The sequence below is a fragment of the Zosterops lateralis genome (assembly GCF_965231275.1).
Source record: "Zosterops lateralis genome assembly, chromosome: 1".
Classification (NCBI taxonomy): domain Eukaryota; kingdom Metazoa; phylum Chordata; class Aves; order Passeriformes; family Zosteropidae; genus Zosterops; species Zosterops lateralis.
The window spans coordinates 55,727,007-56,015,364 of NC_139762.1; the positions used below are offsets into that span (position 1 = coordinate 55,727,007).

The window sequence follows — 288,358 nt, forward strand, 5'->3', positions numbered from 1 at the left end:
AGTCTATTCCTTTCAAAGTGTATATACCTTGTATGACAGAAAACTAGCTGTACAATTTAAACATAAAAATTTAATTCTAGTAGATTTGTCAGTCTACTGGAGAAATGGAAAGAAGTTCAAACTCTCTAAACAAAAGAAACACTAGCTGTTTGGTTGTGGGTGTTTTTTTTAAATTTATTGCCCTATGGATATTCCTACATGTGAAGTATAATAACAGCAGTATAATTTTGTAAGTGTAATTTGATACATTTTGTTTCACATTTTCCAACATTCTGATTTTATAAGTTAGACACAAACCTTTCTTTGGCAACACCATTCACTAAGGTCTGTACAATATAGGCCTGGTTGAAGTCCCTTTGAATTGTTACATGCAATTAACTGTGGATACTGTGGTTGTAGAATGTCAGACATATTGGAAAAGCCCTGAAGAACCAGTTGATTGTATTAATATTCTCATTAAATACTATAACTAGTTTTATAACTTCTGCAAACTCATGAACACCTAACTAACTTATTCCATAACAAATGCTATATACTATTTTTTAAACATTCTAGAGAGGAAATAGAAGTAGTTTCCAAAATTATGAGACCCCTTGGTTTTTTGCATCTGTCTGCCTGATATAGCCTGAAAACTTAGAAAGACTCAAAGTCAGTTCGCTGTTACCATTTGGTGCAATTTGTTTTCCTCCACTGAAGAAAATCTTTGGGATTTTTTTGGCATCAACTAGTTAAATGAACCTGACAGAGTGGCAGCCTTGCTCCCTGAAAAACCTTTCCATCATTTGCTGTGTTCTGAATTTCAGAAGTTTTGCATTGTACTTGGAATGAAGCCAAAGATACCTTAGACATTAAGTAGCCATATTCTCTGGATTCCTTTTGCATTTAATGTAGCCCAAAGCAGGGCCTTAGAAGGAATTTTGCAGCAACTACACCCCTAGCCTCCTAAGGTCTGGAACTTGTCCCACATGACCTTTCCACTTGGCCTAGCATCACGGAGGGCACCAACCTAAGTAGACAAAGACACTTTGGGGTGTGACAACAGATCTGAGTTTTGGCAGAAGACCAGTGTCAGATATCAGAGGGTATCAGATGGGCAAGGAATCCAGCAGTGAAGAGCAGGCACTAAAGACTAAAGACATCTTTGTCTCATAAGGAAGGAAAGATCTACAGGCCAGATTGGAGAAGACATTAGATGAAGACATTTGAACACCAAGAAACTGGACAGGCAGGAGCTAAGAGTTACTTTGAGAGTCAACAGTGAGAAAGAAAAGCAGAAGCAGTATCAAGACTTCCTGAGACTAGGATGAGAAGCCTGAAGAAGGAACAACTGGAACTGACTATCTGGGAAGGTACAAATAAACAAGAGGCAGAACTGGGTCATTTGGATTAAGCATTGGGTCATGCAGCCAGACTAATCTGCGCTTTTCCCAGGGGTAGAGGAGGGTTTTACGTTAACCTTGCACTTGCCTGATCTTAGTTCAGCCCCTGGCACAAATCACAGATACTGATGAAATGCCTGCAGGCTCAAGGGGAATAGCAGCACATCTGCAACCATGCCTATTTTATCTCAAAAGCAGCTTGGAATCTACACCAGCCAGGAGGTCTCTGGTTGCCAGAGGAACCTGTGGAGGCCAGACAAGCAGTCCGGGTAACACACACAAACAAATTCCAGAACATTAACTAAACATGCAACCAAGTGAGCGTGACTTGGCTCATGACCTGAAGGACAGCATTACCCCACTGCCTGGCTACACAGAAAGCCAGGTCTGAGGGTAAGGCTGTTCTCCTGAGAAACTCTGAAGAATTTCACTTCAAGAATCATTAGCAAAAACATCCTAATTGCTTTTAAAGCCTGAGAGAAGTTGTAAAACCACAACTCCACTCTTACATTTTGGAGTGTAACACAGATACTATTGATTGGCCTGTCTCATAATGTTGGCCTACTTCTTCTCTGCCACCTTGGATGTAAATATTACAAGTTAAAGTTTGTGGGAAGAAAATGCAAAAGTGTACCTTGCCTCCATTCTTAACTGTCAGCTTCTTTTAAAGAGAACTTTTAAATGGCACTCTCCCCTTTGGGGTAATTAGTGCCTGGAACAGCTGTAAAACCAGTATAAGCCAGAAAAGTGCACATGCTAGAGCCACACAAGTGCAGAAATCTGTAGGTAGGTGATAAATCTGTTCTGGATTCCTGCTGCTGACACTGCACAGATAACTTAGAAGTGATAATCTCTGCCAGTTTAATGTAAAGATTAAATAACAGACAAGTGTAGGAACTAACATGATGCTTTTTGCATCAATTATTGACTGATTATTCAGAAAGTTCCTTTGAGCTAAATTACTATTTTGACAATACAGCTGTCAGGTAAGACACCCACCTTGACCTCCATGCAGCACCCCCAGAGGGAAAAAAACAACCCCCAAATGAACAGAAGCCCCATACTCCCTCAAAAGACACAGCCAAGGAATAGGTATCTCCAATACAACAGTGAGTTGCATTTACAATCTCAGGCTGAGACAAATTGATTTTGAACCAAAACTTAAAAATAGGCTGTAATTAATTAGCAATGTCTAAAAAATGGTATGCATCCTTGGTGCCTCTCAGTATCTCCTCATTTCACCAAGTATAAGCAAAAACATCCCACATTGCATCAGCTTTGGTTACCCTTAAGATGAAGAGATGCTCCTTTGGCTAATCAGGATTTCACTCTATGTGGCCACTAGAACTTTGTCTAGTAACTTCTTGTTAGGAAAGATCAGCCAACCCTATAAGACTTGAATGCTACATGAAAGATTAAGGCCAGGAAGAGCTGTGGTAGTATGAGGAATGATTCCTAAACATTAAGTTCTTCCTCCCTTCTTAGTTCTAGGCCTTTCACTCATTATAAATTAACATTGACTCTTATGTAGAGGCTCTTCTTAAATGATACCTGACTTCTCCTATATTTAAGAAGAAAGAAAGACAAAACAAATGACAGAAAAAAATCCCCCTTTTGGAAGAAAAGGGTAAGTCTAACAGGCACTATGATGAAGAACATGATTTATTGGAACTTGCCATTCCCACACAATGAGTGTGACAGGACTTATCCCACAATTAGCCCAGTCAAGCTTCTTCAATTGTCAGTTCATGTTTTGTTGCCTCCTCAACGTTTTGAAGTTGACGAAGCAGCCATTCTCTTTCTTTCTTTCTCTGTTATGGAAGAAAAAAAATTTTTAATCAACCTAATCCATTCAGATATCACCCGTTTCAAAACCAAACGACCTACACACAGGACCCAATTCAGTTTTGGCTGAAGTTTTCCATTTGTTTTAAGCATAGAAGCTTTTACCCTCAAAGCTGGAGAGCTTTGAGTTTGCAACACACTCGAGAACAATATAGTACAGAGAAAAAAAACCAAACCAAACCAGAATTTGATGGCTTCACACTGACATGACAACCTTCAGAGTCTAACTCTGCTACTGTCCTATCTTTTCTGTGGGCTTTCCACAGGCCCTTAGCAAATAATTAAAATTTCAGAAAATTGAGTTCTTTTGCACCACAGACAACCAACACATGCAGAGCATCTATTAATCTAAGCTTTCCCCAGGAAACTCTACATTAGTCAAAAGGACTGCTCACAAGATCCCATTTGCAATGACTGCAATTCTTTTTATAAAGCACCACAATTTGGATTTAACAGAAAAAAGAATAGATTGTTTCTCGAGTTTTGGCTGACTTGCTAACATTAAGAAGCTTTAGACTTTCAATTACTGATTTCTTCCTATTTAAATACCTTCTAAATGAAGATATATTTAAAAAAAATATACTTTCCCACTAGGGTACACATTGAGTCATACCAGCTCACAAGCTGAAGCAAAAGCCAGTTTGGAAGCTTGCATGGCATCCCATCTGTTATTAGGAATGGTATCACAGAGTCTACCAGGTTATGACCCAATTCATAAACAGATGTCCTCACAGGTAAAGTTGTGGAAATGTTCTATTAGTAAACTATTCCCACTTTACTAGAAAGATCTGTATATATTCAGTGTTGGTAGAAGTTTGTGTAAGTTAGCTATGGAATAACTAAATTAAAGCCTTTACCTGAAGGGTTTTATCAATTTTCTTTTTTCTAGTTTTTGCTACTAGGGGATCTTTTATCCCTGGTATTCCAGAAACAAACCATGAAGGTCCACTCTTGGGAGTTACTGCAGCATCCACAGATACTCTGGTGGTAGCTTGAGTTTCTGTGTTTAGGACAACCTTGTGAGCTGGCTCTTGATTTGATTCATCAGAGGCCAAGACAGTGGAAAGCCTCCTTCTAGAAAATACAAGCCGAGAGCTTTGGCTTTTCTCTTTATTTAGGTCTTGCAAATCAAATGCTGTTGAAAGCATTTTTGGGGACATATGAGGGATGTATACATCAACACGTGCTAATGATACTTGAGATAATGGTCTACTTAGATTTGGTTTTGGCATTGGAGATCCATAAACTCTCTTTGTGGCATCTTGGTCTTTGATTGACTGATTTGTCAGATCTGTAAGAGATGAACTTGTTCTTGAAAGCACTGAGTCCACTGGGGTGCTGTGTTTCACCATCCTCTTTTTCAGAGATCTTTTAACATTCAGAAAAGAATCATCTTCCTCTGACATCTTGAGGTCAGGTTTATTGCCTTAAGAAAATAAGAAGATTGTATCATTGTTCACACTGTGAGAGATGCAATGCAAGCTGCTTTTTAGCAGCAAGCTGTTAAATCAAATCCCAAGTGTTACTATTTTCATGTCTATATTCTATCTTTAAATGGAATTTATCCTTTATATAGATGAGCTCTGACTGTGCTAGAATTTTTAAAGACTTTTCATTAACTGCAACATCATTAAGATAGTGTTTTTTTCCTTCCAAGTATATAAATAATATACTTCTGGGGTTTCAGCTGCAAACACTCCACATGTAGCTGAAAACTATTAGATGGCAGAGGGACTACCATTGTGTAGCAAAAAATCAAGTACTCCAAAGAGATGGGCAGAGAATTTCTGGATTCATCAATTATCTTGTAATCAAATTGCCATTTTGTTTCCCTTAATTCCTTGAAAGGGGGCTCAGAAACCTCTAATTCCCTCCTATTTACTTGACAGTTGTCTCACTTCAGCTTATCCTAAGCTTTGATTATTAAAAAAATATGTTCTCTGCAAGTCTATTTTCAACTGAATTTACAATGGCAAGGTTGCTTTTGCTAGTAGTATTATTCCTATCGATTTGCAAACCTCCATAATAAAAAGAAACTCTACTTACACTTGCTACTTCTTGGGCAGAAGTGCCAAAGATAAAGATACACAATTTAAGGTATATTTAAGATAAATATCTAAATCAGGTGAGCAGTTAAGTACTCCTACTAATTGTTGAACTCTATGCTTTCATGAGGTCATTCAGATACTTCATGCAGGCAAATTGTGCCATGTTCTAAGCTGCATAGAGGTTGCAACCTTGAAGGGGCAAGACAACAGGACTACCATGAAGCAGGGCACAAGAAGACAGGGAAGTATATCTGCTGAAGTAAAAGGTATTAGTTCTCCATCCCTTATCAAGTACCTGTGTAGTGTCTAAGTTCTCTAGTAGAGTTTCACATCCAGTTTGTGTTTCTAAACACAAAAGTAGCAAGAGAGAGAACACTGACTCTTCAATACAGCAGAAGTCAGGTGTTTTAGGTTTTGGGTTTTTTCCCTCCTTAGAAAGAGGTAGGAGCACTCCATAACCATCTTTATTTGGATATCCATTTCTTCTCTCACTTCGTAGCAGTGCTAGCTTGGGTGACACATAGGCAGCACTCAGTCTACAGAGACTGCCTTTTTCCTTTCCTGTTTAGGCAGATTGATTTCCTTTAGTCTTTATCATAGAAGTTTACATGATTAAGCTTAGAAAAGGAATAAGAAGAGTTTGCAGCCACCCCTCCTCCCTCAAATCTATCCTCAGTTAAGTATTTTAATGCTTTCCCTTCATCATTAAATAGTCAATTAAAAGCTATTTTTTACTTGAATTAGTCTTCAACATTTTTTTTCAACCAAAGCCTTTGTGGCAAACTACAATTATTTTTTAAAAAAATTCTCTATGCTTTAAAAAATAAATATGTATAAGCAATAGGTTTTTCTGCTCTAATACCACTATGGATAAAAGAGAGAAGTCTAAAAACAACAGAGAAATATAAACTATTTAAGAATATCAAAATGTATCACAGAGAATGGATTTTGCAGGAAATTTGACAAAATAGAGCAGGCTTACCAGGTTCTGATATCTTCCTTCCTTTTTAAACTAATTGATCTTCAGCTGATACTTCCCTTCTTATAGACCTGTTCATCCTGGCCATCCTTTGCAGCTGACACTCCCTAATTAACACATTTAGAATTTTTTGGGTGTATCAGCAGTGGTTCTAAATGAATAAATAACGAAATAGAAATCTAGTATTAATTAATGATAGGAAAATGAGCCAGCTAACTTAGCTGTGTGCTATGTTTATTGCTATTTAATCTCTGCTGTTTGCTGCCTGTTTCAATCACAAAAATACTCTTGTGGTTAATTGGCTTCACATGGCTTCTTAAGGCACATTCAGGATCTGCTGCAAGATGGATGTGTGTTGATGGAGTATATTGCTAGCCTGATTTTATTTTCTCACTGCTTTTCTTGCTCAAAAGAGAAATGGGAAATTAATGTTAAATCTGCCATGAAAAAGCTCTTCTTTTAGGAAAACAGAAAATGAGAATAAACTGAAAATCTGTAAATTTCAGTGTGTATTTCATGGTGTTTGCGGCTAACAGCTAATGACAGCATTTTATCTTGAAGCATGTGTTTTCAAACTATCAGCTCTTGGATTAGAATTCCATTGGTTTGAAATGGTGTGGTTTAGGTGGAGGACTGTAATTTTTATCAACTGAAAAGCAGCTGGACTACACCAGTCCTTCTGAATTGGAAGTCAGTTCTGTGGTAGCTGACACTAAACAGCTGTTATCACAATGCTGTACAGCAAGAACAGGTGTGAGGGAGCATGTGCACAAATAGTGGGGTAGCCCCTTTTGACAAAGCATGACCTATGGACTTTTAAGCTGATCAGACAGACCTAATTTCATGGCTTTATGTGGATGACCTGGGGTTGTAGAGTGCATCTAGCACAGACAGAGGGGCAAAAGCACTAATCTCACAGGAATTTGGACTTTTGGTTCCAGGGAGTCTGGGTATTTCAAACCTAATCATAAACCACTCTCTCTTGCCACTTTAATAGTTGTACTATGAATAGAGAATTGGAGCTACCAGTTCAATATTTAGAAGTAACAGTCTGTCAGTATATGGATGAAGTTGCTAGGCTTAAGTTATGCGCCCCTAAGGAGCTGAAAGAGAGCTTGAGAAATGGAGGCACATTACAATCACATGGATTGCATGAGTAAACATCTTGGAAATAAATAGTCTGTCCAGGATAAGCTATTTATTTCCTAAACTCCCAGGGGAAGTTCCTACAGGAATATTTTGAGAATTAAACAAAAACTATTTTGAGACCCTTGTGGCTGGGGAAAAAAAAAAAAAGAAAAAGAAAAAAAAAAAAAAAGGTCTCAGTCATTTATAAACATAGACCAATCTTTACCTAATTTTGAATATTTGTAGTTAGTTTTCATACCTTGTGGCTTGGTGAACAAACCCACCAGGTCAGCCATACTGTGCCTCATGGGCCAGTTCTTTATATAGTACAGAGCACAGAGTGATGTCTTGACATGGTGTTGCAATGTTTGTGCTGTCCTGCTGTACTATGGCACATAATATCACTTCTCCCAGCAAGGCAGTGATGCAAACAACACTGAGCAGCATGAACCTGCATGAGGAAGCTTTTTTTGGGGTCCTGAGAAAACTGACATAATTTCACTGGATCCCTTCAAAACCTCATGGCCTCGCCTCCCAGCTGGTGCTTGGCACTGCTTGCTGTGCCTGTCCTCACTTTTTGTGTCCTTTTCCATGGTATCTCACAGTCTGCAAGGGCTGTCTGTGGTTGCATCATCTTTATGTCTACCTTCCATGGCCTTTTCTGAAAAACTCTCATAAAACAACCTTCCCCTTTTCTAAAAAGCCTTTACTCTGTTTTTTTCTAGAACCTTGCTAAATATTCTCAAGATACCAATTTAGAAGATTTTCAAATTGTTCTTGCTGTTAATAATGGTTTATCTTATGTCCTACAGATTCATCTCTTTATCAAGTAATGGCAGGATGTTACAGATAATCAGAAAGACGTAACTGTACCTAGATAAGACAGAAAAGAGTCCAATATTAATGTAAGAATCAGAGCTCAGCAGAACATCTGCAGAGATTATATTACCTTCATTTCAGCGTATCTGTAGCCATGTTCTATATCTGAACAGGAAACACATAAACTGTGACTTGAGTGACACCTTGAAAGCTTCTTGCATCTTTCAAAGAATTACACATACTGTGTCCTGCACTCAGACCTATTTGTTATGAATAATTCCTTCACTAAATTTACATTCCTTGGAATGATCACCTTTATCCTCAGCATTGTCTGCTTGATATTTTGAACAATAACTTCAAAGGTTCGGATACAGCCTTTCAGCCTATATTTACACACAATTCCTCTCATTTGTTGCATAATGCAAGATGGCACTCAATTCTACCAATATTATTATATATTTCCATATATATTATATCAAACTTCCACTGCTTTAGGTTTATGTCTTGAAAGATTCTTTTGTTGATCTTATTTTAGGAGATAATTTAATCTTTCTAAATTTCTTCCAGAAATGCAAAACCTAGTTAGGTTACTACACTCCCTTAAATGAAACACCGATTCTTAAAATTTTTACTTCCAAAACCAACAAAAGTGGGGAATATAATAACAGCACAGTGTTTTGTTCAAATTTCAGCCCCTTCATTCCAGTTCCAGTCTATGAATTCACTTCAAAGACATGGAATTTTGAGGAGGCTTCATCTGGAAAAGGGAAATACTGGAATTATTTTTCAGTTTACCAAGGAATAATATACATGGAGGGACAAAAAATGGACACTTTTATCCCTTTGTTTTCTGGTTTGTTTAGAGAGACTGCAATTCTTCAATTGCTGCTCTTTTAATTTCTTCATTTTCTACTCTGAAGATGCTGCTAAACAGTTCTCCTGAAGGGAACTTGTATTCTGAACCAATCCTTAGCTCATATGCTTCCCTAACATATTTTCTTGGATTGGATATGCAATTCTAATTTGTGAACTCACAAATCTTGCATAAGTCTCCAAGCTAGGTGTTCTTCAACAGCTAGGTGCAGTCTTTCCCAGGCAGAGCACAGAGGCCCTCTCCTTGCTCTTGCAACTACTCTGATGTTTTTAGCCATAGAGGGTGATTCCACAAAGAAGTACTTAATAAGAAATAGGAGCTGGTAAGTAGAGCTCAGCATTCTACTCTGTTTGATGACCTGTGGTGAAATGACCCTTGTTCAAAGCAGTATAAGGAAGAAGGAAGAGCCAGAGGAAGCATGGAAATGGTGGTGAGGATCAAAAAGAGAGTGAAAAGAAGAAATTAAGAGGACACAAATATGAAAATGTTTTCCTAAATTTAGACTCATGTAGAAAGAATAAATTAGAAGAAAGATAAAAGGAGTGGACAAAACAAAGCAAAGCAAAACAAAACAAAATAAAACAAAAAAAAGGAAATTAAATTGTTTCCTAAGTGATTTAGAAGACCTGGGCCCATATTACAAGCTGTTTATGGATGAAACTCCATAAAAATACAAATCTGTTTCAAATTTGCATAAACTATTCTTCCTGAGTCTGAGTTTTGTATATAGGCAAGTCAATCAGGAGTGCTCTAAGCGTGCTGATCGGATGGATGTCCTTAGTGAAAATGACTGAAACATTTATTTGCTAATGTGAAGTCTAAAATGAGCAGAGAGCCTCATCATGAACTAACTTCTGCAGAATAGTGCCTCCTTTGGGACTGGAAAGCATTGTGGTACAGTGGGCAAATGGAGAAGTGATTCTGTCCCAGTAAGCTTCTTGGGCAGCTATAGACATTGAAATGGAAACACTGCAACACATTCTGTGGACCTAATCTCTTCAAGTGCATAAAGCTGCACAGAGGAAGCCAGTGGAAGTTCAAAAGCACCTCAGCACTATTTCCACGTATTTCAGTAGGAATTACGTGTCTGGACACCAGTGAGAATCCTGAGTTTTGTGATAGGGTAAACAGTGGGGACAGGCATTTTATATATGTGTTTGGAAGATATTTTAGAGTATAGTAGAAAAAACAGATTAGAATAGAAAGGAATAGAATATTTCAGTTGGAAGGGGTCTTTAATGTTTATCCAGTCCAACTGCCCGACACTTTAGATTGACCAAAAGCTAAAGTATGTAATTAAGGGTATTGTCTGAATTACTCTTAAACACAGACAGGCAAACCTCTCCAGGACACCTATTCCAGTGTGTGACACCCTCTTGGTAAAGAAATGCTTCCTAACGTCCAGTCTAAACTTCCCCCAACAAATGTGGCTTTGAGCCATTCCCCCACTTCCTGGCACTGGGTACCACGGAAGAGAAAGAGAGAGGACCTCTCTCTCCCTTCCCCTTCTCAGGAAGATGTTGAGGGCAGTGACGTCACCCCTCAGCCTCCTTCTCTCCAAACTAGACAAAACCAATGTCCTCAGTTAGCATATCTTCCAGCCCCTTCGCCAGCAAAACCTTTGCTGAAAGCTTCAGAAACCAAGGACAATATGAATCCTTTGTAGTCTGGTAAACAAACTTTTCAGTGCCTGAAAAGCATCATGTACAATCTTGTTCTTCAGCAATCTTAAAGTTTTTTGCCTTTTGGAACACTTTCTTCACATGTTATTTATGTTATGGTGAAAGTGGTACCTTTGCAACTGGTGGAGGTGTGAAAATGACTTTTTTCTGGCCAGAGGCAAGATCAGTGTCTTTGTCTACATTGTCCAGGAACAGACTTATGTATGGCATAATTTTCATTCCAATCTGATCATAGGACCACCTCATTAGAAGCCTGAGAGGAAGGCTTTAGGGAATCCTAAAGTGATTTAGGATAGTGATTAGTGATTTAATAACCTCTCAGTAAAAAAATGGCTTTGAACTGGCAATACACTGACTCATGATGTGTACTTCAGATTATATATTTCTGCAGGTTTTGGTTATGACTGCTATCACTGGACCTGTCCAGTTGGACAACAAATCCAATTTTGTGCATTCAAACCACGATCTTGAACTACTTACTGGGTTTCATGGCTGCTCAGAAAGTCAAATCCTTATTTAAATTATCTTCCATATGATTAATTTCAATAAGAGTTTGAGGAACTATGAGACTTGGCTCTTTGTCTCTGAACCATTTCAAATAGTCTTAAAAGCTTTTAATTATGGGTATTGATACAAATTTTTCACCGAGGTCCACCAATTGCAGGCAACTGGAAGTAGTATACTAACAGCCAAATTTTTTTTTCTGCTTTAATGTAATAGTAGAACTGAAGAAACAAGTTCCTTAAGGAACATACCTTTACATCTTATAGAAAAGTTCAGTGCCACATCCTCCCTCAGACCAGCTCTCCCCTCAGATAGAGTGCCTGATGTCTATGTGAAAGGAAGATCAGTTTGTACACTTATAAAGATGCTATAATATTAACTTCAATTACAAAAGCTTAAAGCATTAAAATTGTTGTCTCTTTTTATTAAACAAGGTTATAATACACACGTAGCCAGTCTAAAACCATTGTGGGGATGTCAGATAGAAAAAAATTAACTTTTTTATGTAGAAGTCTGGAGGATCAGTATTTAACTTCAAAAAGATCTGATTACCTCAGTAGTAAGAAGTCAGGTATACTTTAATAGCAGTAGAGGTCATTTACCTTGATAAAATCAATGTGTTACCACTGCTTTTGTAATTGCGTCAGTGATTCCTCTCCATTACACTCTTGTCTTACCACAATGCCACTATGTGTTCTGTCTGCATGTTGTTTGTTCACTAGTCAGTGTCCTATACACTTTTACGTGTTTCTACACCCCACTAGTCAATCTGAGTTAATATTCAACTGGGACATTTCCTCAGTAATTTGCTGTGTCTTTTCTGATACAACTGCTCCTTTTTGATTATGTTGGCAGAGCTGCTGAGGAGCACATAACAGTATTGCCAAAGTTCAATAAACATACAGAGTAACTATAGAATTTGGGGGAAAACAGTCCATGCTGCTTTTATGACCTTTGGCAACAGTATGAGCCCAGTTTAGCCAATGCCAAAAAAATGTCTAGCTTCAAATCTCTCAGCAACCAGAAAAATGATGAGTTTGTTTTACTTTATTACATCCAATAATAAACTAAAATTCTGTGTTTGTGCAGTGCAGTAGCATGGCAAGACTGAGTATAGTCCTGCGCAGGAAGTAAGACCAGGTAAATATAAATGGCTCTTTCTTGCAGCATTAGAACTGTGAAGATGAATCCCCAGGTGGTCTACGTTGAGGGAATACTAATTAATTAATCAGAGTCCCCACTGACTTAGTGAAGCAGAGCACTTGTGATAGGGAAGCTTATCTGCTTTGTCTGTGATGATGTAGTAATTTATATGTTATACTGCCTCTATGAAACCCATCATTGGCATCTTCAGAGTGTTCCTTGTAAATGAAAAGGTAAATTGATAATAACAACTACTTCATCAGTAGCTTCTTCCTTTCTAGCTCTTTATGGCTAAATCTAGTAACAGTTAACCAATGTGTGGTTTTAAATACAGGAACAGTGTAAGCCTAGGAGACTCATATTAATGTAATATTAAAAACTAGTTTCTGTTCTCTGAGCTTTGAGCCTGGAAACCTATGCAAACTGAAGTTGACAGCTGAACTGATCTGCACAAGACTGGATATTAGGATCAGACCAGGACTCCTAAGCAGCCTGTCTATACTTCAAGATCCCCATCCTTAAATGCTCTCTTGACAGTTTAGAGGGTTTCATGAGAGCCAAAAATGTCACAGACAGTCTCCAATATGTGGCTCATTTTACAGCTATGACTCTTTTTTTCCATCATAGTGACCCAAACAAGAATATGATACATGATCTGATACCTGTATAATTGTTTCCTTCCATTTAACATCATGTTCTGCCAGCAGAAACGGCATTAGGTGACCCACTGCTCTAGGGAATGGCTGCAAAACTGGAGGACTTTGATGGAGATACAATGGCAATGCACCAAGGTACACAATGGACAATGTACACAATGTTCTCATTTTCTCTTCTCCCCTTCTGCCTGTGTGAAATCAACAATATCCTCTGGTAGTATTTTTGGACAAGAACCTCAGTTTCAGTCCTATGTGATTTATGCTATGGAAATGCTGTCTGGAATTCCTCATGTCGAAAAGTGTTACCAGTGTTACATAAAAATCTAATGCTGATATTGCCTCATTTTTTAAGCAAAATGGATTTTCATACTGTCTCTGAAGTGATTTGGCTGTGTAATGGGGCATGGCATAAAAATGTCTCCAAATAATGACCTGAGTCATTAATCCAGAACATCTACTATCTCGTTAACATGTGTCTGTGAGTGTACATATTTTATACACAAGTATAAATAGCTCTGTGTGTATTCATGTACATAGAATTCCCCAAAACAACACTCGAAGGGTTACACATTTTAGTGTTAAGGGAAAGCCTTAAAATACCAATGTGGCAGAAGAGGCACAATGAAAAGTGAAGGACAGATTTTCTGTTTATTTATGTCCTTTTAACTTTAGTGGAGTCATTCTGATTTACACTTAAGAAGGGCTGGCATGTTGTCTTTCAGAAGGGAAAAATGGCTACATAAGACCATAAACACTTCTCACTAATGGAGGGGCAAAACAAGAACAGTTCCATCACACTCCCTGACAACACTGTAATTCTGTACAACTCACACTGTGCTCTCTAACCTGCAAGAAAAACACCTGAGGAGACTGTCTAGCATTTGGATTAAAACCACTTGCCCAGGCTGTTGTATATCACAGGGGACCCTTCATTTTCAAGTTATCTCAGGGTATATCTTCACGGACAGGGATTAGGCACATGAGCACCTCTGCTGCTGCTCTGCGCTGGCCAGATGGGAATCTGCTGTCATTTGGAAGTGGTACAATCAAATAACTTTGAACTACCCAAACTTAGCGATTCTCTTGTGAGGCATATTACCTGATAAAACTGTATCAGTTTTAAAATCAATTTTAAGTTAACCTATGCAATTTTGCTCTCAGGTTGGCTCTGTATCTTGCACAACATAAACTGCCTACAAAATCCACACTTGGCCCAAATTGACTAATAATTTCTGCCTTGTGGAAAGGGAGAGATAAGCTTCCCCTTGCTGTCTTCTGGTCTGTGTGGCAGGTGTTTGGCTGGTCATTGCATATTTACTTTCTCCTGCTTGCACAGTGAATGGTACACTTGGCCCAAGCTGGCTTACACTATGGTCAATGCAGAAAATCAACAAGACTCACAAGGGAGCTGAATTTTCTCATGAGATTTTTCAGTTCAAAGCAATTCTGAAAGCAGAATTGCAGCATTTCTAGAGGCATGTTCATAGCTTGAAAATTGAGAAGCTGTAGCTGGACACTCTGAGAGGCAGCTTGGTATGTAATAATGAACCCAATTTGATTTAAAAAACAAACAAAAAAATTCCAAACAACCTCTCCCCCACAAAAGCCAAACCAAAACCAAAACAACGATCTCAAACAGCTGTTTATTCAAGCAAATTTTTCCTTTATTTTTAATTTGATTCCAGAAATTATAATAGTGCAAACACTCAGTATAAAAGTTGCAATAAGAAATTTACATTCACATTTAACATTTCAGTCCATTCACTTTTTAACATAAAAATAGGACAAATATTCAATTGCTCTTCTCAATTTAACAATCCTGAAAAAGACTGGAAGATACTCTACAATAATATATTTACATAAAAATAGACCCGTATTATTAATGAAAATCTATCATTAGAAGTTACCCAGTGTAAAGTTATTGTACTGTACTATGTATATACATATATATATATATATAGTGTATAGCTATAAAGATAAAAAGATTATTTATAGGTTCAGTGGGCTATAGCAGTTGGAATAATGACATCTTGACTTACTAGTTCACTCCTTGAAGTTAGGACTATCCATTTTCCCTATGTAATGTTTCTTTTGTGATACAGTAGGCCTCCTCCTGGTCCTTTTGAAGTCACTGGTCACACCCAATATGACATGGCAGAGGAATAGACACTAGAATAAGGCCTAATCTGAAAACTCAATAATTGTTGATTATAATATTAATAAGTTAATATTTTCATTAATTTCACTGGGCTATAAACAAGACTAAAAGTTCTACTGAAAGCTTTTATGGTAATAAATACAGAGAAGAATACACTGGTTTTCCCTTATGTCTACCTGATGCAAATAATTATTTTTTCCACAAATTCTAAGCAAAGATTCAAGTTAGTTCAGAAGCAATGCAAAATTTGCTGCAAACACATGCAAGTTAAGTAGCTGATTAGATTCCTCTTGCACAGTCTTCTTCCTGAATGTTTAAATTCAACCAGCCTTATAATACTCCAAAACCTGTATCTTTCCACTAATATTTTAGTAAAGACTGGTATCCTGACACAGACAACGCGACTGCTCTTGAAATGGGTTTGCATGTTCTTGTTAAACTGCTAGGGAACATGAATTAGGCTACACTACACTTCTTATCTGTATCTCTTTTTCAGGCCCTTGAGAACAGATACTGCTCTGCTTACTGATGGCAGATTGAAGCCTTATTGCCCAGCTTGCTGCCAGCTGCTGGTGCCTGCACTCCCACCACAAGAAATGTTTATGTGCCCTTTCAGGCTTGTTGTCACATCTGCTGCTTCCTAATGAGATTTTGTTAAATGTATTTCTTTTCCTCTAAACATCTATTATATATATAAAAAATCAACTTTTAAAAAATATATTTTCTTTTTGAAAAAGAAGTTTGACAACCAAATGACAGAGGACCTGCAGAGGGAGATGGTAAAGCAGGCCTGAGTGGACAGTAAACACCTCAAGAAAAATATGATGGCACTGAACAAATGAGGGAGAGTTAAGTGTAGAAGGGGTACCAATTTCTGAAGAAGCAGTATTTTATGATCTGTAGGTCATATTTTACATGCAAAGAAGACTTATGTGGTGTTAGAGGCAGGCAGGTATGTCTAGCTCCATCTCCTCTTATTGCTATGGTATTTATTACATTTAAATATTTATAGGATGCTTAAAATTATGGATAAGCCTATAATGGATTCTCTGTCATCATGTGTAGGCAGACTAATTTTGTTTGTAGAACACAAACTCTGTGTGGTCTTTTGCTTCCTACCTTAGGCTGCTGAACATTAATTTTAAAACACTTTTAAATCTTTTCAATTAATAGATTGGAAAAAAGCTTAGCATCTTATTTATAAGCAGAACCTATGTACATATGCCAGCAGGGCAGAAGTAAACCTCCAGACAGCAGAGAGTACAAGAACTTACCAGCAGGATAGAATCCAAACAGATGTTCTTTGCAACACAAGTTTTAAAGACAGGGATTTTAAGAGACGGGTCAAGTTTGACTGAATCTGCTTGAAACTGTGAAATGTGTGTCAGAATTTAACCTTTGTCAGAATTTCAAAGAAAATAATATCATTGCTCTAAGATTCTCTGTATTGAAATAGTAGCTGTTCTTGGATACTAGTTTTTAGACTAGTAAGCATTGCTTTCATTCTTACTGTATTCTCTAATATTTTTCAAAGTTATTTCTCTGGTAACTTTGTGTTTTCTCAGGTGTTTGAATGCAAAAAAGAAACTCTCTGTTTGCTTTGTCTAAGTTCGGTTTTGTATGGACAATTATAAATGGGAGCGAGTTATACAATCTCTTTTCTTCATTTTTCCTTATTGAGCCCTAGTAACATTACTGTAAAAAAAGCAGGAATTCTAAGTTAAGAAGAATCTCTACCATAGGAATTAAAAATAAAATTATCATGAAGCAATTTTGATGGCACAGGTAATTAATTTTCATTTACATTTCATTAAAAATTCTTGATATATTGCTCAAATGGCATTTGGAATGTAAGAAAAGACAACCTTTGCACGGATGTGCAGTAAGGAGCAAAAGACATGAGAAATCACCTAAGTAACTTCAATATGCTAGCTGAAGGTTTTCATAACTGATGCCACTACAGACAGGTCTAGGATTAAAGCAGAAGGTCAGGCACTTGAAAGTAAGACACGATAGTGTGCACAGCCATAGTAATTAAACCTCAAGAACTGTTTGTTAGCTGTTTTACTACCAGCAGGCTAACCTACATCTAGGAAACCTGAAAGTGCAGTTACAAGGTCTTCTGGAGAGGAGAGCAGCCAATTTTGTAAAAGGAGCCTCAAACTATCTGAAAATATTTTCTGCAGAACCCAGCTCACTGTATGTGCTAAGATTTCTAGAAAACCTATTCTTCTTCAGCTTGGATCCACATATACCTGTGTATGGCCTCCCTCCACAAGCACTCCTTTGCATCCACATAGCTGTACTGGTAGTAAACCAAAGTAGGAAAGGAATTAATAAAAAAATCTTCACAGTGATGCAGCACTTTTTTGTTCCTTCAGTTTTATGCAGGTGTGTCATGTCTGATGCCACAGAAGGCATTAAATGGGGATCCTAATATAAAGAAGTAGATCCTCCAGCATGCAGTAAGGCACAAGCAAAACCAAGTTCTTTCAGGACATACACTGTGTATATTAACCAATGCTAATTTGAATTCCAAAGTGCTTCCTTATGATCAAAAAACAGGCGTTGAAGGTCACAACCCTCAGCTATTTCCAATAATTCCTTTTGAAATTCTGGAAGTAGTTCACCACAACATCTTGAACATTTTTGTAAATGTGAACTGACACAAACCTCAGAAACTGATTTGACCATGCAATTAAACACAAGCCTTATTTTTGTTGCACTACAAATCTGGTTAAGTACTCTCAGATACTCCAGACCTGTCCCATGCCACTGAGTTTTACCACTGACTTCAGAAGAGTACTGGCTTTTCACCTTTTCCTTTCAGCAACTGCTATCTTGCAGGCTACTTTTTTTGTTGTTGTTTTGTACTCTTGCTAACTTTGTCCACTTTTTTTTTTCTTCTTTCCTTCTTTTTATTCTTGCACCAATAGATTGTAAATCACATTGGGCCACCCAAGCAATGTGATTGGGTAATATTTTGAAGAGGAATTAAAGAGCAACAGGCAGCCGCTCCCTTATATGCACTTTTTCCATGATTTACATTAATATATTTATTAATGATTTAAATTTGGCCTGAGAACACAGTGAGAGATGGGATTAAAAAGAAACAATGATCTAAAATCTGCCTATTCAGAGTTCTGGAAAATGGCAATCATAAACAGGGTTGGGGTACAGGAGCAGTGTCTAGAGTGTCATTATTCAAACAAGTACAGTACACTGAAATGTAAAACCCACTGAATTTGAGATGAATTAGTTTATGATTGTTAGAAACCCTTAATGACTAGAATGAAGACAGTTGTCAGTACAAGGTAGTGGTTTTTCTGTGTAGGGAACAGGAATGTATTGTATGAACCTGCCTCAAATTAGGATGACAAAAGTACTAGCAGAAGCTGTACTGCTTAGTTAACCTACAGTCGGCTAATTAAACAAACAGATTAACAGATTTCTGAGTCCTATTATAAAACTCACTCAATTTGTACAATGCAAATCCTTAGCCAAAGCAGAAAGTATTCCCAGTCCATGCCCTTTTCTCTTTGCCACAAAACTCAGTGTTATGCTCCTCAAATATATGTGTGCAAAATACCTTCAGAATTTTAAGTTTTATTCATCAGCTTTATAGAAAAAATCAGGTAGAGGATTGGATAGTGATTTCTTATTCCAATGTCACTAGCTGACATCAGCCTCAAACTGTGATGCCTAAGGGAGACATCTCTGGAAGCATTGAATTAGCACAGAACTCAGATGGCTCAAAGCCAGATAAACCCAGTGATCTTTCTCTGGATAGTTTTATTAAATACTTTCTGCTTAGCAATAGAAATTATTTGGAAAATAAGTAAATAAATCTGACAGAAATAAGGCAACAAAATTTATATATATATATAAATATATATATACATATGTATGTATCCAGGAAAACCACCTATTTGCATTATGTACTTTTCACATACAATAACTTATTATCGCATTAGATATATACTCTGGGTAACGTTATGGGCCAAATTCACCTTCTTTGCTTTCCATAGTGTTGCACCTGCATACAGCAAAGATGGATTTGACACCTGGTCCTTCTTGATGACAATACTACATCAATTGCAGTATCAGAGAATAACCACTGAATATCAGATACTACACCATTTTGAACTAGAGTATTGGTTTTCTTTTTATATTACAGAAAGTAGTTTATTGCTTCTAATGACCAGAAGGTACCTTATGAAGACAGCTTAGATGTTGATAACACTTTTCATATATTGTGTTATGAACCTTGAAACACTGAGGTTGGCATATCACAATTGTAAAGTTATTTTTCTTCTTTATTTGCTGTTTGTATTTTGATTTGCTGAATGCACATGCAACTAGTGATTTAACTGTGCCAGAAGTGATATGTCAAAAACATTTAGGAAAACTTACTGTTTTGTTTTACTGAAGTCAGGCATGAATGGCATGCAGTAGATTGCAAGGAAAACCAAAAAGACATCCATTTTAAAAGTATATATAATCTCCATGCACATGTAAAATGCCTCTTACAAAAATCATTAATTTTGTTAAAAGTGTGCCTTTTTGCCTCTTTTTATACAAGTGTACATGCAATTACCAGTCCAAGCTAAAACTATTTACAAAATTTCATAGTACAATACATCTTTTAAAGTGAATAATACATGAAAGGCCAATGTTTTCTGTTGTTTTGTAACACTGTACAAGATTAAAAATAAGGCATTATAATACAGGTTTATCACAAATTAAAAAAATGTTGGTTTTCACTGTAATACAAAACTCTAACTTGAAAGAATATTATGGCTAAATAGTCCTCCTGCCTGGGCAGAGCACATACAGAATCTGGATTTGCTGATGTAAAGAAAATGCATTTTTTCTGCTACAAGCAGGAATCCAACACAGGAAAATGATTCACGCTACTTACTAATGTGCTCAGACTCTTGAAAGCACTGAAATGGCACAGGTCATATACTGTTTCCCTTCAAACAGTGACACTCAACTACTTTATTTTGCCTGACAGATTAATTACAGGCGAAAGTGTGAAAGAGATTTTGGTGCATGACCTACTCTTGGTTACTAGTGTTGTAAAATATTCAGTTCAGTATTGACATGAGACATCGCTATAACCCAAAGCAGAACTTGGCCTACAGAAACTCAGCTCCTGACCTTTACAAGCATACTAAACTGATGACTACTGCGGGCCTTGTGGATACATAAGGGGATGCAGATTCAGCCCTAACAAGCTGAAGCTTTTGGCTCTCATTCTCACCTAGGGAAAGAAAGGGAAAATCTGTATTTGTTTGGTGAAGATAAAGGGAGCATTACTAGCCGCAGTGCAAAGCAGCTACAAAAAACTATGCATTTTACAGGCTGTGTAAAATAGATTTCTAGTCAATGTAAATGGAATATGTTCGGAAATATCTAGCCAGTAATCCAATGGTATGCCAGTTTGCAATCTCAGCAGAGAATAGTAATTAAAAAACTGTTTGAAGATAAAGGTAGTATAGGAACACTTAGAAATTGGCTCTCAAGACTAAAGATCTCCAAAGCTTATATGCTTATATAAAGAATGAAAGACTTCAGTTATTACTGCTATCTGGAAGAGAAAACATGCAATCTGATGTGAAATATTGTGCTTGCTATTGACAGACATTGACATGCCAAAATGGCAGCACTTTGTTGTAGCGCTTGTATCTATTAATTGTTTCAAGCTAACAGATGCACAAAATAGTGAACAGAAGTACAGGAGGCTATTCTGTCCACAAATCAACAAGTTACTATCCTCAGATGAACATTAGGGACTTTTGGTTGCTGTAGGGCTACAGCAAGGTTACCCAGGCAAAAATTACAGCACTTGACCAGAAAATTAATATATTCAAGACAGGAAATACAACTACATGAAATAAGATGGACACAACACAAATCTCACAGAAATCCAGGGTAATCCTTCTGATGATTTTCAGGGATATAGGAGTGGGCCACATAGCATCTTAGAACAATTGCCAATAAAAATTTTGCTTCCAGTCTTTAATTTGGCAGAAAAAGTGCATTTATGAGCTTTTCAGAGGTATTACTTCCAAGTATATTTCCCCTCTTTCCATGCATAAAACTTATTAGACATGTCAAAGAATGCAGAAGAGCTGAGATTAAATATGTCATTTAAAGCTGTCACACAAAAGCTGAAATTAAACAAATGTGGACAGAACAGGGAAATGGGGAAAAACTATATGAATAGGGAGGGAAAGCATAAAGAAAAGAGCACAGCTTCATTATATCATTATTTCAATGGGCACTTAGCTTTCATTGTTGAAATGGCTGCTGAATCCTGCCTACCATTTTTACATTGTATTTGACTAATTTCTGCCTTAGCTGAACTTTCTTAATAAATGTATACTGCTCAGTCCAGGATCATAAAGTAACATGTATTTTTCCCCATGGTAAAACCAGCAACAACAACCATAATAAAAACATAAAAAACATCAAGGATAGGGTAATGATGTTAATGATAATGAATTTAATGAGTGGGATAGTCTATTGGTCTATTGGAAGGTGTCCCTGCCTATGGCAACAGGGTGGGAACAAGATGATCTTTAAGGTTCATTCCAACCCAAAGCATTCTATAGATCTCTGACTTAAGTCCGGAAACTAACTCTAAATATACCATCATTGATTCTGTAAGCTACGACATACACACCAGCTTGCCTGCAGTACCAAGAAGCCATCCTAGTCCACTCAACCTGCTCTGAGAGGCAGAGACCTCCTCCAAAAGTGCAGAATGAGAAACTGATGATAGACTGTGCCTGCCTGGTCTTTTCCATTCAACATGGAAAACATTTTTACAAAAGTCGCATACCTTATTTGGCTGTTGGACGTGGATCAGGCTTTGAAAATCTTTGGACCAATTCTAATTAATTGTCACCTGCTAATAATTTAAAATGTTTACATGAATAATTTAAATTTACCTTGTTACATGGTCTTCCACTGACATTACCAGGCAGGAAATGGGTGTGGGAAGGAGAACATTCACAAAAATATCAGCAGAGGGGACAATTCATTTGTGCTCATTGTCCCCTTTGTCAAAGATCAAAGAAAAAATGGCAAGATGCTTTGGGGTGGGCCAATTGGGTATTTGGTAGATGTGCTCACATACTAGCAGATCTACTGATGGTTTTATTTTATTATTATCAGTGAAATTATACCAAAGTCACTGAGTTCAAAAATTGTGTACCATGGGGTCTTTGAGAGTGGAACTGAGTGATTAATGCTATTACACATAATGCTTTCCAACTAAGTTAAATATTTAACTTACCCATGGGATGATTTAGTTCTCATAAACCTGTTAGAGAACATAACTATGCAGTGTGCTTTACATGAATACCACTTATTCAATGTAGTTATATAAATATTTGTTCTTTTAAATCTGTATACATGTATATTTTTAAAAATTATTTGAATGTCTCAAAATCAGGAATAAATTATTCTAAAAGAATATCTGTGAATTGGGTAGCTCTCAGGGAGATAGAGAAATGCAGTGACTTTCTTCAGCTCAATCAGGGGCCATATTACCTGTGCAGTACAATTAGGAAGCAATTCTCAGGTTTTTATAGTCACTTTAATCATAAGACTAACTTTGCTAGCTTTGTAATGATGCACCTTGCAGACATGGTACATAAAAATTAATTTAAAACTCTTCTGAAAAGCACTGGATCCTGATGTGAAGAACAGAAATTCCTGCAACATTTTTTAACCATTTGCATCTACCGACATAGTGCTGTCATGTACTTTTAACATAAAAATTACTGCTCCAAAGCAAAAATTGGTAAGAGAGGACTCCCTCAGAACCTTCTTTCCACTGAAATCTGTAACAAAGTAGGCCCACCAAAGGGAAGTGTGGCACCTAGTACATGAAAATTTTCTATTGTACAATCTGTACAATTTCTGCATTCTGGAGTGGGATTTTTGTTTTGTGGGTTGTTTTTGGTTTTTTTGAGTTTTTTTTTTGGCTTTTGTTGTTGTTGATGGTTTTTTATTTTTTTTTTTTTTTTTGGGGCGGGGGGGTGAACGGTTTTGCTTGTTAAAAGGAAGTTTTGCATGTTTTTCAGCAATGTAAAGTTTTACTTCTCTTTTGGAAAGCAGCTGAGGTTAGTTAGCCTGTGAATTCCCATCAGGACAATATTGCACATGTCCATGGAGTACATGTCCCTCAGCAGGATGACATTCAACTACTCCCCCCTTGACTATGGAGTTGTATTTCACATTTCATATCAAGATCATCATTTCAGTATGAAACCATAAACAATATGATATGGGTAGCAGTAGAGAAAAAAAGCAGCCACAATATATTCCTTTTTATGCAGATTGAGAGCAGGCCTTGCTCTCCTGGCACATTTACCAGTGCTCCTCATTTGGCAAAATTTGACTGTGCTTGTTTCTCAGAATTATAGCTTTCTATAATTGTACAGCTTTGAAAAGTGAGTCTGGATAGAATCAAGATGTAATAAAACTGTGTGGCATGAATTTAAAAAATCAATTAATATATAAAACTACGTTGGCAAACATACAAATGTCACAAAACTATTAACAGCATGTTTGTCACCAGTACTGGACTATTCTTTGAGCTGTTCAGAATGGTAAATCCTGGACTTGAGCCACAGGACTTGTGCTATTTCTAAAGGCCTGAAATAATACCATCCTTCTGCTCCTCAGTAAAATCAGCACTGTAAATACAGGAATGTTTCTATATTGCATAAGCATATTGCTGTGCTTGCAGGGTGGCTCCTCTATCTTGCACAGTCAAATGACATACAAAGAGGCAGAAAATTCTATGCTCTACCACTCATATTTTTTTTTTTTTAATGGAAAGAATATATATTGTTCTTTTGACTAAACTTTAAGCTCTGTGGTTTATCTACTGTATATCCTAGTGTAATGGTTTGATTGAAAGTTTTTGGAGGTTTTTGGAGCATGCAAGGAGAACTTAAAAAATATGTAGGGTTCTGTAATTAGCTGAATCCAGTCTTCATTAATCTGCCATTGACAGCACAATAAACAATGTTCCCATTGCATTAATTCATGCACTGGGGGCATAGTTTCTCAAAGCCTTGCTGTAGCCCTGGAGAGTCTCCAGGCGTCCCACATTCCATGGTTAAATGCAGTTTTGCTAATCCCAGGCCCAACAACTCTGGCTATGACAGAAAGAGAAATCTCTTTGCTATGTCACTGCAGGTGGATGTGTAAATAAATACACATTTTTATGTTCATCTCTATAAATCTCTATTAAGTCTACACAGAACTGTTTGTATGTGTGCATATATAGATTAAAACATATATACACACACACATAAATAATTGCTTGCACATTTATCTAATTTTTTCATTTACTGTTTAAAAATGCCAAGAAAATATTCCTCATTTCCAGAAAATCCCGTTTTGACTTTTCATAACAGAATTGCTAGCCCTTATATGTTCCATCCCAAGAGTTCATTACACAGTCCCCAAGTTCTCTTTGGTTGGGTTGTAGTGGTCCTTGGTTAATGACATGGTCTATGATCTCTGACTTCTTAGTAAAAATTCAGGCAACCATTGCTCTCCAAGTTCACAGCAAGTGGCACAACAAAATCTCCTCTGTTCTATGCCTCCTTCACAGCTGGCACGGAAGGAAGATAATGCAGTGTTTGGTTTGTGTGAGTGGCAGATACTTGACCTGCTCCAGGTTTTACAGTAAAGCTAGCAACTGAGGACACTGATGGACAGCTGGTGCCCAGTTTTGTTTGAATGTTTGCTCTCCCATAAGGGTACATTTTCCTCTCTAAGTTTAAAGACCGTGTTTGGGAATTATTTCCGTCAGCCTTTCCTTCCAGGAAATAGGTCAACATTTCACCTTTTCCCTTTACACTGACTTTACCCCTGCACACAAATTCATAACTGCATCTTTTTAATATCCGCTGAACTTCTTCTGTCACCTGAGGATGGAAAACAAACAAACCCGTTACTTTTTTTGGTTCATGTAATTGCCCACTCCTCTCCATTTTACTTCTTGGTCATGAAATATGCATGAACAGAATGGATTAGCACTGACAGCTGCTCTCAGGCTCATTTTGAATTTTCTTTAAGAAGTAAAGACCACTGATAAAACTGGAATCTGAGAAGCAGAATTTCTGGTCTTGAGTTAAATAAATACACAGACAGATTAAATTCCATCCAACAGCAATATGTAACCAAATTGTAAGCTGTATCAGTTCCAGAGATGTTAATTTATTGCATAAGACCTTTTGATCCCTGGAGATTAGACGGGTATTGTGGATAAATGACTGCAGGTGTTCACTGAGCTTTTGAGAGCTTTTGAGAGGGACACCATAGGTTCTAGTAGCAGAACAGCAGAGTTCTCTGTTTGCATCACCTCTCCAATCCAAATTATCCAAGCAATTTTTTGAGCTACATAAAATGTAGTAGGATGCAAATGAGCATAGATCCTTTCCTTGCAGGTCTTATTCAGGCAAAATTTCTCCAGCACAAAGACTGGCAGTGTTAGCATTCCCAGGCTTACCCCCAACTGTGTGCAATGAAGCAGAGAACTCTTGCTTCTTCTGATGGGAAATGATTTATTTGAGTGTTTCATTGTCTTTAAGGAGTGAAGTGTGTAAAATGGAAAAGAACTATACCTGTGATGGTGAGTCATCTGGAGAGTGTTGCCCTCTCCATAAGAACAAAGAAGCTGTGTTTTCTAAGTTTTCTAGAAAATGTAACCACATATAAAACAGGAGGTATGTAAAGTTTGCAAAATTGTCTTACAATGCACTCACCTGAATCTTTCCCTGCACTCCAGTACTATCCATCCGGCTGGCAACATTCACAGTGTTCCCCCAGATATCATACTGTGGTCTTCTGGCTCCAATGACTCCTGCCACTACCGGCCCAACATTAATACCTAAAATTAAACAATCAGTTTGGTTTTCACTACAGCATATTATCCAAAGGAAACATGAATCCTGCAAAACAGATTTGACACCAGTGTCTTAGCGCTTTTTTTTTTTTTTTTTTTTTTGTAGTAGTAGTAGTAGTAGTTAACATGTTTATGTTAACATCATAAAACTGAGTCAAGGGAGGTTTAGGTTAGATGTCAGGAAATGGTTTTTCACCCTAAGGGGGACTGAGCACTGGAAAAAGCTCTCCAGAGAAATAGTCACAACAATAAGCTTGACAGAATTCAGGAAGCATTTGGACAATGCTCTTAGGCACATGGTGAGACTTTTGGGCTGCCCTGTGCAGGGCCAGGAGTTGGGCTTGTTGATCCTGATGGGTGCCTTACATATTCTATGATCCCTCAGCATATTCTATGATTAAATTAATGCCAAGTGGACTTCTGCATTTGTAAAAGTCTTAGAAACACAAAAAAAGGCATTCCTTGGTATCTTATTGGAAATGTAATGCGATAGACCACATAAAACTTTGATTCTTCTGTGGATTTTGTTTGTTTAAAGAAAACAAGAAAAGCAGTGCAGAGTTAGTTTCAGCTAACTGAAAATGGGACAAACTGGTAAGGATCTTTAATTGTTTCCTATAACTTCCACTGCAGTTGCACATATAAAGCCTTTTAATAGAGGTTTTCCAAGTGGAACAGAAATGATAGTCTGGAATACACAAGGATTGGGTTAAGAGAAGTGTGTCAGGTTGGTTGTTACTACCAGACAACTCAGATTCCAGGGACAGTGAAAGAAGACAAAAGTACGTGAAAATGCCCCAAGCATATTTTTTTGGAAACTGCAGAGCTCAATTCTACATTTCTGAGTGATTTCAACATCTTGTTTGCAAGATAAGAGGATGTTCCTTCTGAGTGCCCTGAAGAGCTGCAGATACTAGACCCTGCATGACATTCTGTGCAAGGGCTTTCCTAGGCAATTTATGCAGAAGAATGGGAGTTAGATATTTGATCCTTTGTGAACCTGGAAAGGCAAGTTATAACAGAGTTCAAAGATAATTTGAGGTTTATAATTATTAAGATGTACAGGAGGTCAGAGACGCATAACTCTCTTATTGCTGCCTTTGATGTCTTTGGTCTTTCTCAATCTTCCACTGCTAGCAACCTCAGTTTGCCTGTTGTTCAGCTCATTCTCACAAGTCAGCCATGAAAATATATAGAGAAAGAAGCTGGAGAAAACTATTGGTGTTAGAATATGGAATAAAATGAGAACAGCAGTGGAAGTACCATGGGACAGGGGCAGGATACATGAAGAAAGGGAAGCAGGGAACTTGATTTCTAAGAAGGCTGAGAGAAATGAGTGGTAAGACATGTAATAACATGTAAAGGATTGCATAGGAAGGATTGTGTTGTGCAGACCAGAGGATTTGGTTCGTTGGAGAAAACAGGACTGGTTAAGGTGATTTGGCATTGTGGAGAAAAAGCTCCCATTGCACTTTTAATGCCAACAAAGCTTTGGAAGATGCAATGTAACATAATACAGTAAGATCCATTTTTCAGCAGCTTAGCAAAGCAGTGTAAGCCACAAGACTGGCTACACTCACAATATTGTAGAAAATTAATGGTGCACTTTCCTTTTAGGGATGCATAGATTAAGTAAACACACTGGAATTGGAGGGGATTACAATTCCTTAATATTAATTTATACCATCCAGACTGCTGACCTTTTACATAGATGTAACTCTTTCACTAATGGAGAATTTTCAATTTTAATCATGAGTGCAGGACAGGTAATCCTTTGCTGACAGCACAGGAAAAGCCAATGAAAAACAACTTCTGCTTGTGTGATAATTCTAGAAACATGACTTACCAACTCGTAGGACAAAATCATTGTAAGACTGATAGTTGATTTCATCAAGAACATCAAACATCTCTATTGCAAAATCTGCCAGTGTACTCAGATGGGAGTAAATTGATTTTTTAGCCTAGAAACAAAATAGTATTGCACATTAAATTTGTATGGTACTGAGATGCAGGTTAAATACTAAAGTGAAAAATAATGAGAAGCTCAAACAGATGTCTTAGGAAAAGGATCTAACCAATTTGTCTGTTTGTGAAAGGAAACATTTGGTGGTAGCTGCAGCACATGCATTCTTTTTTCTGCTATTTTTTTTTTCTTCTCTCTCTGCTTTTGATTTCTGGGAAGAATGGAAAGCAAAGTTCCCATGGTAAAGTGGTTCTGTTGCTAGAGAGCTGCCAATGTTTGTTTTGAGTGTGACAGGGAATATAACCTGCTTTCTTACAAAACTGCTTTGCCTGATGATTATTAATAACTATAGTTTCTGCCCTCTTCTCCCTTTGGGGCTTTTGCTAGCTCCCAGCTTCCATGGGGTGCATGATGTTTCCATTGACAAAATTCCTATTAGATTTAATCCTGTGAGGTGCAGAACACCCCTAAGTTTTTCCTTTCCAGGCAGGTTGAAGGGAGCTGTTATCAAATGTATCTAAATGAACTAATGTTTTTTGCCCAAAAGAGATCAAATGAAATGGTGAAGTATTAACTTGTAAATAAAACCCCAAACATAAGAAAATAATTTTTACAACTTCAGTTTAATTAAACTGCACAACTAATTTTCAGAGGATTTTGTGGATTCTAAAACTTAGCAGGCTTCTAACATAATTCTCAAGATCATGAAAGAAATATTTGCTACAAAGTAGTAAAAATCTAAGCAGCAGATTATTAGAATGTGGAAAAGAGAGGTTTGTATATTTGCTCTATAACTTATGCTCTCCCTCAACTAACCAACTTTGGTTAAAGACAGGTTATTAGAATAAACCCTTGACTCAACTCAGTATGACTGCTCTTATGTTCTGCTCTTATTTGAATAAGAAATATGAATTTTGGAACAAATTTGCAAAGTGAAAATGGGCTAAAGGTAGGATATGGTGAAAGAAGTGCAGGGTCAGTGGAGCTTCAGTAGGGTGTTACACAATAGGACTGTACAAGCTGGCATGAGATGAAAGCATGCTGAGTTTTTGTCATGATAGTGAGATTTTATAAATGCAGCACTAAACAGTGGCTGAAAAACCTGAGAAACAGGTTGCTATTTCCTTCATACACCTCAGTTTGAAAGGGTTGCTTCATGTGGCTAGGAAATTTACAAAAAAACTATGAAAGTCATCCTTGTGCCAGTCCCAGTTTTTGGGAAGGATATTTTTATTTACCTGCCTGGATGTCTGTCATTCTGCTTCTTGTAATGTGAACTAGCTAGTTCTACTCTTTTCCAGAATCACCAAAACAAAGGAAGAACAAGAATTAAGCTTTAAGAGCTGATGGATACATTTTCAACAGAAGAGGAAAAAATATTCAGTGTCTGGAGCAGGGAGAGAGCAATGCATAGTTTTATTTGATTTCTAATCTTCTTTATGTTTCCTCTCTTCCATTTCTTTGCTGTCTGATGAATGTTCTGTTTTCCTGCAATGCCCTTCAGGGTTGCAAGAGAAAGGACTAGTGACAAATACTGAGTGCACTGCAGGTAACAGATGCCTCTAAATAGGATTAGGGTAAATTCTTTTGAACCTGCATTAAAGACCACCACAAAGTTAGGACCCTGGTGAAGTCAGGATCCTGGTGAAATAGAGATACAATGAATTTATATTGTGCAAAAGATCTACAAAAGCTTGGTTTGTGTGCTGCCCTGTTGATATAACTGGCAAGGAATTACTTATTTATATAAGAGTAGTCACTGGAAAAACTGCTCAAAGCATCACAACAAAGTCACTGCAACAGAGGGAATGTGCATTTATGGTATCCACTTGCCGAGTCAAGGTGCAGAAATGGGACTCCAGTAAAATATGGGATTTTAATATTTGACTTCATCAGGGTACTGGGCTCCTAAGTGTATAAATATTCTCAGTTAAGAGCACAATTAACTCCATCCACTATTTCTGTTAATGTCCAAATTCTAGTATGAAATTAGTGATTCACAATCAGAGGCTGTGCCAGATTTTCTATTGAACATGACACACTCCTGGCAAAAGGGAGACCAGAGGCACTTGAGTGTCTTATGGTTCCCCATGGACACATATGACTCCATAGGACAGCCCAGGGACTGTGTGAAGTTTGTCTGTACATGACAGGCCAGCCAAGATTATCAGATTTCTAATATGCAGGTGTATGCTGAAGAACTACTGGGAAACTGGCAAGAGGATGTAAGTAATTTCTAATCATTTGCATCACATGAAGAGTAGGGAGAGATCACAGAAGAGCTGAAATTCTAAGTTAAAGTAAAAATTATTGTCTGTTTCATATGAGATCTTTTATTCTGGAATAAGATTTTTTAATAAATTCTACATATATAGAAAATAATAAAAAATTGCCCCAAGATTTAAAAGAAAGACAGAGTACTGTAAAAGATCTGCAGTGCTTTAAAATGCATTACTATCATAACTTCAGAGCAGTATCTTCAGTACTAGACTAACTCAGCTGACTCAACAACTATACTCAACAACTATAAAATACAAGAGACAAACATGTTTAGGTTTTGGAACATATGCTGCCAAAGTTATCCAATAACACACTTGTTTTGAGGATTATAGTTCAAAGACCATTTATGGCAGACACGAAAGTATGCCATTGCCTGTTTGCCTCAGATCACAAACTGACAAAAATTCTAAAGATCGTGTTTTTTGCCTGTCTCAGAACCCACGAGTCAAACATTTTAGAATAAACAGATTTTTAAAAATACCTTTTTAAAATTTATTTATTTATTTGTAATGTATAGATTTCTAGGAATGATACAAAGGAAGGCATCAGGAAATACTTAGCAGACCAGGTTAGTTGTGTGATATACTCTAACATGATTCTTACCATTGATTTATATGTGGTCTTGTTTTTTATTTACTTAGCAGGGATAGTTGTTGCTAAAAAGTCCACAGGGCATCTTCCAGCCTTTTTTCCTTTTGCCTTCTAACTTAGTACTATTTTGCAATGCTAAACCATATGCACTAATGTATTCAACATATGTCTACAACATATGTACATGCATATCAGAGCAAGAGAGGAGTCAGAAAACTGGGCAGATTAAGTGAATGGATTGATTTAATTTTCATTCTATTCTTATATGATTAATTTTATTAAATTTTAATGATTTAGTTTTATTAGTGTAATTACTAATGTGTACAGTACTCTGTATATTATACATTAAATATAATGCCTACAGGGTTTTCTGACTTTCCAGATGCTGCTTGGAAATCTAGGAAATCTCTGTTCCAAGATAGTAACTTAAGGTAAGAGTAACACTCAGGGTAGTGATGAGGATATAGAAGAACTGTGCCACAGAGTTAGTGGGTTTAAAATGGCTTTGATTTTTTTATTGCTAATATTGCTAATAAGTAATTAAATCAGTAAATAGAATGCTAATGGTAGAGACAAAGAAAAGCTGATTTGGATGGAACAGGTACAGCATAGCACTGTGCCAAGTACAAAGTTCCTGTCCATTATGGGGTTTGGGAGAGGATGTTTATTTTAGTTGTAGGCTACATCCAGATTTCAGTAGTAAAAAATAAATGTAAAAATTGCATTTTAATATTCTTCTGCTAGTTTTGCAGCAATTCATTGCACCTAGAGTCTCCCTTTCCTTGCATCTTACAAGGCCATCTAAGATACCAGGTTTAAAACACTACCACGGATTTAGAGGCTTTTATACACCAATATGCGGAAATCCAAAGCTGCAGATAATGAAATCACAAGTGAAGCCACATAAGCAAGTGTGGCAGTTTTCCTTTTCCCGGTACAGCTGTTCTTTGATTTTCAGATTCAAAACGTTGTAAAGAAGTCATACAAGTTATCAATAATCTCACAGAATTAGTTGTGTTTCTGATGTTCCTCTGGAAATTGAAGGAAAATGATTCCTTCACATAGGGCTGTTACATAAAATCTTCTTACCTTAGATCCTGAAGTAGGTACGAGTCCCACAGCTGCCATATATGTACTTCCAATTGTCTTGATCTTTTCAATATCCTTATAATATTCTTTGTCCATAAGCTTTGTTTAAAACATAAAACTGTTAAATATTACATAATATTTTAGACAAGCAACAATATGTGCAAGTTCATTAAACCATATCATATTTGCTAAGTTTAGTCTTGCCCACTTTGAGGTCATTGAAAAAACTGCCTTTAACTTCCGCATTTGACACTCTTCCTGTATTAGAGAAATTTTAGGTCAGAGTCATATGCCTAAATGTACAAATTTGGCACTTTGGAGAAGCCCAGTGGATGCCAACTATGATTAAATAGGAAGTTTACAGTACTATTTTATTAAACAGTTCAAGATACAGTGATTTACTTCAGATAATCTTATTTATAGTTATTTGGTAGAACTGATATGGTCAAAAGATAAAGTGTTTAGACCTTACCTCATCAAAATCAGCAATAATTTCATTTAACAGACGTAAACATTCCACTCCCATATTATTGCCATCCAATTCTATGTAGAAATCATTGAAATTTGGGATGGAAGCAAACATCACTCCCACTTGTGAATATGACTGGTAATAAAGGTCCTGTAGTTCATAAGCAGATGCAATTTTTATTTTAAAAGATTAATCCAAACTAAACATCATTATTACAATACTTATTCTACTGCTAAGCAATAGCTAGGACAAAGGCCATCAGCTTCTCTAGAGGGAAAACCAGACTTCTTAAAATAATGCTGAAAGATGTCTTCATTCAGGACCACAAAAGAAAATTAATACCTAAGGTATTAAACCCATTTAAAACAACTTAGTTTTTTTTTTTGTTTGTTTGTTTGTTTTTTCCTGTTTTTTTTCTGTTTAGAAGCAGTAAGTCAAAACTTGAAAAAAGTTTTAACAGTTATAGAACTTCTATTATACAAGAAAAATAATCATATTTTCTCAAACTTGTTTCATAAGCAAAATAAGAGATGGACCAGTTTTATCCTGCGGTACATAACTGGCCTCACTCCTTCAATTATTTCCACATGTTGTGGATTTCTATATAATATAATGTTGTTCTGTATGATAAGGTTTCTGCTTAAAAATTTGGGAGGCTCAAAGAAAGCTAAATCACTCTTCTGTGGTTCAAATACTTTGACTCAAACTCTTAAGAGCAGTACCATGGGCATTGTGGCTACTCCAGTGCTAAAGGTTTTCAGATGACCAGAAGGACTCTCATAAGGCCTTCTTGAACCAATTTATTTAGTCAGTCCAGCCTTTTATGTTAATCTGTGTCTTCCTTGAGTATGTACTATTCCCTGTTTTTAAATTTAAATGGATAGTTTTTGTAATGGTAGCATACTTTCCAGAACTAGAGTGGTTAATACATAAGTGTCTGGCAGTTCATACACTTCACCATTCAGAATCAAACTGAGCTCATGCAATATTGTGATAAATTTCAATATTGATCGGAAATATGAAAAAAAAAAAAAAAAAGTAATTTACATGCAGGTACCTGGTTACATTCATGTTGAATGACAACCTTCCCTCATCCTGAATTTTATTAAAATTCTTCAGAGGAGGACCATACAGCAAAAGAAATAATCTCAAACTAATTCTTGAACACAAGTTTTTACAAAGCTACTATTTTTACATGAGCAAAGTTTTTTCCAAGCTTTTCTTGCAAACATATAGGTGGAAGGTGGCTCAAGCAACAGAGGCTCATACAGCATGCATTTAAATTTTATCTTGGTTTACCATATTTCTTGGATTAGACATAAGAAAGTGCTGTGCAACATGGGCTGGCAACAGATTGAAAAGAATTCTTTTATTATCCAGCTTGACTCTCTCCATATCATCTCTCTCTTCTTCTGCCTGTTGGGATAGAGGAAAAGAAAAACCTTTCCAAAAAGCAAAAAATTAGCTGAGTCTATCAAATAGCTTCTATTAATTCATCCTTTGGAACTAAAATGAACAAAATGCAGAATAGCAATGCAGATTGAGGAAAGTTCTCTACCATGCTTCTACATTAGGCATAATCAGTTTAAATCCTTAGTAATTCAAAATAAAGTCTCTCAGCTGTTTTCAGAGTTTGATCAGCTAATTGTATTGGTGTCTTTTGTAGTTCTCTGTTCTTTTAAATAGAAGCTTGATATGTTTACAGAGTAAATCAGAATAATCCCACTTAAGTCACACTGGCCTTGGAGACCAATTACCTCCCAGGTACTTCAATACAGTGATAGCAGTATTTGATCCCTCTTTCAGACAAGAGAAGCCAGTGAGATTCTTCAGTGTTTAAAGCAAACCTAGATGCTTAGCAGTAAAATTGAAACAAGTCTGGTAAGACAGTAACTTGATTAGAGGAAAAGATTTTAAAATTGAGCATCCTTAAGAATGATGTACAATATAAAAAAATGATATGAAAATAGTTAACATTTCTAAAGATCATTTTAATGATGCTGGTGTTTGTCGTGAAAATATATATAGTTCCTTCACAACAGAAGTTCTGTTATTGATGTGAATGACAGCATTCAGAAAGGATTTACACATCTGAGGTCCCTAACCCAAGTTACTGGCATCTTATTACAAGTGCTTGACTCACAGAGTTAGTGTGAGTCATACAATAGGAAATGATTTTAAAAATCAGACCCCTTATTTGAAAAATATTGAATACCTAGGAATCTCATTTGAGACTCCTAGGTTTGCAAATTCCAGCCTAGTCCTTCATAGATTAATCTGCAAAATTGCTTCTCTGGAATTTGCTCCCTGGTCTTAGAGTGACTTCTGACCTCGCACTGATTTCAATTACAAAACACTTGATCAGTATCATATTCATCTCACACAAATTGCAGCTTTTTCTTTGTTCCTCAATCACACTCACAAATCTTCTACTGATGTTTATCTAATTACAGTCAGTAGAAGACTGGAAGGCCAAATTCTCAGGCATTGCTGAGAAACTCCAGTCACATAAATCAATGATGAACCTGTTCTAATCTTTCTTGGTGTCTCATTTATATCTGAAATTTGGTATCCTGATCTATTACAAAGTCCACATAATTTCTTGATATTCATTCCTATCTAAGTAGGAGAAAATCAGTCACCTCTTTCCTCCATATAGTCTAATAATTTTATTTCATGTGATTTTTTTTTCAGGAAGCTAAGTTTTATTTACCATGACAAAACTTAGGAAACAACATTTTTATTCAAGTTACACAGTCTGTTTTGTCCTGCAGTTTGTTCTGTATTTTTAAATTTCTTTACAAGTAGAAAGAATTCTGAAAGAGAACTGGTTTTATAAACATAAATTCTTCAGAAATTGTTGCCTTTTTAAATAAATTCTCAGCTCCTGCTCTAATTTGTGTAATAGGAAACAGAACCTGTTCCAGTGGTGCAATATCTGTCAACTATAAATAGCAATTAATTTTTGCAAGAAATATACCTGAAGCTTTTATTATAAGTATCTATTTCCTGTTTGTGAACTGCTTTTTTGACACTTCTTTTGCAGTTTAAATTTCACATGCTCTTATCTTAAAATATCATTCTCCTATTTTGGTGGTATAACTCTGACTTACTGTTTTCTATAAACACGTGAAATGGCCTCCAGCATTTAGTTTGACTGTTGGAATTTAAATGTTTTAATAGGAAAAATAAAAAGATTCTTCAGTTGAAAATCCAAACCAAGCTTGCAACTCCATTCTACATCACACTGGAACATGGAAAGTTTTATTCTGACAACAGCAAAGAGCTTTGTGAACTGAATTTATGATCTTATTAAAATATCCATTCAGGTCTTCCTTATCCATTCCTCTATTTTTTGAACAAGAAATTTTTTGTTACTTTCTTCCTAGGAATATTAAGTTTCTCAGTTAACCTACCAATACAATATGGGGCAGAAAGCCTTCCTAAAGAACAGTAGTCTTTTGAGTCAAGGTGTGGAGATTTCTGGACTAATCAAAAGAATGAAGTAGGTGTATGTAAGTGGAGTAAGCAGTTTGATGCATTGTATGGGTAGTGATGTTGCTCAATCACTGACAGCTGTTGTTCATTTCTGATGTGGAAATATGTGATCAAATTCCTCTGCCTTGCCCAACTGTGGACCAAACTGTTCATTTGGAAGAAATTATTTAAAAGATTCTCCAGTACATCCATTATTATGTATGAACCACAATAAAGGTTTCAGAGCAAGGAACATCCATGACTAAGAAGTAGAGAACTGAGCTCTTGAGTTTTGAGCTAATGGCTCAAATCAATCCATCAGAGTCATATCTGAGATGGTGGCAAAATCAACTAAGAGCAGGGAAAGGCATTAATGATGTCACCATTGCTAATGATAGAATGTAATGTTTTCAACACACCTAACAAGTGTCTCTTCCCTTTTTGGATGCAAAACTGTTAACTACAGTTTTGGCTCTGAGAGGGCTCAGTTGCCAAAAATGAGATTGTGAGAAAAAGGCTTGAGGTAAAATTAAAGATAACAGTATAGAAAATATAGGGGGAAGTATGGTTGCTACTGCCTGAGCGGAACATAGTCAGCACCCCCACACACAGTACAGTCTAGAGGGGGCTGAATGGAGAGTGGAGTGGAGTGGAACAGAGACACTGCAACCAGGCTTTGTTGAAACTCTTGCAGAAGAGGGTGCTTGGTGGTACTGTTTAGTTGATAGGATACAGCAGCTGGAAGCCAAGAGAGATAAAGGAAGATGTCCTGCTGTTGAATCAGCAGCCGTGGCAAAATTACCCACCTTGGATTGACACAATAGCCCCATTGCAAGATTATCTCAGATACTACACTGCTATTATCCTCCTCCAAGGCACGAGCATCCCTTACTGAGTAAGATGGATGACTAATGTCACTCAGGCTTTGCATAAATGTAAAGAAGAGTTAAGAAAGGGGAGAAGACTCCATCATAACTTCTGGGATTAGCTGTAGGCTGAACATCTCTTCTCCCCTATATGGACACCAATGGGGTAAGAAGTGCACTCGATGCATGCTGAATGATTAGTTAGCACTCACTGGGGATTAGAGCTTGTCTGTACATTGCTTTGAATACATTTTTGTGTTAAGATACTATCACCAGCAATCCTAGAACCTTAACTTCTCACTATTTTTTAAAATTTATTTATAGTTTGTTATCTACAAACTTTTAATATGGGTTCTTCAAGGGTGCTTCCAGTAAATGGCAGTGGGTAAAGGTGTGGAGATCCAGAAGGAGGTCTCTCTTTTGGCATGTGACCCTGAACAAATCAGTTGAACTGCACTCTGATCTAGCAGACTACTCTGTGAAGAGTTCTCATAGCCAGAGGTCCTGGCAGACTGCTTGAGCACAAGAATCTCAGCTTTCCTGAGTAATGGTCAGACTAATCAAACACTAAGAGTTTGAGAAAATGGCCATTTTCACATGAGAAACACCCTAACATCATGGAAAGGCCTTGAATAATACCATAGCAATTCTGTGATTCATGGTGGGTAACGATAGCAAACCCAAAATAGGGGCAAATTAGGCAAACAGCAGAACAAGGGGAGTGCTCTTACTTTTTGTCCCCTGAGCTATTTGAGGCCAAGCACCTCCTAGCTAACAGAGAGAAAGGAGTGCACTCTCCATGTGTTCTGGGAGAAATTTGCAGTGACAATGCCCATGTGGGGCAATGCAGTGCCCTGAAAACTAAGCTGTGTTAGCTCTGCCTGACCTAACCCCAGAACATTCATGGAATTTGCATAGCATTCCTCCTCAGTTACTTTCTCATGCTGAAAAGCAAAGGCATATTATCTTAGACCACACACTGGGTCAATACTGCTGTATTGTTGCTAGTACCCAAGTTGGGGTCTTTGCATGGACTGCACTTAACCCATCCACACATCATGCCTAACATCCTGCTTTATTATTGAGGTGATCCGTTTGGAACATGAACTGAAGTGTACCTCTTCCGTGATTACTGCACAGAGCTCGAGTATCTACGCTCTTGCCTTGCACTGTCTAAGACAGCTCTCATTTACTCAGTTCCTCAGGAGCTGCTTGGGGAAAGTGGAAACATATCCTTGCATCTCTCACAAGGGAAGATAAAAGAGGGAAGGTAAAGAAAAAAAAGACTTGGTTATGTCCAACAGAGAGGACTTTAAAACTATCCCATCACAGAAATAATATGGGAGGGAAGTAAGCCAGCCACTGTTATTTTCTGGATATTTTCCCAGCTTCCTGCTTTCTGTCCTTCAGGGAATTGCAACGAAAACTGTCCCTCCTTGTGATACATGAACTTCTAATGCCTACTCTTGAGCAGCTGAGATTAAAGGATGCATAGGAGTCTTTCCTTCTCAAGAAAAGCAGATACTAGGAAGGGAGAAGGAGTACTTGAGGCTGAAAGATTAAAATAGCACAGTTCACAGGTATTTACATTCCTGGTGGGAATATTATCCGAACAGCTAAATGGCATTCAAACCTCCATCTATTTGCCCCTATTTGGTTAATTAAGAAAAGCTGCCAGCATGATATTTATGCAATAGCTACTGGCTCAAAAAACAAGACAGATTATTGGGAAAATAAATAAGAAAAAAAATGCATTGACATGCCCTTTATAATTTTTCACATTCTGCTATTTGCTTATATCTCTTTGGTATTTGTGGCAGCTACATAATTTTGTGGAACCCAACTGTATTTGCAGAGTTGCAGTATTTAAAAGCAGGCTTTATTTTTGCACTGGACATGGTGACAAAATTTAAATTTTTTTTAGTAGTATGACTTTTTATGTCAATCTAATCAACATCTACTGCATTTTACATAGTTACACATGATTCTTCAGTTTTTACAATGCTGATAAGTGTTTACCCATCCTCTATCCGGGAAGTGGTCTGAACAGTTGTATCACCTGACAGTTTAAGGAGCCTAAAAACACTTTAGAAAAGTCACTGAACAGATACTACATGAAAATACAGTTTCAAGATTCAGTTAAAAAGAAGCTGGGCACCAGTGCCATGGAATTCTTATTTTTTTGTACCTGAAGATGGCACTACATCCACAGGGAACAAACACACAGTGCTTTTATAGGTTTTTGAGTGGAAGTGTGAAGATACCTGGCAAGTCTTGCCTTTAGATTGTAAAATTCACATTTCTTACAAGTGTAATGGGCTAGAAAAGACAGCAGAATAATACTCTAGTATTCCCTAAAGAATGCACCAATTGAATGCATCAAATGAAGCCATGTCATTGCATTATTCTTGTTTTCCTTCTGTGACAAATCCTGGGTGAGTGAACAACTACGTTTTTTGTAGTTTTAGGACTTTCATGAATTTATTACTTGTATTTGTTTGTCCATTCTTTTTTTTTTCTTCCCAGTTTTGTTAAATAATTTGCATAATCAAAGGTGAGTATCAGTCACAAATAAATAAAATCTCCTATATTTGCTATTCATAATTATTGTCTTATGGGGAACACAGAGTTTCTCAACAATGTTATGCTGAAAATGAAATTCTCCTCTCACTGCCTATTAAAAATATCAAGAAAACAACCAACAGATGTTTTCTGAAAATACTATGATATTCAGAAAGGTTAAATCTGGCACAGAAAAAAACCATAACAAATCAACAAGAGCCTATAACACCACTGATTTGTGAACAGAAATTACAAATATAAATGTTTTAACAACATATCATACATAAAAAAGTATTTTTCCACACAATGCACATAAATTCTTCTGTATTATCACTGTTCTGCTAATGCCACCTAGATGAATGGATATTAAATTAACTTGTCTTGAAATTGTGTAATTTTTCTAAATCAGTTTTTCTTGTTTGAAACTGCTCTTCTTCAAAGCACTTTCTTCCCCCCAATGGGGTGAAAAAAATGTGTGGAAGTGTGTTTTCCTCAGATCTTAGCACAGACCACTGAATATGTATCTATGTATTCCTGCTGATTAGTTTCAGGATACTTTCACAGTTTAGACTATAATTTAATAGTACTAGACTGTTGTTCATGATGAAATAAAAGAAATTATCTTTTAAATCCTTTTTAGTGCAGCTTTTGCCACAAAATGCTTTTATTCATTCGAGAGCATTTTTACAGGATTAACCTAACAATGAATGCTACTAAAGTATGCAAACAAATTGCTTGAAGCTTCCAGAATAGCCCTCAAGTCTGAAATTCCCCCAGATGTAAGTCAGCAATTGAAAAGCCTCCTAAAATGACTGGCTGAACCATGTTGGAATATTTTCACACAGCAGGGACTGGCTGCTGGGAGATGTGAATCCAGCTTTAGCATTTGGTTCATGCAATTCAGTGTTTGCACAAAGAATCAGCACACTCACTTTGAAAACAGAAAATCTCCATATGTCCTGTGCAGTAAGTCAATGGTATTTCTGAAACTTCTGTTACCAGAAATATAACCATGTTAAGCCAAAATGGTTTAATGGTAAGTAGTACTATGGCTGTAGAGAAACATGACCAAGACTGCTTTTTTAGCCTGACAGAGGACTCCTGCACTCCAGCAGCTTGAGAAAACTGGCTCTTACTTGTCTCCTCTTAAAAGCTGTTAAACAATTAGTAGCTTGGAGTTTGCTAACTCAAAGGCAGCTTTAGGCAGCTTTAACATATAAATATTTCCAATAAACATTGTTCCTTGAGCCTCTAATTCTCAGATTTTTGCTAAGTTGTAGAACTTAGCAAATTCAAAGACTATGCTTTGGATTTTTTTCTTTTTTTGCTCTTCCACTTGAATGCGTAAGCACAAAAACCACTTCTGTAACATCTGTCATGGACAGTATGCCTGGTTATTATGTTAATTAGTCCTTGGATCCAATATCAGTTACAACCAATACATGGAGTGGAAGGCAGAATAGCACTTCTTTCAACATGTTATCCACATATTACCATATGTTATCCAGATCTTCCATCTGGAATTGAGAAAATGAAAGGTATATGCCCAGATAATATAAGAGGCCAAAAACATAATCATTGAAACCATAATCATTTGAAATCAGCATACTGGTTTCAAAGAATGGTAGTTATATTGCTCCCTAAATTCTGACTTTTCTACCTAAACTGATGTTTTTCCTTTCTCATTATTATCACAAAAACCTCACACACAAGGTGGCACTACATACTTCTCTAGCAGTGAAAAGATCTGAAAATGACATTTGATCTTCTCAGATGAAAAGCACTTTCTGAAATGGTACCTGAAAATGCTGGTGGACAATACAGAAATTTCACATCTTATCTCTTCTTATTGTCCCTTGGAGAAAGTGCACAATGTTTTTAACAATAGTGATGATGACTAGGTATTTTTGTATAACCTATCTCCAAGAAAACAGAAAAAGTTCATATTTGTTCCTTTACCACTCTCCAAGTCCAGTTCTTGTTTTTCATTAGACAACATGCCATACTCCTGTACTTAAATTCTTTAAGCTGATTAATTGCTAATTAAAAGCTAACTTAAAACTAAGAATCTCTAAGCAGTACTTCCATTAGGGATGCACAGTTTACCATGCAAGTCACAATAGCTGGAATGATGAAAAGTATTTAAGATGCTGGAACCCACTCTTGGTCCACTCTTGAAAGGTCACAGGATAGCCAAACTAGTACATATTTCTACTGCTACTGAATTTCAGGGCTAAGAATAACATACAGAATGTTTTGTATTCATGAGTCATATGGCATTCACATAGTTCCATGGTGTGCCAACCCATATAAAATTAGTGACTATCCAGCAAAGCAGGTACTGCACTGAATTTCAAAATCAGGCAATCTTTTTTTTCCCCTCTGAAAATTGTATTTGGCACCACAGCAAAGAGAAACTAGTATCAGTTTATCCAAAACAAGCTTCTGAGGCTGACAGGCATAGCAGTTATCAATACTACAGATCATAGGTCAAAAATGAAATTAAATGATCATACTCAGTTGAACTGTACAGAGTTCATGGAAATTATAGAACAAGTTAATCTTAAAGCATAAAAGAGGGGAACAGAGTCTTGGACATCAAGTCAAACAAGAAATCCTCACACAGCTTAACTGCTAGATAGAAAAACTTTTCAAGCAGAAGATAATAGAGCTAAGTCATAACCGGTTTCTCCATTTTATGTAATACAGTGGAACCAGGGATGTGTTCCAGTCAACCAGTAACCCATTTGTTCCAGTCTTTATGTTACATGTAAAAGCAAGAGATCTGATGATTTAAATGGTCCTCTTGACAAAATAGTTCACAGGGTGCAGGTGAGAAAAGAGTATGACCTCTGTCAACTACAGGTGTGTAAGCTTTACTGTACCGATAGCTTCCAAATTCCACCAAATAAACTTACATATTCAAATTTCTCCTTCCCTTGGGGGCCAGTGTAAAACACTTTGGAGGTGGGAATTAGACTGCTGAGAGGTGTGACAGGAGGTAGACATAGCCTGATGCCCATGTCAGGGAAAATATAATTTCTATAGATTTTTGCTGTCTGAAAGTTAGGAAATATATTTTCAAAAAAGGTCCCTGCACTTGGTATCTGAATAAATTTCTGATCTTCCTCTGGGAAAGAGTTCCATAGTTTCTTTGTATAATATAGATTTAAATATTTCCTTTTATCAGTCTTATTTGCTTCTTTTCACTTTGCCCGAATATTGATTTACTTTCCATTCCTTTTTGTAATATAAGATTAAAAAACCCCATGGATTTAATTTTTTTAATCTCAAATTTATATTAACAGTTTATTCCTAATGCATCTTGGATATAAATTATTATTTGATTAATGATATACTGGAGTAACTGCAAAGGAACAAAAAATCACTTTCCTAAGAAAAAATTATTTTATAGGTCTGTGGAAAGAAAGCTGTAAAACAATCTTTCTCTGTGAATGCCAAGAGACATGAAAAAGTTTGACTGCCTTAGTCCAAGTAATTTGTCCTGAAAGTATTTGAAAACCAAATCAAAAAGTCAGACATCATTTTGTGTGCATGGATACTATAAAATCCTGTGATTTACCTGCACTGCCCAGAGGTAGTCCAGACGCAGTTTCAAGTCCACCTGTCTTGAATGCAGTGCTAAAGCACAAGAAAATAACAAAATAGCTAGTATTGGTTCATAGCCACGCATATAAAAGGAGCCGCCCCTTAAAAATAAGAAGAAAATAAATGTGTTATTCCAGGTCTAATATCTAACAGTGCACCTTTTTAATACCAGATCCTTAGTTTAGAACACATGGGTACCTCCTAATCACTAGCTTTTTCTGAAGAGGCTCACCTGGGCAGGGAGGTGGATGATAGTACATCTGATCACTGCATCATACCCACATGCAACTTCTTGAGGATTTTTAGACCCCATGCATTATTGTAATGTGTGTGCATGTTTTTAATTAGGAAATACAAAAACATTGGAAAGCTCAAAAGCTTAATCGAAATTGGGATTGTTTGAGGTCTGCTGAAATATGGCAGGTAAGCTTTTAACTGTGTTTTTCTATTCCATATGGTAGTTAGACTTCAGTGTGTTCAGCTGGGACATATTAGCACAAAACTACAGAATGATGGGGCAACATCTGTCAGCTTCCAAAAGCTGATCACCTGTTGATGGATGCTACAAGATCCTACAATTGCTGGGGAAACGATGACTGGTGTATTTCTTATGCTCTACTGAGTCAACAGTCCTAGGCAGCACTGAACACTAGAGACAATTCAGAAATAAGTAGTCAAAGTGTGACTATCTATAGAGAATTACACATTGTTTAATTTTGCAAGATACCTACCCCACTGCTTTTCTGTAACCACTGAGTTCCAGAATAACGATGTACAAAATTGTAACAAAAAGCAGGAGAATCATTTTTGGCAAGGAAGATACACGTAGAAATACTGCCAAGGTGAGAGTCCCCACTACACAGGAAAGGAAAGCATAGTGGGCTGTGTCACATGGAAGTTCATTCATTGTTTTATTTGGTCCACCAGGAGAAATTATAACTATTGAGCTGCTGGAATTGGTATTCCAAACCCAAGGCATGCAGCCAACCTAGAGAAGACAGGAGAGGAGAGAAGAGGAGAAAGTTAAATACGAAATAAACAGAAATGTAGTTGCTATGGAGGCTGACCGTAGTTCATTTCTAATTGTAAAAAATATGGCAGTGGATTTCCCACTCAGCTCAATGCTGCATTAGAATCTCCTTTTCCTGCAATGCTCCACTGAGTTTTAGGGAAGAGACACAATTTATTAATTAGATGTCAATAAGGGCAACCAATTGAAGTGTAGTTTAGTTGAATAGTTTCCCTCTTAGGGCTCAAACCTAAGAGAATCTCAAGTCAGGATATTCCTGCAAAATTAAGAAACTTCAGTTAACATTTTATGTGGCCATACAGGTGAAAAAGATTCTTGCACAGAGCAAAGAAATAAATGTTTGTTTTATTGACTGTGTAAATCATATAAACTTCAATTACTTAAATACAAAGTAAAACATTGATATTGAGTGAAAAACTAAACATAATGTCTTTTTCCATTTCACAGTTACTTCTGCTGTCACAAATGTTTCAAGTGTAAGGACTTTTATTACCCCTGTCATTTCAGTTATTCAAGGAGTTCCATTTTCTTCTTACACCGGGAAATAATTTTTTTTTAGTACATTTCTTATGGGAAATGTCAGGAAATCTAACCTGCTTTTCCTAAAGACAATGTTAAGTATATATATCTCAGAGCTGGTACCCAAGGAAGAGAGGAATTTCTGGCAAATACTGCAAGCCTCTAGAGCTCCAGTTTTAACTGCAGTCCAACCCTCACCCCTTACAAAGGAAAAGGATAAGAATTAATATAAGTAGAGGAGAGTGGGATGGTAGTGTGAAATTGATTTAACAGGTGCCATCACATAAGCCCTGCCCTGTACTTAAGCATCTCTTTTGAAGTGCATTATAAGACCTTTTTATTTCATCCCAACCACTGACAATGAAATTTTATAGCATGCTGTAAAGTAATTGACATCCTGAAGGGTGATTAAACAATGTATTTTAGAGGGAGTTGTATTAACATAGAAAGATGAGACATAATAAATAAAAAAAAAGTGAGTTAAACTCAGAATGGGTAACACTATGAAGTGAGATTGAGAGAGTGAAATGAAAAATCCCTTTAATGGGATTTTGTTCAATATCCTTAAAAATGCTTTCATACTAAACTCATCCAAAAACATGCATATGCATAAGGGCTTCATCAGTGATCTGCAACCCATCCAGGAAAACATCATCTGCTGTGCAGCCAGTAGTGGAACATCAACATCCAGCTCTTCCTGACAGATGAGAATTCTAGAAGCATTACTGTGCAGGAACTAATAATTTCTACTGATTAAACATTTCTCTTTAGGTTACAAGTTATTTTTGTTCAGGAATGGATAAAGTTATGTTCTAAATTGTAACTGAATGATCACTACCTTGTTGGAGGTCAGAACCTCTGAATTTTAATCTGTCTTCCACTGTTCAGTGTTGTATGAGGGCTTATGATATCTATTTCTCATTTGCACTATCTTTAAGTGGCAACAGTAGTGCTTATTTCATTAGGTCAAAGTAAGTATCAGATCTGTGGAGGCTGATTCACAAAGGTTTTAGCTGTCATAACTTTAATCTCAATCCTGAAGTGAGCTACACAGAATTTGCTGAGAAGCTAGCCTGGAATCACTGCAAAGTTCTACGAATTTTGCGCTTATGTTCACATTAGGAACCACATATACATCTGTGTGCTATTAGGGATGTATGTTACTCACACAGACAATGTTCAGGAATTCCCAGAAATGTCTCAACATCAGCAATTTTTGGTTCCTCTCACAACACTGGAATCTACAGAAAAGTAATCCTCTGCCCAGCCACTTCATGGGGATAAGCTAGCTATTGTGTTCTCAGGGCAGGTCCAGGGATGAGTGAATACACAAAATAAAAAATACAAAATACGGGCCTTGGCCTCTCAGCACTGCAAATTGCTTATGTCTTCTTAATGTTCAGGACACATTGTTGAATTCCTGCAGAGAAGCATGATTTGAAACATCTGCCTTCTCAGGATTTCCAATTGCGTTTCATGTGCTATTTTTGTGTACCCTAACATGTTTAATTCATTAGCATTAGCAGCCAAAAAGCTAAAATTGAGTGCTAGGAATTTGTCAAGGCAACTGACTGACAAATACTTAGGTGGAACTTCGAATACCACTGGAATACAAGTCCAACATGTTGAACTCTCTGCTAATTTACAGTAAAGGAAGCTCAATTTTCAGAAGTATTGAGCGCATTTACTTCGTACAACAGAAGCTTTTTCAACATTAGATGTGAGTGAATCATATGAGTAGCACAGTGTAAGCACCTCTTCTCCTTATACAAAACTGTCAATGTTTTAATATCTATCTTTTCTGATTTGCCTGGGCTAAAAATACCCCCATTATTAAAGAAGTCTGTTCTATAAGTTGCTACATAGAAATAGTAATCTTATTTTGACACCATATCTTGTCTGTCACAAGATATTCGCCATTGAACTACTACGCAAGTTGAACATTTAAAAACAGTACATGACACCAGCAGTCTACATGGTGCTAAGGTGTGACATACAAATTGATATTGGTTTTGAATAGGTATTATCTGTGTAATTTGCTAATAGCTTTGCCGTTCCTAATTCAACACCCTGTCTCAGGCCAATGAAAGTTCAAATTGCATCAAAAAGGTTTAATTTTGAAGAAGTATATTCTGCAAATATGAATAATAAAACAAGTAGGAATTAATCAGAATGAGAATATGGTATGTGTTTAATGGATCTGCACCGGTTTGTTCTTTAAACAGAATGCTAACTTAAGTGAAACTTGATTCAAATACTCACCACACAGCCTTGAGCCACAGAGTATATTAAGATCACAATAAAAATACACAAAATGGTACGAATTTGTATTGTCAGGCACCCTGGAAAACACTAGGAAAGAAAAAGAAATAGATAAAATATTTAAAATATTTTTAAAGTGAGGTTGTTATTATTCAGTAGTCTATAAAGAGAAGTGAATAAGGGATACAGAAATTTCACCTGTACTGCAAATGATGAAGTTGCAGTTATTGTTCTGTAGCAACACTATACAACACTTGTTAGTGTGTAGGTGTATTTTAATGGTAATCAGAGTTTTGGGGATAATAAATGTGAAATTACTATTGCTCTACATTATTTCTCACTATAATTAAAACTCTTAGAAATTTTAGTTGAAAGTCATGAGGCAAATAATATTCTAGGATGACATTTGATTTTGTTCTCATGGGAAAAATACATAAAGAAACTTTTGCCTTGCAAATTTTCATCTCCTTTGCCTTGCAAATTGTGATCCAAGAGAACATACTGTGATAGCATAGAATTTTGGAGTGGTATATGTGTCTTCTCTTATAATAAGCAGGTTAAATTCCATGATAGTTTTAATTATTGTGACTCATTAAAACATTGAATTTGTCAGAAAAAGCAGTAGAGAACAAAAATATCTGGTGAAATGGAGTCTTGTGAACATTTTGTTTATCTCCACTTTTACCCTGATTCCATTTATCACACTATCAGGTGTTAAGTTCTTGCTGCTATGAAGCCTGTGAAAGAATGTGAGCGAGAAAGGGTAAATATGTCAGGCTGTGTACTTTGGCCCATTCCAGTCATTCTGATCAGCTCTGCTTCCAGGTAAAGCTGCTTTCCTTCCTTTCCCCTTGCACTGAATATTTGGGGCATCTATTATCTACTGGATATATCTATCAGACCACAGGACTTCAAGGGTCAAGAATCAAATCCAAGAAACAGATTTAAAGTGGAGACTATCCGGTGTCCTTTAAATGAAGGAAGATCAGATTTATCAAGGTTGAATTTCACTTAAGACCAAATGGAGCAAGCAAACATCTGATTTTTTGGATGAAAGTCGACAATTTTGAAGAAAAGCTTTTCACTTCATGGGTATTGCCAGCCTCAAAAGCATAGCTTCCAGCTGGCAGCAAAGTAGTCATAGAGAGAGGCTACTGCACCCTTGGCAAAACAGAAATCATGGAAATGCATCCCCTTCCATTCACATATGAAGATACATTTTCTCTGTATGTACAACCATGTTATTAAAAGTGGTTATAGAGGAATCACCTTCATATGGGCTGTGACACATGAGAATACAGTAATTACAGGAAAAAAAAAAACAAAGAAAGTATGATCTACAAATATATTCTGGCTTCAGTATAGGTTAAGTCCATGTAAATGTAGGTGTGGAGCAATCCATATAATATCAATAGTAGATCTGTATTATGGATATGAGTGTAAGTATTAGCATCAATAAAATAGATTGGGATACCTGATGTAGATCACCTTTAATAAAACTGAGCATATTGTAGAACAAGTAGCTAATAGCTTAGATTATAGGAATCTGAGATTGAAAAGCTGTATCTCAAGGGAGAAGATACAGCAATGTCCAAATTACACTATGGAAAAACACAGATTATTTCTGCATTTGTTCATCACTATCATACAGTTCTGTCTGGAAAGGACCTCAGGGTGTTCAAAAGTACTCTGTCTTGACCCGCAGAGCCTCAGGGCCATTTTTGCAGAATTGGAACTCCTGTGTCATTGCAGGGCATTATTTCTTCTCAGAGCCTGGACTTTGCATTATCCATTCTGTATTTATAAGATTCCTGTTGGCCCATTCTGTCAACCTATCTAGGACCCTCTCAATAGTCAACCCTGCCAGCTGTTCTCACAAAATTGTAGACATTTGAAAACTTGACATGAGTATAATGCCATGTCCTTCTCCAGGCTGTTGATAAAAATGTCTGACTGGACAGGATTCAGGATAAATTCCTGTAGTATCCCACTTACAACTGGTTTTCAGTATAACTATAAACTGATATGCTCTGAATTTGATTATCCCCATAGTATTTTACCCATCAAACTGTCCACTTGACTAGATCAGAATCTTATATACAAATTGGATGAAAGATGTGTGGTTTTATCCACAGAAATAAAACACAAAATATTTTTTTTCGAAGAAACAATATATATTCCATTGATTCAGTTTGCAACCAAATAAGCTGTCTACTGCTTATTAAAGACATAATTCCCATGGTTTGAAGATAATGCTGGATGGTTAAGAGGGACAAAGCAAAATACAGATTCAAAGATCACATGTCCTGACACACTGCACAATTTTTTTTGGTCTGTGTTGTACATATATGTTTTAAATGTGGACATGGGAGGCTATTGGGTTAAAATAGAAAACAAGCCTTTAAAAGATAAGGTAGGAGATACATCTGAATTAAAATTCTGACACTAACAAGATTTGTACTTCTTAAGATTGCACCTGCACTTTTATGATAGCAGAGATTTTTGGGCTTCATTTTCTTAGTTTTCTTTTATTTGTGGAATTTTTATTAACTAAATAAGTAGTGTCAGATTACCAAAATTCTAGGTAACTAGAATTCTAGGTACAGTAAAGTATTATCAAAGTGTTTTTATGACTGAGGTATTTAATGCTAAAGCATGGAGAAGCTGAGTCACTTGTGCAGTGTGAAAGAACAAGTAAGTGCCATAAGACTGATTAAAATAGGGGAATAATTGTTTTATTATCCACATAATATTAATTTTATTTTATTTATTATAAGACAAATTTTTGCCACAAGGTTTTAAATTGTGATATTCTAAGGTTCTAATTGAGATATTTTATTTTATATTTCTATTTTTTTTCTAATGCTGAATTTGATCCTGTATAATATTGAATCTCTGGAGGAACCTGGAATAAATACAAATTTTCTTGACTTACAAAACAGATGGAACCCTTCTTATGTTTGCACAAGCCCCAGGGGAAGGTATAAAGAGCAGTTAGTTCCTACAAACTTTGTCCAAATTTCTACCATCTATAAAGAAAAGAACAGATGATGAACTACTCTGTCCTAATAAAAAAGAGATCATCAAAGTTACTCCCAAATAATTTTGAAAATTCATAAATAAGGTCCTGTTCAGTACCTGATACTCTGCTAATATACTACTTATGTTTCCATGAAAACACATGCTTTTCTTCTGCCAAAAGGCACTTTTTAAAACTAAAATTAGTGTGTGCTAATCAGCAAAGCTGATTAACTGTGTAGGTATTTTTTCCTGATATTTGTCTGAAAAGACTAAATTTATATTAATCCAATACAGATTTCTTTAATCAGAAAATTAGCCTGTAGATGCTTTATTCTGATCTGGCAGACCTATCTCTCCCCTAAACCAACCAAATGTCCTTCTGCATAATTACTGTTGTGAAAATACAATGAAAGAGAATTAATCATTACTGAAGGTTTTGAAAAGGCCAAGGATTGTGCGTGCAAAACATTGTGTTTTACTATCAAAACAGCTGCTGTTTTGGCAGGAAAAATTTTGAAAACAGAGGGGAAGTCAGCAGGACTTTACACCCAGACCAGCTGGAATGAAAGGGAGAACTTGTGTGCTCTGTACTCAGAAAGGAGTAAAAGTCAGGTTAAAGCACTTTACCTACACAATATTTAGTGGCAGGTGTTCAGGGAAGATTTAACAAAAAGGAAATCATAGAATTAATGGCACTGAATGCTACACTGCTATAACAATTACTCATGGAAAAAGCCTACTTTCAGATTATTAATCTTTGATTCTGAAGTGTCTAATACATTACTTACCAAGGAACTTTAAAACAAATAGATTTCAGACTCTATGAACCTGTGAAGAAAAAACTGGTGGCTTCATTTTCCAAAGGACAAACATAGCATGGCTACCAAAAGGAAGAATAGTCAGAAAATCTTAAATCACTTACTTGTACTCGTGTGATATGTAGATACATAATACAAGCCACTAGGAAGCATATGCAGAACACCAGGAGAACAAGAACTATGGTACTCCTAGAATCAAAACACAATAGAAGTAATACAATGCAACTCAGTAATAGATGAGAACAAGCTGCTATTAGGGGTCTTTCTGAAATAGTATTTTAAATAAATGGTGGAGGTTGTCCTCCCCAACCTTGCTTGTAATATTAATCATCACAGTGCAAATTTAGCAGTGATGTCCACTGCTCTCAAGACTATGAAATTAGTAAATGCTCTTGTAAATGGTCTCCATTCTGACCTCAGAAATGAGATCAAAGCACCTCAAAAATTCAACTCTATGGTTGTCAGGAGAGATGCTTTATAATTGTAGGCTAGCGCAGAATATTCAGCATGATGACTCTTGTAAGGGGACTGTGTAACTCAATTACTTGGCCTTGGCAGCTGTGTTAACAGTTACCAGATGCTTTTTCTGTCTCATTTCTCTTTCTCAAAGATTTAGAAATCAATGGTCATTCAATTCAGACACTTAGCAAGTCAAATATAATCAGACCAGACTGCCTCCAAATGAAACAGAACAACTCCCTCCTTTTGAGTCTTCCTCAATGGTTAGACAAATCTTAAGTTTCACAAAGATGCTGTAATGATTTTTAAATTCTAAACCTTCCTTCTTCTGATTTATCAAAATAAACTTGTTCTTAATGAGAAGAGGGGTGCAAACCAAGAACTTTCTTTCTCTGGAAAAACTTCTCTTGAAAAAGTGCTTTACAGATGTGAGCAAGCTGACAAAAATTAGTACATCAGTGTAGGGGCGTTTGATTTCTGCTCAGGGGCAGCCTGGCCCCATGCCAACCATGGAATCAGGGCTGTATGACAGCAGCATACATGATCTTCGCACCTTCTTTTCTAACTTGTGAGAACAAACCAGCCAGTCCAGAAGCCATGTGAGCAATGGGTTCAGACATATATGTATCTGTGCCCTTGACAATTACTGCAAAAAAGATTGTTTATACAGCGTTTGTAACAGCAGAAGTGTGCAAATTCTCCTGTAGAGTTTCTAACTATTTGACCTTGATTTTAAATTCATGTAACAGTCCCTACTGATACAGGAACAGGGAGAATTCTGTGGTGTAGTTATGTGTACCCAAAACAGGAAGGTGACTCTGGGTGCTGTTAGGGTGGATTCTGAATACAAGTATTAATCAAGTCAGGATCTCATACCTTTAGGGAATTCACTTGTATTCAGGATGGTAGCATGCTAGAAAAAAATGCAGGGGACATGTCTGTAACAATATCTTATAATGCAGCAATAACTGACAACTAACAGGAGTGGTGAGTGGGACCCTGACAGACATTTGAGTTGGCATCTAAAAAGGGCTACACTGCTTTTTTAAAAGATAAACACGGATTCAGATATTAAAAGGGTTGATAGTCAGGGCTTTTAGTGGCTACACTGCATATGTGCCTTCATAACTGGACAGCTTAGGTTGACAGGAACATAGTCTTACTTTGACCACCTCCATCTGGGAATATAAAATGTGTCTTTAGTTGAGAAACTGTTTTTCTCAAATGATGATAAGAATTGGAGAATGGCAAGCCATCATCTCAATGGCATTGATTTCTGTATATTTATGTAGTAATTGACTTTCCTATGACATTTTCTTGTCTAGATGATCAACTTCCTCCTTGAAATATTGTGATATATCACTTCTCCCATTAGGGTAACATGTTACAAGCCTTGTCCTGCCTTTTGCGTTCTCTTGCCATACCTATAACTACTTTGGCAATCTAAATAGCAGCTTAAAACTCCAAACTCTGGAAAGAGGAAATTCTTCTATACTTCCAAAGTTTTAATTTAGCTCGTGTTTGCATCTCTGTCACAGAAAGGGAAGAGCACAAGTACAAGAATAGTAACTTGGCTGTATGAAGCCACCTCTCAGGCACTGGAAGAAAGAACTTAGGAACATTCAGTGGCTGTTTCAACTAACCCAGTCCATCTTCATTTTTCTGTAGTGATATTCTTCTGAAAGTTGTGTGTCTGTCAGATCACTACTTAAACCGAATCTCTGTCCAGCTGTTTTTAAGTGACAATAGTTTTTTGAAAGGCTATTATATGATTCTTGGATATTCATTCTAGTTTCAACTACACGAATACACTTTGTTTCTCCTTGTTCAAAACTGCTCTGTACTGCAGCTATGGCTTACTGAAGAAGGTGAAAGACTTCTTAATCATGCTCCAATTAGTCAGCAGAGTCATTAGTCTGGAAATTATGATGTAAATGATGATTCTTGTCAGTGACTTTGAATTCTTTAGATGAAAGGTACTATCTCACAAAGTAAAATTTGTATTTGAATTGTATTTTAATAATGTGAATAAAGTATTTTTTAATCTTTCAACTAGAAATAAAAGAGGTATTATTCTAGCTGGGAATTTGTGAATAGAAAAGACCAAAATTTAAATGGAATTTTCAAAAGCATTATCCTATGGCCAGATCTATTCCCATTGAAATCTTTATAGTTAGTAAAAGTGAATAAAGTTCATTTTTAATGTTTTGATATTCTAATTTTAAAAAAGTATATTATTAGTATTTTTTATACTTTACACACAATTCTCTCTACCTCTAGATTTGAAAGTGATCTAATTATTTTTTAGTTAGGAAGCATTCACATAGAACTGACAAAATCTGAGGTAATTACTAACTAATCACACAACAATAGGTATAGGACACCTCCCAAACACATCATTTGGGTATGTTTGTTTTAGTGCAGTCACTGTCAGATTGCAAGTTGTTTGTGCATAGCCAAAATATTCACTAGGCAGTTTATGCAGGGATAGTGGTGATGCCAAAACCTTCAAAGAATGCTATAAATGCAGGCCTCAATGCAGCTGGATGGGTACTTTCAGTACTTTGTTACCATTAAACTTTCTGGTTTTATCTATGTTGCTATCAATACTTAATCCAAAGTAGTATGAACACATTTTAAATGCTGCAGTAACACCTTTGTTTGTAATGCAGAAATGCTTTAAATAAGTTAAAAATAACAATTGGAAGTTTAAATAAACACCAATTTTTTTTTTTGTTTTTCCTCTAAGTGCATATTACTACAAAAGAAAAAAGATAGTGAAAAGTGTCTCCTGCAGACAAATGAAAGAGATAACAATTAGACTGAGGGTATACTAACAGAGGATCTCCTGTGTGAGAAGATAGGAATCTAGGTGCCCATTCCTGTTCCAAACACTTTAATTTTTGACCTATGCAAGATGTCTGAGGATGTTCCACTTTGAGTTATGAGGGCAAAAGATAGAAACTTACTGTGGTATTATTAGAAGGTAGACAAGGCCAAATAAGGCAGCTAGAATCAGTGAGAGAACTACAGCACTGGTGAAATACTCATCCTGAAGCTGGTGATACTGTTAAAGAAAGGAAGAAATGAAGACAGTAAATACTTTATATATACCCAGACACCCACACTTGTCCATTCTCAGTAAGAAAGAGCTGTATCTTAAAATAAAACAAGCCCCTACTTAGTTACAAACATGATGGCTTAGTTCACATTAAAAAAAAAACAGGTGAGGGAAGTCTACACAAGATTTTCTTTAACAGACTTCTCTTTCACCCTGTAACTAATCAAAACTGGTTTAGGCTCAGATATAAGTTTATCTTTCTGAGAAAAAAAAGTTCAGGTACTTTGAACCAGAAGAGGGTGCCCCCCCCTCTATTTACTCATCATGATAAAAGGCCAAATACCTCTTGGTGCTGCTTTCAAGAAGTCCTGTCACCTCAGCTGCTCAGAACAGGACACTAATGAGTGGACTTGGAGGCAGCTGCTAATGAGATACATGGGCTCAGTTTGGAGCAGCCACTATCCTTGATTTCACTAAGCTACAGTATTAACAAGAGGAAACTTTCAGGGGGTGGAAGCATGAAAGTGTTTTCTCGGAAAGATCCAAAGTTCAATATCATTTACACCAGAAAACTTTTTATTTTGAAAGAAAATAGTTACATCCAAGTAATAAATTAATTTGGAAACTTGAAATCAAATTTTTTTCTTAAAACCTTAAAAAATTTGGATCCAATATGGCACACAGCCTTCTAACTTGAAACAGTAGCGACATGAAATCTCAGACAATAAAGTTACTTACAGTGGAAAAATTCTACTGCCAAAGTAATTCAAAACCATACCACTTTTGATTTTTCAAACACATAAACTAAAGGCTGTAAATACAAATAATTTGTATTCACAAAAATAAACTCCTAAAAGGTAGGAACAATTGTTAACTGATATGGATGCTTGTACATCTCAGTAAATCCACTGCTTTCAGCACTGTCACACTGGTGTAATGTTGCAACCTTGTCCAGAGATTTAATGTTATGAGTTTTATATTTTCTAGAATTTCTGGACCAATACTTATCAGGCTACCTGTCCATCTTCTTGTCATTTACACTTCTCCAAAGCAGATGAGTGAGTAGGCAAACATGTTGCAATAGCATTAAGCAAGTGACTCAGGCAGTTTGGAGAAGAAAAAGAAAGACCAAAACACAGGATATAAAACACAGAGTAGGATTCTGACAAGTAGGACAATACCAATTTTTCTTTTTATCCCCTTCAAGTGTTTCCACAGAAGGTAGAGATAATGTCATCCTCTTAACTGAGAGACAGTCCAGTGCAGTATTTAAAGACAGTGAGTAGAATTTAAACATTGTATTAAACTCAAACAAAATCCTCAATGCTAGTTGGCTTATGGTCAGTGAAATCAGTAAAAATTATTTTAAACCCCCTTACTTTATTTTCACGCTCAACTTGCTTATACTTCAGGGTGAAGAAGTTCAAGTCAGCCATCTCAGACTCAGTTTGTCGGGCCTCTATCAAGCGGCTGATGTATCTGTTCACGCGAGTTCCCGGAGTGTTGTATACAACATTGTTAGAAAAAGAGGAGCGATTCCTGAGTTTTTCAGAGGCTGTCCTTAATGCTCTCCTCTGTAATAGAGATGAAGAAAGAAGCATGGATTTATCAGCACTGAGATTTTTCATTGCTGTTCATATTACTTCAAGCTCACAGAGAGGATGTGGAATTCATTAAACAGAGCAACTACAAAAGACAGAGTTCTTATCTCAGTGTGAATGTCACCTTTTAAAAATTCCTTACCTGAAATCCTGATATCATTCAAACCAATGAGAAGACTCCCACTTCATTCCAAGATCTTAATCCAGAAATTCTTCCCACACACAGCCCTGACATTCCTCTGCCACTGAGGAAATAATCAGTTTGTTCCCAGTCAGTGTGACTTTACCTTGCAAAATGGCTTTATTTTGGTTTGTTTTCTTGACAAAAGACATTGAGCTCTGGAAATCTTGAAGACAAGACAGCCAGGCTCTTCATAACACAAGAAAAGTCCTACTGTCTAGTAACAACACATATTTCAAAAAGATAATTCACCTTAAAGTCTTGGACAGTGACCATATCCAAGATTTCAGAGAGAGGGTCTGAAATCTCAAGTGTTGCTGTCTTTACCTCACCCAACTGGCTCTCTTGTTAAAGCCTCTTGAGTATGCCTCAAGTGCACTTGCAGATCCAGATGGAGCCATCCAACAAATTAGCAGAACTAACCTCTGCCTAACTGGCTCCTCCAAGGTTGAGATAGGACAACTACAAGATGATTACTCATAGTCAGTCCTTTCCAGTGGAAAAGATTTGTCACAGAGCATATCTGAAAGGGATAGACAAGCTGTCTCACTTTTCACAGAGAGCACTTAGGAGACAGTGAGCACCATCTCGGCAACACTGGGGGCAATCTTCAGTTGAGGGCACTTTAAACCATAATGACTAGATCTGTTCTGTGGACAGGGGTCAAGCCTACTTCCCAGAAGAGTTTTGACAAAGTTCAGTCAAGTTCTAGTATTTCTGTAAAGTTAAAGGAATATTTTTTGTCTAGCATCTGCAGAGTTCAAGACAGTTCAAAACATTATGAAATAACAAGTCTACTCAGGATATAATAAGTAGAATCTGTCAGAAATATGTTAAAGAAGAACACAAAATTTCTGTCCTCAGAACACTCAGTCCTAAACAGCCCACTCTAGAGGTGATACAACAACAAATCCTTTTAATCCAGATGGTAAAAAGATGGTGATCACTATCTAAGTAATCTTGCAGAAATGGCACTTTCCTTTTTCATTTCACAAGAAATTCTTAGGAGTACCTCATTGATGAACGAATTGTGAACTATAGCAATGCATTAGCTCACATAGCTTATGTGCTTATTATGTCTAAATCCTTATGAATAACGAGAAGGGTTATCTGCTGATTGACACCCTAGTTTTCTGTTTGTGAAAAAAAATGGACCCTAGCAAAGATAAAGCAACTTTTCAAGCCTTGCTTTGCTGGCTTTGTATGTAGAGAGGAGGCTACACAAGAAGTAAACAATTTTAAGGTAACATTTTTCTTCAAGCTATCAGATCCAATTACCCGGTAAATTGTCCTTGATATAAGAGCGATTTGTTTCAACATAAAAACTAGTTTTAGAGACATACATTGATTAGAAATCTTAAATTGCCAGACAAAATACTATTTTCAGTGTTTCTAAATAGAGAGAAATTTGTTTCCTTGAAGAAACATATGTATCAATGATTTGTAGGGAAATTGAATGCTTTTAGGTATATTGTCAGAAATACACAATTTTGCTCTCAATAAACTATAATTAGTTAGCATATGTAATTAGTTGCAGAAGAAATACATCTTCAAGGATTTTTTACAATTGAAATTTAAGCCTATAGGGTAACAAGAGTATTTAAATAAATGTTTCTTTGAATTAAAACCTGAAATGAGGGTAGATGAATATGGGTGTTATTCTGATATATGGAATAAATTATATTATCTAGTCTGCCATTTTGAAAGTTTCTATTCTTAATCAAAATAGCTTTTTTTTACATATAAATATTTCCTCTAGATCTCTTACTTGTGTCTCTGTTATTATTTTGCATAGTAAATTTACATCATGTCTTACATATGATCAAGACCCAGTATTTATGTTTCTCAGAAATGTACTGGCTTCAAAGCCTTTAAACACTCTACTTGTTTAACTTTATTAACAGGATTTGAGGACTGAAAACCCTAAAGAAACCCTGCATTTTAACACAGTGTATTTATATTAGTATCATATAATACAAATCCATTATATGTTACATAAAATTTGCAAAAGCACAGAACAACTGTTTCCATTATTGATAGCATTATAGAAGTTCACTGCCAATGTTCTGGCATGAAAAAAAAAATTCATCAGATCACTAACAAATCCATATGGAGTTTTCCTGTGTATATTACCATATTTATACATACTTACACACATGACACAATGTAAAGTAATGCAGATGCTTCAAAGAATGCATGGGTTATTTTTTTAAATACTCAAAGATAACACTAAATCCCATTTGAAAGGCCTTGTACATGGCCAATATCAAAATCAAATCTGGAATTTCTGAAAGTCTTCACTGAAATTGTGTTTTAAAGGAACTAATTGACTTTTCTCCCCTTTTCCTGCAGAAGAAACACGAGCACATATAAAACCCAAAATACAAAAGGACAAATGCTTTCTGAAAATAAGATCTAGACTTCAATAAATGAAAAAAAAAGAAGGAGAAAAAAAAAGTGAAGCAATCAGTCCAGCTGAATTACTGATTCCAATGCTCGCAAGCCATCACTCAGTGGTAGAGTGACTTGTGTAATATTGCCACCTGCTGTCGAAGAAAATGGAATGAGCAACTCTCATGGTTTTTATCCATACATTTACAGGTAGATTCATATATAGAAAATAAGCAAACCAGGCTACTAGTATGTCAAGCAATTTTGATTTATGAAATTACTAGGCATCCAAGAAAGTGGAATTTATATTTGTGTTAGAGACTTTTATGTTTGGGATTTGTATTATGGACAAAGAAGGGTTTTGGCTAATCAGTTGCCTTTCGTATTTCAGAGAACCATCTAGAGAAACAAAATTATTCTGTTGGTTTGCATTTGTCATCATCAGCTCGAGACTGGATGGACAAAAGATGCAAAAGAATATATGTTTAAAAGAATGGAAATAGCCTCAGAAATTCCAATTCTGGTAAAAAAAGCCCTTAATAGAAGCAACATAGGACACTTATGTTGGCTTTTCCAAGAGCAGCTCCAAATTTGAGGCCTTTTATAATTAAATTTTGTCTTTACTGTGGGAATTAGATTGTTCTAGCTCCAGCAGGAACACCATAAACTTCTTTATCAGTAACATCATCCCCTATGTTCTAAAACATGGTCTGCTTGATGCAGTCCTGGAATTGATGCCCAAAGAGTGCACTTGGCCCACATGGACTACCTTATCATCATCCTCACACGTCATGACGTTGGAGAAAGGGATCTCTGCTTTGAACATCTTGCGACAGTGCATGAGCTGAACAAGCAGATAGCAGACTGTCTTGAACTTCATCCTTTTGGCAGGCTTAATGTCTGAGAGAATCAGTCCAGGAAATATCTGTTGGTCAGAAAAAATAGTATTTGTAATCAAGACATTGCATTCCCATGCAGACATACACACTTGCAGGCATTTGCACCCCTTTATGGTCAGAACAAAACAATATTCTAGTCAAGAAGCAATGCTTTTTGATAAACATCTCACATTTTGCAAATGACGATTACTTCATCTTTCTTAAACATTAGATGTAAAGAATCTATTGAATAGAGTTTATGTAAACTCATACTTAACATTTTGGAAACTGTTATTTTCTTAGAAATGTGAGCTATAAAAAAAGTGCATTAATGATAAATTCATAAAAGAGGCGTATTGTATTTTGTATTTCTTGTATTTTTTGCATTTTGTAATTTGTATTTCTTTAACATTAAAATAAATTTTTGATAATACAGGAAAAATAAGGAGGCAATTAGCATTTTTATTAATTGATGTTAAAAAATTTAATTTCAGCCTTCTTTTTTCTTATTTTGTTACCTGACCCATAGGTAAGTTCATTAAAATCTGAAGAAGAAAACTTTTGCTTTAAAGATAGATACATATATGCCTTAAACGGAGAGTGTGAGGCATTGATGTTACAATTCACACCTTATTTCTACAAAGCAAGAATTGTTATGCCACAGAAAAATACTCTCAAAGGGTAAAGTATAATCTATTCCTTTCACCATGGAGCTCCCAGTTCAGCAAGGACAAATATTTCCTTGGTTAACTCTTAAACAAGTATTAAAATACTGCTGACTGCAGTAAAGCCCTAACACATGCTCAGATGTTTTCTCAGATCAGGATATTATACCCTCAATATTTATACCAAACTTATTCATGCTTCTGGCATGTGAAAAGTGTTAATGAGAAACATGGTAGGACTCCATGCCTCCTCAGTACAGGAATTCAAGTTTGTAAAATTTATTTCTTCTGGATCAACAAAATAAAGAAGCACAATGACTTTACACATTACATCATCCCATTGTTAGGGCTGGGTTGGACTTGATGATCTTGAAGGTCTCTTCCAACCTACACATTCTGTGATTCTGTGATTTTCTGAGATGCTCCAGCCTGTGGGAAAGTCAAACCATTCCTACCTAGATAAAAATAGAGATGTAGGAACACCAGGCATTCTGGTTTTCCAGTGGATTCCCGGGAAGGAAGACTGGACCCATCTCCCCATTACTGGACCCTTTTCTACCCATCTCTACTCCAAGAGAACCACATCTACCACTCCAGGAGGGCTTACTTTGGACTGCTTCCAACACCCTGACCAACAGTGCATCAGGTTGTATAGCTGACTCTGTCAGGGTTCCTAGGATTTTCTGTTTGTTTTGTTTGCTTGTTTTTTGTACTACTGCATTTGTATTCTTAATATTTCTAGTGAAGAACTGTTATTCCTATTCCCAAATCTTTGCCTGAAAAGCCTCTAATTGCAAAATTATAATAATTTCTAAGCGAGGGGGAGGGGTTTACATTCTCCATTCCAAAGGAAACTCCAGCTTTCCCTGGCAGATACCTGCTTTGCGAAACCAAGACACTATGAAAAACAATAATGACCACAATGATGCATGTGTTATTTTTTTTCCTAGCAGACAGCCATGTTCTCAACATGTGACAGGCTTCAAATGTGCAAAGGTGTCTAGATGCTTTATTGTACACTAGAAGATAGACTGAAGCCAGCTAGCATCACTGCACTGCACTACACTGCACAATCAGCAGCTCAAATCTAAAAGGATATTTGTGTATCTAGTTGGTAGCCACTTGAGTAAATGGTGGTTTAACAACAGCCTGCATGAAGAGATTCCCAATAAGAACCCTTTCTTTCAAGGGCTTTCTGGCAGCAGACTTACCACTGAATTGCATAGAAGATACTGTATGAGGATATTCACATACTAATCATCCTTTAGGTATTCCTAAGAACACCAAGTAGATAGTTTTTAGGCTTGAGTATGGCAGATATGATCAGTTTTTGAGCTACAATTCCCAACAATTAAAACATACTTTTTAGAGAAGTATTCCACTTAAAAATCTTCCTAATGTAGCCATAATTCCTCTAGAAGCTCTACATATTTTACAAAGTCTCTATAATACAACAAAAAAGAGCAACATTCTTGAAACTCCCTCCAGTTTTCAATTTAATTTCATTTTCAGAAATTTACCGGTGGACCATATCTCAAGAGATCTTTAGCTCTTTCTTTGCTCCAACTTTCACAGTGGACATTGCATTAATTAAGTCAGCAATTTTGATGATTTTAAATAAATGATGATTTTAAATAAATTCAGAAACCCACAAAACCTTGCTAACGGCCTTCATTACGGAAATGTGACAGTATAGATGCAAGAGTGGTAAAGAATAGATAAAGCATCTTACTAGCAAAAGATCCAAGAAGTCATGATTGTGAAAGGTGAGAATAAGCACATGACTACATCCTCCTACAAGGATTTGAAGTCCTATGACTAGAGAAGAATTTAGACTTTCCTCCATGCAACTTTTTTATAATAGATGTGCTTCTGAGTAAAACCTGCAACTTGAAAACTGGAATGGACTCCAGACTGTGGCCCTGCCACAAACATGATTTTTCTTTCAACCACATGTTTTCATTCAGCTTCCTGACTATCTTCAAACCAGTGGAATATGTTTAGCTCTTAGCATCAACTGGTTTCTTTTAGCTTAGAAATCTTATAGGCAGATAATATACCAACTGTTTCAACAGTAAATAGAAATTTCAGCTCAGGTCACTGAAAAAATGGAGTAGTATGAGATCTCCCACCAAAGAAAAACAATGATGAACTGCAGTGAGTTTAGCAAAGTTTCACCAAAATGATCAGGGTTCTCAGGTGTATGACATAAAAGTAGAATCTGAGGGAATTTAGTTCATTTAGCTGGAAGAAGAGAAGGCTAATTAGAGATCTACTTGCTCTCTGTGGTAGTCTAGCATGGAGTAAATTTTTTTTCTAGGGACGTTGTAGCAGATGTTGATGGTTTGGCGGACCAATTGAAGAGTTGGTTGCGCCTCTGGAAACCCCAGGTAAAATCAGAGGATCCCTTGTGACTGGCCCTTTTCCTTCCTGTCAGTGTCAGGTAATAACCAGCCTAGAAGCTGCTCTTAGGAGTGGCTCAAGGCCTGGCCAGGCTCCATGGATTCTCAGTGGGAAAAAGAGGAGAGACTGCAGCTCGGGGCTGTGGCAGCTGGCAGAGAGGGGCTGGCCCTGGCTGGGCTGTGCCATGGGCTCTGGTTGCTGACCCAGGGAGGATGGGATCTTCTTCCCATCACCAGTGCAGCTTTGATATTGGACACCATGAGCCACAGCCTGGAGGAAGAAAGAGCCTGGCTGCTTTGGGATCCTTCAGCTTGAGAAGGTGCTGCCCAGCAGAGATTACATGTCCACTGCAGGCCTGGGCATATTTAACTCTTTCTTGGCAAAAATAAAGTTTCTAAAACTTAACCCTTCTCTCCATGGAAGACACAGTAATTTAAAATGTACTGAGACTGCATGAGAAAAAGTCACTAAAAGGACTGATAAAGGCTATTGGAAGAAGGGATGGAGGAAGTGGATATTTTTGCCGGACTTCTCTGGATGTAAACAATGGAGAAATGGACTATTTTTTTTAATATCATAATGTTGTTTGGGGAAATGCAAGTTCTAGGCAAAGGTTGTGTACTGATATAATTGAGATCTAATTGAGAATTTTGAATAGAGTAAGCCTGCGGCTCCTGGGGTAAAAAAAAGAGATCTCAGCTTTTGAGACAAAGATGATTCTAGAGAGAAAGTAATTTGAAGCCCCCTGGCTCCTGGGGTAAAGGGAGCTCTCCATTTCTTTTGAGATAGAGATGATTTCAGAGATAGAAAAAGCGTTCTTAAAATGGTACCCCAAATATGCTGGGAGACCCATGAGTAGCCAGGGGAAAGGCTGGTAATGGGTGGGACGGCACAATCTGCAAAATTCTGGGCAGTTGCAGATTTGTGACATTGAAAGCCACCAGACTGTTTGTTTCTTGTGGTGAATGAAAACTTTAGTGAGAATCCTCTCCCAAAGTGATGCAAGATTATGTTTAGATGGTTGCAACTGACTGAAAATCATAGTTTTCTCTCTGTGTTGTGTGGGAAAGTGAGTGGTTTGTGGTGGGAGAAAGGGTTGGGTTAGAAATTTCATTTGTTTTCTTTTCTTATTTTCTTCTTCTTAATGTGAGTTAAGAAATCTACCTTAAGTTGGGTCTGTTTTGCCTTTTCCTCCCAAATTCTGTCTCCCAGAGGGAAAAGAGAGTAGACACTCAAACCACTACACTAAATTTAGCAAACCAGAATTCAGCAAATGTGAAACCACTACACTGTCTTTAACTGCTTAAGTAGTAGCTGCAGAGAAAACAGAGCCAGAATAATCCTGAATCCTACTCAGAAAAAAGCACAAAAGGCAATGAATATAGTCTGTATCAAGGGAAATTCCTATTTGATACAAAGAAGTTTAGCTTCTTTGAGGATGATCATGCCTCCAGAGGCTGCCAGTGGGGGAAACACTCAGCGCTTACTCAAAGGTGGATCTAACTGCAAAGCCAGCCCTGCTTGAACAAGGAGGTCAACCACTTGACCTCCAAAGGCTCCATCCAAATTCAGCTAGGGTGCAATACTATGAATACTTGTGAGCACACCTACTGTGTAGCCACTGTTCTTCATGGTTGGCCAAGAACTAAGCCACTCTAAGGACACTGCATACACACAAGTTGGACACACTGACAGTTGTCAGCAAATCCATATAATTATATTTAAAATTATGGTTGATTGGTTGGGGATGTTTTTAGTTGGTTTGTTTTGGGTTTTCTTAATCTAGTGGTTTCAGGACGTAGATTCTGCACTGGGACTGAGGCTTTTTCAATCTACTACTATATATACACAATATCAAAATACAAAGGAATTCTCTCTCACTTTCATCTCACAAATCATATCCCTTTTTTATTCTTGCTTTTACAGCAGAACAATGCTTTTGACACAGTGAACTCAGTGAAATACTTAAGTAATCTCAATTTCTCCTCTCAGTCTATGACAAAGTCAGGAAATGCAAAAAAGTCTGTTAAAACAGACTTAAAACCCCTCCTGCAAATGAAAAACCCAACCCCAGTGTCTTTTACTCTGTTTTTCCTCTGATCTTGCTCCAGTCCAGTATTACGGGAAAGCTGGACTGCAGCATTCCCATTCCAGCTCATTTTGTCAAAGTGTTTTACTTTCTCAAGTCTTTTTGACCCTTGGCATCATTGCTAATTCTGTTCACTTTTCATTTAGCTCATAATTTTAGGGAAGGTTGGTTGTTGCAACACAGCTGCAAATAAGGTTAAGAGCTGGATTTTTCTAACAGCACTCTGAAACAGCCAGGACTATACACAGCTTTGTGAATACAGAAAACAAACAAGCACTGATTCAAATCCAGGAAAAACACCCCAGTGTTTGAATGTCATGTAATATTCTGATAAGTATTTAACTGGTGCTCATCTGAGATTCTGAGAAATGTCATCAGACTGTTATTTTCCGACTATATTCAACCTCGATGCATAAAGTGGAAAGGAAAAGAAGATACTAATGTAAACGCATTTACAGGAGCCATCATTCCTGTAGCACTCTGTCTGTGTTTTCTATCTTCAGGCAGGCAGGACCATGTTTCTTGGTGGTAGTATTTGTTCCATGACTACCTTCAAGACATTTTGTCCTAAGATAGATGAGCACATCTTTTTCTTTCTTTTTTTTTTTTTTTCTTCCTATAGTTAAAATCATCAGACATTTTTCCATCCTTTTCTACTGCCCTTTTGATACATTTTACTTATCACACCTCAGTTATCCAACAGGAAAATATATTAGCGATTTTACCAGAGAATAGAACTTCCGTAAGACTAACTTTTAAAATTCAGAATAGTATGACCACTTTCTTGACACAGATGGAGAAAAAGTTTTTAGCAGTTGGAAAGACTAAACCAATGTCTAGGAAATCAAAACCAGAGAAAAATCTTTTACCAGTGACCTACATCTTTCCTTGTACAGATTTTACATTTATGAGGGAACAAAAAGACAGAATATTAGAGCACATAACTAATTCTATCACTGACACCCCAAACTGCAGGCTTTCACACTCATGATGCACTAGCAGCTTCATAGCTACTGCAGGAGCAATCCTAAGGATGTAGAGTGATACATTCTACAACACAGACATCATTCTTCTGTTTATATTTACTGGGTAGTAACACAAGAAATTTATTTCCAGTGTTTGGGTTTGTATATTCCAACAACTTGGGTACATATTCCAGCAAAGTCTCAGGCACAGAACAGCCCCTATCCAGATACAAGTTAGAGCTTCCATTAAAAGGCTGTGTTCCTATCTGTTAAATTGGATTTGCTAAGGTATATTTAGGGTGTTAAAATCTGAAACACCCAAAATACGCATTCAGATCTTTATTTAAATTCTTTGAAAGAAGCTGTGACGCATCGAGTGGAAAGACCACCCCTGGGCTCTCAAAGTCATGGTAGCAGTGGCAGCTGCAGGTAGCTGTCAGTTTGAAAGAAGAAATCCTCAGTGTGGGCCTAGATATGGACTCAGATGCCTAATGTGCAGCATTTCAAATTGGAAAAATTTTGTCAAATACAGTTTTGCTTGCAATGAGCTAATAGGGGAAAAGGTTTTTATGAGTAGTTGGTAAAGATATTACATCCCCTGCATTAAATGGAAAGCTCTCTTATCTGTCACTACTTACAGTTTAAGAGTCAGAACTCTAGCATTCCATAAGGGCTGGTAAGCATTGTTGGGGGTTAAATTTCTTTCTTTTTTACTTACACAATTTTTTCCATAAGTTGCTAGGAAACTAACTACTAGGTACTTATGGGTAATTAAGCAAAAAAAAAAAAAAAAAAAAAAAGTGGCCAAAGTCGAGAGAGGAATGTACCATCCAAGAGACATCCAAGAGACACTTCCTTTATCTGGGAGTTTCTCTTGGAGGGGGAAGATTCCGAGAGTTTTGGGAGGCAGGTAAAGGACAGGGTGGGGGCAGCTGCTGTCTTTCGCTCTCAGCATTGGAAGGAGACCAGTCAAGCTGTTGCTTACTGCAGGGAGAATTCACTGTCACTGCCAGACTCCAGTCCTAAGGACCTACGACCATTTGCTTGTGTGTCCAGGAATCCTAAGCTCACTTTTTATTCTCCTCCTTGCTGGGAGCTGAGCTGCTGCTGTCCCCCGCAGCCGCTTCTCTAGAACTGCTCTGGGTCTTTCTACACTGTAGCCCCGCACCCCCTGCCCTGCCAGGACATCCAGCAGTTCCAGCTACCACTGCAGAGCTTCTGATACATCTCATCCACCAGCCCAGGATTCCTGCTCATTCCTGCCATTCCAGCTTGGTGCTCTTCAGAGTCCTGCAGAGGCATTGGGATCAGACTGCCCCAGGGTTTTGTTGGTTTTTTTTCCCTTATGAATAGTTTTTAGGCAAAAATAAAACTATGGTTTTACCCATCTGCATTGGCATGTTTAGAGCATGATTCAATACAGCAAACCAGACAGGACACACAGCATCATAACTCTAACCAGCATCTATTTCCATCTAGCTGGATAACTAAATAAGGATTCAGAGAAAAAAAGTGGTATTCACCTTGATTTTCAGAATGGTCATAGTATTGCTCAGAGACTTCAGATAAGAAAGCAGGGCTATCCAACCTACAGGAAGAATTTTCTGAGACTGCTTGGTATGGCTTTGTATGTACATGGTATGTTCGGAAAGGGAAACGTCAGTCTCTTCAGATAAACAGCTAGTTTCCAAAGGGCAAACAGATATGGTACTCTCATGGATTTTTCATGACTGTCCATCTTTCTGTGCTATTCAAATAGTAGATGCAGGTAGTATGTGATTTACACTGCCACAAATAAATGATAACTAATATATTTGAATACCCCATTGGTGAATAACTTACTAGCACATTAGAAGAAATTTTACAGATGGTGATTTGCAATCTACTGGAAGGTAATTATTGATTATGTTTGAGGTAGACTGAGACACCTCAAGAGACGTTTATGAATATACAGGAATAATTTGTAAGTTGTATCAATAGTGTTTTCCTATGATTTTTGCACCGTATGACCTCCATTCCTGGACACAGCTCTATTGCTGTCAGTGGTACACAGCATTATTTGTCTTTGCCTTGTCTCTAGAGCCAGCAAAGTTACACCATAAAGCAGGTTCCCTTAAAGCTGGCAATGGGTAACAGTGATGGCAGGCCAACTTCCATAAAAGCAAAAACTATCACATGCTGAGAAATCTTTCCCTTCATGCAAACTTGATCATTTCTCATCACTACCTGGCTATCTGTTAGAAGTACCTTCAGCAATTTTACTTTGTTAGCTGTGCTGGGCTGTTTTCTCAGCTGGTGAAATAATGAGTCCTTTCAAAACTAGAGAGGTGCCACCACAGAGTGAATTGCTTCAATAAATACAGAGAAGCAAGGCCAAGTAAAAAAACCCATCAGATATCGCTGAGGTTGGATACAAACCTTAGAGGTGTTTTACTGAATCAGCAGAATCAGATTTTCTAGAGCAGCCAAAGAAATGAAAGTGACAGTCCAGCTAAGCCCCCTACTTCTGCTGTGCAACTGGGAGTCAGATACTTCAGTAGGAAAACTGGAGGCAAAGACACTTAGACTAATATCAATGCTGACAATGAAAGGACAAAGGATTCTGATGAAAGCCAGACACACTCTATGGAAAAAATTAAATTAAAATAAATTAAATTTTAGGCAAACATTTTGAAAGTCGTAACAGGATTAGTTAGGTGGAAATCATTAGTAGAAAAAGTTATTTAGCTGGTCTAAGCAAAGTTATAAAGTTCTTGTAAGGGGCTCCGAGAATAATAGTTACGGCCTAGATTTTTATTTTCTTGAAACAAAATCCATACAAAGTAGTATTTATTATACTTCACAAACCTAGAATTTTCTGAAATTAAGAGAATGATCATGTTATTAAAGCCTGGAGTATGAATGATGTGAATAATTTATATATTAAACTTTATATATTGTATTTATAAATTTTGTATCGCTTTTTCTATCTGGATCAAATCTCCTGTAAAAGCCAAAAGCATTCATGTGTATGGTCAGACTTGTGTCTGCTTACATAAATAAAAATTTTCAAAATTTCTCTCAGGCCAGTATTTTGGTCACATGACTGTATTAATATAAATATAAAATATCAAGAGACATAATCAAATTTAAGAAAAGTGTGAAAGCTTAAAAAAACCCCAAACTAGTAACTTTATCAGGGTATGTATCAGGGAACATGTGTTGTATTAAGAAAGCACATTTGCATAAGTTTTTAACTATGAAAGTCAGCAAAAAAGATTATTTTAATTTTATAAAATCTGCCCTTAGAAATCAGATTAATTATTTGTGTTTAGGAGCTGAATGTAATCCAGTGAATTATGCATAAATAGACCATAATAATAATAATAATAATAATAATAATAGAATCATCAAATGGTTTGGGTTGGAAGAGACCTTAAAGATCATTTAGTTCCAACCCCCTGCCATAGGCAGGGTCACCTTCCACTAGTCCAGGTTGTTTAAAGCCCCTTCCAACCTAGCTTTGAACACTCTCACGGTTGGACCATCCACAGATTCTCTGGGCAACCTGTTCCAGTGTCTCTCCACTGTCGCAGTATAGAATTTCTTTCTAACAACTAACATAACCAACCCTTTTTCAGCTGGAAGCCGTTACTCCTTGTCTTATCACTACAGCTCCTGCCAGAGTCTCTCTCTGGCTTCACTGTAGGACCCCTTCAGATACTGGAAATTGCTGTGAGGTGTCACACAACCTTCTCTTCTCCAGGCTGAAGAGCCCCAATTTTCTCAGCCTGTCTTTGCAGGGGAGGTGCTCCAGTCCTCTTGTCAGCTTTACGGTCCTCCTTTGGATTTGCTCCAACAGTTCCTTGTACTTATGGTGAGTGTACCAATACTTTACATAGTACATGTGGGGTCTTACAGAGTAGAGAGGCAGAATCATTTCCTTCAACCTGCTAGCTACTGTCCTTTTGAGGCAGCCCAGGACACTGTTGGCTTTCTGGGCTGTGAGCACACACTGCCAGCTCACACAGCTCATGTTGAGTTTTCATCAATCATCTCTCCCAAGTTCCTATCCATAGGGCATTCTCATTCAGTTGTCTATTCAAGTTGTAGGTGTACCTAAGACTGCCCTGACCCATCTGTTGCTGGCTTTATTGAGCTCCATGAGGTTCACAAAGCCCCACTTCTCAAGCCTGTGCAAATCCCTCTGGATGGCATCCCTTCCTTCCAGCATGTTGACTGCACTACACAGCCTGGTGTCATCAGCAAACTTTTTGGGGGTGCACTGTCCATGTCATTGACAAGGATGCTGAACAGTACTGGCCCTACCACTGATCCTTATGGGCCACCACTTTTCACTGGTCTCCAGGTAGACTATAAGCTGTTGACTGCATAGACTAATAGATAATAATAGATTAATATATTCTCTATCAAGATAAAAATGGTAATGAAACAAAGAAATGCATTCCTTCAGTGGCTGCTTTAAACCAGCAAGCACATCAGATCACGAAATTAGCTGATTCAACAGAAGATTTAAAAAAATAGGAATTATTTACAATTTGTTCACATTTAAAATGTAACTAGTACATGAATGAGCCATCTTTCACTGTTGTCATTCTTGGCTAGAGTGACAGTGCTGAAAAATTTTCCCGTCAGACCATATATAATAGATGGAGGCATGTGTCTTCTAAACAAATATTTTTTAACAAAACTCCAAGTGGTCTTATTTTTGCTTCAGATTCAATGTATTCTTGGTCATCTCTTGCTCATTACATTGATTTTCATTCCAGTTAGTATCATACCTGCCTGAGTCAGCTCATGTTAATGTCAGAAATGACAGATAAAGAATAAAACCTGCATTTCAGCTGCTGAGGTTCAAGAGGAAGTAATACAATATAAAATCAGAAAATACCTGAATTCAACAGGTAAAACTCTGTCTTGTCTGTGCTTCATGAGTAGCCTTCTATTTTTATGTCTCTGAAGAGGCAATGAATGAATTGGGGTAGGAGGGAATAGCAGGTGTTTATTTAGAAGGCAAATATGCTATTATGTAGCTTGTGGTCAGTGATCAGTATGCAAGTGTACAAAGACTAGGGATGGTTGTGATGGACTGTGACAAACAGCAAAGTGGCATGCTGATTGATCTGCAAACCCAGTGGAGCAGCCAGTCAACACCAGTAAAGTTTATGAAGTGTTTCTTTCTTGGCTGACACGCCGTTGATGCATGCTGGAGAGCTGCTGTTAAGCTGGCGAGCAGCATCTGCCATTTCCACAAACTCATCAGTGGCACCCATGGGTAAGATGGCATTTGGGTTTATGCAGCTGATGACAAACCAAGCAGTCATTTCTCAGCAATCACCAGTAGTTTGTCAGCAATCTTGCAAAGACAAAGAAATGTGTGCTCTCACAGCAGTACACTCTCATTCTTGCACATTAAACATGCATTGACCTGGCTTCCTTCCATATGTGATTGTCAAGTTTCTGTTCCTCAGTCACTGGTTTTCGTAGCAGAATTGACATAATACAGTTTCTCTGTGTAAAAGTCCCACTAATTCCCTTTTGTCTCTGCTTGTCTTTTTCCATCAACCTATGGAACAATTTCCTGAAATTCCTGTATTTATTTCCTCAATATGAAATGAAACCTGATATAACATAAAAATGAAATTATACATAATGATGAAGGAGTGAAAAACAACAGGAAACCAAGACAAACAACCTAGCAGCAGTAAGGAACACACCTACCTTAAATAAACTCTTCCTTGCATTTTCTTCCTTATTGGAATTGATTAATTTAGGAAATACTCATTTCCTAAAAAATGCTAGTACTGGTTTCAAGAAAGCCTCCAAAACCACTCTCACTGACTGCCAAAACAGAATTTAACCCACTGTTTTTCCACCTGTTTTCTTTCATATTATCTAAAACTGAATTTAATCATATATACCAGAGGAACAAAATGTGAAACTGCATGATTTTCACAGTGGATTAGAAAACTCCGTCTCTCTAATAAGAAGATGCTTTAGAGGAAGTACATAGAATCACTCTTGTAGCAGCCTTTCCAGAATAAAACAATGGCATTTTCAACCCTAGAATCAAATTACCCTGGTGAATGGTCTTCCAAGATTTCCACAAAAAATCACAGAGTCATCAAATTAAGACAAAAAAACTGATTGGAGATATGAATTCAAGTTGACCTGTTTCTCTGTGGTTATATTTTCCTAAGAAACTCGGTGGTTAAAACCCTCAAATATGAAGTTCTGACAGCTTAAAAATCTGACCAATACTTTCAGAATTGGGTATCATAATTTTCCTCTTGAAGGATAAAATCCCTAAATTAAACTTATTAGGACACAGTTTCAGAAGATATGGGTCAAAAAATCTGTATCCCAAATTCTCTGGCTGAGACAAAAGGCAATAAAGTTTCTCTTGGCCTGTTAAGCATGTTATGATACGTAACTTCAAAGATAAGCCTCGTCTGATGTAGAAAAGGTTTACCAAATTGAATGTGTTTAAACAACAGTTATGGACTTTCAAGACTCCTACTGAGGTCACAAGAAACATTTTTCAGTAGAACAAAAGGCTGCACTCAGTAACTGATTGAGGAAGAAAGGTGTGACTGTAGTCGCAGCTGTTGGAAAACCACTGTCACTACCTCATCACATGCTGAGATTCAAAATGTTATCGTTGCACTGCTGAGCCTTCAAGAGTGTTTGAAGAGCTTTCAGAAAAAACAAACCAACAACAACCTAGTATTGTCTCTGCTTTCAGAATAGCACAGAACAGTTTTTAAATTATGAAAATGTATCACTGAACAAGCTTACCTTCCTACGATGGGATGGCACAATAAAATACGTTTCAATATTATGCTTCTTCAAGAAACTATTCCTTTCATGACCATATCCTGGTTCTACCTCATAGTCCCCATTTAGGCACTCTAAGGTGGTCTTTGTAATGTGAACTTTCCTGGAGAGAAAAATTAGACATTATTGTTTAAAGCAAAGATACATTTTGAGCTACTTGCTACCGAAATACACTCCTGTACAGAAGTTCATAAAGAGGTCAATAGGTCAATTTACATGCAAGACCACAGGTTTGATTAAAAAAAAAAAAAAAAAAAAAAAAAAAAAAAAAAAAAAAAAGAGAGAGAGAAAATATTTTTGTTTTGTACTTTTAGCCAAATTGAACATAGAAAAAAGTCTATTACATCCATTTTCTAAACTTGGGCAAAGTGAACAGAAATATAACAGTTGACTATCCAAACACTTTCAGATTTGCTGATTTACCGAAAGTGAGTGTCTGCACATCATCTTCTACATTGTGTGGCTTTCTTAAGTTTTTAGCTCAACAGCTGCTTGGAAAAACATCCTGGTGTTTGAAACTTGTGACATCATACTCCAAACCTCTCTTGTGTATAAAGCAGAAACTTCTGTTTCACTTCATATCTCTGACTCATATCATTCACTCACTCTGTTTTGTAGGCAGCTTTCTGATTCACTTCGTTTTGGCAACACACCCATCTTTAATATTATTTTTGAGTTTTCTTATCCTGAAAAAGTTTTCACATTTTCTCTTGAAAGACCCCTTGTATTTGAAATGTCTTCAGAGAAGGTATCTGAAAAGACTTTACTGCTTTCCTCTAATAAACATGGGTTCAGAATTTATTCCACTAGGTAACTTTAGGGTAATGAACACATAAAATACACTGCCAAAATTATCTAAAGCAGATGTATGCAATAAATAGAAACAATCATAATTACCACAAAAAATTAACTGATTCTTTAATCCTTTTTTCCAGCAATCAAGATCTCGTAAAAATCAAAAAGAAAATGGCAGGTCCTAGTCCAAATGTAAGCTGCACACAGAACACCCACACTCCTTTGCAAATGTTCACTGTGTGTATTTAAATTGTGTCCAAGGCTGTGTAATGAGTACTTAAAGTTCCAGGGCTTGTCCCATGGGTTGGCTGCAGGTTTATGTGCTATTGTATTATTTGCAAGTTTCATCAATATCTGAGTTCATAAGCAGGTGTATCTTTTCTATAGCACATGACTAGTGTTGGAAATCTTGTAATGTAAAAGGAGCAAGGCATCCCCCTGCTCCCTCAAGGTACAGAGGTGTGTAAGGGTAAAAAATTCCTGGAATAGCTACAGGGTTTTACTTTTGTAACATGAAATGATCCAAGTCTAGCCTTCTTACATTCCTACTGTTGTTTCATTCATACTTTTTATATTCGGCAACTTCTAAAAACAGTTGAAAATGTTTTGCTTCTAATCTAACCTGTTACACAAATATAATTTGGAAAATTCAACAGGATAAATGACATAAATTGATTGTTCTTGCCAAACACAATTCTTTTCATCAATAGCAACTACATTGCAAATGCCTCAAAAAAGGAAAGAAATTCTTCACTCATACAGTTTTCTCTTTTTTTTTTTTTTTTGCGCTACAGTTCTTTTTCAGACTTACCCAGGCAGCCCTCCAGCTTCCATTACATTAGCTAATGTCACATCATTTGACCAGACATCATATTGCCATTTTCGGAGACCCAGGACCCCACAAAGCACCCTGCCTGTATGCAATCCAACTCTCATGTTGAGATCAACCTCTGTGGCTTCTGCAACAGATCTGTAATGGATAGCATCAGAATGTTAATATTTAGACTATGACTACTTTTCATTTTCCCTCCTCTCAAAATCAACACATGTATTTATACATGACTGAATATAAAAGGTCTTATAAAACCTGAAGTGGTGTATTCAGCTACTGTTCTCTACCTTCACTAGTTTCAAAGGCCTAACTGAAATAATAATAAAAAAAAAGGTTATATTTTAATTACTGTTGAACCAAAATCTCAGTATTTCTAAATTTCTTGACCATTTCTGTGAGAAAAGAGGTACAAAGAGGCACTACTGGAGATGGCCAATGTGTAAGTAATCATTCCCAATCTACTTTGTTCTAATTGGTTCAATTACCCAGACACCAGATGTTTCAGATTCACCGAATTTAGTGTCTGCTCTTTTTTACCTTTGAGAGATAGGATTTGGGAGAAAAAGGCAAAACAGGCCCCAACTTAAGGTAAACAGATAGATTTTATTAACACACACTAAGAAGAAAATAAGAAAAGAAAAAAAAACCACAAATGAAATTTCTAAATCAACCCTTTCTCCAACCACAAACTGTTCGTTTTCTACAAACAATGTAAAGAGGCAAAACTCAGAACTCCAGGTCAGTACCAGTTATAAAACAGTCTTTCATTCTGTCTTTGAGAGAGAGGTCTCTCCTGTCATTTTGGCAACTTTCCACAAGAGAAACAGTCTGCTTGTGGCTTCTAACTCACACAAAAGCAGCCCACCCTTTTCTCCTTGCAGGAGATTCTGCAATTGTGGAACCTCCCATATTCACATAGCCTTTCCCGTGACCACACAGATGGGTCATAATCTCACTATTGGAGTATCACCTTTTAAAAATTAGCAACTTCAAAGGCAAAGGATTCTTCAACTCAGGGAACAGAAATGTCTTCTCACTTCTTTTGCTGGCACAGGGGGCTTCTTCTCATCTCTCTGTTCAAACTTCATATGGGACCACCAAATCCCTCCTTCTAATTCAATATTCACTCAATAAATCATAGATACCTTTGCTTTAAAATTCACAAATCATCTTCCCAGTTCATACTGTCCACAATTTAAAGGATTATTCTAGCGTATTCACATTACAGTCTGTTACCATAACTCATAGGAGATTTTTCAGCCTCGAACCAAGGCAACTTGTCATCTCTTCCACCTAAGAGGTCACTCTTCCTTTACTGACTTGTAAGAATTACAGAGTGATTATAAACATTAATATCTTTCCAACGCTCCTGTAAGAGTGGCATCAAAACAACCTGTAACTAGCCTTGCACCTGTAAATTAAATCTAATGTTCAGAGATTCTCACTGCCTAGCTGGTATAGGATGAATTAACCTGCAAAATTGTTATTAAAAGAAATTTTTTTTGGTGCCACGATAAGGAAAGATATTTCATTGGTGTGAATGAAGGACATGCTATGACTTGCACTCTGCATAAAGTTGTGAACACTGAAAAGGCATCTTGAAACTAACAGTCTTAAATATTAACGTGTTATGTAATAACACTCTACAAAGATTTTTTCAGCTCTTTCTGTTAGAAAAACACCCATCATTCCACAGTCCAGTTGCTGTAAAAAAAAGTGATAGTATCTCTGAATAAAGGAAACTGACTATTCAGTTTAAGAATTTATTTTCACTTAATTTTCTTAATTCGAATTTTCCAATGCATTTAATTGAAGATCTTAAAATGAGACTCTTACTATAATTTTCCCTTGGCCTTCATTGACCATTTTTTTTTTCAAGTATCATCCAGTTACACTAGATTTTGCAGAGATACCTTTAGAAAGACTTTTCAACTAATTCAGAAACTGTAGTTGTTTAAATAAAATTAACAGAAAGGTCAGCATAGATCAAGATGTGGGATGTGCAGCAAAGTTACCTGGCCTCAATTTAAGTAAGAAACTCTTCACCTATGAAGTACAAACCATATCAGCCATCACTAATGTGAGTAACATGGAGATCTCTTTTATCCCCATAGGGAATCCAGGCATAAAATATTTTATGCAACAGCACAGAAAGGCTTATGAACAACTTTTTGGAAGATTAAATATTTCCTTGTCTTATTCCTACTCACTGCAAGTCAGCTCTCCCTTACTCAGTATCTGTTCCCAGTCAAGCCTAGAATATGACTTCAAGAAATCCTAAAAGGATTCTAGTGCTACAAAGCTTTATTATGCACACTTTGACAAAGCTTTGAGGAAATGAATGACCCTAACAACATAAGCCACCTAACGATAAGCAACCACACTTTGTATCTTCATCTGAGCATGTGTATTGTTTTCATTATTAATTAACAGACTGACCTTACGCCAAGACCATACCTTGCAAGCAAAAACCCTTCAGGATTACACCTATGTTCTCCTGCATAATTAAGAACCTATATAATAATCTTAATTTATGAGCCCACAAAAGTCGGAGTTTCTCTGTTCACAAGTGAGGGTGGGTTTTGTTGGTTGGTTCCCTCCCTCCTCCTCCATTTAAAAAAGTATATGAAATCTCAGACTAAATGCATGTGCAAAGACAATGAAATTCAGACACTGATAAAGTCCACTCAAGGCTTAGACATTGCTTTGTCTTACTGGGGTAAATTTAATCTCCTTTTAGAGATTTTAATAGAATAACAAAAGTAAATGAAAAAAGATGAGCAGAGAAATACAACATGTTAATAAGCTGAACTTTATAATACACCAATGAATCATATAAAGCAGAATTTGAAAACACTTCATGTTTTGAACAAAAAATTTCCATAAGTAGTCACTTTGTCAAAATTCTAAATTGAGAATCCATTTCTACATCTTCCCCAAAAGCTACTATGTGTTTCAGAGATGCTTTAGTGATAAATGGATATGATTCATGCCAATTGTAACTATATCAATATTTCAGAAAATAATTGTTACAAATGAAGGAAACTAAGTATGAAGAAGCAGATGTGCCCCATTTGCAGATGTTACATGCAAAAATAGGATAGAGGATGTAGTTTTGGAATAAGGATTGTCCCAAGATCTTGGGATAGACAAATTGGGCAAAAGATCTGAAGTATAGCTTTATCTATGAAATACAAGGATAATTTCTTGGAACATAATGCTACTTATATAACACAATGCCTAATATGCATGCACAACCTGTCAGGTCAATCCAAGGGCAATGATGAGGAGTGTAAGCCTTCCTCCAATGACTACCAAAGGAGGACAGAAGACCCCCCTGGCGACGAGTGAAGCACGTGCCATAAAGTATAAATGACATAAATTTTAGGATTGAAAATAGGAAGGAATATACGGAAAATATTAATGATTATGTATTAGCCTATGGCATATAAATATAGTTTGAAATGTATTCTATGTACGTGAGAAGGGAGAAAATTCCCTCCGTACTCTGACTGGTTTTGCTTATGCTTTCTAAGAAGCTCAATTATACTTAATCACTGCCAAATGTATTTCATCTCAATTAAAATGCTGCTAAAACTTAACTTTATTGCTTATTGAATTGGATATATAGAATTTCATTTTTAACACTTTCATCATTTTTAAATTTGAGTAGGGAAAAAAACCCTCAGTTCATTACCTTTTTTGAATTTATCTTTTAGACCTCTGTGCTGTTTATGCAGACAATTTCCATAAATATACCCTACTGAGCTATCAAAAATGGGGAATATTAGGTAATATAGAAAGAAGAGGCTTCAAATTTACATTCAGAGCAATACAATGTTCATGTTCTATTGTGATGCACCCCACACCCCTAGCAGGTGTTTCCATATAGGGGAAGAGTTTCGGTTTGACATTTTAGGAAGTTTGACTAGAAAGTTCTGTGTTTTTCTCTTATGTAATTGGCTGAGTGCCAGCACAAGAGCATGGATTGGGCTCTGAGAGTGTAACTCAAAGCCTGTTGTTCATCTCATTGGGCCAAGAGCCAAAAAGCCCATCTAAACTGTTAAGTACTAAAGAGGGAGAACAAAGAAACTCCACGCTTTTTTGAGGTGTTGTAGCAAGTAGGAGACTTATCTCTATACTGTGCTCGGCTTTGCCTTCGTTTTTGTATTGTTTTATTTCTTTATTAAAACTTTTTTGATTTTCAAGACACACTTGATCATGCTGTCTCACTAATTTTAGCCACTTCTCGGCAAAGGCTGAACCCTCAGAGATTGATACATTTACACGTGGTTCATTACACTCTGACCACGTGCTAACCTGTATCTATGTTCCCAAACAACATCAACATTTCTACAATAAAATCATAAAAATGTCCACTGAGGTATTTTAAATTATAAATACATTTCTTAGAAAATATTAGCACTTCACAAACAAGCCAGGAATAGGAGTTTCTCAAATAATGAGTAATTACTCATTATAACTTATTCTCTCATAGGTTCCTATACTAAAGTTTTCCAAATGTTAACAGAAAAGTAGGCCCAGAAACAAATGGAAATCAAAAAAACCATTTTATTTTTAAACATTGGTGTTCAGAGTCTATGCAACAGACTAATAAGAAAAGCATCTATCCTGAGAGTTCAAGTATCCTACAAAGCCTTTAAATTTTAGTTCCCTCCTTAACTATAAATATTTTATGTGCTGCTCCAAGCCATAAAAGTAATTTAGATCACCTGCCAAACAGCTCCAGAGCTGTGCTCCTGAGCATTCCAGGAGGGAAACAAAAAATCTCTGCATGCCAGTTCTTATAATTGTTTAGGTGTTTTCTTTAGGTTTAAAAATATCAGCAGAAATGAATGTTTCCTGGTTAAAGGCATAGATACAATTTTTGGTTCAATTATATGCACTTCCCCTGAGTATTGCTTAGCTACACAGAGCACTAGGAGAGAGAGTCGGAGCTGTTGAAGGGCTGCTGGCTTTCTTTGGCAGAGGTGCAAGTTGATGGAGCTTTTGCCACTGGTAGACAGCTTCTTAAAAAAGGCAGCTCCTGGTTCTCCAAAAACTTAAGGTCAATTCACTCCTGCCAGTTCAAACATTTCAAGACCCTGAACTTTTGGATGACCAGGGGAAAAGCTTCAAGAGTGTTGACATTATGGAAGTTAATGCTTCTGTCTATTTCATCAGACAAAAATCACACAGGAAAACTTGATATTTCCATTGGACTTATGCAAACTGACTGCTATAGTTCCTCTCCCTTCCCTGGTGCTTTTGGTCAGCCAATGAACAAAACCATCAAAAGGAGAGTTTGAGCATCAACCTCCCCAGTGCAAAAACCTCCCCAGGTGCAAATAAGCCCAACTTCCATCTGTGAGGTTTTACATGATGACTGGTGGAGTCATTCACATTAGGTGGAGCCATCCATTCAGGAAACAATCACCTATGTGTCACAGAAAATAGCTGATAAACCCCACTGGGTTGCCCAGTTCTCGAGAATTAAGGGTTAATGGACAGTTTCCTTTAGATGTTTTCAAAGCCCACAAGCAGCAACAACATTCGATCAGAAGGTCAGATGGTACTTATTCTAAAGCAATCCTTCCCCTCCTCACCACATTTCATGTAGGTTGAACTAAAGCAGTCAGCAGCTGTTGCTGTGATCCACAGATGTGCTCCTACTGTGCCTTGCTCCCTGCTACTACACAGTCAGTGATGCAGCTAGTGATGTAATTTCCTCTGAGTCAGTACAGAAATGGCATACTAGTAAGGTGTTAACAGAATAAGTATCATGAAAATGTACTGTCCGTGTGACAGCAGGAATGATTCCGGATTCCATTAATGTTTTGACAAGTTTATGAATATTAACCTGAGTATTTTGACCCAGTCCAAAATCTAGTATTTATATACTGCTCACTCAGAATCTCTCCTTATTTTCAGCTGGAAACATTACAGATTATTTCTTGCTCTGCAATGTTATTGAATGCAGCTAAACAAGTCTGTCATTTTACTGCATTTCATCTCCTAAGAGGAACTCCTAAGAGGAGTTGCTGGGATGAGTCAAGGAATTGTTTAATAAAATTTATATATGATGAAGGAAATGGAAGGAAAGGAAAAGGAAAATGTCAAAGGAAAGACAAAACTAGTAACAGTGTATAAAATTTCCCCCATAGCACTTGCTTAAAACAGAACTCTAGATAGCATTTGGAGAAATGAGGGTGGGAAGTGCTTTGTTAGCTGGGCATAATTATCTACTTGGCAATTAGCTAACAAATATATCTATTTAGAAGGTAAGACTCTGTTGTACATAAGACTGAAACTTCAGTTGTGGCAACCAATTGAAGTAAGTTGAAGAGAGTACTTGGCCTAACACAATGTTCATAACCAAAGTGAGGACATCTGCAACATTAGAGAAATACATGACATATTAGAGGCACTAATGTGATAATTTTAATTGTATTACTAACAAAAGCCTGGCAGTCAAAACTCAAGGTAAGAGAAATTTTGGTGATATTGAACACTTCCCTTATTGCCATGGTGCTGTAAGTGACTCTAAAGTAGAACAAACACCAGGCCTGTACTGAGGCATTGACACAATGCCTGCCAAAATTCTTCTGGAATAGAAGCAGAATATAACACTACCTGTTTTGTCAGTTTTTAAGAATAAAAAGCTCCTCCCATAATTATTTTGGTTCTGTTCCCTTGAAGAAAACACTTTGAGGAAGGTGGATGAAATTGTGAAAATTGTCATTATTTTGTAATACTTTGAAAATTATGTTCTCAGAAGATACATTTCACACCATATTGTAGGATACTTAAATAACAGTTATGCAGAACATGAAGAGAATGGAGTGTCTCAGTTTATATGAACACATTCAACTCAATCCAATCACAGAACCATCAATCAGCCATAGAAGTTTCTATTCCTTGATTTTCCAGAAAAAAACCCCCCACCTCTTGTTAATACATATCTCTGGGACGCACACTTTTGACAGATCCATCATATGAATCAAGGTTCAAATGACTTTATTTATTTATTTATTTATTTATTCATTTATTAATCCTAGGAAACATTACAAACCTATCACTAGGGATTACACATTCCAAGCATAAATTTACAGTGCCAAGACCTGAATTCTACAGTAAAGTGAATAGACTTAAAAAAGACTACCAGCTGGCATCCACCTCTGCACGAAAGGGGAAAGTTTAAAAAACTGAGTTTGTATGTCATGGAATTGATAAACAAAGCCTAATAATCATACCAATACAGTTTAAAATGCTGGATTCCAGCTTCACTGTCAGAAACTCCTGACTTCTCCTTTTCATTTACTAAACATATTTTAAACCAAATTAGTCTGGGAAAATCTTTATTCTAACTTTGGTTTCTGGGAAGGAGAGAGACTAATTGTGCTCATGCATGAAGAATGTAGAATAGGTCCCTAGCTATGAAACAACCCTAAGTAATCTGGCACTGTCTTAAAACCTTGCCTCTTACCCATCTTGCCCTTTTATCATGCTCTGACCACTAACTACACAAAAGACCCAAAATTTATGGATTCTTTAAAAAATAAAATCCTTAAATGGCCAGTTATCTTCTCCCTCAACCTCTGACCAAACATATCTAGACAACATAGTGCAGCTTATCCACTTAAAATTGCAAAGTTGCTGATGCTGCTAGGGGCCTCTGGAAATCATTTAGATCAACATACTTGCTAAGAGAGCAGCCAGCTACAGAAATTTGCCTAGAACTGTACTGGGTTTAAATCTCTCCAGGGACGCAAATGCCACAACCTTTCAGTGGAGCCTCTTCAGTATCTGACTGCCTCCACAATAAAAGAAAGATTTTCTTCTACTGAAATTAAATTTCTTTATTTCAGTTTTGCCCATTTCCTCTTGTGCTGCCACTGGATGTCACTGAGAAAAGTTTGGCTTTGTCCTCTTTACTCCCTCTCACCAGGTATTTGTCTGCATAGATAAGAATCCCTCTTAGACTTCTCTTCTGCAGGCTGAACAGTTCATTCTTTCCTAATTCAACTCCTTTTTCAAGTTTAAATTATCATGTCAGTAGCCAATAAAATATACCCTAAAAAGGGAACATGTTAATTTTAATAATAAAACTGAAATATTCTAAAGAGGAAAGTTCCAACAGCTCTATCAATACCTTACTTGTATACATGAAATACAGCACAACTATTAATTAAAGATTAATGCTAGGTTTAAAAGATAATGAGAGCATAATCTATTGCTTTCTAGCAATTTAAAAAACACTCAAGCAAACCAAAAGGCTTTTGAAAAATGTGTGCAAGACCTGTACATCTAATTATGTTTCTAAAGGTCAGGGCTTCCTTATAAATGGAGTATCCAAATACTGCTGAAAGAATGCAGTATTCTGCATCCTAAATATTATTTTAGGATTTTATATTCACATAGACTATAATAAATTATAGATTAAGAGATTTCAAAGTATTTTATCAATTTTACAATTTCTACAAATGATGAACTTGCATTGAACAAGGGAGAAAATGAATTAATTTATCCAACTCTTCTTACTGAGAGATTCTGTAGTACATTTAACAAATGAAAAGGAGAAGTGGGCAATACAGGAGTGAAGACATTTTCCATCTTTATCCTTTCTCACCTAGGTAATGAAATAGATCTCCAGCTTAATCTAAAAGCTCATTCACAGTTCTCTCACATCCATATTTTTTGCCTTGGCAAAAAAAATGGTCAGTGTAGACCTCTCAAGCATAAACAAAAATCTGAGCATCAAAGTAAATTTCATATTACATTTCTAAAAGCAGAATAAATGAAAAGTTTAAACATTACATTAAAAAGGAATAATCAGCAGGCTATGATTTTGAGACTACAAACACGTATACAACAGGCATACATCAGGACTGGTTTTGAGTTTACATACTGGTATGCAAAATGACCAATGTTTATCACTGCAAAACAACAAATTTGACTGCTTTCATTGTGGCAATAGGCAATAGGGTATATTTTCTTATTTCCTATTATCTTTCTGACACCTATTCAGTACATGTATGTGCCTCTACATACTCAATTTGCACACTTACTCCTTACAGTGATTAAATGGAGCGGAAAATCAATGTCTAGAGTGGCTGCTCTTGAAATCAGGGTGCTGTGGTCTGAATGCAAGAGTATGACTTGCCAGGTGAGTAGTGCTAGCAGACACTGATGTTTTTCTAAGAGCACACCCCCTGAAGACCACATAGGAGCTGTTGCAGCACTCCTGTCTGGGTTCACCGTGCATGGTACTTACGTGATGGTGTCAATCATATCCAGTCCCATTTCAACACAGCAATGGGCATGATCTGTTTTGGGCTGGGTCAATCCTGATACACAGTAGTAACAGTCCCCTAGGATTTTTATTCTTCTGCAATGGTTTTCCTTTCATAAAAACAGAATGAGAAAAGTTTTACTATTTACATAAATACTTCAATATCAACAGGGTAAAAATCTTCTCCAATACTATGCAATAATTCAGGGAATCTTTCTGTGATCAAATGAAATAATTTACAGCTCATGAAATCTGGGCTCCGTGTACACAGCTGACACACATAATTGTTTATTTAGTTATAAATAGACACATATATACTGGATGTCAGCCCAGCATCGTTCAGTACACACAGGTTAACACTGCTTAAAGATATAGTTCTGAACAAATGTTATTGCCTTGCCCTCATGCTGGGTTACTATGAATTCAATATTTGCAATGAGACATCATTTCTGTGTGAACCCAAACCAAAGGACTGAGACCAAACCACTGGTGAATATTGGGAAATGTTTGCTTTCTGAGAAAATTGTTTCAAATTCAGTTCCAATTCACCAGGAAATATTGTTTATTTATCTGTAAAGGTACGATCATTTTTGCATTACTTATTCATAAACCATACTTTGCAACACAGCATGATCAGTATAACAGACTTTCAGATGAGAAGCTAGTCAGTTTGCATTGCAATCAAATTTGTCTCCTGTTTGTATGGAGTTTAATTTCTATAGCCAAAGAGGTCTGGCTAAAACTTTCCCATTAAAAAAAAAAAAAACAAAACAAAAAACCACAAAACAACCCCAAAATGTTGGCATATGATAATTGCTACATCCATCTGAGCTGAAAGTTCATTTCTAAACAGAGAGCACATAACAAAAAGCCTTTAAAAGAGCAGTACCTTTAGCTAATAAACTATGGGAAGACTTGAAGAGATGATGGTATCTTTTGTAACTAGACTATGGCAACTTCTACCCATTTAGAATATGGCACAGAGAAGTAAATAACCCGATTAAATGAATCCAACTTACAAAACTGGGATTATTTCAGTAAGCACCATGAAAAATTAAGTATTATGAATATGATGGGAGGGGATTCACAAAAGTCTGATTCTTTTCCCAGCACTGTGCAATATAGACTTGACTTCAGCAACACAGAAAGGGAAAAAAAGGAAAGAGAAAAAAAGAAAAAGAAAAGGCACAGAAAAGGAAGGAAAAAAAAAAAAAAAAAGGATGTAATTTCAAATTTCTGGAAAAAAACCCTAATCATAGAATCATACTTGTTCAGCTTCTCACGCAGGCATATATTTTCATCCAGTCTACAAGAATTAAAGCCCTTCTAAGTTAACCATATTCTTCACATCATTACCCACATTCCAGCTCACAAACAATAATTATGCCTGCAGTGATCCTTTTCTCTCTGACATGTCACCATGTATACCAGCATTTGGGGCTTGTTGCTACACACACTTCCTGCTGCAGGCATTCCCAAGCCTCTCTTCTTTGTAAATGGTACTCAGTATTGAACAAATACTATAAAATAAGAACTACCTCTGTTCATGCATGGAAGAAGGCACTGTTTGGGAAAGCTGGCTTGTCTACTTCTTTTTATAAATTAAGCAGCAAATTCAGACCTTAAATCAAAGAAGAGAGCTGTCTTTTTTTTGGGTATGCTTAAGTAGGAGAAAAGGCTTTTCTAGTTATGACTACTTAACGTGTGTTCTTCTATACAGGCGGATTTTGTTTTGCTTAGCCTACATAAATGGGAACAGAAGTTTGATCACTACCTACAGTGCTTAGTGACTGCAAAATTAGAGACTTAAAGAAAAAAAGAATAAAATAGAACACCAAAGACCATACATGTTCAGGTTCAGCTATTTAAATGTTGGGGCAAAGGGAAGAGATTTTTTAGGCATGGACTTACAGATGGCTTTATAGTTTCAGGGCAAGGCTTTGACATCCTTGCTATATGTCAGACTTCAGCTATGGTGAGATCTCTGGATACTGACTGGGCATAGTTGCAAATTAGTACAGGAGCAGCCCTACATGCAGCAGAAGAGTGGAGTTATATGGATGCATTGGCAGCACAGGAAATAGTTCTGGAGCTCAAAACCCCTGCAATGCCTCTGTGGGGGAAAAAATTGCCCTACTCCCTGAAAAAGATTTCGCTAGCTCAATATTTTTTTCACATATTGAGGAGAAGTTGCAGATAGAGGGAAACCACTAAATGGCTCAGTTTTCACTGAAATAGCATTAACTCTGGGGCAAAAAGGTGAGCTATGAGGACTAAAGAAGGAGCACAGATGAATCTTTTAGCTCTGCTGTTAAGAATTTCATCATCGGGGCCAGGCAGTGACACAGAGGGGCATAGTCACTCTCCCTTACAGATGTTCAAAGAGACAAAAGGAATATTAGTGACTCTCAAGAAAGGAACCTTCATAAATACCTGTGGATTTTTTTCCCCCTTCATATTTGTTTTCTCTATCTCTTTCTTCTTGGACTATCAGTCACTTCATTTGGAAAGCCCCATTCCAACAGCTTCCTTTGTTGGAGGAATCCTATGAATTGTCTTTATCAGGTAGGCAAAAGAGATCAAATTTTGAGTCCATATTAATCAGCATGGCATTATGTGTTTCAGGGGAACTACACTAATTTATACCAGCTGTCCTTCTTATCCGCAGGGACCCAAGACATAATTTAATAATCCAGGCTAACCACATGACAGTTACAGACATTTCTTAGTTACTATTATATGAAATGACTGCTGGGGGAAAATATTCAAAGCATCTCTAAAACTCCCTGAAGACAAAAAAGAACAATGAAATGCATTCCTTATTTATCTCTCTTCACAAACCTAGAACTTCATTCTGCTTTCAAAGAGGTCTTGAGAGAGGACAAAATAGGATTTACCACTGTTACCACTACATCTTATTTCTGATGTGTGTAGCATGTGCAGCATATTTAACATTTATAGCTCTTTCTGCCAAAATGCTGTTAATCTCAGTAGAAAATTGGATTAGAAAGCTTTGAATCACTCTAGAAGTTATCATTTACTACAGATGTGTGTGCACATGCAAAAGACTTGCAGAAAGAATTGTATCTTCTGCTACATCCTTTGAAGATGAAATTATGCCTCTATTCAATTCTATTATAGTTGTTTATTAGATTGGGACAAACACATTAAAGCCTATACATTAGCTATCATACAGTACAGATAATCCATCCACCCATATATATGTGCATATGTGCATGCATGACACGCAGATACACAGTTCTGCAAATTTACCTACACCCTCTTGCATATATGCACAGCATATGTGATAAAGGCAAATTTTAATATTCATTCCCTGCAGTACTAACCAGTGTGGCTCAGACTGATAGTTGTGGGCCAGATACCAGTTTTGAGCTCCCCCCTTCCAAAAGGTTTGAATACAGACCAGAATAGGTCTAGGTCCGCGTCTTCTACAGAAGGTATCTGGCTGCTGATACCTATTTCTGGCATTACTAATCCATTCCCTCCTTTAAGCAGAGATAGAGTGACTGTCTTACTGATCTAAGTGCCTTTGGAAGAACACAGTATGGTCTTTGGATATTATGGAAATGATGAACAACGAACCACCCTCTTTCAAGGTCATAAAAGAAAAGGCAGCAAATTGGATGGTGTTAGTTGGAAGGCTGTATAAAGTAATATAATGTATAATGTAATATAATGTATAATGTAATTAAGCAATGCTATACCCAGTTATTAAGTTCAGTGCATGAAAGGAAGAGATTCTTCATAAGCAATCACTTCACATTTTTTGACATTTATACTTTCTTAATATATTTAATTCTCTTCTAAAGTTAAGTGAAACATTAAAAAAAAATCTGTTTTTTTTCTCTCAGCTGTAACAGTTTTGTGCATCAAAGAGCTTTAGAGAAAAACAAAACTGAAAGAACTCCACGGAAAATATAACAGAGTGAATATCTCCTAGATATTCAGGATTCAGTAGCAGTATTCTCAAAAGACATAGCTAGGTGCAGAAAAAGAGGAAAACATGGGTTTAGGTTGACATGAAAAACTCTTTAGAACTCTACCTCGATACCCCTTTGAAATTTTCAGTTTAAAATCTTTTGCCCCTTTGTCCTACAGACCCTTGGTAAAGTCCTTGCTGACTTCTTTTATAAGGCCCCTTTCATATATTGAAAGGCTGCAGTAAGATTTCCCAGGGGCCTTCTTTTCCAAGCAACCTTCCCAGTCTTCCTTCAGAGGAGAGATGTTCCAGCCCTCTGATAATTTTTGTTACTGTCTTCTGGACCCACTCCAAGAGATTCAGGTCTCTCTCATGCTGAGAGCCCCAGAGCTGGATGCAATTTTCTCACACCATCTGCAATTTTCATTAATGACAGACAATAATTTCACTTATCATATTTCTTTTTTCTTTTTTTTTTTTTTTTTCAGTAAAACAAAAGAAATCTAGCAACATGGTTTCTGTGAGTAGCATCCAAATCTGTTTTAATAACTATATTGAATGTGGGCCACAATGTGAGAGATTACTGAAGCCATCTTCTCACATAAACCTCATAGTCAAATCTTAAGTATAATGAAGTGACATGGATGTTACCACCAGCTCTATTATACTGCAGTGTGCCAATAGTGATAATACACTTATGAAAACTGATCAATCTATTAGAAAACTCCATTGAATCCTATCAATTACTACATACATATTTTAACATTTTTCCCCCAGATTTTGAAGTATGGGCTTAAAAATGGAAATGACCATTTTAATAACCTTTTAATGGAATAAATCCTACAAATAGCAACTTCACAACTAACTTTAGTTCTTGTATATCTGCTAGACCCAGCATAAAAAGCCTTGAGAATGAGCTAACTGCAATACTCCATAGAGTTTGATTTAGCAGAGTAATGGAGACATACTTATTGCAATAAGAGTTAGCATAGACTTAACAAGAAGAGTTTCTACAGTGGCAGAAACTACAAAAAGAAAACAAATGCAGTATAGGAAGTGCCATAGAAAATTACTTGATAGGCTCTGATTGAGGAAAGCTGGTCATCGCCAAATGAGTATTTATTTGTAAGCTTTTAATTTTGTAATGTGTTTTTGAAGTAATTAGAAATTTTCTACCATCACAGGAGCCACATTATGTATGCACAGATGTAGAATTATTCAGGATAGCTATAAAAAGGACGATATTCGTTTCAAGTGCTTTCCCTCAATTTTATTTGCAATTATATACGCTGACCTAAAATGACCTTTCGTCTACATTCTTATTCTTACAATAAATTCTTTCCTTACTTCACATGGAGTGCAATTTTAAAAAACTAGAATGTTAAAATGTTTTTATTTCTGGAGAGTGAAAACCTATGCAACAATCATATATATTAATTTACTCGGAAATGAAAAAAAAAATAGCAAAAATATTTTTTACAATCATGACTGACACGCATGCTTGTCTCCTTCCTAGGTTTTATTAAGCATCCTTTCAGATTTTGTCTTTTTATGAAGATATATTCCAGGAGAAACAAGCCTAAAACAAATACAGTATAAAATGCTGAAAAAATAAGCTCTAAATTTCAGGAAATGGTTATTTTTCCAGATTTCAAAAATAGTTTTCTCAATGCTAACTGTGCGACAGGTTAAAACAATAAGTGTTAGTACATATGCCCACACTTCAAGCATCTGAGGCTGATTGGAACAATCCAATACAGTCCTGTAAAAAGATGCAAACTTCAGATTTGCAGTATATGAAATCAGGAACAATTTGCTAATTTCAAGCATATAAATTATGATAAGAATTGTGACAAAGAATTAGCCTACCAAGCACAGTATCCTCTTACCTAAAATATACTGTATAATAGGCAAGATCTACTCTCTGGGGTACTTGCCCATTTATATGTTCCTACAGTACTTAGAGTGTGTATTGTTAATTTTTTCCCTAGAAAACTGTCCCCAGACACTTACTTCAGCTTTGCTTCATGCACACATTGTTATTCCCTGATCCTATAGAGTTACAGGCATATTGATTAAGAACACTTTCATTTAAGAAAATTTACTTCCTTAGGTCTCTCCAGGAGCTGTCTCCAGATGGCTGTTCAGAACTGGATTTGAAACTATGTGGTCATCTGCCTCAGTGGGATCCTGTGCCTGTGCTGACTTTCAAGGGGAGCTGAGGAGACAAGTCTCCTTAAGAAAGATTAGCATTTATAAATATCCTGCCCCCCAGTGCACACATATTTTCACAAAGAAGGTTTACATGCTGTAAGTTTACACTTATGCTTTCCAGCACTAATTTTCCCATCTTAAAGAGTCCACAAAGCTGCATTAATTTTATATTTAAAAATACATCATAATTATCTTAACATAAACTAAAAACATTCTATAGATGCAATATAAACGATTTTTTAGAGTGATTACTCACAGGAAAATCTAGTTCAATGCTCAGAAAAGAACTGACTGTTCTTGACACAGTTAAAAAACACACAAGCTGATTAAAAATATTATCTACCGATTCTTTGCCTAAGACTCAGAAACAATGTTTTTCAGTTCAGTATCTTTGAACTTGAACTGGTAGAAAGAGACACCTCAGTAATATGCAAAGTAAATTGACATATTTGAAATATGCAAAGCAAAAAATGTTAAATGCTAAGAAATCAGAGAAGGATACTAAATTAAAATGAAAAAAAAAACAAACCCAGACTGACAAAGCCTGGAGGCATACATTATTGTAAATGGAAAGAACAAGGATGTGTGTGTATCAGTCTGCCTAATAGATGAGATACCAAAAGTGGCATGAAGAAATAAGAATTTTCATTCAGAATACTAAAGCTCTCTTCTAGTGATGTCAATTGAAAAGCCACTAAAATTCTTTAATACTTGTCAGCTTGTAAATGAAAAGTCTTAGAAGTCCAAGATGCAGAAAGATGGCTGCTGAAAGGGAAATATCTGAATCTCTAAAGATAAATAATTAATTAATTCTCCATATAGATTAGATGCAGGAAGTATGTGAGAAAAAAAAAGAAAAAACTACCAAAGAAAAAAGCAATTAAACAAAATAGAAACTTCTTTAAAAACCAAACTTCTTTAATTAAGATTCTGGATGCTGTAGAACTGCCTCCTCTTTTCTATTAAGATGACATATGACAAGTAAAATATTTGGAACATGTCAATACTGCATCAAAACATAATAGAACTTTGACCATGACAGCATAACACAAATGATTATCTCTCATTAAAATCTGTTACTTCTACAAGTAAGCTGAATAATGTCAAACTGAAAGCTAGCTAAAGTATCAAAGGTTGATTGCAAGGCAATTGAAGACCTCATTTAAAGATCAGTAGCTTGGGGCATTTATAGATAATGTGTAATGCAGAATGACTATCAGCAGGACCAAATCTGAGACTGCACAAAGCTGTTCTTGTTTAATGAGAGGAAATAAAAAAAACCACTTCAGGGTAACAGCCAGAACTAACTAAACTAAGCCTAAGTAGCAGATAAAATGCAATATAAATCAATCCTTTTGAGTTGAACTATTTATGGGCCTTATGAGAAACTTCACTGACTCTTATGTTCAGGAATGTGGCTTGTTATTGTTGTGTTCCAAGGAAGCCTTACATGGACAAACTTACCCAAAATGCTTGTATCAGGGTGCCCAAAGAGAATGATAAACCAGTAACCAGACATACAAATGAACCCCAAGGCATTCGCACCTTCCTGCGTGGATTCTCTGATGTCTGCCTAGGATGAAGTCACACTTCTACAAGGATACTAATAATGACACTCCTTTTTGTTTCTATTTTTGAGACTCATATTCCTTCAAAGTGATTGAACTTGGCCTTAGGACTCAAAAGTTACTGAGGAGACTGCAAAATTCTATATGAAGTATAATTACCTAAGACTATTTCTTTAGGAAACCAAATGGTGCTGTTGTGAAAAAGAAAACAGAAATCATGCCATCATTTTCCAGGAGCATCTGTGCAATGCTCTTAGTCATATGGTTTAGTTTAAGGTATTACTGCAAGAAGCAGGGATTTTGATTTGATGATCTCTATGGGTCCCTGCCAACTCAGGATATTTTATGATTCTATGATTTTAAGTACTACATTCTGATCATTTCTTCCCCAACACTCTTCCAAAAGACTCAGTGATTTGCAAGGTAAAATAACATGTGCAAGACAAGTGTTTAAAAAGCATACTTTCTCTAAAGATGAATAGACATGAAAGGATATGATAAAAGTACAAATGAATTCTAGGAGGGAGTAGTAAGACCACAATTTTTTCCCCTCTCTACTAACAGAATGCTGAAGTACATTTTCAAAGGAATTAACTGACTTTATATTGAAACCTAAGGTTTGCTTTCAGAACTTCCTGTCATGAGTTGTAACTATATCTGAAGCTATTGTGATTTAAAAGAAAAGGTGTAGCGTTTTAAAGAGAGCAAAACTATGTGCCTTGCAAAAAAAAAATCCCAAAAACCAACCAAACAGTCAACCAACCAACCAAACAAGCAAAACCAACCCAAACCACCACAAACCAAAAACACCCAAAGAAGTGGCATATGGAAAGAAATAACTAATATAAAAATCATAAATCAGTGTAGCAATGGGGAACAAAGTGACATAGACACCTTTATGTATCCGAAGATTGCTCTATTGTAGAAATCATCCTTTTTTATACCTTTAATCTCCATTGGACATAACTGAAACCAAACCAAGGCCTAACAGAACTTAACAGAAGGCACTCATTGGCTGGCCCAGCTCAGTGCTGGTGTCCGCGTGTTCTATCACCCAATCAGCTTCTTGTCCATACGCTGTCCATGTGTCCCTCCAGCCAATCAAAATCTCACTTCCAGCTGTCACTCAACTGACTCTCCTCACTCCCAGCTGCCTCTTACCCCTCAACTCAATTCCAACTGTCCAGCCTGGGCTGTGCCTTTCCCACAGGGACTTCTGCTATGCATGAGCCTTAAACACTTTAACAAATATAACCCCATACTCCATAAACCAGCTTCTAAATGTGATAAGTACAAATTTTAGCAGAACTCTACTGTCAAAAAGCAAAGACTTATTATTTCTACAATGTCAATGTGCCCAAATGCCAAGATTGATCTTGAGGCTTGCAGCAAACACATGCTGCCTTATACCTATTACACTTTCTCCAGTGGAGACAAGGATTCTTGTAAAGCATTGTATTTCTTAAGACAGGGCAATTGCTTCAAGAAAGGTAGTCATAAACTGCACCTTCCAGTTGATATTGTTTCCCAAAAAACAGCAGCATACAACAGGCCCACTCACAGATTGCACTTGGGTAATCACAGGGACCCTACCTGTCAGCGTTACACCCTTCTTTAAAGTCTCTGCAATTTCCTCCTTAATCATTCTAAATACTCAAACACAGCACAGTTTTAAAATCAGCTCAATTCTCTGTTTTGACCTAATAATGAATACCTAGAAGCTGTTTTAACCAAGAGATCAGAATCCTTCTGAAAAACTGAATTTTTCAGCACATTTTTCTGACTGCAGAAGGCACAATTAGAAGTCTCCCCTAAATCACATCACAAGGCACTAAGGAAAGCTTGTACATCTGTCCTTAATCACACCTCAATGAAGCACAATATGAACTAGAAGTACCCCTAACTAGCAAATCTTTCTCACATAGCTGAAAGAAACCATGAGATTTTATTTTTAATTTGAAAAAGAATCCTTGCAGGCTGAACAGAAAAACAAAGATTTTTTTTTTCTCTTCTGCTATCTCCAAGCTGCTTCTTCCATGACCAACAACCGACCTTGCACCAAAAGCTGACATCTGCCTGGTACCTGCCTTCAGGTGTCACTGACACCTCCAGTTGGTAGCATACAACCACTGCTAAGGGAGAAGCATGGTAGGGGCAGGCATGTCTGGCTTCAGTGCTATGACACATCATAGGCATATGTATTTCTGTGTGCACACATGTGATCTTGTGCTATATTACAGTACTTCCCTTTTATTATGTCTCTGTATTTCATGGCTATAAAGACTCCACAAATGACAGCATTTCAACTTTTAAAAGAACTTATTGAATGTCTGGTTGGCATATAATGGATGAAATTCAGTAATAAAATTAAAAGGAAATCAAAGTTAGGAGGATATTTGAACTTCCTAAACCATTTAAGCTCTCACAAATGGCTATCTAAATGGAAGTCCATTTTTATTTCTAAGGCATAATCTATGAAGTACTCTGGGCTGAGGACCTGTGCTCTCTATAAGACACTGCCAGTAGTTGCAACAATGAATTGGTTGCACAAATTCATGCCTAAACCCCCTAGAATTCCATTGCATCTCTACTAAGCATATAAGTTAATCTACTGCTTTTGTTGGAAAAAAGGGAACACACAAGTTTTTTTGTGTTATGACTTGAACATCTGGCGCAAATCAGAACATAGCACTACTCCATCAAAGGATAACCCATTTGACTAAGAAGGTATTTCGCAACCCTAGCACCTTGTGGAGCAGAAGGTTTCTTTGTCCTTGGGGTCCTTGAGATCTGTTTATCAAGAGGGAGATTTAGATGCAAAATATCCACATGCTTTAGATCTCTCATGTGGAAGACTGCGTCAAGGAAAAGTTAATTTGGACTGAAAAAATGTGGATGCTATTTATGTTGAGGGCCTAAACAAATATTTTCTTTAGGCTGCTGCACTGAGTCTGAAGACAAAATAGCTAGACAGTAGAGGAGCGTCATTTATGTGGAAGAGTTACTTCTCAGCAATGAAGGGTTCAAGGACAGCTGGCAAATAAGATAGATTTGATGAAATTCTGCTTTATTCAGAGGGAAAACACATTTTCAGCATCTTATTAAATGCTACTTGAAACAAGATATGTGACTTTTTCTGGCACAGCAATTCCTCTCATTTCCCATCAAATGGTTCTTTGTCAAATTAGGCTGCTTGGAGTTATAGGCAAGGAACATTTCTCTCATTTTCTCTTCCTTGGAAATCTAGCACAATATAAGTACAACAACAAAAACATAGGCATCAATTTATGATATAGATCCTATTTTGGCTACAATAACCTCTCTGAAAAGCTACCATCATTTCTGTTTTAAGGGCTACTCCCTGTGAAGAATTAATTTTACTCTCTAGCTTCCTATTATCACAGAAAGTTTTATGCCATACTGCCAATGTTAATATTTTCCATTGTTCTGATTCTTTTTTTGATGAAGAATGAAGACTTAAATATTGAAAAAATTCCTCTATTTTATGCCAACAAAATCAAATGATAACACTAATGAATTTCATGAAGAGGGAAGAAAATTATATTTAAAAGAAGCACAACTTTTTCCCTAAACAAACAAACAAACAAAAGGATGTTTTTTTCTCTAGAATATTAATAATAGATTGAAGCTTCAGAAAATCATGACATGTGGGGCTAAATTAGTCTATTACAGATTTCTAACATGTATAACTCATGCATCATTTTTCAGAAGGAAATGTATATTAAAATGAAATAAGAGAGTTGTACTTACTGTAGCTAATTCATCAAATTTTCCAAAAAGTTCATTCAGCAACTTCACAAGTTCTTGGGCAGTACACTGTGATGCCAAACTAGTGAACCCCACAATATCTGCAAACAAAATACTGTAAAGAAGGAAAAAGACACAGATAAATCAGTAGAGAACATATCTTCACATTCTCTATACTCTCTTTCATAGCACAAATGTAACCCAAAGCATTAACTCCAATAAGTCCTGAAATATTATCAATGAAGCGCTAGTTGTAAAAAAAATGGAAAAGATTCAGAAAAATAGGCATTATTCTGATGCTACCAACTGTTGTAGAAAACTCTCAGACACTTTCAATGGCTACATACCTACCTGGCAGATGAGACAAAGCACCTCATTCATAGAGTGCTCAATGAGTACTCTTGGAGCACAGTGAACAATTTATTTTCTTGGCAGCCAGGATCTCCTCAGCCAAATTGGTTTTGCACTGCTAGAGTTCCACAGCCAAACAGATAAACCTTCTATGAGGTTTACTATGTATTGAAAGACAGGGGTTAATAGCTTAGGTGCAGTAGCTCTGTGATGTGCACTTACAGTAGGTCCCTGTGAGGAGCTAGAATCCACAAAGTCAAGTCAGTATTCTCTGCACTGTACTGCCTGGCTCAGGTAAGTGTCCAGCTTTCATCACTATTAGCAAGGTTTTAATGTCCAACAGTTTAATCTGCTTTAACAATCCCTGATAGTCAGTGTTGATCAAGGGAGATAATTGAAATAAATGCAGGTACCATTGTGATTGAGAGAATAAAAATTCTTTTGTAAATCACAAAACTCAAGAGAGTATGGTGCTGTGATCCTTTCAACTCTTTCTGTTGGTAGAAATGCAGCATCAGCTGCAGGAATACACTGCATTTATCTCCAACACCCAGACTAGAAATGTAAAATAATTTATGAAAACACTAGTAAACCATCCCATGATATATAGCCTAGGTATACTCGACATAGTGTAAAACTTAGTTTGCTAACTGTAAGTTGAATTAAACATTATGTAGTCCCATTCACCTCAACAAAGCTTCACTCTTTAGATATAAAAACAATTCTGGAAAAGCAGGCCTGATAAGTCCACTGTTTTCCATTCTTCATAACCAAGTCTCAACACTCGTAGTATGTTACAAAAAATGGCAAATACAACTCCTGACTCAGATCCTGCTTCTATGATTTCATTTAAACCAGTTGTTTACGTCCCTTGTCCACCATAGCAGATAAGCAGCATATCCCAGCTCAAAACCAACTCTTCCAAAGTTCAATAACTTTGGTCTACAAACAAAGCCTCTACATTGTCATGTTATTCCTTGGGGCAGTGTCTCCACCCAGTACTCCTTGGAGCATGCATTATGACAACATTGCTCAAGATGGCCCTGGTTCAAGGAAAAGTAGTTATTCCATTCCCATGCTGTTTAAACATTAAAAAAGGCTTCCTAAAATAAAAAAGTCAGTATTAAGTATTTTTACTGATTTGTGTCTCTGCTATCATAAAAATGAACCAGTCAAGTGATGGGTAAAATAAAATGCATTAACAGTGCACCAGCAAAGTGACCAGCATATTTGCCCTGAAAGATCTACTTATTCTCTTAATTCTTTATTGAGATACTTGTTGTTTGATGCTTTAGGCTCTAGGGCTCTAGGTTGGTCTTCCTGGAAGTTCAGAAGTTTCTTGAAGATTTTCAAAAGCACTTAAATATGCATACATTTTGCTTTTTCTTTTGCTTTTTTGCATACATTCTCTTTTTCTTTATGACCTAATTTCACATCAAAATTTATACCATTTAAAAAGATACAGAGGAAAAAAACAACTACAATTGTTCCAACTCACTATGTCATGTAGTTTCCCGGTTTTAATTCAATCTATGAGTATGGAGGGGGAGGGTGGATGTTACTTTATAATAATAGCTTCTGATAGCCTCTCTGACATTTTACATCTCATCTATTCTACACATTTTACATTTTGATTGGTTTTACTTTTCTATTTCCTTATTCAATATGGCGATCCACTTTTTTTCCCCCTGTCTAACTACACATACAGTAACAATAATATTTTCAGCAGCACCAACAACATCCACTTGCAAAAAAAAAACCCCATGGGGTGAGAGAGGGGGTTAGGCCTTTAAGGTAATACAATGTCATCTCTTTATCAAGGTCTTTAGCAATGACGAACATCTATATACATACAAACCAGAAATGTTCTGTGTTTGTGACAAATATGTCTTAACAGCTAACACAGCAACCATTACAAGGCTGACATGTATATTCACATAAAAACCTCTCTATTAGTAAAACACAGAGAATAGGAAACAGGTTGCTGCACAATCATTCAGTTAAGAAGAAAGTTATTTTACATATGGGTACCTTAGCAAGTCAGTATGAGATCCTTGCTAATCCTTTAAACATTTAAAGAATGCTTAGTCCTCAGCATTTGATTCAAAATACTGGTAATTGTACAAAAATGTGAAGTCCATAAAAGTATCCACAATACAGAACTGAACATGCCATTGAAAACCTAGGTAAAAAATGTAATTATTTATGCTGAGAGACTGATGTTGTTCAATTATGCTTGTGAAATTTTTAATACTGTAGTTAACTATATGTATACATCTTAAAGCTAATGGAACACATTAGGTAATATGACCATCGTTACACTTTCTTTTCTGTACAAAATTCCTAACTTTTAAAATACAATATTCTTAAAATATGCAAAGTATAACTCTCATGTCTGGACATGGCACAGATGGGGAAATGCTGTGAGTAGAAATTCTGCCTTTTATTAATGAAAAATCTCCTCCTTTTTACCGCCATTAAATGTTACAGTCATAGTAATTGCTGCACTTTTTTTGAAAGTAGGCTGAAATGCCAGTGATCAAACCTGAAAAGCAGTGACCAAAACAGTGACAATGGTAGGAAACAGCCGGTGGAGGAGTAGGGGATTTCCATACCCAAAGTGCAGCTGGCACTGAAGGCTGCTGCTTCCATGGTCTGTTCTCAGGGGTGGCAATGCTGAGGAGAGTGATGCCCCCGGTGCACACACACACAGAGCTCTACTATTCTAAAACATGGCATTGAAACTCAAGAGCTGGTTCATTTTATTTTAGCTGGTGAACTGACCAATATTATCTTTTCTACTTCTTCACTCATCTGTGTCCATCTATATGCGCTTCCCATACTACTTGTACTACAAGTATTGTGGGGCAGCACCAACACATACTCTCATTGTGCAACATCTAAAAGAAATTAGAGCAGCATCTTGGTCTGTGATATGGAGTCAAATTACCCAACTGATGTAATAAACATTTTTTCCCTCTTATGTTCTCCTCATGTTTCTGGAGAGTAAAGGACAAGAAGGCTTTTATGAGGAGATGGCAAAGTCAGTCACAGGGAATGAGAACAGAAAAGATATTTGAATTCTTGCTAGGGCCATTAAATCATAATGGTAATAAAGAGAGAAATTATAAGATCTACAGTGCCAGAATTCCAGTCATAAACCTGAACTGTTTCCAGGGCCAAATATATTCAAATATTCTCAAAGTCCAAGTCCCCACACTGGCACTGAAATTCCCTTTCCTCTGTTTTGGATATATTATTCGCACAAAAATACCGAAAGCTTTAAATTTAGGTCATGTCTAATATACTCAGAAAAGTTAAAACAAAGCAGCTACAGGAGTGACATCAGTGTTAAAGCACATTAATCAGTCCTGCATATGCACTCACTCAAGAGCAAAGTAGTCTTGCTTCACAGTAACTTAATCTGCAATTGCTATGGAGATTCACTTCCTCAGAGAGGATTAAACTAGTGTAAACTAGGGCTACCTTATTTATGTATGAAAGATTTCTCATAATGGTATGGTATACAAAGGAACACTTCATAATGATTGCAAAGTAATTTTATTTTTAAAAATGTAAATGCTGGCATATATAGAAACAAGAAGTGAGAAGCTACCAATTAACAGTTGTTTCTCTTAACGACCACTGAGGGATGTAACTGTCCCTTCTTTAATTCCACACAATCAAACAATTTGATTCCACAGAATTAATAATGCCATTGGGCACTTTGGTGAAAAACAAAAAATCCCCAATCTCCTTTAAACTGAAGAAGAAAAATGAAAGTGGAAAGAAATTGGAAACAAAGGACCTGTTACTTCTGCCTGCTCAGCAGCATAGCTCACACATAGTTCAAGCACTGCTCTTCCCTACGAACGATGTGAATGCGTTTGTTAGGAAGGCTATGTAGCTATTGCAGTGCTGAGGCTGTTGCCTCGTTGCCCAGGGGCTCAACATGCTCCACAATCATGTATGGCGCAGAGATGAGACTGACTAGACTATAGTTCTCCAGATTTTCTTCTTTTCCCTTTCTAAAAATGAAGGTTATAGCTCCCTATTTCCAGTCATTAGGGACTTCACCTCACTGCCATGACTTTTCAAATATGATAGATAGTGGCTTAGCAACTTCATTTGCCAGTTCCCTCACAGCTCAATCTACTCAGGTCCCATGGACTTGAGCACATTCAGGTTCCTTAGATGGTCTTGAACCTGATCCTCTCCTGCACTGGGCTCAAGGTGTTCATTCTCTCAGTCCCTGCATTTGTCTTTTATGACCAGGGTGGCATGGCTGGGGCACTTGCTGTTGAAGAATGAGGTGTAGAAATTGGCAACAACTTCAGCCTTCTCTTTGTTCAGGGTAGCCAGGTGTCCTATTTCCTATGGGAGAGAGTCTAAGTTATCCCTAGTCTTTCTTTTGCTTGTAATATATCTATAGAAACCCTTTCTGTTATCCTCAATATCCACGACCAGGCTCAATTCTATCAGGGCCTTGGCTTCCCTAACCTTGTCTCTAACTTCCTGTACTATTCCCCTGTCTTCTTCCCAGCCCATCTGTCCTTGTTTCCACTTCCTAAAAGCTTCTTTTTTCACTCTAGGTTTGCTCAGCAGCTCCTTATCCATCTGTGATGGCCTCCTAGCATTTTGGCCTGTTTTCCTCCGTGTTGGATGCATTATTCCTGAGCTTGGAAGAGGTGATCCTTGAAATTCAGCCAACATCCTTGGGCCCCTTTGCCATCCAGGGCTCTATCCCATGGGACTGTACTGAGCAGGTCCTTGAAGAGACCAAAGTCAGCCAGGGAAGTGAGCATACTGTGTGTCTCCTCACTGCCTTGAGGTTCTTGAACCTCCCACCATTTTGTGATCACTGCAGCCAAGGCTGCCTTGGAGCACTGCATTCCCTACCAGTTCTTCCTTCTTGGTGAGCACAAGGTCCAGTATGGCACCTTCTTGTTGGCTCCTCAATTGCTTGTGTAGAGAAATTGTTGTTGACACATGTGAAGGACCTCGGGGATCATGTCCTGTTGTGCTGTTCCTCCAACAGATATCAGGGTGGTTGAAACCCCCCCATGAGCACGAGGACTTGCAAGAACGTGGCCACTTCTGTTTGCCTATAGAGGACTTCATCCACACATCCTCCTGACTGGGTGGCCTGTAGCAGACCCCCACTATAACATCCCCTGTCCCTACCTTCCTTCTACGCTTCACCTACAAGCTCTTGGCTGGATCCTCATCCTTCCCCAGTCAGAGTTCCATACTCTCCAGCTGGGTATTGACATAAGGGCTACAAGGCCTTCTTGTGTCTCTTGCCTGTCTTTCCTAAAAAGTCTGAAACCTTCCATTTAAAAACTCCAGTCACAAGAGCCATCCCACCACATCTCCATGATGCTCATAGTATCCTATCCACACAGGCCTGTGCACCTCTATAGTTCCTCTGTTTTTTTCATGATACTACATGCATTTGAGTAGAGGCATCTGAGCCAGAACTCAGATTAAGCTGACTCACTGGCTGGAGTATCTGGAATGCCTTTGCACTGTTATGGGCATTAATTAGAGGCGTTGACACCTGAATGTCAGGGCTGGGAGGGATAGGTGCCCCCCTTTCCTGACTAATCTAGTTTAAAGCCCCCTGCATTAGCCTGGCATGTCCCTGACCCAAGATGGTTTTTCTCTTTGTCAGATGAACCCCACTGTCCCCTAGTAAACCAGGCCTGGCAAACCGAGTCCCATGATCTGAGTAAGAAAAAACATGACTTTACCAATCATACTGGGATTTTATCAGTAAATTCACAGGATTAAAAAGTTTGGCTAATCAGGTAAAAACTGAAATCACTTTGTTTTTTAGACAGACAAGTTGTTAGTAATCATATGTTGCAACAGCACATTCTAATTTGATCCTAGGGGAAAAAAAATCAGCTGTTGAGCAGAGCTTTCTCAAGCTTTCTGTTGTGCACTTGATTTTAGAGTTTGTGTGATGCCATTGTGTTTCAGCAGCAGTGCTGTCTTGGGTTAGAGGCTTGCTTGCTCCGATTGCTGCCTGCTTGCTTACTGAGAGAACATATACTGAGTGTTACTGATGTGCAAGAGAGCAGCAGAACATGACTAGACTGTTACAAATATTTCCTTCTGATTGCTTTATTTGAGATACAAAGGCACACTTTTTTCACTGGTTTTCTCTCTCAAAATGGTTACTCTTTCTGTGACTTAAAATCTCCATTGCTTCTCTAACATCTTCTGCTTATAGATAAAAACCACAATAACCATTTGTTGATAGAGCTACATGGATTACTATTGCCTTTCCTCTTTCACACAACCACCACAAGGCTGAAAGTTTACTCTCCAGTCTTAGTGCTCTTACATTCATCTAGTAAAAGAAGTGTAAAACTATTTGAGTTTTTAGATTTTGTGTAATAGTATTTAGCTATAATTTTTAAAATAAAATTTTAATTGATACCTAGAGTGTAGCTTAAATACTACCCACTAAAAACATGGCCTGTTTTTACATAGTTGCCTTCTAAATTTCATAGGAAAATTAGTTTATTTTTGACAGAAAGTAACCCATTTTTATTATTAATATTTATACAAATTATATAAGTATATAAATATATAAATATTTTATACAAATAGCTTGTTTTAGTTACCAATAAAACAAAATGATCTTAAAATAATTATAAATCAAACATCTCAAAATATGCATAATCTGAACAATGGACTGCAAAAGTCAACAATTTTACAAATAAAGTTCTTCAGAGGAGTTAATTTGCTATAGAATATTTCTTGTTGCAATGTGCCTGTCCCTTTCATCTCATGATATTTATTTCTTAAGGAAATGCATCTAGATTTCTGAAAGCATAACTTTTTAAAAAAAAATATTCGAAAGACAGTTCTTTTAAGTAAAGTGTTCCAAGGAATTACATCTACAGTTACTGAAGAGCTCCTACTAAACACTATAGACAGAAAACACACCTAAGCTAACTAAAACATAACCTAAAATTGATATAAATTTTGTATGCCTGCATTCCCCACAGACTACTGCAACAAAGCACATATGATAGATAATAGGTAAATACAGATCTGTAAGCACTGGAACGCAGTGGGGTTTTTTTGACTGTTCTTTTCACTCTTTATTTACTAATGACAGTGCACCATCTACAAGTTTGTGAATGACAGCTAACTATGTGGTGTGGTTGACAACACTGGAGGGCAGGGGCACGATCTAAAGGGGCCTGGATGGGCTAGAGAGATGGGCCTGTGCAAGCCCCATGAAGTTCAACAAGGTCATGTGCAAGGTTCTGCACCTGGGTTGGGTCAATCCCAAACATGGATACAAATTGAGGCATTAGTAGATTAAGACCAGCACTGCAAAGGAGGGCTTGGGAGTACTGATGGATGAAATACTGGACATGTGTCAGCACTGCATGCTTGTGGCCTAAAAAGCCAAATGTATCTTGTTACACATAAAAGGAAATGTGGCCAGCAGGTGGAGGGAGGTGATTCTGTTCCTCTCATGAGACCCCATCTGGATTTTCAGCACAGGAAAGACATGGACGTGCTAGAGTGTGGTTGTTCAGCCTGGAGAAGAGAGGGCTTCAGTGAGTTAGAGCAGCCTTCCAGAGCCTAAAGGGAGTCTGCGACAGAGCTGGACATGGACTTTTTATCAGAGTCTCTACTGATAGGACAAATGGGAATGGTTTAAAACTAAAACTGGGTAGATTTAGATTAGATACAAGGAAGAAATTCTCCACTATGAGGGCAGAACAGGTTTCATAGAGAAGCTGTGGATACCCCATCTCTGGAAATATTCAAGCTCAGGCTGGTCAGGCTTTTGAGCAACTTTATCTAGTGAAAGATGAACCTGACTCAGACACAGAGACTGGGCTCGATGATCTTTAAAGGTTCCATCCTACTCAAACCATTGTATGATTTCATAATCCCAATGTTTAACGGAAGTTTCCTTAGGACTTTTTTTTTAAAGCTACCTGGACTATTTGGTTTGAAACACCAAGAGCTGTTTCTATAAATTCTGAACAAAAGCCAAGCAGCAGTAGAGTGAGCAAGTTAAGAAAAGGAAACAGTATAAACAGACATTTCTCTCCCATTTCTCTCCTCTGTCACAGAGACAAGCTGGTTCAGCTGGCATACAAGTTACATACACCATTATCTCATACTCCTTGACAATCTGAAACATTTCTGTGTTAACAAGCCCAGAGTTATCACTCCAGGACCTTCTGTATTCCTGTTTTCTCCCCCTGTGATCCCTGCAGGCAGGCATAGCCAGCACCTGCACAGTGACCGCAGCACCACAGCGGGAAACAGCTGCACCTGCTAGGACTGAGCACAGAGAGCCCATGGCTTGGTATAAGAGATTAAAGCTGCTCCCTAAGTGTGCGTATTGACAAAGCAACTCTTCTATGTCAGTCTATGGGGCATTCAGAAGGAGAAATCCTGCCAAGTTAAACAAGAGATTTGACAGCTTATAGGTAGTAAATGTTCACTTTTAACAGTACTAATTCATGTGCTTTGTGCACTGGAATTGTCCTGCTGTTTTCAATGGAGCTCCTAATATAAACAAGTACTCTGCAAAATAAGAAGGACCTTTATACCCTGATTTTTATTTTAATTTGGGCCAATTGTTTAATTAAAATACAACTTACAGTAAAAATGGTATCTTAATGGCACATGGTGCCTCGGAAAGGAACCTGTAGGACTCTTTTTGCCTCAAAGGTCAAACATAAGGGAAGTTTATTAGTAATTTTAGGTATGACTCACTTCAATGTTTAAGAAAAAAGTGCTCTATAAAATTAAAGAGGGCTATTAAAAATAAAACCAAAGGAGGCTGTATTTTGTATTTTTTACATAATAATCATTTACAAAAGCTAGTTCACTGTGAAGTCTTACAAGTTCAGAAAGACTACAAACAGAAGTCTGTTCACAGGCATCATGATCACAGCTTTTTAAAACATTGGAATGGGTAAGTTAAATTAATTTTTTTTTTAAGTTCTGATATTTTCTGAAAGGCAGGACAGACCAGAAATATTTGCTCATAAATATTTGCAGATTGTGTTCTGGCTTCAGACTGACTCTCAAGAACCTCTGAAATGCCACAAGGAATCTTTTTATTAGTAGCTTTGAAGTCAGGCAGTGTGTTTGCTAAAATTAATATCTCTTCTTACAAAGCATCCAGTTCCATTTCACTCTTGTAAAAATAAGGCTAGATGAAACTACTGTACCAGAAGCCCAAGAAATTTTTAGCTGTTCACTGTTCACTTTCTTTTTATTTCTTCCACATTGTTTGAGTCACAGAATGAAGCAAGAAGCTGTGTGTTAATATAGGAAGTCAGCCATGTGCTTATCCATTCTTGAGTTGAAAGAGTTTCATGAATATCTGATGTCCATTCCAAAAGAGATAAACAACAAAATGTGTTGAGGTCTCCATACAGGGCATATATTTGAGCTGAAACTCAATTTGAATTTTTCCTAATTGAATTATGGGTCCATGGAGAGATTCAGTCAGGACTAGTGAGTTTTTATAATAGACACTGTACCTACATATGTGATCTGTAAATTTCTCAGTCCTGTAGGAATAAGGAAACAAGGAAATATGAATCTTAAATTTCTTAACCTAATCTTAGAAAAAGCATGTCTCCTCCATGTTACAAAACATATTTCTGAGCACCACAGAAGAGCTGGTCTGTTGGATAGCCTTTACATGTAACTTGACATTTGGTTCCCATGTCTTTCATGATGCCCTTGTGTGGGACTACCCCACCCTCTGTACTGTGTTGAAACAGCTCACGGACTATATACAGACTATTTCCTTCTGATAAAATCACAGATATTATACTAGTTGCAATTATTTTAGTTTTGAGTTCATTGTCCCCACTGGGCTAATGCTATATTGGATATGTATTTGCATATCTTGTTTTGCATAGTGCATTTGCATTAGGTTGTTTGTCTCCATTTAAAATACATGCCCTCATTTCTTACTGCACAGCAATTCTGTTAAAAAAACTTTAAAAGGTAACAGATGTACTACAGATTTTGGAAGAGCTGATCAAAGCATGACACATTCCCTTCCAAAGGCACAGTGAGTTGCAGGCAGTCATTCAACAACTATTGGGTAGTTGGTAAAATATTCACCGACTAATTGATAAACCAGGAGTGTTGCCATGGTTATCTGATATATGCCAGTACTTTTTCCCAATCTATCATTCACTTCTTACAGAGGTACATATATCTCCACTGTAACGTGCATTTCTAGGAGGAGGTAAAGAAGGTAGCTGTATGAATGTCTTATTTTTCACATGTAAGATTAAATATTCTTTGTCTTTTTTTCAGGCAGCTATTTAAAAGACTGGAACAGATACTGATAATTTCTAATACTTCAGAAGGTTTTTTTTGTTTTTTTTTTTTTTTTTTTTTTTTTTTTGTTTTTTTTTTTTTTTTCTGTTGATTTTTCAACGGATAAGGAATGGAAAAATAATGTAGTTTACTAATTGCATGCCTGCCTCCTTCAGACTTTCTTTTCTGAAGAATAATGCTCTGATACTTCCAGGTATTTGCAGGGAGAAAAAGAAAGCATTGCAAGAGGATGAGTAAAGTGCAGCTCATTTTCTATTTTCCACTGTATAGCTCTGGAGTTAAAAAAACCTGGAAAACAGAATTATAGAGGGGCTTTCTGTTGGTTTAATAGCAGCACTTTACAGAACATTTGATGTGGAGAGGACAATCACAAGAATATAGGTATGATCTCTCAGGTTTACCTGTTATAGCACTGAACTGCCACTACCCAGAAGAAAAAAAAGCTGTTTTCATCTCTTCAAGAAAGTAAAGCAAACACTTATTATTGGCACTGACTACCAGCAGCCCTACCAAAGGGATGCTGTAGTGTTGTTCTTCACATTGGTGTCAGGGTGGCACCTGGGAGTTCCCCTTCATCCTTCAGATCTACACAGTGACAAAATTTCTGGGGTGAAACTCTGGCCTACTGTGCTAGCCACAGATTGATGGGTATTTATTGGACACTATTTCCCCCCCTTTTAAAAAAATGTTTATTGTATTTATAGATTAGTTCCATTACTGAAATAAAAGACAATACAGTTTCTTGTAAGTACAGATGGTGAAGGGTCGTCTGCTATTTTCGGTTCTATTCACTGAGGATCTTGCTTGTGACATTAATATTACCCCATCTTACTTGGGCTTCATTTGCCCCAGAAGTACCTTCTTAAGGTCAGAGAATGAATTCACCTCTCCAGACAGGGTGTTTGGATTCAAAAACTTTTATGAACTCCACATTGAATCAGTGAATAAGCCACAGAATTTGTAGTAGTTATGTGAAAAAACATATCATGTAGGAAAAAAAGACTACTTCTGAGGTTACATTTCAAAAAGATCTTAACAAAAAAGAGGACTCAGAAGCACTATGATCAACTGCGAAACAGTGCTGTCTGAGATGACTATACACAGTGTAACAAATGCAGAGACTTGTGGCCCATACAAGATATAAATATACTAATCATGACATAGTTATCAGCCTTACTTTAACCCTGAATATAAGGGCAACCAACAGTAGTATACATGTCTTTCACAGCACTGTGAGGACATAATTTTAGACACAATTTTTATGAGTATATTAAGGAATGTGATCACCAAAGAGTCAAAGTAGAAGACAACCAAGCACCAAAACCTGGCATACCTGAGACTTGATTAGCAAAACTGACTGCAAATAGACAGACAGGTTATCATTCAAAGATGGAAGACTGGCAAGGGAAAAAAAGTGCAAGTGGTGTTGGTGAGGAGTGCAACAGAATAAAATCATGTGACATAAACAAGGAAGAGTGAAGGAGTAAGACAGCTCACTTAGATTTTGAATGTGCCCTTCAGGAGCTCTCAAGTCAGATTTTGACAATTGAGAATCATCAGATACTGTAAACAACATTGTCATTTTCAGCATCAGTTTTGGGGTAGTTTGCACTTAGAACCAACTTTAAACTGATCGTTAAAGACCATGCTTTGTATGCAAACTGATGAGATTAATATTATGCAAGATTTAACCTTTAACATGAAGCAAGCTACTAATTTTTAATTCAGTAATATGAAATTTTACAGTGTAAAACTGACCTAATTTGGCAGTCTTCTGAACACTCCCATCACAGACATCTCTGATTCCCTTAGTGACAGAAATGCTTTTAGTTGCAATAACTTAGTGACTAGGAAGTGGTCCTTGCATATATTAATGCCAGTTCAATGGGAGGTAGAGAAAGTCCTGGGAGAAGAAACTTAGCAGTGGATAAGGGAGAGAAGGTGCTGAATTTTACTCCTTTGCTACATGAGTACACCACGCAAATCAAGGCAGCTCTGTGGCATCACTTACTAACACTGCAACTTGTTTAGTAAAAGGGTGACACCAACTCAACTTCTTTGATGCTGTTTTTGATGTGGAAGCAAGGCACTTGGCAGTAGTGTGATAAAACACAGACAAGATCTTTAAGGAATTTGTTTTGGAGGCAAAGAAGAATAACAAATGAGAATGCACTTTAACAAAAAGCAATATAAATGATGGCACTTGAACAAGAGTAAGAAGCAGAACTGAGCCTAAGTCAATCTCTGAGGGGTAACACCCATGTGATGTGGACAAATAGACATTTCTTTAAGTTTACATTACAGTTTCTTTCTGTGTTTCCATGCCATTACCCAGGAAAATCTATTAATTTAGAAGTAATTCATCTTACTATCAGAAAATACAAATGTGTAAAAACTACACTGCAGAATAGATATTCCTGTTCACCCAAAATATAACACAATACAAAACCAATGACTAGTCATTAGGAAAAAGTTGTCAGTCTCCCAGCACTACTATTCTAAAACACTTATTGATTCAGGCTTATCTTCTGAGAAGATTGTTAAATCTTCCTAGTGCACCCATTCTTCTACTCCATGTTAATGATAAATCTTCACTATATTGCTTGTTTTTTTTCTCTAAAACCTGACTGCAATTATGCATTACTGTTTTTGTACTAAATATTCTTAGTTCTTCAGTTTATTTCATGGGCTACATCAATCCTACCTAACATTGTCATGCCTTTGAATGTAAATCTTGTGGAATATCCTTTCAGGAGGCTTCAGGAAGTCTTCCTTCATCTCCATTGCAACATTCCTGGGCAAAAGGCTCATCAAGAGACGTTCCTAAAAGAAAACATAAACAACATCAATTTTGTGGTATAGTGTGTGACCATTTTTCAAAAATTTTAAACTAGCAAACTGGACAGTCTTTTCTTAATCTGCTTCCTTAAAATGTCTGCTGCATAAATAATACAAACCATTTATCTCAAACTTTTGCAAACAGTACAGGTGTCTTTTTTTAAGTCTTCTGCACTAAAACATACCCAAAAATTAAAAACAAACAAAAAAACCCCAGACCTACACAGAAAAATCCAGCCTCAAGAGAATATAATTGTCCATATTTTTTATTAACATCACAGTTCTTCTAATAATAACAACTTACTTTATTCTTAGCAGCATTTATCTGTCTGGGAAAGACTTCCCAGGATCATTTGCTATCCTTTTGTGTGTCTTATTTCTTCCTGTATATAATGAAAGTGTTACATTACAAGGACTATGACAGCTGGTTATTAAGCAGTGAGAGTGGATGATGGATTTATCCACTGCCAAACTCAGTGGAACAGTATGCACAATTTTAATGGCATCTTAAACAGCATGGCAATGTCCTTAATGAACTGCATCAGTACAAAACCTTGGCAAAACACGTCTTCTTGCTATACTCAGACAGAAATTTTTGGCATAGATCACTGATCTGCATAAAACAGATCCCTAATATCATGGATCTTATCAGTATTGACTATAAGGACCCATGTAGTTTTTCCATATATTCTGGCCCATTCACAGGCACCTTCTGGAAAATCTGCAGCTGCTTTTCTTAGGTATTGTAAGGTGTCCTTAGATATCTACTCAAGCTGTGTTTTCACCCAGAAAATGCTTGCCATTTAAAATCCATTTCCAGGTGTATCCATCAGACCTGCTAGTTTCAGCCCTGGCAACAGTCTGAATGAATTCACATAACCACATCTGATCTGGTTCAGGAATCTCAGGCTCCAGACAACAATGGATGAAGCCAGAGCAAGGAAGGTGTACACTTGGTGGAAGAGGACTAGGGCATTAAATAATTAAGCAAACTGAATAGATGTAAGTCCATGGTCCCTGACAGGACACATCCACAAGCTCACTGAGTGAGCTGTCAGATGTTTCTGTAATGCCACTCCTGACAGTCAAATATGGTAACTGGGAGTAGTGATGCAAGACTGCAGAAAGATAATGTCACTTCTCTAGCCAAGAAGGGCAAGAAGGAGAACTTGGGGAACTGTGGGCCAGTCAGTTTCACCTTGGATCTTGAAAGTGATGAAGCATCTCATCCTGGAAACCAAGGTCATTAGACCAGATGAATTCCAGAGTGCCTTTCCTGCCTCAACTGTTCTGTGATTCTGTTTCCTGACAATTGAGAACCACTGTAATGTCAACTGGAAGATGTCACAGAAGTGCGTATTTTGGCCCAACCACATCCTCCTTTTCTCTAATTTATATAAAATAAATAAGGAGCAAAAATTAATACTGAGAATAGAGTATCTGCAAGTGCTTTTTTGTTGCTAACATGCACACATTCACCAGACAAAGCCATCAAATAATACTCAAAGTTTATTCATAGGGTTTTTTATTTAACAGTTTCTTCTGGAAGACACATTGAAAGAAGGAATTCTATTCTATTATTATTCTAAATTAGACTAAAGTTTTGTCGTATGTTTGTAGTGGTTACATTGTCTTAAGGTTAAGGATCATTAGCTAACTCTATTTCCTACTCTTCTTATATATGTATATAGTAGGACATTCTCCCCTGCCACAGAAGAGCTTACCTGCTCTGTCCATCAGCTGGTGCATAGCTCTGGACATTCTCCCCCCTCACTGGAATTGGTGAGAAAACCCAGGCTGGACAGATGTCCAGCACTGAGTTATCTCTGGCATCAGGGAGGTGAGACTCCCAGCTGACAATAAACATCTCACCTTGAGAGCAAGATGTAGAAATATAACCTAGGAATTCCTGACTGAGAGACACATTACTAACTATAAAATCTACACAAATTTTCACAGAGGTAGAAGCCTCCTACACACACCCTGGAAATATGTAGGACTTCTCCTGTGAGTTCAGATACAAATTCTGCAGTTATTTCCTGGGAATTGAGAGGAAGGATACTATTTTTTCAGTAACTGTAATATTAGGTACCTCAGCTATACACTCTATGTTATCCACTAGTAGTATTTCTTTGGTTTATCCTGAGCAGTAAGTCATCTGTTAAAGTCTTATATCTGTTAAATTTGTATCAATTAAATAAATAATTATTTTTGTAATAGACCTAATTGAATATTATTAAGAACCTCTGAGCGAGAGTGATCTAGGGTACAAGCCACTCCAGAGCTACTGCCAGAAATCTGAGTCCAAGCCAGGACTTGTTTAAGTTCTCCTCTACATTTGTAACAATGTACAGCAAGAATATTGCAAAGAATATTATGAAATAGAATATTTGTTGACACTTTACACATATAGCAATTTTCTATTAACCAAAGTATCTACCATGACTAAAAAATGGTTATTCACTGTAAATTTTATATTGATTTAATTAAGTATACTTATATTTCTGCAGCAGAATTGTATTTGGGTAGCCCAAATTTTGGGTTACAATCCAAAACAAGTATTTTGTCCACAGTGAATCTTATTAAGCTCTGTTGATAGATACTTGTGTCTTAAAGTTGATTTACTGTGTTAAAAAAAAATAAACTGGGGTTATAAAATAAGGTGAACACCTCTCAGACAATAGAGAACCCATACAAGAGAGGAATTTGGACTGATGGCTAAATTCTCTGGTGCTTAAGATGACAGAACTGATGCTGGAATTTTGTAAGTATTGCTCTGGATGAGAAATTCCCAATGTCTGATTGGGACTAAATGTTCTCTGTAGCTTGTCTTTCAGTGAACACATTAAACAAGATCTCCATCATTTTGCTGAAATGGATTAGTAAATTTCAAAACTGTTATGGAGACTGTGGGTTTTAGATTTCTGTTTCCTTGAAAGTCAGACTTAACCAGACAAACAAGCAAACAAAAATGATACTGACAGACTCTTCCAGAGAGCAGTGCTAACTGAATTGTTCTCCTATGGCCTGCAAACACAATTACAATATGTAAATAAAAAGCTCACGGGTAATGTCTGCAGTGCATGGCAAATAACACGGAATCCAGGGAAGCAATAAGAATCGTTATTGTGAAGGCAGCATTGGAGAGCTGTAGGATGCAGCACTTAGCAGCATTGGAGAGCTGCAGGATGCAGCACCTGACAGCACTGAAATGTCCAGATGTCAGATGTATTAAGGGAATCTACAAAAATAATGATTCCTATACACATTAGGTTGACTATAACAAAACCTGAAGGGAGCACAAGAAAATCCTCTATCAAATTGCGATAGCTTGGTTTTTTTCATTAGAGGTGAGAAAAAAAATAAATATTACTGATGAAGAATTGTAGAGTCTATACAAAGAGGGCTCAGACTGAGACTCACCAAGTGAGGAAAGATTCAGTTATGGTTTTCTCAAAGGGCAGCCACTGCTGACCTATCAGACCAAGAAGGGAAGAAGCAGCATGACTGTAAGGATTTCTCCCTGAAGAGGAGACTGAAAAATGTAAGAAAGAACCCTGCAATGCAAATTATCAAAACACTGTAAGTAAATGAAAGACACCATCCAAGCTATCTAGAAAGAATAAAAGAAAAGTCTCTTCTATTTACAGCAAAATCTCATCTGTCAAGCAAAGCACTATTGCCCTTCAGGTCATCCTAAGGAATGCTGATGGACTAAGAATTTTGAAGCAACAGGAGTAAATTCATGTACACAAAATATAGCTGCTGGAAGGTTTGGGAAAGAGCTCTGCCTGAATCTCTATTCAGCAAGTCCTACAATTTTTGTTCAGTTTTTTCATTTGTTCCTGTATGGCTGATCTGATTATAAAAATAATCTGAAACCAGGCTAAAAAGAAAACTAGCTGTGCAGCACAGTGCATTGAATGGAACAAGTGACAAAACCAATGGAAGACCACTCACATTTATGTGACATTCATGATTCAGTGGTTGATGCCTCTAACAGGGAGCACTAATCAATTAGTAACAGCTTTTACCAAAATAAAACAACAGCCATATTGCAAACCTTCCAATTGGTTACAAATTGTTTTGTGTTGAGGTAGCCTCAACATGTGACATATTCCTAAACACAAGTTTTAGTAGAAATAAAATATTTCTACATTTTATTTTTTCTCAGTGATTGACAATGTTTTTAAGGATTATTACAGCTGTTTTCAACAGAGAACATTAAATTCTATCCACAAACCAACTTACACTATTTTAGGAATTTTTATGCTCTTTTCCTCCTGTAAATCTTCATTCAGTATTAAAATGGTCTAAACTGAAAATTAAAATGGTCTAAAGTGAACTCACATGCTGAAAAAAAAATATTTTCAGAGATTGTAATTGTCAGTCAATGATTTTTCATTCCCTGCAGAAATCTCACTAAGAAAAGAAAATAACTGATGAGGACCTAGATCTCCTTCATTCACAACATTTTACATTCCCAGTCCTGTTCTGGGATTTCAAATGCCAAACTGAGCTGCCTCTGCCATTTGTATCATCCTTATTATTAGTGATTACCGCACTAGTTTAACAACGCAGGGTTTAGGTAGTGGTTACTGCTACTAATTTCCCAATAAGCATCTCCTGTGGAACAGCTGCTTGGGTGGGCATTCAGGTAAAGAATCAAGTCCACACACCACACACACACCATGGCTAACTCAGCAAAGAGAGGCAAGAAGAGCCTTTTGTATGATAAATTCCAGCGAAGGTTTATTCCAACACACTGAAGGGGATCAGGGACAAAAGACCAGGTCATGTGGTGTCCACAAGGTTGACTAGGGGTCAGTGGCCAATGATCTGAGGGCACAAGGGCAGTACAAAGGGCAGGGCAAAGGGAATTGCCCTATAGGGAACATGGGGCTGGCCACCAGGGATACCACAACCAATGGGGAAACGCGGAAAGGAGAAAACATGAGAATTAGGGGTATGTGAGAAGAATGAGTCTGGGGTAGATCACATAGTGTTGCAAGGCACCAAGAGGGAAATCTTTTCTTTACACTTAGGTGGACACTCTATGATATATTCTTCCAGGGCAAGGCCCTCAGGATTCCCATGAGAGGGTCAAAGGATTCCACTCACTACCAATGAAGACTTAGATATTTTTGAAAAGGACAGTCAATTTAGAAAAACATTCAAATTTCTTTCTCCCACAGTAATGGAACATCACTAGAAAATCGAGGAGGAACAAACATTCATTTTGATCCCAAGGCAAGTCAAAATGTGCATACCGAACCAATTAGGAATTGCTCAGTGTTACCTTGGCCCTATTCAACTAGTACCATTATGCACATGACAAAGAAGGAAAATGTGCCAAGGCAGTGATATAGATAAGAAAAAAGTGTTTTCCATTGTTAATGGACAAAAAGATCCTATATTACTACTTGGATCATTCTTGACCCTATTTACAAGTACATAATCCTGGACTGCAACTTTCATTCCAGGTTGGACCCAAGGAAAAACTTAACTAGTTATTCAAGACTTAACTAGACAAAGCCACAGTTGACCAGACCTGGTGTTGCTGAAGGGTGCTGCTTTGAGGGTGTAGTTTGAGAGTGTGGTTGGGCTCAATGATCTCCAGAGGTCCACTTTGACCACTGTGTATCGAGGTGTTGGTACACAAGGACCAGGAGAGGCAGAGGCCTGAAGCCATCTTGCTATCTCAGACACACAAGTGGGACTTCTAAAATAGAAGAGGAGCTCAAGGCTCAGCACCCTCTAAGAGCTGTGTGATTTCTCATTTCTGAGAAGGGAGAGGAAAGAAGCAAGCAGACACTATTGAAGAAAAAAACCGCCCATCATCTGCATGCTCTATTCTGCCCCAACACTCTCTTCAGCTTTCTCCTATTTGGAAGCTTCTCACCACAACTCCTTCTGTCCCTATCCCTGACCTGGACAGTCTCTCCCACCAGCATCCCAGCTCTGCTTTTATGGGAGTACCCAGTGCATATTCCTAATACATTTCTAGTGCCTGCCTCCAAATGAAGATGCCTGTTCCCTTCCCATTTTGAAAATCATACTATTTACTGCTCAGTCCAAACACTTACAAGTTGCTCGAAGTCCTTTGAAATTTTCAGCTTGATTTAGAATCATTTCATGCAGTTGCCCAAACATTATGCAGTTATTCCTATTATACAAAGTGATTCATTTTGACATCTGTATGCAAAACGACTGTGACACATTTTCAAATCCTTTCAGCAGGCTGTAAATGAATCCATACTCCATCAGAAAAGAATGCTCAAAAGCACGTAAATATCTTAAACGTTCTTAGTCAGCATCCTCTTCTTTCTTTCCAGTTGCCCAGTGTGCAGTTGAAAGACTCCTTACAAATTTCTACCCAAAAACTGGGTACCTTTGCTGTGCTTCCCCATACCAAGTTGTGTTCCTGTAGTTTATCATGTGACATATAAAGAAAACAAAACAGAAATACTATTTTTAGTCAGAGCAGACTACTTTATCAAAGGAAACAGTTGTCATTTTTTCTGAGATAAGCAACCAAGCTGAGAGGAGCAACAAAAGGAACTGTAGCATTGCCTCAGAGCTGCAAGCTCTTGGGTTTCTCTCATTCCTTGAATGTCATTTGCTCATTGTCCTCTCATCCTACTGTACATGCACATCTGTTGGAATTTATTTTGAGAATGAAGTTACAGCCTGGAAGAGCCATGTAGAAAACTGTACTGCTTTGCATGTTTTTCAATCCCATGAGAACAGGGCTGTACTGGATACAACTCCATCTCTTTCAGCCAACTTTGTTAAATTCCTGCTGAACTGCTCCTTCCAGCCAGCATGCTGGCACTGTCTTCACCCATCAGGGAGTCTGGGCCCCACGCCTGGATGGCAGAGAGCTCTGTCTTGTGGAACTTGCTCTAAATGGGACTTGGAGGCTCCCTATATCATGCTGGGGAAAGCAATAAGTCTGGATGGCGCTCCAGATCCTGGTCCTTTTTTGCCCTCCCTAGCACTGAACCATTATTCAGGATAGACTTCATGCCCATGTTACCTTGTTTTTTGCATTTTTCGTAGTGACTTTAGGAAGGAAGAAAGTATGAAAAATGAACATGTGACAAACCCAGATTTGACATATTTGTTTCTTGGCTGGTAAAACAAATATTTTTGTTTGTCATAGTAACAGTCCAACAATGATGACAAATAGGAAAAAGAGCTCACAAAAGAAAGGAGATTTTGATCATCTACTCTACAAAATTCTTTTACAATATGGAACATGAAATCTAACACAACAATTTTGCAGTCTATCACAGATCTCCTTTTGTTATTGCTATACTTAAGAGGAAAGTGCCACCATATTTTAAAACAATTTTTTCTTCCTAGAGAAGACAAGCATCAGACATGTATGTAAAACACTAATAAGACTGTTTCAGAGTTAACTCAGCTATATAAATTTGAGATTCATTTTCTAGTTAGTCAGCAGGGACTCCAAAGTACATCCTAAATAGTACCACTGCTACCTAATAATACCATGATACCATGCTCAATTTTGTACAATTTTAAAAGCTACATCTTAGAGGGTTCACAATCTCTGTCACCCTTACATTACGCTTCACAGCCATTTTAATTCCCTTTAAGGAAAAACAAAAAAAAAGGAGAGTGAAAAGAAGCCTAATGCGATGAATGGAAGAACAGTTTTGTGTATGACTATTAGGATTAATTTCTACTTCTTGTAAGCTGGAAAAAAATGCAGCAGATTCCATTTATGAATTACTGGAAATGCAACTATGCTGCCCTTTCTTCCAACTCTGTACATGAAATAGCACTGTTAAGGATGGTGATCTTCCAGAAGCCACAAGGTGGCAATGTTTCAGAACAGTCCTGAGATTTCTTGGACAATTCTATTTATCAGCAAGTCATTATTACAAGAGTAATCGTAATAGACCACCTCTAAAAGACCAGATACCTAATGCAAATCTTTTGAGTAGTAAGAGAATGGCTAAAAACACAGTTATGGTAGATGATCAATACAGTCTTGTTGCAGTGTGCTTTTTGGATTTCCTAAAGTCCTGTATGTTTTGTTATTAATTTCTGTAATGGTTTATTCCTACAACCCCCCTTTCCCAACTCCCTGTGGTTTTTTCCCTATAATAGACAAGTTTCCCACTCCCCCTTTTGTCCCCAGATAGCCCTGTCAATGCCCCCTGTTCTGAGCCACTTCCCGTCATTCCCAAAATTGGTTCTGGGTGTTGCCTTGCATAGGAAACGCCCCTGGTATATAATGGGCATGCTAAGCCCCAGAGAGCTCATTCAGCCACATGGGGCAGGACCAGAAATAAACCTCCCTAATTCCCACATGTGAGTCCTCCTTTCTTTCAAGCCGTAACCATGTTTCTGTCTGAGGTTCAGACCCACAAACATTGCATCATATGGTTCTCTGGAGAGCAAGCCTAGCCCGTGGAAGAAGCTCAGGAGAAACCATACACTCTGTATGAACTGCATGATGCATTCAGTCTGAATACAACTATACCTGACCAATTTGACATCTTTCTATGGTTAAGTGATCATTTTTGTTTGAATAAAGGAAAGGAAGGATGCATCAGCAGAATAGTTTAATGAGGTATTGATAGTTTCCACACGGAACATTTTTAATCACAATGGAGGTGGTAAGGCTGTGGGAAAGAATTAGGAGAACACAAAATCTTGGCTAAAACAGAAGGCAATGGGCTGCATGGGTGCAGAAGCATTGACATGGAGAGTGGGCATAAAGAAACCATAAAACTATTCACGTGTATAGAGTTCATAAGACAGCATTCAAGAAGTTGCATGATAAGAATGAAAAAAACTCAGTAGCACATTGTACTTTTTAGGTACCATCCAGAAAAACATGAGCTAAATAAGTCTCAGCGATTGAAATGGTTCATGCCTTAAACATTGCTATGAAGGAGTTTTACCCATTATAGCAAAAAACTGTGTAAAGAAGCTAGAACCACAGAATCTCACCTCTTCTTGAAGATGTCTGACTGGAACTTTGGACTGTGAGTTAAGCCGCCCAGATAAGATAAAGCAGACGCTATTGTTCAATCACGTCAGGCTGAGGGAGAGGGATGTATCCTCAAGAAAGCCAAAAACAGCAGCTGCTCCAAGAATCATCTCTGTCTGAGTTTGGGGTGGGGGAGACCACAGCCCACAGAGGTTTATCCAGACTCCCCCCACAACTAAGGGTGGGGGAAGAAGTTTCAGGTGTGTGGCATAACCTCTGCTCTGCTCTGCTCAGAAGGCACTGAACACCCATCCTCCCTTAAATGAATTGGCCCAGCTGTGAAGTCCCCAACCCCACAGGCCACAGGACATTCACATGGGAGGCAGCTGAGAGGGTGTCATAATCCATCAAAGACCCCCGCAAGCATTCCCCATTCTTATTCCTGAGGCCTTGCACCACAGGATTGCACATGATGCAAAGTGATGCAAAATGATGCAACAGAGCCAGAGTTTACTGCAAGAGACTCTGTCAAACTGCCCCCCCACTCACCCAGGGGGAGGTACCTGGGCATTCCCACTTGGCCTGAGCATATCATAATTCATCAGATTCTATGCATTTCAAGGGGACCTTCACCACTAAGAAGACCAGCTGGAGAGGATTAACAGGATGAAGGTGGGATCCACAGAGTGGTGATATTTCCTTTATTCTGTCTCTGTCACTCTCTTTCTGTCCTCCCACCTCTTTTCTATTTCTTTCTCTTCCTTTCTTTCTCTCTGTCTCTCTCTCTCTCGTATTTGCTATCAAATAAATCCATACTATTAACTTTCACATATGAGCTTGTTTGTACCTTAATTCGAGCAGAGGCCTTTCTAATAATTTTAAAACTGGACTGAAACAATAAGCTGGAAACCTCTGCATGTAAAGAAACCCCAGATACTCTCTGATCACAGAATATCAATGGAATATGTACATGACACTATGCTAAAAAGGCAAGTGTTCTTCCTGAAAGGACTAGAAGATTAATAATAGTAGGCTAAGTTGACATCAGCTCTACAAATCTTGTTCAAATAGGAATGAGAGCCAAGAAAGGTTATGAGAATAAACAAGAAAACTGAAAGCATAAAAAGCACAAGCTGTCTTCCTAGTTATCTTCATATCTATTAAATCAGAGTGTTCTAGAAATACATCAATAAAGATTAATCATCAGACAGACTAGCAAACAGTTGATACCAGATATAAATATATAAATGAATAAATCGTATCATATGCAATTAATAAATCATGCAGCATCCAAACTACTTTTTATTTTCACCTTTTTTCTTTAATATTCACTCCCTCTGAAAAGTCACTGGCAATATCCAATGTGTCCACAAAACTATTACAGAAACTTGACAGGAAAAAGATTATACTCATTTCAGTTAATAGAAATCTTCCTACTGGAAGTAAACTTGAGAGAGAAGAAGCTAAATCCTCACAACCAAATAGTATCTTTATGGTTAAGGCATATTTATTTGTCTCATTTTAGTGCAGGCAAGTAGCCATACAGATATAATCAGACCATTCTCTAGAGCAGATAACTTGAAAACTTCCTCATGCTTGGCAGGAAACAAGGCAGAGCATTTCTGCAGTACATTGCTGAGGACAGATATTTCTCAACTCCAGCAGTGTTAACTTAATAAATAGCTTTGTTTCTATCATGCTTCAGTAGGATTTTATTAAGTAGGTTCTTTAGGGTATATAAATGAAGATGAAACTTTATGTGGCATATAAGAGCCACTGAACATACTTTTCTAAATTTTCTTATATGGAAAGAAAACATTTTTCCCCTTGTCCTGCAGAGTTAGGAAGGCTACTTTTCATCTTTCAGTGAAAAGATCCCTTCATGGTAGCATTGACTATATCTAGGGGTAGCTTGAGTATATATTTTAAAAACAAAAAGGCACACTTAAAGCACAAATTCAAAAACTATAATTTATTAATTGAAAGTATTTTCTGATTCAAATAAAGAGAGGTCTTAAAAATTATCACAAAAAACACAAATCATCTGCTAATGTCATGATCAGAGGGAACAGAGAAGTTCTAATGCAATTTCTAGGCTGGCCTGCAGATGAGACATCTGTGAGCTCAGGTTTGCTAGAGGCTTAAGTGCCACAGAGTCCTGTGTTCCATCATGAACAGGACTGGGACAACAATCCTGTTATTGTATTTCTTCTTCTGAAATGTTAGGCAGATGGACTCACAAGCAGCATCAGCTTTGCCAATGCTACCCCTTCCAGGGTAAATGGAAGAGCAGACAGATCTTTACTGGCTTATCCATAGTGTATTAAGTTTCCTCTACAATTACAACAGCAGTCTTTCAAATCCACAGCGGTGTCTAGTTTGTTCTACTGATGTAACTTTGAGTATCTTGTTTAGGCAAGGATGTATTCTTCAGGAAGGGAATGTCAGAGAGCTGAACCTTCTGCAAGACAGACACATCCCCCTCTTCTGCCCTCATTAATGCTCCAGCCCTCAACTAGTGGATTTTTTCTTTAAGAACATGCTACGTGTTACAGTTCAAGTTGGTACTGGGACTGTGTGATGCTCTGATTTTCCTTGCGCCCATGCATAATGAAATTCTCCTTCCCCACACTCCTTCTCCAAAAACCAGATTTGTCCACCAGCTCTAGATATGTGGCAAATCTCTGTGGTATTGTCTGGCACCTGGTTGAGGAACGGAGCCAACACAGGGAAGCGGCAAGAGAAAGACCACTAACATCTTCAGTCTTCTTTTCTTGCTGCTGGAGCCAATGCAATCTGCAGCTGAGAGTCCAGAATCAGTGGAATTTTGGGGTTACAGTGCTGTGCTAATACCAATGCTTCACACCACTGCTACTGTCTGATACAGCATCACACACTTTCATTTAAAGTTGTGGTAGCAACTCAGTATCAGCACATGCTCTGTTTCAGCACAGATCTCTGCTGGTGGCAGAAAAAGCACGAAATTTTCAGTAGATAAAAGCTTTTTGATTGCTAGTGATAGATACTGAGCCCACTAGTGGGTGTAAGAAAACTAAGGAATGAAAAAAACCCAGGAACCTGAAGTCAATGAAAGTAAAAATAGTAAGAAAGACACATTAAGAGGCAAGCAGTCAGCACTTTCTTTTTCGAAGACCATAAATGCTTTTAGTATGCCAATAGGAAAGAAAATCATGACATAAAACAGTGAAATGGAACATATGTCAGAATTGCCAAAGATTAGGATATAATATGGTTTGCTTTGAAAAATATAGATGTTTTTCTAATTTAGATTAGAAAACCCTAAAAATCTTTGTCCTTTGCTACTTTTCCTCATTTTGTCTCTTTACGAAGAGCAGCGAAATGAGCCTAATCCATAGGGGAAAATCTCATTTCCTTACAGAGCAGAAAAACAAGGACCAATCAGTAAAATGCTAAGGAAGCAATGAGTGTATTCACCCACTTAAAACAGCAAGTGTGACTCAGATTTAGTTCATTATTTCCTTGTCAAACTGGGAAATTCCTAACCAAGTGTGCCTGAAGGGGAGCTAAACTCCAAATGAAATAAATTTATATTGAAGAGGCAATGGGGAACAGAAACCTTGGAAAGAATTTAAATCACACAACAGACAGAATTTAATTTAGAATGGCAAACCTGACAAAAATACTACCTTAGAGTGTATTTCTTTTGCCAGTTAATAGGGTGTAGTCTAGCTCTTTTTCTCCATAGATAGTTGACCGAAGGAAACAGACAAAAATGTGTCCCAGCAGCATATACCTTCATATATTGGAATTAAAGTGCCCAGCTCACTATCCTGTTCCAGGAGATAATCTCTGCTTAAGTGGTAAGATCATTTGGCAAACTGCACATGTGGCTAGCTCCTGTGACATGAAGCACCTAGGTGACAAAACCTAGGTCTGTGGTGGAACCACCCTGTGTTTGAAGACTGACACAGGAAAAATGTCAAATTTGTGTTACACGTTAGCTAACTTTTTTATTAAAGTCAAGACTCTTCTAGAAGTGAAAACAATTTTGTGAACAGCAATAAAAATACATTTAGGAGAACTTTTCTAATGACATTTTAAAGCTTTCTATGAATTCCTGCTGCTGAGGGAATAACATCAGTATTCAGTACTGAGGTTGCTTTACTTCATACTGTGGCATCCTACTAAAATGCATAGTAACATTGCATTAGTGTTCACACAGCACTCCTGTCATGGATATTACTCTAAATTTAGAAGTTAGCTATAATAAACTCTTTTTAATTATTTTTCTTACAATTTAACTTCAGAATCTGATGCACTGTAGCCAGTGTGCCTAATTATGATAATTTGTCTTGGCAAATGCTATCCATGATGTTATCTGCTGAAAGCTGTTATCTGCTTAAAACTGTATGGTTGTGTGTTTTTAATCATCCGATAAGGACAAGTTTTTGTCAGCTTGTTCATGCCTCCTCCTCAGTTCTCTCTAATTGAAAATACAGGATGCAAGTAAGAAAAATAAACTGAAAAATTCTGAGTCAAACACTAGCATATTTGACTGACAGTTGCTTGAAAGAGATCATATTATAAATTTTCCACTATTTATTCCAAAAGTCCTAGCAGCCAAAGTATTAACAGGCTTAGAATTATAGAATTGGAATTACCACTAATTTTTAAGTTAACTATTTATCGCAGAATCCCCTAGGCATGAAAAGAGAGTCCAACCTCTGGCCAGACATCCCCTTGTCAACTAGACCATGGCACTGAGTGCCACATCCATTTGGTTTTTTTGAACACCTCCAGTGATGGAAACTCCACCACTTCCCTGGGCAGCCCATTCCAGGGCTTGACAGCCCTTTCCATGAAGAAATTCTTCCTAAGGTCCAATCTGAACCTCCCTTGGTGGAGTTTGAGGCCATATCCTCTCATCACTTGTTACCTTGGAGAAGGGACCGACCCCTACCTGGCTATAATCTCCTTTCAGGCAGTAGAGGAGATCAATAAAGTCCCTCCTGAACCTCCTTTTCCTCAGGCTAAACAACCCCAGCTCTGTCAACACCTCCTCACAGAACTTACTCTCCAGACCCATCCCCAGCTCCATTCCCCTTCTCTGGACATGCTCCAGTACCTCAATGTCTTTCTTGCAGTGAGGGGCCCAAAACTGAATGCAGGATTCAAAGTGTGGCCTCACCAGTGCCAAATACCTGGAGACAATCACTTCCCTGGTCCTGCTGGCCACACTTTTGCTGATACAGGCCAGAATGCCATTGGCTTTTTGGCCTACTGGGCACACTCTGGCTAATGTTCAGCTGCTGATCAGAAAGCTCAGGTCTTTTCCACCAAACAGCTTTTCAATCACACTTCCCCAAGTCTGTAGCACTGCAATGGCATGTCCTGGCACTTGGCCTTGCTGAACCTTGATCCATCAATGCAGCCTGTCCAGATCCCTCTGCAGAACCTTCCCATTCTCTAGCAGGTCAATATTCCCTCCCAAAAAATTATGTACTCTACTCAAAGTAAGCCAGCATTCATTACATATAAGAGCTTAACATGGATGGCATGACTGTATAATATGCATACATGTATGAGAAAAAAAACAACAAACTGTAACAAACAACAGTCCAGGACATCTTCCTGCTTAGCCTGAATATGAGTGGCTACCTGTGTACAAAGTTAATGCACCCTCTTTTTATCTTTATAAATCTATAACAAATCTTTATAAAGAAGTATTTACATATATAAATCTATAAATTTTTGGCACCTTTTGAAGTAAAATGGAATGGCTGATTACCAATTTAATTGACATGTTTAATTTGCTTTTTTTAACACAAAGTTAATAGAGTTAGTTTTCTTCACAGTGTTTTGGATTTGTGCTGGAAACAGTGTTGAGAAATTGGGATGTTTTAGTTATTGCTGATCAGAATTTACTCAGAGCCAAGGGATTTTCTGCCTCTCATACCATCCTGCCAGTAAGGAAGCTGTAGATGGACAAGAATCTGGGAGGGGACAGAGGCGGGACACCTGACCCCAACTCACCAGGAGTTTCCATAACATATGGTGTCATGCTCAGCATATAAGCTGGTGGGAAAAAGAGAAAGGGGGGAAGATGATATTCAGAGTCATGGCATTTGTCTTCTCAACAAGAAGAAACTCTGCTTTCCCAGGAATGGCTGAACAGCAGCCTGCAAATGGGAAGCAGTGACTTAATTTCCTGTTTTGTTTTGCTTGCATGCATAGCTTTTGCTTTAGTGTCTTTATCTCAGCCCATGAGTTTTCTCCTCCATCCTCTCCCCCATTCCACCATGGAGGGAGCAAGGGAGGGAGGGGCTGTGTGGTGCTTTGTTGTGCCTGGGGTTAAACCACAACATTTACTAACATCAGAAAGCTTTCAGAGGATGAAATCAAGTTAAACCAATTAGTTAGAGTAATATTCTGACCTGTTCTTATGTGTGGTTTTTAATAGACTTTTCTTTTGTTTCATTTTGTAAAATAAAGGCATGCAGCTAAAGTAATAGAATTACAAGGCAACTAAAATATATGAACTTTATATGATTTACAATTGTGTTTTTATTATATGTTGCCCACTTGTTATGTTTCTCTACTTTGGAATTGCAAGTCTAGTAGCAAGGTGCATCTCTCTCTTATCCTACAGCTGTGCAGCCCTAAGTTGAGGTGTCCTCTTGTAACCACTCCCAAAGAAAAACCTCATCTTATGTTTAACAAGGAGTTCAGGATAGAAGAGTTGAACTACCCTTGGATGTGCCTGTTACTACCAGGGATTACTGCCTGTAGGTTAAAGGGTTAGATTACAAGCCTCACTTTTACTTGGCCAAAGTCAGGTAAGAGGAGTCCTGGTGGTGTATGCCAAGCAATGTAGCTTCTCACACTAACTGGATTCAGATGAGATGTTTATTCTGCAAACAAAGAGCTGCAATAAATCTGTAAAAGTAAAACACATTTATATGTTTGCTATACCTTTCCTTGCAAGGGATTACAAGCAACTCCTAGTGACTTCAGGCGGAAGCTGAAGCCTTTCACCTGGAGGATTTCATTTTATCTGAGTAGCCCTCAGTTTTATTATTTGCTGTATGAAGCATAGACACAAGCTTCTGGGCAATTTTTGCTCTGTGTGAGACAGAAATGTGCCTCCATGACTCTTTTCACCTGAGAAAGGCGGAAGATGGACCAGGGATGCCATGTATTTTTGTTTCAGTGTAAGGATCTAAACAGCATGGGCAAATGGAGCAAATGGAGCAATTGAAGCAGACAGCAATACAATTTCTGATCACTGATTTCAAAGAGACACTGGTGGTCAGCCTGCACAAGTGGGGCTGAAGTCCAGTAGTTCAAACTGACAGCCCTAAATTGCAACACTCCTTATTTCTAGTTTTTCTTGAGCCTAGTAAAGAAGAAATAGATTTTTGAAGATAGAATTTCCTGTGTAAGACTGTGATTTGATGAAAGAATAGATACCATTTTAAGCTGCCCTGTAACACAGAACATAGTGGTAATGCAGGCTCATCCTGCTAGCTAAAATTAGTCCACCTATGTTTTTCAAAGATCACACTGGCTAGCTTTTGCAGAGAATCAGGTATCATCACAGACCTTGCACTTTGTGCAAAATCAGTAGCACTTCCCTGCTGCACACTAGATAATTTGACAAGAACATGCTTTTGCATCCACACATGACCCAGGTGAAATTTTTGCTGCAGGGCAAATTGCTGATGCATTCAGCCAGTATGAACGGTTATGGAAACAAGGCCTGTGTTTTAATGATAAATTTCATATATTCTTCTGCACTGAAAAGAAAAGATGCAAGATTCTGAGAATAAATGTATAGGAAATGTGAGAAGAACCTGATAAGCATGTTGTCAGGCACTCTAGAAATTACTTCTGCCTGGGGCTGTGCAAATAAATAATTCCTCAGTTTGGTTGCTGAATTGAAAGAATAAAAACCTTTGCAATTTGTTATCCACTACCAAAACAAAATACAACATGATTTGCTTTATTCAAAGTTAATGTAATTTTTTCCCTTTCTTCATAAGAACTTGAAATTAAACACAACAGACAAAACCACTGGAGGATTTCTGTAGCTGTCATCTTTTTACTCAAATGCACAGGAGGTAGTACGCATATCAAAAATGTGTAATGTCTAGATCAAATTGTTTTAAAGGGGAATCTGATTGCAGCAGAGAATTTAAATGCAAGACATCCTAAGCAGTAGTTCAAAGTATTGTGCAGTGAGAGTCATGGTATCTTTTGTTGACACATTTTCCATTTCTATGAATAGTTATTAATCAAATCTCTCACTCAGTGGTGACCCAGTTGCTATATGCAATGCTAAGGACATTGCTCTAAATTGCAGAAGACACTTGGAATGCAGACACATATGCATGCAGATATTTGAACACACAATTCAGCATTGCATAAGGAAAATTTAGCCAGCTGCAGATGATCTGGTGAACTTGAATGGAGGAACTGCAGACCACTACCAAAGTTCTACTCTGTCTCCCAGAAGCCAGTGATACTGAAGTAGCATGGTGTTGAACAATACTTCAGCAAATCTGATTAGTCTAGTTGGAGTGGCAGTTTTTGGTCCTGGAGCTAGACACGGAGCTGGCTGTCTCAGCTCCATGCTTCCTAACTCCCAGTCATTTTTAAGTGCTTCTTTCAGTTTCTTGTATTAGATAGATGTAGATTTCATGCATTGCAGTCAAGTATACAACTATTTCTTGAAAAACAGGTGCCACATTTCTGTAGTCCCAATGGCTTGAAAAACTAGATCTGGTTTTACATTTAGTTTTTAAGATAGCAAATCTCCCATTCTGGAGACTTTGCTATTTTCCAGTTGATTTTCCACTGTCAATTCTAATTGTGAGGAAGTATAAAAGTAACATTTAGGAAGGAAGGAATTAGCTGAACAAGTGGCTTGAAAGACGATCCTTATTTTACAAACCTACTTGCATGTACTTATGAAATTAAGTAACCAGTGAAGATATTTAAGGTGGTTTTATGGGCTTTCAAGGTTTGCATGAAGTCAGATGTTTTCCCAGCCTGCTTTATATGAAAGCAACAGGTACTTTTCATATCAGCCTGTGCTAGACAAGTGCATTTCACCAAGGTAAATTATATGTTTTATCTCCAAAATCACTGCATGAATATGCATAAAAATATTGTTATTGTCAGGGCAAGGAAAAGAGGGGATGTGAATAAGATTTGTTACAAGGCTGGCAAGACTGGGATAGGATATAGCTTCCACACATCAGGAGACCAAAGAGACAACAGGTCTTCAGCTTGGAAGGAGAGATGACAATGGTTATGAAAGTCTACCGTGTTGTGAGTGGCATGGAAGAAGTTACTGTAGGATGATTACCAATGTCACAAAACAAGAGCTGGAAAGCAAAAAATCAGTTCATCAGACAAGTCTATGACAAATAAAAGGAAGTTGTTTCACACAGCACATAATTTGAATATTAATTAGTACATAGGTAGAGTGATGACCACAAAACTGTGGGGACAACAAAACTATAAAGATGCTAAAAGAGACACTTGGAAAATGGAAATCTAAAGGTTTTTAAAGACAGTGGTCCGGTTGCTTTTCAAGTTAAGATGGCCTCAGAAGAACAATGGTATCTCTTCCTCGGAGCACAGCTCTACTTCAGGAGCTACTACACCTGGAATTAATACATGGTGAACCACATCTTCCTTTCTCATATCCCCTCTTAGTCAGATGGCAACCTATTCAATCAGCAGCAGACTCCTTCTTTTTCCATATTTAATACATCCTCCACTCCCCATCCCTGCTTGCTCCTTACTTTCTTACTTGGGAAGCAGTGAAGTACTGTTGGAAGATGAGTTGAGATGTCTTAACACCAGGAGTCCTTCAGGGGGCCGGGTGACAATGCTCTTTTGCTGTATGGGCAAAGGATTGTCTTGAAGTAAGGAAGTGGACATAGAGAGATGGTGCAGTGGGAGTGAGGGGAAGTGCTCCCATGCTCTGACTGAACATGAACAAAACCCAGAATTCTAGGGAAAAGGACCCACTTCACAATAATTATTCTTAGCTGTGTGCTCTGCAGAGGATGGCTTGCTGCTGAGATGTATAGATAATAAGAGAAGAAGCTTATCCCAAGTGGATGATTATAACTATTTGCTCATTATCTAAAACTTGGTTCTTGGCCTTCACTTCTGATGGAATTGCAATCTAACATTCAGCAATGCAACAAATTGATGATGCCTCCATCAAGGCCAGTTATTCATGGTGACCACAGAGAATAGATAACAGGGTGAGCATTACACTGAATCTTAAAATAAACAGAATCTGTGTTCTCCCTTTCTCCACAGCAACATTTTCAAGGCTGCTTGCATGAGTCCAAAAATGTGCCAACACAAGCTTTTTACTCTTGCTCACAAAAATAGTTTTATCAAAATTATCATGTGGGACTGTTACTACAAATACATCCCACGAGGAGAATTCACAGTAAGTAGGACACAGAGCAAGAAATCTCACTTACAATTTCAGCTGTATATTTGTCTCACACAGTCAACACTTTAAATCCAGAAAGCTGTGTATGTTCAAAAGTCAAGAGCATGTTCTTTCCTATCCAGTAAAAGACTTGCACAGAAATATCAGGGGATAGTTTTACCATTTTGGGTTATGATTCTCAGTGTTAAAGGGCTATGTTTTTTAGGGCAGAGCATTTGGATGAGACAAGAAAGTCTGATGAAAACATTCAGTCCTTTTTAACATGTAATGTTGATAATTCAGAGAACAAAAATGCAGGACTGATCACAAAAATTGAACTAGGTCAGCAGTGTTTCTTCTCCTCTCAAAGCACTATAGAGTGTTGCCAGCTGGAAACTCAGTGTATGTTATGCCACAGCCACTGCAGAATAATTTTGAAGCCTGTAATCGTGTCTTAATTCTCATTCTGGTTCTAGAGGAATGCTAATATAGTGTGAGAACAGCCACAGAGAGTATTTTGGTGGTACTTGTGGCAGCTAAATAGCATATTTCACAATTGCATTGATTTTTACACTGTAATGCATAAAGTCAATTTCTCAAGTGTAGGAGAAAAGTTTATTCTCTTCCCTGACCTGTACACTGCATTGGAAAAACATTTGCAGGATTATCTAGGTATACTATCAAAAATAATGGCATTTATGTGTAATGTTATTGCTTTTGTTGTGTTTCTAGATGCATGGATAATATATAAAATGAGACAGATTGCTAATATGTTAACAAGAGAAACACAAAAAATCAATTTTGTTTTCATGCTGGATCCCAGAAGTAGGTTTTCAAAGCCACAAATGGCAGGCTTGTTTAAATCCCATGGAAATTCACTTATGACACATTTATGCCTTTAAAAAATCTGCAGCTTTGGATTACAAAAGACCAGAATTAAATTGAAAGGCTTTGATCCTAATACCATTTCTACACAGCCAGCAAAGATATGCAGTGTTCAAAGAGACGTCTACTTATTACAGAGTACGTTCAGCTCATAAAAACATATTCATTTAATTCATAACAGAAAGTACTTATGGACCTATATTACTCCATAAATAAGAATAGACTTCCTAAAGAAATTGGAAGTGAGGGGTAGTAAAATTGAGTGAGGTACACAAGCTTTGAAATGTGAAATACCCTGAAATTTTATTTGGCATAAATAACCACCATGCCACAGAGGTATTCCAGTGTCAGCCTCTATTATTACCTATACAGAATGAAAAAGCTAGAACAAACCAGCAGATCATAGCATGTTTAAGCCTCAGATTAAAGATTGTTGCCTTTTTTTCCAACCTGGAAATGAAAATTGAGATAATTTCAGTAAGGAGGAAATATAAAAGGTGATCTTTATTTGAAGGCCCACAGAGGCAGTTATGGAAAGATGTCCATAAAAGCCCTCCCCCCCACCCCCCCAAAGGGGTGAGTACATTTTTATAGGTTTTAGGAGATTAGCATAACTGATAAAGAGCACAAATTAGGCGGACAAGTGGTAACGAAATTCCCCACCCAGGTCAAGACCCTTCTCTGGAGCCCTCTCTTCAGCACTGTTGTACTTTGTCCATGAAATATATCTCAGAGAGTTGTTCTTGGCCTTGGTACCCAGGAAGAAACAAGATAGCACAGCGCCTTGTACCCCCCAGGGCTTGGAACTGTGGAATTTTTGTTGTCTTTCTGCTTATGGAAAGGTCATGGACAATTGGGAAAACTGGGAAAACTAGCTAACGCATTAGGTGACAGAGTAACAAATATATGGGTGAAGAATACAGAGAACATATAAAGGAAAAAAAAAAGTCAAAACCCAAATGGCATTAAGATCTGTGAGTAACAACAGCAAGGTCCACAATATAGCACTTTTTTTTTTTTCTATTGTTTCCAAATATGCTTGGAAGACTGATTGATAAAATGGTATGAAATAACCTATCAAATAACTGAAGTTATATTGGCGGTTGGGTTTCTTTTCTTTTTACTTTTAGAATTTTTTCCCCTAAGTTGCTAGGAAACTAACTACTGGGTACTTTAGAAAAATGAAAGAAGTGGCCAAGGTGGGGAGAGGAGTGTAGCATCTGGCTACACTTTTATCTCTGAGTTTCTATTGGAGGGGAAAGATACATCAAGTTTTGGGGGCTGGTAAAGGATGGGGTTGAGGGCAGCTGCTCCCTCTCGCTCTCAGCACTGGAAGGAGAACGGCCAAGCTGTTGCTTACTGCAGGGAGAATTCAGTGACCTCCAGAGTCCAGTCCTGTACTGCTTCTTCCTTTCTGTGGGTGAGCCTTTGCTTGTAAGAGTAGCCGTTGGGCTGCGACCTTACTAACACCCTACCTCACTAAAAGAGGGACCTACCACCATCTGCTTGTGTGTCCAGGAATCCCAAGCTCACCTCTTCCTGCCCTGCTGGGAGCTGGGCTGCCGCTGTCCCGCCCCGGCCGCTTCTCTGGAACTGCTCTGGGTCTTTCTACGCTGTAGCCCCGCACCCCCTGCCCTGCCAGGACATCCAGCAGTTCCAGCTACCACTGCAAAGCTTATGATACATCTCATTCCTGCTCATTCCTGCCATTCCAGCTTGGTGCTCCTCAGAGTCCTGCAGGGGCACAGGGATCAGACTGCCCCAGGGTTTTGTGAAGCAAAGCATCTCCTCCATCCCTTCCTGTCTTGGCCAAGAAGGCTGTCACAAGGTTCCTGGTTCTGTTTTGTTGTTAATGCCACAGTTATTGTCGTTTGTTTGCCTTGATATATATACTAGTAAAGAACTGCTATTCCTATCCTCATATCTTTGCCTGATATCCCCTTAATTTTAAAATTATTATCATTTGGAGGGAGGAGGTTTACATACTCCATTCCAAGCAGACACCAGTCTTTCAAATCCAGACAGGTGATTTTTGAGAAGAGATACTGATTGCTGTCACAGTTACTCTTATTATTAGTTGTACAAAAAAAAAATATATATATATATATACATTCTTGTTATGAGTTAAAGTTATTCAGTTATCAGTGCAGCTCCTTGTACCCAAAATGTTGGCTTTTTAATGGGTGTCATAAAGGCAAACAGGTTATAGCACACTCAGCAAGAAGAAAAGTATTTACAATACATCTAACACTCACTCAAAAACATCCATGCAGATAAATAACAACAGTCTTATATTACAATAGTACTTTGGCTTTGACTCAGCCCTAAAATAGATCTCCTCTGGCACTGAAGGTGACAGTAGCCGTGGAGTCAGTCTGCACCTTCTCCGAGCTCTGCAGATGAAGAGAGGAGTGTGCATGCTCTGGGGGAAGGCAGCATTTCCTTTGCAGTGGAAATGTACACATGCCCTAGCATACATTTGGCAACAATGTCCTAACCTGTGGTCATCTCAGGAGAAACAGAGAAAAATAAATAAGGCTTAGAAACTGACCTGTTTTTCATTTTCATCTTCCAGTCTCAGCCTGTCCTCAATGCAGTTCCTGGCCTGAAGGAATGCCTTCCTCTGAGCCCTTTCTGTCAAAATCCTCACAAAGACCCCATACAAATTTACACTGACAAAAAGGATTGCATTGGCCACAAGCTGTAAGAAAGAAAGAAAAATAAATGAATATTTTAAAATATAGATTTTTATTTTACATTTCTGCTCAGCAAAGTTATATTTAAAAAAGCTATTTTCAAACTGTGCCTTGCTAGCCACATCACTGACACCCCTTCCTGCAGTGAAACAATTACAGCACCTATCACAAATCTCAGCAAGCAATATTGCATAATACAGAATTTTGCATCTGCTGGAGTTAATTTCTTTTAAGATGATCTGTAGCTTGTCATCTTCATTCATCATCATTTCTTTCATCAGCCCATTGACAGATCTGTCCATCTAATAAGGAGAGCAATACCATCAGTATTTGTCCAAAATACCCTGAAAACTAAAATTACTTTCCTATGCCTTTGTAAAGTAAGCATATTATTACCCCTTTTTTAATAGTGAAGAAGAAAGGCACTGACAAACCTGCAAAAAATGTGTGCCTAGGTACCCCAAGCTTTCATATTGTGTTTTTTGCATTTGGAAAATCTGTTTCTCTTCTCCTATCCACTGTTAACAACCATATTGTACTTTTTGAGAAATCATCTAAAATATCATTGGTGCTATCCTGCAGCAGATCTCCCAGAAGGTGATGAGTCCTTTCAAATTATGACCCTCAGCACAACCCAAGGCCCACCACTATGCAATAGTCAGTGACTATGAATTACTTTGGAACTACTTCTATAAACAGTGTTTTTATGAAGGACACAAAAATTATTCAACTGCTCTTATGGGTTTTTAAAATGTTTTAACAATATGTGATAAAGTTACTTAACTGACATAAGTAACCGAACAGTGGTTTGTACACAACCTCCCTATCAAAGTCAATTCTGTTCAAGTTTCTCATCACATCTCTGAAACATGTCTTCAGATCCTAATTCCTGCAATGCAATGTGTATTTGGTTAAGGGGAAATAAGGCTTTTTTACCCAGTGTATTTTCAGTCCCAGTATCCTAGAGCCTACCACAGCATCATGATAAGGATTCATGGGACTCACAAATTCCCAAAAATCAGAAATGAGCTGGCATTTAAATTTGCCAAGATTGAGCAAAATAAGAGCAAAGAAAGACATTACAGCAAGTAACAGTATTCATGTCAATTTCCTATGCAACTAAAATAATTCAAAAAGACCATATAACTGTTTCCTAATTCAAGGTATACCTTTCAAGGCAGTACAGTTCTACTGCTGCACAATCTACTAATGTAAATGGGAGAGGAGACCATTTTAATGAGTATAATGTAATATACAGTATAATGAGTGAAAGTGGGCCAACAACATAATAAAATTTTAGGAAAAATAAAGCCACTGAAATTGTTGTAGAGAATGCTTCCGACAGGACCAGGGTTGAAGGCTTTATGGTAAGCCAATATGCCAATATGGTAAACAAAGATCCAAAATGACATCCCTGATGTTTTTGGAGAGCCTCTGGGAAATGTTCCACTGTGCAAAAATAATCAGGAAAATTCCTATGTGCAGAACTAAAGGTAATAAACATCCCACCTCCTGTGACCTCAGAATAGTGGGAAGAATTGAAAGACTCATTCTAGTTTGCCAGTTTTCCAGACCTTCATGGATTCACAAATCCTCTAACTTTTTCCTTCAAATCTGGTTGTTATTGGTTAACAGGACATCAACAATAAATTCCCTGCAAACATTCTCACCAGCACGAAATACAAAGATAACCTGTCACAATAAAAGGAGCTGTGTCTAGCATTTTCCCTTCAGTTATCAAAAAAGAAGCAATTATCTCACAGGAGATAAAAGCAGTGAAGAATGGTGCTATAGCTTTCTCTTGAGGATGGCAAAATGCAGGTTCAGCTGCGTTCAGATGAATTTTAACCTAACAATCGCATATACCACTTACTTATATGCTGCTTCTGATGATAATACAGATAGTAAAACTTTGAAAATGAAATTCAGTACATGAACATATTATTTTATGATACAGGCTGAGCAATTCCCATTCTGCTTTATTTTGCTTGATAACAGAGAACTGTTTGAGGTATATCAATTTTTACCACAAGTTAACACCTACTGAAATTAAATGACTGTAGAAATTCCAATTGAATCTTATTTTTAGAGACATGAATGAAACTGCACTCACCTTATCCCCGCATTTTATCATGCCAAAGTGTAGTGACAACAGTGTATTTTAAAGCTAATTCTTAAAGTGGAATTGTATAAAAATAGAAAGTATTTTGAAAGGTTGTATTCAAAGACAGTGAAGAGAGCCCACAGAATGAACTGAGCTGACAGTTACAGACAGGGCAACTACTTGACCCTATCTATATACAAAACAGCTGGTAATAACACAGGGTGAAAAACTATCTTTTTATGCTGATACCACAGTGGCTCAAGACATAAATAATTACCTCTACAGACAGTAAAAAAAAAGTCAACTCAGTTTCTGGATTTCAACTGGAAGCAGTAAAAGACCATATATTGTAACAATCTGCCAACTGTTCTGGGACTATCATTATGATTTCACGCAAGCAACAGATTTCACTTGGTCTAGGGGTAACCAGTAGGTGGGTTCCTGCTACTTTCAGGCTCAGCAGGGTAAGTAATTTTCTGACATGCTTTGAACACTTAAGATAAAACAGAGGTTTAGCTGTCAGCTCTGGCCTGCAGGGAATCAGGAAAATGGATAAAACAAGCAAAAGATTCATAGATTTCAAAATGTGAGAAAAGAAAGTAGGGCAGATTGTCTCCTGAGGTAAGAGTTCCTTTCCTCCACAACCTGTTTCTACTTAATTACTATTTTTCCCCCAATTGCAACTAAATACTAGTCTTTCTCTCTAGGTTTCTCAAATGTGTGCCATTTTCCAGTCCTTTAATATTAATATGTACCTCTATATCTACACACATACATACATATACATATATATATATTTATATTTATATTTCATACATTATGTCCTGTAATTCCAGGAAAGATTGTGAGACTTGCTGTCAAAACTAAGGAACATTGAAGAGGTACTAAGGCACTCAGAACTGCTGAAATATCAAGGATTTTCATTTTAGGTCATTCCTACATTTTTTACTATACTACTACTTAGTAGGAAAAAAAATGCTCTTCAGGTTTCACCATCACCTTCTATTTATAGAACTGCCCAAAAACCCAATTTACTTGATGCAATGCAAAATGATTCAGATAATATTAAAATTTTAAACAATGTTACACTTTCAATCCATAATGAAATTATAGGTCAGCCAGAATAAAGTATAAATTTAAAAAAAGGTATCAGGGTCATGAAAACACGTTTCCAATTTTTTTTTTTTTGTATGTGTCAGTGCACCTTGTATCATGCATTCTGCCTATTTCAGCATTTCAGTATTAACATTGTAAGTTTTAATATTGTCTAGTCCTTAGTAGGTTACACTCCCTGTCAGTGGATGAATTCTGGCATGGTTACTTGTGTGAGAGTGTTACCAAAGGCAGACCTCCAATACAGCTAATCTTTGTGGGCTGCCTAGAGGCTGCAACCTCAGCAGCTGTCTCAACCAAATGTCTGTCTCTCTCTTCTGTTTATTTCTCCATTGTGTTTTTTGGGTCTTAACTTACTTTTGGAAGGGAATTTGAACTGTGCAATACAGCAACACTCATCAAGGAGTGGGCAAATGATTCTAGCAGTAGACATATGTAATATGCATATGCATACACAGAGATTGAGGAGTTTAATTAAAAATCCCCTTTTTATTCCCCAGATTCATCTCCCTCTTCTTGAGTCTCCCACAGGATTAGTTGAGAGACTTTTTGAAGAGTCTTTTGAAACTTCTTTCCCTATTTCAGATAGGATTTATTCTCTCCTTTTTCTTTCAAAACAAGAATACTCATGTATGCATTCATGGGTGCAGTTGCTCTTTCTCAAATAAATGGTGAAAAAATTCTTCCACATCTTATTATTTTCCTTTTGAGAGGACTGTTTACTCAGCACACGTTCTGTTATCATATTAACAACTGCATAATAGATGGTTCAAAATTAAAGCTGGTTTTCACTGTGGAGTAGCATTCTGCTTGTACTAAAAATTGTTTTAGAAAAATGCGTCTGTTTCACAAAGGTGTAAGTGACTTCTGGATCACAGAAAATATTTTTACAAAGTGGTATTCATAGGGATCATTATTTAAGTGCCCAAATAATAATAGACTAAATAAGAAAGGAAGGAAACTTGAGGAAACTCTCTCAAGAATTTCACTGTGCTTTCTAAAAGACTTGTAGTGTAAGTAGGACTTCAATAGTTACCACTCTTAGAATTATAATTTAGTAGCTAATATCGGTATTTGGTTTATTCTCAGAAGCATGAGTTCTCATGATGACCCATGGAGCAGAGTGGAATATGTAGGAGATCTGGCCAGCATTTCCATGTGAAAATTGAAATTTGTTGGTAAAGGAAAGATCAGTGCAATTCCTGTAGATCTTAATCCTTAGATACCTGATGAGAGGATGGTAGGTCTAAACTCTACTTCCAGTTTTCTCCATTAACTGAGTTTTACTGCAGGTAATTTCTGTGGCATTATTGTTCTTGTTAGGATCATGTAACATTTACTCATTCTGTCAAAATACGTTGAGATACAGCAATGCAATACATTACTTTAAAATATGAAAGTCTATTGTGAAGGGTGTCTCTATAGAAAGAGTCATGAACAGCTTACAAAATTGAGTCAGTGCTTCTATCATTAAAACCCATGAAAAGCAAGGCAAGACTGTGCTCTTCATGAAAATTGTTGGTATCATGAACAAGAGTTTAAACGAAAATATTAAACAAAATATGCTATGGAAAATACTACCATTAGAGCAGTGCTTTGTTTACAGTGCTAGACTGTACAGTGGAAAATGCACAACCAGCTTTTGATTCTGACATGGTTTTGTAAAGTTTAGAAATTCATTCAGTCAACTCACTTTGAAACATTTGGAGCATGCCTAATTATTAAATCTGCTCCCTCTAATTGCAGAAGTAATGTAAGAGAAGAAAGAGAACTTCTCCTTAGTTCCTGACAGTGTCCCAAAAAGAACACCCTCCTACCAGAGGAGGCAGCTATACAATTTTTCTCCAAATAAATGTATTCCCATTTTAAATAAACATCCCTCTATTATTTTTGTAAAATTTTGGTTCCAGCTGGCTTATATCATATACTAAGGAAATGCTATTCTGCTGGACTATTCAGCATGGTTTCTGTGTTCATTAGTAGCCTCCTGAATCTACAACATACTCCAAAAAGAGTTTAGTGAGCAGTTATTTCAGTGATAGTGAGTGCAGATGTCACTGTTGAGGAAAAGACAGTAGCACTGGGATGTCTATAACCATACAAGTAAAGAGAAATGTTTACAATATCTAAGATGCAAAGTCCACTAACCACAGTCAGTTTTTCTGAAGTGTACATGCACAGTGTAACTGCAGAAATCCACTCTGCGTCTCTCCCTTTTTTTGCATATCTGTTTGACTAAAGTAAAGGACACAATTAAAAAACATTGTTAAACTACATGCCATACACCTTCGTAAAAAAGTTGCCTCTACAAAAGCAGAGTCACTGAGAGGCATCAAACACACCAGTCTTAAAAAATTCACTTATTCCATTTTTCTCCAAAGGGTATGCCATTTTAGCTTAGAAGCATGCATGCTCTGGGAGAAAAGTTAGTGCACCTCCCTCTCACATTATAGACTGTTGGCTGTTTATCATGTCCAAAGCATTTATCTCTGAGAGTAAGTAGCAGAGAATTATGATGGAATAGCAGAAGTAGGGCTGATTGAATAAAAAATTTTGAATTCTAAACTTAATGTAGCACTGAAACTTAAAATGAAATTCTGCTAAATGTAACTATGATTATGCATGATACCAAATATTTATTTTGAAGAACTTGCGAAATGGCAGATTTCTCCTCAATATCCTCAGTCAAGTATATGACATGAATCTGTGACATTAATTTCAGGCTCATTTTTTTTAGATTCTTAAATTCTGTGCCTTTCTTAGGAAATTTCTGAAAGGAGCTCACAATTCTATCATTTGTACCTTTCCCAATAGCAATAAATTAGATCTTCATTTTGATGTACCAAGACTTCATTTTTTTTGTCGTTGTTGATTTTTTGTTTGTTTGTTTGTTTTGTTTTGGTTTTGCTTTGCTTTGTGGTTTCATTGGGGGGGTTGGGTTTTTTGTTGGCTGCTTAGGTTTTTTGGGTTTTTTTGGTTTTTTTTGGTTTGGTTTTTTAAAATTTTTTTTTTGTTTGGTTTGCTTTTTTGTTTTGGTGAGTTTTGTTTGGTTTGGGGGTATTTGTTTATTGTTTGGTTTTTTTGCGTTTTTGTGGTTTGTTGTTTTTGCAGGGTTCTTTTGTCTTGTTTTGTTGTTTTATTGTTAGAAAGACAAAAAGCAGCACTTATGCACAAGAACTTTTGTTCTTTTCTCCTTTATTTAATGAGGAAAGAAAGCTGATTTTTAGGGACTTGGAAAAATTCCATACAAAAGACTTACAGGTAACCTACCATAGAGCACTGATAAATGAAATTTTAGAAAAAAGAAATAAAGGACTGGATGGAAAATACAGGCTGAAATACCTTTAAGCATAACTTTTAAATTACTTCAAACCTTTCCAAATAATGAATGACTTCATAAAAGCTGTACTTCTGGGGAAAAAGAAAAAAGACCAAAACACACAGCAATATTCTTTTACAAATGGTTGGCAAAATTGCAACACTACAGTTTGAAACTTCCCAATGGTAAGCACTGGGCTGTTGCACTTCAGGTGTAAAAAAAAATTAAAAAATTAAAAAATGGTATTATTTGTCTCCACCTGATCCCTGATTTTACATGATGTGTACCTACCAATATCCATCTGTGTTATTGAAATAATGTGAACAATATTAGTTATTTCTCTTGGTCTCATATTTGTAGACACAAGCCCAGCTAATGTTAGTATGAAAAATCTTCCCATATATCAAACTAGAACTTTAGATAGATAACTGGAGGTTACTTCTACATAAAGCAAAAAACTCTCTCCAAAGCCCAGAGAAGTGGGGCTACTCTGAAGAATATTACCTTTGAGGGAAAAATAATTTCCTAGTCATCCATATTAATTTCTGAATAGGCAGGACAACTGGCTTTCCATAGGTTTGCAGTATATGAGAGGCTATGAATGCCTCTCAGAGAAGATATGACAGATGTGACACCTCAGCTGTAGCTTTCTCTTGCTCTTATTGTGTACTGCACTCCAGAGTGTGCAACAGGTTCACAGCACAACACACACCTTAAACACAGTAACATCATCCCAGTCACTTCCATCTGTGGAAAGATGACACAATGAGCTACCCAGAATAATGTCAAAATATTCTTGCTAATGCCTATATGTCACACCCCACGTATTTCTTAGTTCTGAGAAGATACATGTCACTGACATGGTTTAGGAGTGGTATTCCCCAATTTTGTGCTCTCACCAAAACACTCCAAGCCACGCGAAAATACTCCAAACTATGTGAAAGCTCTCTCACTCCCTCCCTGCTTCCCTTCTCTGTCCTCCTGTCCTCCTGCAGCAGCTGGAGAGGAGAATTGGAGGAACAAAAGGCAAAGATCATTGGTGGAAATAAGTATAATTTACCAGAAACAGCAATGAAATATGCAAGGTAGCAGCAGCAATATCAATGACCGAGTGCACAGGAGAGGCAAATGATTCACACACAATTGTTCACCACCAGCAATACTCTGAGTTTGGGGAAGGAGCCCTTTTCCTGCCCTTGGAAATGATGGGAGGTGGTATATGATAACCTCTGGGACCCAGCCATGCCTCTTGTGGCTACTGCAAACATTAACCCTCCCCTAGCTGGAACCTGGGCAGTTATTTACATTTTTTTCCTGATGTAGCTGTTGCATTCTTTTGCAGTTTATTTTAAGCCATCATAGAACAAATAAGCGCTCCATTCTTCAGTATACTGGAAGTGTACTAGTATACACTTCTGTAGACTGGGCAGTTTGCTATGGGTTTGGGTTTTTTGGACATTGCAGTTGCTCCCAAACACAATGAATAGCCGCTGTATATCACAAAATACTTGGAATATGTTGCCAAAGCCATTTCAAACAAATTCTGTAGAAATTGTGGCCACTATTCTTATTTATTTATGCATGCTATTAGCTTGACAGAATCCAGGTCATCAGCCTCTGAAGCTATTCTATATCAATCCAAATTCTCAGCTTTCTCCCTTTTTCCTAATTAGTATAATGCTGTTTTGACATTAGAGTGTAGTGCAGCTATCTGATGACCAAAATTTATTTGCATTTGCTATATGCAGTAGATGGTTCCTTTCTCCCCCCAAAATCGATCTGAATATCTTTTTTTCAAGCTGCAGTAACTAAATACATCAAGATTGTGGGGATATACAATCCAAGCTAGTTTGAAACTTTTAGTGGTACCATAGTTGCTAGGTGACTGGACCTTCAGATCTTAAGTGGAATTTTTCTTCATTTGAGTCCTGTGCATGGCTGAGAAACAGCAGGCAGTGGCCTCAGTCTGATGTCTGGCTGCTGCAGACAGGAAGCATTTCTTATCTAGAGTACAGCTCTTAGACTACAGATGCAGAATAAGGCTGTGGTTTCAGTTCAGCAAGGGCAGACACATTTTCAGATTGTGCCTGTAACAACTCAAAGAGGAAGACTGCCCAGTCTGAGTGGGACAACCTCTTTCCCAGGCTCCCTGCCATGCACCCTGCACAGCCCATTGTGTGCCACGGTTGGAGTGAACTCACTGTTGCCTCATGCTGCTCTGACATGATCTGTTTACATACATAAAATATGCTCCACAATGTCCCCCTTGCAGGTGCCTGGCTTTCTGAAGAGTGACAGTGATGTGTTGAGCTCTTGCACGTTCTGACAGCTGGAACGCACTTCCAGCTTTTCACTTAGGTTCTCTCAGTCAACAGCTTCAGTTTAGTTTTCAGTGTTTTCTGTGAAGACTCAAAAGTGCGGTACAAAGTTTTGCCAATAAAAGAGTGCTGGGGCAGAGGGCTATTCTGTCAGCCAGTGATAGAGCTGGTGACAAAACATGGGTTTTCTGAGTCTGAGCTCTGTTCTCTAGTGTTCAAGCCTAAGAACTGATGGGGATTAAATACTATCCTCAGGCTTACTCTATGTGCTGCACAGCCACTGAACCATCTATCTGGTACTGAAATGGTGTTCTGTTCTGTGCTCAGGCTATTTCCAAAGAGTACTTGAATTTTGCACCTGGAAAGTTGGGTGCATAAAACCTAGGAAATGCAACACCAATCCCTAAAACCTGGAAGTGCCTTTTATTGAATTTAGCTTCACGGTATTTTTTCAAGGCCTGGTAGATGGCCATGGATACAACCAGGTTTCCAAGTCAGTGTGTGTCAGGTATAATCACAGACACATCACAGATGAGAAAATAAACACAGATTCAACTCAAGCAGCTGTCCAAATATTACACTGTAATGAACTCATTGTCAGGAAATCATGCTGAAATGCATTACTTAAGATCCTATATAGCAAATTCAAGTAATTTTTGGTGACCCAAGCAGTGTCAGTTACACAGTTCCATATCAAGTATGGAACTTCATATTTATTTCATGCCATTAAAAAAAGTTTGCTACCAAAATGTCCAGAAGTATACAGAAGTTTTCTAACAAATCGCCTCAAAAATTAATTGAATGACTAAACTGTGGGGACTTGGCTCTCCCTCACTGGTGAAACACCTGGTCCTTTTCCAGATGAATGAAGCCAGATGGAGATAAAGAGAGGAAAAAGTGCATGTCCTGTTGTCCTGTCTGTCTGTGTGCTGTTAAAATGAAAACATGACTGCATCAGAAGTGAGCTGATCTCAGTCAGTGTCCTCTTGCACCAAAAACATTGCCTGCTAGACCAGACAACTGTCCTCTTGTATCACTTTTTTTTGTCTCTATGCAGACATTTGATGCAGTTGGTGAATGATGTCACTTCTGGTCAACTGTCCTGAAAAGATGAAAGTGTTTGCCTTGAGGAAATCATGTTCTATTACACAGAGCCCAGTTACTTTTCTCCCATTGTGCTTTACAACTTGCAAGAGCTGTCTTTACAGATAATAAGATTTTCACTCTGCAGGGTCACTTAAGCTACAGTGTGTTTTGTCAGTTTTGGCATTTGAGAGCTTAATACTGTCAGAGTTGTAAAGGAGCAGCTTAAGAAGAGATGGAGAATGTTAGCCATTTTCTTGTTCAACTTTGAAAATTATTTTGGCAATAGGAAGCCAGCTCTACAATATGTCACTAACAAACTCATTAAATGAGATTGGTAGGAGATTTAATAAAACAAATTCTGGTCACATTTGCACTTGATGGACAGACTGATTAGGAACAGAAGAGAATATTCCCCTGTTTAATTACTGTAATTAACAACTTAATCAATCAGTCAATTTTTTCAAGAGAAGCCAAAGAAATTCTAAAGATTTAGGATCAAAGGTTCAAAGCCTACTGATTTTCAATTACAGATCCTAAAAATCAGGTTTATTCTTGGAACCTCTGCATGGTAATGATTAAAAACAGTCTGTGTGTGCTAAAGAATGGAGGCATGATTCCATGATTGGGAGTTTGGGTAGCATTCCAAACTGATTCATACAAACCTCATTGCTGGATCAGGACCCTAGAAATAACAGTATGCCAATTTTGTGAGCAACAGAGTGTTTTGAAAGACATATCATAAAGGCACAAGACTAATAAATTCTTGCATTACATGATCGTCTTGTTGCATGTACATTTTCTGGTTCTGTTTAAATGTAACATCACTTAAATGCAAAAAAAAAAAAAAAAAAAAAAAAGATTTAGGGAAAAAGTCAGAACATTGTGAATGACAGCCATATAAAAACACAGAGTTGAACTGTGGAAATAAAGTGTTAATTCAAAAACTTGAAGGCATAACAGAATATAAATCATGGGGTTTTTTGAGGAGAAAGGAGGATTAAATTGCCGAAAAGGCAAAGTAAAAAAGGAAAAAGTAAAACAATGAAGTGGAACTGAAATATACCTACTCTGAACAGAAGAGTGGAAGAGTGGAAGAGTGGAAGAATAATGATGGGGCTAAAATTAGAGATATGATGCCAAACTAGTATAGCCTTGAAGATTGTGCTATTTTTTTTTCCTTTTGTTTGATGTGGGTTATTTTCCTATTTTAATTTTCTTTTTTTGCCAATGTGATATTTTGGTCTGCCTTGTAAGAGAGGGATTTCAGCTAGTTTTTGGGCTATATTTAATTCATTTAAATTAAAGAGACAGGCAAAGATCATAGACTGCTATTCTTTGAATTCTGAACAAGATGCCTTTCTAGTTTGAGTTTTTGGGCTTCTATAGCTATCAAAATACTCAGAAACTCACCCCAACTTTAATTTAATTTCCTCCTGCCTAAAAGCTGTCTGGTGGGTCTATTTTCTGCTTTGAATGTCTTTTCAGTTCTGATTAGCTTAAGGTTGTCCATCAAATTAAGACTGTGCGATCTTAAGAGAAATTGTGCTATTTCCATGTACATACATAAAAGATTGCAAACAGCAGAATTTTATGCCCTGGAAAAGGCAAGAGTGGTATTTAACTGAGTTACTGGGTATTCTGAATAGTTCTTTTTCTGCTCTAAAACAAATGAGAAAGGAGAGATAATATGTTAAGCCCCAAAGCAAGCTGTTCACTGATAACAAAATAGTAAAAGTCAATTGCAACTACTGTAATATGTCATATTATGTAATTTTATATCTTCCTTAACCATACACAAATCCCCTCTTGCTCATTGCACTCTTTATTGAACAAATAAAGAAAAAATAAGTTTAGAATAGGACATGTACTCTAGAGTACTGCTGTACTTTTGCCTTCTTTTGGTATAGGCTCTGCTTGTTGTCTGACCCTAAAGCTGAAGAATAAATCCAGGACTGCATTTGGCTATGTTTACAACAGCAAATGAAATGCCCAAAAGGAAGGAGGAGGTGCTCAGGATGCCCACAATAGGTGCATTTTAGAAGAGGTTACTCTGGATGCATTATCAGAATACAGACAAGTGATTAGGCTTTTTCTTCCCCACCCCCTCCGCCAATACCACAAAAAGTAGAGACCCCCTTTTTAAATGGTCCACTGCCCTACAAGTCTCAAAGGACTTGTATCATAAAGCCTGCACTGATAGAGAAAAAGATGACACGTCACAAAGCTCAATCATGCTAGTGTAAATGTGTTTAAGAGGAGTTTATAATAAAAGCAAATATAGTACTGTTGGGTATACTATGTGTGTATGAGAAATCTACAACATACATGAGAGCCTGAGAAATGTTAATTATTACTCCATGACAAAACTTTGATGCCTTAAAGGAAGATTAAAACTCTTCTTACGTAGTCATTCAAAACCTTATCAACCATTTTAATATTTTCTGATGTCTGCTGATAGCAGTAGACTCCTGAAATAAGTAGTTCCTAAATCATTATATGATGACACCAGAAACAATCTTGGAAATTACAGGTGTGAAAGAGGGGATTTCAAAAAGGTATGTGGTACTGAAGTAAAGCTTCATAATAATTTGCAGACATTTAGAATTCTTTAGACCAGAAATGTAAATAAGTAAATATTATTTCACAGTAAATAAAAGACTGTCTATTTTTCATTATTTTTTCCTTTCTGTACTTAAGAATAAAAGTATATGTGAATCATACATTTTTGCAGCAACTGCATATTAATTACATTATTTTTTTTGACACTGAAAAGAATTGTGCATATTAGATTATTCTAATGAAGACTGCTTTACTGTTATAATTAATAGACTGCTTTTACGTATATTTTGAAGTGTAGCTAAAAATAATTTAAAAAAATGTTTTATGTCAGAAGCTTCAGGAATTTTCTTGTGTGATTGTCCCAATGGTCTGACAAAGTATCCACTTTAACAGTCTATGAACCCTTCTGTGAGAGATTCTAATTTACACAAATTCATTAGTGATAGTTGTCCTGCTTTCAGAACTAAATACAGTGATCTGATCCTAATTTGCTCAATGAAGTCACCTGAAGTACTTCTTAAAAGAGCATCAAACATTGAATCATGCAGTACCTGAAAGTTGAGCTGATAGTGTAAGTTCAGTGAAGACCCTTAAAAAATGAAGGTGTTGAGTTAGTGATTTTGAAACAGGATGAATTTTTGCAAACAGGATGAACTTAAAAGAAATAAAAGATGAGTGAAAACAAAACAAAAGGACTGGGGAATTTTGACAAGGCGGAAGACCACACAGCTCAATAGTACACATCCTTAGCAGATGAAGTAACAACAGATTACTTAGAGTAAGAACAGCTGCAGGGAGAAACAATGAAGCAAATGAAACAATAAAACCAATAGCTTGAACCAGTTAAGCACCATCTAAACAGTGTATGAAATAGGTAGTAAGACCAAATAGGTGTATGCTTGTATGACAATACAGAATGGGGAACTGGGATGAGTTAAAACTAAGAAAGACCATATTAGAAGGCAGAAGTGGTTATTATTTGTTTTATATAGGAAAAAGTGACAAAAACTATGAAGAACAACTGAATCTGTAGGAAAAGCATGGTCAGGGAAAAGGCAATGCAATGCTTAAAGGAAAGTTATGTCTGTGAAAATGAAGTATGTCTCTGTAGTATTTTATTTAAAAATTAATCTGAACTAACACTAGTAAATCACAGGATCTAGTTCTGTTCACTTTTAGGCATCTCCAGCAACTTCTAGCTCCATCTCAGAATTGGAGTATCTTTCATTAAGTCCAAATGCCAGCTAAAACAGTAGTTAGAGACAAAATCCCTGATGTTCACACAAAGTTCTGTCAGTTTTAGAGATATAACCCTACTCTTTACATTACAGAAGTAACAACTGCCCCAGTGCAATTACTTTTGCTAAAACCCTGAATGCATAGTCTATAATAAACTAAATAGTCTATAATAAACTAAATTCTGACAGTAGTCACTTCACATGATCTGGTTCACTTTTGTATCTACATGAAAGTCAGAATGATAGTAGGCTTTCTGCTTTAATAGCTTAGGTAATAGCTTTCCACACTGTGTTTTTAAGACTTAGTTATTATAGCTATGTTATTATTTCCAGGCTATCTACATGTCTCTAATATTTAAAAAATTATTTTAAATTCTGGCTTTTATTATGTTGCATTTGCTATATTGCCTTGCTTTGGCATGTTGAAAAAACCACAAAACACATTTATTTATAAGACAAAAATTTTCATATTAAGTATCTAATGGGTCTATTTTGATGTAATTAACTAAGCACAAGAACTTGGAATCAAGTTTTAAAGAGAACTCTAAATAACTTCATTCACGTTAATATGTCTGTAATTGTTTTCAGATTACATAAATGATATACAATTCCACCCTTAAAAACCTGTACTAATAGGGATATTGAGTGAGATATATTTCCACTGTAAGGCACTGTGTAATAAGTTCAGTGTAAAAAATACACCAAGTAATTACATTTTTGCCTGCCTAAATTACCCCTGTAGGTTCAGTGGATTGTAGGAATCTGCAAGCTCTTAAGCAGCTACTGTGTTTCGCTTCAGTAGCAGCTTTTCCGCAATGCACTCAGCAAAATAATTGCTCTAAATCTCTAAAGTCTCGCAATGCTATCAAATGAACCAACATATCTAACTCATCACCTGTATAACTGCACAATTAATGAAATCTAGTGGTTGCTGCCTCCAGTAATACATTATGCAGCACCAACTCACAACTGCCATCCTTTGAGGTAGGGAACACCATCAGTTCTCTGGGGGTTTTTTAGTAAGGAGTGCGAAATATGGGATAGTGGTTTGAGTTATCAAGAAAAGACTACTGATACAAGGACCAAGGATATAGGATGTCGGATACAAGTATAAGTGGAACAATAATTTGATCTAGCAAAGCAACATTTTAGGAAAAAATGAGGCAGTTTTTATTTAGGGACTTAGGACTTCTTTGCACAGTTAAGAGAGCCAGTTGCCAATTGCCTTCAAAAGCATCAAGAGCAAAAAAGCTTCAAGAGCAAAAAGATGAACACTGCTTGTATGTCTCCTGAGGACAGCACAGTGCTGCAAAGACAGTACCTCCTGAACTCTGAAAAACTCTTTTTCCATGGAAATGCAATCTCTCTGCCTGAGAGACTTGAAACTCTCTCTTACAAGAGTATATCCTTCCAGGTGCAGTGCTGTGCTTATATTGCTTCTGGTTTCAATGTCTGAACAGATTCTTGAAGCTGTGTGCTACGTCCTCATTAGTGCTGCTTTGAACACATGAAATGGGGAGTGGGTGGGGGGAGGCACAAAGGCAATGTGAGCCAGCTGAAGCAGACTCTGCTCTGATGCTACTTTCTGCTGACTCTTGTTCCTATCCTGAGTCAGTAATCGGAAGTTTTACTGGCTTGGAGAACTCACCTGACTAAAAACAACCCACTATGTACAAATAATCTTATTTTTCAAAGTTATACCCCTTGAGAGATCGCATTCTTTTCAACACTTAGCAACATGAGAATCACCACTGCATGAAAATATGTTCCAGCTAAACAAAATTAATTAATCAAGACGCCTCAGATATTACTAATTAAGTCATAAAATGTTGGCCATGGTTATTTCCACAGGGACACAGGTAACAGTTATGAAGGCGCTGACTTTAAAGATGTTTAGTTTATTTAAGTTAGTTACAGTAGTAAAAGAACCTAGAAAGGGGCTTCAAACATCTGGTTTATTTAAGAGCACAGGTGCAAAACAAAAAGTGGAATGAATAGCCTTTGCTAAATCTCTGCTCTATCAAGAAGGTCCTCTTCAGAAGAATGGTCCAAAGTGCCTTGAATCAATAATAAACCTACATTCTTAACCTGGCATTAATTTCTTAGATGTTTGGTTCCCTGACCACACAGTTCTTATCCATGCTGCCCACGTAGAAAAAGGTATGGCAGGTAAATACCTCCATCCCCTAAAGAGACACCAACTCTGAACTAAGTACAGTCACTCTCTCCTGCTACTGTGTTGTCTGTGGACTGGGAAAGTTTTGGATCCACTGCTCTGGATCTACATTCTGAAAAGTTATAAAGGTTCTCCAGAAAGATCATAATATGCAGGAATCACAGAATCAAAGAATGGAAAATAATTAACTACAAAGAGAATCAACAATTTGTATAAGAGGTGCAGTCTGAATGCTACAGTGGAAAGATTTGGGAAATTACACAGAATTAAGGGTAAAAGGGAGAAAAACCTTAGATTTTCTTACAAAAATGTAGATGTTTCTGGGAAGGAATGTTCTGAAGAGAATGTTAGGTTTAGTATTTGAAAGCTGCAGAGACTACTATCAAGTCTACAGTCATGAAGCCACAAGTAAAAAGGTAAAACAGATTATTACAAACAAAACATGTTTCTGCCATGCTCTAAGCATAGATAGACAGACAAGCAATAGACAGCCTGCCCACTCCTAAGACCTTAAGACAGGTGGACAAGAGCGATAGTGTTCCCTTAAAAAAAAATAAAAAAAAATTCAGGTAACTAAAATCCAAACCCCATAAATCAGCCATCCAGTGTAGATGATGGAAACAATATTAGTATGAGCCAGCTAGGAAACAGGGCAAGCCAGCCACCCCTTTCTAGGACTGACAGAACTGAACAGAAGACCAGCTAACTGCAGGACATTTTGACAGACATCTAATCAGTGCAGAGATCACACAAAGAGTTAAGAAGTGAAATAGTCAAACCCACAGTTCCCAGATGGAGAAATTCTTCACGGAAGATGAAAGCTCAAAATCAATGTTTTTAGAAGTTGCTGAAGATTATTGGTATCATGCAGTATTTTGATGACATTTTTCTGTTTAAATAAGCACCCCAGAAGAAAAGTACAAAAATCAAATGTCTTTTGCAAAGATATATCAGACAATTCCAATTCAGCAATATTTAATTCAACTCCTGCAAAACTTTCTTTTTCAAACAGCAGTTTAGTCTGAAAATCTTTACCATGCAATGGCACTCTGGCAAACCTAGTGAGGAATTCAGATGTGTTGTGAACTAGAGTGTGGCTTGGAACTATTAAGAATGCTAATTTCAGGCCCATCAACTGTGGCATTAAAGCTATTGCACAGGCTATTGGCTAATTTAGTGATGCAAGTAGTGACTGATGCTCACTGGTAGCTGAGCATATTCGGCCTGTATGTCACTGCACAGAGAGGTGTGGGGCACTACCTCTGAAAAAACAAGTGAGGTTTCAGTGTTTTGTAAAGCCAACATGATGTTATCATATATACAAATATATGCTAGAAACATGAAATGCCACTGTGAGACACTACATGGTAAAAGAGCAAGACCAACACCAAAAGAGATCTGGGAGGAAGAAATGAAGCCAGCCCTGTAACTCTGTCAGGAGATTTGAAACAGCCCAGAAGGAAATTCATAGGAGAGCAAATCCCTTTCATCCCGTACAGTTATCCCTCGTTACATAGTTGGTTTTGGCTATCGCCTTTCAAGCTGTGAAGGCTTAGACACTTCTCTGCAGAAATTAGAAGTCTGCCTGGGTATAATATGTTAATTAATAATTCTGAGTTATCTAAAATGGAAATTAGACTGCCAGATATGTTCCACTAATGATCCTTTTAAAGTCAGAACAGCATTTTCAGAAAAATTATTTCCTCACAAATGTAGGTCAGTGCCAGTATTTTACTGATCAGATAACTGAAATATCTTAACCTACTTAAAGGAGTTTAAATTTAAACTTACTTCCAAAGTCATCCGTTGCAAAGTAATATGTCTCTCTCTGACTCTGTGTTCTGTGTATGTTATATATACATGTATATTTTATATATGTGTATGTATATATATGTGTGTTCCTAACTCACTCTAATTTAGCATGACATTCCAAATAAAATCAAAACATGTAAAATATAAACCATCAGTGCAATAGTTCTTGATTACTTCTAATTACTTTTAATTACAATTCAACCCAAATTTTCATGCTGCCCTGCCATATTGCCCAATGTTTTACATATTTGCAAGTGAGTGAGAAATGCTAATGCATTCATATACAATACACCTTGACATGCTTTATTTGGTTCTCTATTTAAGTGCTTAGTTAATCCATGCAGCAACAGGGACACATGTAATATGTTAATGTGAGGGTACATTATGATTCTCTCCTCCTGCAAATGATTCTCACCTTCCTGGAAATGTACATGTTATGCTACTAAATGCAGATGGTATTAATCAGAAAGGACTGAAATGTTTACAACAGGGATTTAGCATTTTTGTCAACATGCTTCTTTTGTTTAGTATTAATTAAAAAATAGGCAAAATAAGGGCAGTGTTTGCCAAACTAGAAATAGAAGAGATGTAAATCTTCAATTTTACACGATTCTGCTTTAAACACTTACTCAAAACTATACCCATTGCCAAGGGATTTATGATGCACTCACCATTAAACAAAGTCCAATTTTTTATACAGCAACCATCCACTCACTCCAATGAACCACGAGTCTTAAGTTCTACCATTGTTTCTAACATAAGAAACCAGAGGATGTCTAGTCAGGGTGAAGAGAGTAGCACTGCAGAATTGTCTACAGTGTACTATCCAGTCTGAGGTTGTTGCACATGGTGCTAGTCCTTCTAAGAACTTCTAAATTGGAACAGAATACGATTCACAGTGCAAAAACATAAGTTCACAGAATACTGAAAATATGAGGTGGTTTGATAGTCCTTGAAGCTGAACCACTACAGAGCACAGACAGTATCTATCCCACCACTGACCTCCCATCTCAGGGGCAGTAATGACTGTGGTGAGCAATGGGGCACAACAGATCAGACCATAGAATCACAGAATCATGGAATCACAGAATCACAGAATGGCTTGGGCTGGAAGGGATGTTAAACATCTACTTCCAACCCCGGCATTGGGCAGGAAGAACTTTTCACTAGACCAGGTTGCTCAGAGCCCCATCAAAACTGGCTTTGAACACTTCTGGGAACTGTCCTAGTTTTGTTCAGGACAGGGTTCATTTTTTGCCATAGCTGGGAGGGGAGCATGGCTGAGGGGGCATGGCCAGGACCCAGATGCTATTTGATACCACCTCACATCATTGCCAGGGGCAGGGGAAAGGGACTCTTGTTTGGCTTCAGAGGAGAAAGGCAATCCTTCTGGTGGGAGAAAACATGGTGGGAGGAACAGTCCAGAAATGTTTTATTTTGCATTAAATAATATCTTTGTCTTATGCACTTTATTATTAATATTTTTGCTGTTTGTTTTCTTACCTTATTGCTGTCTCTAGTAAGTTATTATCTCAACTTGTGATTTTTTGCTCTGTGTGCCTCATATTGGAGGGAGGGAGATGGGGAGCAGCTTGGGGTCTTTTTAGTGGGAATACTTATTTGGAGAGAACTGATACTGAACTGTGACGGGCATTTACAGCTTCTCTAGCAATCTTGTTCCAGTCTTACCACACTCACAGTAAAGAATTTCTTCATAACATCTAATCTAAACCCGCCTTTCTTAGGTTAAAGCAACTGCCCCTTGTCCGATCGCTACATGCCCTTGCAAAAAGTTTCTCTCCATCTTTTTTTGGAGGCTCTGTTCAGGAACTGGAAGGCTGAAATAAGTTTACCCAGAAGCCTTCTCTTCTCCAATCCCACCTTTCTCAGCTTTTGCACATAGGAGACCCGCTCTATCCCTCTAATCATCTTGGTGGACTCCTCTGGACTTCCTCAAAGGTCAATGCCCTTCCTGTGCTGAGGACTCCAGAGCTGGATACTGTTCTGTTGGTGAAGTTTTGCCGGAGCAAAGCAGAGAGGCAGAACTACCTCCCTTGGCATGCTGGCTACACTGCTTTTGATGCAGCCGAGGATAGTCATCCTCTGCCCTGCTCACCCTGCCACTACCACTGGCCCACCAGGGTGATCAGTCTGCAAGGGGATTGACAGTTCATTTTAATTACTGAACTGTATGGCCAGCAGATACAGTCATAGATACAAACACAGCACATGGTCACTTGGTGATGATTACGGGCAAGATTATCACTAAACCTATAATTTCTTGCTATTAAATATATAGAATCATAACTTCACCTAATTCTTGCTGGTGTGGTAGATCTAAGTGCAAGACTTAGCAGAGCCTGATAATTCCAATGAACTGAATGGATTTCATTGACAGATCACCACACTATGATGTAGAGAGAAGTGGAAAAGAAAAAAAATAGAGAGTGGAAAGCAATTTCCAAAATCTGCTACTAAGAGTATAGATATCAGTAAAATACCTAGGAAAAAGCTCTGTAGAACACAACACTGAACACTATGTTTAAAAACATGTGTTTAAAAAAAGATTGGATGTGGCACTCAGTGTGACCTGGTTTAGCTGATGTGTTAGGGCATGGTTTGGACTCAATGATCTTAAAGGTCTCTTCCAACCTAGGGATTCTGTGAATCTGTGATTCACTCAATACTAGGAACAATGAAGCAAGCACAAAATTGTGAGTGGGTAATAGGCCATAAAATAAGAGCTTCTTTGATAATTAAATTATCATATTCTTGACCATAATCTCCATGAAGGTAACTGTGATATGATATTCTAGATATCCAAACACATATCCAAATAATACTGACTCACAGAGAAAGTACAGCTTCCTGTTCTCCAAGACATGAGTAAAGATCTCCCTCAGCTGTTACATACAGTTTAAATACCTGAGGTGAGGTTCACTTCATTCCAAACAGAAAAACAGAAGACCACTGTAGTTGTCCGCTAAATCAGTTGGTTTATTGGATGCTTCCCTTACACCACTCAGTTTGAGATCAGCTTTCCTTCTTTCTGCTACAGTCCTATGCTCTATTTGGCCTCACTTTCTGCTGCACAAATGTTGGTATTTAGGCAGCTGTAACCATTCCTTGAGCTGCAAGGACAAATTCTTTTCCTGGAACAGATCAGTGCCAGAGAGATATACATGTAGGAATATCTACAGAATTCAGCAGAATTAGAATTGCTCACTACTAGAAGTGCTCACTACCAAAAGCATGCCTTCAGAAGAAGGTGAGGGACACAGTGTCATGCTGGCTGATAATAAAACTAACAATGAATTATTTCCAAAAGACACAGGAAGCTTTTAACAGACAGAACAGCTCCTTACTTCTGTGAAATCAGTTCCATTCTACCTGCACATACACGTACCTTAAGGAAACACGGATACATTAATGATACATTGTTATCCTACTTCAGTGCCTTAATAATTACTGTTTACCACCAAGCACAAGAATAAGATATTTATCTGTGAGGAGGCAGAGATCAACAGGAAGAGTCAACAACCATCTTTCTGGCTTTCACATATTTTCTGGGGAATTTTTAAAATTTCTTTTAATAAATTTAGTTTTCTGGGCAACAGTGCTGAAGAGGTATTGAAAAAAGAAGAGTAGAAAGCTTTTGTGGGGGTTGTTTTTTCTGTTGGATTAAGGTCTGACCTTCTCTTCCCTTTTATTTGTCTTCCTGGCATTTATTTGCATAGGGGTTACTAAATGAGGGGTGGTGCTATATACAGTTGAGTGAGACATAACTAAGAAAGAGCCTGTATTTATTTTAAAATAATCTATAGTCCATTCTGTCTTTTCTCTATCATAGTTTGAGACATCTCCTTTCAGGAGCATACAGGCCCTAATGCTCCTTCCAAGTGGAGTCAAATAAAATTTTAGAATAAATTTTTCTCTGTTTCTAAAGGGAAAACATCTTCATACCAACTTAACTCATCCAGACCTTCAGTTCCCACCATAGTGTCTGATTTTTAGCACAAAAACTTAGCATGTACTTCTCATGCTCTGTCTTCAGTCCATTGCTAATGCTCTGGAAATCCCTGGCCCTGATTATGTATTGCTTGTGTTCATCAGTGTGATTAAGAACAAAAGCATAAGCTGTGCAGTTGCAATCACATGATAGCCCAGTCACAACCCCTACTGGTAGCAAAGATAATACTTATCTGTGTGATTATGTTTGATAAAATCTTTCTTTCCTCTCTCTATGACCTCATCATAGAAAAATGTATTATTCTTGCTATTTAGCAAAGATCCAGAAAAAAAAAAGTATTTTAAAATATTTTCAGTGTATTAATTCAATGTATTCTGGGAATATTTGGTAAATAGTTACAATCAAACACAGAGCTACAGTTGCTGGAAAACTATGGTGGTAAATGTACTCTGGATCAGGGAATAAAGGTAAATGCTTCATTATGGAATGCAAAAATATACCTTTCTCTCCTGTTTCAATAGGGTCTCATAATTAATAAAGCACCTATCACTATGTTTTTACTGCCATTGCCTGAGCAAATAGTTGCATAATTATCTGGTATCATTATCTGGTACCATTTTAGAATACATATCTGATTGTTTGGTACCAGGTGTTTCCTGTCTTGACCTTTGAAACACAACATCTTATTACAGTCTAATAATTAACAAAGGCAAATCACAAACTCAGTAGTTCCGCAGTGCACAGCCAGTGTTCATGTTCACATTAAGGGAATCACCAGTCTATGGTGCTCACACCTGTGGGGACTGCAGTGCACCCCAAATGGCAATGCAGAAAGAGCTCAGTCCCATGAACCTGCCACGAGCTTCCTATGCAAAACAAGACCTCAGGCTCATAAAATTATTTCTGAATCTTTCTATCCAATTTCAAAAATTGATGCCTAGAGTTAAAGGCTTAATTCTATCAAGGTCATGGGGAGTTGCATCATGAGGTATCTTTTGGATGTTTTAGCCTAATTGAAGTCAACAGGTAAGGCACCTTCAGTGTGCAGTCCCGAAAGACACTCCTGGCACAGCTGGAGCATTATTGTAACACAGCTTCTGAGGCACAAGTGATCCTAGGGTATTTGCCTCAGGTGCAAGTGCAAAGCCCAAGTTTTTCAGCATGGAACAGGGAGAGTGGGACCTCCTTCTGCAGTGGAAAGGGAACGAAATCCATTTGTTAGAATTTAACCACCTTTGCTTTGCTATGCCCATTATATGCACTAGGTAATAGGGACACTGGACCATTTCTATCTTCATCCATTTATAGTTTATGGCTTTTATGTGTCCCTCCTGATGTGGAGTCTGAGAAACAGCAAGTGATTCCTGAGTTGACATTTATCAAACTAAGCTTTTCTGATAAAAAGGTGATTTCCTGCCTATTCTTGGCATTTGCTTCCATGTGAACCAGTTTCCACCATTAGCCAAGGTTTTCTAATTGTCTGCTAGTAAAGACCTGATTATGGAGAAGTTGTATGAAGCAGCTGAAAGCAGTCAGCTGTGTGCTACTTGGGTGCAAAACCAGGCATGATGTTGGGTGCCTAATTGTCTCAAGATCACGTAAGAGCCTTAACCTGTGCCTTGCAGTCTAAGTCTCATTAAATATATGGATGATGCAGTATTCAATAAATGATACAGTCACTTTCATATCTTAAATTTTTTCTAAGGGGATATTTAGCCTTTATAAGAGTGAGTAAAAGATACTTCTATTAATTTATGCTTAAATGATTTTACATTTACTGACTAGTAGTGATAAAACCTGAGCAGGGGTCTGCCTCGCTGTGAGAAAAGAACCAAAAAAATTGTTTCATGCCTCAGAAATTAAAATGCTTTAACCCATTAAATACTACAAGCAGCCAGAAGAGCAATTATTGAAATCTGTTCTTTACTTTTCCTTAGGCTTTTCTAATCAAAATTCACAACACAGAAAACATTCCTACAGAAGGTCACAGAGTTTAGCCCTGCACAATTTTCTACAGATTTTCCAATGTGTTAGTCTTGTGTTAATCATCATCTGAGCAGTGTGCATGAACAGAGTGAAATCAACATTTATACTGAGGGAAGAAAATAAATTAAGACAATAACTAATGGGGTTTTTCTTTCTCCTATCACCAGGCAGGAGTAAGGGGAGGAGAGGAGATAAATATGGAAAGGGGGAATCAAAGTAAGGATAAGTGAGGAGGAAAAAAAAAGAGTTAAAAAAAACCCAAATCCAACAAAAACCAACCAAACAACCAACCCAAAAAACCCCCTAAAAAAGCCAGAAATGGATGGACAGACAGAAAATAATGAGAAGATAATGGAGTCTCTAAACCTGTGTGAACTAACTTAATTTGAGGCAGTTGTCTTAACAAATAAGCCGAAGTTCTCATTTCACTTAAAAGTAACAAAAAGATAAAGTAACTCTTTAAAACATACTAATGAGTATACATAATTAAAACAACCTTCTAATCTAGGTCATTGTTTTGTATAGTACTTGGATATGCATGAATGCATTTGGTGCAGAAATCAGGAAGAGTTAAGCAAATATAACTGCAGACAAGACCTGCTTCATTTCCCAAAATTACTGTGCCTAAAAGACCTCTTTATTTGCACAAGAAAAATATTAATAAAGTTACCACAGTTTTTACCATGTTCTCTAAATCTTACCAAGACTAATCACAATGCATGTACTGAAAATACATTACCCAAAGCACAATTAGAAAGTCACTCAAATAGTGTCTTTCATCTCCTTTTTGGTCTTGACTTTTAATCTATCATCTTTTACTGTATCATCAAAGTTCAGTTGAGTCAATTAGTATGTCGCTCATAGACTACATTGATTGCACCATATAAGAAGGGTAGAATTTACACACTGTGTTTTGGTGTTCTATTAATATTAGGCCATGCAAAAGCCAAGCTTGTAATGCTGTTCTCACTTTAAGTAGTATGTCACAAAAAGGCAGAACAACAACAAAGAATTCAGATCCCAAAGGCTGAAAATGCTACTGGTTATTACAAACAATTAAATTGTTCAAAGAGGATGTTAGTCAAGTGGTGTATGAGTGCACCTGGAGATTGCGAATAAAGGTCATTAACACAATCACCTTTTTCACACAGGAAGTATACATGTTGAATTCAATAGCACTTTTTCATAGCCAAAGCCCAAATACATTCTGTTAACCAAAGAAATCCCCCTTTCCACAACTGAATGGCAATAAAAGCCTGATCTGAGATTCAGCAGTGATCTCCCAACAGACAGGAGTGGTGAAGCACATTGAACTGAGAAGGAGCTGTGTGTCAGTCCCTGGCTGGGTGATAAAGGAAGGATATTGCTGCAGCACACAAGGAACTCTGCCAGGTCTCTTATATCACACTAGTCATATTTACAGCCCAAACTTCATTTACAAATGCAGTTGCATGACATATTTCCATGCTTTACTTTCAAATAGTCCAGATCGAATGAAGATGATACTGGTATGTTTTCGCACAGGGAATATGATTTTGAAATTAACATGCTTAAGTGTAAAATAATCTTCCAGCAGACAGACAAATGCTTCTGCTTGAGAGAACAGTGTTTATGAAACAGGAGGCTCTTTAGTTACCCTGGAAACTATATTTGTAAAGGGATGTAACTTATATTGTCCTGGAGGCTTTTAACATTTGCATTGAAGCTTCAGAGGACAAGAACTGTCAGAGAGTATTTATTCACAAAAAACTCAAACTTCACTTTAAGAATGTTGAGTGGTGTATTATTTTTCCCCAGCAAATGATAAATGATCTTTCAAGAAGTAAACCAAAAAACTCAAGTTTGATATGTTTGCAGAAAGTCACAAGCAACACACTTAGGATATTACACTTGTTGTCCAGGGTTACGTACAGAACTTCAAACCAAATAGAAGGCAAAAAGAATTCATAAAAGCTATAACAACAGTTTAAATATTTTCATCATTTTCTGTTTACTGCTGTTAAGTAATGACTCTCAGGTTGCATCGAGAAACCTTCATCAGATTAGGACATACTCTGTAATCATAGATTTAAGATCTCCTTATAAAAAATATATGATGCAGAAAGCTAAAATTAAATATTTTATTTCAAATACTTTGTGACAAAATGGTCTTTATTTTAGGCCCAGAAGAGCTTTTTATTTTCCAAGAATTATTAAAAAACCCCACCCTTTCAGCTATTATCAGAGCTTCACAAACCTACGTTGTACAAAACACCTTGCAGAAAGTGCCAGCACATTTCTTACTGTTTTCTGACCTTGAAAACTATTTATAAGAGAGTCTTGATGCTCATACTTAAGCAAACCCACCACTGAAGTTACTGGTTGAAATGCTTATTGCAGAATGAAGCAGAATGATCAGAGGGATACTGTTAGATTTTTCTCATTTCTACATCAATCTCTATTCTTGAAAAGTGTAGGAATGGAAGCTGTCCCAAGATTAATCCTCTTTTGAAGGTCTCGCACAAGTAGGAGTTGAGGACACAATGCAGAAATTCATATTTATGACTTGCGTAGTAAATCCAAAAATATATCAAAAAGAGAGAACTTCCCCTTGTCATAGAGATCCTTAGAGATGAGTTGAGGGAAAATTGTTATGAGGTCTGTGCAAGAACACTAACAAGGAAAAGAGACAGACAGAATGAGAAATTGAGAGTCCTGTGACTCATTTCCTTTGGGAGAGAAAAACTGAATGAGAAAGAGAAAATAAAAAAGAGGCAGGATATTTCTTTCAATAACTTTCAGAATTAATATGCTTTTTCTTTGTGTAGGTGATTGTGCGATACAGATAATTTGAAATATTCAAATAGCAAAAAGCAAGCACAGTGAAATTTTCACAAATGAAATCAAAGAGAGGAAATGGTATTTTTTCACATTATTTTATAAAACAAAGTCACTTATATTCCTCGCATCACAAAATTTTCATCCATTCTTGGTCACTTTGATTTTTGTACTAAAGTATGCTTCAACCACGTGCTGCCAAACATACTGACACAGATAAAGGTCTATGATGTATGTGGCAAAATTCTTCTACCTCACAGGATTTGTGAAGCTGCTCCTGGGAGTTATAATCTGTTAGCAATGGGCTACAGAACAGTTTGCCTCTTTTTTGTTTGACTAATCAGTGACTCCTTTAAGCTTCCTCTCAAGTACACTCATCTGATATCTACTTCTTTTATGTTGTGGAACAAAATGAAGCCTAAATCTTCTGCAGACAAACCAGTGTACTGCCTCCAAAAAGCCTGCTAATAATTCTTTAGAAATGGCAAACAGAAAATAAAATAATAAGCATTTAAGGGTCGTTTGAATTTTTCAGATTTTCCACTGCTTAATGTAAGTTTCTTACCATTGTCATAATTAAACCACAATACACTCTGGCATAATGCCATTCATTTTTATCACATTATATCTTGTACATAATTATAATAGATAGCCATTAAAATGTACAAGTTATGCATGTTTTGTTCTAAAACCAAGATGGAATTTTGTTCAAAAACAAATTTGTAGTTTCTAAGAGAGAAAAATTGAAATTAAAAATATTTGATTGCTTTTGGAAAATATGTAGATTAATAGCTATTCTTACTTGTGTACAATCGTGTCATTGCTTTGGGTAAACAAATTCAACCTTTCATTTACATCTTATGAAGTTAATAACAAAGTCACTGAAGCAAATACACTGAAAAAAAAAAGACTAAGTGGCTCATAAACATGTTCCTTTTAACTGTAACATGAAATTCCTCAGTCTTTTAGGAACATCCTACCTGAGTCATGCAGACCAGAGGAAAAACTTCATCTCAACGTAATTGAAAAGAAAACATGACAGTGTATTTAACCCAGAGGAAATGGGAATATTTCAAACTATTCCTTGAGGCATTATGATGCTTAAGATGGAGTTGTTACTTGTTAAATTCTTATCCCAGTCAACAGCAGCTGAAGTCAGCACACTTCCAATCTAATCTGATTGACCTCTGAATTTTGGAAAATCATCTCACTTCTCTTCCTCTTAGACATCTTCCTGTTCTTTGCTATGTCTAGCAGAGCACTGTTACATGTGCACTGGGACAGCAGGCAGTGAGTTGAGAAACTCATCAGAGTTGACACTTGTGGATATTACCATAACATCAATTATTAAACAATAATAGGACATGGTGAATTTCAGCCTAAAATTTGATAAGTAAGGTTTGTGAGCAATCCCTTGTTTGCTTTGTGTTAGTGTTTTCTCAGCTGCAATGAAAAAACAGTCATTGGGAAAGAAGCACTTTAAGCAGGTAGATCTTTCCTGAAACACAACTGCAAAGTAAGACTAGTTTCAGGATACAATACTAGTATATTTTATAGCACTGCATCACTTATTTTCAGCAAGCACTGTTTTATGCTTGCAATGAATTCGCTGCAAGACATCTTTATTTGAATACATTTCAACAACAGCATTATGCAAGACCTCTTCCTGAAACATACTGCAAGACAAATTTAAATAGATTTTAAATTATAAATTATTACAGAGTGTCATCTTGCTATCAAAATTAAGACTTTTTTTGAGGGTCTGCTTTTTAACTCAGTTATTTAGAAACAAACAATGCCAAAGTAATAGTATAAGATAGAATCTGCCTGTTTTGTATCGGGAGAAGTCCATTCTGAAAGAAACAACATATTCACATAACATTTCCAAGCTAACATGCAAAGCCCATTGGTTTCCCATATTAAAATCCCATATAGTATCTTTGGTACTTGATACCAGGGATATTACCTGCTCCAGAACTAATGCATTCCATGACTCATTCACTGAGGCCAACATACTGATTATAAATGATCCACTTCTTTATAGACACTGATGCAATATTTGAAGTTTCAAGGCATTTAAAGATGGCACCTAGTAGGAATCGGAATTGTTTAAACAACTTTATTTGCTTCTAACAATTTTTAAATGTAACTTTTTTTCAGTATAATTTAGCAAATTAGTTCCTCTATATACACAGTTTCAGGGGCGATCCTTGAATTACTTTTCAAATGTTTTTGAAACATAAGAAAATAGGATTTTTGGCCCTAAATAGTAACTTAAATTTTCAAATAGCTTAATAAGGTTTGGAACCCAAGCTGAAAGCTGTTCCAGGATCCATTGATAAAAGCCATTGTTTTAATACCTATACTAAATCAACCAACATTTAACCATAACACCCGTTTTAAGTATTTTCCAAAAATCCATATCTAAATTAGACAAATGTGATTAGGTATAAATTGAAAAGTTAGGCTGCATTTACAAAAGATGTAATCAGGTTACACTATTCCAGCTGAAGTTCATGCAGCAGTAAATACAACACGGCTGTTGTTACATGAGGATCTAAATTGACAGAACAGTTAAAAATTTTTTTTTTTCTGGATTTTTTTTTTCCCACTGGTTGCTCATTCCTATGTCCAGTCTCTTCATGCCAGCAGAGAAGCCCATGCAGGTATGATGACAACTTTGGAAAGCATACATCTGGAAGCCCATACTACCTGACTGGTTCTAATTCACATTAGCACTCCACTCAATGCACAGATTCAACCGTTTTTGTGTGGGGAAAACTGGTGAATGAAGGGGTGTACCCATATGCATGAGACTACTTTTTTTTGTGGTAGTGATGATTTAAAATATTGATTCAGAGTAAAATTAGGCTGTTAAAAGCTGGTTTCAGCTAGGAAACAGCTAGCCTTTAAAATATTGTTTAACCCAAATCATTCACCTATGAGACTTTCTTTCTACTAGAATCTAGGTATCTGATATTCCTGGAGTCTAGGCAAAGTCTAGACTATGTCTTTCAAGGTTAAGAGATTTCTGATTCCTATTCAGAAGACATTACTTGAGCATCACGTGTCATCACACCTACTAATGGTTTCCAAGTTTACTATTCAGGACATAAACAGCAGATGTGATGACATCACCAGTTACCACCAGGCTTCATGACCTCTCTTTTTATCTGATCTGTGTGTTAGCACTTTAATGTCACTTTATGATCCACACAGAGATGAGATTACAACATAGAAGGCTGTATTGCCAAATTATACCTGGCTGTGTTCAGAGTTTCTAAACTCACAGGACTAAGCTTGACTGACACATTCCTAAAAGCATGCCTTAGGTGGGACAGTACAGAGTACTACCCACCCCTGGCAAAGGCACAGGTACAACTGACCTAGAATAGGAGTGAGTCCACAGTGCAGGAACTGAGTGAACAAAGGTCTGTCACCATGTCTCTCCTCTTCTGAAAGTAAAGAATTATGCTGCAATTTTCTTGAGTCAGAGAAGAAAATGTATTACCTGGAGTCCCTGTTCTGTTTGCACACACTATAAAACTGGCACAGTTTGTACATGGAGCACCCAACACTGGAACAGTGAGTTCCAGACACTGAAAGCATCATCAACAGGCTGGTGGAAAATGCAGTTTGTTTCTTGTCTTTGACATTACATTTGACTGACACTGACATTTCAGTGTGTCCAAGGACTAAATTAATCCTTAAAATGGATACTGGAACCAAGACTCTGCTGTTTATCAAGACTCTGCTTCTACATTGTTAAACGGACATCTCCTAGCCATTTATATGTCAGTAATTTTGTCTTGATAAGAATTTCCTCCATTCATTGTGAACCAGACTAGAAATTCACTCATTTAGAGAGGGCAGGAGGGGAGTAAGAGAAGAAGCATTCTATCTGCTGGATAAAAAATGAGAAAGCTAACTAGATCCTATTTTTCCTATGGTACTCCTTTGTCACATGAAATTTCTCAAAGTTTAACCCAGAAACTGCTCAAGCTGATAATACCAACCAGCATCTGCAATAGTTAATACTGCAATAGCTATGTGATTCAGTGATATAGTATTGTGTCTGGGTCACCAGTAGACCTCTGACATCTACCCCAATCCAAAGAATGTTTTCAACTGGAGATAGTTTAACCAACTCTGAAAACAACTGAGCTATTTTCAGATGCTAGAAACAGAAATATTTCTCTTGAGGATTTGTAATCTGACCCCTAATGGCTTTCCCTTCTTGGTCTACTCCCATACAGCCTGTTTCATGCCAGCTTTTGAAATACTATACCTGCTTGATTCCAGATAACTTAAGCATTCCTTGAAGAAAAAAACCCACACTCTAAATAGTATGCATTTATTGCCATGTTACACAGAATTAGCTCATACTGTACCCAGTGTCTTCTTATATGTCACACTGCTGGCATTTGCTGACAAACCAAAGCCTTTGGGTCTTCCTTAGGATTGATTTAGGGTCAATGTGGCTTTTGCTACTGTAAGAATAATGATATTTACCCCACATATTAAGACTCAAATATAGAAGCAGACTCTGGAAGTAGGATTGCCCCACTTTCTGTTGTTACACATGCTAATTGTAGGTGCAGACGCCCTGTGAACTTCCATTACAATTCCACATAAGACACATATAACCTCATAAGAAATCTTAGCAGAACAACTTTCAAGTTTGTCCACAGATCAAGGAAATAACTTGAAGTCTTCCAGGCTTGTTATGTTACCAACCGTGATGATATGCAAATAAATCACATTCTCACATCAGAAACTGGACTAGTGGCATCGTTCTTTCTTACATATTTCGGTAGTGATGCCTTAAGTTTTAGCTTTCATGTTTTTCAGATTCTGTGCTGCCTAGGGGTGTAGTTCTGAGCCTCATATTAAGTGCTAGTAAGCTCACTTCATAGAGTAGGTAGATAAAACAAATCCTTTTTCTCCTGAAGACCAAGGACAATGAGTACAAGTTTTCAGGTCTAAAAGCATAAACAATGATGGGCTGGAGAAGAAAACAATAAGGATGAGACTTCACAACCTGAAGCTATAACTGGACAATTAAACCCCAACACACAAATGGGGACCAAAAAAGTGTAAGACCTCCTGACCGATCATCATTCTGTAACCATTTAAAGTCCACCTTAAGTGTAGCCCTGGCAGGCGCTTGTACTGCCCAAGGTGTACCCTAAAGGCCTTTTAATAAATATCTACTTTATTCTCTAGCTCTGTCTAATCTCTGTTCCAGGTCAGCCTCCCCAAGGCATCAGTTGATCATCAAAATATCTTTAGATACTAAAGAAACTTGAACTTTACAAACCTAAATTTGAAATGTGCCTCTAAAGAAGAAACAACTTTTCCCTCACACACCTCCACTCTTGAACCCCTTAGTTGCAATAAGGAAGAAAAAAAAAATCTCTTTTCCAAGGTTTGCACTACTGAATACAGCCATCTCCATTTAGGATGGAGTAAGATCGCTGTAACTCAGCAGTATATCAGCTTTAGAAATGCATTTTTTAAAAAATTACAACTTTATAAAAAGGTTTGCATTTGTACAAAGTAGCTGTAAATCTTTCATTATTCAGGTTTTTTCTATTTTTATGAGTGGAATGGCAGCAACAATCATACACAAGGGAGATGGAGCTGAGATAGCTGGTATATCCCTGTGAAGAGAATTTCTTTGAGAATGTTAGATAATGGTTTATTTATATGTCAGATCCTTACGTTTAAAGAGGACCAGAAACTCTACTCTGGTAAACTTCAAAGATATCTTCAGGGGCATGTAAGTCATTTTGTAGGAAAGACAAGTTCTCCCAACTTTATGTATTACATCTTTTTCCCAAGAGAATGAAAAGTCCTTATCATCAGTAGCTAAGCTCAGTTTTCAGTATACAATTGTGCTGAAGAAATACAACTTTCGCAAATGATGGCAAAAAGATTTGGAACAAAGCTGCATGACTGCAGACTTGTTAATCTTGCAGACAAGAGAGACAAGGTCTTGGGGCTGAATATTGTGTACCATTATGGGAATTAGGAAAGATCATCCTCCTTTCTACAGGAATCTCCATCCCAGAAGAATGTTCTCTCTTCTGTATCTGGTTGATGCTCCTTTTTGGAGGAAATTCAGTAGAGAGTACTGCACCAAGAAATGCAGTAATCAGCAAAAATCTGACAGGGACTGGTTGCACAAAAGCATTGGCAGGAAAAGAAAAAAAAAGCAAGAAAACAAAAAATGTATTTAAATTATTATATCCTCTGATGATACACTAGCACTGCTACAAAAATATCAGTTAAGGAGAGAGAATAATTCATAGCTTTACAAGTGGACATTGGCCATTTCATTGCTTTTGTTCATCCTAATTGTAAAATACAAACTGTCAATTTTTTCAGAGTATTCTTCTAAGACTCAAGAGTAAGAAAAGTGCATTTTTCATTCCCAATAGGCAAATGCTAAGAAAATCCAGCAAATGATGCCCATTCTTTCCTCTTAAACATCACTATCCTTTTCAGTGATGGATACTCCAGAAGCTATTATAAAAGAGTGCACTCTCAGGTAGAAAATCACACTGCTCTCCTACTAAAGCCATTTCAGCCATTATGTTAACATTAATTGGTTTTGTGAAGTGGAGTTTAGAACAGGAAACCCCTCTTGAGGCTGTGGTCTGCTCAAAGGCAAAAACCAGACTAATCTTTCTAATAGTGCAAGCAAGAGGAAATGGACTATTGATAAAGCAGTTTATTTTGACTAACAGATGAGGCAAATTAACTCAGCTGCAATCTCTTCAATCTACTGCTGCCTAAAATAGAGAGAGCTGCATGGAGAAGACCAAATAAGCTGCTGTAATCTTTCCATCTGGGGGAACTCAAGCGGCTATCATTCACCACTGTCATTTACATAACTGGTGGAGGAAAGAGGAAACTCGCATATTGGACATGGAGATAGTGCTCCGCTTGTTTCTCTGTTTTGAAAAGCATCATTATTCTTTATATTTCAAATCATATAGGAATTACAGGACATTCCTCTTAGCTAATCCAACTATGAACTGAAAACTAGGGTTCTTCAACTCCCACAGCCCCTGCAGTGACAGCTGATTTTCACTAAAGCAGCATGGATCAGCAAAGAGATCAGCACAACAGCTTGCAGGGGGCAGTACCAGGAATCACACACGACATCCATAAGGGGTAATCCTCACTTTGCAAAGCATAGCACCACAGCTCTGGGATCCATAATACCAGGTGAGAGTAGCATTCAAATCTTCCTCAGCTATGGCAGCAGTGACCAGCAGTCCACAGAATAGACTCCAGAGACAACCTGCAAGGGTGGAAATTTGATCCTGGGACAGCTTCTGTCTCTTGTGCGCTTGTTTGGTCATAATCTTACACTGCCATTACTACTTCCATGTCATTTCACAAACAAACAGATATTGACTTTCTATACAGTTCACATTAAATGATGTAACTGTTTACTAAAAACATCCTGGAAGAACTTATTGCAGGCAAGAATAATTTTTGGCACAATGGGTAAATCTGCCCAAAGCCCTGTGAGATGGATTTTGGCGTTTAAAAGTGAAATGTGACTCAGGCCAACATTCTTCACCTTTGAATGAACGGTGATCAATTTATCTCAAAATTCAATTTCCTACATTGTCTTTTACACAGATTAAGGAGAAAAGAAAGAAAGAAAGAAAGAAAGAAAGAAAGAAAGAAAGAAAGAAAGAAAGAAAGAAAGAAAGAAAGGCAGGCATAGGCCTCTTTTCAACTTCTTATGAACAAATTTCGTAAGTCCTGCTCAAACACAATATTCTTTTTCAGCCTGTTGATACTTAAATTAAAGATGTATTTTATGTACATCTCTTTTTAAAACTGTTTATTAGTGTTGTTTCATTTTCTAATTTTGTGTGGATGGATAACTGCTTTCATCTTCTAAGAGGTAATCATAAGCAGATTTATGGTAATTGACAAACATTTCTACATTGTAGTGTATGAATAAGTAACCTATGAAAAAACCCACAACTGCCAAATTAAGCACTCCTTAATTTTATGTGCTAACCACGGTAAAAAGTTAATTATGTTTACTTCTATGAAGTTGTATATGAGGATGCACAACCATTTGTTACTGAACCTAACAATTAATATCTTGCTCCAGAACAAATATCTGAAAAGTGATGTTAAAGTGAAATATTGCTCTATAACATCTTTCATACTAGCCACACATTTCTTGCAACACATATCTCTGGATGACAAAGGATTTCTGTAGTTCCTGAACCACAGCTAAAGAAGTAACTGTCCCTCTTGTGGTTTTTTTGAACTTTATTGCCCACCTTAGAGCCACACACTAGATCCACATTTCTGGGACTTTTCACTATTTCATATACTGATGGAGAAAACAGCTTTTCTGTATATATTAAGTGCTTGGTAACTTTATTTCAGGAATCAACTCATGTGGTAAAGTCATGCAGAATATAAACAGTTGGACAAAGTAGTAACTATGTTGTTTCCTCAAATTTCTCTAGGTATGTATCTTAAAAATTTGAAGCAAAGCAAATTTCTTCCATTAAAAGTTTCCTAGAGGAAGAAAGTATGAAAAAAACCCACATAATTTGGAAATTTTAAAGGAAAAAAAAAAAGAAAAAAAAAGGATTAAATTTTATTTATTGATAGTCCCTCAGACCCATCTATCATAGCCAGACAAAGACAAAGCTCAGTTCCAAGACTTGAATCATTCTCTTCTGTTTGCACTCTTTCCTCACCTTTCCAACAGCAAGGGTGTTACAGGAATTAATACTGCCTCACTTCTTCCTATCGTAAACCACAAACATTTGAAGTCCTAGATGAAATTTTCTTATAACATTATGAATTAATGGGAACATGAAGTCTGTGTGAAGCTGGGCCTTTCCCACACTCATAGTAGACTTTCTAACAATTATTCCCTCTTGGCATCACCAAGAGCTTACAAGGATCAAGAAACAATGCTTTTCTGGCTCATCACTGGTTTTCCATACATGCCACCTGCATTTGGTTATGTGTGTACCACTTCAGGGTAACACAGAAAAGAGATGTGAAGACAGGAGTATATGGTCTTTTGCATCTGAGAAAGGTAAAGACAGTAACTAACCATGATAGACAGAAAACGTTATTTATGCTAACTAATGTTTTCTGGAATGACAAAAGAAGGAATGCACTGCATATAAACTGGCAGAACGAGATAAGATGCTAGAAAAAACACTTCTGTTCTAGTTGGTAAGGCCCATGTACAGACAAGCACACATTCAGGGCCGTGCTTAAAGTAGATGAAAAGAAATTGAAATCTGCACCACCTAGTTGTATTACACTGCACTATTCTAATAACTGGGGAAAACAAGACGGGGAAAATATTTAGAAGCCTGAATGGCAGACCACATCAAGAACAACTACTCCATATAATCAACATTTTCTCATAGTAGTTTAGCCCTGAATATATCCAGAATCACATGTTCAGAAAAAAAAAAAAAAAAAAAGAAATTAAGAAAGAAAGGAATAGAAACCGTTGATAATTTATCCCATAGAACCACCAAAACTCTTTACACCCAAAATTGGCAGCTCCTGAGCTCAGAGCTGTACAAATACACATGAAAACTACTTTTCTACACAGTAAACATGTAAATTATATGTAGCCCATAATTACTAATATTACATGCAATGTTTTGCTATAAACTAGGGTCTATAGGCAATAACATTTTACCATTTTGAAATTAAAATGCCCTTTGGCTCACTTTAATAGCATTAAAATAAAAGCAGTAGCAAGACGTGGAAACAGTCTAAACCACACGTTAAAAAAGAATGCAACCATATAGACCTGTAATACTGTATTGCCATTGCTCTTACTGTATTGTCAATGTTATATAAAAAGTTGTAAGTTATGCACTAACTTTGCAAGGCCTCCAGACTGAGTCATGTGAGGCTTGTTCTGGGCTAAAACTTTAGCTTCTCAGGCTGAATTTTTATTTTACTTCTGTACACATTGCTTTACCTGGTTTAAACATTTTTCCCTAATTAACCAGATCTTGCTAGTTCATTTGTTGCTTTTGCTTGTCTTTGTATGTTAGACTGACAGTTTTATGACTAAAACATAACACTATACTATGCAGAAAAGTCAGCCTATAGAAACACAGAACAGAACTTGAGAAGAGGAAACACAGGAGATGGTGTAGAGTACAAGCATGGGATTACAAAAGGTGCAGCATAGACTTAGTACTGAAGATAACACCCATAGCTATAAAAAAGACCCTCCAACAGTCAGTTAAAGAAATGTGAACAGGAAGATAGACAGACCTGGTATTAGTTGTAACAAAGAGAACAGAGAACAAGTATTTAACATACCTAAAAGAAAACTATTCTAAAAATTTGGATGAAACATGGAGCTGAGGAAGAGAAAAGCATATTATCAACATTAACATGAACATGCACTTCCTTCCTGTGAAAGACTCCAGATGCTGCCTAGGCAACAGCACCAGCAGAATTAAAGCCACCACCCTTAGAACTTGGAGAAGCAGGAGAAGGGAGAACCTAACGTCAAAGAAAGTGGGTAGCAACTGAGTGTATAACAGTATTAGCTTGGCTTTTTATTATGATTTTTTAATATTTTATAATAGAAACTCTGTTTTTCTTCAGTAATAATGAGATCTTGCCTATTAATAACAACTAAACTTCTCAGATAAACTGTTACTATGTCTCCAAGTCATATGATTCTTGACAATTTCTCAAAGGCTTCTTGTTTCTCAACCATGCAGAACCATCAGCATGCTGCTAGTTTTTGGAAACCCACGAAAAGTAGCAGTGTCAGCAGCCTGCACACTCAGGAAGCCAAGAGCATACTAATCTCTATGTGGAAAAAGGTCCTGAACTCGACATTCCATAGAAAATCCTACATTTCAGCCCCTAGATAAAATGACTATGGCCAATACCTGGCAAAGCCTACGCCACAAATTAAGATACCACTTCAACTAGGAAGGAATAAAAACCCCTGAAACTTTTAAGAATCTTCCAATATGAACTAAATATGAAATGAAACTTAGCATTACACACAGACATTGTGAAACTCTAAAAACTGTGTTCCCCATCTTTGGAAAGAGAGGAAAATAGTGAATTCAAACAGATTATTAATGCACAGATATGTCTGCAATTCTAGAGATACTCTGATACTAGTATTTGAAAAGCATCACAAAGAATGAATTAGTACAGTCCCTCAGCAGTATTTTATACGCATGAAGGAGAAAACTGGAATTTTACACTGAATAATAATGACAATGGAGCTGAGCTGTCTTTGATTTACAAGCCCTTTTATTAGGCTACAAACTCTGCCTTCTATGTGAGAGACAAAGGTGTGGAGATTAATAGATCCGTCAGTGGTGTGTTCATTAATTACCTTTTAAACACTAGCAGAAATAGGATTAATTTTGGCATGACAATTCCTTGTGATATTCTATAATAATACCACACTAACCTTCAAATAGTTAAGATTATAAAATAAACTTTTAAGTAATAAATTAATTATTTTAAATAAATTATACCAATTTCCCCACATTATCCTTTGCATAGTCTATCTAATGCCAACAACAATTTTTGATACTTGCTGAATCAATAGAAGTGCTATCATAGAGATAGATAAATACATGCATAAAATCAGTTTTAAACACAGGCAAAAAACCCAAAAAAACCCCAGCCAAACAACAACAAGAAAAAAAAAAAAAAAAAAAAAAAAAAAAAAAAAAAAAAAAAAAAAAAAAACAACACCACAAACCCAAACAAACTAACCAAAACCTACTTTTTTTCACCACACATCTGAAAAAAAATTGTGCTAGTTTATGATAGCACCATTCTTTCTTTTGCTCTTTGTTACTCATGCTGTAATTCTGTTTTTGGGAAAGATTTGCTCTTTCACCAAGACTTCTGTGACGTGTGAGGGTACTTCAATGGTGTATGATTTGTCTTCTAATTTTCTGGAAAAAAGCACTTTTTTAAAAAAGAGGACAAAAATATTTAGAGGGATAAAAAGGGTTTTTTAATGGTAAGACATGAAACGATGCATTTGCCACACTGAGTAATTTCTATGAGCAGCCTTTGCCTTCCTTACCCCATCTGGTTCTCATGTCTGTAACACCCACTCACTGCATTACAATAAAAATTATATTAAGATCCTTTGGGCAGGATTCTGTATTTCTGTAAGGGCTCTGAAGCACCTAACATATATCTGGAATCTGTGACTGGAAAGAAAAAATAGAGAAGAAAAAGATAAGAATCCAAGTTTTTAAAATTTCATTTGTAGGTTCAGCCATCTGTGGATACATTGTCACCTCATATGGCCCAGGAGCATTTTGTTTCACGATTCCAAAGGAAAGAGTCCAACTAACATGATCAATATGATATTGGTTATATACACCATTTATGTCCTTATTACAATGTCAGGTAACACATGCAATATCAGCTGTGAAGTCAGCATGTCTTTGACATGATCTCAAATGGGATCAAGGTTGCCACCAAGTACTTTGCATATTTTTTAGATTGTACTTATATATATATATATATGTGTGTGTGTGCATGTGTGTGTAAAATCTGGACTTCTATTTAGAAATGAGCAGGACATATAAGTGGATTGGAATCTTTCATTTGATGAACAAAACACTTACTGAGTGGAAAGACGAACTCAAGTTCTGTCACATTACTCTCCTGAGTTTCATTACCTCCCTGTACTTGCTTTCCTGCTCTCCTCTTTCCTTTATATGTACCTATGTCTTACTGTCTCACCTGTGACATGGCATGGCATGGCATGGCATGGCATGGCATGGCATGGCATGGCATGGCACGGCATGGCATGGCATGGCATGGCATGATCTCCACAGACAATACTGTGCTGTCATAAAACTATCAATTGCTAATTAAATGTGCTTTACTCAATAGAATTGTGACAAACGTCTGCCAAAAAGAGCATTGGTTTTACTATGTAGAGAATTTGTATGTTTGAAAGAATGCAAGTCTTAAGCATGCCATGGGGCGCACTCTTCTGATCTGACACTACTGAAGTTAGTGAGGCTTTTGGCATTCAAAGATTTGCAAATGGGGATTCCTCATACTTCATGAAATAGAATATGTGCATCTGAAAGATCACTTCAGAAAAAATCCCTTAACTTAGCTATGCCTGTTTTTTAATGGGTTGAACTTGAAACAACATGAACTGGTTGGTCTTGCTGACAAATTTCCAGTTTCAATGTTTCAGTTTCCAACTTCAATGGAAGTTACTAGATCTGCAGTTTCTTAAAACTCAGGCTAAACAAAAATAAAATTGATTCACAAGTCGTTTCCCTGCCTGAATCACAAAAAAATCAAAGAGTACCAGTCTTGGTGATTAGTGCAGGAGTTTCTGCATTTTTGGATACCTCAGATAACTGTTTAAAAATCGAAATTCATCCATTTGCTTTGGGCTAGGGAGCAAGACATTGGGAGACAGAACAGAGCCTTTCATGCTTTTGGAGCTTTGCATAGAGCAGTCCTGCTTCCCTGACGCACCAACTGCATCCTGTGTCTACAAGCACAGGGGCCATTGTGACAATATCCAATGTCTCGGAAGCAGATCCTTGTCGGGAGGAAAGGTCCATCCTAGCCCTTAGGAAAAAGGCTCAGCTACTCTCAGGCCAAGCAAACAAAATTCAGATGACGTGGACTTTACATATCTTTAAACTTCCAATCATTGCTAAGTCGTTCTTTGGAAAAGGAAAAAAAACTTCTTTGTAAAGGAAAAGTCCCTTCCATACATGGAGATTATCTTCAAATCAGAAGACTTATTCCTTGCCAATAAGCCACAAATCAGTGTGCATTTGTGTGTGACACAAGTTCACAGACCAGTTATTTTGCTTGACTCTGAGCTGGTTTCTGCCTCCTGTTATCAGCAAAGCATACTGCTTTAGGGACTGCATACAAACCACTGAAATTACTCTGGTGGGGGGAAATGGTGATGAAGGAAAAACAAAGATATCTTATATCATATGTTAGTCAACTATTTCTGCGCATTTTCAAGCCAGATTCTTGCCAGTTGAATAACTGAGTTAAACTAGTGTGAAGGGAGAGAGGTAGCAGATTCTTTCTCTTCAAAATGTTTCACATTCACGACCTTGGTTAGATAATTTAGTGAGCAGACGTTACTGTCAGCTTCTTTTTGTTACTCATCTAGAAGAGCAGATGCCACACTGAGCTGCAGCTTGGCATCAAGGAAAGTCTGCCTATGTGTCAGGATAGCCAGGATAGCCTGAACTCCCATAAGGACTAATTGGTACTACAGTAAAAAGAGCTATCTTCAGCCCTATTCAAAAAGAATATTCTAGTGGTTTTAGCATCCTGCCAGATGCTTTTTAGGAAGGCTCTTCTCGGTGCTCCTGCATTTCATCAGCTCTCCCTCTCATGGAAACTCTAAAGCACACATTTAAAAATAGACCATCAGATTATCTGGGTAAATCATAAAGCTCAGCTTATCTCTGTCTTCCCCTTCAAAATATACAATTTATTTTGTCCACCAGCTCAGCAGCATGAAGCCATCAGTAATCCTGTTTGTCTCAGTAACCCCACTCAGTGACTGTCCCTGTGTATCTCTATTCTGTGCATGTATGTCACACTGGGGTTTGTGTGTCTGTGTGAGTGTGGAAGAAGGATCCAGGAATTCACAGTTCTGGGCAAAAAGGTGTACAACTCTGCTGTGTTTATGCCCATGTCAGCTGTGTATGTCTTGGTATCACAAGACAGCCTTACACAGTCGTGGAGAATAATACCAGCATTTTGCAGTAGTAATGTACTAAATACTTCAATTATGCATTAAATTGTTGTTTAACACCAATCTGGATGACAGAAGCCATGTGCTCCTCTTGAGGGCAGGCATAATCAATGCATGCAAGGAAGGACACAAAAATTTTTCAATTCCCCTTTCTCAGTGGTTCAGAAGCACCACATAATAGAGCCTTAGGTAGCAAACCCCAACTGCGAGCCCATGTTTCCTATACGTGCATCTCCTCATCCTCCTCCCCCTGCCAGTGCGGCCCATCAGGCCACGAGAGCCGGAGAAAGCCCTGCAGAGATATAAATAGCTCCTCGGGGGAGGAGGGGAGAGTGCATCAGCATGTTTCTAAAGATGCTTGCTGCAGAGGGAGGTTTTGCTGGATTAATTCAGAGTGCAAAGGGAATCGCTAGGAAGTTCACTGCCACAGCAGGTAATGTCTGTGGAAAGGGGGCAGCAGCTGCCCTGGGGAAGCTGAAGAGGGAATGCCTCGTTTGCTGGGAGAGCAGCGAGGTGGGGTTCCCTCTCTGAGCATCCCACCTATTTCAAATCGTTTCCTCAGAGCTCCCCCGCAGATGGGCCCACGGCTGAGACAGACACCAACCAACTCGGTGGAGGTGTTATCACCACACGCAGCTTATTTTCTGTGCCAAGTTTGCACAGAGCCAGGTGACACTCCTGATGCGCTCTGTACCGCCCTGATTGTGTACGCGGTGCTCTGAACTCGCCCCATAACTGGGGCACGGTATCGCTGCCTTCCCTGCCCTGTCCCCGGTTTTCCTTGGAGAAACAAAGCCTGACAGAGGTTCCGTCTCCCCAGAGACGCCCCATCCCTCCCTGCCTACCGGCAACTTTGGGGAACTACAGGCACAGAGCCCGGGGCACAGGTGCGCGCTCCCCCTTCCCCGCCCGGGCACTCCTGGGCCGGGGCCGCGCTACCTGCGCGGGGGCTCCGCACCCCTCCGCCCTCCCTCCCCCCGCGGGCGGCTCTGCCGTGCTGCAGTGCCCGGCCCGGCCCGGCCCGGCCGCTCTCACCGTCCTCCAGAGCCGCTGCCGCTTGGCACTGACGGAGGTGGCGGTGACGATGAGGTGGGAGATGGACACCACCAGCCCGAAGACGATGGCCAGCAGCGTCCGGACGGGAAGCAGCGAGTAGGAGACGAAGGTTACCAGCATGAGCTGCCACATGCCCTGCTCGGGGGCGCTGGGCGGCTCCATGCCGTAGGCTCCGAGAGAGAAGGGGCAGCAGAGGAAGGAGAAGGTGAAGCTGAAGAGCAAGGTGAGCTTGACGATCTGCTGCAGCTGAGTGACCTGCAGGTACTTGACATTGGTGACGATGAAAAGGGAGAGGAAGATGATGCAGTGCACCGGGTGCGAGCCTTTGGAGATGGTCAGGCTGGGGCCGGAGAGCAGCTCCACCAGGGCCAGGCTGGCCGTGAGCACTATCAGGACGGCCAGCGCCTTCAGGGTGGACGTCTGCTCCAGCTTCAGGTTGTAGCTCTGGAAGAGAGCTTCCAGCTCCTTGCAGTCAAACTCGTCCTCGCAGGCGATGGCATCCAGCAGCAGCAAGGGAGGGGGGTCCCCCAAGCCGGCTCCCGCTCCCGACGCCGTGGCGGCCGGCGGGGAGCAGCAGCAGTGGCAGCACTTCTTCCTCTTGGTCTTGACTTTCTGAAACGGTATTTCCTCCATGTCAGTGCCATTCATAAACCCGGGGAAGAAATGCTCCTCCAGGTATCCCCCGATGCCGCTCTGCCGCCTCGCTGCTCATAAAAGAGAGGGGGGCTGCGGGCAGGAGCCACGGCTGCTCTCCTCCCGCTGGCAGCCCCCGCTCGGCGGGTCCCGGGCGCACCCGCCAAACGCCGTCCGCCCCCTCCGCTGCCACCCAGGAGCCGGGGGTGGCTGGGACGGCGGGAGGAGAGTCTCACTCGTGTTAATGTGCCAACCTTCCTGCCTGCAGTCTGGCTTTCCCCTCCACCCTCCTCCTCCTCCTCCTCCTACTCCTCCTCCCCTGGTGCTCCAGGGATGTTAATCTCCTAATGACACCAAAACACCATCCAAAGGTTTGGAATCAAACAGAGGAAGGGGTGGGGGCAAAGGGTGGGTGGAAGCGCAGAAAAGGGGAGACGGGGATAATCAACAGGCGGCTCTCCCTTCAGATAACGCTATTTGGAGGAGCGGGACCTACAGTGGAAAGCAAACGGGCTCCCGTGAGGTGGGGCAACATTAAAAAAAAAAAAAATAGCGACTAGAGGGAAAAAAATAATAAAAAAAAATTAATCCGAGCCAGTGGTCTGGAAGAAAAGTGCTGCAGAGGGGCCGGAAAGAAAGCAGGAGGCAGGGAATGGCAGGGCGATCCCTTTCCCAGGTCCGAGAGCATCTCACTAGAGCTGAGCATTGAGAGGCGCCTGCGCGCCGGTCGCTTGGGAAGCCGGACACGTCCCCATCACGGCTCCGCCACTCGGGGGGACCCGCCGCCCTGCAAAGCGCCCCGTTCCCTCTGCCCGGCCCCCGGGGCTGGACCGCCCTGCCATGGCTGGCATCGGCTATGGCCGGCAGCCACATGATGGCTGGCAGCTATTCATATCTATCATCTATCTATCTATCCATCTATCTATCCATCTATCTATATCTATCTATCTATCTATCTATCTATCTATCTATCTATCTATCTCTATCTATCTATCTATCTATCTATCTATTTATCTATCTATCACTATAGCTATATAGATACATAGAGATATATACATACATACATACCTACATACATATGTGCGTGTGTCTGTGTTTAAAAATTATATATATATATATATATATAAAGACATGGAAAGGCATCACGTTTGTAAAAAAGTGAATATATATATGTGCTTGTATAGATGAATCCTGTTTCCTTTCAGAAATAAAGTAGTATTTGACTGAATATTCTGATGTTGCTTGTTTTGCCTCCCAGCTCTGAAGCAGTGGGAGAAAGTGTAGTGAATGAGAAAATTTTCAAGAAAACACATTTCTGTGAGCATTTTCTGTCTGTCTGGGAGTACAAATCAGCCGGTGGCTGTGGAGGGTTACTCTTGTGAGAGGAGTTGGATATCACCCCACTCAAAATTGTACTACATGCCTCATCAAGAGCTTGGATGTGTTGTTTTAGAAAAAAAACACTCTAGTTCTGCCTATAATGCTTCTATCAGATACTATTACCAAGTTGCCACAAAAGAATACACTGCAATATGCTCTTTTTGTAACCATTGCATTTAATTTTGGGATTATGAGACTGATTTCAAACTCAGCAAAGACTAGGGAAAGGACACTGGTGTCTTTTTAGGTTTGGGTCAAGCATTTGTAAGATTCAGGTCTAGGAAAATGTCAAAATAAAAGACTAAGGTAATGAACATTTGGCTTTCCAAAGGCAGGGCAGGGATACTTTGCAGAATCAAAGTAAAATCTAACTATCAATCATGCATAGGTTGAAGATCTAATTGCTGATTTTTGTGTCCATTATTCTGGTTCTAGATTTGGGCTGAAGAGTGTTAAGATCAGCAGTAGGCAGGGATTCTTTAAGATTTGTTATGGCTGTGAATGATGTTGGTACTTCACTTCTGGCTAGTAAAGTAGCATTAAAAAAATACTCTGATACATAATCTAAGGTAACATTATGTTTTATATTAATGTTTTAGTATTTGATATTAGTCCATGCCCTACAGACTCAATATGCAGTCATTCTTTTGAACCTGAACAGACCTCATCAGGAAAAGAGAATTAATCAACATTTCTGGAGTTTGTATTACAGATTCAAAATATTCCACACTTGGGAAAATGACTGATACTTACTCTGTGTTCATGAGATGCAACACATGGTGGTTGCCTAGACTGTGACTTAGACCCTCAAACACTGCAGAACTGTAAATACAGCTGATATTTAGACTTCTATAACATCCTTCCAGAAGAAAATAAAGGGGTTGGATTTGCTGGCCTGAGTACTGGAAACAAGAAGAGATGTTTAGCTGAAATGAAAATAAATCTGACAAACAAAAAGAGGCTTCATTTGTTTTGCAGGATCTCTTGTGTGTTTGAAAAGTTTAATAAATTAATCTCCTTATTCACTTTGTTGCATAAATTCACTTCAGTCACACATACATCAGACAAACACACCCTGTTCTGTTTTTACCTGTCCTCAGCATTTTTCTGAGCTCATATATCCTGAGGGATAAACTAATATTTCACATCTCACAAAGTATAAGAAGTGGCACCTAGTTGCCCAGCCCTAGGAACTATTCACTGAAAGAGTTGTCAGGCTAGCAGTTATCATTTCCTCCTTCTAGCTCTCAGCTTGCTGCTGAGGAAATGGAAGGTGAGTAATTCCCTACACGGCACCCTGTGGTTTACATTATTTTCATGCTTCTTGCAACCTCAGGTTGGGTTAGTTAGTGAATACATAAAACAGAGAAAGATGATGCGTATGAAACATATATATCTTCATTCTTGCTAGGTCAAGGGGAAGCAGTGAACTGTTGAAGCTTCATCTTCCTTAGACACTGTAGGAGTATGGAAATGCCACACAGTGATTAATGAAACTCTGCCATCCTTTATACACTGTTTAACGTCACAGGGCCAATACTTCACCATACCTTCCATAGTGAGGAGCCCAAATTTGAGCACTTGATGTCACAAATACAAAGAGGAAACCTCAAAGCCTTTGTCTGAGACAGACATATTAAAGCAAATAACCAGCTATAAAACTGCTGGAATGCACTTGACACAGGACCATATTTTCTGACTTATCTGCTGCAGATGACAGTAGTCTTCCTGGGGTTTTTTGAACTATAAACAACACTTTGTGGACTGTAGTGCACTTCTGGCTCATTTCTAAGAAAGATATGAGGTGAATTTTGATAGTTATTTCCCCCAAAATTCTGGATGTTGGACAGAACCATGTCAGTTCTTTATGTTGAATGCTCTTGCATTTGTAATCAGAGACTACTCTGGGAATGAATGTAGTATTGAAAGGAAAGAATTATTAGAGCCCAGGTTTATCATCTTTAGAACTGCAAAACATATCTACTTTTTAATTTTTTTCCTAAGAGCCAAACTGTCTTAGTTGTTTGAGTCACTGGAAGTGAAAAGCAATTTTTTTGGAGAGCCAGGCAGTATATAGATATACGTTACACTAAATACAAGTCTCGCTGCCTTTTACTGGACCACAGTCTTGAATTAAAGAACTACTCAGAGTTTCAGTTCCCACTCAGTTCCTGCTTCCCCAATCTATTTTTATTTACTTTGTGCTTGTAGATTCCCCACTCAATAATTATTTTTCACTGTAATCTTGTTTTACTTTACTGAACTTAGTATGTATCTCATACTGTATCTCATACTACATACATACAAACTTGCTGTTTGCGTTTCATCTTCTATGACAGTTTCAAGTATTCACTGTCTGGTGCATTAGGTGGAGATCATCTTTAAAAGAAATACCTTTCAAAAAACTGGAGCTCCTCGGATTCAGGACAATTTTAGAATTAAGCATAATGAAAGTTTTGCATTGATCGATTCTTTTTTTCCTGGTGGTAATTTTGTCTGAGTAAGCATTGCAAGGATTTTTATCTTTTATCCATATTTAGTATTGCTTACCTATAACAGAATGTCATGCTCTGTCATCTGAGACAGGGACAGAAATCTCTTTTTCTTCTCACTGTCTGTAACAGTAAGACTAAAGACTCTGAAATAAAGCTCTTGAGAAATTTCTGCAGACTCATTCTAGCAGGCACAGCTTGTTAATGCCACCACAGAAATATGTCTAGTGAGAGAAAAGCAGTGATATGGGCAGGACAGAAAAGATCCGGCACAAAATAGTAGGAATGGACAAGTTTAAATATAAAAGTTGATCAGTGTTTTCCTCTTCTCATGGATCTCTGAAATAGATTCCCAACTTCTAGATTTTGAGGAAAGATTTGAAAAAGTGAAAGTATGTTTTTCCAAATCATTCACAGATTTCATTTGCAATCAATCTGGGGATTCCATTCACAGTCTTATTTCAAGAAATTATTTCTGTGAGGCTGCTGAAAAATTGTCTGAACGGGTCTCATAGGCATTATAATGACTGTTCCTTGAAATTTTTTGTGATTTTAAAGTTTGACTTATGGTACATGTATTTTGATGGAGAAGAAATGAAAGAGATCGTTCTGATACATGGCACTTCCACAGTTAAACAACTTTATCTGCAAGTTTGAATTCACCTGACTAGAGCACTTCAGCTACAGAGCTGAAATAAACTTTGCCCACCCACAGTAAGTGAAAACCTCACAATACCTAAAAGTTCAGTCATTAGGAGACATTGGCTCTAGCCTCAGCAGTGTTCTCCAAAATCACATTTTGGTCTCATCATTTTCTTTCTGCTTCTTTGTACAAGAACCAGTTTTAAGAGGACAGAGATGGGTCTTTCAAGGGTAAATTTAGGCTGTAATATCAATCACTCGGTGACAAACCTGTGCCTTAGCAGTTTTGTTCAGTTTCCATTGGACTGTACAGTGCTTTTTGACTCAAATTATTTTAATCACTATTCTATCTGTATAGAAGTCTATCTAATTGTGTAATCTATTGGAGAAAAAAAAAATCAGATGAGAAAAAAATTACATTAAGGTCTTGACCTCAAGTCAACTGTCAGACAAGACTGCTGCTGAATCAATTAGGACATTTGACAGAAAAATAATATGGCTAAAGTGGCTAATTTGCCAGCAGAGAAAGGGGATGGGTTTTCTCCAGACCTCTGTTGAGCAGAGTACCGACATTAAGAGCATTTTAATCCTTTACCTGTCTCTTCTATTTTAAGCCTTCCAGGAGAGCATGAGACTTGTGTGACCTACTGAACTTCTATATTAATACTATTGAATCACTTCAGTGAGCAAGCAATGTGCTTTCCAGCCAGAATAGATGCATAGCAGGTCAGCCAGATCCTTCCAGCTTTTGACCAGTCATTCATTTTCTCCATCAATACTGTATCAACTCTGATTTATATATATATATTCTTCATCTAAAGTTAGAGACATCTAATGTCTATTATAAAGCCAAAATTTCAGGAAAGAAGGTCGATGCATTTTTATGAGGAATTCATTCACTGTTTCTGTTATGTTCTCTAGTAAGCCACAGTTCTCAGGAGCTTTCTCAAATACCTCACCCCATCTGGCCATGCTTCTGTCTCACCACTTCCTACTTTATCCTCCCTGTTACCTCAGAGAAATGTCAGGATTTTTCCTTCATGAGCCTGTGGATGGTAGGAGGGTGGAAATGACACAAGAAAGGTTTCAAAGCTGCTTTAAAATAATTTATTGCACACTTTTCCAAGGGGAATACGACTGTGATATGTATTGATTAAAAAACATCAGCAAAACAAGAAATCACAAACCAGCTGCAAAACCTACACAGCACTTTTGTTATTTTATTTTATTTTATTTTAATTTATTTTATTTTATTTTAGATGTGTAAGTTAGAGCACACTTTTTCAGCAGAGAATGCCATAGTGCAAGATGCCATAGTGCAGGCATGAATGTTCTGGCACACCCTCATAGTGCCATGCAGAGAGGTACCAGCTCAGTAACTGACACCCATGTCACCAACATTTGTTGGTAACACTTGTATCAGAGCTTGCCAGCTGAGGAATCATACTATATTTACATGTTTGTACAATGCAGTAACCAGGTCTGGAGACAGCTTGTTTAGGGCTGCCACAGGATCTTTGCACTGCAGTCTAGAGACTAGAAATATCATGTTGGCCTTCAGCAGCTGACGATGCTTTCCCTGGTTTCCTTTCAGTAAGGTGGATCTTTCAGTATATTGGTTATCTTCAGAATCACATTCCCATCCCAGGCTAAGAAATCACCCAAGCAGTTGTGTGGGTTTCCTCTAGTAACACTATTATTTTATCTGTCCCAGTCAGCTTGGTTAACAAACTTTTTCTGAGCCAACTTCACAGTCAATAAATAAAAAATCCCAAACAACAAATCCCAACCCCCTAAAATTACATAAAGCTGGTTCAGTTCTCAGGTAAAATACGAATGTTTTTTTGTTCCCACAGACTTTTTTCCTTTCAGAAAAAACAAGGAAAGAAAACAAAACTGAACTCTTCTTTCCCAACAGCTCAGTACTTGCCCCTGCAGTAGAACAATGAAAATTTCCCAAACCAGTTAGCAGATTTGGTGGAAATTTCTGTTATGCAAATGATCTGATTGACCAAAGCATTCTTAAAAATCCTTTAGCTGTAAAACAAACTCAGTAAAATTCAGACCAAGGTCAAACCCTTCATTCTCTTGTAGGAGTTCTGCAAATGTCTGGCATCAGGATGCTGGCAATGTTTAACAACATTACATGAATCTGATCCTGTTCCATGAAATCAAAGGAAATGTTGATATTCACTGCAGATATATTAGCCTTGGTATTATAACCATGATTATTTCCCAAAGAAGGCTTCTGTTCCTCTCTATATTGATACTGTTGTTGCTTAAGGTAAGAGCATGTCTCTATTCAGAGCCTGTGTTATTCTTGTTTGCCTAATGAAATGTAGTATAGATGTATTTCAGAATGTGTATAAAAACAAATATTTTGGCTAGTGTAATCCCTTGAACCTCTTGAAAGAAAAAGACAAGATGTATGCAAAAAAATACAGAAATTATAGCAGTTTATAATGCACAATTCTCTTGTAGCCATATTTCTGAGATATCAATTTAAAAATATATATTAAATAGTAATTCATATTCAGCAGAGATGTTTTCCTCCTATTATACTTATAGGTTATGTGGAACACATATTTTTGAATCACTTGAGCATGGTATTATAATTTATGTACTGAAAGTTCAGTAAACAAATCTCTTGTTTCTTTTTCTTTCTTTTTCTTTTAATAAATCCTATCAGTTGCTCAAGATTTTTTAATCCCATGTATATTTTCACCATGTCAAGTTTTACCTATTGGTAATATTCAGAATGTGCTCTGCTATGACTTTTCATCACAGTTCACTCATTAGAAGTTCTGTAATAGCTGCCTCAGGTCCCTCAAGTGCCAGACATGAAGCTTCCTTCTGCACTTCTGATTTAGGCAGAACTTCACACCAGTTTCATTTGGAATTTTTTCTTGAGTAAGTGTTCTGAAAGCCTGCATACTTTCATCCTTTGCAGAGCCTCCTGTCAAAGAGTGAAAAGTACATTAACAATATGAATTCTATAATAACAGTAGAAATAAATATATTTGTAATCACTTCCTACTGGAGAAAAGAATTGCTCCTTTATGCTAACAATAGTTTCAAGACATAGCATGCTATAGACAACCAGAGTGTTCTCTACCAGTTAGTACTTGTACTTCATCTCTGAATCGAGTACGGATATAGCCTTCGGTGTTTTTTATAAATCCAAGGAAACCATTCCCAAATCTAGTGGAAGTAAAAAACCACCAACAACTTAATGATGTTTTTCAAATAGAAAGATAAGCTTGTTACAGAAGGTTAAGTCGCAGAAGATACTTATTAGAGATTCACCTCCTCTAACACTCCCTTGCAAAGAACAGAGTACCCAGAAACAGCTTGTATCAGACATTAAACTGCTGTTCCAGATGATCTCCACCAAGGGCCAAGATTCCCTCTATTTTATTTCTAATCTATGTAATGGGATTCTTCACATAAATCCTGCAGCAGCAGCAACTAATTAGGTCAAATTAACAGGACATATGTTACTGGATCTATTTTGAGTTTAAATCCTCAAGATGGAGCTACCCTCCTCTTTAAGGTAACAACTACTGGGTGTTAAAAAGTAATAAGACAACTTTATGTTGTGGTGTGTTTGCTATTCCTTTAGTCTAAGTCTTGCTCAACATTAAGGCAGATTTCCGGTGGACTTCAAAGCTATATTTATTTTCTTATCATCTGTGCTCCCCCTTCATCCTAAACAATTTGCATAAGCCTGCATAATGCTACTTAGCTTATACCTCACTGCTACTATATATAGATGAACTGGAAATTCAGCTTGGTGAAGCAACTTAATTATTTTCTTATTCCCTTCTTCCTTCCTGCCTTTATACTGTGCATGTGTTTTTGTGCATGTGCTTTTGTGCATGAAAGTGTGAAAGAGAGATAATGTACTCAAAAGGAATTTTAAGTGCTAAGTCTTATTGTTCTTATTAATTACTAGGGGAAACAAAATTTTCTAAACTGATGCAAAAGTAAGAGCCATAACAATCCCAAATATCACAGGGATTCCAGTATACGTACACATTCTTGTGTGTGTGCATGTGAGTGGGTGTGTTTGTAAATGAGAAGCAGGATTTTTTTCCTTTTTTCAAAAAAAAGGACAAGAAATATTTTACATTTTCCTTGTGACACACATTGAGAGTTATGTAGTCAAGTCAGGTGCTGATATTATAAATATTACATCTCATACATTTCATACAGTCTTCTTTTGGTTTTCTATGTTATTATTTATTTGCTTAACAATCTGTTTGCTTTCAAGTTTATATTTGCAAATTAAAAACCTGGAGGTGAAATTAAAAATCTCATTGACAATGGAATATCTCTGGTTGCATGGAACTCATAAGGAAATAAAAACAATACTTATATTTTAGTTAAAAGTAGACATTTTTCTGACAACTATTGTTTGAAAAAAATCATAAAAACATACAACACCTTAAATATAGGTCTGTGTGCCTAAAATATTAATTTCATATTTAATGAAGCTAATTTTGTTGCACCTTAGCAGTTAATCCCTGAGAAAGCTTCCTCTCCACAGGCCTGATAGCACTTTAAAGCAAAAAGAGGAATTACTCCGAGGACAGCTTAGCAGTGTTTTTAATTCTAGATTGAGTAGTACGAGTCTGACTACATTTATTATAGATTGGGTCTTATCCTATTGTCTGAAATACATCTCACTTCTCTAAACAAGGTTATATGCTATTTTTCTTCTCCTAATCCTGTTTAGCAAGTTAATGGGTAGTCTGGACAGTTTAAGTATTCCAGTTAAGTGGGAGAAAGGTCAGTGCAAGATTACTTAAAAGGTGTCACGGGATGCTTAAAGTTAAATGCAGTTTTCCAAAGGATTTCCTAAAGGGTTTCCAAAGGATTTTAGGGAAGGCAAGTCAACACTAACATTAAAATAAAAAAACTCTAGGAATTTCCAACTACCATTGCAATGATAAAACTTGTGTTTATTTTTGCAACTACATTTTATGAGTTTTTCCCAGCACTCACATACTCTCTTGGCCTCACACCAAACTCACCGAAGCAGAAGGCTGACGGGAAACTTCGGCTTCCTTTAGCCCTGGTTGCTGCTCCTCAGTGCCCAGTGATGAACGGCCTCAAGGTGGCCAGGTCTGCTCATTGCACTGCCTAAGGAAAACTTCCCTTTCTTCAGTGGTGACTTATCCTATAAGGCTGAATCCAGAGGTTAAGGAAGCTGACTAGGTATTTTCCATCAGCTCTATGAAAAAAACTCTATACGATTTTACAATGCTTGGCTTGTAAGTTTTGGGCCTTTGCATTCAAGGTATGTTTGTGACTGATGCAGCTCCTCAGTGGGATTTGCATCTGCAGTTCGCAAGGTGCTTGCAGAGGTCTGTGTGTCCAAAGACAGATTTGCCTGTCAGAAAAAAAATCTTTTTCTGACCCAGAGATGGGGCTCCTGAGAGGCATTTTAAAGACTTTTATTCCATTTTCAGTTTCATGAAAAGGGTGAGACAGCTCAGCTGTTACAATTCATGCCATGAAAATCAGAAGCCAAACTATTTCCTAATTACAATACATTAGAAGCATTTTTTGGCCAATCAGCTTTTGCCACACAATGTTGGTCATGCTTCTAAGCCAGTAATCTAAAAATATCCCACATGGTTCCTACGTCATAGGTTAACACAGTTTGGTTTTTTGGTTAAAGAGGAATATGGAATATTGCCCTGTCAGGACCCTAGGATTGTATGGGAAGAGCAGAGATGTATCAGGGGCCAGGTCTTTGCTATTGGCATGTGGTTTGACCACTGAGAAAAAAGGAATGCAACTTTTGGTAACATCCATATAAAGCTGAGACTGTGTTTGAGTCTCTCTCTCCCTCCCATCTGGCAACCAGGTAACACTGTGGCCAGCTGAGGAAGGCATGAGCTAGGACCTGCTGCCCCAGGGCTGCTGGGGGCTCAGCCAGGACTCTGGAAGCTGCTTTCCACAGAGCAGGCAGGTCTGGCTGAGCCCTTCCACCCCCCACCCTACACTGGGCCCCAGAGAGCAGCTCTGAGCAGCTCACACCTTCAGATCGAGGGTGGAAGAGAAGGCGTCCATCGGCCTCCCCGCCCCTGCCCCAACCAGCACGGCTCTGAAACCTTTGGGCTGCCGCAGCAGAGATGAAATGACAACCACAGGCCCGGGCAAGTTTTAAGTTTCCTGACACAGATTGAGACTTTCTTAAACTCTGACCCTTCTCAGAGATGAGAGAACAGGCCAAGTTAGCGATATGTAAAGGGACAATATGAAGATATCTAAGTCAGTAAACAAAGACTGACTTCTTAAGTGGAAGAGATGACAAGTTGTCTGAATTCTAGGCTGAAATCTCCTGGGAGTTTTAGTAACAGACTGTAATATGAATATGCCAAAGTATTCCTTTAAATTGTGGACAATAAAAATTGGGGAGATGATCTGCGGACTTAAAAGCAAAGGTATCTGTGATTTACTGAGTGAATATTGAATTAGAAATTGTGATTTGTTGGTCCCATGAGAGGTTTGAAAAGAGAGATGAGAAGAAGCCCTGTGCCAGTGAAGAAGTGATAAAACATCTCTGTTCCCTGAGTTGAAGAATCCTTTGCCTTTGAAGTTGCTGATTTTTAAAAGATGACACCCCAATATCTCTGAGTTTATGACCCATCTGTGTGGTCATAGGGAAGGCTGTGTGAATATGGGAGGTTCCACAATTGCACAATCTCCTGGGCGGCGTGTTTTTGTGAGTTAGAAGCTACAAGCAGACTGTTTCTCTTGCAGAAAGTTACCAAAACAACAGGAGAGACTTCTCTCTCTCAAAGACTAAATGAATGACTATTTTATAACTGGTGTTCTGAGTTTTGCCTCTTCACACTGTTTGTGGAAAATAAACAGTTTGTGGTGGGAGAAAGGGTTGGTTTAGAAATTAGTGTGTTTTTTTCCATTTCCTTTGCTTCTCTTAGTTTATGTTAATAAAACCTATCTGTTTACCTTTAAGTTGAGGCCTGTTTTGCCTTTTTCTCCCAAAATCCTATCTCCCAAATGACAAACAAAACTTGGTGAACATGAAACCACCACATAAATGGTGCTGTGACTTGGATCAGTGAACCAAAACCACTACATAGCCTCACGCCAATAATTGTCACGGTTGGGTATTGGCCACTCCTTGGCTGGCACTGGCACACCGACTAAACAGATTGCAAATGGTTTGTCTGGGCTAGAATTGTCAAGCATATGATGTCTGAGCCTGCTAACTTGTCTAAAGCTACCCAAGCATTTGTGTTTGCTTCAACTACAGGCGTGTCTGCACTGCAAAAGCAAGCAAGCAAAACTAACAAGTTTACCCAATGAATTTACCCTGTTGACTAAACAAAATTCTCCCCGGCAGGTTTTGGGGCGTTTTTTCTGCAAGAGCACCAGGGGAATTTTTCCAAGGACCTCATGGGGAGAAGTAGCAGCAATTATCCAGAAAGTGATGTTAGTACTTTCTAAGGGTATAGATAACTCAAGTACCATCCCTGATGGCACAGAGATTTCATGCACCATCTCACAAACAGTGTATGCTGGGGACTCCCCTGCTGGAAAGGAGCTTGGCAGTAATGGACATTGGAGTCCCATTGGACACCAAGATTTTCATAAGCCAGTGATATGGTTTTATGGCATAGGTGACTAACAGTATCCCGGGATGTACTGGAAAAACTTCTGTCAGCAGTTCAAGGGTGGTGATTCTTTTCCTCTTCTCAGCACTGGTGTGGTCTCATCTGGACACCTGTGCCCAGTTCTGGGCTCCACAGTACAGGAGAGACATGGATGTACTGAAGAGAGTCCAGTGAAGGGTGACACAGATGGTTAATGTACTGCGAGGAAAGGCTGAGAGACCTGGGATTGTTCAGCCTTGAGAAGAGAAGACTCCAGGGGTATCTCATTAATGTCTGTAAATATCTGAAGGGAGGTACAAAAGAAGGGGGAGCCAGGCTCTTTCCAGTGGGGCCCACTGACAGGACTAGAGTCAGTGGACAGAAAGTGAAACACATCAGGTTCCCTCTGAACATTAGGAAACACTTTTTTTTACTGTGAGTGTGGCTGACCACTGACAAATATTGCCCAGGGAGATGCTGACATCTCTGTCCTTGGAGATACTCAAAAGCCACATGGACATAGTCCTGGATAACAGGCTCTAGGTGGCCCTGTTTGACAAACAGGTTGGACTATATGACATCCATAATTCCCTTCCAATCTCAACCTTCTGTGATACTGCAATTCTGTGACATGTGTGGGGAAGGGACTGTTAATCACTCTGGTGCAGGCCCATTCCAGGTGGTAGGCTATTAGTATGTGCAAGAAATGTTCTCCTACATTTTCTATACCATGTTAAAAAGAAAAACTAAAGTAAGTCAGTCTCTCAAAGAAAAAACAGACTTGACAATGCACTATCTGCCCTAAAAGAACATAACTAACAATTACAAAATATGGAAGTATGGCTGCATTTTCTAATACACCTGATCCTGAAGGGTTATCTATATTACCAGCTCATCATGAGATTAAAGAACAATTAAAGGACCAATTACTTTAAAGGTGCTAGCCATCAATATTCATAGCTTCAGTGAAGAAAAATCCTCAACTCTGTCAAAACTGGTTTGCTCAGAACTGATAGTTCTGTGAAAACAGGTGAAAACTCCTCGTCCCTAGAAAATATGATAGAAGAAAAGAGGTATGGAAATATTTTAGCACTCCAAGCTCACATATCAGTTGAATGGAAGATTTAAGGACTGTAACTTGTGTTTAGGTTAACTTGATTGTCAAATCACACACAGGATCTGACCTAGAGTGTGAAAATTTGTGTTCATGAGCAGAGAAATAATCAAAATGAGCACTGTGAAGTTAACCTTCACAAATTTTGAAATATCCTGCCTGGAAATTATTCCATAACCTAGCTTTCAAAAGTTTTAATATGTAATGATCTGATTTTATAGCCTTTGCACTTTACAGATAAATATTATTTCTCTTTTAAATATATTGTGATAAGTGGCACTTGTAGATTTTCAATATTTCTCCTCTCCCCATTTTTATTCATCCCAATGATTAACAAAACAACTAAATTAAATGGAATATGAACAACAGTAGATATATCCCCTCACCATGTCTGAACATTTGGTTCAGTAGCATCCTTGTTTTTACCTCATATTACTGCGTTCCTATGATTTCAGTGGAATTTTTCAGAGACTCCTTTATATTTAATGTTTCTTCTCACCTTTTATAGTATTTCAGTTATCCACAGTAGATGAAATGCCCTCCTAAAATTTCAGGTTTTGAAATGGATCAATGTGGCTTTTGGAAAAAATTGGAAAACCTATTTATCATCAAGGAGAATTTTTTAACCTAAGGAGTTTTATACATGTATTTATAGTAATGAGTACAAGCTATTATGCCTGTCATAATACAAAGCAGATCAGCTGGTACTATTTTAATAAATATTTAAAAGCTAGCACACCTACAGTGTAGGCTAGAAGCATTATAGTAGAGTCACTAAAAAAGGGAAAATGGATTTGATTTTCATCTAAATAAAATTTGTTAAAATAGAAGTGGACACGAGACTCTTGGGCTTTATTTAGCAAGTTAAACTCAGGTTTAAAGATCATTAGAATAAAAACTTGCTACTTTTTTCTTCTCTGCCTTTTAAACATAATTTAACTAAATCAGCTTAGTCATTTGCAGTTTGGAACAAGTTCTCTGATACAGTCTAGACACAATTTATATGTGGATTCATATATACTACATGTCCCAGGAGAGTTCAGTCAGGGTGCAGTCTTGGACATGGCTTTGATCAACTTGATCTAGCTGAGTATGTCCTCACCCATGGTAGGGGGTTACATTATCTTTAAAAGTCCCTTCCAACCAAAACTATTTTATTTCTTGATTGTATGTTCCAGCTGATGATTCTAGTAAGTACAGAAAATATCAAACTTGATCTCCTGTATCCAAGGGTGAGAACAGGCATAAACTGGGATTCTGAACCACAGCAGAATTGTGTGGAGGGAAATGTAAAGCATGTTTAGAAACTAATAGATTGCTCCAAAAGCGCTTCCTTTTCTATTTTCCTTTGCTCTTCCAGTTTTCTTGTGTTTACAAAGTTCATGTGGCTAGATTCATCATAAAATTTATTTTTACCTGAGTCAAGAAAAAAAGAAATTAAGGATTCTTTTAGTTGCATTTTTAGGTGTCTCCATTTATTGCTCACTTAACTCCATAGCCTTGGATAGGAACAGAAAAACGCATTTAATTCACAAAGATGCAATATAACTATAAATGCCCCTTTTCTACCTTCTGCTTTGGTATCACTTCTGTCTCCCATAATAAACTAGAGTAGTCTGTTGGGAGCTTTTGCCAGAGGAACAACCTTACATATATTTAATATGGTTGCACTTATCATTTGTTAATCACTGGAGCTTGCATCTGTTTTCATTATTGCAGATATTACTCTTTAGGATTAATTACTTGTACTTTAATAATGCTAAAATTATTACCATAGACTTATAAAGGGGTTGGGGTTGGAAGTATTCCAACACTATTTCCTCCTCAAGTTGCTCCTTATCAGTTTGCAACAGCCAGTAAGTGTCTAAAGGAATATTCTGTCAAACCATTAATTTTGTGGAAAAAAAAAAAAAAAGGAAGAAAAAGGGATTTCAAATAATCTGCCTTCCTTTTTTTCATGTCTATGCTGTTTAGAGTCAAGAATTGATGGTAAAATTATTGAAAACCATGGGCTAGAATTACTAAATAAGCATGAGGTTTGCCATAAACACACTGAATCATCCACTCAAGTCTGGTCTCATTGTGGTCAATTGCTATGTGAACGAGGAAAGACTTAGAGAATATGGTCTTTTTCGTGTACTGCAGAAATAGAACTACAGGGAACTAAAACCAATGCATCAGTTTTTAAAAACACTGTCAATGCCATTACTTTACTCTCTGTTCTTCTGATTGAAAAATTTCTGATGGTATATTCTTAAAATTGCAGTGATTTTGCACTTTATGCCTAAGAAACTCATCTTAAGAAGACAAGAACAAACTGAAAAATATCTATCAGGCTTTTAAGAATCCAGTGTTCTGAAAGGTAAACAAATCTCCTCATGTGGGTAAACTAAAACACTGGGAAGAGCAATGGCTTTCCCAATAGCACCTCTTAAGTGCTGGAAAACCCGTGAATAAAAGAAATCTTAGAATCTTCTCTCTCAAGTTACCTTACACAGGGAAAACCTTTATTTAATTTATACCAAGGAAGTAATTTACTTAAATTTAAGTTTTGGATATAGGGAAATGATTTTTAAAATTCACAGGTGATTCACACATAGTAGTGGGCCACTGCTTGATCTTTCTCTGCATTCCCTCAATACAAAAACTGTATTTTCAGACTGCCACAACAACTCCTCAGCCCATTATCTCAGTTTGCATATCTAGTTCAATGTCACTTTCCTTGTTTCCAAAATTGCTTTCTGTTGCTATTAATTCTTATGCACCCATACCTTTACAAGAAGCAGTGATCTAGAAATTATGTTTCGTAGTAGGGCAATACAGAGAAAAGGGTATAGATCCATGCTGGGGTGGATCACAGACAAGAAGAATAATGTGCAACATTATTTATGCACACACTTTTACTGGGTGCTTTCATAAAAGTACTACAAGTTATTCAGTGAAAGGAAAGAAAAATTAGAGTTCATTAATCTTTGGACACTTGTTTGATATAATGACAATTCTTAAAATGTACTCACTAACATTTATTACCAGCAATAAAGAGATGGTTTTGCTTCATTTTTGTATGTGCATATATTACATGAAAATTATCAGAGAGATGTGTCCATGCCTGTTAAGCTCACATAAAAAATTGAGATAACAAAGCAGCCTTTCTTTAAAACAGAGGGTTTTTTCCTTTGGCCGATATCTCATTATGCTATTATTTTATCTATAATTAGATGTATCATATTATTAAGACCTGACATATTGGTTGGATTGTTTTTTATGAATTTATCAGAATATAAAATACTGACCGTTTTCACATATATATCTGCTGGCAAAGACAACAAAGAGATCCACATCTGTTCCTCTCTAAAACTTCATTTCTCCTCTATTTATGATGCTTTTAAAGATCCACATTGTTCAGCAATCCCCAAACATTTCTTTTCTTCCATGTTCCTTTCATTCCTCCTACTACACTGATTGGTTGGTGCATTGTAGAATGAAGCCTTCTTTCCTCTACTCACAGCTATTTACTTTTGGTGGTGCTTTGAAGGTCTGTCTGCTCAGAGTACAAAGACTGAAATTTTATGCTGGTCTTGCTGAAGATTTGGAGACTTTGGCCCGTTCCCAAGATGGTGTTTTGCATCCATGTCTTCCTTTGAGACAATTTAAAAGGCAGGCACTCTGTAATGTATTGTCTGCCCTTATGGTATTAACCAATTCCTTTCTACCAATAATGAAAGAATATGAGTAGAATAAAAGTGAAAAAATAAGTTTACTCACAAGTGAAAGAGAAACAGGCAAACTTGGCAGTAAACAATTACTAGATACGTAATTGCCAATTGCACAAACCTCACAGGAACAAAGAGACCAGGAATGGTGGGGTAATCCCTTCCCCACACAAGATGATGCTCTGCAGCCTAGAGCATGGATCGAAAGACCAAGGGAAAGATGGAGTCTGCCTTCTTCCCCCTGTGCTTATCTCTCTGTCAGCTGGAGATCTGGCTGGTATTGTCCAAATCAAGGGGCTAGAAATTACAGCAGAAGACAATGGAAGCAGTTGGCTGGAGCATCTCAGGCTCAGTGCTGTTCATGTTTTGTCCAGGCCTTGCTTGTGGAATGGAGCAACTCAGACTGGAGCAGCACCACTCTGTCCTCCCTGATGCAGCAGTCCTTGAGGGCAGGCATTGCAGAATTCATCTCAAAGCAGTCCAAAACACAAGGGAGGAACAGAAGAGAAGGAAAAAAACCTGAGGTGGAGTCTCTCCCTTGAGCAAAGATCACCAGGCAAGACAGAGGCTTCAGTTCTGGTGCTTCCATCTTTTAAAGGGACTGTGGTAACCCCTCACTTGCCCCAAGATCCCAGTTCTGTTTTCCAGCTACAAGCATCCTAAGGAGACAATAACAATTTGGGGCATATATAGATATGGAATACAACAGCATTTTTCGATTACTCACACCAACTCACAATCTTCTTAGAAACTTCCCTTGAGGTGCTAGGGCCAAACCAGAAAAAAAAGGCTTGAATAGCTGATATGATAACATGTAATAAACTGGACAAATGAGACTTCATTACACCTGAATATCAAATGTGTTAAATCTGTCAGACAAAGAAGTAACATTACAATCAGAAGCAAGCTTTGTAGCCAGAAGAAAATCAATATACTAACTTGCTCACATTACTGAAAGTAACTTCTTAAGTTGCATTTCACAGGGTTAAAGTGTATACAGAAAAAACTACTAGTCAAAGGCCATTTTGACTCACTAACATTACTACATTTGCACTGGCTGGCACATATCCACATTAAAAATCTGGCACATAATTCTAAAGTGAATCAATGAAAAAGAATCTAATTCAGAATGTTATCTCTATAATTTTAATAGTTTCTCTTGAAAATGGACTTTTAGAGTAAGTCTGTGACATCAAGAAAGCTGAATTAGCATAGTCCAAATTTGGATGTCAAAACCGAAATCTTTGTTTCTCTCTTCATTTTCATTAATGAGAACTGTAAGTTCTTAAACCTTAAAAAGGTTCCCGTTTTGCCAGACCAATCCTACTGAAGCAGAGACACACATCCATCTGAGTTCCATACCAGACTGAAGCAACAACATAAAACTCAGCAAAAAAGTTCAATTAATTGACTACTAACATAGCTACAAGTGTTGATGGTGTTCCTAATGAGATGGAGCTACAGCAACTCATCTGATGATGTAGGGTTGAGCACCAGGTTGGAAGAGACCAATAAAATACCCTTCAGTTCATCTCTGAAAAGTATGATCAGATAATCACAAGGTAACAAGGTCAAAGTTGAGTTTACTGATGGCAACTGATGTTTTCCTTCTACAACAGATTCACAGTGCTTCCTTTTATTTCAGCCTCATTCAAGCTGAAGAACATTTAATTTCCTGTGCCTTGAGGTGGTGAGACATATGAAGTTCCTTTGGGAAATTTCATGACTTCGAGAATAAAATAGAGTGTTAGTTGCAATTGCACCACTGATTTTCTCTTTATCCTTATGAGGTTAAAAATCCTTCTGTGCTTAGAGTATGGATAATTTCTCAGGTTGGCTGTACCTAAAGCCTTATCTACAGGCTGTGCCTATGCTGTTCTCTTCTTGTGTACACACAGCTGTAAATACAACGGTCTGTGTACAGGCTAGCTGCGGGTGTCTGTAGACAAATAAGGACAAAGTTTCCTCAGGTTACATGGTTGCTACTGTAAATCTCGGGAAAGAATTACTACAAGGCAATTCAAGCTCAGGCATCCACATGGAACCAGGCTGAGTAACCAAAGGTGAGAAAGTCTTCTCGTCATGGAGATGAATTTCCCAGTCAGTTACTCCCTTATCTTACTTACTTATAGATTTCCAGAGCTTTCCTACTTATTCCAATATCTCTTGACCTAAAAGAATTTCTTTAATTTTTCTCAAACTTCTTTGATATCTTTTTCTCTCTAATACCTCCATTAATATTGCTGTTCTCTATTATGACCCAAGGACAGAAATCTGTTAGAATACTTCTTGTCAATATTAGAGAGGGTATTTTGTAAATGTCCCATTTGTTTGCAATTTTGTTTTTTTGTACTGGACATGAGGTTACATGCTTGCTTTATTTGTAAGGACAAGAAAAACTTGCCTCTTGTTGGCTAATAGAACAGATGTAGTTTTCCCAAACATTGATTTGCAGCAGTCATCACATTCTGCATAATCAAAGGCATGGTAAAATCTCTTTGACCTTGGGCTTTATTCTTCATAACAAAGGTGCAGTTTAGGGGGGTTTGTATTGGGTTGTTTCCCTGGGAAGAAGGGGTTTAGATTGATTTTTATTTGCCCTGGAGCATTAAAACTTTGTGTTTCCTGTCCATCCATTAAACATGATGGCTTGCAACATCAAGGCTATGGATCTTATCTTCATTAACATAGTGTAGAGATGAACCTAGACCAAAATGTTATCTGTAACAAATGGCATGCTGCTGTTGACCATATAGTTAGCATTTCAGCTGGAGACAACAGAAATCAACATGAGGAGAATTTGGTCCTATGTCTATGTAGTCAGAAGTACCAGAGTGGAAACTACAGTAACTATTTAACTCAACGACAGACACAGTTGCCAGGAGTCATAGAAACATAGAATGGCTTGAGGTAGAAGAGACCTTAAAGATCACCTAGTTCCAACCCCCCTGTCTTGGGCAACATATTAGTTCGAAAGCAAACCAGTGAGAGATTCCAAGTCAGAACTGCAATTTTATAGGAAAATTAAAAAAAAAGGCAGAAAACACTGGCTTTGACTAACAGTCAGGATACAGCCTGACACCCTCTTGATCAGGGTGCTGGTAGCAGTTCAATTAAATGGTGGCTGCAGTACTGTTGGAGTGATAGATGTGGTTCTGTTGAAGAGGTGATCCTGTAGAAGGGTTTGATCTTCCTCTGAAGGTCCAGTGGTGGTTATGTGGCTCTTGTCCTCTGGGAATACAGTTGGAAAGGCTGCCTGTGGTATTCCAAACCTCAGATTATATCTAGGTAGGAATGCTTGGTCGTCCCCCCCCCCCCCCCCCCCCCGAGCAGAGCATTTAACAATTCAATGATGTAATTTTACCAGTCATGCAGTGAGGCTTGATGGCCTATTAGCAGAAGATAACCCCCCGAGAAAATTATCAGGGATGAGTCATGGAGGAGATAAAGAGCACTGCCTCGCCTGTTTTTAACATTTTATGAAGATGGTAACAGAATACATACTTTTGGTTACATCTTACACTGTAACCTAAGACAGGCAGGGACACCTTTCATTAAACCAGGCTGGTCAGTATCCCTAGAGGCACAGTTTTACAGTTGCCAGTCAGACCATTTCCCCACATCCCAGTGAGACAAGGACATGGAGCAACAGTGCCAATACTAACCAGCTGAATCAAAAAACAGTCCAGCACGTTGGCACTGAATTCTACAGGTGGAGAAACACCCATCACCACTGTCACCATTGCTGCCACAGAGAGGAACCAGGAAAATCACCTCCACAGGCAAGCAGCTGCTCCAGGCAACACCAGCACCCCCATCTGCCATCAGAATCATCCCATAAACCCCTACCATCCCATTTTTGCTCTTGGGGGGCGACCAAACAGGCTGTCGAGGAGTGGCAGCTGTTTTGTCTTTTGTTCCAAGGGGACAACATGATAACTTGATTGTTATCATTCTCTCTTTCTTACATTTTTTCTTTTGATTGCTGTGTTTATTGCTAATTTATTTTTATTTTTTTTAGTAAAATTGTGGCTCCAACTTTTTTAAATCTTTCACAGTTGGTGGTTTTTTTTTTTTTTTTTTTTTTTTTTTTTTTTTTTTTTTTTTTCCATCTTCCCCTCCACAGTTGTGAGGGAGGGAAGGAGGGAGGGATTCATGCCACCTTGGTCTTTTGCTCACTGTAAAACCATTACAGTCTTCCCTCCTCTACCAATGTAGTCACTCCATCATAGACAGCCACTAGTTTGGTCAGGCAGGACTTGCCCATGGTGAATTTGTGCTGTCTGTCCTATATCACCAAACTGTTTTCCATGTGCCTTAGCATGGCTTCTAGGAGGATCTCCTCCATCATGTTTCCAGGAACAGAGGTAAGGCTGTCAGGTCAGTAGTTCCCAGGGTTGTCCTTTCTACCCTTTTTAAAGACAGGTACAATGTATCCCCTTTTTCCAGTCACCTGAGACTTCACCGATTGCCATGACTTTTCAAATATGGAGAATGGCTTGGCAATTGCTTTAGCCAATTCCCTCTGGAACTGGACTTTGGGCTGCATCTCTTTATCAAGAGTACATAATTCTCATAAGAGTAGGCATCATCAAATGTATGCATTTGAGAATATTGGAAACACTAAGGAAGCAGATTTGTCAGCAGCCAGAGATCTTTTTTCCTGGAAGAGCTCAGCTTGGTTACACTCTATTTAAGCATCAGAAACACTCTGTTCACACTTGACATGCTTGGAATGAGTTTAGTAGACTTTTGATCCTTACGGCAAGGGTGGCATTTTTTCTTTGAAAAAAAAATGACTTTGAAAATAAATCAAAGTACTAGGAAAGTACTTTTAATCTAATTTCCTAGTCAAGATACCGTATCATCCTTATTTCTTTAGATACATGCCACTTAACATAGCAATTTATCACAGAGAAAACATGGAGCAATGTTTCCGAGTATGAAATATGTTTTGTCTTATGACAAGAGCAGTGAAGACAGCAATATTCCTCAGTGAGACCCAGAGAAAAGTGATACATGTGACAGAATAGGAAATCCCAATCTTTATCATTACTGCCTTTGGAGAGTTAGGAAAAATATTTGAAAAAGTAAGAAGTAAGCAAAGCATTTAACTTACAGATTAACAGTGGTGAAAAGAACAGTTACCCAAAACCAACAGACTAAAGCCCAAGGGTAAGGATGATTCAAAGTGAAAGTGTGGTTAGGAAAAAGTGTCAAAACACTGAAAGCCTGCTATCAGTTCAGGAAAGGGAGCAAAAGAAGTAAAAGGAAATATCAGAGGAAGTTTAGCCCTTAGACTTCCTTTTAGGAAGGCTGTAAAAATTGTGAGATGCTTTGCTAGTCATGCAGAAGCTGCACAGAAGCTGTAGATATTGGCCAGAATAAAAACCTAGATAGCTTCTGTGTTGCTGAAAAATTTCCTTAAGAACTGTCCCTTATTGGCAAAATTTCCCTTTCCATAAATTCCCCCATCTTTAAAAGCAGCCTTTCCATTGCACCTCAGCTGACTCCCCAGTATTCGAATTCCTTTTTATTACTCTAAATTTGGAGTAACTACATACAATTCTACCTAGTTTGGAGTTGAACATGGTGCAGGCCAACACACAAAATCATCAAGCAAAATTCAGCTTCTCCACATCCCACCCATTCCCCCAGGAGACAGTTCCTGCATCGCTCTATTCAACATATCTTTCAGTAGAAGGAAAAAACCAACAAGTCTAGTTCATTGACATCACTAATCTGCTATGACAGCACAAGCCAAGCAGACATTGGCAATATCTAGTCACTCAGAAAATACTGAGAAAAAAGGTTATGGAGAGAGGTAGAGAATTTAAGAAGGGAAATTCTGTCTAACATAGTATTAAGTACTTCTCCTACTTTTTTGCATAGCACAGTCAAAAGAGTTAACATATCACTAAAATATGTTTTCTTTTGAATAATAAATAGCTTTCAGCTTCTGGCCTGGAAAACTGGGTTCATTATATGCAAAGCATCTTTCCAGTGACTGGCACCTGCATAATGCATTCCGGCGTGTCTGTTTGGTGCAGGGATGACTGTCACTAGTGATTCGCATGAAGAATTCTGCTGGGACCCTGCCAACACTAATACATTAACCACTGATCAGCAGCAGCTTTTCACAGGCTGGCTACATTTGGGTTCTACAGAGTAGTATTGTCTGTTAATAAAATATACCTAGGACCCATATGAAAACACAGGTTATGAAGAATTCCAGGAAACAGTGAACCAAATGCTGCCTGTTCCTCTCTGATTCATCTACTTTAAAGCTGAAATAACAAAAAATGGGCATAAACTTGGTTTTCCTAACTACATTTGATTAACGGAAGAAAGTTTCCTAAACAGCAGGAATAAACCCTGTTCTTTGCTGCACTCTGTGCCATGCAGCATGAACAGTTTAGCAGGTAAGGACAGCATAAACTTTGAATCCCAGCTATTTCTGGATAGCAGAATAAGTTTGAACTTATTATGCAAATTAAAACCCTGTATTTCTTTCAATTTATAAGAAGAAACTAAGAATTCAAAACAGAAAACAGGAGCCTTCCTCTTATTACTGTACACGAACTTACACTGAACTTTTGGTACATACATACAGCATGTCACAGATGCTCTTGTTTGACAGTGGAATGATGGCATAGACCTGAAAAAAGATTGACAAACAATAAAGATATGTACATATGTATATGTATCAAAACCTTTTTTTCACAGGGTCCTGAACTAGTTTCAATGACATGATTCTTTTAAAAGCTTTCTTTTTTGGGGGGGGCATTATTTTATTCAGTACCAAATCATATTACTAAGTTGGTGCCGTTTTTTGGGCTGAATCTGATGGTGTAAACCTCTGGAAGAACTACAGTGGTATGAAGGTGTTCCTTTGTTATACAGCAATCAGACTTAAAGCTGAAGGTGAAAGAACCAAAAATCAGTTCCATTCTCCTAGTCAGTGTGCATGTGCAATCATGACATCAGCACTTTCAAATACTAAACCATGACAAACCTTATGTGAATTTGCGACCTCTACCTGATTAGTAACTAATGTTTCATCAGTCAAGCCCTGGACACAACTTGAATAGCAGTATCCCACACAAGAACGCATACATGTGCCTGTTGGATCTTCAGCTGCACTTTTTAGTAGTACCAGAGATAGTCCACCATGTAAGGCAAAGAAATAGACCTGAAAATGGTAGCCAAAGAAAACAAAGATTATCACTGGCATATAAAGATTATGGCTGGCTAGGACTATAAGTATTCCATTTGCTATCCTGCATCCCATTCAGGTACGGATACCATTTGGTATTTTCATTTGTCTGTTTTTTTGGTTTGTCAGTGTGTTTATTTAGTATTAATTTTAATTTTTCTAACTTGGCTTTGGGAACAAGGCTTCTGTCTCACTCTGCTTTTCATCTACCTGTGTGTGAACAACCTGTCATAATTTTGGAACGTTCAACCATTTTTAACACTCTCTGGGATAAAAGGCTCTAACTCTATTAACTCTGTAGTTTTGGGGGAGAAAGGGTCCCTGGTGTAAAAAAAGACAGCTTGTTTAAAATGTTTGTTTGAGGGAAAAACACCTCAATATGAGCCCACATTTTAGTAGACATCAGAGGATACACGAAAGAGAGAAGAAACTCAGGCACCATATACACCTTCTTAGGTGCACAAACTTCACTAGTACTTCTAGAAGTACTCAGTCAGCACTGTGTTCTGAATTTATCGTTCAAATGCTTATTAAAGTCTGCCTATTGATACCTTTATTAGCCAAACTGTTGTGAGAATGAAATAATGTTTCTTTGAGGAGACCTGTGTTCCATAAAATTATGTGGTTGGTTTCAGCTACAGTCTTATCCCTTAATTCTTCATCAAATTACTCTCGTATCTGCTTTTCAAATTTTGCCTGAACTATTTTGCCTAATAAGCTTTAATTCATTGTATCATTTTTCTGCCCTATTTTAGCATAATTACGGCAGTAGCTTTTTTCCAGTCTTTCAAAATTTACCAATTAATTTAGGATTTATGCAAATATTGAAGTATTTCCTAAAGAGGCTACAACTTGTGTGAAAATCTGAGGGATTAAGTTACACATCATTCCCAAATGCCCATCTTGGACAGGTATTTTGTATCTTCCAGGATTATAAAATCATCAGAAAAATGTATGTCATCCTTACAGGTCAAAAATACATCATCTTGCTCATTTCAAAGAGATGTCTGTGTTTTCTTCATCACTGGCCAAGGATGCTAAAGAAATGTCCACTGTTGATAATACATCAAATACCCCTAGCCCCCCAAATAATTACGAGCTGTTTATGTCAGTCCAATCAGTGCTGCCAATTATAAATTCTTCCCCTCTGCCTTCAATCTGCTCCCCACTTGCTTTGTATTCTTGAGAAGTTATTCATAGTCTGCCTCTGATCCAAACTAAAATGCTGCATTTCCTGATGTAGAATTCTGAAAGGGTTGCACTGACACAACTAGCACAAACTCTTCATCCTGCTCAGTCAACCTTTGACAAGAGGGGGCTGAGCCCAAGAAAAACACTTTTTTTAGCACTGACTAAAGTGCAATAGGTTGCAGCACAGCATGAAAGTTTTTCATAGTGCTAACTTCACTGTACCAATCTGTAAACATGCTCCTCGTGTTTTCTTGCACTTTAAGAGCATGCTGGTACCATATGTTTAAGAGCAGTGTGTTCCCTGAAGGCAGCTGTTCCTTATTTTTAAAATTTTTGTCAGAATTTACTCAACTACTGATATTACAGAATTAAAGGAAAATATTCATACATAGAAAAGTTCACAGTAGGTGTTTTCTGATTGCCTTGTTGAAAAAACAGTTCTTGGGTTTTTTTATATAAAAAAGTCTGGGATATTGTCTGTAACAGAAAGAAATAGGAGCTTGGTCACAACTAGCAATTGCTTGCACCAACCTTTCTGTTTAAGGATTCTCTTACAGTATAAGTGTCTATGATATTGGTTGGCTACTGAAATTGAACAAAACAACAGAATATAGGCATCAGCTACTTTATTGCATATCCCAGCACACTTACTGCATAGTCTTGGAAAAGATGCCAGAAAAAAAGCAACAAGATTTTTTTTTCCTGTGTGTTCTTTTTTTGGTTCCTAGGTGAGATCTAGACCAAATACTGTAAATTCAATTCTGCTTTTATTTAAAACATGAATGTTCTACCTCAACCCATAATCAGTCACAGAAATTAAAGATGGAAGAAAAAGATTATCTTCAAAAGCACCTAATTTCTGTGACATTGCTTACATTACACTATGTGGATATTGAATAGAACTGATTTATGGAAGGTGAAGTTCCCTTGCTTATTCCTCTGCATCACTTTCTGTGTTCCAGCTGATAATAAAAGATGTGGAGAAAACTCAAAAGAGTACTTGCTGGCTGATCCAGGAAGTTGTGCAAAAGATAAAGCTGTTCACAGGATTATAGTGTTATCTGTATATTAGTAAGTCCAGAGCTATAAGGATTTGCCTTTCAGTTTGGACTACCTGAGATGAAAACAGAGAAAACACAAAGGCAAAAAAAATTTTGCTTATTCCCCCTTTTAAGTTTTTATAGCCATTTTGCTATAAATCCTTCTTAAACGACAGTTCTTAGAGTTCAGTGACTGCATAAAAGTCTTTACATTAGGGTTTATTAAAAAAAATAAAAAATCTAGTCTTTGTAGTATCAAAATAAGCTTACAAACCTGCCCTAAATTCTCTGCAAATTGAAGTAGGGAAATGACAATCAAATGGACAACAATAAAAGAAAAAAAAAATTACTAATTTCAGAACGATTTTATTATTTAAATTCTCCAGGCTGGCAATACTTGTAAATATCTCTTTCAGCTTTCTTAATATGCAAGCACATGACAAGTACTCTTTGCCTTCTTCCTTCAAACCTGCAACTGTTCCAGCCACAGTCCAATCCTACTTCTGATGGTGAGTGAGATGTAGCCACAGGCTCTAGTATGGGCTTTGCAGCTCCCCATCCATCTCACCTTCATGGACTGAATGCTACAATGGCTGGTGTGAGTGAAAGACTTCCATGCCAGCCTTGGGAGAGGCTGACATCCTCTCCCAAGAATCCCAGCCTATACTTCCACTTGGTTTTTCTTTCTTTAGTTCAGCATGGGGATCAGCTACTTAGTTCTTCATACAGACATGTACACAAAATGGGTGTTCTGTATCAGACACCAATTCAGCTTCCAGGGTTATCAGACAATCAGTCACCAGCAATACCAGCAGATATGCTACTACTGCCTGAGAACCTGCAGAACACTAATTCAAACCAAATGACAGAAACCACTGGATGTATTTAGTGCTGTCAGAGCCCTCAACAGTCTAAGTAAAGGGCAGGGAAAAGTACCCATTTTAAAGCAGTCTCCTACACAAAAGAGGACATAGCTAACTCTCTTTGGATGACTACAGACTTTTCTTGAAAGTACACTTAGGTGCTGTAACAGCAGTAGTGCAGTTTAGGTGACTTGTTCTTTCCTGTGAGCATCCAAGAATCATTGCTGATTTGCATACAAAGAAGCAATGTTTTACTAGCAGTTCTATAGTGGGACTTACCCTTTTATCAGGGCAGGAAGTGAAAAAGCTGTGGAGACAACAGAAGTTAGGAAAGGAATAGAAAAGGAGAGTTCAGATTCTGATATTTAAGTATAATTACATATATGAATACAGTTATAGAATTATCTTAATTGAAGCAACAATCCTTGTGTTCAAATTATGTGTCATCAATTAGTTTAAGTTAACATTACATTTTGGAGATTGATCTTCTGAGTCATTGGTCTTACTGGAAAAAAATAGTCAGTAACGTTATGGGAACACGGGACTTTGTTCAAAATTTGTCTTCTTCAGTTTGTGTCTACTGCATACTTTCATGCCTTACTGTCTAAAAAGGTTTTGTGGAATATAAAGGTTCTGACATGAGAGATATAATATACAAATTAATAAAAGTGAAAATTTATTCAAAGGGTAGCCTGATTTAAAAAAAAAAAAAAAAAAAAAAAAAAAATCTTGTGTCTGTTGCAAGTATCTTTCTTGTTATTCTGAATTAAGTACCTAATTCTTTCCAGTATTCTTAACTTCTTCTAATTCTCATTCAGGCTTCAGAATCCTCATGCATGTTCTTTAGTTTAAAAAAATCATACTAATTATGTCTATGAGCAGTATCAAAAGCTATGTCTGACATATGGGCACTAGAAATGTAAGTGTAAAGACATGATCCAGAAATTTTTATGCCATTACTCAAGAACACCTGAACTTGGAAAATTTCAGGTTTAGGAAATGATCTGGTCCTGCTCTTTTTCTTGTTCACCTTATTTCCTTGACTGCTTGGCAAGCTGGAGGGTTCCGTAGCAATTTATATGACTAGATGGATTTTGGAAGGTTTCTGAAGAGGGACATTAGTCATGAAATGGTCATCACTCTCACCACTGTCACTAAGGGTCAAAGCAATCCATTGGCTGGATGCCCTGTCTGCACCTCCTCTGTGAAACCCTTTCATCAGCTCTGTTCCCAGAGACAATTTACCATCAAGCCACAAAAATATACTGGCAAGCTTCAGTCAAGATCTTGAAGGAAAAGTCTCCCTATGTTTCCTACCGTAGAACTAGTTCCATTATACCATAATAAGATACCAGAAACTATCTTTTAGAATGATACTTTTATCTTAACTGGTTCTTTCAGTAGAATAAGAGAAATAAAAAGAGAAATAAAAATAATCAAAACAAACAGAAAATATAAACCAAATGAGCTACATTGTAATGGATGTCCAAAGAAAGAGGAAGTATGTCTTCTTATTTCTTCTTCATTGTAGCATGCTTACTGCTGAAATGTCACACAACTGACAAATTCAACCTCAAAATACCTTTTTGGCTTTGGCTTTTCCTTTCCCTATAAACACATCATGTCACAGCCACAAAGGTAAAAAGGTCATACTGGGATTCTGTCTCTTTTTTGTTGGTAACATTGTGTGGGGAAGATTTTTGTTTCATCTATGTTTTGTGCTAAGTTGCAGAGGAGATAATGCCTGTGCTGTTGTTTCAGAAGCTGCCACAGACATATTGTCAGTCATTAAAACTCCAGTCCGTTGTGTTTCCAGAAGCATATATCTTGTTTCCCTCATCTCTTGTTTTCCTTCTCCTCCCAAACAATGTGTTGTTGTTGTGAAGGTACAAAGTAAAAGATCTGAGTAAGTACATTATTATGCTGTGGACAGTCAGTGATGGCAGACAAACCAGTACACTTGAGAGCCCAGCAGTAAGACTGCTTTGTCTTGAAATATCCAGTGAATGTGCAATCCAAGATATTTTTTGGAGGTATGCAAGGTTTTTTTTATTTCTTTAGTGCTGAATTACTTCATATGTATTACTTGCCTAATGGGTGAGCTTAATTTCTTGAGTCTTTATTATCAATGTTTCACCTGCATGCCACTAGCTACATGCAGCTGGCTAAGGTGGTTATCCCCTTTGCATTTATCAGTACACCAGTACCTTTGTTCAGCACAGCCAGTGGACCATTTTCCTCTGTTGAACATAGCCTGATACAAGCAGAAAACTTTGTGGTTAAAACAAGCAAGGAAGCAAGCAAGCAAGCAAGCAACCAACCAACCAAAGCTATATATGGCCTAAGAGCACAATGAGTATCTTGATCTTCCCTTTTCCCTTTTTTTCTGACCAATGTTATTGAAAGAATTATTTTTTCTTTTATCCTCTGTTTGTATAAACCTCAGAAAAATAGAATAGCTCAGACTAGAAAATTACAGGTTAGTTTTGAGCCTAAGACCTTGACAGATCATCTGGACTAGCCTTTAATTCAAAGTAATCCATGGACATTATGGCCTAATCATTACTTAGTTCTTCAGAATGGAGATATAAATTTTAGGTCATGCTGGAAGCTTAATAAAAGATACCTTAAATTTTTGCTTATAATGAGGTAAGAGTGGCTGAAAGATATACTGAACCCACTTTTCCCCGCACCCTCCTTGCTTGTACACTGTACTGCTTGCTGCTCACAGAGAATTGTTAAAATTTTATTTCCTACTACATTCTACTCTACTGCTGACACATGACACATTTGCAATGCAAAATGTATCTACAGAGCGGATATCCTTGTTTAGACCAAGTTTGCAACAGTTCATTAATCTTTTTATTGAAATTATGTAATATTTAAGTTCTTCGCTTTCTCAGTATTATTGTAAATTATGGTTACTGTGAATCTCCAGCTATATAAATACAGGATGAGGCTGGCGAGCAGTTTTGCCAAAAGAGCAGACAGGGTTTACAGTGAAATGGAAGTCCAACATAAATTAACACTCTTAGACTTTCAACAAGTTTCCTCCCAGAGACTGAGATTATAAACCACAGTTTTACAACTGAGATATTTCTGGCCTATTTCAGCTAAAATAGCATCTACTTTGGGAAAACACATTTTTAAGGAAGATGTATGAGAAGCGAAAAGATCCAGAGGAAGAAACTCAAAGGCCTAATGAACTGGCACAAAACAAAAAAAAAGATATGAAGATGAAATAAGAAAAATCACAGTCTCTTTGAGTGCTTCAGAGAGGGAAGGGAATAAGCCTCTCTCAAATTCATGACAATGGGCCAAGAAATTACAGACCTTAATCAATTTATTTTAATAGTATCCAGGGACTAGTGTTATTAATCCAAACCACACCTAACCACAGTTAGGAATTATTCAAAATGACAATTCCTATTCTACATAGCTTACTTCTAGTTATAATCTGACAGGAGGGATATGGGTTAGGAGAGAAAGTTATGCATGTGTGCTGTACTTAAATGCTCAACCTATTTTCAACAAACCTAGTCAACATACTCTCACTATACAAAAGTATACGTAGCACCAACTCTGCCACTAAAGGAGCAACTAATTTTCAGAGTGGTCTGAGAGCAATCCAGATTCCATTTTTGCAAAATCCAGTCATATGTAAGTCTCTCTTCAACTTGTTCAATAAGATTTTTAAAAGGGCTTACAGTGGTTCATGTAATCTGAGATGAACGCAGAGAGAGAGAAATACTGACAAGATATTCTCAAGAGGTCAAGATAACACAAAAGTTTACTAGGGAACTAGAAAAATCAGAGAAGTTTGGCAAAAGGTTTAGTACAACATCCAATCAACATAAAGCACTTCTCACAGCATTAACTTGGCCCATTCAAGTTAGCAAACTTTAAACCCATTTGATGTTAAGTTGCTCAAAGTATTCCAAGTAGAAGGAATTAGAAGAAAGAGAAAGAGAGAAAGACAGAAAATATAGAGAAAAGGAGACATATTGCTACCAACTCCTGGGTTCCAGCAGTGTCTGGATACAAACTCCAAGAGGAAGGTAGAGCCTAGAGAAACATGATGTGTTGTATTTGACCCTTTGGCCTTCCTGGGCCTTCCAGTTCCCTTCCCCAGGGAATTCCAGTCATTTGGCCACTCAGAAATGGGGTAAAAGGAGAGTAGAGCACCATTTCTAGTGTTTCATGGTTGGCAGACACTATGGGGCTTTAGGTCTGGGGCGTGTAGGGGAGCTCACTGCCTCATTAGGACAAGCCCCAACCTGCCCTTCCCCCAGACAAAGATTATTTGGCCCCAGTGGTTCTGCAGTCTTCATTTGTCCCACTTCTCACACATTGTGCTGCTAAAAATGTATCAACTACAATACAATTACTCCCTTCCTTATTTTCTTCCATTTCCTTTTGAACAGCTGGTAAATGACATTGGAAATTAGACTCTGTCTGTTCTCTTGATTTTCCACAAACCCACCAACCCAAAATGAACCCTGTGTAGAAAGTTCAGATGCTGGGATGGAATATGTCTGTGGATATTCAGGCACTTCAACAGAATGCTGCTTTCAAATTTGAGCCGTCCCAAATGATAATCACAACACAGAAACACTCTGGCACAAAAATGTAGATAGCAGTACATGACGTTTACTTACAAGACAAATGAAAAAAGATCTTTCTTCAGTAACAGTTATAAGACAGCTTTTTACAAGCTGTTTTTCCTAGCAAGATTTATGCACATGCATCAACTTCACATGCAAGTTTTTAGAGAGGCAATGAAAGCTAGTAGATTTGTCAATCTGTGATCATGTTTTCTGTTTGATAGATTTGGAATCTCTGTTTCATCAGCATTCCTGCCTAGACTTGAGGAACAGAAGGCCAAAAATCTCCTGTGAATGAGGAATCAACTCCCACAGCTTTCTAAAGGAAGCACAGTTTTCTGAAGAAAACAAACTATTAGAGTTGGAATTAGCCCAGCTTTCTCATCTGAACCTGAAGAAAATCTTTCTGGTATCTCACCACGCTTTTGTGAAGTACAGAGTCAACCTCAAACCTGAACAGTTGCTTGAGGGGAGCAGATTTCTACCTCCATGCCAAGGTGTAGCATTTGGTCAAGTTCAGGAAGCTTTATTTGTTTCTAGTACCACTCTGTACTCAGCAGCCTGAACAAATTAGACAGAATTAAAATGCATCTCTGTATGCATTTATCTTCCATAGGTACTCATCACTCACCCAAAAAAGTTCTCAAATTTAAGTGAAAATCCAACTGATATAAACAAATTGAGATATTCAGGAGATAAGGCTGAGTTATTTTGAAATGTATTTTGCCCACAGAACACTTTTAAGCAAATCAAAATATAATTATTTTGTTACTACTAAGCTGTCCTTGTAGAGCTTAAATCAAAGAATACTGAGAAGATGGATTTAACTGGAAAAAGGCCCAAGAAATACTGACCCACAGAAGCTTCCTTCTAAATAGTTGCCAATTCCAGAGTGGGAATTTAATCCATCTCCATCTTTTGCAGTCATACCTGCTGATTAATTGAAAGGCATTCAGAGGTGTGCATATCACCTAATGCACATCTCTGCAACCACAATATCAAAGCCTCTGCTCTTCTGCATCTCCCTGGAATTAGGGTTGTAACTTCCAGCACAAAAGCAAAGATTATCCCACTCAATAGGAAAACTATCAGGCTTCGGATTTAGCAGTGCCTCATTGCCTTGCTTTCAGAGTTTTCAAGTATGTATTCCTGTTGGTATGTATACTTAAAAAAAAAAAAAAAAATGGAATGTAAGAGATTACTTTTCTCACTGTCTGGGTTTAAGAAAGTTTTAAAAAGTGGACACTCTAAAATGACTTTGCTCCCCTCAGTTTAACCACTCCCTTTCCACCAATAAGAAGAAATGAAATACAAGTAGATATGAGTGAAAAAAATAAGTTTTCTGACAAGCAAAACAGCAACATAACACTAAAAAATCATTAGATACAAAATGGCTAAATCTCACAAACTGCCTGAGAATGAAGAGACTCCCAAAATGGCACAAATATCCTTTTCATAGATGGTGCCCACCTCTCAGTAGGGAGATGAAGAGAAAATGGTGTCTGATCCTCCCTCCAGGACAGTGCCTTCCATGCAATCAAGTGGTCTGGGAGACAAAGGGAAAGGATGGTGGCAAAGTTCCTGGGAAAGAAGGAGCTTGCAAAGTAGTCCTAGTGGCAGATGAGAATTGCCAGCCTGTGTGGCATCAGTGCCACCACCCTTCACTTCTTCCTGCCACCCGCTGGACTTGGACAGAGTGGTACTGCTCTTTCTGAGCCATGGATGCATCAGGGTGGGGGAAGAACCAATCTGTCAGCCCCCTACCCCAAAATTCCAGTTCTGGCCATGGCATCAAATCTTAAATGAGACAGTATCAATGTGGCAGGGGTAGGGGACGAGGGGGGGACAGATAGATCTGGAATACAATAATATTTTGGGTTACCCATGGCACTCATTTCAATGTTAAATAGAAATGTAATGCAAGACAGGTGGGGTGATCATGAAATTAGGCTGAGGGATACTTGCAGGTCTTATTTGAAGATAATGAATGTGAACAGTGACATAAGTTGGAAGTAAGATTCACGTATTTTTTAGCCATCAGATGCAATATTTATTGTGGTGACTCAAGACTAAAAATAATTCAAGTTTTACCATGATAAAAAGTCACTAACATCATTGCAAGATCTTGACAATGTCCTTTACCTCCTTCCTCCTTCTTATAATTTGTTATAAAATAACAGCAAGTGTCTGGAAGCCTTCCCCTGGGTATCACACAAGGCTTTTTGATAGAAGTCCTTGGCATTCCACACAAGTGTAATGGAAGCTGATTTCTCGGATTAAACTAGTTACAAGTTTAAACTAGTTCTTGGATTAAACTAGTTTTCTGGGATTAAACTAGTTACAAGCAAACATATAGCATGGAGTGTATTAAAGGAGTGCCTGCTCTGTGACATTGCTTAATATTAGGAGAAGCATGAGGAAGAGAGGGCAATGACACAGCATTGTGCAACAAAAGGGATGAAGGAGAGTAGGAAGATCAGTAACAGACACATGGATAGAAGAGTCTACTAACAAGACCAAAAATGCTAATGTGCAGTGCTTTTATGCTCTCTGTATAGGTTAGCAGAGCCAATCTGCAAACCATCACTGCCCATACCTAGATAGAAGTGATGTGAAAAAACCCCAATCTATGACTTTTCATCTCCTCCTTTCATCCTCAAAGACAACTTCTTATGCTCTTTAAAGGTGCCTGCGGTTAATAGTAGTTTAAGGAAAAAAAAATACTGTCTTAATTATTCCCAGGCATTCGTTTCGGGGAGGGATATCAAACTCCTGGTCTTCAAGTTGAAGCTGTGGAATGGTGTGTTCCAGCTCCCAGACTTCTTGCCATACTTTGGTTACATCTTTGCCATACTAGACCAAGTCATGTTAAGACCCCCAGTAAGCAACAGTGAAAAGTATAGTGTTTATATAGTGGCAAAAGTTGCTCTGGAACACTCTGCAGGTATATCTAGAAACAAGACTAACACACTAACTTATTTCTCTGCTAGAGATTATTGAGATTGCTCTTTTAGTCTCTTAGACAAAGAGAAAACAATCAAGATATTAGAAAGTACCAAAGGAAAGGAGGTTTTAGATCAAGTTCTTTACAACTAACTATGGAATAGATGATTTCACTACCTACAAAGATCAGTGATTGGGATCAGGTTGTGAGGAGGGTATCAAGGCATGAAAGAAAGAGCAATTATTGTTCGAACATGAGCAGTTTCATTCTGCCTGTCTCTCATCATCCTCTGGTGAGCCCAGCACCTGTACTTTCTGCAGGGCAGGACATACATTGCAGAACCTCACAAGCATCTTCATATTACATTAAAAGTCCATGTCATGGCTCAGTATTCTTTCCACAACAGAGAATTGTTGAGTTACATTCTCATCAGGCTGTGGATCACGTATTTGCTTCTGTGCTAACTGTTCATAATTCTCATTTCCTTCATTTAAGTACCCATAATCAGCTGCTTTAATATTGTGCCAGCAAGACAGCTGTGTTAGATCTGCTTAATTTCTTTTCATACCTTAACTTGCACTAGAAACAAGCTATCACACAAATTAAACATCAAAAAAGTCCTATTATATTCCTTAGGAGGGAAAATTGGGTCACAGAAGATCTTTTGCTTTGGCCAAGGTAATCCATTTGGCAGAAGACAGAAAAAGATGTCCACACTGCCACCACAGACAGCATCCCCCTCGTGTAGGACCATACTCTTCTCAATTTCATACATGGAGGGACAGTTTGTATAGATGTTTTGTTTGTCCAACATCTGGAGAAGATAGGGAAAGAGGAAGAAGAGGAAGAGAGAGAAGGGTGGAGTGGAGAATCTTCCAAAAGAAAGTCTTTTATTTTTGGAACATAAGCAACAAGCTCTGGTGCAGCAGACATGGGAATAAGAGTAAAAAGGCCTAGAATCTATTTACAGCTTCTGTCCTGTGTTTGGCTGCATGCTTTGAACAAACTAGGTTAGCATTCTGTGTTTTTTGCATCTTAGCCAGGATTACCCACAGGTGATTTAACCTGGAGATTAAAAATCATGAAAGCACAGTTTGAGGGAGAAGGATCATTCAGCATCAAATGAAGACCAGCACTGCACTTCTGCACAGGGTGCAGCTGGCCTCAGTGCTGCCGCTGGCAGGAAGACATAGAAGATCCCTCATCTCTGGCTTGCAGAAGGCTGGGGGGCAGTGGCAACAATTTTAAAGGTTGTTTGATGAAGTGGCAACCAGAAAGCAAATTTCAGATGACTGCCTTACTGTATTAAAGGCCTATTTTTATCCAGGCATATAAGTTCAAGGACATTTCTCCTGCAATTGTGGAGCTCTCTGATAGCTCTTTGCCCTAAATTATTAAAAAAGTAGACTGAGCCCCCTTCTTACAGACAAGTGCAGCATGGATAAACAAAAAATGGATTTGAAATGGGTAGGATATGTTTTTTTCAGGAACAGATGCCTAGAGGAATGTACCTTCTATCCAAACACCCCTGAAAAAGGCCATACCAAAGTGGCCATTGGCAACGCAACAAAAGGCTCCTTCACAGCTGCCTCTTCTGGCATCCAGGCTGCAGCGCCTTGGAGAGTGAAGGACTAGAGACAAGTATAAAATAACTAAAGGCATCAAGCAGTCCTATATTCTTGCCAAAGGACTTTGACAGGCAACCTACATAAGAAGTCCATTTCTCCCTCTACACTCGAGGCTGCAGAACTTTGGATGGAGAGGCATGAGTGTTCAGAGAAGGCATTATAGGCACCTGAGACCTACATACAAACTGTCTTCCTGAACTCCTGCATTATATCTGTCCTAGCAGTTGGCTGGATAAGCTGTTTGAAGCATTTTTTAAACGCTCTTAATATAATACGGGAAAACATTTACTTACTTTGATGCCTTTAATGTGCAACTCCCTCAACTTCTCATTTTCTGCTGTTTTGATGTCTGCATTAATGCTACAACATGGATCACTGCTTTCTTTTTGAAAGGGGTCTAATTTAGAAATAAGCTATGCGAAAGCCAGATAACTCCTCTTTTCTTTTTTTTTTCTCCTTAACTTTTACCCTTCCTAGACTCTGGTTTCTCTCTTAGAGCCTCCAGAATTATATCCTCTAATACACATATAGAACGGAAAGAACAGAATTTTAAAAGAACAATGACTGAATGGGTATGGAAAATAATGTGTGAATGTATTTCTTTCATCTTGGACAGTGAGGAGGTGGATCTCCAGGCATTCACATCAACCAAATAATCTACTTTCCTGTATGTTAGTAGGAATGAGCACAGAGATAGGTGGTACCCCACCAAAAATAAGGGGAAAATGTAGTATGATCCCAAGTCAGAGGTAATACACTTCTGTGGCTAGTGATGAGAGGAAAAATGCTTCACTAAAAGAAAAAAAAGTGGTAATCCTATAGGAAAGCCAGCATGTCCTTTATAATTTTATGCAAAATATAATTTTTAAACCATGCAAGTCAAGATTTATTTTCCCTGAGCAGAATACAGTGGGGATGAATGCACAGATGATGTCAGAATAGGTGCTGCATAAATCAAACACTTTTCTTAAGCATGAGATTCCAAATGTGCCTCGTTCCCTTGGGATAGATGTAAAAATTGGTTCAAAAGGTGAAATGAAAGTCACTGAGCAGGTTTTAATCTCCATAAATATCTATGTCTTGTTGAAGACATGAACAAGAATTCCTTTGTATGATTTGGTCATCATCCAAATTGTACTTATGCAGCATTTTTCTTATGGTGAAACACTAAGGCACACATGTTTTCAAGCATCAATTTGTACAGTCATCTGCTGTAATTATCTCTTCTGTTTCTGGGGTACTTTCCATGGGAAAGAGTCCAAATACCTTATAGACATAATTGAATTAAATTTTACAGTATTGCTGTTAAATAGTGAAGCACTAGCTTTTCCAGCTGAAATAACCAGTAATGAAAGTTTGAGTTATTTGTCCAGATCTGATAAATTTTTACATTCACCCATCTGGTGAATTAATCTCAGGCCATTTTCAACCTGTTGCCACTACATTATACCCAGGAGTTTTGTGCCAATAAAAGAAAGGTGGTAGTCTCCATCTGAGTATTTCAAACGACAGACAATCCATCAATTATTTCAACATTTTTTTTCTGACTAAAGACTACCATTGCTTAAAAAAAAAAAAAAAAAAAAAAAAGTTATCTTTCTTTTTGAATTTGTAAACCTTTAGGTTCCTTTTCTTGACAGATCTATGAGGCCTTTGGTAATGACATCTCCCCATGGAAACAAAACTGTTTTTTTGGAGACAAGGTGGCCTAGTTACACAGTAGCCTCCTGGAAAATCTTTCTTCAACAAATTCATTTCTCAATATTCCTGCTTCTTGTGTGAAGAGTGTTATTTTATGGGAAGGACTTTACATTCTTCCCTCTTCCACTCACTCAAACCTAATCTGGAAGTGTCCAGAAGTGATCCCTCATTTTAACTTTGTACTTCAGTTACTATTAGCTTGACTGTACCCTTGAATGCAGGAATTTAATCCTGTTACTGTACCTTCTCCAGATTATATTTTTCAAGTCTTTCTTCTTAAGATAGTATTTTCTTCAAACCTCAAATCATAATAATATCTTTGAATCATTTGCTGCAACATTACAGTAAGTTTTCCTCAAATGCTGGCATAGGGGTTTTATAGGTTATTCCAATATTATTTCAGTCAGTGTGTATGCAGCAATAAAAACCATCATTTGCTCTCTTGTTTATTCACTGAAAAAGCTCAGCCTAAGCATTACAGTGAAAGTTAATGACACAGAGAAAAATTTTCCACCTATATCTGTTTAATCATGTTATGTCAAATACTTTGAAATACAGCAAATACTACTCATATAAATTGTCCCATTTAAATTACCCACTGAAGAAAGAACAACTTATTTGACTAAGAATTATAGACATAACCCTGGTGTAAATAATATGATAACATACTTCCTTTTTTTACATAATTGTAACAAAAGATGTTTATTTTAACAGTAGCTTCCTGGCTACAAATAGACAACTGTCTTGATTTCCAGCCTATTTGCATCCTGTCTTGTAAGTTTACACTGTCCATATCATCTTGCACTGGAACCAGTTCTGATTCCCCACAACAGCCCTCTTATACTGGTGTGTATATATATATATATATATATATATATATATATATATGTATTTCACCCAACTTCTTGATTATAAAAAAAATTAAAGAGGATGCCGGATATAAAAATGTATGTGATAATTTAGTGTCTAAAACATTGAATAGCCCAAATGCTCTTCTTGAACAGGTGGAAAGCTTACTTTTAAGCATATTTTTACATCTAATACATATATGGAAGGCCTAAGGAGTATTTCTACCTGAAGAGACATTTTTCATGACTTCTTCTAACTACTAAAAGCTAGAGAAAATCATTATATAAAACATGAACCATGAACTTTCAAAGAAAATAAGCATCAAAATAAAAGGTTGAAGTACAAACCACAAGAGCATTATTTAATTGAGATGTATAAAAGGAAATGCACTTATTCTTTTGCCTTTTTTTGAGCTACAAACACAACAGTTCAATAAGGACATTTTTACTTTTGCCTAGAACTGTACTGGAAAGGATGAGAAGTTGTGGGCATCAGTATAAGAGAGAATGAAATGACACAGTAGCACCTCATAAGCACACATTGCTTTTTATCTGTGCTGAGATATGAATGTTTTGTGATTTCATAGAATTTTCTGATCCATATGAGCTTCCTACTCTTCTACGAGAACTTGTGAAACTCTACTGGATTTTGTGAAAGCTTGAGAATAGAAAAAGGAGAGACAGACAGACATATTCCCATCTGTTCATCTGCTTAGAATCACTATAATAAGATCAAAGCTCTGTGACCGTCCACAGATCTCTAGTTAATTGTGGTTCCCCATATTCCATGTGCTGGTATACAGGCACTTCATAGAAGTATTTGATTATGTCAATATCCCAGTAGGGGTGCACAGGGATGCTCTTGTCTTGTGGTTATGTCTTTGGCTGCTTGTGCTTGATCAAGGTATTCACTCTTAAGACTCCTTTCACTTCTTGGGTGGTCACTATAGTCCTCCCCATACCAGGCTCTGTCAAGCCTGGCTATGTCCCCAGCTTCCTTCAAATGTGGTTTAAAGTTCTCTCAATGAGCCCTGCTAATTTGAGAGCTATGCTCCTGTTTCCCCTTTGAGACAGGTGGACCCCATTTATTGTTAGCAAGCTCGGTGTATAAACTGATCAATAACCAAAACCCCCAAGATTCTGCTGGTAACACCAGTCTCAAAGCCAGGTATTCATCTGCATTATTTACCTGTTTCTTGCTGCATCATTCTCTGCAACTGGCAGGAAAGAAAAGAGTTTGGAGTTATCATTTTGTTTCTTTACTGGGGTCATTAACATTATACAGTTCAAATATTTTACAGTATGTCAGTCATCCTCAGTAGAATATATAAATGATGAATTTATTTAATTGGTCTTCTAAATTGTTATTATGGGAAAAGAGGTACATGTGAGGCAACTAGTAAGGAGTTCCATGCCACCATTTATCTTGGGCATATTAGTGACACAGCTGCACATCTAGAATCATAGAAAGGGTTGAGTTAGAAGAGACCTTAAAGATTACTTGGTCCCCGCTCCTCTGCTTTGGACAGGGACACCTTCCACCAGATCAGTTTGATCAAAGGCCCCCCAGCCTGGCCTTGAACACTTCCAGAGGTGGGACATCCACAAGTTCTCTGGGCAACCAGCTCCAGTGGCTCACTATCCTCATCATAAAGAATGTATTCCTAATATCTAATCTAAACCCATCCTCTACCCTCTATCCTCTTTCAGTTTAAAGCCATTATCCCTTATCCTATCACTACATGCATTTGTAAGAAGTCCCTCTCCAGCAATCCTGTAGGCTTCATTAGGTACTGAAAAGCTGTTATAAGGCCTCCTCAGAGCCTTCTCTTTTCCAGGATGAACAATCCAAATCCTTTCAGCCTTTCCACAGAAATGTTCTTTCTCTCTAATTATTCTTATGGTTCTCCTCTGGACTTGGTCCAACAGATCTATGTCCTTCCTGTGCCGGAGCCAGGTCCAGTGCTCCAGGTAGGGTCTCATGAGAATGAAGTAGAAAGATCACCTCCCTCCACCTGCTGGCCACATTGCTTTTGATGCAGAATTTGTTTGTCCTTTTGTACTGTAAACTCACATGTTGAGCTTCTTGTCGATCAACATCTTCAAGTGCTTCTCCTCTGGGCTCCTGTCAATCCAATCTCTGCCTAGCCTAGGGATTGTATTGGCACCAGGTATTGTCCTGAGCCAGGTGCAGCCCTTTTCACTTGGGCTTCTGTCATGGTTTAAGTCCAACTGGAAGTGGAGCCCCACCCAGCTGCTCCCCTCCTCCCAGCTCCTCTTCTGAGAGAGACAAAAAGCAGAGATCCCAGGCTAAGATTAGAACTATTTACAGAAAACAGTAGTGACATAAGAAAATGAATAGTAACAGCAACAATATTAATAACAAAGGTATAACAAAGAGGATGATTTGCACACAAAAAATACTCACTGACTGATCAACTCAACCTGTCTACACGGCTCCCCAAGACAAAGAACAAAATAGCCCCTGTACCCTCTGCACACAGATTTTTTCTTTCCCAAAGCCCAAGACAACGAAAAACAATGGCGGAAATTCCCTTCAGTTGGGATCAGTGTTACCCCACGACTTCATTTGCTGCTTGCTTCCCTGGAAAACCAACAAAATGGCAGAGGACCCTCCACATGCTCTCTGTTTCCTTCATTTGAGCCCAGGCCCACCTTCTTCTTGGAAATGAGAATCCCTTATTGCTTTGGCAATGGTTTAAGTGGTATAGAATAACTACATAGACATACCCACACGACCCCAGGGCATGTGCCATGATGGCTACTGTGAAAAATTATCTCTGTCCTTGGCTGAAACCAGGTTACCCTGTTAAACTTCGTAAGGTTCACATAGACCCACCTCTCAAGCCTTTCAAAGACCCCCTGGGTGGGTGCACCACACAGCTCAGTGTTGTTGACAAGCTTGCTGAAGGTGTGATCAATCCCACGACTTCTCAAATATGGTGGATAGCAGCTTAACCACTTCCTTGGCCCATTCCCTCAGGACCTGTGGATGCATCTCATCAGGTCCCATGGACTTGTGCTTCTTCAGATTCCTTAAATGGTCTCAGACCTGATCTTCTCCAGCAGGAGGTCCTACATTCTCCCATTTCCTTTCTTTCACTTATGTGATTCAGGAAAAGCAAAATTACTGAAATTAAAAATGCCTTTGTCTATATAAAAAGCTTCACTTATTGAAGAGAAACTGTACAGAAATCAAACAAATGGCCCTATTGACTGCTAAATAAACTTGTTCTGTTCACATCTGGTGTAGAAAAAGAAAAACCAAAATATACCAAGATATTAAATAGAAAGAGTCCACTGAGAAGTGATATTATGTGTTTACCTTTATATGGTATTGTCAAGACAATATTATTTGCAAATAATTTTCGAGGAATTTTTATAAATCCTCCTTCAAATCAAAGAAAGACACAAATCCTAAGACAAGCATTTTGTCCAATTAAATCAGTTATGAAGTTTAACAAATGAAACAATATGTGCTAAAACCTTTCTCTCTCTTGATTTCTCACCATTTCAACTACAAAGACTCAGCTTACTCAGATGAGCAGATGTCTCACATTGTGAGAAACAGAGCGTGTACAGCATGTTCTGGAAACACCATGCACTGTGCTCAGGTTTCTTTTTAGTTGCTATTTGGATAGTGACAGTGTTACACTGCTCCTGAGGGCTGTCTTTCCCTCTCATGTAGCTTTCACTCCGAATTTTGCTGAACATGCTGAAAAGTTTTTTCTGTCTTCGTTAAGATCTTTCCTTTTGAACAGCCAGGCATTAGCTGTTCTTTCCCACTCTTTCCCTAATTTTCAGCGTGACTCTCCTTTGTATGGAGAGAATTTATATCCACACTACTCTGTTTAATGAATGAATGAAAGAAAGCATAAATAAATAAAAGTTATATATACATATTATTGGAAACATGATCTGAATAAAAAGAACCATGGTGTCAGTATTTGTATCGCTCAAATAGTTACACTCTTTGTCAGTTTCACACTTCATTGTTGTTCCTGGATTTACTTTAGCATTAGGTCACTGCATACTATAGAATAATATAAATTACAATTAGAAAAGAATTGGCGTAACATCTTGCTTAGGTTGGCACCTGAACAAACAGCAGGTCCTATAGGCTTATTCTGTCTGAGATTCTATTACAGAATTGCATTCCTTACATCCTTTGTAGCCCTTATGTAAATTTTAAAAAGCAGAGTTATCAAGTATCTATTGGATGGAAGCAATGAGGAAAAAAAAAATGTAAATGTATAAGAACTTTAGATAATATGATATCTATTTCTACTTTTAGGCTTTTGTATAGAAAGAAATACAATTTGCTATGCTCAAAACCTATAGATCATTTTCTGCTAGGTCAGTGAGTTGAACTTGTCCATCATGACAATCTGTCTTATCTGTCCATTACTGTCTTATTGCAGATGAAATAACCTTAAACAACAGAAGTTCTGAGATAAAGTTATTATTAAAAAAGTTGAGTATGTTTTGATTTCTGAGTATACTGAAGCACAAAGAACTACTCTTGTCTAGGGATTGAATTAGACAAACATTTATTTCTTCTCCATTCTTCCCCTTGGTCCAGTCCTTCTGTCTTGGTCACAGGGCCTTATCCTAGCAAATATTTTAGTTCTCATCCTACTCCAGTCAAAGAATAACGAAAACATAATTTATTTGCTTTTTTATAAATACATATATATGTGTGTGTGTGTGTGTGTATATATAGAAACAGTTCTCAGTTAGCTGTCTATTGGGATAGCTCAGTTAGCTTGTCTGTTCAAGACAAGTGAAGCTCTGGTTGCTATGGCCAGGAATTCCAGAACACAAGGTCTTAGAGACCTTAGAGATATGCAAAAAGATCAAAAAAACCCCCAACATTTATGCTAAGCTCATCTCATTATAGGTCAAGCCCAAAAACAGAACTAGATGGTAAGCACAAGCTGTTTTGTCAATGGAGATACATAACTCTGGTAACAACATTTCTTTTTTTGTTTTATGTATTTTCCTGTTTGCTCACTCATATCTAGAAATATTTTTTGATTTTTAATCCAGACTGACTATGCTATACAGATGCAATTCAATCTACTTTGGAATAAAATTTTAGTTCTTTATACTCAGCAATCTTCTACTCCACAGGGGGTTCAAAGACTATGTTGGCATGCAATAAGGACTCTCAACATTCTGGCTTGCTACAAATAGTGAAATTTAAGAGAACAGTTCTTCTGTCTCATGCTGAATTTTGTTCAGAAGTAAAAATCACTCATGCTTATGTTCAAAAGCACCAAACCAAACATTATTTGATGTGCTGCAAAAAATTTACACTATGTCAAAGTTGCTTGCAAGGTATAATAACACCACCTCTTACGAGATACGTGAGTTTCATTGCCCAAATATCTACCTGTGCTGGAGTGGGAGGTGGCTGGAGAGGTAAAGTTACTTTCTCCAAACAGAGCAGTATGCATGTGCCTAACACAGCCCAGAGCTCAAAGCCTTTGAGGAAATGAGTGACTTACTAATGAAGGAGATAATTTGGCCTTCATCACTAGCACATGTCTCCATTGGTGAGCTGCTGTTGCGGCTCGCAAGAGTATTGATTCAGGGTAACTTTTAAAGTGCCTTGTTATCAAGTGGCAAGTACCCAGGGCAATTGAAGACAAAGAGTAATATAATTGAACTCTGATGCTGTGTCACAACACCTGTGAGGAAAAAAACCAACCTCTCCCTGAGAACTTCTGTGTTTTTCTGAGAACTTCTATGAGAATGAAGGTAATGAACTTTGTGAGAAAACCACGGTAGTTATAAGCCACAAGAGCAGACTGCAAGTAAGGACTTGTGAAGAAAAGCAAGTAAAGAAATGCTGCTTTAAAGATATAGACACAAATCTGTCAAGATAAATGCAGAAAAACGAGGAAAATATCTGTGTAAGAAGATGGGGAAGGTCAATATGCACAACCATATATGTGTAAATCAGTATAGTTTTACTGACTTAAAAGGTACTTCCCAAAATACCTACCTGAAAAGATTTGCAATTAAAAACTGTCATTCCACTGAAAAAAATAGCTGTATTTGTAAATGTATGATTTTTTTCCTCCTTCAACTCCTATAAACCCTGTATCAAAACCAGCTGAAATAATTATGTTTGATCCTAAATGATTACACATAAGCCACTAATACTTCACCATTACAGTCCTAAAGTGCTTCACTCTAATGTGACATGAACATTGTACCAGCTTATATATTCTCTTATTACCTGATACCAATATTTTTCTTCCCTGTTCCAGTAAATGAACTGTTAAAGATCTGGCTGGTTTTGTTTTAAAGGGGAGCCACACTGACTTACCCATAGCAGCTTGGGAAATTCTATTTTCTCACAGTACAAGATCTGTATTATATCTTGAGAGCCTGGTAAGCATTACTATGTGTTTTTTCTAGCAGTAAGCCATAGCAGAGGGCAAGCATACGATACCTGCATTTGAGCTGTCAGAATTTCAGTTATTTTAAGAAGCTGAGTTAATATCTACCATTTACTGGTTCTCCTCAGACCTCTGTTCAGTTCTCACTGCAACAGAAGAGTGCTTGGGGGGATCTGGGAGCAGGAAAAACTTTTTCATCAGAACATATCTGCTGGGGCAGAGATTATTTTTGTGCAGGTCAGACAAAACTTGCAAAAACTCTGCTAAAAATCTCAAGTGTCAAAATACGTCTTGGATTCCCTCAAAACTTCTTGCTACAACTTATCATTTCCCAATGAACAATCCCACACTGAATCCCTTGCAGCTTTAGAGTGAATACTTCCCAGTGGCTCCCTTCACCATCTGAAAATTTTACTGCTTTGATGCTTAAACAAGGTACAGGAAAATGACAGTTCATTTACTTGATACTCAGATAAAAGCTAATGAAAATTATAGAAAAGCAATACAAGATGCTTGAATACATGGGAATTTTGTGAGGAGAAAGGGAGCCCTTTCTGTCTTCCCAAATGCACTACAGAAGAATAAAAAAATTGCAACTATTATGCATGGGGGAAAAAAAAAAGTGTAAAATCCCTGGAGATGACTGGGGAACTATTATAATAATAACTATTATATAATTATATCATTGTAGTATTACAAATATATTCATCAGTGATGTAGTGTAGCCCTGGATCTTTTTCCAGGTCTAACTACCCTTCTCAGAGCAAAGCTAAGACACATACATACTTTGGATGCAGAGAGGGAAGGGTTATTTAGCACTGATGTATTCTGGTTGTATTCACTGAAGGGATGATAGTGCTTGAAGGGTTAGGTTTCACCCCTGTCATGGTTTAACCCCAGTCAGCAACTCAGCCCCACACAGCTGCTCACACACTACCTCCATGGAGGAATGGCAGAGAGGACTGGAAAAGTAAGAAAGCTCATGGGTTGAGGAAAAGACAGTTCAATAGGTAAAGCAAAAGCCATACAAACAAGCAAAGGCAAACAAGGAATTGATTCACCACTTCCCATGGGCAGGCAGGTAGGTGTTCAACCATTCCCAGAAAAGCAGGTATTATCCATTGTGTGTAGTGATTACTTGGGAAGACAAACACCGTCACTCCAATGGTCCCCTCCTTTTTTCTTCCCCCATCTTTATATGCTGGGCATGATGTCATATGGTCTGGAATAACTCTGTAGTCAGTTGAGGTAAGTGATCCCAGCCATGTCTCCTCCCAACTTCTTGTGCACACCCAGATTCTTCGCTGGAGTGAGAGGAAGAAAAGGTCATTGCTCTGTGTAAGCCCTGCTCAGCAATAATGAAAATATGACTATGTTATCAATGCTGTTTTCAGCACAAATCCAAAACACAGACCCATGCCAGCTACTATGAAGAAAATTAACTCTATGTCTATCCCAGCCAAATCCAGCACAACCACAAAGAAAGCCAGTGCATAGACCCCAAGACTCCTTGTTGGTGCAAAAGAAAGCATGATAGGCAAGGATGATTAGGATATTTGTTTTGCGAGCAAATATCCAAATAAAGCTAAAATACTTATGTAGAGGTACTTTGGATACCCTTGGAATTACTGGGTTTGGATTTTGTAACTAAAGCAACAAGAGTCCTTTTCTGTACTAATTACAGTCTTTTAACATAGCACCTTTTGGGTCAAATAATCCCTATGGAGGGAAATACATTCCTGATTTTCACCATCAAACATATGTTAATTTAAGTGCTGTATGGTTGCATATCCTAACCATTATAATATCTAACAGATAGCAATCTGTTAGAGATGTCTGCTGAGATACTTCTCCAATATTTAGCTTAATTCCAATAAAGAAAATTCATAGTTTTCTCAATACCAGAAATAGCTCTGTATGTGGGGGCTTAACAAAGAACTATCATGACTTTCTAGTCCAGTCTGTTTTATGAGGAACTCTTAAGTTACTCCCCTGCCTTCCTTTTATACTTGTGGTTATCATTGACTATAAGTGATTTTCTAAAGATGAATTTCTGTACCTGACAGGTAAGCCCTTTTGACATTCTTAATACCCCAAAATATTAAAGCAAAGCATTAAAAGGCAAAATTAAATTTAAAATTCAAAGAGGACAACAATACATTCTTTAAACTATTTTTAAATTTTCAAATTTTTCTTTTAAAACAGTGAACAACATGGCATTCTATGGTTATACATTCCAATAAATGTTTCGTTTCACAATGCTTCCAGCATATTAAGTGATTATTACTTAATTGCTGACAATTTATCAGAACCTTAGCAGACATTTACCAGCTACCAGCATCTGAGTTCACTGGCCAAATTTGGCATACACACTTTGTGGCATCATTTTTACACTTCTGTGTATTTGTCAATCCTTTCCCAGTGGCTAAATTATTCCACAGAGCTGAAGCTGACTCAGAATAGGGTTAATAAGGTGACACTAGGAACAGATGAAGAGGAGATTATTTTAGAATTAGTATTGAGGTGGGAAACAAAATAGAATTTATGAGACTTCAGCCGGACAAGCAGAGTTGTCAGAGTGTAAGAGTGTTCTGTTGTCAGAGTGTCAGACAACCAGAGTACAACAGAGTGTAAATCTGGGTTATTTCTATCATCTCTTCCTAACAGTAAAGTTCACATTTGTGGAAGGAGCAAAAATGCTAATTGAGTATGTTTTCAAGAATTACTTGTGTATGCTTTGCATTGTCCTAAGAAAAATTAAGAGACCTGTTCTGCATAGTTAAACATACGATAACTTCCTCTGTGATCTGATACAGTCTGTGGTGAAAATGTGTAAACTTGAAGAAGAGTTGCATATAAAAGTCCCTGCAAGTTTACAGACAAAGTAACACAACTGTGATGCTGAATGTGACCACTTGAAATTTATGGACTTGAAAAATTAGCCTCTTTTTCTGCAAATAATAATTCAAAACAATGTCTCCGTTGTGGTTTAGAAAGGTATCAGATCTCAAATAATAATAAAAAAAGACATCTCTAAAACAATATTTAAAATCAGAAACTAATCAAATTGACAAAAGGAAAATAAAAATCAATGCTCCTCTAGATCATCAAGTCTGTCAAACTGCGTCTGTAATTTACACAAAATAACACTGAGTATTTCCTCACTGGCACACAGCAGAGCTGAGCCTTTTTCAGGAACATTGCAACTGCAAATACATTTGGAAGTCTGATTTCTTTCTGTTTCTTCTAGCGTATGAGGGCAGTCATGCAAGGTATACTGAATGCTGACAGGCAGAAAGATGACTTGCTTTCTCCCTCTCTCTCCCCAAAGCATTTTACTTTACTGGAGAGTCTGTCACAACCTTTTCTGCACAGGAACACATCCTAGTATGACTATATACATTTAGGATTGAGTGGCAGGTGGCTAAATACACTCTGTGCCTTTGCCTTGTTCTCTTCAGTCTTTACTGGCTGCTCTACCTGCCCATTGCCCTCTGAAAGCCTTTATTCTCAAAGACAGGTTGGCTTAGATCTAAGACTTCATCTTGAAACTCTACTGCCTTTCTTTCACCAGACTCAACACAGCTGAACTGATCTTTTGAGTTCAGGCCATGTTTGTTAACTGGAATTTTTGTCCTGCACAGATAGCAAGGCATGCTGGTGACAGGCATCATAACAGTACTCTTACCTTGCTCAGTATAATGTTTTTTTGTGCTTCTATTGTATGTTTTATGCTCAGAATGGAAAGAAGGACTTTTTTTTCCCTAAAATGTTTGGGTACTAAGAAGGTACAATTTTTGATTGTCATCATGGCACACAATAGGGAAGAAAGAAAAATATAATCCTTGGAATTCTCAAATATCTAGTAACTAGTATCTTCATATAACCAGGTGCACAAATCTGAGGTTTGCTGTATTTATACCTGCATGTCTGATTTCTAAATGTTAAGTGCTTGCTTGCAAGACCTACAAGAGCTGGTTTGAAATGACTGTGCATAAATATCCAACATCTGTTCTTTTTAAAGCCTTGGCCTCATAAACAAATTAGAACATCCAGCAGGTTCATACACAAATAAAATTCAATAAGAGTTCCTGAGAATGGAAAAAAATACAGATAATTTTTGTTTTATTAAAATTCCCCCAGTTCTAAGCTTCAGGATATGTAAACAGACATTACCAAAACACAGATTTTAAAAAATTAGCAGCTACAAATAGATGGAAGGAGTAAGATACAGAATGTCAGTGGGATACATATTTTCCATGCATCATTTTGAAAGGCTTTAGCATTTTTTGAAGAATAATCAGACTAAAATTTTCTTTTCATCACTGGTAGCTGTATCAGGTGTTAATTCCAGAAAGCTACTTACAGCCTTCTGATATACTGCAGGTTTTATAGCTACAGGTAATCATTACCTGTGGTGAGCTACATAATCCACAACCAATTAACTGTAAAGGGGCTTAGCACACAATATCAGAACAATCCGCAGGACCCTTAAAACTGATGGGGATCATTTGCCAAAAATAACAGTTCATACCATGTGACTGCAACCTAAAAATATCAACTTCCTCTGTACATCCCTCATGCAAAGTGTAATGTACCTTCTGGTGTAATGTATTAATGTGATGTTTTCTGGTGCATCTTAATCTATTCATCCGAATGTGATAATTTTTAATCCAATACCATATATACAAGGCATCAATCCACATTCTGCAAATATAAATCAAGAACAATTCACATCCTATTATAATATTAATACTTCCTGCTTTCACTGTACATAATGCACCATGTGTATATGTTCTGTATGTGCAATTCATTCTAGCTTGTCTCCATTTACTGGAGGCTGGAATGGTGACTGATAGGAAATGCATTCAAGCACACATCAGTCAATAATATTTAACAGGCAGAGCATAGAATTCAGATTAACTCATATGTCATTAAAATCCTAGACTTATATATTATGATCAGATCTACATGCTTTGCAGTGAACTTTATGGGTAAAACAGCTCACCAAAATTAACCAAACCAAACCAAAACAAATCCCACTAAAGAAATCAAGAAAATTTAATTGAAAGACAAAAAAAAGTTTCCGTATCCAGATATTTCCACATGCTGTTTTGTTTCCCCTCTTTTTATGATTTATAATGAAACCTAAACGAGAATGAATACATTAAAAGACATGTAACCTTTACAGTAGCTAAATTCATGTTGATTAACACATTATAAAAATGATTACAGGATGTCTCTGTTGCTGATACGGGCACATGAGAGTAAAGCTAGAGAAGGATTTGATTTAGCAGCAAGGAAAATTTAAATTATTATTTCCCTCTAATATATGAAGCAATTTCCCATTTCATTCCTTCCAAAAGTTCTAAGAGTTTACAAGAAATGTATTTTCTGAACAGAAAGACAAAAAAGAAAAAAAATATATAAAAAGAAAATTAAAACCCAACCAAAACCAACCAAGACCCAAACATTAAAATCAGAAGGGGACAGGAGATTTCTACATGTGAACATTCAATCACTTGCACTCTGTGCTATAACCTCTTCAAGAAAATCAAGACTTGTGGGAAATCAACTTCCCCATTACACCAGCTACAGATCTTTAAGATTACAAATATGCCAACTTATTCCCACTGTGGCCTCCAAAAAAACTAAATATCAGCTGAGAGGAGGCTGCCAGCATGACGCTGAGAAAGACAGTTATTCTTCAGTATTTCTGACCATAACTCATACTTTAAAAGGTGCTTAAGAGAATTTTGGGTCAATGACAGTAAAGCAATAGCAATATTTTATGTGGGATTTCAGCTTAAAGGAAACTAAGGAAACAAAATTTTGATTTTAGTTTTATGAATGTGTAAGTTCAGTTAATAACAAAAGCAATATTTATTTTGCACAGTTGAATTCTGTTCACAGATAGGAGAAAGTTAAATTATTTCTAGAGTTTATGGAGCTATACAGGAAGATATTAAGATGGAAGTACTGGAAAGGTGAGATATTCTGCTGGTGTTCTGAGATATAAGACAACATTCAGTGAAACTCAGGGGTGCAGTCTTCCTTCTGAGCCTGAAGCTCTCAGTTTAGGAAAGGGTCACGATATTTTCCTGTCTCAAAAAGATGTTCTGTTGATTATGACTTGAAAGTGTCTCTATACATTGCTGAAAAGCCCCACAGCATACACAACTGCCTGCACCACCTCTGTCCTCATCTTTTTTTCTGGGATGCTCCTGACACCAGCTCTGCTGTTTGCATGACCGCATGTTGAAATGATCAGAGAGAGATACTTGTCTGGCCCAGCATCTGAGTACAGCTCAGTCACAGCAGAGAATATGGGTGTCACAACTGTTAACTCATCATTATTCAAAAATTCCTAAATAGAAAGAAAATAAATCTTAATGAAGTCAGAAACACTTTATTTTTTAGCTTGTTTTCTTTCTAACTAGAAAGGCTGCTTAAGTCATTCTTGGAGGAGCAAGCAATTAAAAAGACAATAAGGCAAAAATGGGATGCTCTTTAGACAAAGGACAAAATCATTTTGGAGGAAATGCTTTGAGTAGTACCTCCAGCCACTCAAAGGTCATGGAACAGGGGCCTATGACCAGTGATGATGGTTATATGGGAATAAGCAGTGCCCTGCATCCCTTTTTTGTAGTTAAAATAGCACTGGGCAATTAGTGCTTCACCATCACTATGCTACCTACAGCGCATGGCATGGTTTCAGTGCACATCACTGGAGGCTGGGTGACAGTTCTGCCAGTTTGATTAAAACAGTCAAAGTAGATTTGAGATCTTTGAGGACAGATTTATTCTCAGTGTGGCGCATGACCGTTCTCTGTCCATGGCTATCAACATAATGTCTGAATGTTTTTCTGGCTTGGTTCTTTGTGTCCTCAATTCATATTTGTTCAGGGACAAGGAGCAGAGCCAGATCAAGGGTTTGGGATAAAGCCAGACAGAACTTGGTTAACTTACTTCCTCTAACTACAGTAATTACCATTATAAAGACTAATGCACTAATTAGCATTTTAGAAGACAAGAAAGGGTGGAGATATTCTTCAGTTCATCCTGGAAAAATAAATACGTTTCACTTTTGCCTCTATCAGCTTGTGTACTAGCCTATGCTTTAGCCAAACCCTTTAATTTTAATAAATGCAATAGTACTGGCAGGATGCTTTCTGGATGCATGTTTGTGTGCCAGCGATTTAACAGCACAATAGGGCAAGATCAGGCTTTCATCTTTATGCCAGAACCTTCTTGGAGTCAACAAACAACAACAACAAACCCCCAAAACCCCAAAAAACAACCTTACGAGGAAGGGCAACTTCTGACTGCACAGTATGTTTCACTTCAAAGTCTGTGTCAGGTTCTTTCTCATCATACTTACCTGCACTGTACTCCTTTATGACATAACAGCATTTTCACATTTAGATTAAAACCCCACATCTCTCTCAAGGCCTAAAGACTTTGAAGGCAAGATTCTGACTATGAGTCATTATTGGTATGATGTTTACCTCAATACATAGCATTCAAAGCATAGTGCATGGTCATATTCATCATTTGTAATGGAAATCTCAAAAGCCTGTGGCCCTGTGACGTGCTCTACTTAAAGTACTTCACGTCCGTATCAGCTACAGGCCACAAAACTGTGTAGTCCATAAACATGTACAATAGCTTGAAATGTCAAGGAAATAAGGAATATTTTTCACAACTAGACATACATGAAAAACCTCAATAAAACGCTTCATGGCACTTTCCTTTTTATGTATTGCAGTTTTGATGAAAATAATTGCAGTACTCTGAGATCTGCTTAAAGAATAGGCAAGGAAATCAGTGCTTCCCTGGAGCTTGGAAGACCTTAGTCTCATGCCTCCTCACACACATTCAACATCTCAGCAGTCTCAAAGACTAGGCCATTTGTCTCTGTACTTCAGCTCCTCCACTTAATAAAGAGGTATAAAAAGGATTTTTTTAATCCATGGACATAACTGTGATAAAACTATTCAAAGATTTCAATAATTAGATATCTTAACTGAGTCTTAGATATGTTAATTGCTAGGATAATGTGTTGGTAGTAGATCAGCATGTATTTTGGCCAAGCTAAATATTTCAGGGCTCTTGGGTTTAAAAAAATCTAGACTCCCACAATATCTAGGTGGATATTTAGAATACAGAGTCTCTGAGCACCTGCAACAGAGAAGCTTCCCAACAGACACTGAGCAGGCATAATGGGCATAAAATTACAAACTTTAGGCAATTTGTCCATTAGCTCCCCATTTTGCAAAATTTTTGCAGATCTAATTGTACACATGGCAGCCTCATGGAATTTGTGCTGAACTCTCTATGATTAATGCCCTTATGAACATACTATCTTTTTAGAAATAGTTATAGAAGTACTTATAGTAGGAGATATACTTACACTTATATTAAATGATTTTTTTAGATCATTTAAAATACATGTTTACCTTTTAATTAATTTTATTTTAATTAATGCTCCCTAGTGTGTTGTAACACTATTCTTAATATGGGGCATATATTGTGCATGTAGGTCTTCATTTGTCAGTAAAATAGAAAAAGAAATAAAACAACCAGGAGACATTTTGCCAAAGTGAAAGTGGTTATTTCAGTAGTATTTTAGACTGGCACAGAGTGTGATCACAAGAACAGAATCAAAAATACCTGGTACTCCAGACAAAAGGTGATTTACTCTGGAATTAGGCAGACCCCTCCTTCTAGAAGTGTTAAAGCCTTAAGCTGGCATGCCTCACAGTAAAACAGCAAAATGCTGAGGACTCAGAATTCTCTACAATATTTCTTGTCTAGTATTTTCCCAAAACCTGTAGCTAGTGCAAGGTACAGAAAAGCTTAGCAATACTATTTCTATGATATCCTGATGATTGTAAATATTAAAAAAAATCTCACCCAACTGTGCTTCTCTCACAAGCTAGTTCCATTCAGAGAGTCTCAAACACCAATATAAATAAATATTCACAGGCTGAAAGCACACATTTTTACCTTTTCTACAATTTACAATGTACTGTGCACTTGAGTTCCTTAGAAATCAGACTTAGTAACTAATACCAGTAAAAAAGTAAAGGTTCCAGTTTTCTCCTTTTCTCTAAAAGCATTCTTTTAAGATAAAAGTAACACTTTTCTCCACTAGAGAGGAAAACTGAAGGTGGGTGCAGCAAAATATGCTGTAGAACTTAATCTCAAGTGGTGTGTGTGTGCCCTTGGTATACAATTTTTCTGTGTTTTCCTCATCCCTAATCCCATTTATTCATCCCGTGCTGAGGATGTCACACTGATGCAGAGTGTAGAGGCAGCCATGGATCCCAAAGGATGCTGAGAGCTCAGCATTCCTTTTTTAGTAATTTCTAGTCTAGAATAAGGTAATTAATAACTGAGCATCTCTGTGTGCTTTTTAATTATGAAGATGTATACTATAAAAAAAGATGAAATTATTCTTGTCAACAACTCCATAAATATGTGCTATCCATTATTGCAGGGGGGCTCCTAATTGACAAATTGCCAGAAATTAACTGTTTGACTTCAAGAACCAACGCTAATTTTATGTCAGTTGCAGATGAATGCCAACACTAATTGTGAAGTGCAGAAAATTATAAACTGAAGATATTCAATTATTTATCCCTATTGATTATTATTGATGACTATTTGATCATTTATCACTAAAATGTCGTAGGCTAATCATTCCATTTTCCACCAAAAAAGTGCAATTTTCATTGACTCAACATGATTCATCATCCACGTTGAATAAGGGAAGAAAAAATGGATACAAAATCCGTTAATATCTACAACCAGCAAAGCTGCAATGTTAATCTAATGATTTGCTCTGTGTGATGTGTCTTTGGACAGTCAGGTCTTTCAGAGGACTCTATCTGAGTAGAAAGGCTCCTTACTGAAAAGCAGAAAGAAAAATGAGCTGAACAGTAAGGTCTGTTTTGCAGCAGATTTTACCTACACTGCAGAAATTGCAGAGTATCAGCACTTCAAAATTACAAACGTGCTGCACCTGGTTCCTAAACAAACAAAGCACAACATAAGACTCTCCCTTGATGACTTATTTTGATGAAATCATTGAGCCAAGGCAGAAAGCTTGAATTACAAAAGCAGCAGCCTGAATAAGCCTGCTTATTCCTGCTACAATTACCTTTTCTCAGTGAAGGTTGTCTATTTTATCAATAGCTCTGTCAACATTTTAAAACCTTCTCAGAGTAATTCAGGTTGTTGAATGTAAATAAGCCACCTGCTTTCAGAGATCAAAACAAGATCCATTTATTTATTTATTTATTTATTTATCTATTTATTTATTTATTTAAACTGATAAAGAAGAGGCCCTGCACACAAATGAGAAAACACTTTCGATCTCTTTCCCCTCTGTTTTTGGCAAGTCAGATAATGCTCTAACAGAAAAATAGGTTACAGTGAAGGAACTTAACAGTGCATGCCCTTAGCTATATAACACCAGATGACTAGTGATGCCACCAAGAGTTTGATGTTTCCTGCACGTGTTGCCTAAACTGTTCACTGTAGTACAAGGGATCTCTAGGAAAGCCATGACAGGGTCTTATCACGTAAGATGTTGATATCAAACCCCTTCTTTTCAAGCAATGGTTCCAATATTACAAGGAAAGTACTGCCTTTCATAATACCCCATGGAAGACAGATGCTCCTTTGTCACTGATGCTGTGCACTGAGAATCTACCACTATGCCTGGAGCTGGTTGAAGGTTGGGAAATATGAGGCCCAGCACAAAGCAATCTCTTATAGAGTGTAAAGCTGTTTGAGTGACAGAAATGCTCACACATGTTTCTCTGTTTTGGTGAATGACACCAAGCTCCTCTTCCCTTCCCTCTCAACATTTTTTGTTTCTATAAGAGTAAATACAGAAAAGGAGTATGACAGAATCATCAGCATAAATATCCTAGTCATTTTAACCTTGTGCTGTCAGAGCCTGTCAAGCTTCATCTTCCTACTCCCTCCTTTTATTCTTTCTCACATCTACATTCATATCTAGTGTACTACATTCATAAGCAGGCAACAGAGTAGATTTTAGTTCATATTTTATAAGCAGAAACTGACCTCAATTCTCTGGAACTCTGCACATTTTCTACAGATTCATGCTTGACTATAATTTATCTTTCAAAAATGAAAACTTTATTTTCACTTTTCATTATCTTAGGATGTACATCATAAAGCAAATATATATATATATATATATATATATATATAAACTCTGAGGCAATTTCTATCAGACTTGCTATATAAACAGTACATTTTGCAGTGTGATGGAATTTCATACTCTTTTAACCTCTTCAGTCTCAAAGCTAATCTCACAGCTCCCAGTGGCAGCTTTGGCATTGGCTTCACTAGTAACAAGTTCAGGTTTCATTATTTGTAATTAAGACATCGATCAGAAATAATTTTCTATCTTTTTAAAAGTTCTCCTATTACCCTTCATACAAATGAAATAACTTACATTTACTTGTATTCCAGTATAAAAGTTTAATTATCTCCCAAATGCTAGCATTTTCTCACTGTGATTGTTTTAAAGTTCTTCTAAGGGTAAAACTCTTGGTACATTCCTTTCAAACCTATGCATCTTAAGTAGCCATTTTTTTGTTTCAAGACAAATATTCCATGTTATTTTTCCAGCTTTTTTCTGCTGAAATAGTTCAGAATAAACTTTGAGATATGATTACAAAACATACTCCTGTATACCTGTGTCAAACACATTTCTTTTTCATATGCAGTATCCCTGAGATTATACAATAATGACAGGCAAACAAGACTTACATGTTTCTCACAAGTGTTGTAAACACACAACAATTCTACTATCCTTAAATCAGTGAGTATGATTTGAAATGGAGATTTTGATATTTCTAGCATCCCACACACTCTGCGGCATGCTCAAGCAATATAGGATCATTTTACATAAATTAAATATAAATACTGGAAAAGATTACTATAGTGTAATAGAAACCATATTTTATTATAGATAGCAGTTTCAGACAAACTACTTTTTGTAAACAGAATGTATCAATTTAGGTCAACAGTCCAGTCAGTGCAGAAGAGGCTCTTGAAAGAAAAATAAGCAGATGGTTCATTGGCATACAACATATCTGCATCTTCTCATCTCATGATGGTGGGAGATTGGGAGAGGGAGACCTAGAAAAAAAATGTTTTGAAAGAAACCAACTGCACAGATCGATATTTCAGTTGAAAACTACATGCAATCATGTTCAGAGTTTCCACTTAATTCCAACCTTCCATGGAGATACCCACTCCAAATATTTTTGTATAATTCAAGAACTATAGCATTTCAAGAGTAAAAGAGAATGAGACTGGGAATTAATCTCATTCTCTGAGGTCGTTTCCTGTGTGTTGAAGTGTTTTTTTGAAGATATGCAAAGGCATGGTAAGGAATTAGGTGCATGCCATACACAGAATCTGAGACATCCGTTAAATATCACAAAATCAGTCTGAGTTGCTGTTATCTCCCACCACTAGAAAATGGTGACTGAGGTAAAAAAAAAAAATGCTCTCTGAACTACTCATGCAGTTCCTATTTACATGCATATTACTTTCAGAGACATAATCAGATGTTGACTGGTATTATGAAGATAAAGAGTGAAAAGGAAGAAGAGTAATATTTGTATAAGAAATACAAAATCTAGTCAGATTTAAAAGGTGAAAGCTTTAAGGTCTGCATTGACATGACTCGGTAAACTATTTGGCTGATGATCATAGCCTCTTTTGTCTCAGTTTCATTGAACCATTATGGCTTTCTATTATGTTTTCTTTTCCTCTCAACAGATACACTTAACTAGGAGAAGGAGATAAATTAAAACATTCTCCCACAAATGTGTAATTTTTCTAGATGAGCAAAAAGTCTCAAATCTCAGTTTTATCTGGAAAGTGTTCTAGTAGTTGTTCTTAACTGCTTTTTTGAGATAATGGCACAGAAAGAAAAGCTTTGAATCCAAACCCTTTCTAGCAGGGAAAGACCAAATATTTGATGATATCCAAATATTTTTTTAGAAACCAATGGAATCATAGTTCACAATTTCTTATCAATTTACAAATTCTGAAATATTTCTTTCAATATAAAGTTGATATGCCTGAGAGGAGTTACAGTAGAGGAGGTTTGAGAGATATATTAAAAATGTAAAGGTTCACTTGAGGTAGGTCAAAACAGCAATCAGCCTGAGTCTTTAATTCAGACCCCAAGCCTGATTTACAAAATTTCTTTGAAATGGGTGAAAAAAAAGGTGATAACTAACTTTTGCATTGAATACCAATATTCAAAATTTAAACCTTAAAATGCCTATTTCAGGCATTGTCCTGGAAACATTTAGATATATTTCCTGAGGCACGAATTTTGTAATGTCTCAAGGCACTCACTGCGCTCAAAGTGCAAGAATACAATCTTGCAAACACATTAAGTTGTCCTACTCTTCCAGCTCAAGCAGAATTCAGAATTCATCAATTAAGTCAGAAAGATCAAGGACATCTGCAGAACATGAGCTGGCATGCAGACTCTCACAGGGTAACCAGCTTTCCTGATCTCCTGACCTGAAGGCTAATATTTTGCATAGTCAAGAATCACAAAATGCCCCACAGGCCTCAGGGATTGAGTTTTGGGATTATCTCACTGGAGAAGTCAATGCTACACTGCTGATGAAATGGGATGAGTAAATTGAGATCTGCAGCCTTATTGCTTGTCCTGGGCTAGTATTTTAGATTTACTGGATCCTGAATTCTGCTGACTCCTGGGTTTTTTGGCTGTTATAGCTCCTGGGTGCAGAATTGCAAAAGCTAGAACTACTTCCTCACCACTGGTGCTCCATTGCTCTCAGTCTCTCCCACACTCACACAGAGGTAGGAAAAGCTTCTTGTGCCATCTCTTACAGAACTTACTGAAGACATACCCCCAAGATAAGGTTCAAAATTCCTCTGGCACAAGGGCTTGCAATCCAGGGAGTTTTGGAAATCATCAGTCTATCTAACATACATTTCAAAAACAATAAAACCATTATCCTTTTCAGGAACAATTGCAGATTCATCAATACACAAATTTGATTCATCCATACCAGCACTTAACATTCAACTAAGAGTTACTTTCTTCCTCTCTCTGCAGGATACATAACTGTCTGCACAGGATCAAAGATCTTCAGCAGGAGAGTCCCATGCACATTGTTCAATCAGCAGGGGATCTGTAACCCAAGGAAAAATATCCTGGCTGTCAATACTGAGGGAAAGGAAGCATCCCATGCCAGGTTGCACTTGGCTACTCAAGTCACACTTTTTTCTTATAATCTTTCACTGGTTATTTCAGGCAAGTCCCTTATAGAAAGTGTGCAGATGCCTAACTTAGGTTTGGAGGCTACATGCTGGAGTGAGATTGGTATAGTTTCAGTATATAACCAAAAGTTTCAGCTGCTGAAGGGAACTGGAGCAGTGAAATATGGTTCAGGGAGAAGGTCGTTCAATCATTTGAGTGCCAGTTCTAGGAAATTCCCCCTATGTAACAGTGACACTCTATGACTGTGTGTCCTCATTACAGAAGGGTAGATACAGTTTCTGCGATGAAAAGAAAGCACTGAATTTCACATCATTTTCTATACGTGCATTAAGTGATGTCAACTGAGAGTGTGGAACAGTAACTAAAACCAAATTGAAAACTTCTGTTTGACCTAATGAGTGGCTAAGACAGCAGATATTTTGAAGAAAATATGTTTGGCCTGAGTGTGCAGATAGAGACAGCTTTTAATTTATCACACCAAGTGAAGATACAGCAAGTCTTCCTGAAGGGCCAGATGGCCCAAGTTCTTAATTGGTATATGGAATTTGTTATTCTTGCAGAATAGATCACTCTCATCTCCACATATTTACTTTTCTACAGGTCTCATATTAAGTTACTGGGAACAGGCAGTGAGAGTACAGTTGCTGTAGGTGCAATGTGTTTCTCATTTTATTTATCACTACCTTAATTTCAAAAATTCCACAACAAACAGTATGCCTAGAAAAAGCAAGCATCCCTAGGCATTTTCATCATGCTAGGTACTCCAAGATGTCAGGGAGAAGCTATCTCTCAAGACAGGAAAAAGAGATTGTGTCCTTAACTTACTCTATCTCCACTTCTGGGCAGACTAAAAATCCTCTCTGTAAAAAGATTTCTAAAAATAAAAAAAGAACAGGGAGCTTAGTGTGAAACTGAAACTGAACTATTCACTGAAACAACAGCCTCATTCTAAATCTGGGAATCTGTGAGAGCAGCATTTTTTGGCTGAATTGACACTGAAGAATAATAGACCTTTCAAATGTTTTCTAATTCAGTGTTGTTTGGTTTCTGGGCTTAGAATTTGTGTATAAGGTAAGAAATGGTAAGAGAAACAAATCTGAAACTCCTTGCATATAGTTCCTAGCTTGTCAGATCTGTCAGAGTGTTTAGAACTAAACTACAGCACTGATGATAAAAAGCCCTATGTCTGCCAGCAGAAATACTACCATTTCTTCTTTCTTGCCTGCTTTTTCTGTTATTTCAACAGTCTTAAAAGACTATACTCAGTAGTAGAATTTGACTGCTTCTCATTGAAGAAAGGAACTTCGAAGAGCATTTTGCATTTTGCCCAAGAAATAAGCCCAGGTATAGTGCCTCCAATGGCAACTGCAAATGTGAGGGGGTAAAGTACATTTCATAGTTAATGGATAGTATTAGTATAGGTGCACAGACTCAGATATGGAAGAAAGTCTGACTACACAAGACCAATGCACATGAAAGTTAGCAGAAGCCTTACATCAAATTCAGTATATGCTAAATATGGGGATCTTTTTGTTGTTATTGCCTAAGTAGTTTGCACTTTTGCTCTTCTGGTGCACCAGTGGGATTCACTCAGCCTCCCTCTGACAAAATTTTCTAGATGAAATATCTGCTATCACATTCCATTTTTTTTCCCATCCTAAAAAAATCACCTGTTGCTGAAGGCAGCCCTGAAGATATAATTAATACCTACATACACTGAGGAGTATTGTAAATAAAGAATATCATGAGGACATTGTTAATATATACTAGTCATGGTGCCTTAGGACAGGTTGTCATATTTATTTTTAAACAGCACAGATCATCACCCTTATACTGAGAGCCTTATGTTAGGATCTTTCACTGTAGAAAAAACCAGCAGTTAACTCTCCACAGTTTTCTTGTTTGACTCCACCAGTAAAAGTATGTTTCTAATGATTGCAGTAATGGGGTATGAAGAAACAAGAGTATAATACAGGAAGTTAAAGGTTAAGCAGAAGAAAATAATTCTGGTTTGCTTTGGTATCTGCTTTTTCTTTCATACTAATAGGCTAAATAAAAGAGGTATAATAGAAAAATGAAAACCCTAAAATGCACATACACTGATATAAAAACGGCTATATATTTTTCCTACTGGGATCTTAATACTCCTATTGTTCAACAAAAAGAAAATTTTAGTTTAAACCATACGCACATACACTCCAAAAACTTCAAAAGGAAAAATTCATAACTTGAGCTTGGATATTCTTTTCTAATAGCTGAATGGCTTGACACTTAGGGTTATCTTTTCTCTTCAACAGAAAGCTGTTTTGGATTATTCAGTTTAGCAAGACAGTATATATCTCTTAACTCTGACAGTTCCGGTAACAGCGAGCTATCCAATTTCCAAACTGTTTCAAGACCATAGCACTTTGCATGTAGATGGTGGCAGAATATGGATGAGCCAAGATGCAGTAGCATTCCAGATTTTCTGCGACCCAAATTTTTCTTATCGTACAACAACATTGGCAATATTTATTATGTTTGCTATTGAAATAAGAAGAAAATTGTTCTGATCCCATATTAGAAACTTTCTTTTGCATAGATAAATAAACATAACAGATAATCTATTCTTGAATTTTGAAAGAGATCTGTTGCCGTATGGAAAAAAAAAATGCACAAAAAATGAGATCCAGATTAAGGAAATCTCATTGAGATCTAAATATTGATATGAACCCTGATGGTTCCTGGGGGAACTGCCCAGCTCCTGACATACATTGGAGCTTGACTCTAAAGTGTCAAATCAACTTAATCTCAACATTTATACTGGTCATACCCTACACATATCATCATCTTGCCTTTTATGCAGATGCATTCTCAATGTATCATTTTACTGTCAACACCTCTTCCACAGGGGCAGTATATCAGCAATGGAGGTGCTTTACTACAACTATGCCAGACCTCCAACCCAAAACTATAGTAATATTTTGCAGATTCAGTCAGACAGCAGAATGTGTGCTTTAGCTAGTCTATATTTTCAAGCCACCATTTCAGATGTAACTGGAAAAGGAAATATGTTTCTCATTAAAAGGTTTTGCAAGGTTTCCCAAAAGTTTCATTAAGACACCATGGAGATCTTGAGAAGAAGGTCAGCAAATAAAAGCAGACAAGTTATGTGAGAAAGAATGTGTAGTATCTTAAATTCCACTCTCTCAAATAAGTAATAAAAAATATTTGTGGACATTAAGCTGGCTGGCATATTTTAAATTTATTTTTTCTCTCTATTGTACCTTTGTCCTAATCTCTTTTAGACCATCAAAGCTGTGTAAGAGCATAGATATTTCACTATATTTATATTGCAGGGTTAATGGGTGATCTCTAGAAAATATTTAAACATGCTAAGCCCCACAAACAGTGGCTGTCATTATTATTCTTACTGGATTAACTTGCATTTGACTTCATGCATCCCCTTTGTGCCTGCAGAGATACAATGTCAGAACAGTCGTTGACAGATAAAGTCCTTACTATGAGACAGGAACATGTGGCCCAAAAAAGCTGTGGATGCTCCATCCCTCGAAGTGTTCAAGGTCAGATTGGATGGGGCATCTGAACAACCTGATCTAGTGGAAGGTGCCCCTGCCCACGGCAAAGGAGTTTGTAACTAGATGAACTTCAAGGTCCGTTCCAATCCAAAACATTCTAGGAAAAAACATTAGTTGTACTGTACTCAACGTCTCCAGGACTCATTCTTGACTCAAAGCATTCTCAAATCTTACCTCCTTTGTGCTTCTGAGCATGTCATAAAAACCCAATTTTATATACAAATACATAGACAACTTTATGTGTGTATATATATATACACATGTATGTACATTTTTCTATGAAAATGTGCACACGTGTGAATAAATAATGTGGATAATAGGTCAGATATGTGAAGACAATGAACTCAATAGCATGTTCTGCCCTTGATCGAACTCTACACAATTTGAGAACATCCCTCTTTGGAAAAAGCTGACTTGGAAACTTAACAGCAAGAAAGTCTGTCAACCTTTGGAAAAAAAAGGGAAGCAGTAAATTATTCTTCTGTCTTGCATATTTTAAGCTTTAAAAATATTAACCACTTTTGTATATTATTTCAGAAACATGAAGTTTTTGGTAGTGTTGTTGTTGTTCTCTGGTAAAATGAAAACATTTTACCATAGAGTCTTGGACTTTTAGCAACATTTTCACGCTTTATTCCTGGGAATTCCAATACTTATTTGTATAACAAATAGCACAACTGAGACAGCACATAAGCAAAGATAGTACAACTAGCAAAAAAAGCTGAGATGCCCAAAGCCTTCTTTGCCTCAGCCTTTACCAACAAAGTTTTTGAGGTTTTTCTGCCTGGAGATAATGCTCAAAGAGGAGACAATATATCAGGAGTGGAAAAGGATTGATTCAGGGGTCGGTCAATAAATCTCATCCTATGCAAGTCCATAGCACCTAATGAGATGGATCTGGGGTGCTAAGTAAGCTGCAAGATGTAACTATGACACTCTATCATCTTTGAAAGGTCATTTACTCAGAGACAGCCCGCAACAGCTGAAGAAAAACAAATACGGCACTCATCTCAGAAAAAGTATGAAGCATGACTCAAGGTTTTGCCTAACATTTATGCCCATCAAATCATGGAATGAGTAATCTAGACGCACATTCTGGGCAATTGAAGGAAGTAAAAGGTAACTGGAATGGTAACCAGCATGCATTTACCAAGAATTATATTACAAAATCAGTCTGATTGCCTTCTAAACTGAATTTATACATGAGGAGTGAGAAGTGAATGTCAAATATCTTGCCAAGAGCAAGGCTTTCTAGATGATCTCTCAGAGGATCTTAAAGACCAAGATAGGTTAACTACTACATGGGTAAAAAATTGTTTAAAGAGTGCTGGACACTGATTAAAAGCAAAGTACCACAGGAATTTATTCTAATTTAATTCATTTATCAATTACCTGGAGGAAATGGAGTGCCCTGTTCATCACGTTTCTAGAGTTTTCCAAACTGAGGTGAGCTGTGAAATATACACAGAGACAAGGTGTGTCTGGGTGGCATCGGAATGACTTCTGGTAGCAGATGAGAAACAACAGATACAAACTGAAACAAGAGAGTTGCATTTGATAAAACTTTTCCCCTATGAAGAGAATCAAAAAGCATAACAGTATACCTGGAGAGGTTTTACAGTATGCAACCTTAATGGTTTTCAAGACTCAAGTGGATAAAGCCCCAAGAAAATTGCTCTCAAGTCAGCATTGGCCCTTCTTGGAGCTGGAAGTTGGATTAGAGATTTTCCATGGTGCTTTCCAATGTACTGTGATTCTGTTTGCCACCTACATAAGGCTGTGTAACCACCTCCATCTTTTTGTGCATGCAGACACATTAAGTGCTTCTGCTTAAAACCATAAAAACACTGAGAGACTGTACAGTCTCTATAGACACCCATTGTCAAATATAATCTACTGACCTACATAGTGCCAAAAACAGAGCTGTTGCTACTGAGCTGCCATTCCTCCTTTTTAAAATTTCCTCTTTGTGCAATAGTAAGGTTATAAATTTTACAACTTAATTAAGCTGTCTTTTTCCCAAGGAAATATTAAAGAACACTGAAGTCTTTAGAACTGAGTAAAGAATTTGTGTTCAAATCAAAACAAGTTTAATGGAATTTTCTATTCTTAACAGCAAGGAGAAAAAGTTTTTACTGAATGCTCTATTTTGCTCCACACTTAATGTGTCAGTCATATGCTGCATGAATAAAGTAGGGGAAAAGGACACATTTTGCCAGGAAAAGATGACTTATGAATATAAAACTATGATTAGTTTAATTTTAAGAAATTAACAGCAATGAGGTGGGTAAGATACACTTATTAAACATCAATGACACATTTACTTAGCTACAACCTCTTCCTACAGACCAACATAGCTCAAGGACCCTACTCACTTCCTTTCCCTCCCCCTTTCCTTGTATGTGGCATCACCACTCATCTTGGTGTCATTTAAACATAATTGACTGTCTGTCAATTCAGACAGTAATTTTAAGCATATGAGTGTAGGAGGCTTTGGCCTCAGAAATTTGTGTTTTTCTGAGCATATGAATTTCACAAATATGGAAGACAAGGAGGCCAAGAAATCCCTGAATGCTGCCATTTGCATGAAATTGTTACACTAAGCAAAACAAACAAAAAAACGACATATAAAAAAACAAAGAGCTTTTACAAATTACACATCAGGAACAGCATAGTTTCATGCTCCATTTTTCTGAATTGCCCTCTTGGAAAGAGTGGGTATGTAACTGACTCATATCCCATCTCTCACTGATGGGTAAAGCCATTGACAAAGTAGTGCCAGGAAAGTAACAAAAGAGCACACCTGCCAAAATCCTAAAGCCTTTGCAAACAGGCTTTGAGCCAGATCATAGCATTTAGAAAGCAGCAGCAGCAGCAGCAGCAGCAGTAAAAGACTGTCTCCCCATGGCAATGGATTGGCTGTTTCTTAATCCTGAATTACTCAAACTCCAGTAGTCAGTGCCTCAGGGTTGCTGTCTCATTTAAGTGACATTTATTAAAAAAAGCTTTTGTAATTGTACAATGAATTACTATTATGAGGACCAAAGAGTAGTAATCGTAAATTGTTTCTCTACTAAGGACTAGTGGCAAAACACTAAACAGGGTTACAACTGCACTGCTTTTACTGAATCTATGGACTTATTTTTATGAGAAATCCTGCCCTATTATGCTGGTTTAGTCTACACAGAAAATGAGTGACCTGGGAAGGCACAAGGACACTACCCATATCAGATCAATTACGAAACCACCTAGTTGTCCTGGAAGTCCAGCAGGACCTCCATCAAGAGGCTCCAGAGGCAAGTGGACAACATCATCTTTCTGGGGCCCTGGCTGCATTATGTACAAGACCCAACATAAAGCACTTCCTACCACAAGGTAAATAAATGCCAATTAATAGGCTTATAAATGGTATTCTGTAAATTCTTTAGAAGTCCATTCCAAGACACAAATTTTTTAGTTTTATTTGTATCCTGGTTCTATTGTTACTTAGTGATGTTCTAGAATTTCCAGCCAGTTTCCACTGTGGCTTACCTGGCACCCAAGTAATTGGGCAAAATTCCAGTTAGAAAAGCCCCTAGGAGAAATATATATTTACTTGTCATACTAATTTGTAACCAGGACTTGAGTATTTTGAAGGAAAAAGAAGTAATTTCATTTTTTGAGGTGAAAATAGAAAATAATGCTATGTTTGTATAGCAATCTCTATAGGCAATGTTAGCCCTTAACTGTATTAGAAAACAAAGAACTGAATGAAAACAACACAGAGAAATCCAAGTTAACCAAATTCAGGCACAAACACCACACACAAAGTTATCTGCATTAATGCACTTCAGATTTGATTTTGAAAAATACTTTATTTCCAAAATTCTTTTAAAAAAAATCTCATCTACTTTCCAAATTACACCGTTTTCCATAAGACAATGTCAGCTTGGGAGTCTTATAAAGATTTTGCTCACTTTAATTTTAATAACATGAATTTTCCAAATATGTTTTTCTCTGTATATTGTCTTATTTTGAAAAGAAAACAGATTTTAAAATAGTTTTTATTTTTTGCCTATATCTATTTTTCCTATTTAAATAAAAAAATGTGGAAGTATGGGATGCTCAGTATCTTAGGTACAACTTAGCATACAAGTGAAAAACCTGTGCTTCCTTCCTAGCCTTCTTACAACATTACATGACACTATGATTTTTAACTGCTTAGATTGGCAGAGGTCAGTTTTACTACTGTAACTGTATTGCCTAGACTAACATAGTTTCAGTCTTTGGAAATAAAGAAAAAAATATAGTTGAAATATGTCTGTGAAATATTTTAGGTACCCCTACTCTCATCCAGACCTCCTAGACAGTTAAGAGCACATTCCCTAATACATTTTACTCCAATACTACATATCTTTATTGGCTGAAGTGGATTGCTGACTTATCATTTCTCTTAAATACCTCATTTCTACATTTCATGCCAACCCAAGAGAACGTTCCATAACAAATTGTCTCAAAATCAGTGCAAGGATGTAGGGTGCTACAAGATAGATGTCTGAGTAAGGGCAGGTCTGTGTTAAAACCATTTTCTTGACACAAATTTGCTAGTGCTAGAACTAGAAAAAATACATTTATGTCCTGAGTTTTGGTTTTTTCTTGGAAATATCTAGATATATCTTTATCTTTCCTGTCTCTGACATCCTCTCCTGGTGCAAGTGGAATTTAAACTTCATTTAATATTAATTGGAAATGAAGTGCTTTATTGTAAGCAGAGGAGAATATGATTTACTAATCTGTATATGAAAGACATTTAGCACAATTAAAATCCTATAACTGTCCATGCTTTTTAATACATTCTCTAGAGTCACCATTGCTAGTAGAAGACATAGGCTATAACAGGGAAAATTATAGTAGAGGAAAAACCACAGCAATTTTTTAACCCTAACAAAATGGCCAAGTTTACTTTGAATACATCTCTGCATCCACAGCCTGATTCTAAGGTTACAGAATTTGATGAAAAAGCTCTCATTTTTTTGAAGGATCCAGAGTATAGGTCCTAAAAAATTCTAACTCTTTGATCTACTGGGTGATCTGGTTAATTCTAGATTTCTAGATGAAATTGCTAAATATGTGAAAGGTTATTGTCAAGTATAAATATGAAACTTAACAGCACAAATTTGTCCTGAGAGATAAGCAGTAATGTTGATCTTCCTACACATAACCTGTTGCTCCCTTTATTTCTATTACTGTTTTCATATTACAAAATGAAATGAAGACAAATAATGGGATAAAATGGCTCCTGGTCTCTCAATCCTAATCTCGGTGTTCTAAGCCTTTGTTTTATTAAAGGGATGGTGCATTTCCTATGTTATTAATCTCTGCTGGTACTGCAAGAACAGCTATAAGTTTCTAGCCCATTACCATAATATTTCCATTCAGCAGTGTATGAAAACTTCATGTAGAAAAGGAAGTCACCAGATGATGCTTAAAAGAGTACCTAAATTTGATGGTGCACTAAAGCAACATTGACTCCTAGTAACAGACTTTAAGTTCAATAAGGAGTTATTTGACACTTTTCTAGGTCAGGAGTTCTTAGCAAAAAAATACTTATTATTTCACTCCATGTTTTTTTACTCACTGCTTTAGACAAAAACAACAAAAAATATGGAGGAATAAATATTGTTGGTGGATTGTCAATAGCATATTTCTGATTTGGTAGAACTATATTACTGCAGTCAGATTTAATATTCTCCAGGAAAATCAGCAACCTGTAGAAGCATTGAGTGTAATGAACAACAGTGAGGGTGCCCTTACTTACCCCCTCTTATTAATAAAGCCTTAAAATAAGTATATGTCCTTTAAATTCTAAAGTATATTCTAAATTGATGAAAATTGTGTTGTTTAGTGATCACAGACCAGGAATATAAGGTTAAAATATTTAGGGTTCCATCTACGCTTTCGGTTTGAAAGACAGGTGTCTTCTAGGGAAGGCACAAGCCTCCCTTGGAATTAAGAAATGTAAACCCTTTCCTTCTGAATTATTATAATTTTGAAATTAACGGGCTCTCACACAAAGATATGAGAATAGGAATAACAGTTCTTTACTAGTATGTATACAAGGAAACAAATAACAACAAGTATGGCATTAGCAACAAACACAACTAGGAACTTTGTGACGGCCCTCTTGGCTGTGGGCGCTTTCCCCTTTGGTGCAGTTCCGGTCACCGCCGGCAGGGGCGCTGGTGGCTCCCGCTGGGCAGGGCAGGTGTGATGATTCCTCCAAGGCTGCAGGGGGCGCTGTGGTGCAGGGCTAGGAAAGCACTTGGCGGCTTGGCCAAGATGGGAAGGGATGGAAGAGTCTTTGTTTCACAAATTCCTGGGTTTGTCGATCCCAGTGCCCCAGCAGTACTCCGAGGAGCACCAATTTGGAATGGCAGGAATGAGCAAAAATCCTGGGCTGGTGAACGAGATATATCAGAAATTCCGAAGCGGTGGCTGTTTGTCATGGCAGGCAGGGAGTGGTGCTGAAAGTGCTGAAGAAGCAGCAGGGGTGGGACAGCAGCAGTCCAGCTCCCAGCAGGGCAGAGAGGGGAGAGCCCAAGATCCCAGACACCCTGGCAGATGGGGATAGATTACTCTTTTAGTGAGGTGGGTGTTAATAAGGTCCCAGTACAGTGGCTGCTTGTACAAGCAAAGGCTGAGCTCACAGCAGAAGAAACAGCTCTGGGCTGGGCTCTGGCAGCAGCAAGGAATTCCCTTTGCAAGCAGCAGTTCCAACTGTCCTGTCCTCCTCTGAAACCAAGAGTGAGAGAGAGAGCAAGGAGCTGCCCCAGCCCTGCCCCCTACCTGCCCAACTCTTGGGCACCTCTGCGTCTCAGAGAGAAACTCCCAAAAACTAGAGGAGTGCCACCAGACACCCTCCTCTCCTGAGGACTGGCTATTTCTCTGCTGTCTCAAGCACTTGGACATCAGTGCTTCTTAGCAACTCAATGGAAAAAAATTCCACAAGTGAAAAGGAACAGAAGGAAAGAAACCCAACACCTAACAATTTTATAGCCTATCCACAATTTAACGTTTTGGGCAATTCGCTCCCTTCCATCTGGGTTAGTCTTTTCCATTAAAATGTAAATGTCTTGGGCCAAAATCTAGCAAGAGTTCTCTGAGTTAATTAAGTTAATTAAATAATCTTGCAGAGAGCAGATGAGTGATGGCCAAAATCCCAGTCAAATAAGTTCATATTGAAGTCTATGTGTCCTCCAAAAGCCTGGAAAAAGATGTGCACGAGCCTTGAAAAAACCCAAATAACTTTCTAAAACAGGTTCCTCACATAGCCTTAAGTTTGTTTTCATTCTAATTATGTTTATCACATTTTCATGAATTGAATGCTTCAATTTGTCCTTGCCATCAGCTCAGTTGTTGTACATGTGTCCTCTACATTTCTGAGTTAGTCCCTGAAAACAATAATTCAATAGGAATAACTAAAGAAACATCCAAAAGATCACTGGATTTTGGTTCTTTTGTTCACATATTCACATTAAGCACTCTGTAGTAAGGAAAGTAGGGCTTTTTTATGCAGGTAGAATGTGGTTTTGAAGTCAGAAATGAATAGAAATTTCTCCTTCATTGTGAGTTAAACATAGGCATGACTGTGCACACACATATGCATTAAACAAAAATAGCTCAAGAAAAGAGACTGAGGTTTTGAATATGTATAGAATCATCTATTCATGATAGCAATCACAATGTTTGTTAGCTTAAGGTAACAGAATGAATAAGGCTCCACTGTATTTGGGTAATATAATTTCCTAATATTAGCACTGTTCTACAAATGTGGGGTTCTGTAGCATCACTTAACTGGTTACGTAAAAAAAAGAATGGACTAAAATACCTCAGTTAGTAGATCTGGTTTTGCATTCTGATACTATTTTTTTAAAATCACTGTTGCCTTCTAGGAGGTTATGCTGGTTTTGGCTGAGGTAGTTTTCTTCATAATAGCTGGTATGGTGCTGTTTTGGATTTGTGCTGAGCACAGGTTTGATAATATAGAGATGTTTTTGTTATTTCTGAGCAGAGCTTACACAGAGTCAAGGCTTTTCCTGCTTTTCATATTGCCACGCTGGCAAGGAATGTGGGGGTGCTTGGGAGGTTGGGAAGAGACACAGCCAGGACAGGTGACCCAAACTGACCAGAGGGATATTCCAGCCCACATGACGTCATGGTCAGTATGTAAAGTGGGAGGAAGAAAGAGGAAGGGATATTTGAAGTGATGGCATTTGTATTCCCATGTAATGGTCACATGATGTGGGGTCCTGCTCTCCTGGAGATGGCTGAATATCTGCCTGCCCGTGAGAAGCAGTGAATTAATTCCTTGCTTTTATTTGCTTGCATGTATGGCTTTTGCTTTCCTTATTAAACTCTCTTTATCTCAATCCATGAGTTTTCCAGCTTTTACCCTTCCAATTCTCTTCCTGATGCTATTCGTGGGGGAGTGAGGGAATGGCTGTGTGGATTCTTGGCTGCTGGCTGAGATTAAACTATGAGAAAGGTACCACTCAAATGAGTAAAATTTCAAGAAGAGAAATAAAACAGATGAAAGACAGCATACCATTCATAAAGTACATAATACTTTGTCACTGGAAACATAAATCTCTCCCACTTTAAGCAGAAAATTTGTATCTTGGGCTAAGGTGATATTCAGCAACAGAGATGGTTCTTAAAAAAATAGGAATATGCTTCTTAAGATGTGAGATTGCTCTTTTCCAACATGAGCTCTATGGTTTAACAAAAAGAGAAAAGATTTGTTGCCTTGGGAACTATGGTGTCTCCTCTGCTCCCTGCAATAATTACTTTTTTGCTTTTCTTGTATTTTCTTTTATTTTCTTTAATTACTTGTTGCCTCTTCTATATATACTTACAGGAGCATGGGCACACACAAATAGACTGTACTACCATTTTCAAACACTTTGCATTCATACATCAATCATTTGCAGTGTGGAAAAGTTGATGTCTGAAAAGAATTAAAAAGCACATTGAAGAGGGTGGAGACACCATGACTAAACGTGCAGTCATATCTTCTAGATACATATAACTGGCAAATCTTTTGATAATTTGATTTTACTTTGAAATTAGATACAGTGCTTATTCCTACACCACTGTAGCTGACTGTGCAAGGGCTTTTACTGCTAAGTTTGTTCAAAGTATGCCAAATTAGTTGAAATTAAAATTATTTTAAAATATAAATATTTAGCATTAATGCATTTTAATTTGCTCTGAAATAGCCTAGGGAGTGCTCCCTCTTTTGCAGAAGTAAGGAGATGTAAGATACTGATATATTACTGTTTTCACTAAGCCTCTCTTGCCTGAGCTGGTGAACAAGATTGTAGTATTGTGAATGGATTTAGTATGCTCCACCATAACTTGCATGGGCATAGATTTTGCACATCAGATAGAACAGAAGGATTAATTTTGGGAGAAAATCCACAATTTGATTTTACGACACATTTCATATTTCCATTTAAAAAAACCAACTTTGCAAACTTTTAGATAGTGCTAATAGCCCCCCTTCTCCTCTTCCCCAACTCTTACTTGTTTGTTAAAAAGCCAAAACATCAGAGTCATAAAAATCAAACATTAAAAACTTCAGAAATTCCACAAGCAGGAGTCTTTTTGCTCTCATGTGTTCACTTAGCCCACTCACACTTGTACACTGGTTCTAGGAAATAAATCTTTGATACTGTCCCATTTTCCTCACACAGTCTCTGCTGCTCCCCATATACCTGAAATTATATTCAGTACAACTGGCTTCTTCCCAATGATCAAATAATGTTACAGACTTTTACATAGCAAACACTGTGCTTTCAAAACCAGAGTCCAGTATAAGAGAAGAACACCAGAATTCATGGCAGGACCTATTTCTCAGCTTCCAAATCTCCAGATGAAGATGTGGTTTGGTCTTGCCAGCTTGCCACCTTGTCCTCTTCCATTCAGTTGGATCCAAAACCAGAGTAATTTCTTCCTTGAAAGAATCAGCTTTCACATTTGGGGTTGAACCTCCCATGCATGGGTATTTTACAAAGGAATGAGGCCTTTATTTAATTAGAGTCCCCATCCAGGTTCAGGAAAGCACAGATCCCAGGTTCTGCAGGTACAGCTTTGAGCATATCACCCAGAGAGCCTTCAGGGTCTCCATCAGAGCATCTCAAATTTCTTCATGGACTGCAGAGAGAAGGAAACTTCTTCAGTCCAGGGTACAGTCCAGTGCAGACCCCTTACCAAAGGGATTGTAACCTGGAGAAGTTAGGTTACAAGTTAGTTAGAAAAAAATGTAAATGAGGTAGCTAAATTAGTTGTCCAAAAGTGGGTGCTGTGCATATATCCCCTCACAGTGCAATTACTCATCAGGATTAATTTTAAATATGGTTCATAAAATGCCACTAGGATGCACAATCCAAAGAACAAAATTTAATTTCAATGGCTATTGCTATTCTGAGGTACTGCAGTACCTCAGAATACTCACAGGAGGAAGCAGAACTGTCCTTGTTCATTGTCCCATCCTGTTCCTTCCCGGTCTCTTTCTATCTACTGATTTTTTCATCACAAGCTTTTGTGCTACTGTAAGGTAGAAAAAAACAGGAAAAAACCCCCAACAGTAGTACTGAGCTCCTCATGTTTTCCCATATACATTGATGGTGTCAGAGGATAGCAGAAATGCTTCTGTTGCCATAAGGAAGTGAAAAATTGAGACAGCACTAAGGTTGGATTATGAAAGGATGAAATGGAAGAGCCAGTGTAAATAATTTATGAACTTATAATTACCTTCTTGACCATATATTGGCCTTCTTCACGATGAGGATGATGAAGCACTGGAACACATGTCCCAGAGTTGTGGATGTCCCATCCCTGGAAGTGTTCAAGGCTAGGTTGTATGGGGCTCTAAGCAGCCTATTCTAGTGGAAGGTGACCCTACTCATGGCAGGGAACTAGGTGATCTTTATGATCTCTTCCTACCCGAACTGTTCTATGATTTTCACATAGAAAATTCTTTATAAATAAGAAGGAAATGCATTTCAGAGGCATTATCTGAGAAACAATTTAGAAAGTCTCAGCAAACATAAAAAATAACAAAAGGCCAGCACCCTGTGGCTATTGGCTAAAAGCATAATTCAGCCATAACACTTCATAATAATAGAATCATCCATTTAGTTAAGTGCCATGTCATGACTCATATTCATGAAGCAGAAAATGCAAGGTAGAGTAGTATTTATAATCACCGAACAGCACAGTTCAAATGAAATCAAATGTACTGAATAGAGACAATACATATATATATATTTGTGTATATATATGTATATATACATAAATCATACATATAGGTAGTCTGTTTATCCAGTAATTCAAATTGAGATGCTTTAAAGTAGGGAAAAAAAAAAAAAAAAACAAACCAAAACAAAACAAAAAAAAGAAACCAACCCCCCCAAGCCATTCAGTGATAGTCTCCTGAACTTCTTTTCAGTCTTCAGGTTTATGCCTAGGAAGTAGAGAAGAGAGGAGACAGAAAGGAAATTATTTTGATAGATAGGCAGTACAATTAGCAAAGGTTCAAGTCTTCCTGACCTCACCACAGAACACTTAGATCTTAGAACATTAGTATCTACTAACACAATTTTAGAGCTCTGGACATCTCTGGGCATGGCTATGGGCAGTCTGCTCTAGGTTAGTCCTGTTTAAGCAGGTGGATTGTATTAGATGACTTCCAGAAATCCCTTCCAACCTTAACCATTTTATGATTTCATGATTTGATCATATGTGATTTTTTATCACAGCATTAAGTCTTGTATTGTGTTTTCACATGAAAAGCAAAGTACAGTGACTAAATGTATGAGGTCACACTCCTCCTTGCTGTGGTCTACAATAATGTTATTGCTTCAATACAGCTACGGTTTCATCCAGAACAAAATTTTAGGTTTTATTGCAGAATTTTAATGGTATATTGAAATTATTTAGAAAAAATTCTAGGATTTCACAGAGTTTAAGAGGAGCAGATTGCCTTTGGAAAATACTGGCAACCAGTAGGAGCAGGACACCACCTTGATTTCATGGTACTTTTAACATTTTTTCCTCTACCAGTTCCACTGATCAGAAATGCCAGGTCCCACTAGTAGCTGATCTTGTAGCATTTCAGTTAAGAAATATGAGAGTAATATTTTCAGTCTACATTTGCTGAACCAGAAAATACAGTCACTTCGAGATAGACAAAATCAATAGGCCAAGAAAAGCATCAAGCCCCATTAGTAAACATGTATTAAGGAAGGACATGTATATACACTCTGTGACTAGTATTGATTAAACTGTCCAACACCAATAGAATCTGACGTAGTCTGTAAGGGAGGAGAATAAAACATAATGTTTATGTGCTCTGTGAGGAACACATTGAATTTCTGGCAATGACTACTAATGAATCACAAGGTCTTTGAAAATCTTTTTCATAAATGCAACCTATATAAAAGGTATAAAGGCAGCATTTTTAGTTGATCTACATGCATTGCTATCTGATATCTTTATAGATGAGGTAGAAAGGCTTTGTTACACCGTAGAACCCATATACATTTTTTAACCCATAAGGCAGTGGCATTGTCAGTATGATATTTAACTTCTGTAATAGAACACAAAAGGAAAAGAGGAACAAAAATGTCGTGGTTTGAAAGTGAAACAAGTGAGAAGCTCCAAGTCAGAAATACAATTTAATAAGAAGAATGGAAAAAAAAGTAAAATAAAATAAAATAAAATAAATGCAATAATACAAAAGACCACTGATGGAGTCAGAATACAACCTGAGCAGGGTGGTGGATGGAGACAGTCCAGATGAGGTGGTCTTCTTGAAGCAGTGATCCTGTAGAAAGGAATCCAATGGGTAAGGGCTGCTTGTACTATCTCAAATCCCAGATTATATGCAGGTGGGAATGCTTGGCTCCTCCTCCTGGGCGGAGCATCTCACAATGGGATTATGAGTCATGAAGTGGGTCCTTGATGGCCCATTAAACAGAGATAACCCCTGGAGGGAGTTACCTATGAGTCATGCAGCAGGGCATTGATGGGCCATTAACAGAAGACAGCCCAGAAGGAGGGGGCCTGGGAAACACTGCTCCAACAATTGGATTCAACAGTTCATGAAGATGGTGATAATATACTTTGTGCACATCCTATACTACAACCCAGGACAAAAAATTATAGCAAGGCAGAAACCCAGAACATATTTTTTTTTTCATGGTTAAGTTAGCATTGAATTTAAAATTGTGGCAATAATTTTTCACTAATCAAAACAAATTTTCTGACATGGAAAAGGCATGTTTATATTGTGTTCTATTTTCTTACAGGAGTCTACAGGCAACAACATGGTGATCCATTAAATATCTTATTTTACCTGCTTAAAAGACTTAGTTGATATTATTTCAGAAAAATTTTGCAAACTGGTCTGGTATTATTAACAGTGCTTCTATGTATCTATAAAGATGCATGTTTTCAGTCTTCCCATAACAAAAAAGTATGTTTTTGCATAGGTAGCGTGAAATTCAGCGTGCTTGTAGTTGTGTTACATACCTTTCATATACATGTATGACATTCTAATTTTTTATATTAATCAATATAACCTCCATTTCTGTGACCTTCGTAAACCCTCTTCACATATGTAGCTTAGAATGCAGAAGATGTTGGACTTTTTATTTTGCACAGGAAGAGTAGAGGTGCAATAGTCTAGGAATCAGGCTTTAAGGGAGAAAGCTATTTCCTTGAGAGGGAAGTAACTGATATAAATGTTCTCCATCAGAAAAGTTATGATTTTTTGAGGAATAAAGATTAATTTCCCCCTCTGTAGTTTTCTTTGTTTCTATATTTTGGGCTTTTTAATTTTTTTTTTTTTTTTTTTTTTCCTTTTTTTCCACTCCTTTTAATTATTTTTTTCTGTGAAGCAGCAGAATATGTGAGCTATTTACACCATTTTCTTCTGATAAATGAATGTGAAAAGATAGTCATCATCATTTGATTGTTTAAACTACAGAAACACACTTATTTTTTTCAATGCAAAACAATGTAAGCAGTGCAATTATTTCCATTCCTTCTATTCCTTTCGTTCCAGCCTTTAATGAGCATTTGAGGACAAAACTATAAATAAATTATGTACTTTTTATCTGCAGAATAGACACTAATAAATTAATTGATGTTTTTTGGTTACTATAAGTGCTCCAAAAAGATGTTTTTTATAAGATATTTATCACCTGCCAATCTATACATTCCACAGAATTAAAAATAATTCTTTTATTATACATAGCAAATGTTATAATGCACTTCAACTTTGGCAATAAAACAAACACAATATTCAGCAAGGCTTTTGTGCTGTTTATTTTTGAGTTGGAAATTCTGCAGGCTAGAGATTTACCGCACATTGATTTAAGAAATGGGCAATAACAATTAAAAAAAATATTTCTGGCCTAGTTAACCTTGAAAGGGGTATGAGAAAGGGCATGAATTTTTTTTTAGAAAGATTATTGACTTATTGCATATGGACATTGGAAATGTAGTGTTGCTTTGACACAGTGATATTTTGTCACATATGTCTACCCCAACAGATTTTTTTTACAATGGTAATAGAATCCTTTTCTCTAGGAAAGAAATTTCCCTATTTCTCAACACAGTGATTAAGAGCTTAACTCGCCTATATAATTTATTGCTGTCTATTCAGTGAGCATTTTTGTAGTTCCAAATACAATACTTTCAATAGGAAAGAAATATTTACTATTTCCAAAAAATAGCTGATCATGGAGCTCACTGCAGCCTGTGGAGAAAAGCATGATAAAGCAGCTCTCCACATAGGAGCAACTCTCTCCCATGTAGGATTCCAGACTGGAGCAAATGGACGATTTCCTGAAGGAACAGTGAACCATGGAGAGCCCATGCTGGAGCAAGTTTACCTTGAAGGACTATTGTCCATGGAGAGGATACATGCTGGAGAAATTTGAAGAGGAAAAATTAGGAGAGAGGAGATTGCTACAGTCTCACCAAAACCACTCTTTTGTGGCCTCTGGAGGTTGGAGCAAGTCAGAAGTCAGAAATGAAGAAGTGAAATTGAGCCTGGGAATAAGGGATGTGTGATATGATGCCTTAAGTTTTTGTGTTTTGTTTCTTTCTGTCCAACTTAATTTTAATTGTCAATTAATTATTTTTCCCCAAATGATGTCTGTTTTGCCTGTGATGGTAATTTGTAAGTGATGTCTTTGTCTTGACATTATTTTTAATCTTACTTTCTCTTCCTGTTTATTGAGGTGGGCAGTGAGAGAACAGCTAGGTTAGATGTCTGGTAGTCAGCCAAGATAAACAGACAGGAGCAGTTTTCATAGGCTTTGTTGGTGGTGAATTTCTCTCTTGTGTTAGGACCCCAGTTCTAAAGAGATCAAGTCACCACATCATGACTTATTCCTAGGGTGCAGAGCAAATAATTTGTTTTCTTGTTGCAAGGGAACAGGGCTTGAAGACTTTCCCACACAACCTTAAAGAAGCTTTATGGTAACAAATGCATTATAAAAATGTGTGTGCCTGTATATCAAGAAGGAATTTTTTAAGTGGACTGCTTACTTCACCAAACAGGAGAATCTCATTTTCTTTTATTTCTGCTTAGGGATATCTCCTCTTACAGTTAATTCTGCAGAATGTAAAGCTTTGTTTTTGATGAGATGTTAGTCTTTAAAGGTTAACACAGAAAGACTCTTTCCAAGTAATGGGCTAACAAAATTCTAGACAAATCCACATATCTCAAAAGTTAAGAGCAACATCACTTTCCAGAAATTACAGGGTAAAACCTGAAAGGTTTATACCTCTGTACAAGTGCTATGAAGAAATATTTTCATCTTCCATTGACTTGTGATTTTTCTTTTCATGTGACTAGAACAGACAAAAATATGTCTCATATCCTGCTCAGTGTATGTCCTCTTTTTCATGTGCTATCTTCTCCAAGCCATTTAGAATACCTTATATTTACTACATGAAGTTACTTGATCCAGCAGCTACTTGAAAAAAACCTAACAGTCCTTTTCTGGGGAGGCACTACTGTAAAAGTTCAATGCAGAATGAACTAGCCAAAGGAGAAGAGCCCAGCTCTTGCTCCAAGAACTTTGAGTTTGGAATTTAAATCAGTTTTTATTTCATCCCCATACCTTTAGAAGTGTAAAGAACTTCTAAACTATCTGCAAGCCGAAATCAGCTACACTCCAAAAGCATACCAGAAGCAAACAAATAAAAAAATCCAAATATCTCTGTCACACACTTGCATAGTTCACTTCAAGAGAACTAGTTTTCAATTTCTTTATCAACACTAGATTATAAATCTTCATGGTAATAACAATAATAAAAAGAATAATCTATTCACCCATGTTCCCTTTATCAGTTTTCTCTGGTGAAAGAATTTTAGAATGGTTGAAGCAGGAAGCAAACTCTGGAGTTCATCAAGACCAGTGCTCCTGCCCAGAACAGTAGGTGGCTCTGGATGTCATCAGGGTTTTGAATGTCTCCAAGTATGGATTCTCCACAGTCAATCTCAGCAATCTGGACACCACTGGCAAGACTCACGCTCCATCTTCTTTAATCCCTCCCATCAGGTATTTAAGCACATTGTTAATGTCCCCCTTATTTTGTTTCCCCCACTAAATCTCATCTCTCTTAGTTTCTCCTCACAGATCAGCTACGTTAACTCCTTGATCATCCTTATGGCCCTCTAATGGACTAGTCCCAGTATGTCTGTGTCTTATAGTGATGAACTCATAACTGGACCCAGAACCCCATTTGAAGTCTCACCAGTTTTCTAAGGAAATTTCTCTACCTTTTCCTCAAAAAACCTACATCCATTCCCAGTTGCAATGATAAATATTAGGTCATCTTCTCAGCTCATGTAAATGAGGGCAGTTCCAGAGAAGAGAAGTACACTTTGAGTGGTTACAGACTAGCTGAGAAGCTGCCTCAAAATGTCATGATTTTAGGTATTTTCAAGCCATTCACTTTCTAATGACTTTGTGGCTGGTCTGTATACAGCTTTGGTATATGCTAGAATATTTGAACGCACATTTCTTTCACTACAAGTTTCACATTACCTTTTAATGAAGAGCTGAACTGATTTTCAAATGCAATTATGTTGTTAATTAAGCTGCTATTTTCTCCTCTATCCACTACTAGCTTCACATTTTCATTTTCCCGCTTTTTGGTACAATCACTAGAGTTTCTGCTTTCCTGAGTATGACAATTACCTTTACAAGCACTTGTAAAATACCACCTTCAGCATTAACTTTATTAGATTATTTCTGAAGCCGCAGTAGATGAATTTCAGCAGCACTATTCTGATTACTTCAGCCAGCACCCTCAGGGCAGTCTTATTTTAGTTTTCAAAGTTAATAAAGAAGTAGCATGATCTGCTTTTTTAGGGAAAGTGCTAACTGAATTGAACAGGTTGACTGTAACTTTTTTTTCCCTTCACTAAATTCTGCAGACAGTCTTTTTGCTTAAGTCCAGTCTTTCCTGTTCACAGATTGCACTTCAATACCTTTGTTTTATCATAAATATTTTTACAGCTCAAAATCTTCATCAGTACATCTCAGGACTGTTGGTGCAACTGTCTGGTGTAAAAGGAGAAAGCTAGAAGTTTAAGGATTTACACTGATCATTTTGTGGATTAGTGCATAATTCATAAGTATAGTATAATGCTATCTGTTACTACAAATTATTTACTGGCACCTATGTGTTTGACATGTATGGGTAAGAGAAACAGCTAGGCTTTTAAACAAAATATGGTAGAAGTTTTTTTGGAAAAAGAGTTTTCCTGAGGGTAAAATTTCGTCTCTGACCTAAATTGCAGTACTTAATACTTCTCCAGTGGATAAGCACTGACTCCCAAACAAGGAACTTGGTGTTCCCTCTGATATGAATGTAGGCACAAAGAACTTTTCTCCAGTGGTTGAGTGGTACAGTTTTTATATTCCACAGGAGTCTAGCTCAAAGGAAAGATGATCCTTGTGATTTGGAAGGAAGTTTAAAAATGCTAAGTACTCTATAACCATCCTATATTCTTCCTGTTTTGAAAATATTTGCGAGAATTTTAGTATTTTGATTTCAACATTCATTATATAACTTTCCTACAAAGAGAGCAATGTTATAAAGAAATTCTGGTTCTCTTGTTCACCTTAAGCAATATCAGAAAAGCCACTTGCATATGGAGACTCTAGCATGGAACGAGCAGATAAAACCAATCTTTAAGGAGTTAGAAAGTGGAAAGATTGGTTAAGACTGATACTAAAAATGGAAGGTTCTTTGTAGGGGAAGTTCTCAATGAGTCATCCATGACCTGCTGCTCATGGAAAGAGACATTGAGGGTTAAGATTTCCAGATTCTATAAATGTCAATGAAAGTTGATTACAAAAACCTTGATTCTCAAAGATTATGGACACTGGTTTTATCCTTGGATTTCACTAGGGAGCTGTCAGTTCTCGAAACCTGAAAAAAAAATCAAGTTCATTTACCATTACTTTTCCAAGTAGTGAATTCTTTAGATGCTAGAGGAATATTTTAAGTATTAGAACTATGTAGTCTGAAAAAAAAGGAAAACCAACCTACAAAATACAGTCATTACTGAAGTGTCATTTATACGTTTGCTACAATTGCTCCACTGAAAAAAAAAAATAAAAAAATCCCACCACTCCTCTTCGGGCAAGGGAGAGTTCCCCTGGCCATGATGTAAGATGGTATTGAATAGTACAATGTCTTGTACACTGCTCTCAGCTCTGTGTCCTCCTGGCTACTGCAAAAAATTAACCCTGTCCTTGACTGAAATTAAGACATTCCTGTATGTTGCTCTAAAATACCGCAAAAGGAATCTTATGAATGTAGAATCCATAATCACAGAAATTTGGGGAAAAAATCAAACAGTGAGGCTTAGGCAGGAAAACTAATGACATCATTCATTTAAGATGTCCGGAACTTAAATTTTGTTTTCAGATGCATATCTGTTCAAGTTTTTTTTTCTTTTCTTCTGCTTTCAGTGGACATTTTAATACTTGCCAAAATTAATTAGCAGTTATGTATTAAATGTTAGAGATGGAAGTTTTATTTTACAGTATGTTCTGCAGAGCATTTTTAGGAGTGCAATTTCTGTACAATTAACTAACTTGGTTAGATCTAATTACCATTTCTTTTTAAACTACACATTCCCAATCAGGTGACTTTTGTAATATTCAGAACACTTTGATTCATGCTTAATTCAGCAATATGCATATTTACATAGGAGATACTGTTAGCAATTGCTGTTTGGTTTTGTGTTTATAGTGTGTCCACATTCTGTTTACCTTGGCTATTGCTTCCAATACATGGACAGGCAACACCGGAACAATTTCTTGCTCTAGTAAAGTGAGAAAGGCAAGCTCTGAGATGTCACCACATTTTTAGTGCACAGTTGTAGCTTTGTTGTAGGCTTGAGTTATACATAAACAGCATAAATTACAGCAAAAAGACAACCAGGAGAAATCATGCAGGTGTATATTGTGGTATATATACAACAACTAAAGATGCATTGGCAAAACAGCATTATGTCTTGACAGAAGGGAAAAAAGGTGTTATAAAACCAATTATGTACATTGAAAGATGATAAGCCAGTATCCTCATCTGGAGAGAAAAGTTTTCAATGGTATAATTTTTTAAAAGTAAATGAGGGCTCAATTCTAATCAAAACAATGGAGAGGTAAACAACCAAAAGCCAAATCCGAAGCAGGGTTTTGGCCATATTTTCAATGTAGCTATAAAAACATGATGGCTAACATCACTGGAGTAGGCAGCTTAAATTTAATTTGTGTTTGTTTTCAATATGTATCAGTAGTTTATTCACTTTTAAAACCCACCAATTGCTTTCTGTTTCACTTAGTGACAGATGCATCTAGGCTGGTTTTACATTAGCCACCTTATGTGCCAGCAGAACAACAGTCTAGGTTTCTGAATGTATTAAAAAATCTGACTGGTATTCTGAGATTTCAGAAGGTGGAAGCCACTGTTTTCTATGACTGCTAATGATCTGGGATGCAGTTTGTCAACCATTCAAGGTGGAAACTGTGGATTTATGTTCTTATGAGCAGAAGAAGAAATGGAGAAATCTGCTGGGTTTGGTGCTCTGAAACAGAGTTCTGAGTGTGGGTGGAATACAAGGCCTAGAGAAATGTAGCCTAATGCAAACTTTCAGGTCACAAACCAGTAATGTTCTAGGTGGTCAAGCAGTTAAAAATTTCATTAGTTTAATGGAGAAGAAATAAAAAAGCTGACACAGAAGTTCTGGAAGGAGCTTGGGTATTATATTAGAGGGTGAGGGCATAAGTTGTCAAATAAGATTTGGCTTTAAGTGTTTGTGTAAAGTCAATACAACTATTTTAACATAGTTATAAGTAAAGCTTTGACAATGAAGAGTTGGATGGCTATAAGTCACCTGTTACAGATCCAATGCTGTGTAAGATATCCCATACTCTATTTTCAAAGGCATGTTTCTACTCAGGAATATATATGGAAATGGTACAGTTTCTCAGAAGTAAAAATGACACATTTGAGGAGCTCCTTTTGAAGTACTTTTTTCTGCAGCAAGAGATTTGATATCCATCATTCATCTGTCTCCCGTCAAATTGAACTGGTAGCAAGCAAAGTAAGTAACTCTTTGCATTGTGTTAAAATAATTCCTTAATTTTAGCACTGAGGAGTTTTAAATCTACATTATACTTACTTCTCCTATTCAAACACACAAAAAGTTTGATAGACTTTAATAGCTTTTAGAATTTGTAGAAAGATAAATCTATTAAAGGAATCAACATATAGCCATGTTTATCTAATACACAAAATGCATGTAAAAAGTCTGCATAAGTCCCACTTCAGATACCTACCTCATATATTGAATCCAGCTATGACTCCTAATGCCCTAATGAATCTACTACTCTGAAGTTCAGAGAATTTTCCACTTCTATTAACGAGGCCATAAAACATCCACCTGCCACTCTGTGTGATAAACAGAAACAATAGAGGCAAGAGTAATGCTGCTTCTTGTGATGGTTCAAAATGCAATGCAAACGACCTTCCTTCTTCCTAGATTGAAGAATCATCTATATTCAATGAACAGGAATAGAAGACGACACAGATAAGGCCAGTTAAGCTTAGCAAACACTTACTCAGTATCTTTCATCCAGAAGTAATATTTGTCCTGCAGTTCTGTAACCAGAACACTGAGGATTAAGAAGCACTTTTTAATGATAAACTAAAGCTTTGCGTCCTGGTTTATTTTACCTTGCTGGAGTACTTAATGATGATGATCTTTTCAAAAATACATATGTTAGTTAAATATCAGTTCAGACACAGTACAGCAATATTTTGGTATTAGATCCAAGTTAAAAAAATGGGGCCAAAAGGAGGAAAAAGCAATTTTCTCCCTCTCCCTGCAAAAAGGTTAAGCTTTTTGCTTATTCAGCTTATTCATGGGAACAATCAAATTTCCATAGCGCTGACAGACGCTTTACAAAAATAGTAATAGTGTTTGGACTTTTTAAGAACTGGTTTTAAGAATTGTCCACTAAGCTCCTAATTCCTTCTTCTTCATCAGGAAATTCAGAAATATGCTTAAAATTAAGGCAGAAATCTGACCCAAGACACTTTGTGTGGCTTTATAGTATCAATGTTGTTTTATTTTATCAATTGTTTCAAAAGTTGACAGAAGAGGCAGAGTCCCTGTTTCAGGCATTGTAAAAACTCCACTTCAAAAAGACTTTTACACTGTGAAAAGACAACCACTAAAGCTAGTCAGGTTTCTATTGGGGATCTCACCATCACGCTATTGGTGTGGTCCCTCCCCCATTCCCCCTTATTATCTTATTCGTGCTGCTAATATGAGCCACCAAGCTTCTAGGAGAAACCAGAAAACTTAAGGCAAAATAATGCACAGACTATTAGAGCAAAAAATATTAAATTTTGCTACTAATTTAAGGATAACAAAGGTGGAAATAAGTAGCGTTATATACATCCAATTTAAAACTTAATAGATCTAAGAAATTTAAAAAAATCAAACCAATATCTGTAGAAAATTAGGAAGTTAGCTATTTATTTTTTCTGTTGAACCAGTACACCAACATGATACACAAACAATCACATTTTAATAGGATGCTTGTTTATTTTCAACCAGCCCAATGAATGATTGTTTTTCTCTTGTCAAGTGAAAAGGTTGCTTAAAGAGTGTAATAGCCTGTTGACTCCTGGGATTGCTGAACTGTGTATCAGCTGAACTAAATACCTCCTTGCCCAAAATGAGGTGGGGAGCATGGCTGAGAGAGTGCTGGGCTGGCTCAAGGCTGAAGACCTTGTTCAGAAACAGACTCAAATTTGTATTTGTCTCTTACTCACAGTTTTTGCTTGATATAAAATGCCTCTTTGTCTTTTTTATTTATTTTTAAGGATTAGTAAAAAGGAGAATTAGCTACAGTTGCTGAAATGGCTCTGAGCATAAATATTACTATAACAGTAATTTTTTTTTTTTTTTTTTTTTTTTTTTTTTTTTTTTTTTTTTTTTTACTGTGGCCCCTTGTTTTTTTCCTTTGTATAATCTGAACTAATTTGGGCAGTTGAAAGTCCATGAAGTACAATTAACTTATGTAATAGAAAAAAACCCAAACAACTTAGGTGCCTCTGTATTAAATTGTTTCTTTCATAATACTTTGGATTAAAGTGGAGAAAAATCTCCAGTGAGCACGTAACTGCAGTACAAGACTGAGTATCTTGCTTTTATACTTCATTGCTTTGTACAGTACTGCCAGAAAGCTATTTTTAGATCTGCTCTGCAGTTGCACAGTTGTAGCTTATATCTTGTCTAAAGGAAGCAAGGTTGCCCTACTGAGACTTTGCCCTTCTCTCAAGGGTAAACTAAAATCCATTCAACTTAAATATATGCTGTAAACCCTGCACATTAATGGCTGTGATGGAAATATTATGTAGTTATTTATAACAAGATATCCATTTGGGAAAGTGAAATAGGTATATTTGAGAGCTATTGCCTCTCAATTCTCCTCCTAAAGTCACTGTCTTTGTGCCTAAAGCTTGAAAGTTTGTTTTGCTGGCACCATGGCAAAGTAAACAAGTGTGTCTCCACAGAGCAGATCCCCGCTGCCTATAACCGCACAACAAATAGTGTGTGAAAATTAGCACAGACATTCAACTAGAACCTATATTGCCCCAAAGAAATCCAGAGAAGTATTTCTGATTACAGGAAATGCTTTTCAAGCACAAATGCTCATATCAGCAGGAGATAAATAAATAGTAGATTTGGAGAAAAATTGTAATTTAATCTAACTAGATATAGTTAGATGGGAATAAACATGTAGTCATTAGGATAAGCAAGAATCTACACATGTCCATGATCATGCACACACACACACACAGATTTTAAAATTGACTGTAGACAAAATCAAGATGTTTTATCCTTACTTTATCCTACAAATTTCAAAGATTCAGATAAATATTATTTAAACATCAGCCTTTGTACTGATTTTAAAACAAAGAACTGAGAATGGGAGAAACTGGAAGAGAGGATGCAGAAATATTGAATAAGAGATTCTTTTGAGACCTTATGTAACATATCAGACATGTTGTAAGGTACAAGAGCCTCTGAACTATATTATACAATCCTAGTTCTTCTAGTATTAAGCAATCATTTTCTCTGGTCTTCTAAAAGTCATCTTTTCTGAGTCTCTGTTATGCATCCAAATGTTCTTGAGTTAAAGCACTAGTATTACATCCAAAAGCAAGACTCAGTGATTTCCAAAGAAGTATCTAGCTGTGGTATTCCCTGCTAGTCTTTGTAAGGATCCTGTACTGTCCTCACATTAAATCCACTTTGATGGAATTTATACACACACTAGATGCAGGAAATAATCTTGCCAGTCTTTCAAATAAGCCATTTTGCCTCCAAATGAACTTAATCAGTCTATGAATTTGTTCTTTATAGCTTATGAGGAAAAGCAGTGACAGGTGCAGTAAAAGACATCTAGTTATCTTGCAAGATTTTTATGAGGTCTGCAGCCAGCTGCCTTGTAAAATGTTAAGAAAAACAGCCATAGCAAAATTCTTAGCTGTAAGACTTGAAGTTGTTGTACTGAAATTGTAGCTGTAATTCTTCTGGCTCAAAATTCTGAACAAGACTATGACTTCTCTGAAACAAAAGAAGACAGACAGCAGCCACATCTAGGTTTCTGGGTTAGGAAGCTGAACATGAGACTTTTGCTTCATGCCTTACTATAAAAGAAGGCCGACATCATGAGTGAAAAACAGTCATAGTAAAAAAGGTACATAAACGTATGTGACAACACGTTGCCTTTTTTTATAATCACTTATTCCTGATCTCCAGTCTCCTTTAAGCAAATGCAAGTACTGTCTGCATTTTTTTTTGCATATGCTTGGGAAAAAGAAAAAATAAAAAGGAATGTTACATAATGAGCACATAGGATGGTATTGCTCAGTGTCAAATAGATAACAAACCAGAGCAGGACATAGCACCTGATGGATTCCTTGGCAGCTAGGTCTTACCATGAATGTTCTTTTTTTGAGTTTAGTACCACAAGTGACTCTATTGCCCTTTCAGCAGTAGGAAGAAAAACCTAGGAGGTCATTTTTATTCAGATAATTATGGGAAAAAATCAAATGTACCCTAGAGAACATGCCTATCCAAAATTATTTACATTAGACACAGATAATTTTGAACTAGAATGGCACATTCAGAATATAAAATGATTTTTCTGAGTTTACATGGAACTTCTAAATTCAGAGAGGCCTGTGAGAAAATGAAAAAAAAGATGTTTTGAGGAATTTGAAACAGTTGTGACTTTACTAACATATATTTGTTCGGGCAGAAGCATGTATTATATATGTAACTGCCCAGGATACATTTTGCTTGAAGTTCAAAGCCCAAGCTGTCACATTTCTATGACTGTTTGTTGTGTCTTGAAAAGCAAGGTTCATGTGCAAACAAACCTTGAGACAGGTACCTCGGAACAAGACAGGTAAGCAGGGACTAAGAGGAGTTTCAGAGATGCAAAACTAAAGTATGCCAAAGGATTTTAAAAGTTTGTGTCAGCTTCTGTCCTACTTTACAAAACTTACCAAATTCAAACAAGCTAGTGTGCATAAGCCAAAGAAAAGCTTTCTGCTCTCCGAAAGAGGAAAAAGTCTTCACTCGCCCTAAACCCAGGAGCAGCAAAACCAATAATACTTTTGCTCCTTTTGCTATTTACTTCCTTTCTGTTTAAACATGCACTACAGACAGGATTGTGATTACCATAATTAGAAACACCATCACACCATCGTCTCGTCATCTTCTTCCCTAGTCTTCCTTTCCGCACTTAATTCTGTTCAACGCTTCCTTTGATATAAGAATGTATTTGTATCAGAGATAGTCCTCCCATGCCCCATGCACATGATATATCATTGCTTAACACATCCCCCCATGTATTCTATAACTTCCCAAGTGCTGTCTACTGGCACCTTATTTACTGTTTACTGTCCTGGTACTGGACACCACCTCTACTTTGTATTTGTAATTGTATAAAGGGGTGGAGTAGAGAACCCTTAAATTCTCCATCTTAATTTAAGAGATTTCCTTGTTGTGTTATACACAGCTATCTATTCCCTTTCAACCTTGGAATTCTATATGAAGAATTGTTCCTGTGGGTCAGACTAAGACTTTCCAAATTTTAGCCAAACCTTGCCTGACCTACACTCTGGGCCCATACTTGGTTTTAAGACAGTTTAAGAGGCACATCCTCCAAAATTAGTTACTTCCCCTTTAGTTTTAACTAATCCATTTCCACCAGTAAGGAGAAACAAATACAAATAGATATAAGTGAAAAAATAACACTTTACTAAAAATTGAAACAGGCAAAAAATAACAGTAAATAATCAGTAATTACGAAAATTCTGAAATTTCAGGGACTGCCTGGAGAAAAGAGAAGCTCAAAATGGCAGAGGAACCTCTCCCCCAGAGATTGTGTCCTCTGCAGCCAACTGTGTATGGGAAGACACAGGGGAAAGATGGCAGCAGCCCTCCCCTCACTCCTTACTGCTCTGGTGGCAGCAGCTCCATCAGCAAAGGCAGATGGCATGCTCTGGTGGCTGGATCCACTGGTGTAATCACTGCAGCCTCCAGGCCACTGGTGTCAGTGCCACTGTCTTGGGTCCTTCCCCAGTGGAGGGGAGGAAGAGGGATGGACTCTTGAGTGCTGGCGTGCCGTGGTCCAACCCTGACCTGCTCTGGCTTCATACTCCCAACAGATGTTGCAAAATTCACCCTGAAACAGTTTCTGAGTGAGAAATGCATGGTCTTGGGTTGCTACTACTGCTGCCTGGAAAGTCATCTGAAACAGCCGCCTGAGATGGAAAACCAGAGGGGAGCTTCTACCCACACTGCCTCTGTGCACTCTCCCTGCAAGAACCAAAAGCAAAGAGCCAAAGTCAAAAGAGGTCTGCTTGGATGACCTGACTTTCTTAAAAGCCCAGGCACCTCCCCTCAGCTTCAAGACTGGGGCTTAATGAGGCAATAACAATTTTGGGCACAGATAGATGTGGAACGCAGTAACATTTGGGGTTATCCAGGAGACTCTATGACCTGATTTAGTGAATATATCTGCACTCTGTGTAGCCTTATCTCTATAATTTTGGACCTATGTTACAGACAGATTATCTCTAGCAATGGCTTTTGCTTTTTCTCATTGGACTTCTTGGATTGACCCTAGATGTGACTTGTTACTTTATCCTGGATTAATGATCCCTGGATTGCCAACAGATCCTGTAACTACTTCAAATTTGGCTCAGCTCAGAGCTGGCAGGAGCCCTCTCAGTGAGTTTCAACCTGTACTGGGGTCACTTGCTTGGCCCTCTCACAGAGCAGCCCTATTTGTGCTGCTTTCCAATAGGATGGCTTCTGCTCTTCCCAGGCAACTATTCATTTCGGTGGTGCCATTAGAGCTGTTGACATGAAGCAGACACAAAAGAAGATCATCTCCTTTTCTGAGTGACCTAATTGTATTTTACTCTTGTAGCTATACTCAGGGAGCTGACCATGTTCATTGTGCCATCACTGTACTGGAAAGTAAAAAAAAAAAAGCAGAGAAATAAAGTACCAGACTGCAACAGAGCAGTAGACTGCAATGACATGACCATCAAATCAGACCAAAGAGGGCACCAAGGACAAATAAGCACTATCACATTCTTCTTTATCAGTTTTGATACTTTGTATCCAAACTTTTGTCTCTTCTACTAGGAAGACCTAGTAGAACTTTTGTTGACCATGCTTCTTCTGTGATGACATTAGATTAAGGAATAAAATAGTTCCCATGATCTGCAGAAAATGTAAATATTTTCAAAATATCCTTTTTCACGGACTAGGGAAAAAAAAAAGCCAGAATATACACAATGCTCATGGTGTGGAAATCCTTTCTTACATATCCAAAGCATTTTTTCCTCAGTAAATCATAATGTTTACTTCAACATTTTTTTTTCCATTTTAGCTACCTTAAGGATGGAACTGAAAAAAAAATCACTTTCTACTACAAAGCTGGAATTTTTAAGTTTAGCAATTGCAAACAGGAGTTTTTGTATTAAGTTATTAATATGTTTTCTGTACTGCCATTTAGTGAAGTCTATTCTCTAGCAGCAGACTTTCTCAAGACCCTTCAAAAATAGCTTAAGGCACCTACCTCAGCAGTGACAGTTCCAGAGTGGAACCAAGCATTTAAAAATCAGTTTGAATGGCAAACATTAGAGATACTGGAGATGCAAGAGCTGTACTATAGTCATCAAATGACCACAGATAACCATTACAGGCAAATAGTAAAACAGTTTGTTGAGGGCTAGCACATGAAGCCTCATCTTTATAGAGAAATACAAACTCAATGCCATGTTTCTTGTGTGAAGAGAAATCCCTGTGATATGCTGTCATTTGACAGATGTATGGCAATATCTATTAAAATATTTCATAAATCTGCAAATTTCTCTCCTGAGCAGAATATACACTAAAATCTAGAAATGAACAAATCAGATCAGGGGGAAGAAAAAGAGGAAATAAATAAAAAACCCCAAGATCCTGAGCAGTTTTTCAGTCAGAGGCTAGATATTAAAAAGATAAATATACAGAAAAATAGAGATAAATAAATAGATAAATATATTTTAGCTTTCTGGATTTTTTTGTTAAGTTGTTTTTTGTTTGGTTAGGTCTTTTTCCTCCTCTTCAGCATTCCATGAGGCCAATCTCACATCAAATTTCTTTTGCAAAGCTTCTAGTGAAGGTTTTTCAGGTTTGGGCTGACATTGCATTTTCTTTAAGATCTTGCCTCAGTTACCACAAGGGAAAAGAAAAATGTCTTTTGCAGATCATATTTTTAATTACTGGCTTAGTTCTTTTTAAAATGCTATTTATTATTTAAAGCACTATTTTGGACTCCTGCTATATTTGAGTTGCATTCAAGGCCTGTCAGTTAGGAATTAAAAATAGGCAGTTGAAAGACAGCCAGTGTTAGCTTTTAGAAAGGTTACCCATTCTTTACCTCCTTCTGTGAGAAAATACAACACCTAGGAATTGGGAGGCTAAACCAACTATGTTCTTTACTCATCATGACTGATACTGTGGCAGCTCTCTCCCACATGAGACAGTGCTACATCATTAACATAGAAGTGTGCTGAGAAAAACAGAATCAAAATGCCAAAACTGACACCACAAAAATTCCAACGGGGTGAACATTCACAAATCTTAGTTTTGGGAACTAAACACAAATAGGAAATATTAATTTATGCATTCATTCTCCAGAAAAACACACTTATGTAATTTAAGAAGCACCAGTATTTACAGAAGAAGGAATAGGGATCAGAACCTCTGTAATGGATTAATAGTCCTCAGGAAGTGATTCGGTGCACTGATGTTGTTTTGGCAAAACATATGCTATCGACTTTCTCTGGCATAAGATGCCAATATATTTGATTCAAATTTTGCAAAACAGATCCTTCAGTGTAGAACACTCTTTTACTCTTTTACTGTTCAAAGTGTTTGTTATATACTTGAAAGAAATAAAAGGGCAAACATAATTTCTGGAACAAATAACAATAAAAATATTCATTTTCTAGACCAAATAGAATTCTATACATAGATTTTATAAAGGCACTCAACATCTCATAGGAATATGTGCCAGTTGTCATAAGAAATAAAATCCCTGAGTACCTAAGGGTTGGAAAGTACTCTTTGTTGTTACTTGAAATAACAACATGGGTTTCTTAAGAACAATTGCAATCAATTGTTCTTTGTTTTGGTCTCACTTTGCTGGTTTTTTTTTTTTTTTTTTTTTTTTTTTTTTTTTTTTTTAGTTTTGAAATTTTTTTTTAATTTTCTTTTTTTTAAATGAAGCTTTACACTAAAAGGCTTCTTTTGTGTGTGGTTCTAAATAGAAAATAAGTAGGGAAATTATCTGTCTTCATGTAATTTGAGGATAATCATGCTGCATTACTTTGTTGCTGGATGCTAGTTGGAGTGATAGCAAGAAGAAAGAAACAATCTGTCACCTCCTCTTCTTTCTTTGCCACAAACATTAGCATGAAAAATGGATCACATGGGTTAAAGAGTTTGTTCTTATCTGAGAATTTTACCATTAAAATATACTCTATAATAAGATACACTGAGTCTTTTAGAGAAATTTTCATTGTTTCCTTCAAATATGTCAGGATATGTTTGGCATATAGGCTGATTGTGAAACACATTGCAAACAAAATCCCATTTGTTTCTAAAACTGCATATTTATTTCTTATGCTGTAGAGATTTTTCATTAAATAGTTTTCATACAAAAGCAGGGAGAGGAGACTAAATTTTTATAAACATCTGCTTTCAAACTGTGAGACTCAAGAGTTTCTAATCTTCCAGATGACAAGGCTGCTTCTTATGTGTGGGCTATACTATTTATAAAGTAACAGAGTTTTACAAAAATAGGTATTTTGAGTTTGGCACTAAAATCACAAGTGGGCAAGTGGACAAGTGAGAGAAGAATTAGTAACACCAGAATTACACAGAGAAATGTATATGCGTCATGTTCAGAGCAGTAACTACAGTTATTTTATTTTTTAATATTTTTTCTAAGGGTTGGAGCACAAGAAGGTATCTCCTTATATAAAGAACATCATATCTTGTGTTAACTCAAAGAAATCAAAATCGCACATAACGGACATTTTTCTCTTTTTTTAGCTGACCGTGGGCACACAAAGTGACTCGCAATCACAAAAACTGTGCTGTGCACTTGACATCACCTGCTGGTGAACAAAGTTTTATTTCATCTTGATGATGGCTAAGAGTTTATGTAGGACAAAATTGCCGACAGCTCTTTCCTTTCCTTTTGGGCCCTGTTCAATGTCTTTAGCTTTCAATTTATTTCCTATTTCAGACTGTAGTGTGCAATTTCCTGTCCTTAAGGAAAAAGCTTTTGATGGAACAGATGCACATAGTAGGAATATCTTGGGTCTACTATTCACACCTAAATCTGTTACAAAATGATGAAGGGAATCTCTGTTTTAAAGGCTTTATAAATGGCATGTCAGAATGACAATTTTAGAATTTTATCCTTCTCACCTAGTAAGGCACATTTGCTAAGATACACAGAACTCTACTGGTCTTAGAAATAACTATTGCGTTTTGTTTTTTCCCTGTAAATGCTTTTAAAATTTCTTCTAAGTAATATGCTTTGATCAGGATACATTTTCTGTAAATGCCTCTATAATATACTTTCAATGACATAAATATGTACAAAGTAAAACCATAAAAGATGTGTTATCTTGTCATTTTCCTTGAAAAGTATTCTGCAGATTGCTTAGTTCCAAAGCCCTCATTTGTGCTGGAAAGACTGAGTTGTGCATGTGAGTAAATATTGATACTGAAGAATAAAAAAATCGTACATGAAGTCAAATGTCTTTAGCTATTCTGGATAGAAAAAATCAGTTTGAGTATTAGGGTCAAACCACATTTTTTAGTATTTTCTCAATTATTGTCCTTGCCTATGGCAGGGGTGTTGGAACTAGATGATCTTTAAGATCCCTTCCAATCCAAAGCATTCTATGATTCTGTGATTCTATATATGTATGGTTTGTACTTACATCCATGTTTTTGAATTATTTCAATTATTTTGTGTATTAAAATTGAAAATAAAAGCACTAGTAGGCTGATAGCATCTAGTGGCATGTTTACATTAGCTGTGAATGATTGTGCTTTTTTTGTGCAGTATCTAAATCTCACAACTCCTTGTTGTGATACTTAATTGCAATCAACATCCTTTTATATTAATTGTATGTAGTATTTGAATAATGTTATTATGTATTAAGAGGCTTCTTCTAATTTATTCCTTTGCCTGCCTGACTACCTCTGCAATTTTATTTTCATTACCACAGTATGATTTTTTATTGCTCAGAATGACACCAAAAAATGTAATACTTATTTTTAAGAGAAAGCATTTTCTCCTTTAAAAGTTGATTTATACTCTGGGATAATAAATTGAAAGGAAAAAATCTCAAGCACCTTTCAAATCTCAAATTTAGAAAGTTGAACATGCATTGGTATTTATTGTGAGAAAAAAATAAAAGAAACATGAAGTTATTTGTGCACAATACAACATTTCTGTCTTCACTATTCCAAAAGGAGCAGATAACTTCTCAGTACCATCTTTAGGCATTTAAATAAATGTCTAAAACTAGAAATGTAGGATCACAGCATACTTAGAAGAGAGAGGCAGATGTCTGCCAAATTTGTTTGAGGGAACCACAGTTGCAAAACTAGCTCCTTCCAGAACTCTGAATAACTTATTGAGATAGAAAATTCACTCTGTGAAGTGCTGGAAGATATTTGGTTGCTGAAGTAGGCACTTGTTTTAGGTAGTATACATGCATCCCTTTCCTCTGCCTGGTGTTTAAGTACAATCTTCTGCTTCCACATACTAGACAAGATATTGCACTTAAATGTATTTGAGTGAGAAAAATGGGGATCGTTGATTTTAGCTCAAGGGGTTACTATTTCTAGCATGGTCTCTCCCCCAGACCTAAATGATTCACTTATTCAGATAGTCATTAACAGACCTGCAGGAGGAGTCTACACTGGGGTATGTTTGTCCTCATGAACTATAATCCACCACAGTGGAGCAAGTAGGTGAAAAGTGTGAGGAGGCAGGAGTGGCAGAGAAAACTGATGTTAAGTGGTGAAGCCGATTTCCTTAAAGGGATGGATTTTATCCAGTGCGACTTCGACAAGTTTAAGGAATGAGCCCATGTGAACACCATGACATTTAACGAGTGCAATGCCCTGCATGTGGGTCAAGGAAAAACTCCATAACAATACAGACTGTGGGATGAATAGATTGAGAGCAGCCCTACAGAAGGCAACTTGAAAATACTGGTGTATGTAAAACTGGATGCATGCTGGCAATCTGCACTTGCAACCCAGGAAGTCAATGGTTGCCTGGGTTGAATAGAAAGAACCTTGCCCAGCGGGTGCAGGGAGGTGGTTCTCCCTCTCTATTCTGCTCTGATGAGACCCCCCTTGGAGGACTCTGGGGTCCCCAGCACAGGAAAGACAGAGACCTAACAGAAGCAGGTCTAGAGATAGGCCATAAAAGTAATTAGAGAATTGAAACACCTCTTCTATGAAAAAAATCTGAGAGAGTTGGGGTTGTTCAGCCTAGAGATGAGAGTTTTGGGAGACCTTACTGCAGCCTTTCTTACAAGGGGTCCTAAAGGGATATTGCAAGAAAGTCAGCAAGAGGCCTTTCACCAAGATCTACAGTGACAAGAGGAGGAAAAATAATTTTAAACTGCAAGAGAGTAAATTAAGATTGGTTATAAATTTTGTTATGATGATGGTGGTGAGACAGTGGCACAGGTTGCCCAGAGAACTTGTGGTTTCCCCATATTTAGAATTGTTCAAGGTCTGGCTGAATGGGACTTTGAGCAACCTGGTCTAATGAAGGAAGTCCTATGGCAGGGGAATTTTTGAAGATCTCTTCCAGCCCAAAACTTTCAATGATTCTATGAGTCTTTTAATTCAACTCTATTTTTATAGGCAATAAATTAATTTTCCCCAAGTTGAGTTTGGTTTACTCATGATGGTATTTGGTACTTGATTTTCTTGTCCTTATCTTGACCTGCAAGCTTTTGTTTTTCTTATTTCTCCTCCTATCCTCTTTTAGAGGGGGAGTGAGAGAGCAACTGTGTGGATTTCTGGCAGCCAGCCAAGATCAACCCAACTGCACCATATCTCTTGAAAATAGTCCAAATTGACCTTAACTGATATGTCTGGAATTATAAACTTCAAACAAAATTTTGTCTGCAAAATATTAACAAGAGTTGTTCTCTTTTATTAAAAATCTTCTGTTGCCTGTCATGTATTTATTTTACTGATCAGTTGTGCCTTATAACTTTTTTTAGAAAAAGTTGCACTTTTACTGCCTATTGGGAGCTTTACCACTTATATGGCTATTAACTAATATTGTCCGGCCTAAAGAAAATTCTTAAAGGAAATCCTGGAGGGGTTGATGACAACCCCTCCATGATTGTTGTATGATGAAGCTGGGGAAAACTATTTAATCACATCACTGTATGCAATGTCACTGAATGAACCTACCTCAAGAAACTTAATTAAGATTTGGCAAGCATTTTAATTTAAGCATTCAAGCTTACATTCAAGCACTTCACTTTCTATCAATAGTCTTTCTTTAAAAGAACAAAATAAGACAGCAATATCTTTGCTTTTATAAACATCCAGAAAAGAACACAGTCAAATTCTAAAGAAATTTCAAAGTCAGAGAATAATATTATTTCACTAAATAATCTAGTGTCCTCTAAAAGTCATATGAACCTTCAATTTCATGGTTTTCCTTACATTTCTGCTAATATGGTTGTTTATTCTCCTAAGGAGAATGTTGCTGGAGAAGCTGTTTTGTATGTATTCGTATACACTCAGCTTTTTTCTTTGGGGACTTTTATAATTCTATAGATATTTCAGTCAGATACATAATTTTATTCTTAAAATTTTATACACATGAAAAGAAGCAAAAAGACTTATATCAACTTTTCAAATTAAAACTCAGCCTCCAGGCATGTCTTCAATATATATTAATCTGACCATGATTACTCCACATTCCTGTAGCAAACATGTTTATACTAACTATACTTATTATTTCACCTTTTCTCTGTAAAAGAAGGACAAAATCTACATATTGGAGAGATTCCTCTAATTTGAGTCTACATGTACCTCCTGCCATTTATTTTAGGTTATTTATGAGTAGAAACAGAAGGAATGTAATTGAATGAATGAAGACAGAATCATTTCACTGAGCTAAGCATATGACAGCAGGTGCCTGGAAAAATTGCTATGACAGTGTGCCAAGGAAGACATGAAAACTGCATTCTCTCATGTAAATTAGGAGGCAGAGAAAATTAATATTATTTCTCTTATCCAATCTTTTTCCCCATAGCTGGTTATCAGGGAATTGAAGGCTCAGAAAAAATGTATTGGCAAGGAGAGCACCAAAATGGAGGTTTTCTCAATAGTAGAACTGTCACATATATTAAATTCCAGATTAGCAACAGGCAAGTATTAAAAGGCCTGACTTAGATCTTCTCTTTTGCATTTGAGAAAAAATTCAAATCTGCCTAAGAAAATGGGAATAAAAAGATCTGTGATTCAGTTCTTTAAAAAATCCTTTAATGTAAGCATCTTAATATAGTTTACTCACAGCTTTTATTACATACACTGGAGATAAACACTGAGCCTTTGAAAATTAGGTTGGTCACAATGCAAATATGTAGTTTTAGATGCCCAAATTTTCAACTGGTTCTTTCATCCAAAACCTTGAAGTATGATTTTCAGAAGCATAATTTTAGATCATGTCATTTGAATAAATTTTCAGTTCTTCCGCTGGGTGTCTTCACTTTGAAAGCCACAATTTCCTTGAATTCTAAGCATACAAATGAAGTATCAGCCTTCCTTCTCAATAGAGAAACTATTTTTAGGCTTGCATGACTAACTTATATGTTCAGTAAAGACCACAAGTACAGAAACATCTTTTAAACATTAAGCTAGCATAAGAATAGGTATGCAAGAAGGTATGTGAATAACCTCAGTATACCAACTGGTTGAGAAAAAATCAGTGTAAACCTAATTAAATATGTAATTCATCTCTTCAACCACAGTTTTAAAGTTATTTTATAAATCATCATACCCAGTGTTATTTGAAAAGACAGACCCTGTCTTTAATCACGTATAATAGTGAAACTTTTGTAGCTTGAGAGTGGAGGTGAAGCATGCTATCTCCTCTTGGAATGTACAGCTCTCAGCTCTGCCTCTTTCCTACCCTGGACAAAGAAAGAAGCCGCTCAGCACAGTGCAACTTGATCATGAAAGCTGTGCTCTGTGTGGTAGGTCTAAGAAGAGTTTGGTTGTAGTCAATTCTGTAAAGAGAGAGTTGCTCTGCTAGGGAAGGAGGGCAGAATTTCACAGGGACTATGAGAAAGCATGCCCAAATGAGTTCCTGCTTGAGATAGTACTACACTGATGTTAAGTATTTGCTTTCAGAATATGCCTGTTATTTCAACATTTCTTTGACAGGTTGAGTTATTTTTAAGTTACAAGACATTACACTTCTTTGTAACCCACATAGTTTCTGTCTACAATTCTCGCTTTATTACGATATTCAGTAGTTGTTAAAAACTCTGTGACTGCATATATTAAAATCTTAGTGAAAATGAGTCTCTGAATGAATCAGATGTTTCATCTGAGACACAGACAAGTCATACAAAAATCAAGGGGGGCTATTCCTTCTCTCCCTGTGTCTGCATTTCCTATCACACTCACACACACATCACTTACACAATTGTTATCCTATAGATAATTTGAAGGCATTACTATTCTTTTGTTAATGTAAGAAAAGTAAGTTAAAAAATACATATAATAAACAAGTTTAATTTTATATTTTTTGATAATTTTAATTTTTTGATATGCCAAAAGCTAATGTTGCATTGCTAGCAAATTTTCATCATATCTGAATAAGCACATTTGGCTTGCAGCTTCTCAGAGAGATAATTCACTGAAGAAAAGTGAATTTCAATGGCCTCAGCAGATGTTTAAAGTTCTGCATGTACAGGAACTGAATAAATATTTGCATGAATATGGAGTTTATAACCAAGGAGTTCTCAGTCAAATTTTGGTCTCCTAATATTGGTAAAGATAACAAGGCTTTTAACTCTTCAAAGGCAGAATAAAAGAACTTTAGGAAATCTAAGAGTTACACATAACAAATAAAGCAACTTTCAGAACTCCTAGGACACCTGTAGAGCAAGTCACTGGAAGCAACAGGGATGGCAGTGCATGCTATCAGACAGATCATGATTAGTCTGATTGTATATCATCCTACACACAATCCCATAGTGTTGTTTTATGCTATCTGTTATAAAAATACAGAGTTGTTCAGAAATGCTACTAAGAATAGAACTCTGTCCCAACTGAAAACAGAAAACCTGTAGATAGTAAGACATCCAAATAAAGAGTAAGGCTGTAATATTTCATTATGTTCAACTCTATCTCATGCATTTCATTTGTTTTGCCACTGTCCATAATCTTGCAATTAAATATTAACACTTTGAAAAGGACAGTAGAACAAAACAGCATTTTACTCTAAGGACAATAGAACAGAGCAGTTGGAGTCTTGGAGAAGTAGATAAAGAATGCAACTTAAACAAACAAAATTATGCAAGACAAGCAGCATGCCAGCTGATCTCTGTGAGGCTGGCCAAGTAGAAGTTATGCAAAACAATTATATTGTGCTTACTTGAATGTGGGGGTTGAGGAAAAGCTGCCTAAAAACGACACTGGACTTTGAAGACCACCAAAGAGGATCCCCAAAGAACCATATCAGAGACTTCTGATAAGGGGTGGGGCTATGTAAAATAAAGTAATACATATGCATCAAGGAAATGGGGAGAGCTAATTAATATATAATTATATATGTATGATGAAAACTCTGTTCACCTGACACTTAGCCCACTCAATCAGAGGAAGGTTCCTCTGAATGACCAGTTCACTCCAATAAAGAATGTCTGCTTTTTAATACTCAAAACTGTTAGGAAATTTCTGTCAGGTCAATTTTGGTATCAACTTCAAGTCTGAAAGTTATAATTCTGGATGCAGCTTGAATTCAGAATTCTTGAAATCTTCTCAAATTTCATTAATTTCATCACCAGTGATGTCTCAGAGTAATGGACTGTAGGACTTCACTGACAGATACTGCCCTAATCTTAGTATTTCGTGGCTCTTGATATTAAATGCTGTCCAGCAGGTGGTGTAAACTTTGATTGTGTCCATAGGGAAGCATGAAGACAGAGCTATTTCTTTAAAGAAATTGTACATCCAGAACAAATGGGGTTTTCCCAGGTATCTCCTTGCATGCAGCAAAGGAAATACTCCAATTTTAAACAGTTACCATTTCTGCAAGCTCTTATTTTGTATGATAAACTGCAGTGACCAAGGAGGTTTTTCTACACAAATTACCAGACTTGAGCAACAAAAATCTATGATTGTTTTGAAAAGCAGGGCTTTCTGAGTTTTCTTTGAGAACAGCACATTTTTTTATTTGAATGGTTACTCATGCACTCATAGAAGACAACTTTAAAATCCTTCACTGAGATGAGATCTTAGCATTCCAGCACCAGGAGAAGTGGCAAAAGCAGTGCTATAGCATGTGTCATCATTTTCTTAAGGTATCTGCTAAAGCCAGTATCCCTAGGTCCTGATAAGGGATGGCTGATGTTTTCTCACTAGTCGTTTTCTTTTTCCATTTCTCTGCACATTTTTGACATTGAGAATTTTTATTCGCAGGTTGCCGTTGTCTAGGAGACGGAATATAAGCCTTTTTGACAGAAACCGTGAAAAAGAGAAAGAAAAATAAGTAAGAAATTGAAATGACAGCTTTTTTGTTCATCTAGACAACTGTACTATAGTGCTCTACTATAGGTGAATGAGCAGTTTCCACTGTACCTCTGAAAAAATATGAAAGAGCAATGACTATGTATTTCTTCCCTCTTTGTAATGCTGCATTATGATGTTTTTAGTGGTGTTTCAACTTGCTGAAATAAAATTGTTACCAAATGTTCCTTATGACAGAAGTTGTCATTGTCTACAAAGTTTTAGAGTAGTAATATATGTATATAAATATGTCAGCATTTAACCTTCCATGATACCACAAGTAACCTGAGAGAAAAGTATCGGTATGAAAAGCTCCTATCATGTCTTGCTGAGTTCCATTTTTACACTTCTTGTATTTGTTCAACTGGATTGATACAGTATAAAACCAGTTGAGTACATGTATTTTAAACTCATTTCCAAATACACCTCTTTGTGTCTCATACTTACATTTTGAAGATTGCATAGAGTCATAGAACCAGGGAATAGTTTTTTCTGGAAGGGACCTTAAAAATAATTTAGTTTCAACCCCCCTGTGATGGACAGGGACACCTTTCACTAGACCAAATTGCTCAGAGCCCCATCCAACCTAGACTTCGACACTTTCAGGGATGAGGCATCCACAGCTTCTCTGAGCAACATCTTCTGGTGCCACATCACCCTCATAATAAAGAATATTTTCCTAATATCTAATATAAACCTACTCTCTGTCAGCTTGAAGCCATTCCCTTTTGTTCTGTCACTACATGCTCTTGTAAAAAGTTCCTCTATATCTTTCTCTTAGGCTTCCTTTAGGTACTGAAAGGCTGCAATTAGGTCATCCATAAGGCTTCGCTTTTCCCAGCCAAACAAACACAATTTTGTCAGCCTTTCATGACAAGAGACGTGCCCCATCCCTCTAATCAGCTCTGTGGCCCTCTTCTGGATGCTCTCTAACAGGTTCATGTCCTCCTTGTGCTGGAGACCCCAGAGCTGGACGCAGTACTGGAGGTGGGCTCTCACCAGGTTAGCGTTGAAACACATAATTAGAGAATTATTATCTCTTTTATTGAAGACGTCTGGGAATCAGGGGCACAGGATACAGACCCAAATCTAACTCCAACATGAATTTGAGATGGACATGTTTTATACCCTTTTGTTATATAACTATATAATATTTATTATTAAACTTACATTGTTCTATTGATTATATTGGTCTTATCCAAGCATGAATTCTTGTAGTTTCCATCAGCCCCTCAAACATTGTTTCTCATGATTCTTAAACAATAATCATATTCAAGTACCAAACAATCATTAAATTTAACAATCATATCATCATGATTATGCAGGTGCAGTTTCTTCTGTCCATGATCTAGTAAAGACGAAACTTAACTTTCATTTCCAAGGCCTGTGTAGTTTTGATTTCCTTCCCAGGCCTATCCAGGCCAAACCTTTCTTTCCACCTCCCCTGAATCTATTGTATACAGTTCCCATGATTTTTAGAAACATTTGAACCCTATGGTATCAAGCAGAGTGGAGTAGAGGGGCAGCAGTGGCTCAATACTCACCTCACTCATACATCACTGCACCCAAGTCCTTCTCAGCAGATCTGCTCTCAATCTGTTCATCCATCAGCCATCTGTCCATCTGTCCATCCATCAGCCTATAGTGAGCGTAGGGTTGCTTTGACCCATAGGCAGCAGCTTGTACTTGGTCTTCTTAAATCTCATGAAATTCCTATGGGCCCACTTCTCAAGATTGTCCAGGTCCCTCTGGATCCTGTCCTTCAAGTGTGTCAACTGCACCACTTGCTGAGGATGCACTTCATCCCTTTGTTTTGTCTTTAATGAATATGTAAAATAACATTGGCCTCAGTATGAATCCTGGAGGGACAACACTTTTCAGTGATGTCCACTGGGACTCTGAGCCATTGATCACTACCCTCTGGATATGATCATGCAACCACTTTCTTATCCATCTAGCAGTCCACTCATCGAATCACTTTATCTCCAAATTAGCAAGAAGGAGGTTGTGGCAGTGTCAAAGGCTTTACAGAAGTCCAGATTAATGACACCTGTACCCTTCCCTTGTCCACTGATGGAGGAGGTCATCATAGGAGGTCACTAGGTTGGAAATGCAGGACTTGCCCTTGGTAAAACTGTGCTAGCTGTCCCAAATCAGCTCCCTGTTCTCCACATGACTTAGCATGGCTTCTAGGAGGACCTGTTCCAGGATCTTCCCAGAGAAGAAGCCACAGAGGTTGAGGCTGGCAGGTCAGCAGTTCCCAGGATCATCCTTTTTACCCTTTTTAAAGATGGGTACAATGTTTCCTCTTTTCCAGTGATGTGGAACTTCACCTGACTGCCATGAATTTTCAAATATCATGGAGAGTGGCATTCTCTTAGGAGTCTCGTATAGATCACATCAGGTTCCATAAACATTCAGACTCCGCAGGTGGTCATGAACCTGATCTTTACATACTTTGTTCCCTTACTCCCCATCCTGCTGTCCATCCACTCAAAAGGTGTGGGAAGAGATGTTGCCATTGAAGACTGAGGCAAAAAAGCTGTTGAGTATCCTGGTCTTCTTATCCATTATCTCGGGTTGCAATGCAAGATGTGACCAAAAGTATTGAAACCATCTGAGGAGGTGTTTTCTTTATCTCTTGTATAACCCATTCCTCACAACTCCCGGGGGGAGGGGGCAGGTGCCTTCTGCTAATGGGTCAGCTGTTAAAACCAGGTGGAGCAATGCTCCTTATCTCTTCCATGACCCATCCTCCCTCCAGGGGGGATATTTGCTGTTAATGGGCCATTAAGGCTCACCATAAGGCTCATCATGTAACTGATAAGATGACATCATCCCATTCTGAGATACTCCACCCAGTGGGAGGAGCCAAGTATTCCTGCCTAGATAAAACTGAGGTTCAGAGCAGCCAAACAGCCTGTTTCCAGTGAATTTCCCAGAGGAAGACCAGACCCATCTCATCACCACTGGACATTCAGAGAAAACTACACCTTTCTGCAGGATCATCTCTGCTCCAACAGAACCACATTTGCCACTCCAGGAGGACTTAATTGGACTGGTACCACCACCCTGACCAACAGGGTGTCAGGTTATTTTCCTACTTAGACTATGTGATAGCTTTTGACAGGAAGCAAGTTGTAATGAAGAGTACACAGAAGAGACAATGGAGACAATCCCAAATCAACCTATTTCCTCTCACTTTTAATAAGGTTATTTAGCTTAGGCAGCTACTTCTAACAAACTGTGCCCACATGCAGGCATTATGAAACCACTCACATAGAAAATGGGATGGCAGAGTAAAATGGGTAATAAACACTGACACCCAAATCCATAAGCTACACTGAGATAGAAGAGTATATACAAAAGCTGCCTCCCATATTTTGATAGATGCAATTTATTCGAGTGTAAAATTTAGCTTTGTGGGGATAGAGTGGGGGACTGCTTTTCTGCCGTTGTGCTTCTGTTGGTGCATACTTTGCTTCAGAGGTTCTAAGGAAGAAATCTGAAGTCTTGGGGAAAGCCACTATCTGCTTAAGCTTTGATAAACAGAAAAAAACCCCAAACGTTTGCTTCTTAATTCTACATGATACCTGATCAGGTGTGAATTTCACATTTACTTTATCATACCTACTACATACAATACTGTGAATTTACTGCACGAGGTGAAGCCTGAGACAATATCCTCCCCATAAAAATACACAGACCCCATCTGCATGTATGTTTGGCCCAAGGTAGTGAATGTTGTTTTGACTTTCTCAAAGAAACTTTATTTTTGTGAATGATTTCATAAAGAAATGATCATTTTTGTAAAATGTAAACTGTGGTTTGTTCTGCCTCCAAGAAAGATATTAAAATACACAAGAACTTTCCATTCACTTAACAGTACAAAACAGCACAGTTGGCACAAGCCAAAAAAGAAATCCAAAAGCAAAAGGCTCTAATCTGCCTACAAAAAGAGGGATATATTGTCTGCTTTGAAGTTCTACTGAAGGTAACTTTTCTTTTTTGTTCTTCTTTTCTTCCTATCTTTTGGGATGATCACTTGGATTATAGCTATTTGCTGGAGATTCATAATGTTCTTAGAAAAATACCATAACCTTATTCAGTGACCGGGAAATGGAGACACAGCAAGCTGGTAGCTCACCCAGCAGAGCACTATTAGAAATAAAAGTGGGTGTACTCAAAACACAGTTCCAAATCCTATCAGCAAAGACACTTTCTTGTCATTTGTAGTGACACACAGTCATGCATTTTCCACTTCATTTTTTCCTTTAGATAAATTCCTGTAGTGTTTCTACTGTTATCCCTTGAAGTATTTTCACAGTGTTGTTTTTTTTTTTTTTACCCTGGTCTTAATACACCAGTGTCATTCTTGTTACACTGTAGAACTGCATCCCAGCTAAACACATTATGAGTCTGATTATGAGCACATTGGAACCTGTCCATTTAATTTATAACTTTAATGTTCTCTGAATGCAAACTTTTGTAGTGAATGATTATTATAATTGATCCGCTGTGAACAAAATGCTTGAATTAGAGTTCATTCCTGCTGCAAAGCCTTGCCTTGAGATTACAGGCCCTGGAATGAATAGATAAGTAAAAAAGGATTTAAGAACATGGTAATGAGCGGATGAATAATATGTGCATGCAATATGAGTACAAAGTAACAATTTCTGTAAAACTGAAACCTGGGATGCTGTTTCAGCTGCAAGGTAACACAGAATCGTCTTGGATTCTCTATTATATCTCTTCTACATGAAACAGAGACATGGGAGGGGCCGGTAGGTGTGAAGGTTTGGTCACCTCTTATTTGTACAACACCAGACCCTTCAGAAAAATTATGCAAGTTGTAACCAAAGTATCTAATCAAAATGCAAATCAACTACTTATTTAAGTATTTCCACTGCATCAGATCTACAGAATCGTGAAGTTGCCTATTAGCCTACCAACTTTTACATTTTAGAGGAAATTGTCCTCAAAACAAAGGTGCGTTCGACCCATAAATTCACAGGCATTCTCATGCTGATAAAGGGACTGTTTCCTTTCCGTAAGAACCCAGAAAGATAGAATGAAATTAAATGGCTTTATCAACTAGTGACCTTTGTATATCAACTAGTAACCTTTGCAGCTCCTCCTATAAATTGCATCCATCTCTGTAGCAATGAATGTGAAATGACATTCAGCCCCTATCTTCCCCTTCTACAACTGTTCTTTCTGTTGCTCTTCAAAGCCCATTAAATCTGAGATTTGTGAGCTATGACTTATTTTTTCCAAAGCAATTGCAAAGATTTTTTTAAAGATATCTTTGTAAGAAAAGAAGATACAAACAAAAAACCACAAACAAACAAAAAAAAGCACAAACAAAAACCCCCAAAACACCTCAGTCCTAAAAAAAAAAAAAAAATCCCAAAAAGTCACTAAAGAGTGCTTATGAGATAAAACCTGAATTTGAAATGAAAAGGTCTTAAGAGACCTCCCATTTTAGCTCTGTGAGACATCCCATGGTGGAGCTTTAGATTAAAGCTTTTAATGAAGCTCAGCTGTAGAACACAAAAAATACAGGTCCATTATTGCTGTTTTGCTGAATTACCATTAATTTCATCTGATAAAAAACCAGCAAAGAACACTGGATTAACAGTAGCTATAAGAGGCTGATGTAATTTAGGCACTAATTTGCACAGCATGGAAGTTCCAGCTCCACCACATTTTCTGGTCCCAGCTCTCTAATAGGAGTGAACTCCTTGGCTTCACTTTTCAGCAATCCCATCCATGCTGGGAAGTATCAAAGCTCTTTAAGTAGGTAATGGCTGCTGTATGGACAGTAATGGTTTCCACTTTCATTATTGATTCTTTAAGACAGAAAAAAAAGTAAACAAAGCAGTTACTTTTTATTTTATTAAAGTATTTGTGCATTTCCAACACTGTGGTTATGTTCCTCCAACAAAGCATAGGCTCTGGAGGGAACAAATTTTATTTGAAACAAATCTAACTTTATGTCTTTAGTCTTACCTTGAGAGACCACAAATAACTTTATAAACTGCAGACATATAATGCCTCCTTACCTCTTAGTTCTGGAACAAAAAATTTAAAAAGCTGAAGATTGTAAGAAACAATAGGATATGTTTTATTTGTTGGAAACTGAAAAGAAAGGTTAGGTAGGTAACATGCAGTTACTCAGTGGCCTGGAAAATGGGCAAGCTCTTCTAGGACTGTATTGAATCTGGCTGGTATTAAGCTAACTGTCTTCATAGTAACTCCTGTGGTGCTCTGGGTTGGATTTGTGTTTAAATTAGAATTGATAATACACTAGTATTTTGACTGCAGTTAAACATGGTTTGCATAATGGTTTCTCCTTTATCACTGTGCTCCCCCATCCCTCTACAGAGAGTTAGCTGGGTGTCAGAAAGAAGTTGATAGTTGTCTGAGACAGCTGTCCCAATTTTTAAAAAGGAAATTCCATAGCATATAACATCATAGTTAGCATTAAAACTGGGCTACTAGAAGAAAGATGTGGAGCTCCTTGGTTTCCAAAGTGGCCATTATATGGAGACTGGGCATCAGTATGCTTGTGGGAGATGGCAAATGATTAGATTGCATTGTGTAGCTTTTTTTTCTCTCCTTTACCTATTAAACTGTCTGTATCTTGATCCATGAGTTTATTAGTTTCAGTCTTTGTATTCTCTTCCCTGGCCTACTTGGTTGGGCTAGGGGAGGGAGCAATGAGTTTCTGTGAGTGCTCAGCTGCTGGCCAGGGCCAACTCATCACAAAAAAAGAAAGGAGGTAGAAAAAAAAGTAAAAGAAAAAATATTTCTTTGTAGAAACTGTCACTTTTAGCTAAAAGGGGACAAGTTCAGAGTGGTATAGATTAAATCCTGTATAGTAGAATAGACAGATACATCAAATGAAAATCACCACAAAATGAAATTTGTTTGTCTGGAATTTTAGTCCAATGAGGAAAAAACCCAAAAACCCAATGAAAACAAACCCCAGAACTGAAACATCAAAATGTCTGGTTACAATGTATTTAGGAGAAAATTATTTTGTTCTTTCCCAAAATCTCTTTCGTATGTTATAATTTCTGTCTTACAATGTGCAAAGATTTAAAGTCCAAATCCAAGCAAAGGTTTTGATAGCTCTGTCTTTTTACTGCTATTTTTGATAGTAATGATTTTGGAATGTCTTGTTGTTCATTTAACTTTGGAAGGAAGTCCCTCTAGAATTAGCTTTGAAGTTAGCAGAACTTAAAATGAACAAGCAAGCAAGTTTTATATTGGCTTAATTTTGTTTCATCTGTATTGGTCTTAAGTTATTCCCAGTTATTTTCAGCACTTTAAAGTATGTCAAACTTTTACGGTCTTAATAAAAAAATAAATTTCTGTAGAAACTTTTTTTTTCTTAAATGTATTATTTTTTACTTCAACTTCTTGATTTTCCAGCTTTACTGTGCTGTATTTCACTCAATGTCTTCCTAACTGGCTTCCCTGTCACATAAAAGTGAACTGAACTTCAGACAAGCATCTTTTGTTCTTGGTATAGACAGAATGTCAACGTCAATCAGTCATGTAACTTAGGAAATAAGTTTAAACCCAGCTTGAATCACATCTATGTGGCAAAATTACCAGTGATCATAACTCCAAACCACAAAAATTCTCAGTTCAAACTTATGCTAGTTCATCTTTAATGTGAATGTATTAATTTTCAGCATGCTCAATGGGATCTCGGATGATTCTGTGTCCTTTCCATCCAAGGCTTTTCAGAATATGGCTAGTTTATTTTTGCCTGCTTCTTTCTCTCAATCCAAAATCCTAAATACTCAACTGTGGCAGTTTCATCTGCTGGTACCACAGTACTGAATTGGGAACTTACGTGTGTTTTTCCAAGAGGTCTTAGAACCTCCATAGTATTTAACCCAGCCATCATATCTTCACTCATTCATGGTGTTTAACAGTACAGTTTAACAGTTTGGTGTTCCGTCAAATTCTGGCAGTATGCAAGACATAATTCTCCAAGAGTGTCTCAGAGGTGAAACCCTTCCATACAGGAAATATCAAAGTGAAAAATGTTGTCATACTCCACTGCACAAAATTAAAGAGGAACTGAAGGATATACTGGGAAAGATTAACTTCTTGGTTGTGAATGGAAACATTATGTACTGAGATACCACAATCACAGCCACATACCAAGGCACATCTTCATATTAATCTTTCAAAGAGCATTCAAAATTAATTAGAAGTTCTAGCACCACCATTCCTTCTGGAACATAAATGTTTTATTTCAGCTGTAACCAGAAAGATAATAACCAGCACAAGCATTTGAAGGGAAATTACGTTTCAAGGTTATAGTGCTCAAAAGCCCCACTGCCTTTACACTCCTGAACCAGAACAAAATTTTTCTTTCACTTGGCAGCTTGGATTAAAGCCATTCCTAGAAAGAAGTACATTTTGAACTAGCTCATTGTGATTGACTGGCCTTAAACATGATCCGTGTTTGTGTTAAAGTTCTAGCATATCAAAAGGTTTTGCTTCCAGCTTTTTGCCAAAAGAAATGACACTCAGATGCTTTATTTATTTCCCCAGTCATAGCCTGGAGTTTTAGGGAAGCTATTCTGAAATTGAAGCCTTCAAAGTCTAGTTACAAGGAAAAAGGAACACTTTTCACATACTAGCTCACATTTTTTACTTCAACTGCTTGCTTATCCACACATACTACAAATTATTATTGAATGTTTTTGCTTAGTGACAGAATGCTTACTTGATCAGTGAAGTTCTCTATTTAAAGATGGTTGCTAACTAGAAACACAGATATTCTTCTTGAGTTTCATTAGTCTGAAGCAAATGTACACTTACTTGACTACTAAAGAGCCTGACTCCAGTCATCAACTTCTGCCCCGTGTTTGCCTTCTGTGCCTAAGCTCCTAGTTGCTGTGCAGTACCCTTCCAATTCTCTCTGCCATCCTGCTGCATCGGAGTGACCGAGCTGAACTGCCTACTAGGGTAAACATGTTTTACATGTATGAGACATATATCATCCCAAAAACCTGAAAATTTTATAAAAAAATGTTTCCTTTTCGTACCCTCTACTGACTTGTATGTTGCCACATGCTTTCAGAATTTAACTACAGACTGAAAAATTTAGAAAGCTGGTCTCAGCTGTAAGAATTTTATTTGTATATACTGTGATATGTCCAGAGAAAGAAAATAACATAACCTCCTTTAATCCCGCCACACTCCTAATACCCCAAAGTATCATATCAAAAGGTTTTGCCACATCAGTTTAGCAGAAGTTGATAATCTCTATGCCCTTTACAAAGAATTTCCCAGGAAAACATATCCCAGGCTTCATATATAAATATATTGCTTTGCATATGACTACATCACATTTGAGCATGGACTACTTTTGAATGCCAATATTCTATAATGAGCATGCTCATTTTTTTCTCTGATCGTAAAGCAATAAAACAAAAAACCTTCAAAAAGTCAACCTTGTTAACAGTCCTAAAACTTACAAATTTCAATTGTAATTGAAGTAAATGAATGTAATTTAAAAAATGAAGGTTTTAGAACATTATTTTTTTTATTAAGCATGTTTAAGTACTGTCAGTTATACTCTTTTTTTCTTTTCCATGAATAATATATCAGCTAATCTGTCATTTTACTTGGCTAACAACCTTGTAGACAATCAGATAATTTCCTAGAATCCTAAGAGAAATGTTTATTTATTGCTTAGATACAGAGTGGCCCAAATGGAGGAGAAAGGCTTCTAAATCCCATAATAGCTTCTGTTCATGTCTAGACATGAATGAAACACAATGAGAGCTGGATAAGAAGGTCAAGGAGTTTTTCATTTCTTGGATGGAGCTGTTATAGGTTTGTGTAATATCAGAATGTAGAAATATAGGAATGAAATTTCAGAAATAGTTACCCAAAATTTATCACGGGAGAAATCTTAACATCTTCTCCCTCTAATAGCAGACCTGCCTCTAACTAACCCTGGCAATAAATTTGATGGTAACCCAGTCATTTTGCTGAATGACAAAGATGGCTAAAAGTACACCTGGTTTTCAAATATGTTTTCAGTTATGCTGATACAAACATTAAAAATCCTGGTTCAGTTCCTTGATCTGTTTGACAATGCAGTTCTATAAAAATTAAACCAGCACAGATAAGAAGGTGTAAAGAAACATGCAACCAGTGAAAAGACAGAACAGTTCTAAGTGGGCTTGACTCCAAGGAAAGAATTCTCTGTAATGATATTCAATGAGACCAGTGGGAATTGATGAGTTTTTCCCCCTAATTGAATCTAGAGTTGATTTCAATTAGAATTCATAGCCCATGGCATTAGTGTTATCATCACTGCAAAATCACATTACGAAGGGCATAAGCTATCCAAACTAAGATTCAAAGTTTTCCATAGTTTCAAGAAGGCAACTGTAATTAGACTGTATTACTTGGAGGCTATCAGATTAAATTACACATTCACATTCCTTTTAAAGTTGGTGAATTTTCCAGAATGAAAGAAGATGTTAGATTTAATGGTAATGAAGCAATATTAACTAGGTTGTAGTTGGGTAAGAAAAGTGAACAAAGTGATTATAATGTCATATATTCATTTATTGGTGACAATCAAGACAAAATTTAGAAGAATTTATCTGTGGAAGAGCTTCCCTTTTTGATCAAATCTATACTGCCTTTATAATATTAATTCCTTAAAAGCACAGAATAAGCCTCCCTAGAAAAGTAAATTTTGAAAATTTTCTGGCTAAATAAAGACATTGGCATCGCAGCTTATTTTCACAAGTTTAAAATCTCCAGGCTATAAAAAGTAGAATATGTTAGAATATTCAGTACCACACATCAAAAAAGGCCAATTCAAAAAGTTTATTAGGAGAGAATTAATGATGAGAAAAAAAGCAGTTTTCAAAAGGAGACTAACAATATTCTTCTCAGTGTAAAATATTAAGAATATAAAGAATATGTAAAAAGCCCCATACCCGATTCTCAATTCTGTTTGCATGTAGAATCACACACTGAAGAAAATTTGCATGCCACATTTCTTAGTTTGGAGACTGTCGTGCGTTTGCTTTGCTTTGTATTTTACTTTGAAGACTTAAGCAATACTTAATTGTTTGTTTACCCTTCTAAGAATCACAAACACAGAGTTTTGGGTTTTTTTCAATAAATCCTTCATTGCCAATTTGTCAAAATGATAAATTGAGCTTTTTGTAGTCTTAGGGATATTAAGTATGAAACAAAATGCCAACAGGAAATACACCTTTAATCTCACATTGACTGTTACATTTTATGGAGATATTTCCTAATGATGAGTAAGACTTTACTGAAAATAAGGTTATGTTGTGCTATGTATTACCTGGAAGTTTAATTTTGATCAAACAATGTCATGGTCAACTCCTTGTCTCAGCAAGAATTCAGAGCAGGGCTATTAACTGGCATTTTTCTGAAAAAGAGAAAAAAAAAAAGGCAAAAAAAAAAAAAAAAAAAGGGAGAAGAATAAATGATCTCAGAAGTGCTCACATAAAGTGAAATGATCAAATGACAGTAAGTAAAAAACTACTGTGGAAAGTGCTCAAATTAAAATTATGGAAAAATGTATTATTTATTATATATTGTATTTAAAATACTCTTTCCCTCATGGAGAGACCAATTCCACTCCCAAAATTTAGCATTAGCAATTCTCCATTTACATAATAGAGACCATTGCTCCTGCTGACAGTTAGTACGGTACTATTTGGGCTGCAGTTCTCAGTGGAACCATTTTCAGAATAACTTACTGCACGACACTGAGGAAAACACTAACTGAGTACCTCAACAATGCATACCAAAGCAAAAAGACTTTTTTGCTAGGGTAGACAGGAGAGACCCAGGGCAATTTGGGAAATGTTGCTGGAAGAGTAGCAAGAATTATGCATTTCCTTGTATGCAAAAGTGAAAAAAAAAGTTCCTTGTTTGTGCTTGGCGATGTTTGGAAACAAGTTCTAGATGCATACAGCACTGTTCATCCCATTAAGTGTCCATACAAAAAAATGTGCTTTGTATTCAGAAATTGGAAAGTATTTTGGCTTTCTGCTCCTTTTTCCCAAATCCACTACCTATATAAGGCTACCTATTTTGTTTTACAGCTACTTTTCTAAGTCTCAGGCCATGGTTGCTTTTAATAGAAGTAGACACAACAGAAAGGGGAAATAGTATTCCTTAGATTTGGTGAATCTATGCGTGTTGTTACAACAGTGGGGATTTGTAGCAGTGGCGTACTAATGACTGCAGTAGCGTTTTTGTTTAGTGGCATCTAGAGGTCCACCCTGGGTTTAGTCCTGCCTAATAATATCTTAATCAATGGACTGAATGATGGGACAGCATGTACACTCAGCTAGTCTGCAGGTGGCATAAGACTGGGAGAAGAAGTGATACCTCAGAGAGTTGTGCTGCCATGCCACGCAGAGGGGCTGACAGGCTGGAGGGATGGGATGACAGGAGACCCATGAACCCCAGCAAAGAGAAATGCCAAGTCCTGCACCTGGGGAGGAACAGCCCCACACACCAGTGTATGCTGAGGGACACCCACCTGGAAAGCAACTGGGCAGAAAATGCCCTGGGGTTCCCGGCTGAACGCGAGTCAGTGATGTGCCTTTGCAGCAAATGTTACTGGTATCCTGGGCTGCATTATACAACATATAGCCAGCAGATCAACAGAAGTGATCCAGTCTCTCTGCGTAGCACTGCTGAGACCACACCTGGAGTATTGTATCCAGTTTTGGGCTTTGCAGTGCAAGAGAGACATGGATGTGATAG

The 288,358-nt window shown here is 37.3% G+C and overlaps 2 protein-coding genes across 2 annotated transcripts; both read right to left on the bottom strand.

Moving 5' to 3' along the window:
* Positions 1 to 3,103: 3,103 nt before the first annotated feature.
* On the bottom strand, positions 3,104 to 4,630 carry CCDC201 (coiled-coil domain containing 201; the record flags this gene model as incomplete). The annotated part of the gene is made up of 2 exons (XM_083877408.1): positions 3,104 to 3,190; positions 4,082 to 4,630. 2 exons carry the CDS (start codon positions 4,628 to 4,630, stop codon positions 3,104 to 3,106), a joined length of 636 nt encoding a protein of 211 aa, XP_083733534.1.
* Positions 4,631 to 24,841: 20,211 nt separating this feature from the next.
* ADCY1 (adenylate cyclase 1) lies at positions 24,842 to 174,186 on the bottom strand (the record flags this gene model as incomplete). Its single annotated transcript, XM_083860552.1, has 20 exons — positions 24,842 to 25,174; positions 26,015 to 26,139; positions 28,001 to 28,115; positions 32,078 to 32,176; positions 32,550 to 32,696; positions 33,846 to 33,962; positions 43,035 to 43,161; positions 43,792 to 44,048; positions 46,872 to 46,961; positions 50,815 to 50,899; positions 54,139 to 54,236; positions 55,610 to 55,804; positions 59,173 to 59,328; positions 72,202 to 72,343; positions 73,847 to 74,005; positions 83,142 to 83,269; positions 94,653 to 94,764; positions 108,061 to 108,179; positions 131,043 to 131,192; positions 173,518 to 174,186. The coding sequence occupies 20 exons, from the start codon at positions 174,184 to 174,186 to the stop codon at positions 24,842 to 24,844; spliced, it is 3,423 nt and encodes a 1,140-aa protein (XP_083716678.1).
* Between the last annotated feature and the right edge of the window lie 114,172 nt (positions 174,187 to 288,358).